This window comes from Heterocephalus glaber, unplaced genomic scaffold, assembly GCF_053883595.1.
Source record: "Heterocephalus glaber isolate CG9 unplaced genomic scaffold, H.glaber_assembly_v1.0 deba00001744, whole genome shotgun sequence".
Lineage (NCBI taxonomy): Eukaryota > Metazoa > Chordata > Mammalia > Rodentia > Bathyergidae > Heterocephalus > Heterocephalus glaber.
The window spans coordinates 1,168,981-1,447,525 of NW_028258450.1; the positions used below are offsets into that span (position 1 = coordinate 1,168,981).

The 278,545-nt window shown below is 48.8% G+C and overlaps 15 protein-coding genes, 1 long non-coding RNA gene and 1 pseudogene across 31 annotated transcripts in view; 9 read left to right on the plus strand and 8 right to left on the minus strand.

Moving 5' to 3' along the window:
- The window catches only part of Cd177 (CD177 molecule), a 20,278-nt gene extending 8,525 nt beyond the window's left edge, over nucleotides 1–11,753 (plus strand). The window contains exons 11-21 of one of the 2 annotated variants that reach the window (XM_087200652.1): nucleotides 61–246; nucleotides 1,192–1,314; nucleotides 1,508–1,627; nucleotides 2,706–2,846; nucleotides 3,089–3,283; nucleotides 4,162–4,284; nucleotides 4,476–4,595; nucleotides 8,125–8,265; nucleotides 8,875–9,060; nucleotides 9,165–9,299; nucleotides 10,334–11,753. In XM_087200652.1, coding sequence (XP_087056778.1) covers nucleotides 61–246; nucleotides 1,192–1,314; nucleotides 1,508–1,627; nucleotides 2,706–2,846; nucleotides 3,089–3,283; nucleotides 4,162–4,284; nucleotides 4,476–4,595; nucleotides 8,125–8,265; nucleotides 8,875–9,060; nucleotides 9,165–9,299; nucleotides 10,334–10,578 — 1,715 coding nt within the window. In that variant the 3' untranslated portion in view covers nucleotides 10,579–11,753. Of the gene's footprint in view, nucleotides 1–60; nucleotides 247–1,191; nucleotides 1,315–1,507; nucleotides 1,628–2,705; nucleotides 2,847–3,088; nucleotides 3,284–4,161; nucleotides 4,285–4,475; nucleotides 4,596–7,873; nucleotides 8,013–8,124; nucleotides 8,266–8,874; nucleotides 9,061–9,164; nucleotides 9,300–10,333 lie in introns of those variants that run through there. The other variant, XR_015447164.1, reaches the window with a different exon arrangement.
- A 16,091-nt stretch (nucleotides 11,754–27,844) lies between these two features.
- Nucleotides 27,845–31,967, plus strand: Tex101 (testis expressed 101). Its single transcript, XM_087200654.1, is given in 6 exon segments — nucleotides 27,845–27,917; nucleotides 28,051–28,113; nucleotides 28,116–28,193; nucleotides 28,309–28,491; nucleotides 29,552–29,677; nucleotides 29,830–31,967. Coding segments are annotated over 6 exon segments (720 nt in total). The 5' UTR covers nucleotides 27,845–27,859; the 3' UTR covers nucleotides 30,042–31,967.
- Nucleotides 31,968–36,927: 4,960 nt separating this feature from the next.
- LOC101704120 (homer protein homolog 2 pseudogene) lies at nucleotides 36,928–39,575 on the plus strand (annotated as a pseudogene).
- An 8,155-nt stretch (nucleotides 39,576–47,730) lies between these two features.
- LOC110347273 (uncharacterized) lies at nucleotides 47,731–61,235 on the plus strand. Its single transcript, XR_002391784.2, has 3 exons — nucleotides 47,731–47,873; nucleotides 57,436–57,504; nucleotides 58,216–61,235. It is a non-coding gene; the product is annotated as an uncharacterized LOC110347273 (long non-coding RNA).
- A 10,941-nt stretch (nucleotides 61,236–72,176) lies between these two features.
- Nucleotides 72,177–76,264, minus strand: Lypd3 (LY6/PLAUR domain containing 3). The gene is made up of 5 exons (XM_004873076.3): nucleotides 76,107–76,264; nucleotides 75,389–75,520; nucleotides 74,572–74,742; nucleotides 74,260–74,421; nucleotides 72,177–73,282 (listed from the first exon to the last, which is right to left on the minus strand). Exons 1-5 carry the CDS (start codon nucleotides 76,189–76,191, stop codon nucleotides 72,777–72,779), a joined length of 1,056 nt encoding a protein of 351 aa, XP_004873133.1. The 5' UTR covers nucleotides 76,192–76,264; the 3' UTR covers nucleotides 72,177–72,776.
- A 6,450-nt stretch (nucleotides 76,265–82,714) lies between these two features.
- Nucleotides 82,715–104,789, minus strand: Phldb3 (pleckstrin homology like domain family B member 3). 3 transcript variants are annotated; one of them, XM_013068632.3, is made up of 16 exons: nucleotides 104,359–104,789; nucleotides 103,561–103,806; nucleotides 102,700–102,882; nucleotides 102,343–102,477; nucleotides 100,320–100,448; nucleotides 99,996–100,160; nucleotides 98,547–98,657; nucleotides 98,295–98,381; nucleotides 97,805–97,918; nucleotides 90,476–90,575; nucleotides 90,237–90,327; nucleotides 90,068–90,155; nucleotides 89,836–89,892; nucleotides 85,420–85,639; nucleotides 84,749–84,834; nucleotides 82,715–83,133 (listed from the first exon to the last, which is right to left on the minus strand). In XM_013068632.3, the coding sequence occupies exons 2-16, from the start codon at nucleotides 103,789–103,791 to the stop codon at nucleotides 82,999–83,001; spliced, it is 1,932 nt and encodes a 643-aa protein (XP_012924086.2). In that variant the 5' UTR covers nucleotides 103,792–103,806; nucleotides 104,359–104,789; the 3' UTR covers nucleotides 82,715–82,998. The 3 variants fall into 3 exon arrangements, with proteins under 3 accessions (XP_012924086.2, XP_012924085.2, XP_012924084.2); XM_013068631.3 differs by having other exon boundaries at nucleotides 103,561–103,823; XM_013068630.3 differs by having other exon boundaries at nucleotides 103,561–103,944.
- A 934-nt stretch (nucleotides 104,790–105,723) lies between these two features.
- Ethe1 (ETHE1 persulfide dioxygenase) lies at nucleotides 105,724–128,985 on the minus strand. 2 transcript variants are annotated; one of them, XM_021250838.2, is made up of 9 exons: nucleotides 128,484–128,668; nucleotides 123,407–123,530; nucleotides 120,880–121,171; nucleotides 120,192–120,336; nucleotides 119,883–120,031; nucleotides 107,341–107,470; nucleotides 106,628–106,717; nucleotides 106,132–106,248; nucleotides 105,724–105,921 (listed from the first exon to the last, which is right to left on the minus strand). In XM_021250838.2, the coding sequence occupies exons 3-9, from the start codon at nucleotides 120,958–120,960 to the stop codon at nucleotides 105,869–105,871; spliced, it is 765 nt and encodes a 254-aa protein (XP_021106497.1). In that variant the 5' UTR covers nucleotides 120,961–121,171; nucleotides 123,407–123,530; nucleotides 128,484–128,668; the 3' UTR covers nucleotides 105,724–105,868. The 2 variants fall into 2 exon arrangements, with proteins under 2 accessions (XP_021106497.1, XP_004873142.1); XM_004873085.4 differs by lacking the exon at nucleotides 120,880–121,171 and having other exon boundaries at nucleotides 128,484–128,985.
- A 242-nt stretch (nucleotides 128,986–129,227) lies between these two features.
- Nucleotides 129,228–131,614, plus strand: Znf575 (zinc finger protein 575). Of its 2 annotated transcripts, none has more exons than XM_013068628.3 (4): nucleotides 129,228–129,409; nucleotides 129,645–129,963; nucleotides 130,248–130,353; nucleotides 130,873–131,614. In XM_013068628.3, exons 3-4 carry the CDS (start codon nucleotides 130,272–130,274, stop codon nucleotides 131,547–131,549), a joined length of 759 nt encoding a protein of 252 aa, XP_012924082.1. In that variant the 5' UTR covers nucleotides 129,228–129,409; nucleotides 129,645–129,963; nucleotides 130,248–130,271; the 3' UTR covers nucleotides 131,550–131,614. The 2 variants fall into 2 exon arrangements, with proteins under 2 accessions (XP_012924082.1, XP_004873141.1); XM_004873084.4 differs by having other exon boundaries at nucleotides 129,271–129,409; nucleotides 129,645–129,752.
- Nucleotides 131,615–135,588: 3,974 nt separating this feature from the next.
- On the minus strand, nucleotides 135,589–161,324 carry Xrcc1 (X-ray repair cross complementing 1). 3 transcript variants are annotated; one of them, XM_013068639.3, is made up of 17 exons: nucleotides 161,127–161,324; nucleotides 160,636–160,728; nucleotides 154,331–154,441; nucleotides 143,725–143,883; nucleotides 142,582–142,656; nucleotides 142,375–142,486; nucleotides 142,055–142,149; nucleotides 141,849–141,960; nucleotides 141,440–141,698; nucleotides 141,025–141,141; nucleotides 138,183–138,276; nucleotides 137,918–138,047; nucleotides 137,553–137,604; nucleotides 137,328–137,467; nucleotides 136,275–136,365; nucleotides 135,862–135,937; nucleotides 135,589–135,766 (listed from the first exon to the last, which is right to left on the minus strand). In XM_013068639.3, exons 1-17 carry the CDS (start codon nucleotides 161,175–161,177, stop codon nucleotides 135,653–135,655), a joined length of 1,881 nt encoding a protein of 626 aa, XP_012924093.1. In that variant the 5' UTR covers nucleotides 161,178–161,324; the 3' UTR covers nucleotides 135,589–135,652. The 3 variants fall into 3 exon arrangements, with proteins under 3 accessions (XP_012924093.1, XP_004873144.1, XP_012924095.1); XM_004873087.4 differs by having other exon boundaries at nucleotides 137,553–137,607; nucleotides 161,127–161,321; XM_013068641.3 differs by lacking the exons at nucleotides 154,331–154,441; nucleotides 160,636–160,728; nucleotides 161,127–161,324 and adding an exon at nucleotides 150,761–150,912 and having other exon boundaries at nucleotides 137,553–137,607.
- A 140-nt stretch (nucleotides 161,325–161,464) lies between these two features.
- On the plus strand, nucleotides 161,465–167,001 carry Pinlyp (phospholipase A2 inhibitor and LY6/PLAUR domain containing). 2 transcript variants are annotated; one of them, XM_004873093.3, is made up of 5 exons: nucleotides 161,475–162,563; nucleotides 163,912–164,028; nucleotides 165,877–166,026; nucleotides 166,208–166,351; nucleotides 166,526–166,986. In XM_004873093.3, exons 1-5 carry the CDS (start codon nucleotides 162,491–162,493, stop codon nucleotides 166,678–166,680), a joined length of 639 nt encoding a protein of 212 aa, XP_004873150.1. In that variant the 5' UTR covers nucleotides 161,475–162,490; the 3' UTR covers nucleotides 166,681–166,986. The 2 variants fall into 2 exon arrangements, with proteins under 2 accessions (XP_021106499.1, XP_004873150.1); XM_021250840.2 differs by lacking the exon at nucleotides 166,208–166,351 and having other exon boundaries at nucleotides 161,465–162,563; nucleotides 166,526–167,001.
- A 2,230-nt stretch (nucleotides 167,002–169,231) lies between these two features.
- On the minus strand, nucleotides 169,232–177,803 carry Irgq (immunity related GTPase Q). Of its 3 annotated transcripts, none has more exons than XM_004873098.4 (3): nucleotides 177,661–177,803; nucleotides 176,584–177,115; nucleotides 169,232–174,801 (listed from the first exon to the last, which is right to left on the minus strand). In XM_004873098.4, the coding sequence occupies exons 1-3, from the start codon at nucleotides 177,791–177,793 to the stop codon at nucleotides 173,490–173,492; spliced, it is 1,977 nt and encodes a 658-aa protein (XP_004873155.3). In that variant the 5' UTR covers nucleotides 177,794–177,803; the 3' UTR covers nucleotides 169,232–173,489. The 3 variants fall into 3 exon arrangements, with proteins under 3 accessions (XP_004873155.3, XP_004873157.1, XP_004873156.1); XM_004873100.4 differs by having other exon boundaries at nucleotides 177,569–177,708; XM_004873099.4 differs by lacking the exon at nucleotides 177,661–177,803 and adding an exon at nucleotides 177,425–177,600.
- A 162-nt stretch (nucleotides 177,804–177,965) lies between these two features.
- On the plus strand, nucleotides 177,966–181,974 carry Znf576 (zinc finger protein 576). The gene is made up of 3 exons (XM_004873094.4): nucleotides 177,966–178,142; nucleotides 178,436–178,536; nucleotides 180,120–181,974. The coding sequence occupies exons 1-3, from the start codon at nucleotides 178,126–178,128 to the stop codon at nucleotides 180,545–180,547; spliced, it is 546 nt and encodes a 181-aa protein (XP_004873151.1). The 5' UTR covers nucleotides 177,966–178,125; the 3' UTR covers nucleotides 180,548–181,974.
- A 4,895-nt stretch (nucleotides 181,975–186,869) lies between these two features.
- Nucleotides 186,870–192,670, minus strand: Znf428 (zinc finger protein 428). The gene is made up of 2 exons (XM_004873101.4): nucleotides 192,487–192,670; nucleotides 186,870–187,536 (listed from the first exon to the last, which is right to left on the minus strand). Exons 1-2 carry the CDS (start codon nucleotides 192,560–192,562, stop codon nucleotides 187,031–187,033), a joined length of 582 nt encoding a protein of 193 aa, XP_004873158.1. The 5' UTR covers nucleotides 192,563–192,670; the 3' UTR covers nucleotides 186,870–187,030.
- Nucleotides 192,671–200,564: 7,894 nt separating this feature from the next.
- Nucleotides 200,565–214,698, minus strand: Cadm4 (cell adhesion molecule 4). Its single transcript, XM_004873103.3, has 9 exons — nucleotides 214,586–214,698; nucleotides 204,715–204,861; nucleotides 204,298–204,450; nucleotides 203,944–204,078; nucleotides 203,473–203,637; nucleotides 203,283–203,373; nucleotides 202,816–202,988; nucleotides 201,692–201,820; nucleotides 200,565–201,018 (listed from the first exon to the last, which is right to left on the minus strand). The coding sequence occupies exons 1-9, from the start codon at nucleotides 214,647–214,649 to the stop codon at nucleotides 200,909–200,911; spliced, it is 1,167 nt and encodes a 388-aa protein (XP_004873160.1). The 5' UTR covers nucleotides 214,650–214,698; the 3' UTR covers nucleotides 200,565–200,908.
- Nucleotides 214,699–220,684: 5,986 nt separating this feature from the next.
- Plaur (plasminogen activator, urokinase receptor) lies at nucleotides 220,685–234,999 on the minus strand. 6 transcript variants are annotated; one of them, XM_004873105.3, is made up of 7 exons: nucleotides 234,846–234,999; nucleotides 233,601–233,711; nucleotides 231,046–231,183; nucleotides 224,893–225,045; nucleotides 223,925–224,065; nucleotides 222,648–222,794; nucleotides 220,685–221,231 (listed from the first exon to the last, which is right to left on the minus strand). In XM_004873105.3, exons 1-7 carry the CDS (start codon nucleotides 234,892–234,894, stop codon nucleotides 220,978–220,980), a joined length of 993 nt encoding a protein of 330 aa, XP_004873162.1. In that variant the 5' UTR covers nucleotides 234,895–234,999; the 3' UTR covers nucleotides 220,685–220,977. The 6 variants fall into 6 exon arrangements, with proteins under 6 accessions (XP_004873162.1, XP_004873161.1, XP_087056556.1 ...); XM_004873104.3 differs by having other exon boundaries at nucleotides 231,046–231,186; XM_087200430.1 differs by having other exon boundaries at nucleotides 223,925–224,059; nucleotides 234,846–234,998.
- Nucleotides 235,000–244,412: 9,413 nt separating this feature from the next.
- Nucleotides 244,413–259,236, plus strand: LOC110347269 (CD177 antigen). The gene is made up of 9 exons (XM_021250948.2): nucleotides 244,413–244,522; nucleotides 245,570–245,671; nucleotides 245,899–246,048; nucleotides 248,739–248,876; nucleotides 250,748–250,897; nucleotides 252,720–252,851; nucleotides 253,750–253,914; nucleotides 254,175–254,321; nucleotides 256,846–259,236. The coding sequence occupies exons 1-9, from the start codon at nucleotides 244,468–244,470 to the stop codon at nucleotides 257,091–257,093; spliced, it is 1,287 nt and encodes a 428-aa protein (XP_021106607.1). The 5' UTR covers nucleotides 244,413–244,467; the 3' UTR covers nucleotides 257,094–259,236.
- A 14,122-nt stretch (nucleotides 259,237–273,358) lies between these two features.
- Nucleotides 273,359–276,810, plus strand: Irgc (immunity related GTPase cinema). Its single transcript, XM_004921220.3, is given in 2 exon segments — nucleotides 273,359–273,410; nucleotides 275,257–276,810. A coding segment is annotated over 1 exon segment (1,392 nt). The 5' UTR covers nucleotides 273,359–273,410; nucleotides 275,257–275,357; the 3' UTR covers nucleotides 276,750–276,810.
- The last annotated feature ends 1,735 nt before the right edge of the window (nucleotides 276,811–278,545 follow it).

Here is a 278,545-nt window from a genome sequence, read left to right on the forward strand (position 1 = left end):
TTCCCACTAGAAAACGACAGCCCAGGTTCCAACCCCTCCTGCCAACCTCTGTCCTACCAGGACCCCAAGTGAGCCTGGTACTCACCAAGGGCTGCACTGCACAAAAGGACCAAGAGGCCAAAGTCACCGAGCACAGGGCAGGACCTGGGCTTTCCATCACCTCCTACACCCGAGTGTGCCGCCACAGAGACTTCTGCAATGACCTGTCCTCCACAGTCCCATTCTGGGCCCCGCCTTCGGACACAGGTACCGAGGGAGGCAGGGAAGATGGAGGATGAGAGGGAAGAGGTGTCAGGAGGGACGAGGACAAGGCTGAGGGTCGCTGTGGGCACAGGGGCTGTTTACTCAAAGGCATCCCCCTGCAGAACAGCAGCGTGGCCAGCTCACTGGCTACATCCTTCCCTGGCTGCTCCCTTGCTCATTTCTTCTCTGGATCCCTCCGGGCCTGTCGCGTTCACCTCTTCCCCACTCACTCCTCCCTACCACCCACTGTGCTGTCCACGTGCACCTCAGTCGCCTCCTGACCAACGTCCTCCAAAGTCCCTGAGATGAACACTTGGTTGGTTTTTCTGATAGGAAAGCACCACTTCAGCCCCTGGCAATGAGCCGCACGTGGTCTTTCTGCATATTCTTTCTCCCTGCACTACTGGGTTTGGTTCAGTAACATCTCCCTGAGGGCTTCTCTATTCCCTCTTCCTAAAGAGTTCACCTGGAATGTTCCTCTGTCCCAGCACGGTGTTACAGAGAGTTTGGAGCAGGTTTATGCTTTTCTCCACTGCAATACTTTGTGAACTGGGCACCTTATCTATACTAAGAGTTTAGCAGAACTCGTGGGGGGAGCCAGTGGTTCCTTCCAGGACATCCTCTCCCTTCCTTGGCCAAGGCTGGGTGGATCCAGCCTCAGAAGACCCCTTCCCTCTGCCTCCTGGTTTCCCAGCACCCCTCCTGCACTCAGCCCAGTGTCCCTCAGGAGCTGACACTCCCTCTGGCCCCCGCCCTCTCACTAGTCACACATCCCTAATTCCCTGCAGCTGGGCCTGCATGAGACCCACCAGAGAGGAACATGTATGTGAGGGGCTGGGGACTGAGCCGACTGTGTTACTTGAACCAGAATAGCCAGGGAGAGGGAAGGCACCTGCTCCAAATCCAGAGCCCTCTCAGGGCCCCTCACTCTGTCTGTCCCCTCTCCAGTCCCAGGGAGCCTTCGGTGCCCCCTCTGCTTTTCTAATGATGACTGTCCACAAAATGGCCCACAGCAGATCTGCCCAGCAGGGTACACTCACTGCTACAATGGAGTGCTCAAACTCAGGGGAGGTAAGCCTGGACATTCGGGTCCTATGGGGACAGAACTGGGATCGCTGGGAACTGAGATGTGAGTCTCTGTAAAGTAAGGGGTAGTTGGGGGAGGACCTGGGACCCAGAGGAGGGTGGGGTTGGTCTTCCCTCTGAGAACTGGGTGGCCCACTAGATCAGCATCTCTGTCCGTTTCCCTGTCCTTCTTTCTCAGGGGGCATTGCCAGCAATCTGAGAGTACAGGGCTGTATGCCCCAGCCAGGCTGCAACCTGCTCAATGGGACCCAGGTAATCGGGTCCATGGATGTGACTGAGAACTGCAATCCTAGATCAGGTGAGACCCACACGGGAAAGCCAGGCTGTGGGCTGCACTGCTGAGTTGGGGAAGACGATGCTTGACTGTATGGAGCCTACAAACTTGCAAACTCACCACACCAAAGCCAGCAACCCATCGAATGGAGGTGTTTGTAACTCATTCAGGCATGTGCAAAGTGAGGGGCGCCCTGGATTGCAGGGCACTGTGGCCTTCATGACGTGTCCAGGGGAAGGAGAGAAGGAGAGGAAGTGTGGCCCAGAGGACATATGGACAGGACAGGATCCCACTGGTAGCATCTTAAGTGTTGCTGGACCAACTCAATTGGTGTGGCCTGTCCACGTACTCAAGGGGGGTGAGTGGGAAAATCAGGTGGCCAAAGTGACTTTGAACGTGACTGTGCAGCTGTCACCAGAGAAACACTTGCTTGTGGTAATGCTCAGAGTGACTGGTTGCCTCCACCTCTATTCTACCTATCCGTGAGCTTGGAGAGCCCTGGGTCTCCCACTTGCCTTGCCTGCCCCATTCCCTTTACCATCCTCTTTCCTCCCTACAGTCCTGGAGCACCCTAGCAGCCTTAGTAGCACCCTAGTAGACAACTACTGGGGCTTTAGCTTTGACAGAGGAGCAGAGTTATGTGGAGGCTCTGGGTGAGGAGTCCCCACTTACCCACTTTATGCAGCCAGACTGCCACACACCAGACAGCTGCACTGTCACAGAATATCCTCACAAGAAGGCTTGCAAGATAAGTGGGGTCAGGCTGGAGAAGAAAAGTGAAACTGGAGTCCTGGCTTCCCTGAGAGCATGCTCTCCCCTCTCCACAACCCACTTTCCTCATCTGCCTGTATCACTGTAACCCTTAGAGCTTCAAGGACAGAGCAGAGTGAGATCAGCAAACGTCCTCATGTGGGGTTTCAATCTGTCTCCCTGGTGAGAGCTGCGTGTCCCTCACATCTAGGTTTCCAGCCTCCTGCAGCTACAGGCTGATAAGAGAAGTCAGTTTATTGCTTCCTATAAATGACGACCTGAACTGGCAGTAGATTTCCTCAGAGGTTGGGCAGAGAAACCTGCTCAACTGTACTTGCTGTTTGCATCCTAGATATGGACATCCTGGAATGCAAGAGGGGAAAAATAGAAACCACAAGGGACGTGTCAGATCTTCCACTACATTGGACAACTGGCTGGCAGGCCTGTGGGATCGGCCAGGGGTGCCAAGAAACAGTGGTTCTCATAGTGAATGGTGAGAAGGGCCACTCAGGTGCTGAGATCTGCCCCTTCCTGCTCAACCCAGCCCTAGAATCCAGCAGGACTCCGGGGATCCCTTCCCCAATAGCAGGAATAACGTCACCTCTCTAGCAGTTGTAGCCCTTTGTGGGCACAGTCCCTGCCTATCCCACATCTAACCCACCGCCTGACGCCAAAATCTCTCCAGGATCCTACAGCCCTGAACACCACCCAACCTGCCTCTGTGTCTCCACCCAGGACCCCAAGTGAACGTGGTGCTCACCAAGGGCTGCACTGGGGCAGAGAACCAAGAGCCCCGAGTCACCTGGCACAGGGCAGGCCCTGGGCTGTCTGTCGTCTCCTACACCCGAGTGTGCCGCCATAAAGACTTCTGCAATGACCTGTCTACCACAGAGGCTTTCTGGACCCCACCTGCTTCTGACGGTGCCAGAGGTAGGCAGGAGTCCTGCAGGAAGAGAGGGAATAGCGAATCAAGAGGAAGGCCATGGCTCAGGTGAAGCGAGCCCACGGCCTGGTTGTTTACAAACACTGTTGTTGAACAGTAGCTCTGCTAGCTCACTGCTACACTCCTCCCTGGCTCCTCACTCTTCATCTCTTCCTCACTCCTTCTCCCCTCCCACCCCCTGCTCTGTTCACTCCCCTCAGTCCTCCCTGTCCAGCTTTCCCGAACAGTTCTGGAGCTCCAAACTCGGGGGTGGGTGTTGTAGCACCAATTCAGAAGCTGGACATGATGCTAACCTGCTCTGTCTTCACAGCACTTCCTGGACACTGGGTTCGGTTCAATAATATCTCACCGTGGATGTTTCTATAGCCTCCTCTGCAATACCTGGCTGTGATGTTTTCTTTCCCAGCCTGGTGTTACAAAGAGTTTGGGGCAATGTTTTGTGGTTTTATCCTCCAGAAGAGTTTGTGAAGAGAACATCTTATCTACCTTGCATATTTAGTAAACTTGTGGAGGAAGCCGGTGGTTTCTTCCAGGGCACCCTGTGGCACCCTTGGCCAAGGCTGTGTCTGGGTCCAACCTCAGAAGACTCGTCTTCCACCGCCTCCTGGTTTCCCAGCACCCCTCTCACGCTCAGCCCCAGGAGTCTCTCAGGAGTTCTCACTCCCTGTGGCTCCTTCTCTCTCACCAGTCACACATGCCGAATTCCCTGCAGCTGGACCTGCAAGAGCAAGCCCCAGGAGGGCATTTGTGAGGGTGGGCAGCGGGCCTTAGTACACTGGTGATTTGGACCAGCACAGGCATCGGGGGGAGGCATGTGATCCTAATCAGAGCCTGTTCTGTGCCCCTCACTCTGTCTCGTGTTCAGTCCCAGGGACCCTGCTGTGCCCAGTCTGCTTGTCTAGAAATGACTGTCCAGAAAATGCCCCACAACAGATCTGCCCAGCAGGGTACACTCACTGCTACAATGGAGTGGTCAAGTTTATAGGAGGTAAGCCTGGACATTCAGTTCCTATTGGGACAGAACTTCGACCACTGGAACTGAGATGTGATTCTCTGTAAAGTAAGGGGTAGTTGGGGGAGGACCTGGGACTCAGAAGACGGTGGGGTTGGTCTTCCCTCTGAGAACTGGATGGCCCACTAGGTCAGCATCTCTGTCCGTTTCCCTGTCCTCTTTCTCAGGGGGCATTGCCAGCAATCTGAGAGTACAGGGCTGTATGCCCCAGCCAGGCTGCAACCTGCTCAATGGGACCCAGCTAATTGGGTCCATGGATGTGACTGAGAACTGCAGTCCTAGATCAGGTGAGTCCCACATGGGAAACCAGTCTGTGGCCATAGGAAAGATGATGCTTGTCACTAGATATGAAAAGACATCATACCGAAGTCAACAGCCTTAAGTAATGCAGATATTTATTACTCAAGTGTGTGCAAAGGGAGGCAAAAGGTGGCTCCACTTTACACATGAAAAGTGCCTGGATTGTCTCAATAAGGACAGGTGCAGGGCAAAAGGAAGTTGGGGTGGGAAAGGGAGGTGAGACAAAGGTCTCTTTTCCCTGATCCTGCCTCCGTGTCCTCACCTGCCCATGTCACTTTAGAGTGAGCAAAGTGAGTTCAGCCAACATTCCGGTATCTTTTCCTGACTATATTGGGAAACTTGAAGATATGTTTTTGCCACATAGCCCAAGGGAAGTCTTGGGATGAATGCCCTGGATATATATGTTGAAGTGAGATCAAGCTGGATTCCAAGGTCTCCCACAAAACCCTCAGATTAGTCAGAACTTTCCCTGCCTAAAAGTGTTCCTGGGCAAGGCTGGGAGACACCAAGTCTTCATGTGATGAGAGTTGTGGCAGAGAAGATAACGTGGCTTGGAAGAAGATAATAATGTCCTAGTGATGTTTATGACAAGGAAGGCTTCAAAGAGATGGCGAGCTGTGGACCATCTCTTAAAGATGAGCTGCAGTTTTCTGATAGCAAAAGAAAAGCTCACTGATAGGGAACCACACGTGCAAAGGCCTGAAGCTGGGGGTCAGGCTGCTGGCTCCAAGGAGTGTTCCTCACTTGTGCATGAGACTGGCCCAACAGGATGTTGTCTGGAACTGGGCTATGACTACAGAGGTACTGCTGGGATTGAGGGTGGTTACAAGTTTTCCAGGCAGGCCAGGTGGGTGTGGAGGAGGAAGGGAGAGCTACTCCATGCAGAAGAATCCACAGGGGTGAGAAAAAGGAGTCAGGAAGCCACCTGGTAGGTGGGAATGGAGATTCGTCCAGAACCATGGAGCAATGGGGGTGGGGGCTGATGTTTGTCGCTTGAAAAACCTTGCAAAGCCAGGCTGAGGGGTGGACTTCTCCCAGCGGTGGAGCAATGGAAGGTTGATGGAAGGACATTTTATTTCCTGTTGTTTAATGTTGGTTCTAAGGGTCTGGCCCTCATCTCTGAGACTAGGCAACAGTCATTTCCTACAAGGCATTTTAGAAATACACAGCACACACAAGACCCCATAAACACAACCAACACAAGTTTACATCATTCTATGCCTCATACACATCACACATCACATATCACACATCTGCTCCCACATGCCCCTCATATGCTACAAACCTCACAAATTCCAAAACGGACATTCAATCCACAAAATACAAAACACATACTACATGCCATATACACCACACACAAACAAAACACAGATACACAGAATAACCCACCATACCAAACACACATAACTTATACCCCACATATCAGACTATATCATTACACACATACAACATGCATGCATTCCTCACATTCCACACCAGCTTCCACACAACTGTATACACAAACCACATACATGTCACACAAAACACAGCTATTATGCTACAAATAAATATTCTTAATATATATATCCATATTCTACTAGCTTTCAGCATTGAAGTTACGAGCCTAGTATCTTTATCAGAGAAATGCGGGGTTCCTGCCCCTGCTCTGCCAGGGAACCAGATTTCAAGTCTCAGCATCGGCTGAGTGTTAGAAATCTCAACATCTTATGCAGCCCCTTCCACATACCACACATATGTTACAAACCTCATAACACTGTGGACAAGGAGGGGACTGCTCTAGACACTGGAGGAGGGGAACACATGCAGAGGTCCCAAGATGGAAATGTACTCCTTGGCTGTGCTGACCCTCCACTCTCACCAGAACCCTGACTAGTTCCTTAGGAGGCCACTCCAGGTCTTGACTCTTCTGCAATACAGGCTACTGGCATGCCCCACTTTGTATAATCTTAGCTCTTGCACCCTAGTTTTCCATACCCCATGCATTTGCCTGAGCAGTTTGATCACCCCGGAATGGCCTATTCTCCACTTGTTCCCTGACATTGTGTTGCACCTCCTACCCCAAAAGATAGTATAGATGGAGCTGTGATCAAGAGAGATCAGAACAGATTGCACGGATGATGAAGTAGGGGGAGTCCAGGTCACATAGGGCCATTTTAAGGACTGAGACTTTTATACTGACTAGTTTGGGGATCTATGGGAACCTTCTGAGCAGAGGATTGGCTGACTGACTTTCCTTTAAAGAGGATCCCTCTGGCTACTGGTTAAGAAATAGGGTGAGGGATAAGAGAGGGGCTTAGAGGGAGCACAAGGAGACTCATTGAGGGGGAAGGGAGAGCCCATGACATCTCAGACCTGGGAGGAAGCACCATTTCTAATGGTGACAAATAATCAGGTTCTGGAGATATCTTGCAGCATAAGCCCACAGGATTTCCTGATGGATGCAACATGGGTGTGAGAGGAAGAACTGACAAGAATGAATATAACATTTCAGTTTGAGCAACTGGAAGAAAAGAGTCGCTACTGACCAAGATGTGGAAGAAGGGGGTGGGAGTGGAGCAAAGAGAGCAAAGACCAGGCTTTAAGAGAAGGGGAAAGAGAGACATAATTTTGTCATGTGTTAAAGTTAGAAATGAGTAGCCATCTGTTATGGGGCTGTTGGAAAGTTTATATGTGTTTACGGACACTGAGTCCTAGAATCAAGAGTATTTGCATCATGGAACTCATCACTGTTTCATCATGTGATGACCTCGAGAAAAAGTCAAAGCTCACAGTCTCAAACTAGACTCCGGTGGGCCACTAGGACCAAGATAGATGAAGATAGTCACAAGAGATCCATCCCAACTCTGAGCAAAAGAAGCCAGGATGCCCGAGTTCCCAGTCAACGCTGTCATTTACTGTCAGTGTGACATTGGGCAAGCTGCTCAGCAAGTCCTTCGCTTTTGTTTTACTGGCTTGGGGATGTTGATGATGATCATTCCACCTGCTTCAGGGAATACCATGAGGAAATGAGGCAATCCAGTCAAAGGTGAAGATCAAATGGACTAAGCCACTGACAGCAATTACAACAGCTGGGTATTAAGCAAGTACTCAGTATACACTAGACATCTGAGCATTTTTTGCTTAGAACAACACTTGGTTTCCAGTTAAAAGAAACCTATGGTCTCAGGCTACCTTATTATACTGGGAAGAACACTGATGCCCATGGAGAGGGAGAGAGTGATTGGATGGAGATAAGGATAAGCCAGTGTAGCTCTCACACCCACAGGGAGAAGCTGCCTTCCTCAAAGGGCCATGAGAAGTGGACCCTGCATGTGTTCAGGCAGAAACAGAGTGAACAATGTTGGGACTGAGGAGCTAAGACTTGAGTTCCTTCTAGATCTGAGAGTGAGGGACTCCACAGCCAGGTAACGTGGAGTGTGATTCACAATGTGATCACCCTCTCTGGCCCAGGACCTGGAGGCACATATGGGGCAGGTTCCCTGGCTCATGAAGACTCTGGTGATTTCCTCTCCCTAGCTATTCAGACCTGTAACAGAGGGACCATGTTGCGGATTGCGGCAGGCTTGTCTCAAAAACCGGTGGAATGGACAACAAATCAGGAAGAGAACTGTAACCCCGGGGAGGTGTGTCAGGAGACGCTGCTGCTCATAGACGTAGGTGCGTGGGCTCAGAGAAGGCAACACACCTTCACTGTATCCAGTGCATCCCCACCCTGAATTTCCCGCCTGTTTCGCCTCACGCCTGGAGATCTCAATCCAACTCCATCCTTCTCTGTCCCTTGGTTTCTCCTCATGTAAACTGGGAGCAAAGCAATGGAATGACAGTGCCTACACTGCTGGGCGGTTGTGAGGATATACTTGGTCATCCTCCCCAAGGGCTAACAACAGTGCTGGGACCTAGGAGCCGCAATGATTTAGTCCATTTGCCAGTTTAGGAACTGCAGGGCCAGTCGCACTGGCTGGTTGCAGCTTTACATGCTAGTGGGGAAACAGGAAGAAAAACAGAGCAAAGGGGATGCAGGTAAGAGCTCTGCAGAGGAATGGAGCAAGAAAAAGAAGATAGGGAAAGTGGTAAGGCAAGAGCTGGAATTTTGCAACAGGTGCTCAGGGAAGGCTCTGTGGAAAGAGAGCATTTGAAATATATCTGAGAAGCAGCAGGGCAGGGGGAGTATCCAGGGTGCAAATCCTTGGCTCCAAAGCCCCAGCTGCCCTCAGAGCTTCCCCTCCACCAGCCCAGCTTTCTTTTACTCTTTTATCCCAACCCCAGGACACAAATCGCTCCTTGTGGGGAGCAAGGGCTGCAGCAGTCCTCAGAGACAGGATGCTCCGACTGTCTTCATTCACTCGGGGTCCCCTGGAGTGCTCGTCGCCTCCTATGCCTGGTTCTGCTCCTCCATCCTGTGCAACAGCGCCAAAAGTAGCAGTGTCCTGCTGAACTCCCTCCCCAGGCCAGGTACGGAATCCAGGGAGAAGGAGGAACACAGTCACTCAGGGCTCAAGCTGAGTACCTGCAGCTGAGAGTAGAGCTGAGCACCCCACCTTCTGTCTGTCTCCCAGCTGCTTCTGCGCCAGGAAGCCTGCAGTGTCCTGTCTGCGTGCAGTTTGGTGGATCCTGCTCACAGGTTTCCAACTTCATTATCTGCCCTAATGGTACCAATCACTGTTATAAAGGAGACATTTACACCCGTGGAGGTGAGTGGGTCCCGGGTACTAAGAGGATGGAACCCAGGACCATAGCATGGGAAAGAAAAGGGTCTGGGGACCTGAACATCCCACTAAGGAAAGGAGGCTGGTGTCCAGGTATCGACGTCAGAGGAAGGAGGGGCTGGGTTTAGACTCCTGGGTCTGAGGAAGAGGTTAGGGGCCTGGGCTTTTGGGTCTGAGAGAGAATGGATAGGTGTTTGAATTCCTAGGTCTGAGGGAGTAGAGGCCGGAGGACTGGAATCCTGTATTTGGTGAAAGAGGTCCTGGCTCTGAAAGTGGAGAGTCAGTGGAGGGTCAGTCCTAGTCTGAGGGATGAGGGGCTGCAGCCTGGACTCCTGGATATGGGCTGAGGCCTGGACCCCAGGGTCTGAGGGAGAAAGGGCCTGGAGATCTGAATCCCTAGGTCTGAGGGAGGGAGGGTTGAGAACTGGACTCTTGTATCTGAGGGAAGACAGGGTGGGGACTGAACCTCTGCATCTGAAGGAAGAGACTGTAGCCTGGACCCTGGAGACATGGGTTTGAGGCAGGGGAGGCTGGTGACTAGATGTGTAGAATGAGGTAGTGGGGGCTGGGACCTGAACACCTGGTTCTGAGGGAAGATGGGCTGTTATGGATCTCTAGTGCATGGCTGGGACCTAGGTCCTTTGGTGTGAACTCCTAGGTCTGAAGGAGGAAGACTGGAGTCTGGACTCCTGGGCCTGAGGAGAAGGGCTAGGGTCTGGACCCCTGCTCTGAAGGAAGAGGGTTGGGGGCCTGGACCCCTGGGGCTGAGGTAGGAGGGGCTGGCACCAGGACTCCTGGTTCTTAGGTAGGAGAGTTCACGCTCGGACTCCTAGGCGAGAGGAAGAAGGGCCAGGGATCTAGAACCCTGAGTCTGAGGGAGCAGGGCTGAGGGCTTGTGCTCCTGGTCTGAGAGAGGGAGAGCTGGGGCTTGGACTTCTGTGACTAAGGGAGAAGGATGAGGGGCTGAACTCCTGGGTCTGAGGATTTAGGTGTCCTCCATGACTGTCTTCACCATGTAGGTGGAGTCTCTGCCACATTGGCCGTTCAAGGCTGCATGCCTGAAAGTTCCAAATCCTTGTTGAAGGAAGCCCAGAAGATTGGGATCTTCTCTGTGAATGAGGACTTCGAGGGGAAGACGAAAGACCCTCTTCCACCAAGCAGCAGTGCCCCTGCTCCCTACCTGGCTTTGGTAGCGGGCCTGGGGTTACCTGTAGCTTTTTGGTGTGGGGGTTTTCTCCTCCCTGTTAAATCCATTTTTCCATGATCCTTAGCCCCTACTGACCACCCAAACCTTGTAACCTCATAACCTTCTGCCCTTTGGGACACCAAATTATTTTCCCAGCCATGAATTATCATGTCTCCACACACCTACACACTCTGCCACCTGATAATGACATACAGGAAAGCCTGGAAGCAGCTGAACTTGTCCCTATGGAAAAGGGGACATTCAAGTATGGGCCACATGTAATAAAGACCCTGTCCTTTCTCCTAATACTCAGATTTCTGTATAAGGGGAAGGCAGGACATGAGATAGAAAAGGAGTTCAGGGAGAGAATCTCCAAGGTCTGCCCTCTGATGGTCTGGTCCACATCTTCATTCCAGCGTGGGTGGCAACAGAGCCCTCAAGGTGATGTAGCCAAAAGTATTTTGGCATCGCCTTGGCATGGGAGATGAAGGTGCACTGTGACCACGAACTTCTTTATTGGCCAGGCTCCCAGCACAAACCAGGGGCTCATCTCAGCTGAGTAACTGGAAGATGGGTTAGTCAGGGGGATAATGGATGTAAGGGGTCAAGAACAAAAGGGTTACCACAGTTCCCTAGGGCTGTTACTGTTGGGTCTTTGCTACAATCCTAGGCCTGAAAGGGTGAAGAGAAGGAGTCACTGCTGGAAAGAGAGAGTGCTTTAGAAATAACTGCCTTACAGGACCTCTGAACTCAGGCTGAAAAACACATCCAGCTTGTGACACTATAGGGAGGAAGCTGGGGAATGAATATTCCAACGCCACTCAGGGTCCTCCCTCTGGTCTCCTGTTGGGGCCCTGCCATTAGCTGGACCCAGCTGGAAGATACAAAGCAGGACATCTCGCTGCTGTGGTCCCCACAGGTCAGCCAAACACAGCACAGAGAAGAGGAATAATGGGAGGACAGTGAACCTGCAGAAGGAATCAGAAATTGTCAGCCACAGTTCACTCTTTCCTGCTCAGCATCCACCCTTTTCCTCTGTCCTTGGAGGTCAGAGTCCTTAGTACGGAAGACACATACATCCAATGAATTATCACACAATTATCATAAATGGTGTGACAGTGACAATAAAGTCATGCTCATAAGGTGATGGACCACCAGTCATCATGAGAGGAACACGAGGAAGGAGAAAACTTAGAACAGCTGCTAAAGTCCTGGTTGTGTAATTGGGTGCAATTAAAGGCTCCTTCTTCCAATACTCATTCTGTATTCCCTTGCCACCTGCCAGAATGTTGATACACAAGCCAAATCTTCATTCATATAGGGAGTGGGTATTGAATGATGTTGTCTTTATTGATTTTTCACACTTTTCCAGTGAATGAGGCCTGAGCCAAGGAAATATTCCCAAGGAACTGCCTGTCCTCCAAACAGTCTCCCTGACACATTAACCCAACCTCCTTCTGTTAATCAGCTTCAGTCACTGAGCAATATGGTAGGCCCCTTTTCGGTTGGTTGTTCCAGCAGATGAGGCACACAGCATAGCTTGAGGACACACATATTTCTATCGATAAAAAAGCTCCGAGAGGATTCTTCATTCAAACAAACACAGGGCCAGGTGCGGTGGTGTATGCACATAATCCCAACACTCAGGAGGCTGAGGCAGGGGGATTGTGGTAAGTTCAAGGCCAGCCTGGGCTACATAGTGAGTTCAAGGCCAACATGCATTACAAAGCGAGAACCTGTCTTAAAAAATTGGAAAACAAAACAACCACAGGGACACAGGGAATATAAGCAAACATCTTTCCATGGGTTGTCAAGTGCAACAGTAGGAGGGGCACTCTCTTATCCCCCTCTTAATGTCCTAAACCCATGCATTTGGCCACGGAGGAAGTGGGACAGAGTTTCATAATCAGTTTACTGTGTTCAGTGAGCTGTCTGATTTCTAGCTATGACATCTCATCTGGTGGCTCCATGTGCCACTCACAGGCCATCCCAACATTCTGATAAGCCCTGGGTCACTGTACTGGGGTGAGTGGGAAAGTGGCTGAGTCCCATGGGTATGTCATATCCTCTGTCTTTGAATATATCCCCTAATTGGAAGCAATACTGCATATGACACCACAGCAACAGAAAGTTCATTCTCTAAGCTCTTGAATGGTAGTGTCCACAGAACTACTAAACGGGATGAGGAGGCAAACAAGAATGTACCCGTGCTATAAGATAAAACACACTCCTCTCCATGATGACATGTTCTGACAGCGACCTACTGCCCAAGACCAGACAGTCCTGTACAGGGAAGCCGTTACAAGGTCTTAGCATTGGCCTCTGCCTATCCCTGTTTGGCACTGAGTACAGCCAACAGCCAAGTTCCTGGGAAAGAGCCCCAGTTCTTTTGTAGCCATACATGGCACCATCTCCATGGCCATTTTTCACCTGGACCCATTTTTCAAGTTCTGATGGTGGAAAAAGTATCCTGAGCTGTCCATTCAACACTAAGAACCTCCTGTTCCAAGCATGTGTTCTGGTGGGCACGTATGTGTGTCATAGGTAGCTCATACCCTCTGCCCATTCAAGAAAACCTTCTGCATACCTCCCCCTCCACATTTTATACTTTTACCCCTTACAAGTCCCTGGAAAGAGTATCCACAGTGCGTCCAGGCAATATGTCCATCCACACAAGGTGCATCCCCAAAGTTCTCCCCACTTGAAGGAATTCCCTATATCCTTTCAGTACCACCTTTCAATGGGAGCTAATGCAGCTTCCATGCATGTCTGCCTGGTGTCAGCTCACTACGACGATTTATACATAAACCTGGTCTACACTTTCCTTCCTCTGTAAAGAGGACACAGGAGATTCCCATGAGCCTATACATGCAGGGGAAGAAGAGCAAGGAGCAGAAGCTAATGCAAGCCTAAGCCGCCCACTGGACATTCATCCATGTCCTCCAACTGGCCTGAGTCCCTCCAAATTCTAGGAGACCTATATCTTTCCTCATGGCTACAACACAAGGTGTAGAAAATTGTCTCAATTTAGAAGCAGTACTCAGACATGTACCGAACTGTAGGACCCAATAGAATAGGAAGCTGGATGTTTGCACAGTTTCTCTCCCACCCACTGGCAAATAATTTCTAAGTCATCAAGTGTGCTTTCTAGTTCTTGTTCATTATGTCCATTGAAGTTAACATAATGTCATGAATGAAGGAGACCAGCATGTTATTCTGTAGAAAGTTGGGTAATCAAAGGCCCTTTGAACTATGAGAAAGAACAAGAGAGCTGACAAAGCCATGAGGCCACAAAGCCAAGGTGAATTCTTGTATCTGAAATAAGAATGGTAATGTTTCTTATTATCTCTGCCAATAAAGACAGGAAAAGTTCATTGTTAGGTCGATAGATTTATATCCAGTGTCTACAAGAAACCAGAGCTGGAACCACAGTTGCCATTGTCATTGCCATTTTTGTTTGCCATAACCTATTATCTTTTTCCTGGTTCTTTAAAAGTGATCAAGTAGGCATGGTAAATGGAAATATGGCAGCAATCCAGATGCTTGCATCTCTCAAACTGACGTTGGTGCTTATCTCAGGAATTGCCCCAAAGGTTCATTATTGCATCTAATTTACTCTCTTGTTCAGGGGTGTGACAGTGCCAGAGTTACTATTTCAGTTTGGTACCATAATGGCTCCCACTCCATGGATCAGGGAATCTATGCAGGGATTTCCCATTGTCAGTGCAGGTGATACACTGTGGGGTGACACAAATAACACAGGATGAGTCTATCCCCTGACATGGTTCACATGAAGCCTACATCCCCATAGGGCACATAATCCTGTGCACAGTCTGTGAGCATTTCCCTTTGACAAGTGCCCAGCTCCTTCAATCAGAGGGCCCTGGGACCCTCTGGCAGGGGAAGAATCACTGTCTATATGGTTGACTGCATTGCAGGGCCCTTCTCAAGCAGACCCAGCCTCTTCCTCCTTCGTGGGATCTAGATTTGCAAGCTGACACAGTGCAGGAACTGAGTAACAGGTCACTGGCCATTCTAGTTAGGTTTCTTCCCATGAGAAAGAAAATTTCCAATTTATCAAGTACGACTTTGTTGACTTCTCATTGAGTTCACTTTTAGGGTTTCTCCCCTCCCCAGGGCATTTAGCATCACCACAGGGCCCTGCTTGTGAAAATACTCTGACTTTCTTTTGCTCTGTGGTTCCTTTTGGTGTTGGGAACACCTTGCTTCTCAATGTTCAGTGTCACTTCATCTCTCCAACAGCCTCTTTTTTCCCATTGCAATTGGATGACCCAACTCCATCACATCATTCCTTGCAAGCATCCTCTGTTTCGGGGGTGAGGCTCTACCGAGCTCTTGAGGCACCATCCTCAATGTATTTCCTTTTAAAAAATTATTAGTACATGTTTGCCATGCATGATGAATACATTCTGCATGGGTAGTTGGTATACATCACTCTTAGTCCTTTCACTTCCCTCTTCTCTCCTTCCCCTCCCCTCTCCCTCTACCCTAGATTGCCTTCCCCTGGGGAAAAGGTGTGCCTCCCTATTTCCTATCATCTATCTTTTATTTTGCTCTTTAAAGTATTTGTACTTTGGTTTTCTTAAAATTCAGTGTATTTCTTAATGCCCTCCTAGGGGCTGCAGTCAGGAGCTAGCTGAGGAACCTGCACACAACAAGCCAATTCCATTTAGGCTTTTCCACCTCCCCAAACTTTGAACTCCTTATCTCTCCAATATGCCATGCAAGATCCAGAACTGACTCCAGATATCACCTCATTAACCTAGCCAACTAGTAAAGTCATTCCTAAGGACTTGAGCCAACACCTTCGATCCCATATCCCATGTGAAAGAATTTGGCTCTATCAAGCCTTCTTCTTCACCTTCATGTTTGGTATCACACCTTTTTAATCTGTATCCATCAGGGTCCAGGCAAAAATCAGAAACCACATACAATTTTAATATAGGTCATGTATGGTGGCACAAGCCTATAACTCCAGCACTTTAGGAGGCTGAGGCAGGAGAATCACAAGTTCACACACAGCCTGGGTAACTTAATGACTTAGAAGACCCTTCTCAAAATAAAATAGAAAGGGCTGGGCATGCAGCTCATTTAAAGTGCCTCCCTCCCCAAGGAATGGCGGGTAGAGGGTGAAGTCTATCCCTAGAGGTAGAAATTTTTCCTCCTGCAGCGTCCCTCTAGCACCCTCTACTGTCAATGTCTAACTTTATGCCTGGGAAAGGATTTGAAATATTTGCAAGCTCCAGCTGTGGTACCACAAGCAGGACAGGGGAAGTTGGATCTGGAGGTAAGAGGCAAAAAAGGAAAATTGGCACAGAATCTGTTCCCATGCGTGCTACAGGGTTCATGCCAGTGCTGAGTGCTGAGGTCCTATGTTGCTCTGAGTGTGTGGGTTGCTCCCACTAGGCCTGTGTGTCTCTGTCTGTGTGGAACCTCACTTTGGTGGGTGTGGAGGAAAACAAGCTTCCCTTGTGAGAAGTCTGCCCCAGGTACCATCTCTGAAAGGCTTCTCTCACAGAGAAGGGGAGGACATCTTCCCAGGCAATTGCTGTGCAGGGAGATTGGTCAGCCTAAAGTCCTTGCTCTGTGTCTGAGGGCCACACTTCCTTCTTCACCAGTGCCTTTAGCTTAGCACAGCCTGGTAGTTAAACACTGTTAAATAAACTAAGGCACAATATGATGTAAAGAGAATTTATTTCAACGATGATTCATGAATTGGGCGGCTCCAAACTAGAAGCTGTCTGGGGAGTGCACAGAGGGAATTCACAGGGAACGTTGCTATGGTCTACATCTGGATGACCTGTCAAAGTCCCATGTATGCAGAGGTGGGGCTTGCAGAAGGTGAGTGGATCACAGGAGCACTGCAGCTGGCCTGGTGTTAGGAGTTGGGGTCTGCTCAGGAGATGTGGATCATTGCGGGGAGGTCCTAGCAGGGTATATCCCCTCCCTGGCTCTACCCTTTTCTCTCTGCTTCTTGTCTGCCATAGGGTGAAAGCATTTTTCCTCCCCTAAGACCTTTCCACCATGCTGCTGACTAGGCAAGGACTGAAACTTCCAAAATGTGAGCCACAATAAACCTCTCCTACTTTAAGTTTTAGGCATCAGGTATTTTGTTCCATCGAGGAGGAAAATGACTAAGACAAAAGATTTTATAGGGTAGAAACAGATGCAGAGCAAAGAAAATAGTTAATTAGTTACAGATAAACAGTTGTCTTATTCTATGCCACTGGAAAGTCTCTGGTTGTAAGACTGTTGGAAGCTTCTGACTGGTTGAGCTTAAGCGTTACTATTCTTTCATATAGGGATTTAATGAGATAGGTCAAGTTCACCTTCACTTATGTGCACAAATCAAACAATATTAAAGTCTCCTATGAGGCTCACTTGGCTCTGTCTGTTCAGGGATTTTTCAGGCTCAATCGCAATCTTAATTTACTTTATCAGCACTTACCTTATTGTCTAAGTCTTCAAGTTTTTTACTCATGTGAAAGGCTTGGTCTTCAACCAGAATCTGCCTTTGTACTACAGGTGACAAGGAACTCAGTACCAAGGGGGCTTTCTCATTGCACACTAGCATTTCCATTTGGACATTTTCATCTTTACACTGCTCCTGTTCTTCATGTTGCTTTCCAAGACCATCCGAAGAAATAAGCTAGACCAACATGTCCACCACTGTTGCCCTAGTGTCGAAGTGCCACCACTACTTTAACTCTCAATAATTTGCACTCTACCTGCACTTTTCCCACTGCTACTCTCCATTCAGCAGGCCAAGCGAAACTTTAAAGACATCAGTCATGTCACTCAGATGCTTCCTAAAATCATCTAGTGGCTTCCCATCTCACAGCAACACTGGAATCTTCCTATGATCACAAAGCCCTGCAGACATGGGGTTCTACCTGTCTCTCTGATATCATGTTATCACTGCCCTCAAACCCTGCTCATCCTCTGAGCACCAGGCTCACTGGCTTGTTGAACAAACATGAACAATCAAAGCATGTTATCATCTCACCTCAGGACCTTTGCACTTGATATTACTCTACCTAAAATACTGTTCACAATTTTATTCATCTCTCTACTCAAATATCATTCCTCTCACCACCCATCTAAAATGATAGCTTTCATCACCTCTGTCTCTTGGCCTCCCCTCCCCAAAGGATTATTTCTTTGTCTGTTTAGGCTGTAGTAAAAAAAAATCTTAGGCTAGGTGATTTAAAAACAACACACTGGACCTGGGATTTAGCTCAGTGGCACTGCGCCTGCCTCACAAGCGCAAAGTCCTGAATTTGATCTCCAGTACCAAAAACAAAAAAATAAAAACAACACATTATTCATCAGTTTTGAGGCCGAGAAATTCAAGATCAATATGACTACAGATCTATTGTCAAGGATGGGCCCATTCCTTATAAAGGGGGTCTTCTTTGGGTCCTTACATTGTGGAAGAGGCACAGTAGTTCACTTTGGTACATTTTTTAGGAACACTATCCCATTTCAGAGAGCTCTGCCCTCATGACCTAATCACCTCCTAAAATCTCCACCTCTTAATACTACTGCATTGAAGATAGGTTTCAAAACGTGAATTTGAGGAACTTCTAGGAAAATGGCAGAGTGGAAAGCAATAACTCAGCCTCTCCAAGATTTGGAATGTAGACATTGAAAAATAACAATTTGGGGGTAATGAATGAATGAACAAACAAATGAAAGAAATCCCCAGGAACAAGGAAGGAAGGAAGGAAGGAAAGAAAGAAAAGGAAAGGAAGAGAAAGAAAGAAATCCCCTGGAACCAGGAAGGATCTAACAGGAAAATGAAAACCTACAGATAAACTGAAGAGACTGAACTCAACACAGAGAAAAGAGGGGGCAATCTGTACTTTCTCCTGGCTCCCAGCTTGTGGCTCATGGGAAAGGGAGACTGAAGCTACAAAGTCAAAGTGAAAGCTGGTGATTCCAGAGGGCTTCAAAGAGAAATTCAGTTGTGGAATGAACCAGTGAGTGCTATGAGCTGCAGGCAGATTATGGGATTCTACTCCCACATGCTCCTGAAGCTTTGATAGGCAACACCTGGTGAGTGACTCTAGTCCAAGCACCTGCCATGTCCCCCTGAAGAAAGTGCTTGGTCAGACACCATTCTGGAGAAACACTAATTGTTTGAACCCAGAACTCAGAGCAGCCATAGGAAGGCTTCACTTCAGGGCTCCCAGTGTTATGGTCCCACAGTGACTAGGTGAGAGACAGCCATGGGAGACAGCCATGGTAAGGTAGCCATAGTCAGGCTAAAAAGAGACCCACTGAGGGGTTTAAAATGTAAGATATACCCACTCTAACATATAGCCAGAGGCAGGCTTAGCCTGAGTTGCTCTTCACTTGAAAGTCATGACACTTATGCTCTAGCCCTAATCCTACTACCTGCTGGTGACTTCATGCAGCATGGATCTGGGATCTGACTGCCTTCTTTATCTACCAGCATGAGCAGGTACACGTCTTGACTTGGACACTGCCCCAAAATTGTAGATCCCAGAAGAAAATCATGTATCCAAAATCAGAGAAATTTCTGTTTTTAAAATGTTTTCTGGTTTTTTTGCTTTTGTTCTTTGTATGTGCAATTTTGTTTTGTTTTCTCTTATCTTTACCTAATTCTATAAACATCTTTCTATTCCTCCTTAGGATCATTTCTACCACTTCTCTCTCCTCCTTTACTACCATATACTCTCCAGAAAGCTTCTTTCCTGTTTGAGTAAGAAGTCAATGGGGCTCAGCCATTGGTTGGGATATGTGGAGGAGATTTTTTTTTTTTTTTTTTTTTTTTTTTGGTACCGGGGATTGAACTCGGGTCCTTGCGCTTGGAGGAGATGTTTTGAAACTTTGGAGGCTTGAAAAAGGAAGAAGCTGGAGGATAAGAGTGTGGAGATCAGATGGGAAGAATGAGGCCTAATTAGCCTCCTCGGAGAGCACTGAGAAGAAGGCATGCAAGCGTGCTAACACGCTGCAAGGAAAAGTAAAAACACCTGAGGTTAAGTTCTTTAGCCGGTGAAGTACCATGGAGGGTGGGAGACAGATGAATCCCGTGGAACCCCAATTGCTCGTGCCCATGTCTGAGTGAATAAAGCAAAGGTGTGCCAGTCATTTGGGGCTCTATGTCGGAAGGAAACATGAGCCCCTTGGACCCCCAGATTTTAACTTGTTTCTATGTCTTTTTATTTTTCATCTTCATCACCCCTTGGTGAGGTTTGAGCCCAGACTGTGGGCTTATTCCTACAATAAGGATGGGAATTTATACTCTCAGCCCTGTAGGAAGAGCACTGCGTGTCCCTAGAAGAGACAAGAGGATGCTCTCTATCCAGTGTCCCACATATATGTACACACAGATACACAGACATAGACATGCATATAAATACATGAACACAGACATGCATACAGACAGGCATGAGCACACACAAACATGCATGCTCACATAATCACACATGTACACACACAATCATCATACCACAAAGTAAAATTCCTAGTACAAAAGCATAAACAAGTGACTTTGGACATCAGCAGTTTAAGTATCAGGATGAGTATGCATTAGATACTAAGGGCACAACATCATGTCAGGGGATAACTGGAGTGGAGAAGGGCCTTCCAGGGTGACAGAACAGCTCATGCAAAGGGTGGGAGAGTACTAGATGTAAGAGAACAGGTTCTCCAAAACAGGCCATGACAACAGCTCATATTGAAGAAGATTTTCAGCCAGAGGCTAGAATGTATAAGGTTGACTGTCCCCACACCATGGAGACATTGTGCAGTGGTCCTGGTGAGAGAAGCAGCCAAGATAAAATCAGGTGAGCACACAAGTTAGGAGTTAAGTGTCTGAATCAAATGGATTGAGTTTTAGTCCTGGCTTTTGAAAGTCACCACCTCGTTAAACCTCCTTCACCTATAGCATCTACAAGTATTAATTTAATGAGTCCCTTCTACCACCCACCTATGCTGTAGATGCTGGACAACAGAGAAAATAAATCCCTGCTATCATGAAGCTCCTGTTGGGTAAGACACTGAAGATACAAATACACATACATGCAGTAGGCCAGATATGAAAATCCCTATAGGCAATTTTAAGATTTTGGAATCCTACCTGAAGTAAAATGGGAATCCATTGGAAGGTTTTATAGCAGTAATTGATTTTTTTTCTCGGTACCAGAGATTGAACTCAGAACCTTGCGCTTGCAAGGCAGGCAACAGAGAATTGGAAGGTTTTAAATGGCTAAACAAGGGCTGGGTATATAGCTCAGTGGTACCACACCTGCCTGGCAAGTGCAAGGTCCTGAGTTCAATTCCTGGTACTGAAAAAAATATTATTAAATAAATGGACGGGTGACATGATCTGGGTTCTTGTTGCTAAGTCACATGGTGCCAGGTGGAGTATGGAAAAATGGATAGAGTGTGTCACCATATTGCAGGTGGACAATTTTAGTGTCATAAATGTTAATGAAAAGATGTTCCTGCTTTATGCTAGCTGTTGGATTATTTTGAAGCAAATTTTCCAAGATTTTTTAAAGTCTTGCTTTTCAACCATTGCTCTACACTAACCTTCCTGTTTTTTAGATGAGGACACTGACATTCATAAATGAAGAGAGCAGCTCAAGGCAGGAAGATCTATTGATTTCACTCACCAAAAGTGGAGCCTCTTTCCTCATGCTTGTGAGAGGACAACACTGAGGCTGTTTGCACAGAAAAGGGGCCAAGAACGGAGTGGACCGCACTGAAGCTTTTTAGGTAACTTCTAAGTCTGAGATTGAGGGGTTGTGACCAGGTCACCTGGGTGGGACTCAAGAAGGTGAGTGACTTCAGAACAGGCAGGAACAGACATGGGCTAAGAGTGGGCTGAGATGTTTCCCTAGCTCCTTTGAATGTGATGCCAAAGCCTTTTCAAACCTGAAAATAAAAGAAACCCCACAGCCTGTCCATAAGAATCAGATCTATGTGCCTAGAGAGGTCTCTTCCATCACTCTTCTCATATCAAAATCAGGCCAGTACTCTGGGGTATGAAAGGGTGCACTAGGATGCACTATATGTACCCCACATTAACAGAGAATCCCAAATTCAGCTCACTGCTTGCTGGCCTGTTTGGGATCACTAAGTGCAGCCTCTAGCCCCTGACTATTCCCTGAACATTCCCTCAGTGTCACGTTTCCTCTCCCTCCCTCACCCGTCAACTCAGCCTCCAAGGGAAGCAAGGGCTGCATTAGGAATGCCACCACAGGACAGAAGACGGAAGATGTTACAAGGTGAGATGTTCCCAGGGTGCAATGCAACATTCACCACCTCATCTAAAACACAAAGCTCTCTCTTCTTACAAGCTGAATAATGTCTCCCTCAAATGCACGTGTTGAAGGCCTACCCTAGAATTTCAGAACACGATTTTATTTGAAGAGTCTTCACAGATGTTCTTGGGTTAAAATTAAGTGACTATGAGACAAGTGAAGGATCCAATGTCCCCAAAGAGTTATTTTGTATTTTTCTTCCCACAAGTACCCCAAACACCTCATGGCTGTGCATGGCTAAATCAGATGCCCCACACCAGCTCCCAGAGATATCTGACTTGTCTACGGCAAGATTTGTGGTCATGAGTCCATCCTACATTACTCTGCCCATCAGCCTCTCTGGATGACTGACTCCACACCCTGTAGCCATCCTCAAACTGGTCCACAGCCCCTGCCATACCCATGATTAAGAAAGCCTGCAGTTAGCTGGCAAGATACTGCACATACACAAGTCCTCCTTTTTCCTATATAAACAGAACTCCAGATAGCCCCTTCCCAGGTCAGTCCATGCACTGTTCACCCTTATACTGTAATCTCTTTCAGATGATACATTTTGCCTATTCATGATTTCTACCTTGAATAGAGCAATCTAAGCTGGTACACTAAGAGCTGGTAACACTAAGGGTTGCGGGCACCAAACCCAACCAGCAGCCAGGGCTGGTAACACTGAGGGCAGCTAGCAGCCAGGGAACAATGAAGAGCAATGGAGAATTACCAGGAGCCAATAGAACCAGCTGTTGGGAAAATCAGAGGGCTACCAGTAGCTGCTGGTCCAAGCTGTCAGAAGAGCAGAGAGAAGGGCCACTAATACTTCAAGCTTAGAGCTTTGGCATTCATACTCAGAGCGATTAACATAAATGGACTACACTTTACCTAATTGTGCTTTCTATCCATATTGAACAAATGAACCTTTACTGATTGGTTACAAATAGGTGGCCCCTATTCTAATATGACTGTGACCTTATAAAGAAGGGAAATGCAGACACAAAGAGAGAAATACACAGAGGGAGGATGATGTGAAGGACAGGGAGAAAGTGGCCATTTACAACCCTGGTCAGGGGCCAGGGATTTAGCTCAGTGGTTCTGCCGCCTGCCTTGCAAGTACAAGATCCCGAGTTCGATCCCCAGTACTCCCCCCTCAAAAAAATACAACCCTGGTCAGGATGGTTATCACTGAGAATATAAAAAGCAACAAATGCTAGTGGGGATAATGAAACTGGGCAAAAAGAACCTTCCTACATTGGTGGTGGGAATGTAAGCTACTATGGAAATCAATAAAAGATTCCTCAAAAAACAGTTAAACAGGGCCGGGGATTTAGCTCAGTGGTTCCGCCGCCTGCCTCGAAAGCACAAGGTCCTGAGCTTGATCCTCAGTACCAAAAAAAAAAAAAAAAAAGTTAAATATAGAAATACCATTTGATCCAGCTATACCATTCCTGGGCATAGTCCCAAAACAAGCAAAGTCAGCATAGCATAATAATATATTCATACCCATGTTTATAGTAGTGCAATTCACAATAGCTAAGGTGTGGAAATAGCCTAGGTGCCCATCAATAGATGAATGGATAGAGAAAATGTCATGTATATATACATCATGGAATATTATTTAGCCATAAGTAAGAATGAAAACATGCTATTTGTAAAAGAATGGATGGAACTAGAGACCATCACATTTAGTGAAATCAGCCAGACTCAGAAAAGTACCACATTTTGTCTTATATAAGAAACTGGGGCTGGAGAGTATGACAGGAAACTAGGAGGTAGAATTTTGGAGATGAGGAAAGAGGTTAGAGGAAGGCGGAACAGAGGGAGGGTGAGTAATGGGACAGTAAAACATCAAGATGTGTTAAATGCATGTACCAATTTACCAAAATGAACCTCACCATTCTGTATTACCAACATGCACTAATAAAAAGCAAAGCTTTGAAAAAATAAAAAAGGGATAAAATTTGTCTATGTAATTTGTCTATTTTTATTACTATGTGTTTGCAATACATAATGAATACATTCATCATATGTGTTGGTACAACACATCCTGTATCTTAGTCCTTTTTATTTCAAAGGGGGAAATTTGGACAAACACACACACACACACACACACACACACAGGGACGAGGATAAGAAGGGATGGGGAGAAAACTGCCATCTATAAGCCAAAGAGAGACACCTAGAATAGATTTTCCCTCACAACCCTCAAAAGGAACCGACTCTGACAACACTTTGACTTTACATTTCTAGACACAAGAACTGTGAGATGACATATATCTGTTACTTACTCCATGTCAGCCTTAACAAACCAACACAAAGGCCAAGAGTCAATTTAAGATGACCTCTTTACACGTCCTGGAAGACAGATATGGAGCAGGGATTTAAAGAAGCAAGGCAAGTGCCAGTCACAGAGATAGGAAAGAATGAGGGAAGACAGCAGAGCCTGGAGCTCAAAGTAGGTGCCTGGGAAGTGCGGCACACTGTTCATGCTCTCCTGTTCTCACTAATCCAGGGTCCTACACTGGCAATTGTGACTGATCTCCCGGGCCCTGCCCATCCCTGAAGTTACAGAGTGAACTCCGGGAGAACCACCTGCTGATAAAGTGGGCACATTCAGATCAGGGGAAATAAATGCCAGAAGCCTGAGGCCTGAAAAGAAAAGAGAATGCTCAGACTCCTGGGTCCTACAGAAGAGGACTATGTCTTGATATCTGTATTAACGGTCCTGAACTTTTAACCATTTGAAAAGTTTTAAAACATTGTTACATAAAATTAAGTTTTTACCAATACCATTCTTACTGTAGCATCTTCTCTATTAAAAATAAATGTGTATTTTCCCCTTCACTCCCAGAGTCAGTATCAGCTCTAAAGGAATTCAAAGGAATCCTTTCACCCTGACATATTTGGTTGCTGCAAATTGAGGGAGGTGTAATTTGGACTCCTGGGTCCAGGTGGATTCCTAGGTCTGAGGGAGGAAAGGATGGGGCCAAGGACCCAGGTTTCTAAGCCATGACAAAGCCGGGGAGGCCAGACACCAGAGGTCCAACATTTGAGGTGAATTTCTCACTGCCTTTTCTATAATTTGCTCCTGGGAGCAAGTTCAAAATCACAGAGCACACTAAACGCAGCCTGCCCTATCAGTCAGCTACTTGTTAAGAAGCACAAATCAAGACGAAATTGCCAGAGCTTTCAGAATGTACCAGGCAAACAGGGATGAGACTAATCCATGGCTACATCATCTTAACAGACCTCTTCTTCTAAAGCCTGAATGCACAGCCCCTCACTGCACTGCTGGGACAAGACTAGAATTGGCCACAACACTTTTGTGAGGTACTCCCTCCTTCCTGGCCCCTGAAGACCCCAACGAACTTTTCCCCATAGTCCCAGGACCTAAAGATACCTGAAGTTTAATTACTTCCCATCCGCTCAATAATCATATACTATTGTTAGTGTACTGAATCTTAGGACACAAAAAAATACACAATACTTAGGACTCCAATATAATGTAATTGCAAAGCTTTTGTCCTAATTATTCTTAGGTTTTAGAAACATTTCTAGAGGCCCTTAAAGGGCATAATATTCTTCCTGAAGTAAGGTAGCTAAGTCACTATCTCTTAATAGTTTTAACCAGCCCTATACTATTTATAACCATTGGAAGTTCTAAACATGTTTCTACATAAAAATTAAGAGCTCTGTCAACCCTTTTCTTAGAGTGACATTTTCTCTATTAAAACTAAATATTAAGGCCAGGGATTTAGCTCAGTGGTGCTGCCGCCTACCTTGAAAGCACAAGGTCCTGAGTTCGATTCCAGGTACCAAAAAAGCCCCCAAAAAACTAAATATTAATTTTTACTAAAACCCACAGGAGAGTACCAATTATTAAAGCACACAAAGTGGATCCTTTACACAAAGAGAGCTCGCAAACATAAGAAGTACAATTTTCATCTGTGCACAACAAATCTGTGTCTTGTTCATGATACCGATAGAGATAAGCAGATTAAATATGATGGCAACTGTGCTATCAATTGATTACTACTCGTGCATACAATTTAGGGTCGCCCAAAGTGCCACTTATGAGGGCACTCATCTCTCCCTGGGGACCATGGGGGTAGCGGGTGCGATGATGCAACCAGACCGTGAAGGCTGGGCTGAGCAGCCACCGCTGCACATGAAGACTGAGGAGGACGAGTACTCTCCTAGGTGGACAAGGGGTCCCACCCACAAGAGAACCAGGAACATGAGCGTGGCGACCCAGGAACATGTGAGGCCATACAGGTAACCCACTGGCTCAGCGAGTAAGGACCAAAGGGCTAACCTCCTAATGTGTACAAATACGAGAAGCCAGGGTACCTCCAAGACAGGTCGCCAGGTCACTTGGAGATGGCCTTCGGCAACAAAGACTAGCAAGCCTCCTCTCCTGCTATCTTTCCTGCATTCGCATTATGCACATGCGCACCTTTCGCACATGGAGGCCATCCGCACATGCGTACTTTCTGACTCAGCTAGGATTGGCTTCTCAGTAGCCAATGAGGTGCAGGTTCTCCAGGCTCATCCAATGAGACCACCCACTAATTTAACACCAGCCAATGGAACCTCGAGTGTTCGGTCGGCTGATTTTGGCCCCGCCTTCAGTGCCTCTGGAAGGCTTGAGAGAGCCAGGAAGGCCAGGAACTGTTAGAACTCATCTTTGGCGTCGTGAGGTTCTGGTGAGGTCCTATGGCACCCAGGAAGAATTTTGCTGCCAGAAGAAAAAAAATGGAAGAAAGGGACCCTATTTTATAGATAGGAGGAAAGAGAAGGCCAGGGATTAGAGTCGCGGATGAGGGAAGAGGGGCTGGGAACAGACTGCCGCACCAGAGGAAAGGGTAGGGGACAGGAGCGCTTGGTAATGAGAGAGGAGCACTGTGGCCTGGGCCATTGGGCCTGAGCCAGGAGGGCTGGGGCCTGGACCCTGTTCAGGGAGGAGGACTGGAGCCTGGCTCTGTAGGTCCAAGGGAGGAGGATGGGGCCGAACTTCTGGGTCTGAGGGAGGCAATCGAGGACCTAGACCCCTGGATCTTGTGCAGTAGTGAACAAGGCCCTGGAAGGTAGAGGTCCCAGGGCCTGGACTCCTTTGTCTGAAGGAAGAGGGACCGGGCTTATACCCTGGGTGTTGTGGGATTAGGGACCACAGCCTGGACTCCTGGGTCAATGTGGAATATTTAGGGGCCTGAAAGCCTGGGTCAGTGGAAGGACAGGCTGAGGCCTGGATCCCTGCGTCTGAGGGAGGAAGGGCTTGAGCCTGGGCTCCTGTGTCCTGAAGGGTTTTAACCCCTGGGTTTGAGGGAAGAGGAATGGGAACCTGGATCCCCAGGCCTGGGCTCTTGTGTCTGAGGGTAGATCATTGCCAATCTGGACCTTGCTTTTAGAGACAGTGGGCTGGGGCCCAGGTTTTCAGGTTTGAGGAAGAATGCCTTGATCCAGAATCTTGTGCCCTGAGGGAAAAAGGCAGCTGGAACCAAACTCCTACATTTCTAGGTAGGATAGGTCTGAGCTGTTAGTAATCAAGGTTCTAATATAGCTAGGGACTAGATAGAGACTAAAATACTGAGTCCTTTAGAGAATACTGGTTTTAGCTTAGACTCTTGAGTCCTGGGAAATAGGGTCTTTGGACCCAGATCCTTGCATCCAAAGGTTAAAGTGTACGTGTTGCTGAATTTATCAGTCTTAGTAAACAAGTGGCTGAGTCTGAGAATTACCACCATGGAAACTAAGTGCTGATAATTTTTTTTTTTCCGGTACCAGGGGTCAAACTCAGGACCTTTTGCTTTTGAGGCAGGCACAGCGCCCCTGAGCTAAATCCCTAGCCCACTGATAAATTTATTAATTTGCCCAAACCTCCCCAGTTAGTTAGGGATAGACTTCAGAAGTCACAGTCTTATCATAAATCTACCCCAAAGTCAGTCAGTACTTGCTAAAAACCTAGATTTAATCACTATCTCGTTCATAAATTGCATTTTTAATTTCAAACCATAGATTCTAATCAGCCTTTTCCATCCTCTCCAAGAGAAGTCATGGGGATTTTCCAGGATCTGCTGTTTCTCTTCCTTCTAGGATCCTCTTCCTTGACCAGTACATATGTGGGATATGGGGGAAGAACAGCTGGGTCAAAGAAGATGGATTTGGGGTTTAAAAAAAAAAAGAAAAGAATAACTTTGGCCCCAGAGAAAGGCGAGTGCTCATCTTTATCTGCTTTTCTTCTCAGGGGCACAGCATTTGCATTGTCACAGGGGTGTCTTCATGACTATAGAAAAGGACCCAAGGAGTACATTAACTGGACTACAGAAAAAGTTGAGACTTGTGACAAAAAGTCACTTTGCCAGGAAACTATGATAATGATTACAGCAGGTAAAATGAGAATTGGGCAGTGGGATGGGAGAGAGGGTGATTATAACCATATCACTGCTGTTTCCCCTTCCCTGGACCAAACATGAGACTCACTGACCACTTTTCTTCCCTGCAGGAGACCAGACTGCCGTTTTGGCCTCGAAGGGCTGCATCTCTGCAGGGGTAGAATCTATGACATTTGTCCAGCACTCTCCACCCCCTGGCGTGGTGGCAGTCTCCTACAGTAACTACTGTGAGGATTCCCTTTGCAACAACAGAGGGAGCGTATCTTCATTTTGGAGACAAGAAGAGACCTCAGGTATGCAGGGAAAAGAGAAATAGGTGCTAAGAGAGACTCCATGAACAACTGAAGAGACTATTTCTTTCCTGTTTGTGTTATTTGGCTTAGGCCCCAATTGGCCAGACACAAAAGGGTCTCCCAGTTCAGTTGTCGTTTTCACAAGTGCTACCTTTGATTCAGAGGAAAGGGGCATCAGTGAAGGCTGGAGTGTAACCTGGGTATGTGTTTATTAAGCAGTAAGATATCTGTGTAGGTTTCTGAGTGGGATAGTGGAATTATTAGTCTAGTCCAGCAGTTATTGATTGGTTCCTTATTACAGTGTGACAATAGCCCAGTTCCCTGATTTGCCTCAAGCCCTGTAATACTCTGTTCCTGCCCATCTTTGCAACTTCATTTCCCTCTCTTATATCTCATTTATTGTATCCTAGCTGGGGCTAATATAGTGGTACGTCAGTTCACGAATTTAATTCTTTCCACAATTCTGATCACAAACTGAATTGGATGAGAAGCCAATCAAATTCAATAGTTAGATTCAATGTTGACCTTATGGGGAAATCTGATTCCCCATAATGATTCCCCAATGATGGCCATTGAAAAACCAAAACAATACAGTTCAGCCTTACCTGTGCCTACTAGCTGAATATCAACCTGCACCTTCTTACAATTCTTTAGATCCATCAAACTGGCTCACATCTCCTGGCCTTTGCCCTTGCTGCTGCTTTTGCTATCCCCACTCTAACCTCATTTTCATATAGCCAGCCTCTGTTCATTCTCCCTCTCAAGTCAGGTTTCACCTCTTTGAAAATACCAAATTAATTTAGGTAGTTAGATATTCTTCCATTCCTTTGCCGCTATACCTTGAACATACTTGTAGAGAATGATACTAGAACTGTGTCCTTTAGAGTTTGGAAGTCGTGTAGATGAGATTCTGACACACAAACATCAGCTGGAGAGGAATGAGGAGACTATAGTAACGGATGTAGAGTGTTATCAGCAGAAAAGATTGGGGGAAGAAAAGGCAACAAGGAGAGACTTCTTCACAACAAACCATGTCCTTAACTATCTGTTTCCCTTCCAGCTCCCATTGTGCCAACCCTCCACTGCCCAACATGTGTGGCTCTGGAAACCTGTTTCAGTGCTCCTTCTCTGCCATGCCCCAGTGGTACAACTCGATGCTATCAAGGAAATCTTAACGTCTCTGGAGGTAAACTAAAATGAACGTATGATGGATTCAGAAAACCAGACATCTAAATAGACCCCTAGAAGTTCTGGCACTTGGGATTCCAAGGATGAGGGGGGACTGGATTTCCCTTATTTCCTAACATATCTGTCTCCCCATCCTTCTTTATTTCATAGGAGGCATCAACTCATCCCTGGAGGTGAAAGGCTGTGCAGCCACAGCTGGTTGCAGGCTGATGGCCAGGATCCTAAAAGTAGGACCCATATTGATAAGGGAAGTGTGTCCACAGCAGCTTTATCTTCAAGCCCGCCAGGCTGCAAGTGGGGCCACTTGGTTTCCCATTTTAGATTGGAAGTTAGAGCTGTGGTTGTCTTTGCTACTGCCATAATTTTTTCTATTTTCCTAAGAAGATGCTTCTGCTCCTGGGTCCCAAGACTCCTTTTTTGACTGGGAGCCTTCTGGCTGCTGGTAACCAACAAGTTGAAAAGAATATGAAATTTAAAGGTGAACAGAAAGAGCTGTCATGGATATAGTTGCCATGTCTAATAAAGTGTAAGATTTGTGTATGTTTCAAGACTAGAAGTGGAATTGTAGTGCTGAAAGTCCTTAAAATGTGCCTTCTCCAACCCATGCATTTTCCAGGCAGGGAATCTGAGACCTGGAAAATTCTGGTGAGCTTCTCATACTTACAGAGCTATGGCTAGAGCCAAGACATGAACTCAGATGTTTTGACCTAATGTCCAATTTTTCTTTCATTCTAATCTGCTAACTCCTTTTGCTTGCTAGAGAAGGGACTAACAGTAGCCTCCTTCAGAGCACTCCCAGCCCAGTTGGTTTTTTTTTTTTTTTTTTTTTTTTGGTATTGGGGATCAAACTCAGGATGTTGCATTTACAAGGCAGGCACGGGCCATTGCACTAAATCCCAGCCATTCTCAGCCCAATTTTAAGGCTAAAGTCATCTGTTTCATGCTTCTACTATTTCACCAGGAGGTATGACAGAATGAGAAAAAGCAGACTCTGAATTCTCCAATTATAATGGGCCCATCTTCCCATGTCCTGTCTGAGGCGGGCACCTGCTCAGCATCATTCCCTCCTTTCTTGATAGCTTACTTAATGATCCTTTTGTGGACAAAGGAAAATTGGGAGGGAACTAGGACTTGATAGGGTGTGATGAATGGTGTCCTGGAATTATTAGGAAGATCTTTTGGGAAAAATCTCATTTTATTTACTTATTACTCAAGGATACATAAGATCTGATTGTTAAAGCCTCAAGTAATACATGAGTTGTGTAGAGCTAAGATAAAAGGAGAGAAAGTTGGAAGGCAGTAGATCCTTTTCAGTCTTTTTTAGAAACAGTTCATCAATAAGTAACTGACAGTAAACTTCACTGCAGTGGGGAAACTTACACAGACTCTTGCTTTCCTTCCACAAGATTGAAGTCTATTCCAACAGTTCATTCTAGAAAGTTCTCTGGCTCTACCCCCTCTCTTTCAGTTAATGCCCCACTGCGCTAATTACTTATCTTTGTCATTAGGCATCCAGCTCCCCATTGTGTTGGCTAGCTGAATCTTCCCAAAGAGGGAGAGGAACCACAAGGAAATCAGATTTTAACTTAGGGGACATATAAATTTTGGAAATAATGGTTCAGAGGTTTTGCTGATAAATGCTACTTGGGGTTAAAAATTTACATGATTAGTGTTTCCCATAGGTCACTGGCTTTCTAATAGTACTGAAGACAATTGCAAGAGAAATTCCTGAGTGAGTGGAGGAAACATTGTCTTAGTTACTTTTCTCATTGCTGAGACAAAAATACCCTACACCCAAAGTTAGAGGAGGAAAGATTTATTTTGGCTCACAGTTTGTAGAGGGTTCAGTCCATAGTCAACTGGCTCCAAGGCAGGTTGGCGTGGTGGTGGTGGGGCATCACAGAGGAGAAACAGTCTATGGCAAAGCAAGGTAGGCAGAAGGCAGCAAAGCAGTGATGTACCAAGTTGACAGCAGCAGCTTTCTTTCTGTCTCTTATATTCCATCCAGTGCTACCCTAAAGGCAGGTAGCACTCACACCCAGGGTGGGGCACCCTTAATCCTAGCATCACACACCCTAGATCCAGCCACCTCCAAAAACCCCACCTATGACTACATGAGGCTTTGGGGGGACATCTAGATACAAGCCATAACATACATAATTTTTAAAATTTCAGTCTGTCTGTAAATTGTTTTCATATTTTAAGAGCCATGTCCATAATATTCCAAAGATGTTTTTGCAAAATGTACACATTTTCAGGCTACAAACTCCCAGTGAATAAACTTAATATTTTATGTACATACATAATATGAAAATATTTAATGTATTATTTTAAAATTTTATCACAATCCAACATTCTACCAAATGGAAGGTAGTAACTTCACTATTTGAATAAACTAAGTCACTCCAGAGTGCTCTCAGTCATTTCATATTTAAGTTCAGTAAACCCAGGGCTTTCCCTTTCCACTCAAACGAAGAGCTTTTGCTACATTCCTGGTGGGAAGGAAGCTACTGTCTAGGTTAGTCTCATGCCACTCTCACTGCTCATGTGCAAGGTCTTAATGAAGCCTGGGTCTCAGCTTCTATTCATGTTGGCAGCCATGGGGAAAAGTGCACACCCCACAGCACTGAAGAGTATCCTCAGGCCCTCTGAGCTCTGCCCTCCCTCTCAGGCGCTCCTGAAAGACAGCCTCTCCTAACTTCTCTTGAGTAGTCCGGGGCGGGGGTGGGGATGGGGGTGGGAGTGGTGGGGGGTTAGGAGTCTGAAGCTGCTGAGGATTCCCGTACAGCTGAGGAAATTCCCTCAAAATCTGGAGAAAAAAACTTCATAGGAATTTGCTTCCTCCTAACACATCAGGCAGGAGATGGGACGTAGATCCTAGCATTTATTATCCTCTGCACACACCACTGTCACACATCCTTCTTAAATCTGTTGGTTGCTGCAGTGGTCACCCCATAAGCCCTTCATCCGTAGTCTGAAACTTGAGAAAATTGCATGTTTTGTGAATCAAAAATTAGACCTTTATAACTATTATCCCTGCCTCAGTTTACAGTGCCTACTTTGAATGTCAAGGCTGCATAATAAAATACTTCTCTCTCTTCAAATTTCTCTGGTAATAGCCCTGCTGCTGGAAGTGGGAGAAAGGCACTAAGTTCCAGTGCTCTCCCTCAGTCATTCACACGTGGAAATTATGCCTTTGTCCTTTTGGTTCTTTGTGGAGAAGATGAGCATTGAGTACTTCTGCCCAGCCCTTGGGGATCCCCCTGATTATCAGCCTCAGTGGCTCTTTTGAGGTGCTCCTAGCCAATCCATTTCTCCTCTCTCCTTTCTCTAAGGGCCTGGATCAGGAAGGGCAAATGGATAAGCCATATACTGGCTGGCTCATAGATATCTACTGCAATAACATCACAGAGTCAGCCAAACTGACCAAATTCCATAGATTCATGAACTCCTTTGGTTTGGTTTGGTTTGGTTTGGTTTTTGAGTAAGAGTCTCATTATGTAACCCAGGCTGGCCTTGAACTTGCAATCCTTCTGCCTCACCCTCCCGTGTGTTGGGATTATAGGCGTGCACTACTACATCTGGGTTTCATGAACTCCTTCAAACAGTATCTCTGGGCCTGGCTCCTACCCTACATCAGTACTATCCCAGTGAAAGCTGTGCTGCCAGGTACCCAGGCTTCTGAGCCTCCCCTCTCCCTTCCTCTCTTTCCCTCCACATGAAGAGGGACCCATGTTCTTGTCCTTCCTTTTATTCTTCATCTCCTTCCCTCAGTTCCGATTAGCTGGTGCCTGCCTCCTGGACCAGAGAGCATTTCTAAGACTATTTTAACTTAATGAAAATGAAAATACAAAATATGAGATGTGATATGCTGCTGGGGCAGAACCCCAGCAAATGTAAGATAACTCAACAACTATTAACAAAGCAGCAATTACCTCAGTTTCCACATGTCAAAAATAGAAAAAGGAGAAGAAAACCCAAGTAAGCTGAATAAATGAAAAATGTATAATCCCTTGGGCCAAATAAGAAATCACAAGGAGAAGATAGTATTTTCCAAAAATGGTACTGAGGGGCCAGGGATTTAGCTCAGTGGCACTGTGCCTGCCTCAAAAGCACAAGGTCCTGAATTCAATCCCTGGTACCAAAAAAAAAAAGGAAAAAATGTTACTGAGATAGGGTAAGACCCCTGTCTCACACTATATTCAAAAATTAACTCAAAATGGGTCATAGAAGTAAAACATAAGGCTAAAATTATTTACCTTTTAGAAGAAAAGGGTCTGGGGGATGTAGCCTTCCACATGTTCCTCACTAACATTCCCTCAAGACCGAAGCATTCTAGGGTTATCAGAGATAATGCAAGTGAAGTTAAACAATGAAAGATACTTGGTTTGTGTCTTCACCTGGATACATCCTAGTGATGAACTTAACTAAACCATGCCTCCATACCTTCCCCTGAAGATAACCTGAGTCTTCTAACTAAACAAACTGACCAGCATGGCTGAAAAACCAGAAGGCTAACATAGTCTACCAGCAGCTTGACTTGTGCAGATAAATAAAGAGTTTTGCTTTTGAAATATCCACTGTCCCAAAGGCGGATACCACTGAGGTGGAAATAACTTACAGCATAAAGAATACTGAACTTAAACAACATAACCTATGGGATTGACTACCTGGAGAAGAAAAAAACCCATAAGGATCCTCATCCCACGTGATTTGGTGTGGGTTTTAGGTTCTCTGTATACATTAGCTGCTACAGAAAAATTAAAACAAAAGATTTACTTCATAACTTCCTTAGTTTATTTCTTTTTTAGGGTAGGAAAATTTTATTGAGAGAAAGATAGCTTCTGTCTAAGAGAGAAGGACTGGAAAGTGGGTTGCCTGCCCACCTTCCTTCTCAAAGGTGTTTTATGGGACAAAGCCATGAAATGAGGCAGGTTCGGGATGGGACAAAACTTTAGTCAACTAGTAAGATTACAAGTACAGTCACTTAAGTAATATTTATCCAATGAGAAGTCACAAGGTGGACATGAGGTGGGACAAAATTATGATCAACCAATAGTATTATGACAAGTACTGTGGCTTAGGTATTATTGATTAAATAAGGATCCAATGGAGAAGCAAGTCACGTGCAAGTGTACAAGAAACAAACAAGGATTTTCAGATTTTCAATGAGGGTTGGGTCACGGACCTTTCCTGGAATGGTCTTGGTTCCCTACCCAGGTGATTGATACCTATTTAGAATATCAATCACTGCTATTCATCCCTAGGGGAAGTACATGAGTGTAGTAGTTGCTCTCTTTTTATAATGCTGGCCTTCAGTGAATGTGTCTCCGTTGTCCTCCATGTTGGCTCCTTTGAGGGTTGTCTCTGTCTAACTGCCAACAAGATATCTAATTAACTTACCTAACTACAATATTTCCGCCTCTGAAGAAGTACCCCTAGCTCCTGTGAGGGGAAAGGGGTGAAGATTGTTCTTGTTACTTCCAGCTGAAGAGGGTCATAGCTGTGATCATCAGTCAGAGTTACTCTACAGAGGGTCTATCTAAAGGCCATCAATGGGCACCAGACATTGTTGTCTTGGGTAAGCATATAGCTTTGAGTCTGGAGGAGATAAAGCCAAAGAAACAGTTGAGAATACATGAGCCAAATAATAAGGTCAGCAGGATTGTTACGAATATAGCCAACAAGCATTTCCACCAGGAGGAACTAGTAGTAGCCTCCCACAAAGAGGATTAGGAGAAGGTCAGGGGACTTCAGAATCCGACATACCATTAACCTGTCTTCTAATATCTTGAACAGCTATTAAGATATTAGTAGATGAATCAGAAATGTACACAAAACATTCAGCTTTTATAATTGTGTGAGTACTTTCTTGTGCTACAGTTAAAATGTCTAATGCCATCTGATTTTAGAGGACAGCTTGCCTCGTTAATTTTCATTAAGGGTATAGTTTTTAAAATCATCTAATTCCTTCAAGCTGAGAAGGATCAACATAGGGACAGTTAGAGGATCTCTCCAGGAAGCTAACTTAACGGCCCTAGGTAGAAGTCATACTGTAGTTTAGCAGTTATAAACTTTTTGTAAGGTCGATCTAGTGGATCCCAGTAAAAGGAGTCTGGCATATTTGTCATTGGTTCCATTTGTATGACTGCTTGGAGTTTGGTACCCTCTAGGCTAGAGAATAAACAAAATTTTTAGAAATCAGAGCATGTATAATCTAAACATGAGCACTAGAATGGAAGGGCAGGTTGAGGAGAGAATCACACTTAGAAACTGAAATACTGATTGTAACCTGGTGGCTTTTCGATTCTCTTATTGATGGAGGTTATTCCTTACTTTCAATTAAAAGCTCACACACTCACAAAATATATAGTTATGAATATGAGTGGCTCTTTTCTTAAATTTTTTAAAATAAAGAAGCACCAATACTTGTTTATTTTTGTATTATAAGTCTCATAATTGTCAATAAAACAAAAATGGCAATGATCACACAAATGAGAAGAAAAAGATCATCTTGGCCACTGTGAAGAGTGTACTTGAAAATACAGATGCTCTGGCTAAGTCAGAATCTAAAGGTTTGCTAGTAAGGTTTTAAGGACTGAGTACAGTTCCATAGTCTTTGTCCACAACTGGTGAAATGAAATTATTTGTCTAACTTTACACCAACACCACACTATGGTGATTACTGTGGCTTCATGATAAGCTTTAAAAATCAGTTACTAATTAGTGTTCCAACTTTGTTTCTGTTTTTCCAAAGTTGTTTTTGCTATTCTAGGTCCTTTGTATTTCAAATCAGTTTTAGGATCTTCTTGTCCACTACTACAAAATTCTGCTGGGATTTTGATCGGGATCCTGTTGAATCTGTAGGCAATTTGAGGAGAACTGACATCTTAACAACACTGTGTTTTCCTATCCCTTATCACACTATATCCCTCTATTTATTTACACGTTCTTCAATTTGTTTCAGCACTGGCCTGTAGTTTTCTGTACACAGGTATTGGCAGGGACACAAAAAAACTGGAAAAAAACACGACGACAACAACAACATGCATTTACCATATTGTCCAGCTATACAACTCTGCAGTATTTTCACAAGAGAAATTAAGAGAGAGGCCTAGGGAAGGGGAAGAGGGAGAGGGAGGGGTGTGGAGAGGGGGCGGGGCGGGCCACACCCCCCACCCCCACCCCCACCCCACCCAGAGGCCCAGCCCAGTCAGCTGCGCACTTGGAGCCCGAGCCTGAGCCTCACACCCAGCTGGAGGCAGCAGAGGCGTCCCGGCTCCTGGCTGAGCGGGCTCCGCTGCTGCACAGGTCGCCCGCAGGGAGCCGCTGCAGAGCGGGCGGAGAGCAAGCGGCCACACCACCTCCACCACCCACGCAGCCTGGAGATGGGAGAACCACCAATCTTCACGATCCGAGCGCACGTCTTCCAGATTGACTACAGAACCAAGACAATCTGGGTGCCCCTGAGCCAACAGGCGGTCGCCGTTTCCTACTTCTACGATGTCACAAGGAACACCTATCGGATCATCAGTGTGGATGGAGACAGGGTGATCATACACAGCACAATCACACCGAACATGACCTTCACCAAAACGTCGCGGAGGTTTGGGCAGTGGGCCGACGGCAGAGCCAACACGATGTTTGGTCTGGGGTTCTCCTCTGATCAGCAGCTGACCAAGTTTGCAGAGAAATTCCAGGAGGCAAAAGAAACTGCCAAACTAGCAAGAGAAAAATCCCAGGAGAAAATGGAGCCCTCGAATAATCATTCTCAAGCATCCAGAGTCGATGGGACGGGCGAGGGACAGGGTCCTCCCGAGGCCCCGAGGCCTAAGGCTGCCGTGACACCGAGCGCTGCGCAGGTGGGGAAGTGGGAGCTGGAGTTGCAGACCCTGCGGGATAGCAACGCGCAGCTGAGCACGGCGCTGCAGGACTCGGCGGCCAGCGTGGAGCAGTGGAAGAAGCAGGTCTGCGCCTGCCGGCAGGAGAGCGAACACCTGCGCCGCCAGATAGAGGAGTTGGAAAAGCAGCGCCGCGAAGGCGGCTGGGAGCAGGAGGGCGCCACCCAGCTGAAGCGGAGAGTTGAGGAGCTGGAGTCAGAACTCCGGGAAAAGGAGACGGAGGTGAAAGATCTCCGGAAACAAATTGAAGTCCTACCTCAGCTCAAGTTGGAGTGTGAATGTGTCTCTGAGAAGCTGGAGGCAGCAGAGAGAGATAATCAAAACTTGGAAGGCAAAGTGCGGTCTCTGAAGGCAGACCTTTCCAAGAGTAAGAACAGACAGCGCCACCTGAAGTCTGACCTGACGCGCTTCCTGGACGGGCTGGACAAAAAGATCAATGACCTCCATGAAATCAGCCAAGGCCTTGCAGAGCTGGGCTCCGACGACGCCTAGGGAGGGCGGCAGAGCCCCGGGCCGCGGTGTCCCGAGTGCGCTGGAGACGCAGCAGGACTAGGACGCGCCCGGCTTGAGTGGCTTCTGCCACTGCGGGCGCGGTGTGTAGCGTTTCCACACCAGGCGCGCCATCCACTCACTTCTCTCTGGGGCAGAAATCTCCTCTCGATGCTCTGGACTTTGGGGCTGTGGATAAGTAGAAGATTCTGAGTTGGGAATCCAGGACTACCTTAAATGTTGATACTTAGGGGCTGTTGCAACCCCATGAATCGAAAAAATAAACAGGACTCTTCTAATCCAAATGTCACTATCCTTTAGGACAGGCTGTTTTGCTCCTTTTATCGAATAGCACTCCTCAGAGTATGCAACTGTCCACCAAGTCCAGTCTGTGGGGGTGTGGAAGGGACAACATCAAGATGCTTTAAAACAAGCATGTAGTGGGGCCAGGATTTAGCTCAGTGGTTTCGCCGCCTGCTGCGCAAGCGCAAGGACCCGAGTTTGATCCCCGGTACCCCCCCCCCAAAATCCCGTTGTTTTCAAGAGAGCCTTTAGTCTTGAATTCCACACATTCTGATCCAAAGTCGGCTCCTGCAGTGAGAATGTTGTAGCTCACTCTTCTTGGGGCCTGCTTTTCATCTTGAGTAAAACTTCTGAGCCACAGCTTTCCTCAGGGTGCAGCATCAGCTTTATGAACGTGGTGCTGGGTAGGGATGGCAGCTTCTGGCCCTCTTGGCTCGCTTCTCCTGCTGAGGAACTGCTGCAGTACAAGCACGCTGGGAGAGGGTGATGGACACAAGAGTGTTCTCAGACTGTCATGGCTGGGGTAGAATCTCCGCCCTGGGAGTGGGGTGTAGGTAAAGTATTCTTAGTTAACAGGTATCTCTTTTCTGTTCCCAAAACTGTATAATCACTTTTATTTTTAACATTTCAGAGTTTGTAATATAAAGGCCAGAGCTTTCTCCCAAACTCAATTTTATAAATTCTGCATTAGAAGCAGACCAATGGGGATACTTCCTGTCTAATTTGGTTTCTGGGAAGACTTCATTTATGTTCTCAATGACCATCTGAGTAAATGGAATAATGTTCCTCTTTTTCTCGAACTATTTCTCGTGTTTCATGATCCAGAGCTTTGAGAGAGACACAAACTCAACACAACTTTTCACATCTTCCTTTTCTCCAGCATCCATCTGGGCAGTATTTTTATCCTCTCCCACGGGAACCTTCTGGGCACTAAACTTCACTGGGTGTCTTTTCAACACTTGATCAAGAATCTTTAGAATCCAGGCCAAATTCAGTTTCTTACAAACTATGGTGACCTTGGGAAAATGTTTTAACTCATATGGCTCTGTCTTCTCATCTATCAAACGAAAATAACAATTTCTATCCCATAGTTCTGTTGTGAGATTCAAGCCAGAAAATATATGTTAAGTATAAGGGAAGCTTTTTAAAAAAGAAAAAGATCATATGCAGGATTTCCAAAGTGGCTAAATGAGATTGATATTCTTTCCCCCAAAAAATAAAGATAAAATTGAAAAAAAATTTCGAGACTCTGGAATTGCCATTGAATTTCATGTGAATTTTAAAAGTGCTTTTTCAAGAAAAAGTACTGAAACTCAATGAGAAAAAAAATGGGAGTTTGTGTCTTCTTAGTCTGGGGCTATTCCCATCCACCCTACTCCTGGAGCAGAATGGACAGGAATGCCAAGTAGAGGTCTGGCTGCCTAGCCTGCAGGGGATGACTTTGTTGCCAACCAGCCTAGGAATCTTTTAGGGTACAAGGGGGAGCAAAGGGAAGCAAGGAAGAGGGACATGCTGACTGCCAGCCAAGTCACGCCCTCTCCAGCCAGGGCAGGGAAAAATGAGACAGTCCAGCACTTCTCCTATGTCTCAACTTGATTTGAAGCTGAGCATCAAAAGCACATGTCCAAGGACATTGTCAAAAGCAACAGCAATCTCCAGAGGCAAACTCTAAGTAAGGGCCAAATCACAGCAATCGTGATGCTGGCTGGACAAACAAAAGAGCAGCATCCCAACTGGGTTTTGAAAAGGAGATCTGGGGAACAAAATCACCCAAACTGGACTTGATGAGCTGCCACATAGCTTGGAAGAGCTAGAAGTCCATGCACATGTACAGGTCGGCTTGGGAACAGAGAGGTCTCTCGCTGTCTACTTGTTCCTGGCTGAGTGTTGGGCCTGTGTGCACAAAAAGCAGAACCTGGTGCATAATCTTACTTCATCTAATCTTCAAAGTCACACACAGATCCACCAGCAGATGGTGGAAGCTTTACTGACCCAAGGCATTTAAACACAACCTCTGAACAATCCTTGCCTCATCACTAAGCTATGCTGGACCAGAAGTGGCTCTTGGAAGCCAGTTTTCATGGAAAAATGAGAATTTAAAAGGAGCAACTGAGTTGAAATATTAGCAGTCACATACTGTTGGATAATGGAGTCCACATAGTTGGCCCAAGCAAGTGACCGAATATAAGCAATACTGGGTGGGAGGGGATAAATCAAAATCAAGGGTAGTTATGATATATTACCTAAAATATCCAGGGTTTTACAAAACTCTATGAGATATGCAAAGAAACATAAAAATGTGACCTTTCACAGGAAAAAAATCAATAGAAACTGTCGCTGAGGAGTGTAGATGGTGGATGTAGGAGACAAATACTTCAAGGCAGAAATTATGAATATGTTCAAAGAAGCAAAGGAAACCATGCTGTTGAATTAAAGGGACATGTGATGACACTAATCCATCAAGTAGAGAATATTAACAGAGTTGCAAGTTATTTTAAAAATAGAAATTCTGGACTGTAAACATACAATAAAAAAATATTCAGTAGAAAAGTCCACAGCAGATTTGAGCTAGTATAAGAAAGCATTATTAACGTACTGATAGATCAATAGAGATGATCTAATTTGAAAGAAATTTAAAAAGGGATGAAGAAAAGTGAACATCTTTGAGGATATGTAAGACTCCATCAAGTATGATAACTGGCACATAATAGAGAAAGAAAAGGGCAAAAATAATTTTAAAAGATCAATTTGAAAAGTATGACCTTTTTTTTTTTTTCCGGTACCGGGGATCGAACTCAGGACCTTGCACTTGCAAGGCAGGTATGGTGCCACTGCGCTAAATCCCTCGCCCAGTATGACCATTTTAACAACATTCAGTCAAGTGATGGATGAATGTGAGGTGTATTTCCATTTTCTTAGGTCTTTTTTTTTCACAATGTTCTCTATGCATCAAACAGGTTGATTTTATGATGTGCAAATTGTACTTCATTAAATCTCATTTTTCGCAGTACTGGGGGTTGAGCCCTCACTGAGCTACATCCACAGCCTATTTTAATTTTTAAATATGAGACAGGATCTCACTAAGTCCACTAAATTGCCCAGACTGGGCTGGAATTTGCATTCCTCCTGTCTTAGCCTCTCTGAGCGCTCAGATTACAGGCATGCGCTATCACGCTCAGCTAAACCTCTTTTTTCTTTTTAAGGAGTTAGGGGAATTTTGTTTTTCAATCCCTACACTGGGTCCCATGGCCTGAAGCATTATTCAAGTCAGCAGCAGAAATGGACACTCAGTATTTCTCTTCCAGGGAATAGAATATTCTTGGTACTAATCAGAAAAGCCTAGGCATATTCTTAGTGATTAATTTATATCCACATGATCCTCTTATGAATTTCCATGATTAGATTTTCCATCTGTCTGAGAGGAATTACTCTTAAAGGTGAGAAGGCTTCCATGATGTTTCCAAATGCAAATTTTCCAGAGAGCCACTATGTGATACAGATGCTTCAGGTTAATAAGATTTACTTCTACATCCCACCAGCCCGAGTAACATAGCACATAGTAAAGTAGGAGCTCAAGAAATATTCATAGTAAAATTTTAAAAAGATTGTCTTAAGACTGAGATATCATTCACGTTTTATAATTAGCATGCTATAGGTGTGTCCACTTTGCTATGTAATTTATTTGTATTGATTTGATGACAGTGAGAAAGTGTAAGAACCTTTCTCATCTGTTACGTTCTAGCTTCCTAGTCACCAAGTCTCTTTTCAGAAGAGCGTGGAGTTCAAATGTGAAAGAAAACAAGAATCAGAGATGCAGGGCAGCTCCTTCTTTTCCCTTCTCCTCTCTCCATCCCCTCTGCTGTTGCTTTTCTTCTAGGTCAGCCAGTACTTAGAAACTTCAGTGTCTCTTCTATCAAATAACTTAGTGTCTTAGTATCTTTTGTGCTACAACTACAGAATACCATATCCTGGGTGGTTTATAAAGAAACAAAGTTCCGTCTTACAAGTGTGGAGGAGTTATGGATGGGAGGTCTGAGGTGAAGAGACCACATCTGGTGAGGGCATTCTCGCAGGTGAGGCCTCTGCAGAGTCCTAAGGCAGCACATGGCATCACATGGCAAGGGGGCTCACAAGGAACAGCCAAACTGGTTTTTATAACAGATCCACTCTCATGACGACTGACTCGCTTCCATGATGACGCGGTGATCCATCAACCCACAGATCTGCTAACCAATGAATGGATTAATTCATTCATGAGGGCAGAGTCTTCGGATCCAATTACCTCTTATAGGTTCTGATTCTCAACACTGCAACACTGGGGACCACATTCCCAACGCATGACTTTTAGAGAACCCATTTGCTATAGTTTTGATCTTAAATGTCCCCCGGAGGCCCACGTGTTAAAAGGCTTGGTTGCCAGTTTGGTGATAGTAGGAGGCTGTGGAAAATTTTTAAGTGGGGAGGCCTAGTGTAGGGCTTCTGGTCTTCCTGGATGGGAATACTGGGACTGCAACCCTTTCTCTTTTTCTCTTTCGAATCGCAGCCATGAGATTAGCTGTTTTGTTCCACTACGTGCTTCCACTATGTTGTACTGCTCCACCATAGGCCCCAAATCCAATAGTGCCAACAGGTCATGGATAAAATCTCAAAACTGTGAGCCAAAGTAAGCCTTTTTTCTTTATAAGTTGGTTATCAGGTATTTGTTATAGGAAAGCAAGCTAACTAACAACAACATTCAGACCATAGCATTCTTCCCTGACTCCTAAAATTCCTATCTTTCTCACATGCAGAGTACATTAATTTCATCCCAATGGACCAAGACTTAACAAGCTCCAGTATGGACTCCAGAGTTCAAAGTCTCATGTAAAGCAGATATGGGTGAGACTCCAGGCATGGCAGATTCCTTCCCACTGTGAGCCTGAGACAGGAAACAAGTTACCTACCCATGGAATACGATAGCAGGACAGACATTCCCACTCAAACAGGGAGCAACAGGAAGAAGGGGCTGTTGATCGTACATAAGTCCAAAGCCCAACAAGGAAAACAACACTAAGACTCAAGACTCCAGAATGGTCTTTAGTCTTGTGCCACCCCATGGAGACACTGCCCCAACCTTGTGGCTCTGCTGGACTCAGCCTATGCTCGGCTTTTCTGGGTTGGCGTTGTGTGCTGGTAGCTCCACCATTCTGGAGTCTCAGTGTGGTCCCCCTCCCATGGCTCCTGTAGGCATCGCCACAGTAAAACTCTCTGTGACAGCTTCAACTCCACAGTTTCATGACATATTACCCAAGGGAGGGCTCTCTGTCCCACCTGCTCTAGCAACAATTTCTCCTGGACCCACAGGGAGAGAAATGAAGATAGGCAGAAAGGAGACAAGGAAACAAGAGTTCTAAGGCCTGATCAAAGTTACCCGAGGTTTCCCATATCTATACTCTGTATCCTTACTCTCTAGGCTTGTTTGTACTCCCTTGGCTGGCTGGCTTTTTCTTTCCAGCCCCATCACCCTCAAAGCCCTTAAAGATACTGTAAGTCTGGGCCCGGGATTTAGCTCAGTGGTTCTGGCGCCTGCCTTGCAAGCGCCAAGGTCCCGAGTTTGATCTCTGGTACCAAAAAAAAAAAAAAAAAAAAAGATACTGTAAGTCCATAAAGTAACCTAGTTGATAAGGTAAAGGGCAGAAACCTGGCCTTAAGATGAAGAAACAGATTTAAAAATTCAAAGAATGATGCCGGGCATGGCAGCCCATTCCTGTAATCCCACCACTCAGGAGGCTGAGGCAAGAGGATCACTGTGAGTTTGAGGCCAGCCTGGGCTACATAGTGAGTTCAAGGTCAGAATAAACTACACAGTGAGACCCTGTCTCAAAAAAGAAAAAAAGATCAAAGAATGTTGAACAAAACATCTTAGGTTACCCATCTTAAAGGATACCTCCTGTAAGAACACATGCATATTCCCAACCCCAGACTACAGCATACTTTGTTCTCGAACATCTGCATTTCTGTGTACTTCTTTGATTCTGCTTACTAAATCTGCCTGTGGCTCTCGCTGACATGTTCTAAAATGCTTTTCTGTGATGAGAGTCAACAAACCTACTCCATGTGGGGGGCAAGGGAGTTTCAGTTCCCATCTTGACTTCAGGGTACCTCCTCAGGCTCCTTCTGTCTGGTGACACTTTAAAATCTACTTGGAGGCTGCCTTGCCTCCCACAGCCCTTGCTTTCTGTGAACCTGCAGAACTGGCACCACCTGGATGCTTCCAGAGCAGCAGGTAGAGCTGCAGGTGGGGCCGCAGGTCGGGCTGCTTGATTGACACCAGAATGGATGAGGAGCACTGGGCCAGACCAGAGACCTCAGGAAACTCTGGGAAGTGATCCCACGGAGGGTGTCCCAGGCCTGGCTCCCCCAAACTACTCTGCCTTCCTAGAGCTCTGGGCCTGTGACAGAGGGGCAGCCTGGATGACCTCTGAGATTCCAGTAGGTCTTTCTCCCACTGCCTTGAGGAATATCCTCTGGCTTCATTCTGCCCAGACAAATCTCTTTAACAAAGAGTCTCCAGCCCACATTGCTGGTTTGCTCTCCCCAAGCTACTTTCCGCTCTTTCCACATGACTAAGCTATGTGTTTTCTAATTCTTTGCCCTGCTTGCCTTTACATTCCATCTTTAAGTCATTTCTTCCTTTAGCATCTCTCTATAAGCAATTAGAAGTAGTTGGGCAGTAATGCTTTAAAAATTTCTTCTGCCGGATATCCCAGTTTGTCACTGTTTCTTTCTTTTTTTCTTTTTTTTTTTTTTTTGTGTTACCGGGGATCGAACTTGGGTCCTTGTGCTTCCACAGCAGGCTGCAGAACCACTGAGCTAAATCCCTGGCCCCAGTTTGTCACTCTTAAATTCTGCCTTCCACAGAGACCTTGGGGATGAATACAGTTAGTTCAGGTTTATTGCTACAATGTGACAAGGATGAACTTTACCCCTTGTTCCTCTCAGATTGGCCTCTACTGTCCACCTTCCCATCAATATTCTGATAAAAGAAGTTCTGATCAAAACCACTGAAGTAATCTCCAAGAAGTTCCAGACTTTACCAGATGTTTCTTCATTAGTTTCACTAACCAATGAAAGCATATAGACACTTCTGAGTCACCTTCTCAATAAAAATTTTCATAAACAAAGCAAGACAAGGACATTCTGAAAATACAGTGGGTAAGAAAATGACCAAGCATTTATCAAGAATTATTTAGTAACTGTTTCCTTACAGATTTGATAAAGGTCACTATGCATCAGACCCTACCCTAGAAGATCCTGACAATGACAGAGTAAACATTCCAGGTGCTCTTAAAATACAGGAATGTACAAAGCTGCAGAGGTGAAGAGTCTCTGCTATTATCATTTAGATTTCTTCTCTACTTACTATAAAGCCTAGTGGGTTCTAAGCACAGGGCCTCTACTCAGAACTTATACAATCTTTACATTCCTCTTCTTTATTCTAATAAATGATCATAATGTAAAAACAAGCCTCTGAACAGAAAGAAACACATTGATGCAATCTCCTGAGCCAGTCTCTGTAAAGATCTCCGCTCTGAACAAGAAGATGTGATCAGACAGTAACACAGCTGCCAGCTCTTAGGAGAGCTGTCTGGCTCTGGCTGCCTTTCCTCTACTACATATACTTCCTGTACCACATATCAGTTGACAAGGCAGCGATCAGAGGGGTCTCTTGGCAGTATAACCAGAAGGCCTGTTGTTTAACTTTTTCCGGAAGCAACTACCACAGAGAAAAAGAGAAAAGAAAAAACCTTTCTTCTAGAATGTTACTAAGTTTATTGGGTTTGGGAGAAACATACACTCTAGGTAGACAAACCAAAGAAGTGGGGGCCAAAGGTTAAAGCACAGAGAATGGTGCTTAATGCAGCATCCATGTCATCTCCTCTTTCTGGCTTTTTATTCCTAGCAGATGTTAAATATAAAAACTTAAATATGCTCCATTTCTCTTGTGATCTTTTATCTAGGACCTATGTTTCTCAAAAGATGGTTGAAGAACCAGTTACATTCTAATGACCTGGGAGAATTGGACTGTAGATTCTCAGACTTAATAAATCATTTTCTCTGGGGATGTGGTCAGAGTCAAATTCTCTAACAAATTGTCTGGGTGATTTCCTAAGCACAGCAAAGTCTGACAATCAAAGATCCAGAGAGACAGCCCTTCACTTGGGTTAGCACACTGATGTATTATTTATATGATATTGACTTTCATATAATGCTCATATTGGCTCAGTTGGGTGGTATGCCACCACAATCAACCACTTTTTTAAAGTAATTCTGTGTTTTTAGTCACTCCCACCCATATCAAACACAAGACTAAGCTATCTATACAAAGACTTTTTCTTCAAAATATTGGCTACAGGGCCAGGAATTTAGCTCAGTGGTTTCGCTGCCTGCTGTGCAAGCGCAAGGACCCGAGTTTGATCCCTGGTACCAAAACAAACAAACAAACAAAATATTGACTATAAAATATCAACGATGGGTTCAAAATTATAAAAATAGTAAAAACTCTAAGTTTCCACATAGCTAAATATTTCAACTGTTATTATCCAAACTACAACAACCTACACTTTTTCCAGCCAACACAATGTTGCTCTTGATTGCCACAACAAACTCATGAAGTGGTAGGGAGATATGAAGTCTATTTTACAAATAAGGAAACTGAGGCAAGAATACATAGAGACAGCATTCTTTGTTTTGGTTTTTCTTTTGTTTTTGGAGGTAGGGTCTTGGTCTGTAGTTCATGCTGCCTTTGAAGTCACTGTGTAGCCCATGCTGACCTCGAACTTGCAGCAATCCTCCTGTCTCAGCCTTCCAAGTACTGGGATTAAGGACATGAGCCACCATACCCCACACCCAGGAACAATATTCTTAAATGTAAGACTATGCTTTCTTCACAAATTCTTTCTAAGTCTACATAAATAGATAAAGTAACTTGGAAAGGGCCCGATGCAGAAGAGTAGTCTGCAGATCATCTAATGTCAAACACGGGAGCTTATGTTCCAGAATTGTAGACCTGGCACTGTACGTCAGGTTAACATAGGAACATTTTTAAATCCTACCTTTTATATATTTTGAAGATGTGACTTCATATTTAAATAAAAGCTGCATGAACTATTTACGGTACCAACAAACTATCTACTTACACTTTTTCCAGACAAGGAAGAACAGCGACATCTCCTATTCATCTCTTACACTGCTTGAAGTGCAAGAACTGGATGGTGTTTTGAGAAGTGAATTATTTGAAAGGTAACACCTCCCCCTACTGGTCAAAGGAAGGGAGAGCCGGCAGAAAGCTGTAGAGCCCTCTTGCTGCAGTCCTGGGCCAACACCGCAGGAAGCCGCGAACACAGGAGAAGATGGGAGCAGCAGGGCGCCAAGGGTGCCCAGCTGGGCTCGTCTCAGCAAGCAGATGGGAGGCACCTGGCACAGCGTGGCGTGGAGCAGGAGCCACGTGGGGCCGGCGAGGTGAGTAGCGGAGCAAGGGGGAAGGAGGGGCGCCGCGGTACTGGCAGAAGCTGCGGCACTGCTCCGGCTGCGCTTAGGTACCCAGACCTTGGCCCGCAGCAGTGGTGGTGGGAACCCAGAGGCAGGCAGGGAAGACATCCACTTCCCCAGCCCTGCTCAGTTCCCCGCTGGTCAAGTAATGGGGTGGCCTCTCTGGCCTGCTCCCCCAGGGAGAGAATTGGCAAGAATGAGCAGGAAGCGGCTTGGTTCCTGCCCAGCTGCACTAACGGCCTCCTGGGCCTGGGCCATGCAGGCCACCTGTGAGGCCCTCCACCTGCTGAACATAGGGCATCCCAGGTGGAAGGGCGGGAACACCTAGGGCCAGGCCGTGGGAGTGAGGGATCCTCAGGGCTGCGGAAGCCTCCTACCCTCGAAGTCCATCTGCACACACTGGCTCTGACTTCTGTGCCTCTGCCGGTCCTAGCAGCAGGTGGTCAGGGCAAGTGGGCTTCACAGGCTGCCATGTGGACCAAGCTTTAAGGGGTCACCTTTCATGAGTACTGCCCCCCCAGCTAGTGCAGTCTATCTTGAGTGTGTGGGTGGGTGTGGGTTGCTTGCCCCTCGTTCAGCTCAGACACTCCCAGTTCCCAACCCCTTTGGCTGGCCCTGCCATGTGCGTCCACCAGGTGCTCCCTGGCCAATGTGTCAAGGGTGTGTTCCCCATCCCTGTGTGAGGCACTGGCAGAAACACTCGCTCATCTTGGCTCTGTGGTGGGGCCTCAGCCAAGTAGCCACAGGGGGCTGCACCATTAAATTCACCCTGTCCCTGCTTCGCTCCCCATCAATTCTTACCTCCTGGCTCTGCTCATTACCCCTTGGCTGGCTTGCCAAAACTTATGAGACAGTGAGATGCCCAGTAATTCTTTCTAGACTCTTGTTGTCCCACTCAAAAGAATTATACGGGAAAACCAATGAACATAAATGTTCAGCGTTTATTTAAGGTAAAAGAAAACGAAGTGAAAAAGGAATGCAAAAAGAAGTGCTCACGTGCTCTGAAGATAAGATATACCCTACATGCAAGGTGAGGCGCTGCATGAACAAGAGGACAGTGGATGCAAAGTCAATGGCCACCATGTTTTATATCTTCTTTTGATGTCAAATCCAGGCCGTACTACACAGGGCTCCAGAGCTGCCCTGTGTATGCATCCTAGCCAGTTTCAAAGGTCTCAGTGATTGACAGGTTCTGCCTGACTGTCCAGCTGGCTTGCCATGCCCTAAACTCCTGCCTCACCATGCCAGGGCGTGGGACCTGAGGCTGATAATGACCTTTCTGTCTCCAAGATGGGTGATAGGACATTTGTCCCGGGTCCAGTGGTCAGTGCTGGGGATGCCCATAGGCATGCAGTGATGGGCACTGAGGGTGAGAACCAGAGTAACCTCAGTATTGCAAAAACCCAACACTTGCTTCAGGGTCTTTGTTCTGGACCAGAATAATATTACCAAGTGGCTGGAAAATACCAGTCTCTCCCACTGCTCAGGGACCAAAGACCAGAAAAATGGAGTTCTGATTGGTAAAATACAGAGGAAATTAAGTAACAATCCAAAGCATCTTGAGGCAGAAGTCCTCTAAATATGGCTTCCATCAGGGAACAATCCTGAGGTCCTCAGTGACAATTTAGAGGGAAGATTGAAAGAAAGAGGGCTGACATTCTGGATTTGCCAGAGTGGCTATAAAATCATTGATGTTGTTACAAACTGACCCTCTCAAAGTCCTGAAAGTGGGGAGGTCCCTCCAGGAGACCAGCAACTGAGGAAACGCACACCCAAATTCAATGTAAGAATGACAGCTGTAGACCAGCCTTGTCCCTCGGTTCTGCGGCCTGTGGTGCTAGAGATGGGAGTATGTGAATTCTTCCCTCAGCCCCCTGTGCCAACACAGCTGTCTCTAATCTGTTGGTGACAGGCAGTCCAGCCAATTCCCTCTAGTTAGGGAAGTTCAACAAACCATGTGGTGTGATTATTTTTATAAGCAGCCAATGTCCTGGGAAACTGGCTTATGGAAACCACTAAATTCTCCTTGCTTATAAAATGGAGATAATCATAGCCCTGGCTTCACAGAGCTGCTGTGATGTTTCAGTGGCTTCTGCACATTGGTCCATGGAACCAGGCTGGGATCCAGGTTTGTGAGTCCTAAAGTCTGTACAAGAACTATGAGAAAAGATTTTTGATATGAGCTCAAAAGAGAACAGGATACATGAAACTCTCATCTGCATCTTTATTCACAAGCCAATGTTTAATTGACCTAAAGGCAAAAATTACGAAAAACATAAAAAGATAGATATATAATTGGAAAACAAATAAATAATTTTTAAAAAATACAAAACAGGTAATGCTGTAAGATCAATTAATGTCAAAGCATTCACTCCTCATCAACCAACAAACGTGAATTCCTTCAAAGCATCCTCCAGCTTCCTCTGGACAGCCACACCCAAACAAGAAATGCAGACAGGACAGCGTCTTTGCTGAGCCACCTTCTCTGACTTAGTTCCCTTCTGAAAACCAGCCCTGTCCATCCTCAACCTGAGTGTCCTTCCTGGGAATCCTCCAGGATACTGACCCATGGCCCCTGACTTTTTTTTTGAAAGGGAAGGGGTTTATTTGGCTTAAAGTTTGTAGAGGTTTCAGTCCATAATCAGCTGGCTCCAAGACAGGGAGGATGGCAGGCAGGCATCCCCGGGGAGAAACAACATGGCGCGCACGAAGTAGCAAAGGCATCAAGGGAGCTTCACCTTGTCTTCCTGCCTCTTTTATCCCATCCAGACTACCGGGATTAGGGTGGTGCTAAATCACTCACTCACATGTACTGGTTTAGAGCACATGCCCTTAATCTCAGCATCACACATTCCAGATTCAGCTACCTCCGACCAAGAATGAGGCTTTGAGGGGACCTCCAGACCCAAACTATAACATTCCGCTCCAGGGCCCCAAAGACGCATGTACATTCCTTTATGTAAAAAGCATTTAGGGCCAGGAATTAGCTCAGTGGTGCCACCGCCTGCCTCATAGAAAGCCTTTAGTCCACCTCTAAGAGTTGCCAAAGTCCTACCAGTTTCAGCCTTGCTGAAAAGCCCAAGTCCAAAGTCTCTTCTGAGATTTAAGGCAAACTCAGCTGTGAGCCCCTGTACAAGTGAAAAGAAAGTTAAACACTTCCAACATTCAATGGCACAAGATAAACACTTTCATTCCAAAAGTTACAAACGGATACAAAGGAATAGGACCAAAGCAAGTCCAAAATCCAGCAAGGTAAATATTAAATCCCACAGTTCCACTTCCAGCATGCAAGACCATGGCTCCTGACTCTTGTGCTGGAAGCAGAGCCCAAGAAGCCCAAGGAGCTGATGGGAACTATGGTTCATGGTCCTGCTGGCCCCAGTTTTCCACTCCTCCCTGTGTCCATGTCCTTCACCATGTAGTTTTGTAATTACATGATTCTGGGTATGGCCAGGAAAGAATAAGATAGAAGGGACAGTTTCAAATCTGGGCCTCAATTGAGAAGCCTTGCAAATTTCTACTTGTTCTTTTCCACCTCCAGGAGAACAAGCCCAGGCAAGCTTATTGGGAGATGAGAGTCATGTGGGGCATGATGAATGCTGTCCCAGTCACCACAGCCAAGACTCACCTACATTAGCTACCAGCTGACCCCTAGACAAATGAGCAAGCACAGCTGAGTCCAAATCATCCAGCCAAGCCTACCCTCAAACTCCTGCCCCAAATAAATGAGTGATGGGATGGTTTGTTACACAGCAGTAGCTAACTGACACAGAAATCCCGTAGCTCCCTAGTTGGAACCTGAAGCCAGACTACTTCAATTTGAAGCCTGTCTCTCCCTTTTCATCAGATGAGTGACTTAACCACCCTGCACCTTAGATTTCTCATCTATAAAATGGGTAATAGTAATTCTGACATGTAGAAGTTATCAGTATCTAAATGGAGTCACGTAAGTGAGTCCTAACAAAAATTCAAGAGGCCATCAAAAAGGAGCCCTCACACACATATACCTATAGCAGGACTTATTACAAAGAAATTCATGCACATCTACCTATGTTAAGAACATCAAAAGACCCTAAAACCATGAAAATTCCAGATGAGTCACTTCCATGAGGACCTTCCCTGGCAACAGCCTATATTCCAGACAAGCCTAGCAACACAAGGATGCCTGCCTACAGCCAGGTATTCCCAACAGCAAGCTAACACCAACATCTGCAATATGCCCTGCAAATAGTGGCCCTTCCTTCCAGGCTGCTTATGTGAACTTCTTTTTTCTTTTAAAAGCTTCCCCTTGCATCAATTTTGAATATGCCTATGGTTCACCATAGCACACATATCCCAGATTGCAATCCCCTGCTTTTTTGTGTATTTTGTTTTGGTGATTCTGAGGATTAAACTCAGGTCTTTCACACTAAACTACATCCCTAGCACTTTTTATTTTTTATTTTGAGACAGAGTCTAGCTAAGTTTCCCAGGCTGGGTTTGAACTTGCAGTCTTCCTGCCTCAGCCTCCCAGAGTAGTGAGATTACAGGCAGGTTCCACCATGCCCAGCTCTCTACTACCCTACTATTTCTAAATGCACTCTTTCTTTGGAGATCCCCCCTCCTCCTGAAAAGAGACAAGCACAGGTTTAGAAAAATTATAAAAGTCTAGGAAAAGGTCGCTCTAACAATGGAGGAAAGTGATTTAGACCTTGGGTCAGGATGCAGATCCTGACTTGATAGTTCACTAGCTAGGGCTTTGCAGAAGTTGTTTCTCTTCTCTCTCATTTTCTGACTGAAGGAGATGGCCAAGAGGATCTGAAAAGGCACAAAAGGTTTGTCTCCTGATACATTAATATTGGCATAGTTTTTTCCAAAATTGGGTATTTCTGTGATATGATTCCCCAAATCCCCAGAATATAAGACACAACCACTTTTAAAGATGAGTTGTTGGGGCTGGGGATTTAGTTCAGTGGTTTCGCCACCTGCTGTGCAAGCGCAAAGACCCAAGGTCGATTCCCTGGTACCAAAAAAAAGATGAGTAGTAGTAGTTGTTGTTGTTGTTGTTGTTTGAAACAAGACCTCAAAATACATTCCTGGCTGGCCCTGAATTCACTGTTAGTTATGTAGCCCAGGCTGGCCTCGAACTCATGGTGATCCTCCTGCCTTAGCCTCCAGAGTGCTGGGATTACATGCACGCACCACCACACCCAGCTAAAGATTATTTATTTTTAAAATTAATGATAATATAAGGATTGAAGACTTTCAACTTTGTTCCCATCTACTTCCAAACCCATCCACCACCTCACCTACCTTAACCTCATACCTAATAGCTCTTTCCTGCCCCAACATTTATCTTTAATTTCATTCCTCCCTTCTGTTAGGAACTTTCCATGACTCTGGTCCCTGAGGGTACACCATGAATAAAACAAACCCAGATGCTGCCCAGAACATTCACTGATATGTAGTAGGTGTTAGTTAAATCTATTAGAATAAATAAAACTGGTTGTTTTTAAGTGCATACCGACCAGATCAAATGTTAACAACTTGAACTTGGCTGGTTCACAAGCTCCTACTTTGAGTTACAGGACAAAGTCCCAGTGCCAAAGTTCTTTCCCAATTGGGCCCTGACTCACACCAAATTGGACCCAGCTCCCGCACGTCTTTTAAGGCCACACCCCAACGTCATCTCCTCTAAGAAGACATCCTGGAAACCCAGGCAGAGTCCCCTTGTCAATGTCCCTGCTGCAAGATTTAGTTTAAGGTCAGGGTAGTAGCCAGCCGTGAGTGGTACTACTTCTGAGTGCACAGAGCTGGATGACAGTGCTCCTCTAAGCCACCAGAGGGCGCGTTTAAAACACCAACCGGACCTCTAGGTTTAAACCCCCAGTGACTCCCAGCTGCTCTTATGACTAACAGTCAAGACGCTCTCTGGGTTCAAATCCTGGGTGGAACTGAAACTCTGAGCTAGTGTCATAACTTCTCCAGGCCTCTGTTTCTACACGGGTTGTCAGGTGGATTAAATTGGTTATTTCCTGCAAAGCATTTGGAACAGCTGTCAGATACTATTCTCCGTAACCAGGGCTCAGCAGGAAACAAACAGCAAACTCAACTTGAGTGCTGTAACTGGGGAGAGTTTAATAAAGAGACTATTTACCAGGGTGGAGGCAGTGGGTAGGGAAACCGCAAAGGCTATCGAGGCACCCAGGGAGCTGCAGGGTGGCCATTACCTGGGTCCGGCATGTGGAAAGGATCCCCCGGAAGGAACTGTGGCCTTCTATCAAAGGATACAGCCAACCCAAGGCATCCCACCTCCAGGAAGCAGCTAGAGAAGTAAATGCCCCACCCCCCAGTCCCACCTGCTCCCCACTGGTCAAACCAACCAGGAAGCTAGAGGTCAAGAAATCCCTCTAGTGATGCTGACCGACATCCCATGGTGTGACCCCACCTCCAAGAGTTGGCAGGGAAGAGTGAAGATGAACCTGAAGAAGGAACTCTAGAATATCCAACATACATTGTTATCATTATTGCTAAATGTCTCCTGGCCCACGAGATCCCCCAAGCTCTGGCCCCAGTCTCTGCCTTTCTTCCCATCCCACTCATTCTCCGAGTCTCCTCTACCCCTCTCTGAAATCCAGGGGTTTACTAGGAAGAGGTGAGGGAAGCGCTCTGGTGTGCTAGTAACGCTCCAATTTTTTAAAATGTTATTTATTTATTTATTTATTTATTTTCAATACTGGAGATTGAACCTAGGGCCTTCACGTGGAGCTACATATCCAGCCTTTTTAATTTTTATTTTATTTTATATTTTGAGATCAACCTCACTAAGTCACTAGGTTCCCCAGGCTAGGCTCGATTTTGCAGTCTTCCTGCCTCTGCCTTCCAGAATGCTGGGATTACAGGCATGGGCCACCACAGCAGCTAAATCATCTGCATCAATTCTCAGTAGAGATTTCAGTGGCATAGGTCTACACGTTTGTTAGAATTCCTCTAACAATGTACTTAAGATATGTGCATTGGTTGTATGTAAATTCCACCTAAAAAGTAACAACTAAATGCGTAAGAATGAACTGTAGAGACTGTTGATAATAATTCTATACTGGACATTTCAAAAAGTTAGAACAGGGCCGGTGGTGCGGCTCAGCGGTAGAGCACTGGCCTAGCAACTGTGAGGCCCTGGGTTCCATCCTCGGCACCACCAAATAATAATAATAATTTAAAAACCTAAAAGAAAGGATTTTGAAATTTTCCACCATAAATAAATGATAAATGTTTAAGGAAATAGATATTTAACTTGATGTACACATTACACAGGGCCAGGGATTTAGCTCAATGGTTCCACTGCCTGCCTTGCAAGCACAAGGTCCAGACTTCAATCCCTGGTACCAAAAAAACCAAAAATCATTACACAGTGTATACATGTGACACAACATTACATGGAACCCCATTTTATGTACATTTTAAAAATTTTTTATGAATTAAAAATTTTTTTAAAGCTCTAAATGAATGTAGAATTTGTGTTAGTTGCATGCGTGTGGCAGTGTTTAGGAGGAATGCTGATGTTGGTGATTTGAAATGCATCGAAAAAGTAAGGTGATGGGTGGATGAAGGATGGAAATATGGACAGATACACACTAAAACAAGACAGGAAAGATGCTAATGGTAGAATCAAGGTGATGAGTACAGGAGTGCTGTAAAACTATTTCAACTTTTCTATATGCTTGAAGTTTTTCATTTAAAATGTTTTGGGAAATATTAAAATAAAATAATGTTGGTGAGGACCTGGGGATTTAGCTCAGTGGTGCCGCTGCCTGCCTCATAAGCGAAAGGTCCTGAGTTCGCTCCCTGATACCAATAAATAAATAAATAAATAATGTTGGGGAGGGCATTGAGTCAGCCAAGAAATCTGTCCTGCATTGGTTAGAGGAACCAAAAAAACCCAAATTCTCTAAGACTTTTTTCTTCTTACTTTGTGGTACTGGGGAATGAACCCAGGGCCTTGCACTGAGCTACATCCCAGCTCTTTTTTATTTTTTATTTTGAGACAAGTTCTCACTAAGTTGCCCAGGGTAGGCTCAAACTTTTGACCCTTCTGCCTCGGCGTGTGCCATCATGGGAATCTCTGGGACTTTCCATAGAAACCATACCCACTTCCCTGCAGTGCAGAACTGGTGTCCGGGAATGAATTATGCTAACTCTCAAGTCTTGGTTCTGGAGGAAGCCTGTCAAAAGGGAACAGAGAGGGGAGAAGAAGAGAGACAGCACCTCCTTCTCAGAAACCCTGTGAATACAGCTGTTTAACACCTGAACTCGTTTATTATTCATTCAACAAACTTTTAGTAATAAAACCTTGCAGTGTGCCCAACCCTGAGCTATGTAATGCTGACAACAGAGCCCCCGCCCTGCCTTCAGGGAACTCAAAGTTCAGTGGCAGAGAAAGGTTAATTCCCCAGTGACAGTCCCAACGGATCAGAATGCTATGGGGAAAGCCCCAAGGGAGGGACCTGACCGGGGAGGTGATTTTAATCGGAAAGCCTGCCCGATTGGGGGTGGGGACCTCTGAGCCCAGTCTTGGAGGAGTGTCAGTCAGGTTGGGGCTAGGGGAGGAGCAAAACAACAGTGCACACAACAGCCTGGAATTGAGCAGATTCTCTCAGTAAACCAACAAGTCCATGCAACTGGACATGAATGTAAATAAAGAAAGGGTGACGAGGATAAAGATAAGCATGAAGCAGTCAGCAGGGTGACAAACGGGCGGGTCCTAGATGGCCTCCCGAACCTTGATGGGACATCTGAACTTTATCCTAGGGAGTCTCTACAAGGACATGGGGTGGGGTTAAGTGTGTGTAACCCAGATCTTTGCAGATTCTAGGCAAGTGCTCTACCACCAAGCTACACCCCCAGTGCAGGAACTGTTCATATATTTATTATCCTCATTCTAGGTCCTGGCTGACAAAAATCCCCACCATTGGGAAGGTTGAAGGTCATGTCAAGAAGGGCAGAGAACCTGAAGCATTGTACACATTCACTCTCAAATGCCTCCACCGGGAAGCCACACTTGTCACTTCTGCTCAGACTTCCTTGGCTATGGCAAGTCACACACGGCCTTCAGGCCTGCCCAGAAGTACAGGAGGACGGGCCATCGGTGAACAGGCACAACAGTCACCACAGGACATGAATGTGGTAGCACTGAGAAAATGGGGAGCAAACAAGAGTGGCCTGGCTCAGGTGGTAGGAAGAAATGAATAGATCCTAGAAGCATCTAGAAATCATACAGAAAGGTAACAGGATGTGACCAAAGTCACAACTTCCTACAGGAGTGCGAACTGGTAATCCAGCTCCCTATGTGAAGGACAGAAATGGGCTCCTCTGTGGACTCTGCTGTCTGAGAAAGAGCCCTCGGGGGCCCACTTCCTTCCCTCACCAGAGGGCTCAGGAGAGAATGCTCATGATTCTTGAAAATACTGAAGGGAAATCTCACAGTTGCTTCCAAGCGAGAGGGTATGAGTAGGCATGAAGAGGTATAGACAGATTGTCCTCTTCCTTGCCATAGGTTGCCAAAGAGTGGAGGAAATACCCTTGCAGGTGGCTTCTTTATCACTGGATGAAGCAGAAATTTGGGGTGAGTACCTTGTGAAGTCCTAGACCGGAAGGCCTAGGAACTACAGGCCCCCCTCTAAGAAGCATTTGCAATATTCTCCTTTGGAAGGAGAGTCTCTCAATTAAGGACACTCTCTTTCAAAAAGGGAAACTGAGGTTCAGGGAAGACATGTGACTTACGAGAGAGAGGAAGGATAGAGAAGTCTCCTCTTATCCCCATCTAATGACCACCCAATTCCTGTTTGCCTAGGATAGTATTCATTGGATTGTGGGTATTCCTCGACATGTTCTAGGCATACGCAAGCATTTACACAGAGATCTTTTTAACTTAATGGTAGCGTGCTACTATGGTTTATCTTCAGATGTCTCCCCCAAAACCTCATGGGATCATAGGTGTGGCTTTGGAGAGGTGATTGGATCCTGCAGCCATGGTACTCATCAGTGAATTAGTCCACCGATGAGTTTATAGCTAAATGTGTTGCTGGAGGGTGCAGCCTTGTTGGAAGAGGTATGGGACATGGTATGGGACATGGTATGGGACATGGTATGGGACCCTTCCCTGGAAGGGTATGGGATGTGGCCTGGAAAGGTATATCTCCTATCTAAGCAGCCTCCCTCATGCCCTTATTAGATCAGTGTTCGTAGTTCTTCCCCTTATGCTGCAGCACAAGGCCTAATAAAGCCTCTTCCAAATGGTTTTATTTTGCTTATTCATGATTTCTGTCTTGAATAGAGCAGCCTGGGCTGATTGTTCGAAGAGGTGGTAACATTGAAGGCTGCTGGCCCTGAAGGCAACCACCAGCTGGGGCTGTCTTAGATAGACAAAAAGGATTGGCTCACACATGCCCACAGTGTCCTGTTGATCATCCACACTTTCTTCTTACTCACGGGAAGTGAAGAAGCTCCTTACAGACTACAGTGGGGAAATCTGACGTAAAGAAGGTTGGAGTTGTTTTGAATGGACCCCTGAATAAGTTGTCACAGCCAAAGCAAAGATCTCTGAATGGCTGCAAGGTATTTGGGGCAGCCACAGCTGTCAGAGAGAGAAGAAAGAAAGAAAAAGTACCTCTTAGGGAGTGTTGATACCTTCTCTTCTGTCTCAGAGGCTATGGGAAAATGAACGATTCTTCTATGGTCATTTGAATATTGAAAAGCACAGATTAGTCACCAAGAACAGTGCTGATGTTCATGGAGAAACAATGCCAATGGTTGGCCCCCAAATCAGAAACCACTATTTGTTCACTGAGCCCAGTTATCAGAGCCCAACACTCCAATTTAGCCAGCACACCGTCTGTCCATCTAGAACTATGCTATTCAATATGGCAGCTACAACCCACATGTGGCCCTTACACTAATTAAAATTAAATGAAATAAAACCTTCAATGTATCACATTCTTCCCTTTCCAAGAGCTCAGCATCTACACGTGCTCATGGCTACCACAAAACAGTGCTGACTTAGCACAGGGATTTAGCTCAGTGGTTCCAGTGCCTGCCTCGAAAAGTGCAAGCTCCCGAGTTCAATCCCCAGTACAAAAACAACAACAAAAAAAACAGTGCTGACTGTCAGACATTTGCATCATCACGGGAATGTATTTATTTACTTGTTTTTTATTTATTTTCTTTCCTTTTTTTGTTTGTTTATTCGTTGGGGGCGGGGACAAAGTCTCACTATATTGCCCAGGTTGATCTCAAACTCCTGGACCAAGAAATCCTTCTGCCTCAGCTTCTGAGTACTGGGACTATAGGCACCCGCCACCATCCCCTGGCTATTGCTATTGCAGTGTACAACCTAGAGGCTGCTTTGCAAAGACCCAGACAGTATTCTTTCTAAAGAAAGGACGAGGATATTTGGAATCTTCTTTTAATTACATGACAAAAGCAAGGGTACTGATTTGTTGTTAACAACTACGTCTGGTTGTGCTTCCTTGCACTGAAGCGATTTGGTCAGATTTTTCCTACTGTTTGCCCATCAGAAAAAAAAGTCCCATTAATCCACACATCCCCCACTTGGATCTCAAACCAGTCACGACATCTGACAGCTGTAAACTCTCACCCTGGAGATTTCTAACTCAACAGGTTGAATCCCAGATCCTGTTTCTGTATGTTTCAATGTCACTGGTGTGTGTATTTCCCAGGGAGCTGCAAATGGAGAAAAAGAAGGCGAAGAGACTGGAAATAGCAGCCACTACCAATGACTACATGCTCTACCCAGCCAGGACTGTTACAGGCTTCATCACTGCTCTGGGAAGCATGTGTGATACACAGAGGTGACAGCCAGGGCTCACAGAAGTGATGCCTCCTGCCCAGTCCACACAGGAAATAAGTAGAGAATATGAACACGGACTGTCTCACCGCAAACCACACATCCACCTTCCTCCTGTGGCTTACCTGCTCTAAAGCAAGCCAAGGAGAGACCTTGATTCCTGCATAGATGGAACAGTAACTCTGCCCACCGGGAAGTTTATCATGACATTTATCAAGGCCTACAGCCTACTGGCAATGAATTCGTGCTGATGATAGATCAAAGGCGAGTGGAGGCTAGGGAAGAATAACAGCTGGATGTGGGCAGAGGAAAAGTTCAAAAAACAAAGCAAAACAAAATAGAACTAGCCATGTGTGGTGGTGCACGCCTGTAACCCCAGCACTCAGGAAGCTGAGGCAAGAGGGTTGCCTGAGTTCAAGGCCAGCCTGGGCTACATAGTGAGTTCAAGGCCAGCCTAAACAATGTAGTGAAACCCTGCCTCAAAACAAAACAAAACAAAACAAAACAAAACAAAACAAAGCAGAACTAAAGACAAGAAATTCTTCCACGGGAAACTCTCTAACCAGGCCCCAATGCCCACCTTCATAACCACGGCCACGTGGCTCACAGTGACAGGTTTCTTCTCCATCTTGTCCCCCAGAGCCCAGTGCTGCAATGATGGAAATGTCTCTATCTGTACCACCCACACAGCCATGGCCACAGGCACCTACTTCAGCCCTTGAAATGTGGCACATGTGAGTGAGGAGCTGAATTCTAAATTCTATTTCATTTTAGGAAATTTTCACTCATGTGAATGTAGCCACAGGAGGCACTGAGCTACCCCATGGAATATCGCAGCACTAAATGGTCAGTTATGAAAGGCCAGCACAGGGCCTTCTGCTTTTGTGTCCCCCCAACCTATTACATGTAAATGAGTTGTTTGGGGGATGCCCTCCAGGGTCAGATGGCCTGGGTCCAAACCTCTGCTCAAGAAAACTCGAGGAAGTGACTTGATCCTGTTTGTTCCCAATGTTTGCCTCTGTAAAATGGAGCATCATAAGAGAGCCTTACAAAATGTTTAAAAGTATTGAATAAGTGGAGAGCAGTTAGATGTTCATTGCACGATCTCTTCAACTTGTCTGTAGTTATGAAGCTTCTCATAATAAAAGCTGGAAAACAGAGCTACTTCATACTTTGCGGCATCTGAGTTCCCAGTGATGCAGATACAGTGCCCACATAGTCCCTGGTACATAGAAATAAGGGGTGTCTTTAAAGAATCCAACAGGCATTTACTAGGCAAGTATCCACCTTCTGTAAGGTGGAAGAGATGGAGACATAAAGACAAAATAAATAATAACACTTGCCAGTTGTGATGGTATATGTCTGCTGATCCAGCTACTCAGAAGGCTGAAGCAGGAGGCTCACTTAAGCCCAAGAGTTTAAGGCTGGCCTGGCAACATAGTGAGATCTTGTCCCCTAAAAACAATAAATAAATAAATAAATTGAGTACTTCCAAGATTCCAGTTGTCTTGTTTTGTATATAATCATTTTAATATATGTCCTACTACTATTTATTTTTATTTTTAGTAAGGTATTATCATCAGGGGATTTTTTTTTTTTTTGGCACCGGGGATTAAACTTGGGTCCTTGCACTTACAGGGCAGGCGGTGGAACCTCTGAGCTAAATCCCCAGCCCTGACATTTTATATTTTTAAAACTTGTGACATTTAGCTCAGTGGTTCCGCCGCCTGCCTCGCAAGTGCAAGGTCCCGAGTTCAATCCCTGGTACAAAAAAAAACACAAAAAAAAACTTGTGACATAATTTTAAAAGTTATAGAAACAATACACAGTAATCAGCTGCAGCAACACACACCTGTAATCCCTGGGAGGGTCAGGCCGGAGGATCCCAAGTTCCTGTCTCGAAATAAAAATTTTAAAAAGTCGGTGATGTAGCTCAGTAGACTGCTCACCTAGTACATACAAGTCAATCTCCAGTATGGATGAATAGATGATAGACAGACAGACAGACAGACAGATAGAACTCTTGTATACCCTTTAACCAGATTCCCAGTGCTATCTTTTTCCGCATTTATTCTACCATTTTCTGTGCATATAAATAAAAATTTTCTCCTGACCAGTTTGAAAATGGCAGATGCTGCCTCTTTACCCCAAGTCTATATCAGTGTGCATTTTCTAAAAACAGGGACGATTCTCTTACATAAGCAGTGTACATGTGTCAAAGTCAGGAAATAAACACCGAACAAAAATGATCTCATTTGTGAACTGTATTGAGATTTTGCCAGTTGCTTCAGGAATGTCTCCTGTATCAGAGGAAACTTCTGGATCAGGCACTGCATTTGCTTTGGTCTCCTTTTACCTACACCAGGACCTCCGTCATTGCTCCTGTTTCATGATGGAATATTTTCAGAGTAGAGATCAGTTGCTTTGCAGACAGTCCCTCCACCAGGGCTTATCTGATGTTTCCACATGATTAGATTCAGTGTGTTTTGCTGAATACCACGGAAGTGAGGGTGGATCCTGCCTCAGTGCCACCCATTAGGAAGCTCATGATGTCCGTTTGTCCCATGACTCGTGAGGTTTGCTTTGATAGCTTGGTTAAAGTGCTGTCTGACAGGTTTCCCTTTCATATCGCCATTTCTACCTGTGGCATTAATCCATATCTTGTGGAGAGATATTTGACACCGTGGACATATCCTGTTGCTTCTCAGATTTGCTCACACTACATTAGCCTCTGTTACCGATTCTTAAATGAATTAATGATTATTACAGTCAAGTTTGCCTGATGTGTTTTTTGTTTGTTTGTTTGTTTTTTGCCTGGTGATGTTCTGATTCCATCATTTCTTCTGCTCTTCATTACTGGACTTTCGACCTTAAGAAAGAGTTTTCTCTTCTCTCTTTTTTATTTATATCATAGTCATCAATATGGATGGTTATTTATTTCAACATGGATGCACTCATCAATATAGATTATTTATTCAACAGGTTATAATCTATCATTATTTAATTTGATCCTCACCTTGTCCTGTATTTGGTGACAGGGATCCTTAACAAGATGTTTTCCTGTGTCCTTTGATAACCTACCATTATTCCTTAAGGGTTTCCTTGCTTTCTAGATCATTTGTGGAGTTTTGTTTTTTCCTCCCAGTACTGGGGATTTTTTTTTTTTTTGGTACCAGGAATCGAACTTGGGACCTTGCACTTTCGAGGCAGGCAGTGGAACCACTGAGCTAAATCCTCGGCCCCTGGGTATTGATTTTTTGTTTTGGGGTGGTTTTTTTTGGTTTGGGTTTTTTGTTTTGAGACAGGGTCTCACTATGTCGTTCAGGCTGGTCTCGAACTCGAGGTAATCCTCCTGCCTCAGCCTCCTGAGTGCTGGAGTCACAGGCATGCGCCATCTTGCCTGGCTAGTACTGGGGATTGAATGCAGAGCCTTTTCGTCCAGCCCATTTTACTTTTTATTTTGAGACAGGGTCTTGCTAAGTTGCCCAGGTTGGGGTCAAATTTGGCAATCCTCCTGCCTCAGCCTGCCAAGTGTTGGGCTTACAGAGGTATGCCACTACTTAAATCACTGGTTTTAAAGATGAATAAAATGAGGCCCAAAGAGGTTGAAGAATGTGCCCAGCTACCCTGATTATTTGGGCCAGACCAAGATTTGGGTACAGGTGGTTTCAAAATCCAAGCTCTTAACCACCCAGCAAGTTGTTTCTTTAAAATAAGAACAGGGACCTGAGCTGTAGCTCAGTGACAGAGCACTTGCTTAGCATGCACGGGGTCCTGGGTTCCATCTCCAGCACTAAAAAAAAAGACAAGTACTATGTGTAGGGAACAGGGAAAGGGCACGTTACTAGAACCTCTGCAGTAAGTCCTAGTCTCCTGCAAGCCACGGCAGCACAAGGGAAATTAGAGGAAAAGTAGAAAAATGAGACTGAGAAGAAGCTGAGCTTTGGGTCTGATCAGTGCTGCTCTGGGCGGCAAAGACGGAAGCCCCCAGCTTCCGCACATCGGGAGAAACAAATGTAACAAATGACTTGCAGAGAGTTCAGTACATCCGGGTAAACAAGATTGTAACAGTTCAAGAACAAGGAGGAACTGAGTAGATGTTTGTTTCTCGCAGGATGTTTTCAGCTCTCAGGATGTTTCCTGTCCTGGAGAATCACAGCGTCACCGGATCATTGAGGTCTCAGTTGTGACCCGAGGCCAAAATGGAATTCTGTCTCGGAATTCCATAGCTGGGGTGTAGGCAGGAGAACTAGGCTAACCTAAAATTATGTAGCATTGCTCCTGACACTATGAACTCCTCTTCTTAGCTACATCCCCACCATGCAGCATTGTTTGTCTCATGGCAGATATTAAATAAAAATGTGTGTGGTACATTCCTGTAATCCCAGCATTCAAACCCAACCTGGACAACTTAGTGACTTAGCAAGGCCCTGTCTCAAAATTCAAAAAATAAAATAAAAAGGGCTAGAGATATAGCTCAGTGCAAAGGCCCTGTACCAAAGTACTGTACCAAAATGTGCAATTCCCAGTGGAAGTGGGTGGGAAACTGTGTTGAACAAATGACAAATGGTCTATCAGATCTCTCGGGTTCTAACTTCCCTCCTTTCCAACCTTAAATTCCACTCAAGCATTATAATTACACTTTTGCATGTAATATACTCTAAATTTCCCAGTTTCCCCTATTCTCAAGGTAGTCTGGCAATATCAACTTTTAACCCACTCAGTGCCTGTTACCACTTAAATGACCAGATCTGGGGGAAAAAAATCACACAACAACTTCCAGTGGGACCTTAATTCTGCCTAGGAACCAGCCTAGACTTTCTGAGTCCACTTCCTTGCCCACTGTTCAGTTTCATACTTTCTCAACTCTCCCCAAAGCTCCTCCCACTTCTCTTTGGGAAGGGGAGGGGAGTTGGGCAGAGAGCCACTGCCAGCCCAGCACTTGTGGATAGCTCATCACCCCTTTGTCCCTCTCCCAGTATGCCAGCCACCTTCGGGGTGAGGAAGAACACAGTGTATGGGCTCAGCTGTTTATGGGAGCCCTCAGCGGAGCTGGAGGCCCATGCAATGTTACAGCTACGTCTCTCAGAATTGGAAGTCATTAGTCCATTGGGAAACTGAGTGTGGGTGCTGTTCTTCCTGCTGGGAGAAAGAGTTGAGGAATTTCGTGTCCCCATGTCATCCCAGCTGGCCAAACATCTAAGCAACGCAAATGAGTTCTCAAGTTGCTTTCAGACAATCTTGCCTATTGTACCTCACTGCGAGCTCGTCTCTCTCCGCTGAAGGCATTGCTTCATACTTCACTGAGAGAGCGAAAGATAGAAGAAAACTTCCTCCACCAAAGAAACCTCCACAACTCCCACACAGCTAATCTGAGGCCAGAGACTCTTTCTCTTCTGCTGCTACGTCAAAGTATTTGATATTTAATAGCTTTATCATGGTATATTTGACATACAATAAACTGCACATATTTAAATTACAATCATCCTTCAGCATGCTCTGGGAATTAGTTCCTGGGCCGCCTTCCACCCCTAACCAAATTCTGACGATGCCTAGTATAAAAGAGCACACAGTCCTTTATATGAAAGGGTTGCATGTAACCCCAGGCATCATCTACTAGAGTTTGGATCATGTCTGGATTACTGATAATACCGAATACAATAAGAACACTGTGAGCTGGGGGTTTGGCTCAGTGGTTCTGCTGCCTGCCTTGCAAGTGCAAGGTCCAGAGTTCTATCCCCGGTACCAAAAACAAAACAAAACAAAACCCCTGTGAAATAGTTGTTATGCTCTTTTTTAATGGCATAATGACAAGGGAAAATGTCTGTTTGTGTTTATGACAGATGGAATTGTTTCCCCTGAATATTTGGAAATATATTGAACCCACAGCCATGAAAGGCCAACTATCTATAATTCAACAAGTGTGATGAATGCATGCGCGTGTGAAACCACCCCCCCAAACAGGTTTTCTTTTGCCCTTCATAATCTCTCCCTACCTGCCCACCAACCCCTTCCCGTCCTCACCTCCTCAGGCACCCACTGGTCTTCTTTTGTCACTAGAGAGGTTTCTATTTTCTAGAACTTTATGTAAATGAAATCTCACTGTATGTGTTCTTTTTTGTTTGGCTTCTTACATTTAGCAGAATTACTTTTAATTCCTCCATGTTGCTGCATGTATCCGTTGTCCATTCCTTTTTGTTGCTGGGTAGTAGTCCATGATGTAGATGTACCACAATTTGTTCCTCCAGTCATGTTAATGGACATTTGAGCTGTTTCCAGTTTGTGGCTATTTCAGGGTAAAAAGTAAAATATGCCGAGTGGTTCTGGAAATAGAGGAATGGCTCCTCTTAGATCTTCCTTCCCCCAAAGCAACTATAAACTCCCCAGAATATATTAAAAGTAATGACCCTATGGTGCTGGAGAATGACCGAAAGTAGGCAAAACTGGAATGGCATCTATTCTTGGAAGAATGGAAAAACACTCACTGAGCTTCCAGCTTCTTCTGGCTTATAGCATCAGATGGAGGCTGCTCTCAGTGCTGTGGACAGAAATCTGCAGGCTTGCTGGCTCATAAAATCCAGGTCAGAGTTCAGGGTCACAAAAACAGCTGGAAGGTGTCAGAAGAAATCCCAGAAGGGAAATACACAGAAAGGAAGAACCTAAAATTATTTTTATAAATTTCCCAAATCTCTCCATGACACCTGAGCCATGCATAGGAAGGATAGGCTGTAAATACCCCAGCTAATGCTAAAAACAAAATAAACAGAACTTCAGTGGCCATACCACAAAGGAAATGTTCATTGACAGAGGAATGTTTTTTGGCTTTTTTTTTTTTGTACCAGGGATCAAACTCAGGACCTTGCATTTGCAAGGCAGGCACGGTGCCACTGAGCTATATCCCTGGATCCCCGGCCCAACAGAAGAATGTTAAAGGGTTGCCAGGGCCCTCTCAATGGCCAAAGCTAGAACAATTTAAGCAACAAAACAAGTAAAGTACCATTGGATTATAACTAAAAGTATAAAATAAATATCTATGATTCTATATGGACTGGTTTTAAATAAATGTAGAAAAATAGACAAATCTTTTATGCAGAAAAATTCCAAAATGTATGTAGATGCTCTGCCCTCTAGGAGGTGAAGCTAAACTCCCCACTCTGTAAGTGTGGGCTGTAGATAATAACTTGCTTCCAAAACTGCAGTATGGAAAAGGGGTGGGAGAGTAATTTCATAGTGGGGAGACCTTACAAACACCACCTCAGCCAGGTCTCAGGGTCAACATCAGCAGTGATGGGTCATGGTGAGGGTAGCACCGTTGATATACTGGGATGTGAATGGCTTCTATGGTCTTCTTGCCAAAAACCCATCTCCCCAGTCAACTCATAAGAAAGCCTTCATGGGCCGGGAATTTAGCACAGTGTTTTCGCCACCTGCTGCCCAAGCGCAAGGACCTGAGTTCGATCCCTGATACCAAAAAAAAAAAAAGCCTTCAGACAAGTTCTAGTTATTTTGTAAAACACCCCATGAAGTTAGGCATGGGGCACAGGTCTGTAGGCCCAGTACTCTGGAAGGCTGAGCCAGGACAATCACAAGTTCAAGCCCAGTATGGCGCTATTTAGCAATTTATCAAGACTCTGTCTCAAAATAAAAAAATAAAAAGGGCTGAGTATGTAGCTCAGTGCAAAGGCCCTGAGTTCAATCCTCAATATCCGGGGCAAAAATCAATAGCCCACAAAACTGTTGAAGTCATCAAAAACATGAAAAATCACAGCCAAGGGTAGTCCAAGGAAACATGACAAATGCACGTAACGTGAGATCATGGATTACAAAAAGGACATTAGGTAAAAACTAAGGAAATTTAAATAAAGTATGCATCTGTTAATGACAATATATCAATATAAGTCATTAATTATGAAAAGTGTACCATATTAATACTAAGATATTAATGATAATGGAAACAGCAGAAATTCTTATTCGGAAGTAGGAGTATGAAATAGTAGAACCAAATTTTGAAAAGGGCTTGGTAGCTTCTTATTAAACTAAATGCACACCAATTATTTGACAACAGAAATTATATCCCTAAGTATTTATGCAAGACAGATGAAAGCATGTGTCTGTATACATAAGTGAATAAGAATATTCATAGCCTCTTTATTTCATAATAGTGCCCATTAATAGGAGAATAAATAAACTATTGTATACCACATTATGTGGAGTGAAAAGAGTCTTATACAAAAGAGGGTATCCCGGGTTTTTCCATTTGTACAAAGTTGTAAAGCCTGAGACAATGTGCATTTGAAATGTGGCTAGTGCAAATGGAAATGTAATATAAGAATAAAATACAGGGCCGGGGATTTAGCTCAGTGGTTCCGCCACCTGCCTCACAAGCACAAGGTCCCAAGTTCGATCCCCATTACCAAAAAAAAGAATAAAATACACAGGGTATGGTTTACTGGGATAGCACTTGCCTAGTGTGTAGGAGGAAATCCTGGGTTTCATTCCCCAGCATAATTAATTAATTTAAAAAACTACATCTGAGATTCCAAGGAGTTATGCTCCCCCCCAAAAAGCAGACTATCTCATTAATAATGTTTTATATTTTTTGAATACTTAAATGATAATATTTTGCATAGATGGAGATGAAGTATATTTTTAAAACTTGTTACATCTTTTTACTTTTAATGTGGACACTAGAAGAATTTAATTACATCTGTATCTTACAATGTAAATATATTGTTGCACATGTATTACTGGGTGCTGATCTAAAAACTTGGAAATAAGACAAAAGGGGACGCGGTGACAGCACATACTTGTAGTCCCAGAAGACTGAGGCAGGAGGATCTGGAGTTTCAGTCCTGCCTGGGAGCTTACTGAGACCCTGCTTTGAGACGTTGGAAAATATACATACATATTATCCTTTAGCGCCTGCTTCACGGGTCAGACTGCCACCTCACCTAACCTGAGCCTTAGCAGGACACCTGGGGAGGGAAGGGAAACGCTTGATTTCAGAAACCCCAAGGCTGAGCTATGGCAAGAGGGGAATTCTGAAGTCTTCCTCTCCCGGCCTCTCTGCTGTGCTGGGGATGGGGCCCAGGGCCTCGCCCATGCTGGGCAAACACACTAACGGAAGCTGCAGCCCAGCCCCAGAGGGGGAATTCTGACGTGGAACCTCCCTTTAGAGCTTCTCCCAAAGGGAAAGTGGCACCAGTGGAGTAGAAGTGATGAAATAAGGGGACTCCTCATCACCAGGCTGGGTCTGAGAGCTCCCCAAATTTAAACTACCCCGATGTACTAGGCTTTTGCAGAGAAAGGATTTTCAGGATGCCTCAGACAGGCTGAGGAGGTTTTATTAGGCAGAGATATCGATTATAGGATGCACTCAAGAGGAGAGGAGTTTGGCACTCAAGTGAGATGCATTACAGTTTGGGACTGGGTACATTTATATTTCTCTTGCGGGTATGAAAAACTAGAGATAAAAGTACCCACTTAGCTGGGAGTGGTGGTGCACACCTGTAGTCCCACCAGCACTCAGGCGGCTGAGGCAGGAGGATCACCATGAGTTCAAAGCCAGCCTGGGCTACATAGTGAGACCTTGTCTCAAAAACAAAAAACAAAAAAACAAAAAAGTGCCCACCGACTTCCCTCAGAAGGCTGCCAGCCTGTTCAAAGGAACGGTCGGGGTTTTTTTATGGGTCGTTTGTTTGTTTGGGATTTTTGATAGGTGACTTAAACATTCTCTGGATTGCTTCCACCTGTTGTTTACTTTAACTGGCCCAATTTCTGGGCTTCCAGTGATGAGTCTGGTAGGAAAGGAGTGTAAATCTGGCCAAGGACTGCTGCCATTGAAGCTGTACTTGTCTCAGGACCAGGCTCCTATTCCTTACTTTCTCATCTGAGCCAATGTATGGTCTTTTAGAGATGGGCCTGGTAGGGAAGGTATAAATTTAGCCAGGGAATGTCGGCATGGGGCTGTTTTGGGTGACAGCTGAGTCCTGGAAGTTGCAGTTACCTTACAAAGTACAATTTGGAGTTAGGATTTCCTTGTCTCCTTTCCACCTGTCTTTCTTTCTTCTCTCCTACTTCAACCTGGCTCAGTACTCTCAGAAACCCAGGAGTCCTGCACTCCAGAGCTGATAAAAACAGGCTCAGGGGCTGGGGATTTAGCTCAGTGGTTCTGCCACCTGCCTCGAAAGAGGAAGGACCCGCGTTCGATCCCCGGTACAAAACAACAACAACAACAACAACAACAACAAAAACAGGCTCCAAGTGACCAAGCTGTCAGTGAAAACTTGTGTTTCACACTAGTTAGCGGCTCCTGTTTGTCAAGGCAAATGGCACAGCAGGCCGTGTCTCAGCAAGGCACATTTGTTCAGGAGCACTGAGGCAGAGCCAGAGCCCAGGACTCAGGCCAAAGCCAACTTCACTCAGTCACAGGGCAGCAGGGTTTTTAAGAGTTGAGGTGAGAGGTAGAGTGGAACTTTCTTGTGACTTCGAGAGAAGTAGGTTTACCACTCAGAACATGGCACCTATGGAAGGCAGCTCTCATGCCCCGGTGGAAACTGGGAAACTGCAGGGCTCTCTTTTTTTTGGTACCAAGGATCCAACTCGGGTCCTTGTGCTTGTGCAGCAGGTGGCGAAACCACTAAGCTAAATCCCCAGCCCAAGTGCTCTCTTTTTTTGATAACATTTCAAAGAGATGGTTCTCCAGTCCTTGAGAAAGACTTGTCCTTGGTTGTAAACTGCCGGGAGACTTGAAACTCATATACATCCCAAGTAGGCAGAGAAATAATTTATTATACAGTGGACCTTAAAGTTACAACCAGCCTGATATACAAACAACTTGGGTTATGAACAGAATTTTAGTTTTAGCTTACGACCAAAGTCTTGAGTTACAACTCAAATGCTGGTCACTTGTGCTTCCATATAGTCTCAGATACAGATTTAACTTTTTTTTTTTTGGTACCGGGGATTGAACTCGGGACCTTGCACTTGCGAGGCAGGCAGTGGAAACACTGAGCTAAATCCCCAGCCCTACAGATTTAACTCTTAAAGGGCTCTGGAAGGAACATTACAATAATCCTTTCCTGTGTGGGGTTAGTCGAGAAATCCTGGGCAAGTGTCTCTCTAGGGACACTGAGATCTGCCTGTGTACAGGAGAGACTTTAAAGGCTGTGGAGAGGCGCCTGAGCCTTCAGCTGACCAACTTGAGTTACAACCAGTTCAAGTGAATGAATTTAGTTCATAAGTCAAAGGTCCACTGTACCTTATTTTAAGTAAACACTCTCAGAAGGGAGGTCGGCCTTTCTGGTTAGGCCATCTCAAGTCTAAGACTTGGGGCCAGAGGGAAGTCAGGGGCCTCCCAGAAGGAAGAAGAGTCTCAAGTTCAGTCAAGCGAGGACATTAAGGTGAAGGCCACCATGCTCTGTCAAGACAGACTATCTGGGTTCAAATCCAGACTCTACTACTGGATGACCTGAAACAAGTTTTTCAACCTCTCTAGGCCTGATTTCCTTTCCTTATAAAATACAGATGTTTAATACTTACCTCACAGGACATGGTTTACAGATTAAATATATTAATCCAAGTACATCACTTACAACAGTACCTGGCACATTGTAAATGTATTACTTGATGTTGGTTAGTTACTTCATCGCTCTAAGACTCAGTTTCCCCCATTCTATCTCTGGATTTATGTGCAAAATTAAGGGAGATCATGGATGCAAACACCATTAGCACAGGCCTGGCATCTGGCAAGACTTTCCTTAATAACTAACATTCTTGTAACTCTAGTGACTGATGTTCTCAATCTGTCCATGATTCGAATACAGTACATCTCTTAATGACAGCTCACGCTCTTGTTTGCTATTGTGTTACTATAACTGTTATTATTGTCTTATTTTTATTATCTCATACTATTCCCCATGGTTAATAGTGATACTGACAATATTTCTATTATGTCACTATTCTCCACATCTAGGTTCCCTTTCATCAAGCAGTTCCATTGCCTATCAGGACCTCTGCTCTCCACACCAGGGTTTTTTTTTCTCCTCTGCTTGGGAGAAGACAAAGGTGGGGCTCAGGTCCAGGTCCCCAACACTGAAGCTGAGGCTGACATCAGTAATATGGGCTCTCTGGACAAGGGGGACATAGGACAAAGCTCTGCTCTGCTCCCCAAATTGCTGAAAGTCCCATTCCCACGCTCCGTATGCTCCTAAATGGTTTCACCCAGTCTCCCCCCTCACCCATGGGATCACCCACAAGCTGGCTGGACCCCAGGAGATCAAAGAAATTCAAGCCATGACTCCACCTGGGCTACTGCTGTAGACCTCAGCTTCTCCATCTGTGAAAGGTCCTGCCTTGCCCGCGCTAGCTCAGCTTCAAGAAATTCATGTAAGCAACAAATGAGGTGGAAATGACCCCTTTAAAGCACCATACAAAGTAATTAAATCTTTATTGAAGTCGTTCTGTGCCAGAAACTGGCTACTCAAAGGCAAAAGGCACAGTCCTTGTCCTGCAGGAGCTCACAGTCTAATAACAAGGCAGAAGAGAACAAGATTCCCGCGGAGACGCAGGAGCCATTGCTGCCTCACCTCCCACATTCCCACCGGCCACGGGGAGGTGAATGGGAAGCTCCTGGTCACCCTTTCCACCTTCCCTGGGACAGTGGACTTCTCTCACTCTGTCCTGGGCACCATGAGAGGGGTACAGCTGCTATCTCAAGAAGCTAGAACACCCTGGCAGTATATATACAACAGTAATTTTTGCTGGGGATTTAGCTCAGTGGTTTCGCTGCCTGCTGCGCAAGTGAAAGGACCCGAGTTCGATCCCCGGTACCAAAAAAACAAAAAACAAAAACAGTACTTTTCATTTCCCAAAGCCGCAAACCAGTGCAGCAGAAGCTGGAGAATACTGGGGACATCAGAAGAAGAGGGGCTGGGCCAGCCCAGTCCAGTTGTGAGAAACGGAAGTAACGGGAAGAGTTGGTACCCAGGGCCAGGGAGTAGGGTGAGAGGGAAGTTTTCTGGTGGAAAAGCTCACAGGAGGGCACCACCAGCCACGGCCAGCAAAAGAGCTGCCAACCCGGCCCCAGGAGCTGCAGGGCCTTTGCTTGAGGGTCTTGTGGTCCAACCTTTCGCAGGGTACTGCCCCACATTACTGCGGTCCTGGTGGCCCGCCGAACCTCCAACCAACCTTGACTCTTCTTTCTGGGAGGTATCGGGTTGCACTTCATGGGGGAGAGTCTGGCTGGCTGGGGTTGGGGTGGGTTTGGTGGTAGAGGTGAGAGTAGTTGGGGCCAGGGTGGAAGCGATGACAGAGGTGGTTGGAGCTGGTGTGGATGGAGCTGGGGTGGTTGGAGGGGGCAGGAGCACAAGGGGTGGGATTCGTGGAGAGAAATAGGTCTTGTTGCGGAGGTCTGAGTTACAACGGGATCCCTGGCAGCAGGAGCCGCTGAGTGTGAACCCGGGGCCCGTCACCCCATCTCGGGTGCACAACTCATCCTGGACACAGCCCCGGACAGGCAAGGACACGGTCACATTAGCTGCAGGAGGGAGACACAGATAGGTCAGCAGTTGGATGGAGGGAGGTTGGCATGGACAGAGTGAAGCACAGGAACATCTGGAGCAAGGCAATATCAGAGGACCCAAAAATAGAACAGAACGGTTCTATACTCAGTGACGACACAATCTCAGATCTGGTCCCACCCTGCCAAACAGGGTCCCACTGTGCTTGGCACATGGTGGACCACATTTTCACAGTGCGTTAACAGGGACAACGTGTACCTCAAACTACAAGTCGGGGCCGGGGATTTAGCTCAGTGATTCCGCTGCCTGCCTCGCAAGCGCAAGGTCCCGAGTTCAATCCTCGGTACCCCCCCCCCCCCCAAAAAAACCACAAAAACTACAAGACTACCTTGAAACAAAGGTTTGGGCTACAATACACACCTCTCCTAGGACCAAAGAGCAGAATAAGCTTCCCTTGGTCTCCCTCACCATCTCCCCCATCCCACGCCGAACCCATCTCTATCAAAATTTAGTCTCTGAGCCAGAACTACAGCTCCCATAGAATCCCATGCACAGGATGGGGTTGAAGAGTTTCATGCCCCATGGTTCTGAAGAAGGGGCCAGGAAGCTGACTGCATTTTCCTAATACTCTGGGACAGGGGAGCAGCCCTGAGCTTTAAGGGCTCAGAACCAGATTCCCCACACTACACGAGCAGAAGGTTAGACACTTAAACACATTTCCCACTGTATGTTCTCCGTTCTGCATCTGCCATCTCCCTCTATGAAAACACCCCCGCCCCCCGTTGTTTTGTTTGTTTGGGTTGCTTGGTTTACTTAGAATAAAAGCATTCCTATCACCAAGCTATATGATTATGGGACTGCATTTCCCATAATGCTCCAATTACACTTCCCAGAATACGTCAGAGGTGGAGGACTCAAAATCCCCACACCACCACTCAGGATGTCTCAGAAAGGCTACCACCCCTGCCGGTCCAGAGCACGGGGGTTCACTCACCTGCGGTCAAGGTGACGTTGCCGTCGAAGCAGCCCTTGTAGACGCGGTTGTTGGCGTTGTAGCAGCTCACGACGGGCGACACTGTACCCTGACACTTCTCATGGCTCAGCCCCACGCAGCTGTAGCACTCGGCGCCGTTGGGCTGGTACGCGCTCTCGTTGCCTGCAGGGCGGCCGGGAGGCAGGGAAGGGTCCCCCACTGTGGGCGTGGCTATCGCCCCTGGCTCCTAGTCCCGCCTCTCGGGCTGGTGGTGAAGCCCCGCCCGCTGTTTTCTACACCTGGGAACCGCCCCGCCCGCCTCACCCCACTGACCTGTGGGGTTGAGCCCTCGCGAGGTGAGGTTGAGCTTGGCGTTGCAGCGGTCCTGGGCGCACTGCTGCAGCTGGATGAAGGCCAGGAGGCCGTGGAGGTCCAGTCCACGGTCATTCTTGCCGGGGAGTCCTGAGCCGCAGCCTCGCACTGCCACTGAGAATTGCCCGTGGACTGCGGAGTGAAAGGGGGCGGGTCAGGGGCGGGGCCTCGAACCCAAGGACACCACGGGGTGGACCAGCTGGGGGCCACCGGCAGGGGCCTCAGGAGGCGCAGATGGCAGGGGAGAGGACAGGCAGAGGCAGGCGTGGGGTCGTGGAGACCAGAGTCTAAACGGATGGGCGGACACCAAACAGATTCATGGTGAGGCCTAGTGGGAGAGGACCTCGAGGTGCCGCAGAGGGGCAGAGCTGCAGAACAATCGCAATCGAAGGACTAGGAAGAGCCTGAAGAGAGGAGTGCGGCGGGCTGAGTTCCTTAGCCGACTCTGGAGGGCGGGGTTGCAGAGGACTGGGCCTGGGCCCTGGGGGCTTCCGCAGAGGGGGTCACGCGGGCGGAGCCTCAGCCTCAAGACCCCAGGATAGGGGAGGTTTTGGGGGGGGGGGCGGTCCTGCAGGACGCAAATGGGAAAGGTGGCCTTGTCCCAGACCTGGATGGTCCCAGGCCCCCACCCCCAACTGGCAGCCCCTGTGATCCCCTGGATGGAGAGGCGAGGTTGTGCTGAAGGGTCAGGATGAATAGGAGGGACATCGAGTTAAAGGGGTGTGGCACAGCTGAACGAGCGGAAGAGAGTGTGGAAGGGCCTCGGGGTCGCACTCACTGGTCTCCACCGCCCCCACGGCCTCCGTGCAGACGTCCACGCCCGGCGCGCACTTCACGGTCTTCATCTTCCGTGCTGAGCATCCATCGTCTGCTTTCTGCACGCAGCTGTAGCACTCCAGGGCTTGCGCTCCTGCAGGTACAGGCCGAGCAGAACTGAGCTGTGCGTCCTCCCACCGAGGAGAAAGAGCCCTTCCCACGCCCTCTGTCCCCCGGTGGACACAATCCTACTGCGCAGCCTTTCCCAGGGCAGCAGCCGAGGAAGCCTGCCCACAAATCTGGGCCACGGGATAACTGGACCCTTTTCCTGCTCGCCTCCTATGCCTACGGTGGGAGCATCCTTCCCACAGCTCCACAAGCCCAAGGAAAAGGATCTCTGCCGTCATGCCCCTCCTGCCAGGGTGGGAGCGATAGGTTCCCTCAGGTCTCCGCTCAGGGTTGGAGAAATTTTCCCACAGCCAGCTGTATTGAGGATCACTCCCCACTATCCCCTCTGAGCAGGGCAGGGGCTCCTTCCCACAGCACCCTCTGTTCACGATGAGAGGACCCTCACGGCCCCCTTGCCCAGGGCAGGGAAACTCCACAGCCTACCTGTACCCAGGATGGAGAACTTTCCCCACAGGCCTGTTGCTGGTGGTGAGCCTCGCCTTGTAGAGATGGGGGTTCTCCTCCCTGAGAGCTCCTACTCTACCCCCAGGACCTTTTGGCAGCAGACCTACCTTCACGAAGCAGCAGCGGGAACAACAGGAGCCAGCCTGTGGTCCAGATTGCCACCAGGGCACCTGCTTTCCTGGCGGAGACCATGGCTCCGTCCTGCTCCCTCGGCGTCCCCTCTGGGTGTGCCGCCTCCCCACCGGGGCCCTCTTACCTGAGCCCAGGATGAGTAACCTACCCTGGGGCAACCCTGGCCTTGCCCAACCGGGCCAAGTCAGCATCCATTGTGGGATGGGCCCGCCCTTGGGTGCCTCACCCACAGGGAGAGCGGCTCCAGTAACGAGCAGCTGCCAAGGAGGGAAAGGGCAGAAGTTGAGGTTTTCTGACAGTCTCTAAGAGAAAGTCTGCATTTGGGAACAGAGAAAAGCGGGGCTCCAGGAGAGGCAGGAGCTATTGAGCATCAGCATTCAGTATCCAAAGAACAAGGAAATGGCCTTGCTTTGATCTGGGTGATGTGGGAGGGTAAGAGAACCAGTGCCTCACCTCACAGGGCTCCCATTTGATGGCGGAGACAGCTGTGAAATAGTTGTGCACACTTTTTATTATCATGGAGACCTGGGTAATGAGGGAAGATGTGTAGGAAGCTCCAAGGAGAGATGGAGCCTAGAAGTAGGCCTGCTTTTCCTTAGGAAGACCTGAAACGTGATCTCAGCCATGAAGTTCTATGAAGTCTGTTAATAGTTTTTCTACTCACAGAAGGGTGGGAACTGAGGTGAAAGAGTCAGGCAGGGGTCAGCTCTGAAAGGAGATTTGGATTAATTCTGAGAAAGGTGGAGAATGTTTGCGAGGATCCAAATCAGCTGGAGAAACTAACCTGTATGAGAGAAATCAGACCAGGGGCTGCCTCTGTAGGGGCCTTGCCCCTGAAGGAGCATAGAGGAGCACACCTCTCTGTGTGAGGAGGTAGCTATGCGTGTGCACACATATGTACAGAATCACGGAGCTGCAGATATATGCACTTCACTGCATTCTGATGTTCAAGAAAAACAAAGAAAGCCAGGCCTGGTGGTGCATGCCTGTAACCTTAGCAGCTACTTTGCAGACTGAGGCAGGAGGATGACAAGTTTGGGACCAGGCTGGACAAGATTCTGTAGCAAATAAAATAAAAAGCATTGGGTAGGTAGCTTAGTGGTAGATGCTTGCCTAGCATGTGCAAGGCCCTGCCTTCCATCCTCAGCACCACACACATACACACACACACACACACACACACACACACACACACACACAGGGAAAAGGGTAGCTATGGCCTCTGTGTAAAAGAAGGAAAAGGGGCCCAGGAGTGAGGAGACGGGTACAGGAGCCAGCTTCCCTGGTGAAAAGAGAAATGCAGCCCCTACGAGTCTGAAGTTGGCTTGGCCCTCACAGAAGGGCTGTGGGGTTCTCCTGCCCACAGCCTCACAGAACACCAACATGGGCCAAGGTCACGATTGCTGTAAAAGATCGAGACAAGAATCAAAACCACTCCATAACCGCGTTTGAACACAGAGACAGGATCATTGTGCAAACCACAAAATGACTAAATATTCCCAAATTTTGGCTAATCGAAGTGACTTTATATTATACTAATATAAATTATGACTTTAATCTTGCTTTGTTTCTCTTGCCTTATAAATAAGGTTTATAAAAATAGCCAACCTTAGCATGACCCCTGCTGTGTGACTATCCAATCTAGAGTGAAGCCCAAATTCCTTGAGTTGCCTCTAAAATCACTACACTTATGTCCAAATCTTAAAATCTTTTTAATGTCCTTTTACTGGAACACCTCATGGGTCCTCCACGATGTGTGTTCTCCCTCATTGCAGGAGCAACAGAGCCAATTTGTTCTACCACAAATGTGTTCCTGGTGGAGAACTTGGCAAGGCAAGAGCTAATATTACTTGGCCTAGCATAGTAGCAAAAGGATCCAAAATATTTGAGGAAGAAGCTGGACAGGAATAACTGAGAGATCAAAAGAGAGAGAAAGCCAGGCCTGGTGGCAAAAACATGTAATCCTAGCAGGAGGATCAATCACAAGTTCAAGCCCAGCCTTGGCAACTTAATGACTTAGCAAGAGCTAGTCTCAAAGTCAAAAATAAAAGGGCTGGGGATGTAGCTCAATGTGAGGACCCCAAGTTTAATCCTGAGTTCAATCCCTAGTACTATACAGCAAAAAATAAAATAAAAAAGGAGGGAAGAGGCAGTGGCAGGTTTCCAAGAGCATTTCAGATAGCTGGAAACCATATCATGACAGTAATAATAATGACAACAAAAGTAACAATAACGGGCCAGGGATTTAGCTCAGTGGTTCCACTGCCTGCCTCACAAATGCAAGGACCCGAGTTCGATCCCTGATACCAAAAAAAACAAAAACAAAAAAAAGTAACAACAATGTCCAAGTATCCAATATTTACTATGTATCAGAAACTGGTCAAAACACAAGCATTCATTGTCCCCTTTAATCCTCACCTTTAAGGTAAGTGTGTCTGTGGTCCCTTATTGAACACCTACTCTGTGCCTCCTCTCTGACCAGCATGACAGCTCTGCAGAGGGAGGACATTGCCCCATTTCACAGATGACGAAACTGAGGTTGGGAGGGCTTGGAAGTGGCTTGGAATCCAGGGCTGTCTCCAAAGACCTCCACTGCTGCTTGTTAGGGTGGGAGTCTGGTCTTAAACCTAAAATGATATTTTGCAACGACTCTCAGTTTTGGAGCCAGCCAGACTTGGGTGTGAGTCCCAACTCTGCCACTGATTTGCTGTGTAGCTTTGGGCAAGTGGCTCCCGTTCCTTGGTGTTCAGAGTCCTCCTCTACAGATGGAAACAGTGAACAAAGCATTCTTATTCAGCCTTCTTCATGTTCTGCGAGCTCTTTCCTATCCTTTGCACACAACCCTATGAGACATTTTTAAGGATAGTCGATTTACAACTTGGGAAATTGAGGCACAGAAAGGTTGAACAACTTGCCCAGGGTCACATAGCTAGGAAGGGATGGAGGCAGTGTTCAAACCCAGGGAGTCTGGGGTGAGAACCAACAAATAGGTGTGATAGGTGTATGGATACACTGGTTACCAGCTGTGGAACTTTGACACTTGGGCTCCGCAGGCCTCAGTGTCCACATCTGTAAAATGGAGACCTTAACGGTACCTACCTCATAAGAATGCTGTGGGGATTAATGTCAAATATATGTTAGATAGGGCAGGGGATTTAGCGATTTAGCTCAGTGGTTTTGCCGCCTGCTGCACAAGCGCAAGGACCCAAGTTTGATCCCCGGTACCAAAAAAAAAAAAAAAAAAAAAAAATATATATATATATATATATATAGGTAAGATGGTGCAAATAGGTTTGGTTCTAGGTGTTGCTAATACTGCTAACAGCAATTTATTATTATTAGTTATTATTAGCCCCCACATCTTGAGCCCCAGCTATAAGCCAAACAAGGTGCTCATGATTCCCAATGCAGGAGCAGAGAGGAGCAACTATTTCACACAAGAGGAAATCGAGACCGAGAGAGGAAGGTGTTTGATCGATTTCACACAGCAAGCGAAGCACCCAAGTCAGCTCCCCTGGCTGCCTTGCTATCTGATGGCAGGAAAAATAGTGGCCATGTCCAGAAAGATATCTGGTCCCCAGACTCCCCAACAATGACAAGCAACCCAGTCACAGAGGTGGGGTCACCTGGCATCCTGCTGTGGCTCAGAGAGAGAAAGTGAATGACTTCCTATGAGGTCATCCAGCCCTGGCCTGTGCCTCCCAGCCTTGGAACCCCAGCTCCGCTCCTGGTTGCCTGTGTGACCCTGCATATGTGTCTTCACCTCTCTGAGGCTCCAGGGTGTCCTTTTTATAATGAAGGAAGGGCTATCTTTCATGGAGGGGTGAGGCAGTGGAATTGGACAGTGGAAAAGTGGAAAGAATTGGCAGTGGAAAAGTCTAGAATTGGACAGACTGAAATTTTCATCCTGATTCTGATTCTGTCTCCCTCTCTGATCTTCAGCTGCCTCCTTGATAGTTAAGTCTGAAAATCCCTACATCCTGAGGAACAGAAGGAGAGCCTAGGGAACAGCAGGAGAAGTGATAATACTATTACAGCATTGTGTGCTTGGAAGCAGGAGGCCCTGCCTATCCCAGGGCCCCAGAAGCGTGGGAGAGTTTCAGGGAGGGACCACAACTGGCCTGACCTGAAGAACTAGCGTCTTGGGAGGGAGCGGGACCCAGGGAGGGGAGCCTCCTCTTGCTCAGGCCTGCCCGGATTCTGAGTTGCTGACCCGCACCTGGCCCAGGACCAGAGACCAGTGGGAGTTCTGAATGCGTGGCCTCCATTTACGGCTGTTGCCTGCCCAGCCTCTTCCAAATCCTCTCTGCGGATTGCACTACCAGGAGATTCTCAAATTTGGTTCCTCAGTAGATCAACAAGGGAGGCAGCCCCCAGTGCTGGAAGTCAAGCCCTGGGCCACATCCAGGCTGGGACAGGCCAGGCTCTGACCTCAGAGCCACACCCTCTGGATCACACTATCTGGGACATATCAGGGGAGAAGTGGGCAGAGCCAGCTGCATAATTTGGGAGGTCCTCTGCAAAATAAAAATATGAGAACGTGGTTCAAAAGGCAAGGATGGGGCTGGGGATTTAGCTCAGTGGTTCTGCCACCTGCCTCGAAAGCGCAAGGTCCCAAGTTCAATCCCTGGTACTAAAAAAAAGCCAAGAATGTATAAAGATAATAAACTATGAACAGTGTTTTCCTTTCTTCCACCACGGTGTGTCTCCTGACTCCTCATGGGTGTTTAACGCCACATTGCCTTGGCCATAGGGACACTTGGGGGGACAGCACAGGCCCTCACAGGAGGCCATCTGGCCACCTGGTTATTAGATTGATTCCCCTTCCAGCCACTACCCACTGCTGTGCTGCACCTCAAGATGCCACTAGGCACAAAGGCCCACCCTACTGTGCCCAGGCCCCTGTCAGGGGTGGAGGGTGACAGTGGTCACGGAGAAAGGATGGAAGGGGAAGGGAGGCATAATCTGTGCCAGGAAGTGGAATCGCTCGTGACCTATGCTCCAATCCCCCATCATAGTCTGACGCAAATTCAAAAATAAAACTAAGACTCTCCAAGCTAGCTGTGGCTGCGGATGCTTGTAATCCTGGCACTCTGGGAGGCTAAGGCAGGAGGATGGAAAGTTTGAGTCCAGCCTGGGCAGTTTGGCCACTTGTCAAGACCTTGTCTCAAAACATTTTAAAAGGGCTGGGGATGCAGCTCAGTGTGGAAGCCCTGGGTTCAATTCCCAGTACCACAACCCAAGGGCAGGGCTCTCCTGAGCATGAGGAGCTGCTGATTACCCTGGTCACAAGCCTTCAAAGCTGCCCTAGTAAGGGGCCTGGTTTGCAGAGGGGCTTGGGGATGAACTCACACCTGGGATCCCAGAGGAGCTGGGGATTGTATGTCTGCATCCCCAGGACTCAGGAGTGCTAGATCTGGATCTTAGAGGGAACTGTTGGGGAGAAGGAAAGAGCTGTCTCCAGATGAACAGCCTGGAGTGCTCAGGTGGGGCACCAGGGGACTGTGGCAGCCAGAATAGCAGGCACCTGATCCATCTGAGAGCCAAGGAAAGTTTCCCTCAGGAGGGAACAGTCTAGATAAAACCTCAAAGATGAAGACAAGTTAGCCAAACAGCTGCTTTATTCATGGCTGTCTCCAGCCTTTCCAATCACTTCCTTCCTAACTCATTCAAACATCAGACAACCCTCCTCAATACCTAAATTGCACTACCTAAGCCCTCTGTTTTCATTAGTGACAGAGGTACCCCCAGTCCCACCTCCTGGAACTCCCAGTCCAGAGGGAAAGACAGACTCATCAGCAGGGCCCAGTACAGAGGAACAGGCGGGTTCCTCAGCAGCAATGGCCCAGGGCAGTCAAGGATGAGAAGGGAGACACTCAGGGAAGAGTCATCACCCAGAGGGAGCACCTGATTCAGCCAGGACAATCAGGGAGGACTATCTGGAGAAGGAAACATGCTAACACAAGGTAAAGGGCTGAAACGAGGACATGGGCAGGAGTGTGAAATGCTTAAACAAACAGTATTACAAAAACCCAGAGGTGACAAGGATGCATTTGCTTTCTTTTTCACTTTCATGGAGAGACTTGCCCTATGGTGCTGGGGGCTCAGAGGTCACCAGAGGAGCCCTGGCTATACTCAAGGAGTACCCAGTCTATAAGGCACACAGATCCATCACCAGTGATAAGCCAGGTGCTCAGGGATAGGCTGGGGGAGTTCCAAAGGAGGTGCCCAGCCCAGCCAGGAGAGTCCGGGAGGACTTCCTAGAGGAAGGGGTTTACTGAACTAAAATCTAAGGAATGAGGAACTGGGTGGAAGGCTGGGAGGGAGGGCCCCCAGTTCATAGAAATCGCCAACAGGCCAGTCAGGCCAGGAAAGAAAAAAAAAAAAAAAAGCAAAACACAAAGGACATACCTCCCACCCCCTTTTCGAGCCATGGCCTTAGTGTCGAAGGTCTTCATTCCTAAAGAGAAAACTGGCTGTGGGACGCGTGGCTCTCAGAGGTACCCTTTGCTCAGTCGTCCTCTCTAGGGGCTGAACCCCACTCGCGCACACACACACCTGGGCTGGAAACAACAGCAACAACTTCGTTTTCCACCATGTTTAATTCGGTATCACACACAGGAGCACCAATAAATAGTTCCTTCCAACCCCGAAATCCTCGTCCTGCCCCAGGCAGTGCTTGTGGCGATCCCGTCGGGCGTCTGGGAAAAAGGCACCTGCAGCCCAGAACCCGTGACTCAGACCAGCTGAGCCTCCTGAACCGCAGCCGCCGCAGGTTTATTCGGCAGTGGGCGGGGCCTAGAAACGCCGCTGCGTGCGCAGGCGGAGCTTCACTGGACGTCCCCGTCCCCGGGGAGGCGGGGCCCCTTAAGGCGCGTGGTTCTCATCAGCGGCAGTCACGATGACATCCATCCAAATGCGCATGGCTTCGGGGCTCGGGGCTACCATGTAGAAAAGGCGTTCGTAGGTTTTGACACAGAATGTCAGGCGGGGGTTGGGGCTCTGGAATAAACAGAGAAGAGGGTGGTTAGGGGGACACACTAGTCACAGCCTGTGTTCGAATCCCAGTCTTGCTATTTACAGGCTGAGTGCCAGTGAATTGCAGTTTCCTCATCTGTCTTCCTAAATGGTGCTACCTACCTCATTGGGTTAAGAGGATTACTTGAATTAACACAACAAAAGCGCTATAATAGAATGCTATTATTAAATTGGGAACAAAAGGACTTTAACAAGAGGACCAATGTCCCCCTCTTTCAGCCTTACTTTCTTAGAAATATATGCATTCTTATTCTGTATTAGAAATAACAGGCATTGGCCTGGCATGGTGGTGGACACCTGTAATCCCTGCACTCAGGGAGCTGAGGCAGCAGGATTTCGGTAAATTTGAGGCCAGCCTGGGCTACATGGTGAGTTCAAAGCCAGGCTGGACTACATAACAAGACCCTTTCTCAAAACAAACAAACAAATACAGGCATTGAAATTCCACCTCAAAGACTATTAGACAAGAGGAAGGGAATAAGAAGGAGGAAGCGGGGGTGGGGGTGTGGGTTAAAGGAGATTAATGGGGAAATGGGGAAATGGATATGACCAAAATTTGTATATAACATTTAGGAAAATACCACATTGAAACCATATATATATATATATATATATATTTTTTTTTTTTTTTACCGGGGTTTGAACTCTGGTCTTTGCGCCTGGGAGATCACTGAGCTAAATCCCCGGCCCTGAAACCCAATATTTTATAAAACTAATGGACACTAATGTATTATAAAAATTCTACCTCCCCCCCAAAATATCTAGATCCCCCTGGTTGGTTACTGGAGAAAGTGTCTAGAAACCATTAACTGAGTACCTCCTGGCCAAACCCACAATCTCTTTCATCCCTTACGTTTTTAACCCTTAGAGAATGGGTTGAAGTATGCCCATTCTCCAGATGAGAAAACTAAGGCTGGAGAAGAAAACTCACTTTCCTGATGTCCACCAGCTGAGATTCCACTTTAAACTTTAAAATCCATGATCGGTCCCTCTCTATACAGAGCACTCTCAACATTGTATCTGTTGCCGACATTTAAATTTCTGGCACTGCTTTTTTTTTGGTACCGGGGATTGAACTCAGGTCCTTGCACTTGTGTAGCAGGCGGCAAAACCACTGAGCTAAATCCCCAGCCCCTGGCACTGCACTTTTACAAAGGAAAAATAAATTTAACATCAGGGGGCTCATTCCCATTTGCAACTATGGGCAAAAGCTGAGTAATGACAGTTTCATTTAGATGCTCCCACTTATTCCCAGCTTGGCATCAGAGTTTAACAATTTTCGCATTTTTCTCCTTTTCTTCCCAGTGCTGGATTGAACGTAAGGCCTATGCTTGCTAAGTACACACTCTGCTGCTGTACCCTGGGCAGTGTTTGTTAAATTTTTCCTGAAATGCTTTTGTCCAAGAAAATTAATAATGACTGAGAGCCAGAGTTTGAGCTCTCTTTTGGTCTCTGCAGTGCCAGGAGCTGTTGGTCTCTAGTACTGGACAGGGAGACCCGGGCAGTACTGGGTGTGGGTGGCTTTCTGGGGATGAGCTAAAGAAGCAGAAAGGGCAGGGGGCAAGGGGCGGGGCTTCACCTTGGAGGCGTTTCGCAAGTGGTCATAGTAGACTTCCTCGATAGCCTGGAAGTAGATGACACCTTTGAGCTTGGTCTGTTCCTTGTCTGGAGGAGGAAGGTGAGGGAGAGTGAGAGCTGTGTGTGTGTCTCTCTGTCTGTCTCTCTGTGTCTGTCTGAGGCCCAGGTCACTGAACTCAGGAGGAACATGTCGTCACAGTCTAAAGGTCCCTGAGATACCATGGGTGGGAAATGAGATGAGACTGGACAATCTGGGGATGGGTCCGGGGCGCTGGAGTCCCACAGCCCTGAGAAGGGAAGGAAGCCAAGGAGGGCTCCAAACCACAGATTCCTCATACAGGGAGGCAGAGTCCTCAGCTCCTAGTATTGGGGTGGGAGAGGGTTCGTATTCCTAGGAAAATACAGGAAAATGGGGTCTGGGAGACAGAATTATACTACACTGATGTCACAGAGGAGGCTGTGGGTCTGATTCTGGGGGGGGCTTAAGGGAAAAGGGACAGGGGATCTGGACTCCGGGGCCCTGGGAAAGAGAGGCTGGACCCAGACTCCTGAATCCTGCCAGAGGGTTAAAATTGGGACTAGGACTCCCCCCGCCCCATCCCTGGGGTTCGGGAAAGGTATCCGGGATGGGCTTCCAGCAACTCAGGGCCCAGGGGACCAGGCTGGGGTTACCTGCGTAGTAGGCCAGGCGGCGGGCCTGGCGGTCAAAGCAGAACCATCGTTTCCTCCAGGTCTTGATGCGGCCGCCCATCTTCACCAGGGGTCCGCGACAGCAGACCCCTGACACCCGCACGTGAGGGCAGCTTTCGGGGCTGTGGCCCCAGCGCTCCAGATGCTGCCGGAGATCCAGGATTCGGGGAGCCGGAGGGTGGGGTGGGGATGCGGGCGGGGCCTGCGGGGAGCAGAGAAGGGGCCGGTGGGGGAGGGGCGTGCTGCAGCCTGGAGTCCTTCCTAGCTCTAGGGACGAGGGTGAAAAATGCAAAATGCTTCCGGGGCTTTGTGAGCACCGATTCCTTGACCCATGGGACAGTGCCTCTGAGCCCCATTTTACAGATGAGTAAACTGAGGAAGAGACACACAATAAGTCCACCCGAGGTCACACATTGCTTCTAGGCGGCAGCAGTGCTAGAGCGCACATCCAGGTATTCCACACTCCTGAGCTCATCCTGAAACCCCAGGTGTGTATCAGAGAAAGGGCCGTGGATGGGGTCAGGCTCCCCAAACGGGGGCCCAGTGCTACTCGGTAAAACAAGGACCAAATAGTAAGTGATCAATACATGAACTCAGTTTGCATTATTATTATTTTTACTATGATCAAATTAGAAATTATTATCTTGCGCTAGGCACTTTCTAGGTAGGCTCTCTGCCCCCTCCAGCTGGGGAGTAAGTACTGTATATTAATCCCCATTTTACAGAAGTGGAAGAGGCAGAGATTTATTAGCTCAGTGGTTCTGGCGCCTGCCTTGCAAACGCAAGGTCCAGAGTTCGATCCCCGGTACCACACACACACACAAAAGTCTCTAATAGCAAATAAAACTATATTTAAAAAATATAGGGCCAAGGATTTAGCTCAGTGGTTCTGCCACCTGCCTGCCTAGCAAGCAGAAGGACCCGAGTTCAATTCCCGGTACCAAAAAAAAAAAAAAAAAAAGAAGTGGAAACCACGACTCAGAAAGGTTAAATCGCTAGATCTAAGTCACACAGCCAGAGCTGCCAGCCTCATTTGGCAGAGACCTGATAACAGGTGGTCATAAAGAGAAAAGGAGAAGACTGAAGCCAATGAAAGTATCTACTGTTTATTAGAGCCATGGCCAGAGGCAAGCATGATCCCTTCCATTCTTTCTGAATAATATATGCATGGACGATATGATCCCCAAGGTCAAATTGAGACGTAGGGCAGTGTATCTCAAACCAATTCTTTTTTTTGGTACTGGGGATCAAACTCAGGACCTTGCACTTGTGAGGCAGGCGGCAGAACCACTGAGCTAAATCTCTGGCCCACCTCAAACCAATTCTTGCAAGCAAAACCCCTGTGAATTTGCGTGGGGTGGGGGTGGGGTACTGGGGATTGGACTTCCATTCGCACTGAGCTACATCCCCAGCCTTTTTTATTATTTTTTACTTTGAGATAAGGTCTTACTAAGTTACTCGGGCTAGGCTCAAGTTTGAGGTCCTCCTGCCTCAGCCTCCCAGAGTGCTAGGATTACAGGCATGCAACACCATGCTAAGGTCCCCTATGGATTTTTTTTTTAATGCAGACAGAATCAGTCATTCCAGAGCAGGGGATGGAGTAGAGGTTTGGCTGTGTGTGTGAGACCAGCTCCTGTGGGGTAGGGACACAGATGCTGTGGATCTATCCACCACACTTTGAGTACAGGGAGCTTAGAGTCCTAAAGTGAGAGCAGAGCAAGAAGGGCTCAAAATAGGTGAGATATATTAGCTGGAGACAAAGGAGGAGAAAGAGGCAGTGGGGAAGGACCTGGGACCCAGGAAGGGAAGGCTGGGTTTCCAAACCACCCAGGAGAGCCTGGGGTCTAACACGGGGCACCTGGCCTCATTCATGCAGGAACCCCTGCACCATCACCAAGGACAGAAGCCCCCACTATGTGTCAGGCACTGGGCCAAGGGGGCCTTATTATCTCTCCAAAGTCATGCTTGTCCTTGTCTGGCAGATGAGCAAAGGGAGGCATCAGATAAGCAGTGGCTCACTAAGGTCACCCAGTTAGGACTTGGCAGAGCTGAGCGCAGAGACGGCCGTGGGACTCTCAACTCCATCACTCCCTGGCTGTGCCACCTCCACGGAACGCCTAGCCCTCTGCAAGCCTCCATCCCCTGCACTGAAACACAGGGTATCAGCCCCCTTGAGCCCCATCAAGGAAAGGAAGTCAGCTCCAGCCCAGCCACTCTGCTTCCAGCCACACATCCTAGAGGGCAGGTGCCTGCTCACTTGCACAAAAGACATTCATGCGTGGGGTGAGGCTACAGTGCATGGAGGGGAACTGTTTAATAAATCATGATGCCACAAAGCGGGGGAAACTGCTTCCATGTAGCACTGCTTCATTTTTAATGAGGTTAAACTCACTCCTAACCGCACAGAAGGCTCCACTGCCCTTCCCACTTTATCTTGCTCCCCGCTCTAATAGCATCTGTTATGCTCTTATTTTACTTATTGATGTCTTTTTGTCTATTATCCCACTAAACATCAGCTTCCTGGAGGGCAGGGCTTTTTATTAGGGTCAAGGCTATAACCCAGGGCCTAGAACACAGTGGGTGTTCAATATAAAGTGGCAGAAATGAATAAGAGGGCAAATGGTAGGGAAAACAAAAGGCAGATTAGGAATGATGTGCTCGTTGATGGGACAAATAAATTTACAAACTATGGTTTGATCCACTGTAAGCACATGGGAAAGTGTAAAAAAAAAAATTCAAAGACTTCTTAACAATAAAAAAAAAATGCCTGTGGAGGGATGCAATCAGGGAGGGGGAAAGTAGCCTTATTTCTCAGTACTGTATTGTTCTTTTAACAAAATATATCCATGCTATTAATATGTTAAAAAGTTTAAAAAAAATTTTTTTTGAGACAGTCTTGCTATGTAGTTCAGGCAGGCCTTGAACTCACTAGGCAGTCCAGCCTGGTCTAGAACTCACAGCAATCCTCCTGCCTCAGCTTCCCCAGTGGTGGGATTACAGGTGTGTGCCACCATGCCTAGCTCCTAAAAGTAAAATTTTAATAAGAAGCAGGATATTTTAAAAATCTACAGGACAAATGGCTTGATTTTTTCCCAAATAATTGGCATTTTTAAAAAAGATAAGGGGAAAAGGACTCTTGGTGATTGAAAGAGGTTTCAAGGTGGGTGTGGTGGTGCATGTCTATAACCCCAGTACACTGGAGGCTGAGGCAGGAGGATTTCAAATTCTAGCCCACCCTGGGTAAAATGCCAAAGAAAAAGAAAGATTTCAAAGGCATTTAACCAAATGCACCTGTGTTTTGTTTACATCTAGATTCAAATAAACCAACCATAAAAAGACATTTCAGAGTAGGGAAATAGAAACATGGACCTATATATTTACATGCTAAAGAATTATTAATAATCTCATAAAGTGTGTCAGTAGAATTTTTGTTATGTTAAAATTTTAAAAAGAAACCTCATCTTTGGAGAACCATAGTGAGGTATGGATTGAAGCATCCACTATCTGGAATTTTACTTTCAAAAATCTCAGTACAGAGAGGGATGTAGGCATAGGATTAATTAAACAATGATAGCAAGTAAAACAAGATTCATTATTGGAAATTGTGGGAACAGCATGGTGGGCACAAGGAGTTTATGAATTGATTCACTCCCCCTCTGCATCTATTTGAATATTTGTGTGCTGTACTGGGACTGAACCCTGGAAGTCTCTACCACTAAACTTCATCCCATGCATTTTTTATTTTTTAAGCTTGCCCAGCCCAGTCTAGAATTTGAACTCTCTTGCCTCAGTCTCCTGAGTATATATATAATAAAAATATTTCTTAAACTTGCTCTCGGGCCAGGGATTTAGCTCAGCGGTTCTGCTGCCTGCCTCGAAAGCACACGGTCCCAAGTTCAATCCCCAGTACCAAAAATTAAAATTAAAATTAAACTTGCTCTCATTCTGTAGTATCTGCTAACATTGTCCCCAGCATATAGAAGGGAAACTGAGGTACTGAGAAGTGGGGTCTGGGATTTAGCTCAGGGTACTTAATTCTTTCCACGATTTTGACTGCAACCAGAATCGTGGAACAAATTCTTCAAGCAGAATCGTGGAAAGAATTAAGTTTGTGAACTGAGGTACCACTGTATAGGAGGCCCTGGTTTCAATCCTGAGCACCACACACACGCACAAAACCCTAAAAACTAAGAACAACGAAGTACAGAAAGCTACCCAAGGACATGCTGTGCTCCAGATGACTGAGCTGAAATGGGAACAGAAATTGGACCTTTAGTTGCCCTTCCCTTCCCAAGCCCAAATCCTTTATTCTTGCATTGGAGAAGAGAAAAGAGAGAGCTGTAAGAAAGGGGAAAGTGCACAGGGAGAGAAGAGGGAGAGGGCAGAGGTGGGACTGACCATGATGGCAGGAGCAGCCGGGCCCTCGGAGCCTTCTGTGGTCCTTTTCTGGCCCTCCTGTGGATTTAAGGTGAAGGAATGAATGAGGCTGCCAACTCACAAGATATGGGAGGAAGACTGGGGTCTGGACCCTGAGTCTGAGGGAGGAGGGCTAGGGTCTGGGATCCCTGGTTTCAAAAGGAGGGGCTGGGCAGGATCTTTGCTCCCTAGGGTGGAAGGGCTGGGGTCTCACCCTGGCCTGGCGCAGCCGCTCCCTCTCCGCCACAGCCCGCTGCAGGAGCTGTTCCATGTGGGCGATGTCCGGGTGGAGGACCTGGCAGCTGGGTGGAGGGAACAAGGGTGGGGCGTGTTACCTTGGCCGGGCCTCTTCCTCCTGTCCCCCCTTCTCCCTGACATCTCACCCATTGCTAGGGCCACAGTTCAGCAGCTGATAGAGGGGGTGTCTTCCAGAGGCCGCCACTGCCGATGCCAGAGCGGAGGCCTCAAGGGCTCCTGGGGAGAGAGGACAAGGTGAGGAGGCCGGGACACTCCGGCCAAGCCCCCCTATTTCTCCCCACCCCTCACCCCCGCCTCTGTGCCGCCCACAGGATAGGTGGAGATGGGGGCAGGAGGGTAGGTGGGGAAGGGGAGGCGTCCTCACTGGTACAATGGAGAGACACAGGCCGCGCCAATCCCCTCTGGCTCGCCCTCTCCCCCCGCTTCCAGGACAGGCTTCCGGTCCTCTGGAGCCCAATGGAGCCCTGAAAACACACGGGACCTGAGCACTTGGGATGATCCCGCTCACTGGAAAGTCAGAGGCTGCCAAGTACAACCACCACCCAACTGGCACAGACCCAAAACCCTACTGTCACGTGATGCTGAGTGAAAGAAGCCGGCTACAAGACTACACGATCTGCGACACATTTATGCTAAGTGTCCAGAGCAGGCAGATACTAATACAGAGACAGGAAGCAGAATAGTGGTTGCCAGCGACTAAGATGAGGGAATTGAGGGGTGAAGGCTAAGGAGTGCAGAAGTGCTTTGGGACTAATAAAAATATTCTAAAATTGATTGTGATGATAGTTTCTACAACTCTGAACACATTAAAATGCACTGGGTAGGGGTGCAGCTCAATGGCAGAGTGCGTGGTAGCATGTGTGAGACCCTGAGTTCCAACCCCAGCACCAGATAGATAGTCAGACAGATAGGGCCTGGGGTTTAGCTCAGTGGCACTGTGCCTGCCTTGCAAGCAAGCACAAGGTCCAGAGTTCAATCCCCAGTACCAAAAGAAAAAAAAGAAAAGAAAAGATAGATAATAGATAAGAGAGATAGATAATAGATTAGATGGATGGATAGATGGCAATTTAAATGAATAGATTGTATTATACATGAAATATATCTCAATAAAACTTTCGTTGTTGTTGTGTTTGTTTGTTTTTACCTAAATGCTCTCAGACAATGCTGGGGGTATTTTGCTGGAGGAGGCCAGTTAGGCTTTTCTGTCCCTCCTTCCCTCATCTTCTTTCTTCCTTCCTAACTTCCTTCCTTCCTTTCTTGCAGTGTGAGGATTGAGCCCAGGACCTCACACATGCTGGGCAAATGCTCCCAGACCAGGACTTTTTTAATTGAAATGACAGATGCATCCTGGCATGGTGGTGCATGACGGTAATCCCAGGAATCTGGGAGGCTGAGTCAGGAAGATCCAAAGTTTGAGCCTAGCCTAGATATTTAGTGACTTAGTGAGACTCTGTCTCAAAATTTTTTAAAATGTAAAAGAGGGCTGGGGATATAGCTCAGTGCAAAATGCCTGCATTCAATCTCAAGGACCATAAAAACAAAAAAAAAGAGAGGACAAATGCATAAATCACTGAAGTCCAAATTCCACTCCTAATAATTTAGCCTATGGATGGACACACTGGACACGTGCAAAAGGATGTGGATTCAAGGTTGTTCCTTGCAGTGCCCCTGTGCTAACCAAAGCCTGGAGGTCAGCTCGAGCCCATCAGAGCAGCACACAGTAAATGCACCATGGCTCCGCTGTGCAGTGGGCAACTCCGCAGAGTGTGCATGTGGAGGCTGCTCTTTACACACAAGTAGGACACGATCTCCAAGATAACCATGCAGAGTACACTGCCAGGGCCTCAGTGGGGGAAGCATAAGCAAGGGCAACTGTATCCATACAGGACATCCGCGAAGACAATAAGAAACTGACGACCCACCTGCCCTCAGGAGGTGACCCGGGTGGGGATAGCAGCATCCTCACATACCACTGGAATTTCCAACAAGGGGGAATGTTAGCTTTCTAAAAATCAATGAACATGATAACCAAGTGCAACCTGTGTTCCTGGACCAGAAGAAAAATTTATGTTTGAAAAAATATTAATGGGACAACCTGTAAAATACGAATAATGCCAGGCGTGATGGTGCACACCTGTAATGCCAGCACTCAGGAGGCTGAGGCAGGAGGATCGCCATGAATTTGAGGCCAACCTGGGCTACACAGTGAGTTCAAGGCCAGGGTGAACTACATAACAAGTCCCTGTCTCAAAAAAACAACAACATATATATATATATATATATATATATATATATATATATGAATAATATCTGTGGATGTTAGATAGGATTGTCTCAATGCCAGTTTTTTGAATTTGATCATTAAACTGTGGTTATATAAGGGCCAGTGATTTAGCTCAGTGGTTCTGCTGTCTGCCTGGCAAGCACAAGGGCCCAAGTTCGATCCCCAGTACCAACAAAAAAACCTGTGGTTATATAAAAGAACAGCTTTGACCTTAGGCAACAACTATAGAACTATTTAGGGATAAATATGTGGTTCAGAAAACAAAGAATAATTTGGGGGGGGCATATTATGTATGTGGAGACAGAGACAGAAAGAGAGAACAATAAAGTGAATGTCAATTTGAGAGTACTTTTTAAAAGACACAAAGTTTAAAGAAACAAAATATAAGCCCAGCCTGGTAGCTTATGTCTATAGTCCCAGCTACTCAAGAAGCTGAAGCAAGAGGATCACAAGTTCAAGACCAGCCTGAGCAATTTAGCAAAACCCTGGCTTAAAATAAGAGATAAGAAAAGGGCTGGAGATGTAGCTCACTGGTAGAGCAACTATTATTCACAAGCTCCTGGCTTCAATTCCTAGTACCACAAAAATTAAGCAAATAAATAAGTGAAATATAAAAACAAGAAAAAGAAAAGGAGAGTAATAAATAAAAAATGAAATATATTTCCCCCCCATGATGCTGGGAAATCAAACCCAAGTGCTGCACATGCTACACATATACCCTGCCTCTGTGCCATCGCTCGCCCCTGAAATCATGTTTTAAAGAAAAAATAGCAACATTTCTGTGTGAATAATAAAGAATAAAAGAACCAGGCTAGGGATTTAGCTCAGTGGTTCCGCCACCTGCCTCGCAAGTGCAAAGTCTGGAATTCGATCCCCAATATAAAAAGAGAGAGAGAGAGAAAAGAAACAGTGGACTGGGCTGTAGCTCAATGTTAAGAGTACTTGCCTAGCATGCCAGATGCCCTGAGTTCAATCCCCAGCATCACAAACAAAAAAGCAAACAAACAAAAAATGGATGAGAAGTCAGGCCTGGTGGTGCACACCTGTAACCCCTGCACTGGGGGAGGCTGAGGCAGGAGGGTCTCATGTTAGAGTTCCACCTAGACAAGTTAGTGAGACCCTGTCTCAAAAGAAAAAATAAAATAAAAGGGCTGAGGATGTAACTCAATGGTAGCTAGGACAGGATTCGATCCCTAGTACCACTACAAAGAAGGGAGGGAGGGACAGTAAGAGAAGGGAAGAAGGAAAGAAGGAAGGCAGGAAGGCAGGAAGGAAGGAAGGAAGGAAGGAAGGGAGAAACCTACAGATTAAGGGAGATATAAAAGACACGTACACATGAAGGTTGCACTACAGTATTTAGGGGTAGACACTCAAGTGCGAGAGCGTAAAGAAAGAGGAGAGATGGTACTCTGAGAATCAGCTGAGGGTTAGGGGCAGACAGAGGCTGTCACTGTTGCAGGCATGTGCTGGGTTTCCGGGGTGGCTGCCAGCTCTGTCCTGCCACAGGTGTCCCCACATAATGAAGCTGTGCAGCCAGGCATGCTGGTGCACGCCTGTGATCTCAGCCCTCAGGAAGCCGAGGGAGGAGGATCACTGCAAGTTCAAGGCCAGCCTGAACTACATAGTGAGACTCTGTCTCAACAACACAAAACAAAGGCTGTGCATTTGTTTGAAGTGATTTTCTATACTTATTTTAAATAATAGAAGGTTTTTTTTAATAGCCAAGGTGGAAATAAATATGAAAAAATGCTCAAGATCACTGGTCATTTGAGAGATGCAAATTGAAACAGTGAGATTCCACCTCACCCCAGAAAGAATGGCTATTATGAAGAAATCGACCAATAACAAATGCTAGCAGGGCTGTGGGGGAAAAGGAACCCTGCTCCACTGTTGGTGGGAGTGTAGACTGGTGCAACCACTGTGGAAATCAGTGTGGAGATTCCTCAAAATAGTAAAACTAGAGGCGTCATTTGACCCACCTATTCCTCTTCTTGGTATCTTCCCAAAATTAAAAGCATCATCCCACAGTGATATATGCACATCCATGTTTATAGCGGCACAGTCTGTAATAGCTAAATCTTGGAAACAGCCCAAGTGCCCATCAACTGATGAGTGGATAAAGAAGATGTGAGATTTTTATATAATGGAGTACTACTCTGCCATAAGGAAGGATAAGCTTGAGACATTTCTAGCTAAATGGATGCACCTAGAGACCTTACTCTTAAGTGAAATAAATCAGACACACATATTTCAATATTGAATTGTTTCTCTGGTGTGAGAAACCAAAAATGTAAATAAGGACCAAAATGTGTAACAGATAATGGTAAATGGAAAGAAAATGTTAAAAAGAAAAGAGGAACAAGAGAGGGGGAAGAAGGAAAGGAAAGAAGGGGCAAGAAAAAACATAGAAGGAAAAATGGAAACAAAGCTTTTGTAAATAAGGGAAGAGGGATTGAAGGGAGGGGAGGGAATGGGAAAAAAAGAAGAAGCAAGATATATCGTGTACAGGTACAAATTCCCTAAGATGAATGTTATCATTATGTGTATCTAAAATGTACCAATAAAAAATTTTAAATGCAAAAAAAAATAGCCAAGATTGATCAAGAGCTTATTATGTGCCTAACTGTTTATTGTGGACCTTTGTATCCACAGGTGCCACATCCATGGATTCAAACACACCACAGCCCCAAAATATATAAGAAAACTGCATCTGTACTGAACTCCCAGACTTCCCTCTCATCATTATTCCCTACGCACTGCAGCACAACTATTTACACAGCTTCCTGTTGTATTGGGTCCTAGAAGTCGTCTAAAGATGATTTAGGGGCCGGGGATTTAGCTCAGTGGTTTCACTGCCTGCTGCACAAGCGCAAGGACCGGAGTTTGATCCCCAGTACCAAAAAAACCCCAACAACATAAAGATGATTTAACACATACAGGAGAATCTACACAGGTTGATATACAAACACCACACCATTTCATGGAAGGGACTTGAGCTTCCTCAAACATTGGTGTACGCAAGGTTCCTGGAGCCAGTCCCCAGTGGGTCCCAAGGGACAACTGTCTTGGCACTCTGCAGGCTCCTGTAAGCGCCTAAAACCTCTCGGACTGGGGAAGTGATAGCTCCACTACATAAGAGAGGAATCCCAGACCAAAGCACTTGTGCTTCCCATCAGTCTTTGCTTCCTTCTGCCAATGTCACCTCCAGCCAATGCCTTAGACACTGCACCAAGCAAACCCACAGATGTATAGGCTGAACCTATGTGCACATGGTGCTTACATTGCAGGAACTGAATAACCATCCTATAGACAAAGGTAGCTCTGTTATCCAGGTGTGGCAGCACAGGCCTGTAATCTCAGTTACTCAGGAGGCTGAAGCAGGACTATCATAAGTTTCACACTAGCCTGAACAACTTAACGAGACCCTGTCTCAAAAAATATAAAAGACTGAGCTGCTGCCTGCCTCACAAGCGCAAGGTCCTAAGTTCTATCCCCAGTACTAAATAAATAAAAGACTGGGGATGTAGCTCAGTGGTACAGCACTCCTGGCATCAATGTCAATCAATTAATCAAAAATAGGCCAGCCATGGTGGCACACATTTGTAATTCCAGCATCCTGTGAGGCTGAGAAAGGAGGATCCTAAGTTCAAGCCAAACCTGGGCAACACTGCAAGACTCTGTTTCAAAAATTAAAAACGGAGCCGGGGATTTAGCTCAGTGGTTCTGCTGCCTGCCTTCCAAGTGCAAATTCCTGAGTTCGATCTCTGGTACCAAAAAAACAAACAAACAAACAAATTAAAAATGGGCTGAAGATATATCTCAGTGTAAAGGCCCTGGGTTCAACTTCTAGTACCAGATAATAAATAAGCCCACCAATAGCTAATATACACACTGTAGCAGACATCCCTGCCCAGTACTAGTGGGCCATGAGGGGCACCTGCTTCTTGCCTCCCTTAATTTGGCTATATTGTTTTATATCAGGAGTCATACCAAAGACTTACATGCCTCAAATGGGCATGTCAGGTAGCAGAGTTGGGCTAGTATTGCTCCTTTACTAATGGCTGTCACCGAGGCCTAAGCCCTGGTCTGTGAAGTGGCAGGACTCTGTGGAGTTACTTGCATCTGAGGACAGTGTGACCCCAATTAAAATCCTTTCCCTTGAATATGGCTTCTCACTGACCCAATGGGTTGCTTGCTAATTGCACCCAGTCCCAGTACCAGTTTGTTTTATCCAAGCAATAGAAGCAACGCTTACTCCTTACAGCCCTGCCTGGCACCATCATGCCAGGTGTTCAGAAGTATTTCACTAGATGCCTTCTAAGCATACCCTGGTCCCTATTCCTTCCCACAATTGTATTCAATAAATACTGGATGCATTTGGGGGCCTTTGTCTTTGCTGCCACAGCAGCACTGATCATGCCCCAAGACTCAGCTTCTTAATTCTAAGTCTTGTTTCCTGTCTATTCTTTAATTCACCTTGTGCTGTAGTGGCTCACAGGAAGCTAGGACCATGCCAGAGATTCTGGCAACATCCACTCCCTGTTCCCTATAACACACTTTTGGAGAAAAAAAAAGTTTATATGATATAATGAGGGGTACCAATGTGTAAACGCTTACTACAGGCCTCTGCAAGAGAAACAGGACTTTTTCATGTGATAGTCATCCTTACTTCATACATGGCACCCTGGTATTTTCTACTTTATTTCATTAAAAAAATATTGTGTAGCAACTCCGGTTGGGGTGTAACTCAGGAGTAGACCAATTATCTCACATGCCAGGCCTTGGATTTGAATCCCAGGGACACAGGGAAAAAATGTTCAATGAGTAAATCATTAAGAAGATGGGGGCCCAGATTTGGGGGGTGGGTTGTTTGCTTGGGTTTGTTTCTGTTGCATTGCCAGGGACTAAACATAGGATCTTCTGCATGCTAGGCCAGCACTATACTACTGAGCTATACCCACAGCCCCAGGGGCCCTCATTTTAGGGCATTCCGGGAGGATCAAAAACAAGTAGCTGCACCGCTTCTGGGAGGTGGCCCAGGGACCCATATGGGTGAGGAGAGGAGACCTTATCAATAGATTCTGTTTGGTCACTTAAAAAATGTACTCTTGGGCCGGGGATTTAGCTCAGTGGTTTCGCTGCCTGCTGCGTAAGTGGAAGGACTCAAGTTCAATCCCCGGTAAAAAAAAAAAAAAATGTACTCTTGAGCGCACATGCTCCCATCTTGTGAGGGAGTATTGGGGTGTTAGGCAGAAGAAAGGAAAGAAACTTAAACTTAAGCCATCGAATACCCCTGGTGAGCCTTCCTCGTCTCCCCCACCCCCAGGCAGAGCCCCAGTAGATGGCTCTGTCCTCAGCCCTCCCACCCACTACATGGCCATGGACACTCGGGAGGCAGTGGTCAGGCACCTGCAGGGAGCTGCAGACGGAAAAGAGGCAGGAAGAGGTAGAGCCGGCAGCAGGGTGGACAGAGGGGTCCTGCAGCACCACCAGCTGGCGGTCTGTCTTCTGGGTGAACAGCAGCTGGGGAGAGGGGACAAAGGTTAAGGAGAAACAAAGGACTACAGAGAAACCACTAGTTTCCACAAGTTCTGAGTCAGACTCCAAGGCGGCCCATTTTTCAGATGGAAAAAACAAAAGTCTGGTCACATGGGGGCCGGAATGTCAGACTGCAATCCTTAATGTCCACAGTCTCCCAGGGTGAGGTCTGTGGGCAAAACAACTGCTTTTCTAAGAAGGAACAGTTGGGGCCTGAACTCCTGAGTACCAAGGATAAAAGATACCAGGGGTCTTCAGGAGGAGGCTGGGCCTGGACTCCTGGATCTGAGAGGGGAGGGGCTGGGCCTGGACCCCTGGGTCTGAGGGAAGAGGGTCTGATAGGTGCTCAAAATCCCCATACCTTAGTGTGCGCTTGTTTGGACTCAGAGAAATCCCCACCAAGTGTTCCCTGAAGGCGACGACTAAGCTCCAGCAGCCGGCTCCGTTCCTAGGGGAAGACATCATGGCTACCACATTTCAGAGTCAGAATGGGCTATCCCCACAGCTTTCCTGATGCTGGGAAACATCTCAGGTTCGGGGAGATGGCAGGATGCCAGCAGAAGTGAGGACTCAGGACAGGTGCCTAAGGACAGGTCTCTCAGGGCAAACTCACCTGTGTCAGGGCCTGGAGGGCCTCCTCCTTCTTCCGCCTCAGCCCCCAGATCTCAGCTGCCATCTGGTCCCCCAGGGACTTGAGCTGTTCCTCCAAGACCTGGATCCGGCACTGAGAACACCCTGCCTGGTTACTCAGCTGCCACAGGGCCCCAGCCCACCTTCCCGGGGCAGGGGGTCCTCCTTAAGGGCCTGGGGTTGGCCCCAGCCTCTCCCGAAACCACAGGATCTCAGTGTCCAGGGCCAAGGACCCTGAGTTAAACTCCCCAGTGCCCTCTTCTCTTTAGGGGATCTAAAAAAGATCTCAGATTGGCAGAGGAGACGGAGGATCTGATGTACAGGCAGAGACCAAGGGGAACAGAGACCCAGAGACAGTTGTCAAGAACAGAAAGAAAAGGACCATCAGGGAGACAAAGCAGAGCAGCCCCAGAGAACAGCAGCCAGAACAGACTCAACACAGAGATGTGGACAAACTGCAGAGAAAGGAGACAAGATGGAAACAAAATAGAAACATACAGGAACCATCTGAGACAAAGAAAGGGAAAAGAGGGATAGGAAAAGGATCAGGAGAAGCGAAGGAAGGAGAGCCCCCACCAAAAGCTTTTCAATCCCAAAGGGTATAGTGAAACATGGCCCTTTTTCACACAGGCCTTGTCAGGGCCTTGAGAGGGAGGCACAAATGAAGGGCCATGGGTACATCTGTTTTGGATAAAGGCTTGTGAGGCACAGAGTGAGGCGGTGAAACCTGAAGAGGTTTATGAGACATTCCTCGTTTAACTACCAAATTCTGTTCCTGCAACCAGTCATACAATATTCAGAACAAAGACATGGTCAGAGAAACTCCAACTTGTTGACTTTGCTTTTATTTGCATATTCTTACATGCAGTACTGTAAAGTACAACAGAACATAAAACTACAGTGCCGTACTGCACTGCACAATCAGCAAATAAGACAGCATGTTGTACCCCAAAAAGGCAAGTCATCAGTCTGAGCCACGGGTCGAACAGTCGTTACACAGATAGGTCTTCAATGAAGAATATCTATATGTCAACTCTACCCTCTATGAATTAAGTGACCTTGGAAAAGATTGTGGGAGCATCCCATAGCACCCTAAGCACTCATTTATTGTGGTCCTGGGGACTGAACCAAGAGCCTTTACTGGGTGACATCCCCAGGACCTCCCCACTTTTATTTGAGACAGGGTCTCGTTAAGTTGTGTGGGCTAGACTCAAACTTGGAATCCTCCTGTCTCAGCCTGGGATTACAGATGTGTGCCACCGTCCCCCACTGTTCCTTTGTTTTGATATAGGAACAAAAGAACAGGACTTGCCCCATAGGTTTGCTATGAGGATTTAATGAGTGAATACTCACAAAATGATTAAAACCATGTCTGGCACAATAAGTGTCAAAGAGTAGAGGACAGAGGCAAGGCGAATGTGCGGAGACTCACCTTGTGCTGGGCCACACTGCCCTGAAGCTCCTGGACTCTGGGTTCTGGTGCTTGGGCCCCAGGGCTCTCCTGATCCTCCTCCTCCTCTTGCCGGCTCTCCAGCTCCAGTTGCTGGAATTCCAGGTCCTCATAGGCACGCTGAGCCACCTCCAGCTGTTCCCTTAGCTGGGGATGGGGTCACCAAAAGGCTGGAGGCCTGGATCCCTGGATCCCAGGGAAACAGTAACCTAGAGCCAGAACTCCTAGGTCTAAGGGAAGAGGGCTGCAGCCTGGACTCCTGAGCCTGGACAGCAGACCCCTGGGTGGATGCTGAGGAGCACTCACCTCCTGCACCTGCTGCAGAAGCCACTCATGCTGGTCCTCTGGCTGCGAGTCAAGCTGTCCTCGGGCTTCTCTGAGTCTCTGGTGAAGACTTTCCACGCGTTCCCGCTCCTGGCACAGTCGCTGCTGTTCCTGAAACAACAACCAGGCTCTCGGCCTCAGCCTGAGCTCAGCCTGAAGGGTCTGGCCAGCCCTGGACGTCAGCTCGTGGAAGGCAGGGGCCCCTACCTATCCAGTTTGCTCTTGTACAGGCCTGGCCCAGAGCAGGCACCAAGTAAACAGGCTTTTAAGAAATTAGGGCCGGGGATTTAGCTCAGTGGTTTCACCACCTGCTGCTCAAGCTCAAGGACCCAAGTTCAATACCCGGTACCAAAAAAAAAAAAGAAATCAGTGAAGAAAGTTGGGTGTGGTGGTGCATGCCTGTAATCCCAGCACTCTGGAAGCTGAGGTAGGAGGATCGATGCCAGTTCTAGGCCAGCCTGGGGTACATAATGAGTTCAAGGCCAGTCTAAACTATATAGTGAGATTCTATCTCAAAAAAAAAAAAAAAAGAAAAAGAAAAAGAAAAGAAGAAATGAGTGAAGGAGTTAATGCTAAATGTGTTGTGCTGAGTGATACTGGGTTCCCAGAAGTGGGTCAGACCCAGGACCTGTTCACCAGGGGGAGACACAGCCAGTTAACACCCAGAGCAATCACCACCCCAAAACACGGAGAGGTGGGAGCATGATGCAGGGAACAATTTCTGCTGGGATAATCCAAGGCTTCCTGGATGTGGGCTTAAGGTGAGCCTCAGAAATCAGGGAAGAGGGCTGGAGCCAGACTTCTGGGTCTAGGGGAAGAAGGAGGACCTAGGAGGCAGAATCAGAGGACGCAGGGCATGTAGAGCTCAGGCTCTTTGACTGTAAATGAGGGCTTGGGACCAGCCCCAGGAAACTCCATACCCCAGATGCTTCACAAGAGAAAGACTGACCCAACTGCAAAGTCTCCATTTGCCAAGCTATAATGATAACCTCCTAGCAGTGCCCACAGGTAGATGTTAAAATCTTTAGACAAAGGTTCTTCAGAGGAGATCAGGGAGGGCTGGACTTCCACAGATGATGTCCCCAAAGGCCCAAGGACATCAGATTCAGCCTTGGAGCCAAAGGACCACCTGCTTACAGAAACAGAGGTCACTGCCCATCCCCACAGGTAGGCAACCGGCCACATCTTGCTGCTGAGACAGAAGATTTGGTTTCTCCAACAAATAGTATGGAGCAGACAGAGTGGGTGAGACCCACAGGAGACAATGAACCCACACGTATGACACATTAACCAAGCACAACTCACGGCCTTTCCAGGACCTGATTCAAACAAGCCATCTAATTCTTTTGGGGGGGTTGCTTTTTAGAGGTTTTTTTGGGGGGGTTGTTTGTTGTTGTTTTCTGAGACAAGGTCATACTATGCAGTTCAGACTGGCCTTGAACTCACTATGTAGGCCATCCCTGGCATACCACCTAATTTTTATTTATTTATTGCCACCTAATTTGGTTTTGGGGGTTTTTTGGAACCTGGGATCAAACTCCGGTCCTTGCGCTTGTGCAGCAGGCGGAGAAACCACTGAGCTAAATCCCCGGCCCTTACCACCTAATTTTAAAAGCGAGATAATAAGGGGATGAGGCGGCACATGCCTGTAGTCTTATCTACTCGGAAGGCTGAGGCAAGAGGGTGTAAAATTTGAACCTAGCCTGGGCAAACTTAGACCTTATCTCAAAATAAAAAATAAAAAGGGCTGGGGGTGTAGTTCAGCTCTCCTTGGATTCAATCCTCAGTACCACAAAGCAAGAAAAAGAGCAGTTCTTACTTGTAAGTTGTACACGCTAAAGCCATGGACAGCCGATGTTAACTGAACAAGCCAAGGCGTTGGCTCTCACCCTCTTCCAGCACGAGCGCCCCCTCGGGGAATGAGGGTGCCCCCGGCCCCGTGGCCCGGAGCACCGGCCGGACCGGGCTGGGATGGAGAGGGACGCAGAGGCAGCGTCAGACCAACCTGCTCCCGCTGCTCGCGGCCCTTCTCGGCGTCCGCCCGCGGCGCCAGCAGCTCCCGGAGCCGCTCCTCCTCCCTCCGGGCCGCCACGCGCTCCCCGGCCAGTTTGCCCCGCAGCAGGGCCACCTCCACCTCCATCTGCCAGGAGAAAGCTAGGCGTGGGCTCCAGAGGCCGGGGCTGGGGACGGCTGGGAGGGGAGGGGGTGTCCGGGGGCCTGAACTCCTGGGTTCCGAAGGAAGACACAGAAGGCATCAGGGTTTGGAGAGAAGATGGAGCTGGGCACCCAGAATCCGACCCCGTGGGAGGGAAGGGCTGAGCCTGGCCTGGCGGGTTGACTCCCAAGTGGCCCGCAGCCTCACCTCGATCCTCAGCTCCTTCTTCTGGCGCTGCAGCTCCTTCACGCGCTGCTCCATCAGGGCCACACGGGTCAGCGCCTCCAGCCGCTGCCCTCGCAGCCGCCGAGCCGCCTCTCTCACCCCTTCCCCAGGGGGAACGGGAGCAGGGGGCGTGGCCGGCATCCGCACAGGGGGCGTGGTCCCGGGCTGAAGTTGGAGAGGGCGTGGTCAAGTGGCTCCCGCAGTCACTGAATAAATCTGGTCCCCATCTCACACCCCTCAGGGGAACAGAATGGGCCCAACTCAACCACCAAGCCCAGGAGCAGTCTTGGGCTTGTATTTAAGATCGGGGTGGGGCAGAGCGGCCCGCTGACCCTCCGATCAGTGTCGCTCTTTGTCCAAGTCTCCTCTCGGCGTGACCTTCGTGTAGTCCCCAGATCTCCGTCCCTCTCCTCACACAGGTCTTTGTCTCTTCAATTTCTCTGGGCTTCTGTCTCCTGCCTCCGAATCGTTAGGGCTCTCTTTCGCAGTATTTCTCAAAATTTGTGTCCTTTCTTTTTTCCTGTGTCCCGTTTCCGTTTCTCTGAGTATCTCTGCCTTTTGTTTTCGGGTTTCTCTCTGACTCTAACCCCTTCTCTCTGAACTCTGACTCTCCTCTGTCTCTTTTGGGTCTCTGGCCTCTGGGTGTCGCCTGTCTGATCCTCACCTATAACTGTCTGTGGCCACCCTTTCGGTCCACCTCTGTCTCTCTGGGGCTCCCAGCTTCTCTCCCAGGTTGCTGTCCACGTTTCTTAGTCTCTCCCTGTCTGCTATCTCTTTGTCCAGACACCTGCTCGAGCCCCTGTCCGTCTGAGGTCTCCCGTGGCTGTCGCCCCTGGCCCTCACCTCGTCTCGGGTGCTCTCGGTGCTGCTGCCTTCTCCTTCCTCTTCCTCGGCCTGCTGCTGCTCAGCCCCTCGGCAGCTCGGTAGCTCCTCTGGGGCCTCAGGAGCCTCCTGCTCGCTTGCCTCCTCCGGGCGCCCCTGCGGCTGGGCAGCTCCTCGGGGCTGGCCCTCTAGGTCGCATTCCGGGACTCGCGGCAACGGAGAACCCTTCTCCGGGCTGCTCGGAGTCCCCATGGTCGCTGTGGGTGGCTGCGGGTGGGCGTGGCCTGGAGGTCGGGGCGTGACCCGGAGGCGTGGGGGAGTGGCCTCGGAGAGGCCTCCCAGGGGGCAGGGGCTCGGAGTTCAAAGGCTGGCCCGGAGCATTCCGGGGGCGTGGCCTGAAGCTTTCTGGGGCGGGGCGTGAATTGAGGCGGTTAGGGCACCACGCCCCCGGCGGAGGGACCGGGATTTGAGGCTGGGGTTCTCGCACGCCCCTTCCCAGGCTCTCCGACCCCGAGCCTCATGCTTGCCAGATGTCCTCGGTCCCCCCCAAGCAGCCCCCTCGATCACCCGGCTTCCCCGAGCGCCACCCCATCTCCTCCCTCCGGACTTACCCCCTTGCTCCCCCGAGCCCAGTAGTCTTGACCCCACCTACGCAGCCTCACCCCGGGATCCAGGAGTCGGGGCTCCCGGCCCCCGCTCTCCGGACAAGCCTGAGCCTGAGTCCGTCCCTCCAGGGAACCAGATTCCCAGCTCCAGCTCCTCCGCTCCCGCTGCCCCGAGGCCGAGTCCGCAGCCCCTTCCCCCCGCAGCCCCGCTCACCAGCTCCGCGTTGGCTCTGCGTACTGTGGGATTCTGCGGCGAGACAGGTGGTTGGGGAAGAGGGAGGAAAGAGGCCGCCCAGTCCCCCTCCCCAGCAGCCCGGAAGTGGAGGGGGGACAACAGGTCCAACAGCTCTCAGGGAGCAGGGAGCGACCAGCTCGCCCCGCCCGCGGCCCCGCGGCGCCCGGGCCTCCCGGCCCCACCGGCTCCGCCCTCGAAGAACCCACGGCCGCGGCCTTCTCCTCTGCAGGCCGCGCACCCGTCCCTGTCCCCTGGAGGGCCGGCCTCCCTGATGCCTAGATCCTGAGTCCTCAAAGGAAGATAGGAATGGAGATGGGGGCCTCTCCCCTCTAATAAGCCTTTAGAAGGGCCCCGACCGGTTTAGGGAGCTGGACAGGGGCCAGGGGTGCCCTGAGCTGAGTCAGTGACCAGCCCAGAAACAGAGGGAAGTGCACTCCCCCCTACACACACACTTTGTCATGGGGTGGAGGGCAGAGAATAAAGCTCTCAGCCAGACCCTTTCCTCTCTGGGCAAAAACAGGAAAACAACTGGTAAGTGGCACACACCTGTGACCCCCAGTACTAGGGAGGCTGAGGATGGGAGGTTCCATTCCTGCTTGGACAATGTAGCCAGACCCTCTCTGTAAACAAAAAAGAAGCCTGGCCTGGTGGTGTATACAGTACCTGTAATCCCTACACTCTGGGAGGCCGAGGCAGGAGGATGGCAAGCTTGAGCACAGCCTGGGCAATTTAGTGAATCTGCAAGACCCTGTCTCAAAATTTTTTAAAAAGGATGGGGATGCAGCTCAGCGGTAGAGCTCCCCTCGGTTCCACCTCCATGCTAAACAGTCATCTCACAGCAGACCACCCAAAAGCAATTACCGTCCACTTTATACTTGGGGAAACTGAGGCTGGAGGTACAAGTGTACCCCAGATCTACACTTTGTAAATGGATCACCAATTTCCTTCTCTCAAAATCCATGTGATTAATCATTAGGTGAACTGTCACAACGAGCCAGGAAGTGCCTGAGAGATATTCCAGACGATAGCAGTAATAGTGAGCTCCGATAGGATCAGCAGAGCAGCACATTCGTGGACTTATCAGATCTTCGTGGCACTCTATTATTATTATTCCCATTTTACAGATCAGGAAACTGAGGACCAGAGAGGGGAAGTAACTTACTACGGGGCTCTAAGGGGGAAGTGGTTCAAAGGTAAGACTGGGTTCTAGCTGAGGTCATAAAAATACTTGTCCGGAAATCTATAGTTGCTACTGTCTTATGAATTAGGATCTCAGCCATGTCAGCCCCCTGGGCCCTCATCCTCCCTAGCACCCCAGCTTCCCTTCAGAAAATAGAAGTCAGATTCACAGACAAAAAAAATTTATTTAAGAAGCTCAAAGAGCTGGAAGGAGTAGGGGTGGGAGAGGAGAGAGACCCAGCAATGACAGCTCCCACTTCGCCCCACCGGTGCATTCTTGACCACGGACAGGAGAATCTGACAGGACAGCTCAGGAAGGTGGGGTCTGCACTCCACAGCGCATGTTGGCTGGAACAGCAACATCTGAAAGGAAAAACCACGGATAAAACTCAAGGCCTGGGAGATCCCTGCCCTGATGAAGACCCAGAATCAAGAGAAGCTCTTTTCTGTGGAATTACAGTTCTGGTCCTGAGCCCCATCTTCCCTCAGGCCCAGCCCTCCTCCCTCAGACCCAGAGGTCCTGGCCCAGCCCTCTTCTCTGAGACCAAGGAGTTGGGTTCCCCAGGTACTTACCTATCTGCACAGGTTTGGGCAAGTTCAAGTTGTCCATCAACTTGACAAATTCCTCACAGCTGAGGGTGAGCCGAGGGTTCAAAGTCCGCTCCTCCTCCACGGTGGACACTGTAAGCCCTAGTAGCCAAGGGAAGGGAAGGAAAGTCAAGGGGCCCAGTACCTTGGGCCTCTTAAAATGACATCCTTGGGGCACCGCCCTGGGCTGGATCTAACAGGCTCTTCCCAGAATGTCCCTAAATCATTTTTCTCTTCTTGATGGGCACTATGGGAAATGCAGTTTCCTGAGCTATAAGGAAGCCCGGGGAAACCCAGGTCCCAGAGAACACTGGGATTTATGTAGTTTCTACAGCCACATGCTGCATACCCCCAAACTGAACCTTTTTGGCCAGAGGAATTTCTGGGACTTGTAGTCTCCACACCCTATGAGGATTACAGGAGTTTGCTAGCCCCTCTCCCAAGCAATGGAAGCCCCACACCTCCTTCAGCAAGGCCTCACCATGGTAATCATGAGCCGGGTAAACCAGACACTCCCCTGGAAGTGTGAAGATGTTTTTGTGGACAGAATGGTACAAGGTCTTAGCACAGCCTGGGGAAGGAAAGCTCAGAGGTTAGTGGATCACAGGACAGGAGAAGCGCCCTGGCTCTTCCCCCAAGAAAAGAATAGGAGGAGAAAATCCCTACAGCTAAACTCCTCTGCCAATCCCCACTTGTCTAGGCAGAGGGAAGAGGATTCTAGGCAGGTGGAACAGCATGTGCGCAGGACTGAGGAATGTTAAGAAGTCCACCAGTACAATGAGGCACTCAGGAAGTTAGGATGAGAGCCTGAAGTATGAGGAGGAGCACCCCCACCCCGGGGAGGCCAAGAAGGTTCTTGGCAAAGAAAGTGGACAGGCCCACCAGCTAAACTGCTCCCACATTCCCAACTCTCAGAAACAGTGTGAGACGGTAAGCATAAGTCAGTAGTTACGCCACTAGGTTTTGTGGTTATTTGTTATACATCAATAGATAACTAATATACCGTGAATGTAACCATCCTCTAACAGCTGGCCACATAAATCAAATTCCTCCCATACTCCAGCAGCTCAACTCTTTAAATCTAATACTGACCCCTTAAAAACCTAAACTCCACTCATTCATTCCCATCACCGACACTGAAAGCCCCGGCACGGCACACACTGAGGCCCTGGGCTGGGTAAAGGCGGGAGTCACCTTGCTGGAAGTCTGTTCGGCCACACCCTCGGATCAGCAGGGCATCTCCAGTGAACGCCATGCTGTGGTCATTCAGGACAAAGGTGACACAGCCCGGGGTATGGCCAGGGCTGGCCCGGGTCTCCAAGGCCTGGCAGGAGTGGGAAGTAGAGGGACAGTCACCAACCAACAAGCCTCAAGGCCTCCAGCCCGGAAGCCTCACCTCACCTGGGGTCACATTTTGATGACAAGATCAACAAGTCTGGCTTAAACTCAGTTCAAAGTTTCTGAATGATGACACCACCACAAAATTGGAACCAATAAACTGGAAAATACAGTTGTAACACACAGATAGATACACAGTAATCTATATGCTTTATATACCAACAGATCTTCCAAAGCAATAAGGAAAAGATAAGCAAGTTAAACATAAAAATAAAATAGCTAGGGATGTAGCTCAGTGGGAGAGCATGGGTTCAGCAGACATCAAGCCCTGTGTTGCAAGCAAGCCTCCAGCAGCACTATATGTAGTCACCCCAAGCTAGGAACTAACTGCAGCACAGAGCAGAGCAGAGCAGAATGGACAGGGAATGGAGGAATGGAGAGGGAATCCCTGGTGCCTGCTACCCAGTCAGGGTAAGGGCTATTTCACAAAGCTTAGGCTTCAATTCTCAGTCCAGAGGGAGGATATTTGTCTCTGGGAAAAGGCACAGTCCCAGACCCCCGGAGGGTCCCTGTGTCCACCTGTTCCTTTGCACTACTGGGGTTCAAACCCAGGGGGCGCTCTACCACTGAGCCACACCCCCTGCCCTTTCCATTTTGAGACAGGGTCTGGCTAAACTGTCTAGCCTGGCTTTGAATTTGCAATCTCCTGCCTCAGGCACCCAAGTCACTGAGATTACAGGGGTTGCCAGGCTCTTTTGGTGGTGGTGTTTTTTTAAATTCATTTAGTTTATTGGTTCATTTTAGGTATACATTATGGCATTCATCATTGGGACTGTACCTATAATGTGACATACCTTGGTTCTTATTTTTTCCCCATTTCCCTGCCCTCCCATCCACCCCTCCACCCCTCCCTATTTACAAAGACTTGGTTTCCGTTTTATCCTTCATTTCTCATATTTTTTTTCTTTCCCTTCTTTCCTTTCCCCTACCACCCCGCCCCTTCCCCTTGCCCTTTGGACGTTTTCTTCCTAGTTCACATTATCTTTTGGAAAAGGCAGGAGATGGCGAAGAAGGGCTGGGACACAGCTCTGGGAGTAGCGCCTAGCACCACGGAGACCCAGGTTCCTGCCCAGCATCAGCGCCAGAGGGGAGAGAAGGGAGGAAAAGGATGAGCTGGGGAGGGAAAGGGGGAGGGGAGGCGGAGAAGGGGAGGAAGCAGCAGCAAACAGAAAGACGTGGGCATGGAGAGCAGGTGTGGACAGAGCGAGGGAGACCACTCTTAGGTCCTGAATCTCCCCTTGGGGCTCGGGACCCCACCCAGGCGAAGGCTCCTCAGAGGCCAATAGGCCTCCTCCTCTTCTCACTGACTTTTACCTGGCTCTGATTTCCCTAAGCAGAATTAGCCCAATACTGAGGTTTGGATCTGGAGCATCCCCCAAAGGCTCCGACCCCAGTTCCTGGCACCACTGGGAGATGGTGGAAGCTCAATCTCAGGTGATCCTCCTGCCTCAGCCTCCAGAGAGGCAGAATTACAGGCTTACACCAACACACCTGGCTACTGTTTACTGTTTTCTTCAAAAGATCTGGAATGCTATCAATAGTTCTGGAGTCATTGTTCTCTAAATATTTAGGTGAATTCACTCATGGCCCTGGGGGTTTTTCTATTTTTCTGATTCTGATTGAACCCAGGGCCTTCACGCTGAGCTACACCCCCAGCCCTTTTTCTTATTTAGAGACAGACTCTAAGTCACTAAATTGCTCAGGCTGGGTTTAAACTTGAAATCCTCCTGCCTCAGCCTCCTAAGGGACTAGGACTGCAGCATTTTTCCCCCTTCTTTTACATCTTTTTTTTCTTCCTGGTCCTGGGTATTGAACCCTGGGCCTTGTGTATGACAGCCAAGTGCTCTGCCACTGAGCTACATCCTCAGCCCTTTTTATTTTATTTTGAGACAGGGTCATTTTAGGTTGCCCAAGGTGACCTTCAATTTGGAATCCTCCTGCCTCAGCCTCCTGGGTAGGTGGAATTACAGGTATGCTCCTCCATGCCCAGCATTCTTTCATAGGCTTTCTTTCATAAACTGCTATCACAATCAGATGAAAAATATTTCCATCACCTGCCAAAGTTTCCTTGTGCCCTTTTCTAATTCATACTTCTGCCACCCCACCCCAGACAATGCCTCACCTATTTTGTTATTATACATTAGTCTGCATGTTATGTAAATGAATTAGTTAAAAAAAAAAAAAAAAAAAGAGCAATCTCTGGGGCCAGATGGTGTGGGCCCTAATCTTAGATCTTTAAATAGCTGTGTGACCCCAGACAAGTTATTCCACCTCTTTGGACCTATCTGTTCATTGTAAAACGGAGATGATAACTGTACCCAGTTCACATGGCCGATATAAACTATTTCATGTACATAAAGCACCTAGAAAAATTCTCAGGATTAAAAAAAAAATTCTCAGGATACACTAAGTGCTATATAATAAAAACAATGATTTAAGGGCCAGGGATTTAGCTCAGTGGTTCCGCAGCCTGCCTGGAAAGCGCAAGGTCCCGAGTTCGATCCCCGGTACCAAAAAAAAAACCAACAACAATGATTTAAAATTTAAAAACCACTGACCTAATAGAATTACAAAGCCTCCTGGGTTCAAATTCTGGCTCACTTGGCTTGTATGATTTCCAGGCAAGTAGCTTTCTCGTGCTTCCTTATCAGTAAAATGGGGAAAATAATTTTGACCTTACAACACAGTTATGAAGGTTCAACGAGGCCCATCTGTCAGCAGGGACACAGTGGAGCCCAAGGGCCAGATTCTGCCCAAAGAACTGCTGTTCGGTGATTACTAGAAGACTAAATTTACTTCGTGACCTTAAAAACTGGGTGCTATTTCCAAAATGTGTATTTTCAGTTTCATTTTTAAAAACAGAAGAGGCTGGTTGTGGTGGCGCATGCCTGTGATCCCAGCACTCAGGAGGCTGAAGGAGGAGGACTGAGCCAAGTTTGACACCATCCTGGGCTACACAGTGCGTTCAAGGCCAGCCTGAACTGCATAGTGAGACCCTGTCTCAAAAAAGCAAAATAAATACAGAAGAATAAAGCTGAATTTCTTCCTAAACACGAATATCCAGTGTGAATTGTCCCCCATAAATGACAAAGGCACCCAAAAATTTACCATAGGCTCCCCACTCCCTGCTGCCTGCAATTCGATGTCAGCTACTATTTATTACTCTACGCTGGGCTTAGCTCTCCTGTGACACAGCTACAAGTTAGAAAGGAAGTCAGGCATCTCGACCAAAAGATAACTTGTAGCCAGGTGTGGTGCCACACAAGCTTCAGTACCAGCATTCAGGAGGCTGAGACAAGAAGATCTCGGGTTTGAGGCCAGCCTGGAACAGAATAAGACTCAGCCCCTCAATAAACACGAAGAAAAGAACAAAAACTACAGTCACATTTTACAACACAACTAGGAGGGAAGGGCATATTGCCCTGTGAAAGTAAAACCACAGCAGTGTTGAGTGCAAATGTTTTCTCCCTGGAACCAATTGTGTGGCAGCAAGTACTCTAACAACCTTCCAGGGCTGCACTGGTTTAGTCCTGGTCCTGGGATTGTACCCATTTTCCAGACGGGGAAACAGAGGCCCAGAGAGATACACAGCTTGGTGTCACAGGGAATGAAGTGGCAGACCTGCGCAGCCTCTGGGGCTCTGAAGCTTGTGGGCTCTGTATGTCAGTGCCCGGTGCCACCCTGTACTGAGACAGGGTGGGGAGTGAGGGAACAAAGTACAGCTCTGGGTCCTGAGCCACTGAGGAAAGGAGATAATTTGGGAACAGGTGACTCTAACAGAAGAGACCTGGTATCAACCCCACAGCAGGACCATCTGTTTAAACCTCGCTCCGTCACCTGGGAGCTGAAAACCTGCACGGCTAACAGCAAGGCCCTGAAGTCTGTCTGCCCAGGTTCAAATCCGAGTTACCTCAAACTCTTCCTCCCCCAAATGGCGAGGGGTACACTGTTTGAGTCTGAAGACCTTCAAGATGAAAGCTGAGAAAATTCTCAGACAGAGCTTAGCACAAGGCCTGGCGAGAAGCAAAGGCTGGATGTCTGCTATCTCATTATTATCCCACGCAAAACAATCTACAGTCTACTTCCTTTTGTAGGAAAGAGAAGTTTTAGAAGTTGAGTGATACCAGGAAGAAACAATCAAACACATCGAGAATATGAGACATCCTGTAACACAAGCCAGGTAGCTTGTAAAGTCATTGTCACGGGGCGTGGTGGCACACACACCTGTGATCCCAGCACTCTGGGAGGCTGAGGCAGGAGGACTGCAAGTTCAAGCTCAGCTTGGGCAATTTAGCATTGTAGAAGACCCTATCGCAAAATAAAAGAGGACTAGGGGCGTAGTGCGGTGTGAAGGCCCTGGTTCATTTCCTAGTACCACATACACAAAAAAACTCAGCATCATAAAGCAAAAAGGGTACAAAACTGTTCTAGATCAACAGACTAAATACACATTAAATACTAATAATAACCAAATGCAGGGAAACTTGACTGGGTCCTGGTTCCTTGAAAAGCTGTAAAAAATTACTCCTGGGACAATGGCAGACATTTGAATATGGGCTGAGTATTTACTGATGATATAAAGATCTTCTATATTTTGTTATTTTGACAAAGGTTATGTAAAGGAGTGGTTCTCAAAGTGTAGCTGGGGGAACCCTAAGGGTCCACAAGGTCAAAACTGTTTTCATAAAAGATTTCAAAAAGCCTTTTGCCTTTCCCTTTCATTCCCACAATTTGTTCAGTGGACTTTTCCAGAAGTTCCATGACTATTGATGATATCATTGCTCCAATGGCTGATGGAATGTATGCTTGCATATTCTTGTTTTTTAAAAACTGTCTCAAGGAACTAGGTGGTGACCCAGGCCTGTAATACCACACACTATGAAGCTGAGGCAGGAGGATCTCAAGTTTGATGTTACTGGATAGGGTCCAAGAAGGTTCCCAAAGCAAAGATAGAGAATTTAAATCTGCCCTATGCCCACAGAATAAGTATAGTCTCCTGTTGTGGGAAAGGAATTTTCAGAAGTAGCCAGTAAAAGGTATAAAAAGATTGATTAGGTAAGACTTTAAACCTACCCACACAGGGCTGGGGATTTAGCTCAGTGGCACCACACCTGCCTGGCAAGCACAAGGGCCTGAGGTCGTTCTGGTACCAAAAAAAAAGTACACAGACAAAGAAATGAGTGTGGACCTAAGAGAGAGAGGGCGAGAAAAAGGAATCGTAGCCTCGGCTGGTATATTTATTGGGCTTTGGGGCTGTCCCTAAAATCCATTGTCTAGGATTGTATTTTGGTGTCTGTCGGGTTTATCATTGGCTATGTTCAAATGGAAATCATTTCCATGTGTTTGAAACTGACATCTGCTGTCCCCTTAATAGGTCAGTGGCTTCCTGAGCCTGCAGTTGGAAGCAGGGAGCACACACAGGTGAAAGGCAGAGGCCCAGAGCCCAGGGTCCAGGCCTATCTTTAAAGCCCTTAGGAATTTTTCCTGGAAGGGGAAAATAAAAGCTTGAATAACTTGTAAGGTGCAGGGGTTTTTTTGTTTGTTTGTTTGTTTTTGGTACCGGGTATTGAACTCGGGACCTTGTGCTTTCGAGGCAGGTGCCGGAACCACTGAGCTAAATCCCCTGGCCCTAGGTGCAGGGTTTTTTAAAGTACAATTTTAATATTACAATTTCCCTTGCCTCCTTTCTGCTTCTCTTTATTTTTTCTATCTTACCTTCTTCAACTCCCACCTGGGCTGCTTAGCAAGACTGTCTCAAAATAAAAACTAAAACAAGATGGGGCTGTAGTGCAGGGTAAAAGCCCTGGGTTCAATTCCCAGTACAAAAAAAAAAAGTGTCAGGTTTAATTTCTAATACAGTAAGTATTGATAGATGGAACCCAAGTAAAAGCATTTTAGAGTCCTCCATAACCTTTTTCTTTTCTTTTCTGTTTTTGCATGGATGGGGATTGAACCTACAGCCTTGAATATGACAGGCAAGTCCTCTACCACTGAGCTGCCTCTCCAGATGCCCCCACCCCACCTTTTGAAATTTCGAGACAGGCTCTCACTTAGTTGCCCAGGCTGGCCTTGAACTTGTGATTCTTCTGCCTTAGTTTCCCAAGTATGTGCCTGGTGGGTCCTCCATAATTTTTAGGAGTCCAGAGATGAAAAAGTTTGAGAACTGCTGATATAGAAGAATCCTGTTGTTCTTGGGCGAAGTCTTTTGGAGTGAAATGTCTGCAATTTATTGGGGTTTTGGTTTTTTGAAGGATTTTTTTTTTCCTGGTACCAGGAATTGAACTCAGGACCTTGCACTTGTGAGGCAGGCTCGGGGCCACGGAGCTAAATCCCTGGTTCTTGTTATTTGTTTTTGAAGTGCTGGGGATTGAACACAAGACCTCCTGTGTGCCAGGTGAGCACTCTCCACTAAGCCACACTCCCACCCCCTGCAGTTGAACTTTCACTGTTTTGGGGCAGGGAAAGCGTATACAAAGTGAGAAATAAAAGGACTGTAATAAAATGTCAGGACCTGGTGACCTCGGGAAAGTGCATGAGGGTGTTAAAATCGTACCATTATTTCACTTGACTACAGATTTGGAAATGATCAAAATAAGAACCTGCAGGTGGAGGGAGAGGACACCTAACATCTTGACCAGTGGCAGCCACTGAAACTTGTTCGGTCACTTCCTGAGCTGTACAGTATTTCCACTGGGCCTCCGCGCTCTTCCGACAATTTTATTCTTCACTTCCCGGACGCATCAAGTACACTTCGCTGCTCCACAGCTGTAGCCTTTCAGTTTCCGGCAGCAGCTGAATCCACCCCCACCCCCACCCCACCCCCACCCCTGCATGCATCAGCTAAACACGCGACGGGCTCAGTCCCCAGTGCAAACACAGTTCGCTCTCTGGCCTCGCAGTTCCCACGGCCGACACTGCCGCCTGGCGGCTTCTTTTCCATTAGGTCCCCGTGTAATTCTTCCCACCGTTCAAAAGTTCCTTGTCTTGGACAGTTCACGGTCGGTGCCCTTTAAATTCTAAAATCCAAAATCTCATTTTCCATTGTAGCTAAATAAACTAAATCTCTTATCTTCCTTTATTTTGTGAAAGTTTAGGGGACACTGTGCTGACATTAAAAAATAACATGAGGCTTTTTTTCCTCCCCGCTGGCTGCCTGAGGATCTGTGGCCAACATGAATGACACAGTAACTGTCTGGGCCAGCAAGTTCATGGTTCCTGACTTGCTTCACCCCGGAAAGCAACAGTACCCAAGCCAAAAGATCACACCAGGTTTTTGTATTTGGATTCAGAACCCATTTTGGTGCAGGCAAGATAACTGGCTTTGGCATGATTTATGATTCTTTAGATTATGCAAAGAAAAAGGAACCCAAACATAGACTTCCAAGTCATGGCCTTTTTGAGAAGAAAAGGTCCTCAAGAAAACAGCAAAAGGAATGCAAGAGCAGACAAAGAAGGTTAGGAAATTTGTCTAGCAGTGAGCTGGAGACCAAAGAACAGCTGGAGGAGTGAGGATTCCGCAATGCCTGTCTGGAGTGATTGCGCGGTGTTTTCATAAGAGGACTAATAAACTATAAAAACTAAAATAAATAAAGAAAATAAAATGAGGGAACCAGGCATAGGGATGCATGCCTGTAATCCCTGCACTCAAGAGGCTGAGGCAGGAGGATCACTGCGAGTTTGAGGCCAGCCTGGGGTACCTAGTGAGTTCAGGGCCAGCCTGCACTACAAAGTGAGACTGTCTACCAAAAAAAAGAAGTAAAGTAAAATAAAAAGGGCTGGTGTTGTATTATTTCTCACTCTAGGGTCACTATATTACTGCACTAGATACACACGTATCCTCTTACTTAATCACTAACTTTAAAGTGCCTTTCTATAAGCCCCCCTCGATTTATGCATCACAAAAGTCCAGGAAGGAATTAAAGGAAAACCACCAAAAGGAATGTGCACATAGGCAAAAGTGCCCGGTTAGAGCCAAAGACAGCCAGAGAGCTGACAGCCAGACTGTGACAAGTTCCAGGTACCCACATGGAAAGGGCCAGGCATTTAGCTCAGTGGTTCTGCCACCTGCCTCAAAAGTGTAAGGTCCTGAGTTCGATCCCCGGTACCAAACCAAACCAAACAAAAAAAAACCCACATGAAGGGAAGGGTCACAGGCCCTAATGAAAGAAGCCAGGAACAAGGCTCAGGGGTATTATCCATCTTTCCGGAGCCTCCTGCTCCCTCTTCGGGCAGCTTACTGTCTTCTGCTTTTCCCTCCTTATAAATAAATCATCTTCCTTATTTAAACTCCATCCCTTTAATTCATTATTGGTACTGAGGTTTTTTGTTGTTTTTTTTTCTTTTTGGTACTGGGGATTGAACTTGGTGCTGAGTTTTTGATCCTGGGGCTGCTCGCTCCACCCCGGTTGCCCCACAGGGACAAAGCTCACGATAAAGGCCCTGGATCAACTCCCCAGTGCTGAAAATAAAAAAAAATCCATGAGGGGCTGGGGATGGGTGCAGCTCTGTGCTAGGGTGCTTGCTTGGCCTCCCTGAGGCCCTGGGTTTGATAAAAATTAAGAAATATGTAACATGAGGCTGTGGCATAGTTAGTGGTAGAGCACTTGTCCAGCATGTGTGAGGCCCTGTGTTCAATCCCCAGGGCAGCCAAAAGAAAAAGGATAGATTGAGGTCTATGCAATGAAATGTTTTTCAACTTTTTTGTGTGCTTGAATTTTTTTAATATAATTTTAGGGGGAAAAAAAGACTTGTTCCAAATTCAAATAAGGTATTTAATTTCAAATAGGAGGGAGAACTGAAACTACATGTGGGTCACATTGGGATCACCTCTGGAGCTCTGAAAACATATTAATTCCCTTTGTCAACCCTAACACTTAAAGGACCTCTAAATTGGGGCCTGAGTTGTTGATACTTTGAGCAGCACCCCTTGAAGTCATCATATTTAACAGGCAAAGCCTAATTTTATCTGCCAGCTACCATAGGAGCTGAAATGTTCGATTTTCAGCCAATGCTTATTAAAAAAGAAAATTCAGGGGCCAGGGATTTAACTCAGTGGTTTCGCTGCCTGCCGCGCAAGCGCAAGGACCCAAGTTTAATCCCTGGTACCAAAAGAAAATTCATTCTATAATGAAACCATTCATTCAAATTTGGTCCACCTTGAGTGTAAAATGTATAACCAGTTCAGAAAACTATTTGGCATAATGCTGTGAGTTGATAATTGTTTTTTGTTGGGGCAGTTTGTATATTTTGGTTAAGCAAGGCACTGGAATATGGATCAAAATCATAAAATAATTTGCCATTTTAAAAATATATATACATATATACAAATACATATGTTCCTGTAGTTCCAACTACTCAGGAGGGTGAGACAGGAGGATCATGTGAGCCCAGGAGTTTGAGACTAGCTGGGGCAACTCAGTAAGACAGTGTCTCTTTTTTTGGGAGGGTACCGGAGATTGAACTCAGGACCTTTTGCTTGCAAGGCAGGCAGCGGAACCACTGAGCTAAATCCCTGGCCCAACAGTGTCTCTTCCAAATGGTTTTTATTTTTTGGTACCAGGGATCGAACTCAAGTCCTTGCACTTATGCACCAGGCGACGAAACCACTGAGCTAAATCCCCAGCCCTAGTGTCTCTTAATAAAACAAAACAAACAAACAAAAACAAGTCAACTGTCTGGCAATTTCTGCTAACGTTAAATACATGGCATCTGTCTGACCCAGCAAGTCCAACTTCTTGGCATTCAGGGCAAGAGATTCACACGACAATCTTCATGACAGCATTATTCATACTGCCCAAAAACTAGGAACACCCATCACTAGAATGGATAAATAAACCAGTGTATTTGTGCAATGGCATGCTCTGTGCTGGAAGCTGATAAGCTACAGCCAATGGAACAAATTTGGCCTGTCAAATGTTTTTGTAAGGCTGGTGAGCTGAGAGTGATTTTTACACTTTTTCATGATTGGAAAAAATAATCATCATAATAATATTTTTTTCAGCCACGCATGGTGGTGCATGCCTGTAACCTCAGCACTCAGGAAGCTAAAGCAGTAAAACTGCAGCAAGTTCAAGGCCAGCCTGAACTACATAGCGACACCCTGTCTCAAAATAATAATACTTCTGGGCCGGGGATTTAGTTCAGTGGTTCTGCCACCTGCCTTGCAAGCGCAAGGTCCCAAGTTCAATCCCCGGTACCAAAATGTATGTGTGCATATATATATATATATATATATATATATATATATATATATATATATATATTTTTTTTTTTGGCACATGAAAACTATCTAAAATTCCAATTTCTCTCTCTCTCTCTCTCTGTCTCTCTCTCTGTCTCTGTCTCTCTTGTTTTGAGGTACTAGGGATTGAACCCAGGCCCTTTGCACTGAACTACATCCTCAGCAGTGAGACAGCGTCTCACTAACTCACTAAGTTCCCCAGGTCGGGCTTGAATTTAGGTTCTTCCTGCCTCAGCATCCCAGAGTTCTGAGATTACAGGCCTGTGCAACCAGGCCCAGCTGAAATTCAAATTTTAGAGACCATAAATACAGTTACATCAGAACACTGCCATACCTGTTCTATGCATGGTCTGTGGATGCTTTCACACTATAATTGGAGAACCCAATGATCACAACAAAAATCTCCTGGCCTGTAAAATATAGTATTTACTATCTGGTCCTTTACTGAAAATGTTTGCCAAATCCCACTATATAACAAAGAGAAGGAAAGAACTGTAACTATGAACACAACATAGAGTGCAAGAAGCCAAACACAGACGCAGGCGCCACTGTATAATTCTTCCTCAGAAGGCCCAGAACACGAAGAACTATCTGTGGTTACATAAGTCGCAAGAAGGGTCCCTTGCAGAGGCGTGAGCAGCCAGGAGGAGGGGTGAATGACATCCTGTATCTGGATATGGGTGGCTGGCGCTCAACCATACACACGTGTGAAAACGTACCAAGCAGCACGTATCGCCTGCGCACTTTTCCCCTTATCATATGTATGCTACAATTTAACTTTTAGAAGTAGAGACAGGAAAAAATACAGTAACAGGGAGAAAAAAATGGACCTGTCTCCAAATACTGATCAAGAATTTAGACAAAAGGGCTGGGGATTTAGCTCAGTGGCGCCGCACCTGCCTCGAAAGCTCAAGGTCCTGAGTTCAATCCCTGGTACAGCAAAAAAAGAAAAGAATTTAGACAAAAGGCCAGCCTGGGGTATACAGTGAGTTCAGGACCAGCCTAAACTACATAGGGAGACTCTGTCTCAAAAAAACCAAAGCAGGGCTGGGGATTTAGCTCAGTGGTTCTGCCACCTGCCTTGCAGGCGTTAGGACCCCTGTTCGATCTGCCGTACCAAAAAAAAAAACAAAGTAGTTTGGAGGTGGGGTGGTGCTTGTCTTAACACAAATCCCAATCATTTCCAATCCTTTTAAGGCTCCTCTCAAATCCAAGATATGCCTGTTAGCACCTACTATGTACAACATACAAAAATATTCAAAGTAGTTTTTACCTGTTTCCAAGAAAAACCTTGAAATGGTCTGCAACTGTTGCAGCTAAACTGGATCCCACACATAGCCCTCATTTCTTCTAAATGCTCTTCTCTAAATAAACTCTCCATTCAGCAAAACTCAATAACTTGCAGGCCCAGACCTTACCCAATCACCAGAATTCTGTCCCTAAAGTTAGCTAAATTGTATCTTTAGCAATTCTGATTAGAAAAAAGCTGTCCATGGTTTCCTCCCTGAGTATAATCCCCCCCCAACACACACACAGTGCCCAGGGGTGAAATTCTGGCTGAGACCTGCTGATTAGGACTGTGGCAAAGACACCCTAGGAGGAGACAGGAACCTTCAGACCCTTCCTGGGTGAGGCAACAGCTGGGCTGGGACTAGGGTGCAGCTCTAAGGCCCAATATTTAAGGAAGTTCCAGCTTACAGACTCTGACCCTGCACACAGGTAACCCTATGAGTGCCACCTTAAATATTATGTGCCCTGCCCCTCCCACCTTGCCACAGTCCAGGCCCTGGTCCAAGGGATGCGGCTTCCTCACTACCCTTAGCCCTGGTCTTGGAATCCCAGCCCCCAATCAACTTTTATGGCAAGGCCAGGCCAAAGGGGCCTTAGGAAAGTCCATAAATGTTGACTTAAGGGGCTCGGCCAGAGACACACCTGTCAAGAGCCTGCTGCCCAGTGCCCCACCTGGGTTTCCAGTGCCTTCCTCCCAGAAAAGTGAGCTCAAGGGTCAGGAACCTAGGTCCTCTCCTAGAACCCTCTTCCCTTAAGCTGAAGGAGTCTAGGCCACCACCCTCTCCTGGGGAGCCATCCAGCAACTCACAAAGTGTCCAAAGCGGATAGAGTCGCCATCCTCAATGTGTAAATCAGCCTGGGCCCCACTGCAGCGCGAGATGACAGACTGGCAGCCGGGAAGCAGGGATCGGAGCACCCCTGAGCCAGTGATGTGGTCTGCATGGCAGTGGGTATTCACTGGGAGAGAGGAGGGCAGGTCAGGAGGGCACAGAAAGGACACAGCATTCCCAGGCCCAGCCTCCTCCTCCTCAGACCCAGGGCTCTGGGCCTCCAGTTTCCCACTGCATTTTCTCTGTGTCCCAGTCTCCCTCAGACCCAAGAGTGGTCTCAAACTGACCAGCATAGAGCAGCCGCAGCCCCAGCTCCTTGACCAACTGGGCGTCCCGAGGAGCTGTCTCCAGCACCGGGTCGATCAGAACGGCCTCTCCGGTCTCTCTGTCACCCAGCAGGTAGGTGTAGGTGCAGCTCTTGGGTTCAAACATCTAGAAGGGGATGGGGCACAGGTGACTGCCATCCCCAGGAACCGAGTCCAGGGCTCCACTCCATCGCTTCCTGATATCCAAAAACAGAAACCCCAACCCCTCTTTCCCCTAGAGTGAAGAGTCTAGGGGCCCCACCTTCCCACCTTCTTCCATCAGAACTAAGGTATCCCAACTTTCTTTGGGGTGTGTGTGTGTCTCTATGTAGTCCAGGTTGGCCTCGAACTCATCCTCCTGCCTCGGCCTCCAGAGTGCTGGGATTACAGGCAGGCGCAGCACGACCGACCGGCGTGGAATCTCAACTGATACTTTAAAATTTAAGGTGCTCAATACCCTCTCTCATAACGTACCTAGGAATTCTGCCACAAGCCTAAAATCCCTTAATCGCTCTCCCTTAAGGGACCCAGAAATCCAACCCCAAGCCCACCCCCTTTCTGCAGCATCCAGGCGTGGGACCCCCGGTCTCGACCTTCAAGGACCGAGGGGTTCCGCCCTCCCACCGCCCAGGGCCCAGTAATTCCATTTCCCGGTCCAACCACCTCGCACCTGCCGCAGGAGGACCGGGACTCCAGACCGGCTGCGCTGGCTCAGCTGCCGCCTAGCGACCCTCAGAGCCACGCCTGCCATCGCCGCCGCCGCTGGGCCCGGACTGAGCCCGCCAAGCACGCGCCCGAGCCGGCGCCCAGGGCAGATGGGGGTGGGGGCAGGGGCGGGGCCTGCCTTAAAGGAGCCTCGGCACCGGCGCGGCCGAGGGTGGGTGCGCTGGTCAGGGCTGGGGTGTTGACAAGGTGTCAGAGACCAAGGGAGACGTCGAGCGACTCAGGGGCCCTTTGAGACCCTGAGGAACAAAGAACACAGAGACAACTCAGGGAGACTCAGGAACACACAGAGATGGGGGGGGCATAGGGCCCCCAGATGCTCATGGTTCTGGGGCATTTCATAGTAAAAGTGGGTGTCAGGCAGTTATTGTGAGAAAGAAAAAGGTGCTGGGTTCAAGGTCATGGTGCGTTGAGGGACTGTTGGCTACGTGCCTGGTTATCAGAACAATACTTCATCCCCCTACAATTCATCCAAAAATTCCTTAAGCACCCTAACAAATGTTTCTTTTTCTTCCCAGGAAGTAATCTTTTCCATATGTCATCAATGTATATGACATATAAAATTTATTTATACACATATAAATAATTTTGCATTCTTTCTTGCAACTTGGGCTGAGGAGCATTTGTCTTTTGTTGAGATGTGAACCTCTAAAAACAGCTTTTGCTTATTCACACCAAGGACCCAGAGCCAAGAAATCCTCAAGCCATGCAGTCACACAGTTTGATCTTTGAAATCATCAAGAGTGAGACTATGACATTCCCGGCTCAGGCTGTTACTCAGGGATAGGGCCCTTGCCTAAGGAAGTTCTGGGTTCCATCTCAAGATGGAGTGGGGTACCATTCTTGTCCAGGAGTTCTAAATCACTTGTCACACATACTCTTAAGTGAAATAAATCGGACACACATGTTTAAATACCACGTTTTCCGGTGTGAGAAACCAAAATTTGAAATAAGGACCAAAATGTATAACAGATATTGAGAAATGGGAAGAAATTGTTCAAATGAAAAGGAGAATGAGGGAGGGTGTAGGGGGAAAGAAAAAAGAATGAGGAAAAAATGGAAACAAAGCTTTTGTAAATAAGAAGGGGAAGAAGGGTTGGAGGGAGAGGAGGGGAATCAAAAAAGAAAAGCAAGATATATCGTGTACAGGTACAAATTTCCTACGATGAATGTTATTATGTATATCTAAAATGTACCAATTTTTAAAAATCAGGCCAGGGATTTAGCTCAGCGGTTTCATCGCCTGCTGCGCAAGCTCAAGGTCCCAAGTTCAATCCCTGGTACCAAAAAAACCCCACAAAAAAACACTTGTCACAGTGAAGCTCCCTCAATTTCCATCGTAGGTACAGAGCTGAGGGAGTTCTAGCAATAACAGTCTACCTTTATCCCCCGCCAGTACTGGGGAAATGAACCCAGGACCTTTGCACTGTGCTACATCCACCATCATTCTTCATTTTTCATTTTGAGACAAGGTCTTGCTAAGTCACTATGTAGCCCAGGCTAGGCTCAAATCTGTGATCCTCCTGCCTCAGCCTCCCAGAGTTCATGGCTTACAGGCCTGTGCCACCAAACCTCTACCTTTATTTTAACTCTGGAGTTCCCAGGCCCTAGAGGGATCCTCAGAACATACCACACATTACTCCCTCTTCACAGCTCTGCTTTGCTTTGAGACTAACCTGCTTCACTAAATTTCATGCAAAAGCCACCAAGTCTTCGGTGAGCCCCTCTCACCCTGTGTTTGGAGAGCCAGCCAGGGGTTCCTCTATGGTCCTCTCCCCTAAACTATGGCAAGTCAGTAAAATCCAACTTTGCCGGGTGGTGGTATAATCCCAGTACTTGGGAGGCTAAGGCAGGAGGATTGCAGGATCTCTCCATAGATAAAACCAAACCCAGTTTTCCAGGCTCCTGGTGCATTTCTGGTGGCCTTCATTGGAGGAAAAACTCAGAGAGCCACTCAGAGACAAGGGAGATGACAGGCAGAGATAGGGAAGGAGACCCAAAGAGCCACTCACAGGTAAAGGGGAGGAGGGGATGACACAGGATTCCTACACAGAAATGGAGTCACAAGATACCCTTGGAGATTCCGGAGGATGCTGAGAGATGGGAAGAGGTGCTGGTAGATCAGAACAGGGAGTACTGTGGAGAGAGGCACAGAACAGACAGCAGGAGAGGAGAGAACCCGGTGGAAAGAAACACTTGGAGCCAAGAGTGCGTGGCTCATTTATTCCAGCCACAAAGTCCCCTGCACAGCTGGGCCAGGCTGGGTGATGCTGGGCCCCAGGGCTCAGTCTCCAGTTAGGGACATAAGGCAGAAAGGTGGAGACATTGGGAGGTGCAGGGACTGGGGGAGCTCAGAGAAGGGAGAAGCCAGGGAAAAGGGGACCCTCACCACCACTTTACTGTGAGGGCCCCCACACAGACCTCCTGGTCCTCCCTCCTTTCCTTATGTGTTCACAGGATTCTAGGCCACTTACCTGACCCTGGAAGGGCTTCCGGGATTTCTGTAGGCTCAGCTGTGAGACATCCTAAGCATTAGAAACCTTGGCTTCATCTTTCTGGGCTGAAAACTTGCTTTTTTCTGGGCCTCAGTGTTCTCTTCTGTAAAACAAGGCTGCAAATAGTTCCTTCCTCCTCCACGAAGACCCAGTGAGTTTGCACCTTAGCCTGCAAGTGTGCCTGGCACAGCACAAGCTCAGTGGGCCCTGGCCATGGTGACTTCTCGGTCCTACACGCATTCCTCCCCTTCCCTCTCCACTCAGTCCATCTCCTGGCCCCAGTTGGGCTCCTTTTCCATCACCACACCTTTCCCAGTCTAGAGGCTGCAGAGCAACAGTGCAAAGAGCCTGGACTTCAGGGCCAGCCTGCAGGGTTCAAATCCTGGCTCCGCTGTTCTTGGCTGGGGCCTGGCTGCGTGACCTTAGGCTCCCAACTTTCCCCTTCATGCCTCAGTTTTTTCTTCTGTTCAAGAACAGCAGTGTAGCACTTCCTCTTAATAAATTGCTGTGATTAAATAATTAATACATGTAAGGACAGTTTCTAGTACAGAAGTACTTATTAAATGCTAGCAATTAAATTGTAATTAATATATAAGTGGCCTCACTGGTTTTCTGGCTTCTGCTTGCCTCCTGAAGATCCATTTTTCAGGTGGCAACCAGAGGGTGCCTTTTTAAATGGCAATGGAGGGCTGGGCGTGGTACTGCACAGTGAGCTCAAGGCTAGCCTGACTACACAGTGAGACCTTGTCTCAAAAAACCAAAAAAAAAGCTGGGCTTGGTGATGCATGTCTGTAATCTGAGAACTTGGGTTTAGAAGGCTGAGGCAGGAGGATCGCTGCAAGGTTAAGGGCAGCCTGGACTACATAGTGAGACCTTGTCTCAAAATAAAAAACAATCAAAAAGGGAGGGAAAAAGGTATTGATGGCACCATGGAGAAACTCAAACCCTGATGATGGTAGGCAGGTACACATTAGTGAGCCTGAGGGACTAAGGAGTTCCAAAATAGCATGTTTTGCCAAGTTATGGTTAAATGAAGAAACAAAGAGCTTGGTGCATAATACATATATAATCATTCATTAGGTCTCAGACCCAAAGCGATCCTACAGAGCACAATAACATTTTAGGGTTATACATTATGCACATTCAGTATGACACAGAACTGTCTCTTTTCAGAAAAAGGCACACAGCATACCTGGGTGCCATAACCCAGGTCCCAGTGATACCAGAAAAGGCAACAATGTTTAAAGAATATGTGGGCTTAAACTGAAAGCTTTCCCTCTAAAATAAGGAAAAAGGCAAGAATGTCTACTATCGCCACTCCTGTTCAATATACTCAAAACATTAGCCAGGGCAATCAGGCAACAGAAAAAGATGAAATCAAATTATCATTATTTGAGGATGATATGATCCTTTATGTAGAAGATCCAAAAAATTCCAACAAAAGACTTCTGAAATCAGTAACCAAATTCAGCAATGTGGCAGGATACAAAATCAACATGCAAAAATCAATAGGAAAACAATTCCATTCTCAATAGCATCAAGAACAATTAAATACTTAGGAATTAACCTAACCAAGGAAATAAGAGATCTCCACATCTGTAGATGTATAGTTTACATCTATAGGTGAAAACTATAAAACCTGAAAAATGAGACTGAAGAAGTTATCAGAAAATGGAAAGATAGGCCTTGTTCCTGGATAGCAGAACCAATATTGTCAAAATGGCCATACTTCCAAAACTGACACACAGATTTAATGCAATCTTAATCAAAATGCCAGCAACATTTCTCACAGAACTAAAGAAAACAATATTAAAATTCATATGGAACAAAAAAGATCCAGAATAGAAAAAGCAATCCTAGGCAACAGTAGCAAGATAGGAGACATCACAATACCTGGCTTCAAGTTATACTACAAAGTTACAGTGATAAAAACAGCATGGTGTTGGCAGAAAAATAGACATGTATATCAACAGAACAGAAAATGCAGAAATAACTCAGACATAGTCAGCCATCTGATCTTCCACAAAGGGGCCAAAAACATACACTGGAGGAAGACAGCCTCTAACAGATGGTGCTGGGAAACTGGCTATCCACATGCAGATTGAATCTAAACCCAGATCTCTTACCATGTACTTAACTAAAATCAAAATGGATAGAGATGTAAACATTAAAACAGATACACTTAACCTGATGGAAGAAAAAACAGGTAAAACTCTTGAAGACATAGGGATAGGCAAGGATTTTCTGAACAGAACTCCAATTACACAAGAAATAACATCAAGAGTCGACAAGTGAGATTATATTAAATTGACAATCTTCTCCACAGCAAAGGAAACAACCAACAAAGTGAAGACAAGCTACAGAATGGGAAAATTTTTTTTCCAGCTATACCTAAAACAGAGGGCTAATATCTAGAATATATAAAAAAACTCTAAAAAAATCAGAGCCCCCCCCCCATAAAAGACCCAATCAAAATAATGGACCACAAAAATGAACAGACATCTTTCTTTTTTTTGGTACCAGGGATCTAACTCAGGACCTTGCACTTGCAGTGAAGGTGTGGCACCACTGAGCTAAATCCCCAGTCCCTGACACTTCTCAAAAGAAGAAATACAAATCCCCAATAAGTAGATGAAAAAATGTTCAACGTCTCTGGCCATTAGAAAAATGCAAATTGGGCCGGGAATTTAGCTCAGTGGTTCCGCCACCTGCCTTGCAAGCACAAGGACTCAAGTTTGATCCCTGGTACCAAAAAAAAAATGCAAATTAAAACAACACTGAGATTTCAGCTTACTCCAGAAAGAATGGCAATCACCAGGAACTCAATTAATGCTGACATGGCTGTGATGAAAAGGGAATCCTTCTACATTGCTGGTGGGAATGTAAATTAGTACAACCATTATGGAAATCAGAATTGAGATTCCTCAAAAAACTAAAAATAGAAATTTCACTGGATCCAGCTATTCCCTTTCTAGATATCTTCCTGAACAAGTTAAAGTCATATTACAGTGATACAGGGATACCTATGTTTATAGCAGCATAATTTTTCTTTTTGAGACAGCATCTCATTATGTAGCTCAGGCTGGCCTCAAACTTGGAGTGATCCTCCTGTTTCAGCCTCCTGAGTGCTGGGATTACAGGTGTGTACCACCATGCCTGGCCAGCAGCATAATTCATAACAGCTAAAGCTGGGAAGCAATCTATATGTCCATCAACAGCCAAATGGATAAAGAAAATGTGACACCTGTACAAAATGGAATACTACTCTGCTATAAAGAATAGTAAATTTTTTTAAAAGAATAGTAAATTTGGTTGGGTGTGGTGGTGCACACCAGTAATCCCAGCACTCAGGAGGCTGAGGCAGGAGGATCACTATGTGTTCAAGGCCATCCTGGGCTGCATAGTGAGTTCAAAGCCAAGTTGAACTATATAGTGAGTCCCTGTCTCAAAAAACTAAAAATTGGGCCGGGGATTTAGCTCAGTGGTGCCGAGGCTGCCTCTCAAGCACAAGGTCCTGAGTTCCATCCCCAGTACCAAAAAAAAAAAATTAAGATATGTCATGTACATGTACCGACTACCCACAATGAATGTAATATGTAATCACTATGAGTTGTAAACATGAACAAAAAAGAAGAAAATGAGGGAAGGGGACCTAGAGATGGAAGGAGGGAGGAGGAAGGAAAAGAGAAAGGGAATAAAAAGAATCAAGATATGTTAAGTACATGTACCTACTCCCTAAGATGGATGTAAATATTATGTACTCCAAACTTGTACCGATAAAGTTAACTAAAAAATAAAGACCACCTGGTCTTGTGCTGAGACCTGATGTAGATTAAAATTTTTTCTTTCATAAGTTTCTTACATGATTAAGGCCCCTGAGGGAACACTGAGCATCTAAAAGGGACAGGGAAGACATTTTGGAATTCCAAAGTAACATGGAAGAAAAATGGCAATAAACATCATAATCACTTCCCCGAGGGCTAGGGATGTAGCTCAGCTGCACTGTGCCTGCCTTGCAAGCCAAGGTCCTGAGTTCAATCCCCAGTACTGAAGAAAAAAAAAAATCATTTCCCTGAACCCCAGAAGCAATTCTTGGGTGTGTAAGAAGGTATCTAGACTTCCACTCCAGATGCCTACATGCCACTACCCACATTCTCACTTGAAGGCATAAATCTTTAAACCTAAACCAGTTCATGACACTTTCTGTTTCTCTGATCCCCTAATTTTTTTTCCTGTGCTGGGGATGGAACCCAGGGCATAGTAGGCAATGCTCCACCACTAACCTACACCCCCAGCCCCATTTCGTGTTTAAACTCCTGGTTTCATACTCTGCTTAGGCCCCTCCGAGCTAAGCTCCTTCACCTCAAGCTGTGCATTCTCCCCATCATTCTCTCTGTCTACCACAGAGGGCTTCCTGCTGTTAATTCTTTCAAGGATTTATTCAACAAATTCATTGAATATTTACTATGTGCTAAGCCCTGTTCTGGATTCTGGGAACAGAGAGATAAACAAGGTAGGCAAGTTGTCTATCATAACTGAGCACAGTCTAAGAAGACAGGTGTATGGTGGTAAGAGGGAGGGGACAACACCGGAATGAAGGGAAGAGGGCTCCATAAGAAATGGTGAGAAAAAACCCCCAAAACGGTGAGAGGCAAAGAGGCTATGGTAGCATCTGAGTTGAGACATGAGGAGCAGCTCAGGCAAAGAGAAGGAGGAAAGCTACTGGGGAAAGAGGGAACAGCTAAGGGCAATGCCCTATGGCTCACAGGAGACCTGGAAGGAAGGCTAGAGTCTGCAGCATTGCAAGACAGGAAAGGAGAGATCCCCTAACACAGTACGGTCTTTCTTGAGGTCTGTTTATTTCATGCCTGTCAAGTTGTTCCTGGGACAACTTGACCGAATCAGGCCAAGTTCCATGGCCAACAAAAACAAAAATATTGATAACATTCATTGAGCACTCCGGCCATTCTGTATTCTAAATATTTTCCATTGATTATTGAATTTAATCCCAAGAACCCTCTATGTTATATATGAGGAAACAGAAAAATGAAGTCACCTGGCCAAGGTCACACCGCTAGAGTGGAAAGCAGTTACTCCAGGCGTTCTGGCTCCAGAATCCAAATAACCCATCAAATAACTCCGACGGCTCTCAGACATCGCCCGACCATGTGGATTATCAGGCTGGAGACCCACCGTTCGGAGTCGGCTTTTATAGGAACATCATGGTCATTCCAGCACTTGTACGGTCACTGCCTGGGAAGAATGCTCAGCCGCGTGCCTTCCCAGCCTGGTCGCCTGGACCACCCTGGCCAGGGAGAGGAGATAGCTTGGGGTGCTGAGAATCTTGGATCACAATGGGAAGGGTGCCGGGGCGTTAGGCAAACACGATGTCTTTTATTGGGGGCCAACTCGCTCTCCTATCTTGGAGAAGAAAGACTTTTCTGCAAGTGCCCGGAGGGCTGGAACTGGCAGCAAATTTCGAAACTGCCGCAGAGACGGAATTGAGGATCGCTGTGAAAGAAGGGGATTAATAAAGAGGGCTGCACGTGGTGGGAGCTGTCTCAGGGATCTCCAAGCGCAGGTGGTCCACTTTTGTCCGACCTGCGCTTGACTCCACTCAGCCACCGTAGGCCCCGCAGCCGCGGTGCGCTTTCCCGCGTTCCTTCGGCCGCAGCTTCGTGCTCGCTCGGGAACTCAGCCGCCCAGCGCTCCCACCCTCCCCCTTCCTTCTTCCCCCTCCGCAGCTTCTGCTGGCCGACACTGCGCACGCGTGCAGACGCCCCCTCCGGCCCCGCGCGGGAGGAGGGAATGGGAATGAGGCTGGGCCCGGCTGCTCGCGGGGCTCCCTCCTCCCCTCCCCTCCGCTCCCCCGTCGGCGGGCCCAGCGGGTCCGAGGGCTGCGCGGCGGAAACTGAAGACGCTGCAACAGCGGCCGAGGCGGGAGGGGCCCGGAGCCCCGCCCCGGGAGGGGCCGCCTTGCAGGTGAGAAGGGTGGGGTCCAGGTGGAGGCGCCTGGTCCTCGGGAAATGGCTTGGGGTCTCGACGCCTGGATCTCCCCCAGGGGGATCAATTGGGGTCCGGATGGGACTGCATGGGTGCCCGAATGCCTCTGTTCTGAGGGGCGCACTGAGGGCGGGATGCGTGGATCCCCGAGGGAAAAGCTCACTAGGAGGCTCAGGGCTGCTGCACAAGCCACGTCCCTTCCGTCTCTCTCCAGGCCCCCCTCCATCCTACACGACCTCAACGACGTAGAGAATGAAATTTAACGACAGGAAGGACGCGGTCGATGCAGCAGTGATAGACTGAGCCTAAGGCAGAAGCACGGGTAAACCACCTCTTGGACGTGAGACCCCGCCCACGGCACTCAAAACCCCCTCCCCTGGGACAGAAGTGCAAAGGGCCCGCCCACACCGGCCCAGGCCCCGCCCCAGGGCCTGAGTCGCGGAGCTGCTGATTTTGGTCGTTTCGGTATAGCTCCGCCCGCTCCGCCCACCCCCGTTCCAGCCGCCCTCGCAGTCCTCGAGCAGGAGGGGAAGGTACCGGGGTTTGTTTCTTGGAGTATCCGCCTACTCCCCGCTACCCCCCCCCCCCGCCCCGGCAAAGCCCCAGTCGTGGGTTTAAATTGCAAAGAGACGGGCTCTTGGTTTAAATTTGCATAGGCCGGCCCATTGTGCTCTTAGGCGTTGCCTTCCCCTCACCCCTGGCCTAGCCTGAACCCTCCCAGAGTTACGGAGAACCTGGCCCTAAACGAGCTGACAAGCTGAATTTGGCCCTCTAACACTGCCCTCATCAACCTGGTAATCACCTCCCATCCCCCCAGCCCCTAGGTTCCCGTGCCGGCAGGATGTTGGAGAGAGGCGCGAAATCTCAGGCCCGGAGCACTGATCCTAGCCCCTCAGGCAAGGACATGGTGACCAAAGGAGGAGGTGAGAGGGTCAGCCTGTGGGTAGGGATCATTCCCCAGGAATAGGGGCTAAAAGACTCTTGTAGAGGAATCTTGGGGTGAAAGTTTGTAGGACCAGGATTATGACTATTTGGGATCCCCAAAATGCATCATTCTGGGGAATCTTTCCATCTGGTTTTGGGAGACCCCCGGTCAGCATTTGCTAGGGCTCAGGAAATTACAGGAGGCACGGGGGAGGGGGGTTGATACGTGGGGTTTCAGGGTGACCCCTGGAAAGACTGGAAATGGATACCATAGTCACTTTGGGGAAGTCTTAGTAGTTTGGGGGTACAGAAACGTAACCCATTGGAGCCCTTTAGGATGATTCGTGGGGGGAGAAAGGAAGCAGAAAGGATGCCATTTGGGGAATGCATCAGTGTAATGGCTGAAATGCTCAGATACACTTTGAGAGGCCCCTCCAGGATCAAGGTGTTGTCGGACCCTGGCACAGGATTAGCGTGTTGAGTGCTTCCTGAAGCCCACCAGCCCTCCTGTCCCCCAGATCCCCACCAGGGCCGGCAGCAGAAACCAAACCAGTCACAGAAACCCAGCCAGTCGGCTCCAGGGCCCACCGCAGCTGGGGGCGCAACCTCCCGGCCCCGCCGGCGGCCCCCGCCCCAGCGCCCGCACCGCTGCCCTGACTGTGACAAGGCCTTCTCCTACCCGTCCAAGCTGGCCACGCACCGGTTAGCGCACGGCGGCACCCGGCCCCACCCGTGCCCCGACTGCCCCAAGGCCTTCTCCTACCCCTCCAAGCTGGCAGCGCACCGCCTCACGCACAGTGGCGCTCGCCCGCATCTGTGCCCACACTGCCCAAAGGCTTTTGGCCACCGCTCCAAGCTGGCGGCTCATCTCTGGACCCACGCGCCCACCCGCCCCTACCCGTGCCCTGACTGCTCCAAGTCCTTCTGCTACCCCTCTAAGCTGGCAGCCCACCGCCACACGCACCACGCCACCGACGCTCGCCCCTATCCTTGCCCCCACTGCCCCAAGGCCTTCTCATTCCCCTCCAAGCTGGCCGCCCATCGCCTCTGTCATGACCCCCCCACTGCGCCGGGCAGCCAGGCCGCCAGCCGGCACCGATGCTCCACCTGTGGCCAGGCCTTCGGCCAGAGACGCCTCCTGCTTGTGCACCAGCGAGGCCATCACCAGGCGGAGGGACAGGGAGAAAGAGAGTGAGCCCTCCCAGTGGCTCACGGGCCCCCTCTGCTGCCTGCCCATCAATAAACAGGTGGGATTCCTAGGCTGGCTGTACGGATTTGCTGCTTCTATTGAGCTGCCAGGAAGAGACTGGCCGTTTATACCAGGCCTGAAAGTAGAAGGCTGGGGAACTGTGCTGGCCTGAGGGGCAGGTGTCAACCAGACTTAGCACTGGGTCCAAAACTACGGACCTGCAGCTATGGTTTGGTGTGGCTGGCTTTGTCTGGTTCTCCCCTCCCACTTCTCTGGCAAAGGTAAAAAGTCAGCAGGTATCCTGGGTTGGTGAGGAATGTGGGCAAACAGGCTCTCTATTGTGTTGAATCAAGGTTTAACTTAATGACCCCACCTTGGCCACATGACCATTTAAGACACACACTTCCCTGCTGAAATGATTCCACCTGTAGGAATTTATCCTATAAGCTCAAGCATGGGGAAGGGGCATGAAGGTAAGGATGTTCACTGCAGCATGACGGCTGTGGCCAGATTTTAAACAACCCATGTGCCCATCACTGGGGGCCAGCGACAAATGATGATGCTGCCATGAAATGGAATAGACAGCTGTAGAAATAAAGTCATCACTCTATCCCCTGGTGTGGAACGAGCCCGGAGATACACAAGGTGATACGGGAAGAATAAAGAGCATCCCCGACAGTACTCAAACATTGGAAAGCCCAAACCTTGGAGCCAGCCCTGCCTGCCTTGTTTGGAGGTGTGAGTCCATGGACAAACACTGTCACTTCTCTGGACTTGTGCCTTATCTGTAAAACAAGGATGTCTTAAGGCATTGGGAAGGGGCAAGCATCATCTCAGGCAAGGTCAGTTCCCTTTCGGATGTCTTCCCCACCCTAAGGTAAGAGTGAACGACCTAGCAGGCCTAGCATAGGACCACTCTTTATTCCATAGATTATACTACGTACCTACTGTGTGCTCCACCCTGCATGGGACATTAGGGACACAGCAGTGAAGACAGACTTGGCCCAGTGAGGACAGTGGACACTTAACCAAGTAGTGACTCAAAAAAAGGCATGGTGATACAGCCCCCCCAGTTTGGGAGGCTGAGGCAAGAGGATCGAAAGTTCTACCCTAGGCTGGGCAACTCAGCAAGACCTTTATGGGGCTGGGGATTTAGATCAGTGATGGGATTCTTGTCTACCAGGTGTGAGGCCCTGGGTTCAATCCCCAGGTATCCCCCCCCCCAAAAAAGAAATCCCAAAGCCAGAAGTATGGGAGCCTTGTTTTGTCTCACTTTCCCCAGATACAAGAATTGTAAAAAGGCTGTAGTAAAGTCTGTGGTGTTGGCTTGGGAAGTCAATTGAAAGGAACTGAGATCTGTAGAAACAGACCTGCATTTACACTGATATATGACAAACCCTACCTATAGATGGACAGGCTTTCCTGTAAGGGGTCTGACAGTGTATATTCTGATTCTCTCCCCAGTACTGGGGCTTCACACTGAGCTACATACCCACCCCTTTTTATTTTTTGAGACAGGGTCTTGTTGAGTTGCCCAGGCTGGTCTTGAACTTGCAGTCTTCCTGCCTGAGCCTCCCAGAGTGCGGGGATTATAAGATTAAGCCGTCAGGCCCAGCCGGATAATATATATTCTTAGGTTTTGCAGGGCATAGTGTCTGCCACAAATAGTCAATTCTGCTGCTGTAGTGGAAAAGCAGCTATACACAGTATCACACATACATGAAGGGGTGTGGCTGTGTTCTAATAAAACTTCAGAAAGTCAGTGGGCTAGATTTTGCCTCTGGGCTTCAATTTACCACCTCCTGCTATAGATGAAAAGGGCAAGGACAAACTTATCAGTAAATGAGGCTGGAATATATAGTTCAATGGGATCCTATGGTATGCAGAATAATGCCCCCTAAGTATGTCTTGGTATGATCTCTAGAATCTCTATGTCAGCACACACACAACAAAGGGGAGCTTGTATATGTTTAAGAATCTCTGATTATTTGGGTAGGCCTAATGGGATCACAAAGGTCCTTATATGGGAAACAGGGCAGAGAGGAGTGCTAAGGAATTTGGGTAGCCTGTAGAAGCAAGGAAATGCAAAGAAATGGACTCCTCTGGAGAGCTTCCAGGGCTGTGGACACTTTCCTTTCAGATGAGCCTGAGTTTGGACTACTGATCTCCAGAAGTATAAGAAAATAAATCTGTGTTGTTTAAAACCACTAAGCTTGAAGTGATCTGTTATACCAGCAATAGGAAATGAATATTGATCCTACCTCACACCATACACAAATTTAAGATCTAAATTTGAGGAGCAGAACTCTAAGATATTTAGAAGAAAATAAGAATTATTTTAGTAACCACAGAAGCAAGAAAGTACCCTTTAGGGACAAAAGGTGTACCCCAAATTGTACCCCAGTGCTGCATTACACACTCAGCATCTTTCCCTGCCTAGCACAAGTCAGCCCTGTGTGATCAGGGGCTGGTGTTTTCATGGTGCATCCCCAGTGTCTTGTGCACAGTGAACAGAATAATGGCCCCCGAGGATGCTCATGTCTTAACCCCTGGAACCTGAGAATATGTGACAAAGGAAAATTATGGTAAAAGAAGGAATTAAAGTTGTGAATCAATTGACTAAAGCGGAGATTAAGGGTCGGGGATTTAGCTTAGTGGTGCCAGCACTTGCCTCTCAAGCGTAAGGTCCTGAGTTTGATCCCTGGTAACCCTACCCCCCAAAAAAAGAGATTTAAGAAAATGGGGCTAGGTGTGGTAGCACCGGCTACACATGAAGGCAGACTCACCTCTAGAGGCCGCAAAAGGATTGCGGCTGAGCCCATACCTTCATTTTTATCCCAGATACCCATTCTGGACTTCACACCTCCAAGACCTGAAATACAGTACATCTGTTGTTTAAAACCACTGAGTTTGCAAATATTTGTTTCAGCAGTCCCAGAAAAGGGTGGCAGTGAGGGGTCAGTACCCCAAGTGTGAATGACTGAACAGATGAGCACATGCAGCCCACTGCTATCCTCATCTTGTCAATGACAAGACAAAGGTCTGGGAAGGAAGGCAGTGCGACTGGGTGGTGAGGCCAAGTCCCGAAAGGGCTTGGAATGCCCAAAGTTACCCAAAGTCAGCTCTCATAAGACTCTCTCCCACCCCCCAAAGTCCAGGCTCCTCAGACAAGCTCACAGCCCCTTGGGGCAACCCTGTCCGAAAGAACTTTCCAGGGTGATGGAGCGCTTGCTCCCTGCTGTCAGGAGTCCCCGTGGAGCACCTGAAAATGTATACCTGTGCTACCGAGGAAGTTTTCGTTTTGCTTTCATTAAATAGCTGCCAAGTCCAGTGGCTTCCACGCTGGTCAGCACAGCTTCAAGGGCTGTACCCAGCTTTCCAGCTAAATCTGTCCCAAAAGCTTCCTCAAGGAAGCAGCAATGCCCCTCCAACTGTGTGTTCCTATCTCCTTTGGCCTGCTGTGGCCCTGCCTACAGTGCCATCATCCTGTCTTCTGCCCCACTGCCCAACACTCAGCTTACTCCCCACCTTTAGTGTGGTGGAGCCTTGAAAAGGTCCAGGATTTACATGAGCTGCTTAAGATGCCCTTCCTTGGTTTCTGCCTCGTGGATTAGGCACTATGCAGGGAATGCTACACCTGCAGCCACCTCTGAGAACCCTGGGGCAAGGGCTCTGCCCCTGGAGGAGGCAGACTGAGACAGACTAAGAGAGTGGCCGATCACATGGGCATCCAGACCTCCAGCCCACGTCCCACAGAAGGGCAACCCAGGAAAGGCTTGAAGGTCAGAACAGACCGAGGAGCAGTGCCAAGGGTCCAGTTCCCAACCCCCTGCCACCTCAGCACAGAGGCACGGGGCCAGGGAGAAGAGAGCCCCTTCCCTACCACACTTGGTGACAGAGCCAGGCCTTCTTCCTGGATCCCAGGACAGGGCCTCAAGGCAGCTCAGAGACCTGGCCTCAGGGAGTGGGACCAAAACCAAACATGAGCCATGAGCCACCAGCCTCTTGGAGCTTTGGCAGACTCCTGAGTGAGACGGGCAGCAGCTCCACACCAAGTCACCTTTATTAAACTCCGTTTGTGTGTGTGCACCGTGTACACAGTGCACAGTTCAGGCCTGCGGCACCACCCCGTAGAGCTGGTGGGGAAGCAACTTCTGCTTCTCGTTGCAACTGTAGATCCATCGGGGCCGGACAAATGCCAGGGAAGGGTTGTCCATCAGGGCCTATGAAAAGGAACATATAATTGGGGAGCGGGGGTGTGTAAAGGGGGGGTCAGGGTCTCCCTTCCTCTGGCCCCCTCCCCACCTCCAGGGCTCACCTCCTCAAAGCTAGAGTCCCATTCCTGTGCCGTGATCACAAACTGGACTCGGTCACTCATGTAGTCCTCTAGCTCCCTGGCAGGAGAGAGGAAAGGAGACAGAGGACATGGTGGGATCAGTGTCCCCGCTCTCAACACCTCACTTCCTGATTATCTCCAAAGTTCTGTCCTTTCCAGGCCCACTGATGCCCCTGCAGCTGCCTGTGGGGCCTCCACACTCCCAGTGTACCAGCCCTTTGGGAGGGGGAGATCCTCACTTTAGAGAGGAGCCTGAGGGAGGCAATGCACAGGCTGGCGTTCACTCCTCCCGGCTGTGCCCACGCTGCCAGGCACACCCTTCTGCTCTGGAATGCCTCCTTCCTGTCATGTCCCCCATCCTCTCCTGGACTATCACCCCCCAACCCCAGACTGACCCGTTAAAGGCTGTGACGTATCGAATGAGCTTCCGCCGCTCGTCCCCGGGGAACTCCCCATACAGGAAGAAGTGTTTGCCCTGGAAGAAGTCTGCAGGAGACAGTAGAAGGGGTAAGTGTGAGTCCTCTGAGGTCCACAGCACCACCCCAGAGGGACAGAACACTTGCAGCAGAGGCCAAGCGGGGTGGGCAGGCCTGATGGCAGGCAGCAGCCCCCAGGCTGGCAGCCCATCACAGCCTCTGGCGAGGCTGGCTGGTTTGTTCCTTTGCTTGTTGGCATTACTAATAGAAGACATGATGACTTATCACAACGTGTCTCTTACAGATGGGCTGCAACCACTGCATCAGCTTGGCCCCAGAAGCCACCCAAGAGCTGCAGCTTCTCCACCTGGGCAGCCTGGTCCTGACAGCTCCCTTCTCACCTTGACCTCCAGGTGGATCATTCTTTCCATTTTCACATGACTGTCAGGCCACTGACTACTGCCACTTTAGGGCTGTGGAGGATCAAAGTACTATCCTGTCATCAGCCGTGAGAAGCTGGGGAACAGCTCCTCTAGCACCCCAAAACCTTGCCTCCACTAGGACCCTGCTGCCTTTCTTCCTGTTAACTTGAAGAAGCCATGACTCCCGTGGTCCCCTACCCGGCGAGCCCCTGCAGCATCCCCAATTTCTTCCTTTCTCACAAATGTATGTACACACAGCATTCACGCTGGAATAAGCGATATTAAAGTGAATACGTGTGGCCATCACTCAGGTCCCCAGTGACAGCAGTGTCCTTGTCACTTGGCAGGCCCTAATGACACTTAGAAAGGAGTCCCAGGGCCTCGCCCTGGCACTGTGCAGCAAGGGGAGTGGTCAGAGCAAGAAGTCAAGAGGCAATAAAGACGGAAGACAGAGAGGATGCTGAAAGGAAGGGGAACAGGCCTAGTACAGCATGCAGGTGGCTGAGGCAGGGAGCGGGTGGGGCAGCGGGCTCCCAGGGCAGGCTGGGCAGGTCACAGCTCATAACTGGGGGGCAAGGTCCTACGCCAGAGGGGTGAAGGGATTTCCTACCTGGGAGCTCGGGAATTGGCTCCTCAGGCAGCTCTGGGTGACCCTCGTTATCGGTGTTCTCATCTGTGGAGCCGGCATATGGGTCCTCGCCGTTCTCCTCCTGGCCAGGGGGCAGCCTGTGCTCCCTCTGCTCGGCTACCCTGGTGGGTGAGAGCAGCAGAGTGGGCACGCAGAGTGAACCATTATGCCCAAGGCCAGGCTGCCCTGATCCAAGCCCCAACCTACCTCCTCAGCTCATCCTCAGTGTCCCCAGACTCTTCCGCACCATTGTCCCGTCCTGCTGCAAGTAGAAGCCCCGTCAATGAGAGGTGTCAGTGCTTTGTCTCCTCGGAAGTCTGGTTACCCTCCCTCTCAGGTAGCACCTGAGCATATACCCAGGCATCCCAAACTCAACCTCAGTTGACCTCCACATCCAGTTATCTGGAACCTGGGACCCCTCTGCTTCTACTTCATTTGTCTGTAACAGCTTTCTCCTCCCTCGGACCCAGGGGTCCAGGGTCACCCTCCTCCCTCAGACCCGGGGTCCAGGGCCAGCCTCCTCCCTCAGACCCAGGGATCCAAGACCCAACCCTCTTCCTGCAGACTCAAACCTGACTGCTCCTCCGTGTCAGAATTTTCCTGGGGTCCTACTGAGGCTGCTTTGATCTCTTTTGGGCTTGGGGGCTTCTGGGGCGAGCTGGATCCAGCTGCCAGGGGAGGCTTGACTTTGGTCTGGGGGCACTGAGAAGGGAGGGTCTGTGTGAGGAGGGTGGCAGTCAGGTATGAGGGGGGCTGCCCGCAGGAGGTGGGAGTGGAGAGGCTGGGGAACTGGAGCAGACCCATGTCACCCTCTCCCACCAGGCAGGGGCAGCAGACCTTTCTTGGAAGGCTGGGGGCTTCATCCCCACTGCTGCCGCTGGGGGAGGCCACCTCATCCTCGCTGCTGGAGTCGGGCCCTGCCATGAGGTACCTGGGGAGAAATGGAGGCTCGGAGGCTCAGACAAACAGGGCACCAAGTCTCCTGAGGGGGCTGGGCAGGATCTTCAGGAGGCATGGCCATGGGCGTTTACTGAACACTCAGTCAGGGCAGGGGCCCCCTCCCCAGTCAGCCAGGCCCCCAGCCACAGAGCCCTGAGCACACTCTGTTCCCTCCCTCTTAGGGAAAAAGCAAAACACAATCAGCCCTCCATATCTGGGGTTCCGCTTCTATGGATTCAACCTCAGATGGAAAATGAGGGACACCAGGACCAGGACACATCTGCACTGAGCACGCACACACTTTTGGTCATAATTCCCTAAACAACATAGTGTAACAAATATTTACACAGCATTTCCATATTAGTAGGTATATAAATTATCTAGAGAAGATTTAGAGTATATGGGAGGATGTGTATACGTTTCATGGAAATACCAGTTTTTTTGTAAGGAACTTGAGCATCTACAGATCTGTGGTCCTGGGACAACTTCCCTAGGATACCAGTGGATGCCTTGTAGGCTAAAAGCCCTGACACTATATGCATGGTTCCTTCCACCATAGACACTCCAAGAACAGAATCCTCCTGGCCTAACAGCAGTAGCCACGAGAAGGCTTATGTGGAACTTCTTAGGCATCAGGCACTGTGCTAAGCATGTGACAAATACTCAGCCACTGAATCCTGAGGCAGGGGCTGTTTTTAGCTGGATTTTACAGGTAAGAAAACCGGGACAAAGAGCGATCACTTAATTTCCCCAAATCACAGGGCAAGTCATGTGGGAGAAGGGAATGTGGGCTTTGCCTTCTGGGAAGTATCGAAGAACCTTCATAAATGATTTGGTGTTTCACAGCTGCTAAACACCATTCGTGCTTACGCTTTGTGGGATGGGGATCAAAGGCAGGGCCTTGTGCATGCTGAACAGGCATTCCATCACTCAGATCCAACCTGGCCCCAAACAGGTTTTTAAAAACTCTATTTGTAGCCAGTGTGGTGATGCATGACTGTAATCCTAGCACTTGGGGAGGCTGAGGCAAGAGAATCGAAAGTTTGATCCCAGTCTAGGCAGCTGAGAGGGACCATGTCTCAAAATAAAAAAAAAAATTAAAAAGGGCTGGGGATGTAGCTCAATGGGAAGGCTCAGGGTTCAATCCCTAGTACTGGAAAAAAAGAATGACAACAAAACATTCTCAATTTGTGATTATGGTGGGGAAAGCCATTCCCGGGACTCTTCCTTCTATCCTTGAACCGTTAAAATACACCATGTGTCTGAATTTTTTTATGTTAAAACCCACACACAGATCCGATACCTTGTCTTGTTCCCCTTTCCTCCCTGTCCTCTTTGGGGTCTTCTGGAACACAACAATCCAAATGTGGTTCCTTCTGCCCTGAATATATTCCCAATCCACCCCTTTTTGCATGCCTGTGGCCCCAGCCTCCTCGGGGGTCCCCACCTGCATTCTCTCAATACTCCATTCCTCCCAACAGAGCCTGAACCCCTCAAGGGTCTCTGTGACTCCCCACTGCTCACAGAGGAGACCCTAGAGGCCAGATGAGTTCAGAAGTTAGAACTTTTCAACTTTCAGAGAGGCAAATGCCAGGTATGCAGATTGTCACATTACACCCACAGATGGGTCTGGGAAGCACCCCGCAATCAAACCAGTACAATTTCTGCAATAAATATCATTACACACTGAAGGGAAAGAACACAACCCATGAACAGTGTCTTGTTAGAGCAGGACAGGATGGTTATGCAGCCAAGTGAGTTGGTGTTAAACCTAGATGAAAGCTCTTTGCTCCCAAAGAAGTATGGTTTCCTCAGCAAGGTACAAGGGGTCCATGGAGGTGGACGGAGCCCAAGACCCTGGCCAGCCCAAACTGAACCCACCCAGCTTTCCAGACTCACTGTCACCCAATACAGAGCCCCACTTCTGAATGCATTCAGGCCATGGAGTATAACTCACACAGGCCTCAGATCTGAGCCCGTGCTTCCCCAGCCTGAAGGTCTTCCATGACTGGGAGTGGTGGTGTGTGCTGATAATCTTAGCACTCTGGGAGGCTGAGACAGGAGGATTGCAAGTTCAAGCTCAGCCTGGGCAACTTAGTGAGATTCCATCTCCAAGTAAGGAATAAAAAAGAGCTGGGGATGAAGCTCAACACAACGATCCTGGGTTCAATCCCCAGTACCAAGGTGGAGGGAGGGATCCGCCTCCTACCATATGCTCAGCCCCACCTTCACTTCCTCTGGTCAAACGCACCAGGCTGCCCACCCTGTGCTCCTCACCCACCTCTTCAGCTGGGCTCACCTCTTGTCGTCCTGAAGACCTGCACTAGCTGTGGGCTCCCTGGGCCCCCACACTGACCCCTCACTTTAGTAAGAGCCTCCAGTGCTGTACAGCCCAGCCCAGTACAGAGCAGAGGCTTCGGGACCTGCTCCAAAAGACCATGCGTGACCCAGCGCTGTGTTCTCCCACCCCAAACCCCTGCCTGCACACGCTGGTCCTGCAGCCTGTGATGTCATCCTTCTCCACTGAGTAGGCTCCAAAGTCCTGTGACTCCCAGGCAGGCCCCGTCCCTCATCTGCAGGCCCCCAAGCCCTCCCCTCTTCTCAGAAGCCAGTTCACTCTGGGCTGGCACCTGAACTCCTGGCTGGCAGGCCCAGGTTCCTGGCATTCCCCAGCACAGGGTGTGCGGCAGGCTTAGCGTGTGCTGCGTGTGCCACACAGGTGCCCCCAGTGAGACCTCACCTCCGGGAGGGCAGCCGCCGCCGCATGCGGTAACAGTCCAGCACCCACTCTTTGCGCACGATGCGGCCTCCGAGGCCTAGGACCTGGCTGTACTTGGGGGTGTTCGCAAAGGCGCAGCTGGTGGGAGGCAGAATTGAGGGGTGTTGGTTAGATGTGACCTGAGGTGCAGAGGGGCAAGGGGGTGACAGAGAGAGGACGAAAAGAGCGAGGAAAGGCAGGCAGTGAGACACATGTGAGAGAAACAGAAAGAGATGTGAGACCAAGGAAGGGGTGGAGAAAGCATAGGCTCAGAGAGCCACGGAGGCAGAAAGACGGCAAAGGCAGACAAGCAGAGAAGCAGGGACACAGAGAGGAGGCCAGGAGGAGGCAGAGGGAGAGAGCACAGCAGGGTGTGGGGAGGCGGGCACAGGCCTACATGAGGTGAGTGCTGTCCGGGGTCCAGTCTGGCCGATACTTGGCACCCAGCTCCAGGGCCTTGTCCCGGAGGTCCGAGCGGAAGGGGTTCTGGAAGCCGCTCAGCACCACCACCACACCTTGAAGGATCTTCCCCAGCTCCTGTGGGCCGGCTTGGGCTCCCCTGGGCTCGGTGCCCTCTCCCCGGGGCTTCCTTGGTACAGCTCTCTGTGCTGTGGCAGGGACCGGGGCTGCAGCTGGGTTACGGGTGGGAGCTGGCACTAGGGACCCAAAGGGTACAGATTCGGTCAGCACCACTGGGACTACACGCCCAGCTCCTCCCCATCTCGGCCACAGGAGCACAGGCCCGGGCCACCTCCCCGAGGACACAGGAGCCCAGCCTGGGTTTAACAAGGGATCTATCGGCTCACATTTGGGTCTCTTGAGGGCAGGGGGTGAGAGCTGGGCTGACGGTTTGCTGGGGATCTTCCTTTCTTCTACATTCAAATCCAACTTCCTCTTCCCTTTGGTAGACTCCTGAGGCTGGGGGCGGGGGTAGGAGGGATAAGTTGAGGCTTCCAACTTCACAGCCACCCCAGCCCTGCACTTACTGAGGTCACCAATAAGGTGACCTCACCTTAGTGGTGCTGCCCACAGCCTTGGAGAGTGGAGACGTGGAGGCCTGGAGTGTAGCTGCTGCATAGCTGGGTCCTGCTGGGTCACTGGCTTTGGCTGTAGGAGAAAGTGGAGCCCTTATGAGACTGCTGGACCCAGAGACTCCTTAGTTCCTAGCTATGGAACACAGTGTAGCTCCCAGAAGGCAGCAGTGACTCACAAGTTCAGACCCTAGCCCTCCTTTCTCAGACCCAGGGCTCTAGCCCCAGCCCCTCACCTCTCTCAGACCCAGGAGGCGAGGGCCCCACCCTCTACTGACTCAGACCAGGTTTCAACACTCACCTGGGGATGTCTTGTTTATCCTGCCGAAGAAAAGGGCCCCCGGTCTCAGGGAGCTGGCGCTCTCATCCTCCTCCTTCACCCGGAACTGGCCAAGCTTAGTCACTGTCACCTTCTAAAGTCCCACAAGGTCAGCCCGTGTGAGGACTAGTGGCAGGTAAGGGCAGAGAATTAGGGAGAAGGCTCTGGGGCGTGGCGGGTAGATCTTACCTGGGATGGGACCTCTGCCTCCTCTTTGTCTGGAGGGCTATGAAGCCGTATAAAACTCAGGCCATAGGGGGAGTCCTGAGAAAGCAGGGGTGGGGTCAGGGCAGAGCCTAGCCCAAAACCCTCTCACTTAGGTAGGCCATTCCTTTGTTATGGACACATATGTCTAAGGAGGTGCCCTGAGGTTAATGAGATAACACTGAACTTCACTGAGTCCTAACTCTGGGCAGGCACAGCTCGAAACCTCCCATGCACCACATCCTTTAGCCCTCACTGCAACTGGCAGTCTGCTGCCAGTGCAAGTGAATCTACTTTCATGTTCTCAAATTCCTGCCTAGGAATGGGAGGGAGTGCTGGGAATCACTTCTAGAACACATAAATACTCCCGGTTCATCCCCCCTCTGGTGACTGGATGCAGAGCCAGAAGACAGGAGGAGCCTGGGTCCCTGAGTGACCTCCTGGAGAGAAGGCAGTTGACCAGCATCAGGGACAGCTTCACGGGCAAGACGGACACAAGTACTGTGTGGGGCCACTACATACTCAGGTCTCAGGGTGACCACAGCTTAGCATCCCCTATCGGATCAGGGAACAGAAGCCCAGAGAAGGTAGGCACTTGCCCAGGTTCACACAGCTAAAAAGTGGTACAGGGCCAGGGATTTAGCTCAGTGGTTCCGCCGCCTGCCTTGCAAGCGCAAGGACCCATGTTCGATCCCTGGTACAAAAAAAAAAAAAAGCTGACAGTTTGGGCCGGGAATTTAGCTCAGTGGTTTCGTCGCCTGCTGCGCAAGCACAAGGACCCAAGTTCTATCCCCAGTACCAAAAAAAAAAAAAAAAGTGTACAGACAGGATTTGAACCCAGAGGCTGACTCTAAATCCCATGATGTTAACTCCTAGCTCACTGGTAGTCTAGTAGACACCTCTAGCAAGTCAGCTGCCCCGTTCCCACTCCAATTCTGATGTTGCATTCACTTGCCTAGACTCCCTCCGGGGAACTAAGCTTCTCATCATGGGGTGGATTCCAACCCATTGCCAGGAACACAGGGACCCAGCTGCCCCATAAGCCCCTGGGGTCACCAGCTCTCCACGCCCCCCACATTCACTGTCGGCCCCTCAGTTCCCCGCACCCCCAGCTCCCACTCCAGTTACCTTGCTGTAGGGCTGGCTGCACACAATTTTGATCCGGTCCCAGTGCTTCTCAGCTGCTGTCCGGACCAGCTTGTCAGGCCCAAAAATTCGAACACGGTTGGGGTTTGAGCCACTGCGGCTCTCGGAAGGGGACATGAAAGATGAGGTAACCAGAAGCACCTGGGTAGGAGAAGGCACAGTGACTGAGAACCAGAGCTGGCTGGTTTAGATACCTCCTAGGCACCAGGCAAGAAGCAGGGGCCCCAAGAAGGTGATGGAGGTCACCAAACTCCAGCATGAGTCTCGATGTTTCTAGACATTTCTTTTTTTGTTTCTAGGCCTCTGGTGAGTCTTGTCCTGACACAGGCTTTAGAGGGATTTTATTTTATTTTTAAATTTTTAAATTTTTTTGAGCAGGGCATGGTGTCACATGCCTGTAATCCCAGCACTCTGGGAGGCTGAAGCAGGAGGATCACAAGTTTGAGCCCAGCAAAAAAAAAAATATTTCAATTGATTTATAATTGTACATATTAATGGGGTACAGTGTGACATTTCAATACATGAATACAATGTGTAATGATCAGATCAAGGTAACTGGCATATCCATCACTTCAGACATTTATACATTCATCATTTCTTTGCCTAGAAACTCTTATGGTTTTGATCCACAGTGCCCCCTAAAACACTTGTGGTCAGAGGTGGGGTATTTGGCAGATGGTTGGATGATTGAGGCTCTGATCCACAGATGAGATTTTAATGTGATGATGGCTGGGTGTTGTGCCGCACGCCTGTAATCCCAGTACTTGGGAGGCTGAGGAAGAAGGATTGCCGTGAGTTCGAGGCCAGCCTGGTCTACATAGTGAGTTCACAGCCAGCCCGAACTACATAGTGAGACCCTGTCTCAAAAAACAAACAAACAAAGAAACAAAAAGATTATAATGTGATGGCATGATAGAAGGTGATGGAAATGTAGGAGATGGAGCTTAGATGAAGAGAGTAAGTTGAGGGAGGTGTGACCTCGGAGACTACACCTTCTCCTCAGCCCCTTCCTCTCTGGCTCTTTTCCTCTCTCTGCTTCCCCACTGCCAGGAGGGGAGCAGCTCTGCCCCACCATGATGTTCTACCTCACTGCGGGCCCACAGCAATGGAGCCAGCTGACCATGGGCTGAAACTTCCATCCTGTGAGCCAAGATAAATCTTTCTTCCCTTGAGTTGATTTTTTTTCAGGTATTTGGTTGCAGGAACAAAAGGCTAACACAGGGACATTTAAAATCTTCTCTACTAGCTAGCTTGAAATATACAATTAATTATTGTCAATCAAGCTATCCTACTATGCCAAGGAACATTAGAAATTATTCCTCCTATTCAACTGCACCCCCTGTAACCACTAACCACCTTCTCTCCCACATACCCTTCCCAGGGCCTGGTAACCACTATTTTATTCTCTGTTCTTTTTGTGGAGACAACGTCTTAGCTTCCCTATGTAGGTAAAAACATATAGTATTTATCTTTATGCGCCTGGCTTATTTAATACAATGTCCTGCAGCTCCATTCATATTGCTGCAAATGACAGAATTTCCTTATTTATGGCCAAATAATATTCCATCATGTATCTATACAGCACTTTCTTTATCCAGCTGCAGACTGATGGACATTGTAGTTGGGTCTACATCTTGGCTACTGTGGATAATGTTGCAGTACACATGGGTGCGCAGAGTCTCGGTGACATGCTGCTCTCACTTCCTGTGGATTCACACCCAGGAAGGGGGCTGCTGGGTCACATTTGAGCCCAAACGGATGTTTCTAACCTCCAGATCTGTTTCTCCTTCCCTAAAGTCTTCCATGGAGTCCAATATCATGGTGGGCTACGTAGCAGAGTGAATTATTAAATGATAGCTTCTCCACTCAAATCCACCTGTTGCTGGCCTCTGTGATGTGATACCACAAGCAGCAGGAGGGGTCAGGCTGGGCTCCCTCCTGTCCACTTGCAGATACTATGAGTCCTGCCGCCACTGCTTCTGCGAGGCCCCTGATAAATCCAGTTGGTGGCTTCTTGACCCCTGGGAGCCAGCCTCATCCCGCCCCTCTCAGGGACATGGTGGGGCAGAGCTGCTCCTCAGCTTCCGAGTCTCAGACCCAGAGGACCCCACCTTCACACTGCTGGCCATCTGAGTCTCATGCATTCCTGCCTCTTTCTCCTTTCCCCACAGTCCTAGGGATGGGAGTGGTTGTCCATCAGAACTTAGTCTTGCAGGAACACCCAGTTACCAATCCTTGATATTAAAGTCTCTCTGTTAAAATAACTAGTATGAAAGTCAGAAGTGGCACCTGTTGTCTCAGCTACTCCAGAGGCTGAAGGAGGAGGATCCCTTGAGCCTAGGAGCTCGAGGTCAGCCTGGGTAACACAGGGAGACCCTGTCTCAAAAACCCACAATAACTGCTGTGGTCTCAGTCTCCCATGGGGGCATGACTGCCCTCAGTACTGATGCTTTAGTCTTCTTAGCGCCGATCCCAGGTGGCTTGATCTGTTATTATTTATTTATCTATTTATGTTTGCAGTGCTGAGGTCCAAACCCAGAGCCCTGCACATGCCAAGCAAGCACTCTACCACCGAGCTACACTCCAGCCCCAGCCTGGGCTCTGCAAAAGGCAGATGACATCTCTGAGACCATCCCCACCTCACAGAGAGCTGGGACCCCCTCCCCAAAGGCAGTGCTCTCGGGAGGTAAATCAGAGTCAGCAGGAGGGCTGTCTCAGCTTCTGAGAAAAAAGATAACATTTTCTCTGTAGAGAACTCCTAGCCACAAGTCTTCCTCTCAAAGATCTGGAATAAAAAGTCACACTAGCTAACTGCATTGGGAGACCCAAGGTGAACATTGTAAGTGGTCCTTCAACACAGTATCGCCCAACCCAGGCAACTCTCCTGTGAAGGAACAGGGTCTTAAAGAATTCTCACAGACAGCCATAATTCCAGCTACTCAGAAGGCTGAGGGAGGCCGGTGTGGTGCCACACATCTGTCATCCCAGCACTCAGGAGACTAAAGCAAGGAGATCACTGTGCTTTCAAGGCCAGCCTAAACTACGTAGAGAGACCCGGTCTCGGGGAAAAAAGGAGGGAAAAAAAAAAAGGAGAAGGCGGTTAAGGCAGGAGGATAGTAAATTGGAGCCCAGCTTGGGTAACCTAGTAAGACCTTATCTCAAAAATTTTTAAAACATTTTTAAAAGGGCTGGAGATATAGCTCAACACTCCCTGAGTCCAAGGTCACACACATAGATGCATACCCAAAGAACAAAAGTCAATGGTTAAAAATACACACACGCTATCACCACTCCTGTTCAATATAGTTCTGGAAACATTAGCCACAGCAATTAGAAAAGAGAAAGAAATAAAAGGAATAAAAATAGGAAAGGAAGAAGTTAAACATTTTTTTTGGTACAGGGGATAGAACTTGGGTCCTTGCACCTGCAAGGCAGGTGGCAGAACCACTGAGCTAAATCCCTGGCCCTAAACTGTCATTATTTGCTGACAATATGATACTTTACATAGAAGACCCAAAAAACTCCGCCAAAAGACTTCTAGACTTAATTGACAGATTCAGTAGAGTAGCTGGATACAAGGTCAACATTCAGAAAACAATAGCCTTCTTATACCCAAATAACAGACTTACTGAGAGAGAAATTAGGGAAACAATTCCTTTTACAATAGCATCCAAAAAACTAAAATATCTAGGAATCAATCTAACAAAGGAAGCAAAAGACCTCTACACTGAAAACTACAGCACTCTGAAAAAAGAGATCAAGGAGGATATAAGAAAATGGAAAGGCATCTCTTGTTCCTGGGTAGGAAGAACCAATATAATGAAAATGGCCAGACTTCCAAAATTGCTATATAGATTTAAGGCAATGGCAATTGAAATCCCAACAATATATTTCACAGAACTAGAGAAAACAATCCAAAAATTCATTTGGACCAGAGGAGACCTAGAATAGCAAAAGCAATTCTAAGCAACAGAGACATGGCTGGGGTTATCACAATCCCCAACTTGAAACTATACTACAAAGCTACTGTGATAAAAACAGCATGCTACTGGCAAAGAAACAGACCTGAGGATCAGTGGAATAGATTAGATGATACGGAAACAACTCCAGACATGCTCAGCCACCTCATCTTTGACAAAGGAGCCAACCACCCTTGTTGGAGGAAAGATGGCCTATTTAATAAATGGTAATGGAAAAACTGGATCTCAACCTGCCAAAGATTAAAACTAGACCCATACCTATCACCATGCACTAAACTAAGATCAAAGTGGATTAAAGATCTAAATATTAAAACAGAAACACTAAACTTGCTGGAAGATAAGTTAGGTACAACTCTGAAGACATTGGCATAGGAAAAGACTTTATGAACAAAACCTCAGTAGCACAGGAACTAGCACAAAGAATCAACAACTGGGATCTTATCTTATTAAAAAGCTTCTGCACTGCAAAAGAAACCACCAACAGAGCTAAGAGACAACCTACAATGTGGGAAAAAAATTTTAGCAGCTGTACCTCAGACAAAGGGCTACTATCTAGAATATATAAAGAACTGAAAAAAATCAGACCTCCCCAAATTCAAAGACCCAATTCAAAAATGGGCATCTGAAATGAACAGACATTTCTCAGACAAAAAAGTAAAAGAAGTAAATAAACATACGAAAAAATGTTCAACATCACTGGTCATTTGAGAGATGCAGATGAAAACAACACTGAGATTCCACCTTACCCTACAAAGAATGGCTGCTATCAAAAAATCAACCAACAACAAATGCTGGCGGGGGTGTGGGGAGAAAGGAACCCTTCTCCATTGTTGGTGTGGGAGAGCAGACTGGTGCATCCACTGTGGAAATCAGTATGGAGATACCTCAAAGAACTAGGACTAGAGGTCCCATTTGACCCAGATATTCCCCTGCTGGGTATCTTCCCAAAAGAATTAAAAGAATCATACCACAGCGATAAATGTGGACCCATGTTTATAGAGGCACAGTTTGTAATAGCTAAAGCTTGGAAACAGCCCAAGTGCCCACCAACTGGAAACTGGATAAAAAAGATGGTTTTCTGGGGCCAGGGATTTAGCTCAGTGGTTCTGCCACCTGCCTCACAAATGGAAGGTCCCAAGTTCGATCCCCGGTACCAAAAAAAAAAAAAAAAAAAAAAAAAGATGTGTTTTTTTATAAAATGGAGTACTACTCAGCCATAAAGAACAAGAAACTAGAGACATTTATAGCTAAATGGATGCATATTGAGGCCATACTCTTAAGTGAAATACATAGGACACACATGTAAATACTGACTAGTTTCTCTAGTGTGAGAAACTGAAAGTGTAAATAAGGATTAAAATAATTGATAATTTGAAATAGGAAGAAAAGGTCCAAAGGGGGAGGGGAGGGGAAAGGGAAAGGAAAGAAGGGAAAGAAAAAATTATGAGAAAAGGAAAAAATGGAAACAAAGTCTTTGTAAATAGAGAAAAGAGCACAGGGAATGGGGAACAAATAAGAACCAAGATATATCATGTACAGGTACAAGCATCCAATGATAAATGTAAATGTACTGTATACCTAAAATGTACCAATAAAAGAATTTAAGCAAAACACACACACACACACACACACACACACACACACACACGCACACACACACATGCCTTCGAAGACATAGCTGCCATGACTTAGATTCGGCAAAAACTGCAAACTACAGACTCAGACTCACAAAAGATGCACATATTCAAATTATAAGTCATGCAATATAAAAATAAGTTTGCTTAATAGATTAAAGAATTAAGTGGAGATAGTGACAGTATGATGAAGGAACAAAATGACAATCAAAACTGACCAAGCAGTTTTGAAAGAATGGAAGAACTATGTGCTTATATAAAGGAATAAACCACAATTGGTCCAAGCAACCCATCACTCTGCCAGTGGTTGGACCATGACCCAGTTCTGGCCAATCAGATAGAGAGGAAGTGTGCTGGGGGCTTCTAGAAAACACTGTCCTTCCCCCTTAAAGAGAAAAGAAGAAAAGGACCATGGGCTGGGGATTTAGCTCAGTGGCACCGCGCCTGCCTTGCAAGTGCAAGGTCCTGAGTTCCATCCCTGGTACAAAAAAAAAGAGGACCCTGGCGTTTCTGCCATCCCACCTCCTCCCCCCACTTCTTGCTCTAATGCTACCGAGTGATGTTGATGTTTGGAGCAGCAATAATCATCTTGTGACCAGGAGGCCATATCCAAAAGAATCAAGAGGTGCCAACTAAGCACCTTATCTTTGTTAAGCTTCTGCCACCCTCATCTCTTCTCTTTTTTTTTTTTTTTTTTGAGTACTGGGGATTGAACTCAAGACCTCAAATTTGCCAGGGAGGCACTGTGCTGCTCAGCTAAATCCCCAGCCTCTCGTTTTTGGTTTTTTTGGTTTTTTTTCAGGACCTTGTGCTTGCAAGGCAGGCAGTGGAACCACTGAGTTAAATCCCCCGCCCTTGTTAAGCTTCTGTATCAACTCCAGGTCTGCCTAATTCCAGACTTCCTTCCTAAAGAGAGAACAAATCTGTTTCCTTATCCAGTAAGCAACTTCTAGTTGGGTGTATTTTGTTACTTACTAGTCTTTTCCAGCGGATGTCTCCAGAAATTGACAAAATTAGAAAATAAAAGCCTCTTGATCAAAAAATTATAGAAGATAACTATATGTCTTTGTGCCTAGTTCTAATTGTAAAAAGGAAACAAAATAGGCAAAGAAAATTACCTATTATTACCGATTCTGAGCTGACAGGGACCCCAAATTTTTTATCTGGGGACAAAATGAAGGGAAATGCGAACTGGGCTGGCACTTACTACTTGCACTAAGAGGCACATTTCCTCTGAACATCTTCTGCCATTCACTTAAAGGGAAAACCAGGCTGCCTTTACATGTTCAAAACTCAAGCCTCAATCTCTTGTCTGCCCTAACTCCAAATCCTGTGAGTCCTTTATGTACAGTTTGGATAAGGGAAGAAAGAATGTGCTGATTTTGTAGAAAGCGGTGTTGGTACCTGCTAGTATGTCCCTCGAGTTCAAATTGTAGGTGACATCAATCTTGATCACCCCTCCATTGCCCTTTTCCCTTTTCCTTCTTGGTTCTTCCAGTTTCTCAGGGGCAGAAACCAAGCAATGTGTGAGCCCCAAAGTCTTCAGTTCAGTTATGGCTGGAAATTGTAACAGAAATCTGAGACCCAAGCAGAAGTTTCATTAAAAATCTTGAAGCAGCAAGACACTGTTGGCCTAGGTGTTCTCAGACCTCGGGAACACTAAACACTGCCGGAGCCATTCCTTCTTGCTAGATCAGCAAGCAAAGGCTGGTAAATATTCACACACCAGACATGATAACATTTTAGCTGAAGTGCAATGATCCACTTTTGTCATTATTAAGTAGAATTCTGATCTACATCTGTGTTCCAAGAGAAGCACAGAACTTTTTCGTGATAGTCGCAAGGACTGTTAACATACATCATCTTGAGAATAAAAATGTTTGTTACTGGAAACCTCATTTGGTAAAACATTCCTTACAGAACATAAAAAGCACTTGAGGAAATTCAACATGTGCTCAGGATGAAAGTTCTCAACAAACTAGTAACAGACAGGAACTTTCTCGGCCTGACAAAGGACACCTATAAAAAAAAGACTAGAGCTAATGTCATATTTAATACTAAAAGACTCAACTCCCTACCCCAGTAACAGAAGCCAGCCAAGTGTGTGGCTTTTGCTGCTCCAACACTGCATAAGAGGAATCAGTCAGTGTGACAGGGTAAGAAAAATTAAAAAGAAATATACAGACTGGAAAGGAAGAAAACTGTCTTTATTCACAGATGGCACGACTGTCTCTGCAGAAAATCCCAAGGGATCTACACAAACTGCCATAATTAGTAGGTGACCAGGCATTTGTGGCACACACTTGGAGGCTGAGGCAGGAGGATCACAAATTCAAGCCCAGATCGGGCAACTTATCAAGACCTTGTCTCTAAATATAAAAAATAACTGACTGGGAATGTCTGTATCTTAGTCCAAAGAGCCTGGGTTCAATCCCCAGTACTGCAAAACAAAACAAAAACTGCTAAACTTAGCAAAGTCACAAGATACAAAGTCAATACACAAAAATCAATTGTAAATTGCACTGAGAAGAATATAACCTCACTTCTGTGGTATTCAGGTCAAAAGGGTGTAACCTAAATTTAATTATAAGGAAACACCAGACATTTTGTCCAATGAATGATATTTAACAAAAATCACTGGCCTATGCTCTTCAAAAGCATCAAGGCATGAAACAAAGTGGCAGGAACTGTTTCTGGCAAAAGAAAACTAAGGAAATGTGATAAATCAACGCAATGCAGCACTGTAAAATCTTTTGCAATAAAGAACATTATTGCTAGCCAAGTATGGTGATGCAGGCCTGCAATCCCAGCACTCTGGGAGGCTGAGGCAGAAGGACTGCAAACCCCCACACAGCCTAGGCAACTCCGTGAGACCTGGTCTCAAAAAGGGCTGGGAATGTAGCTCAGTATGAAGGTTGCAGGTTCCATCTCTAGCACCACTGAAAAAAGAGAGAGAGAGAGAGAGAGAAAGAAAAGAACATTATTGGAACAAAGAAGGAAATCTTGAAAAAGGCCTGAGATGACACATTATTATATCAATGTTAATTTCTTAATTTTGACAATTGTATTAGTTAGAAAATGTCTTTGTTTTTTGGAAAAAGTCAGGAGAGTATGCAGAAATAAAGAGGCATGATGTATACAACTTACTCTCACTTCAGGAAAACATGAACATGTATTAACATTGGCAATCTGAGCGAATACGGAAGTTCCTTGGACCACCTTTGCAACTTTTCTGTAGGCCTGAAGCTAATCAATCAATCAGTCAATCCACAAAGTCATTGACAAGCTGGTTTGATACTTTATATGAAAATAAACACAAAGGATGTACAACAGCCAAGAGAATCTATGGGAAAAAACAAATTTCCCATTAATCAATGATCTGCTCCTGCTAGAATGTCTCGTCCCCTTGTTGCTAGGACCTCGCTCGCCTCAGTGCTCTCCACTCCACTGTCTCCTGCACCGCCCATTACCCCTTCAAGACACCGTGTGTTCAATAAATAGTGGCAAGCTCCAGGAGACAGCGTCTTAGCCTGGTAAGAGCTCTGACCATCCTGGGCCCCCTTTACACAGAAAATATTTCGTCTTGTCTTTTGTTATCCTGTCACTGGACCCTTGGTCAGGTGGTTGGAAGTTTGCACAGCTTTCAATAAAATGGTGCTGGGAAACTGGCTATCCACATGCAGAAGACTGAATCTAGACCCATATCTCTCACTGTGTACTAAACTAAAATCAAAATGGATCAAAGATCTAAATGTTACAACAGGGTCGGGGGTTTAGCTCAGTGGTTCCGCCCCCTGCCTCGCAAGCTCAAGGACCCAAGTTCAATCCCTGGTACCAAAAAAAATAAAATAAAATAAAATAAATGTTACAACAGAAACAATCTGCTGAAAGAAAAAATAGATAAAACTCTTGATGACAGAGGCAAAGGCAAAGACTTTCTGAACAGAACCCCAATTACACATGAAATGACACAATCACCAAATGAGATCATATCAAATTAAAAAGCTCTGCATAGCAAATGAAGCAACCAATAGAGTGAAAAGACAACCTAAAGAATGGGAAAAAATTTTGCCAGCTATTCCTCCAACAGAGAACTAACATCTAGAATATATAAACATTTCAAAAAAATTAAAGCCCCTCCCAAAAATAAAAGGCCCAATCAAAAAATGGGCAACTAAATGAATAGACACTTCTCAGAAGATATATAAATGGCCAATAAATACATTAAAAATGTTCAACATCTCTGGCCATTAGAGAAATGCAAATTAAAAGAACACTGGGGCTGGGGATTTATCCCTGGTACCAAAAAACAACAACAACAACAACAAAATGACACTGAAGTTGAGTGTGGTATAGTGATGCATACCTATAATCCCAGCATTGTGGAGGCTGAGGCAGGAGGATTGCTACAAGCTCAAGGCCAGCCTGAACTACATAGTGAGATCCTGTCTCAAAAAAAAGAAAGGAAAAAAAGGGCCTGGGATTTAGCTCAGTGGTTCTGCTGCCTGCCTCACAAGTGCAAGGTCCCAAGTTTGATCCCCATACCAAAAAAGAAAAGAAAAAAAACAATGAGATTCTATCTTATTCTAAAAAGAATGACTATCATGAAGAAATCAAATAACAAATGCTGGTGAGACTGCAGGGGGAAAAAGGAACCTTTTTCTACATTGTTGGTGGGAGGGTAAACTAGTACAGCCACTATGGAAAATCCTCAAAAAACTAAAAGAAATTCTGTTCAAGCCACCTATTCCCCTTCTAGGTCTCTTCCTGAAACAGTTAAAGACATCACATTACAGTGACACATGTATACCCATGTAGGTAGCAGCACAATTCGTAACAGCTAAACCCTGGAAGCAGACTGTATGTCCATGGACAGATGAAGAAAGAGAGTGTGGTATTTTCACAAAGTGGACCCCTAGGGAACAGCCATGGGGACATCTGGGGTGGAGGTCAGCGTCTCACTGCCCTGCTTACCTCATAGTCTTGCTCACCAGCCCCGCCGGCCGAGCTGCCCACCAGCACCTCTACGAAGGCCGAGCCATTGTTCCCAATGTCCACGCTGTGGATCTGCTCCTCCTTCTCCAGCTGTGGGCACACAAAGGTCACCATCAGTGCCTGCTGTGGCCTTGGGCTGACTGTAGGGCAGGGACCGAAGGAGGGACGAACCCCATCTGGGCCACCATCTTCCCTGGAATGTCACCTGTGTGTCAGCAGGAACCATGTCCCTAGCACACAGCACATGCTACGACGTGGAGCAGGATGTTCCCTGTGTGAATCTGTCCACCCTGACCCTGCCTCCAGATCCACCACTCCTCCAGGATGCTGGAGAAAGCACTTTCTGTACAAAGGGTTCTGCAAAAGGATCTGCCTGACAGTTGAAGGTACAGAAAGGTGTGCATGCACGCAGGGGAGTCAGGAAAGGCTGAGGCGAGGCTCCTATCTCCCACTTTGGGGCTTTTTTTATTAGGATCCTGGAGTGACAGGTTATTACAACCCTCAAAGGTGCCCGATCCAGCACCTTACACTGCCCTCCCCTGCCTCAAGGGACCATCTGCTGGTCCTATCTGCTCTATCACCTCCCACTCAGGAGGACACCAAGATACTACCAGCCCAGTGTGACATACATGGCTGCACAGGAAGAAACCTGGACTCAGGCTGAGGTGGGTCTGGGTCGAAATCTAGCCCTACCATTTCCAAACTGTATCCAGGGTCTCTGAGGGGCAGTTTCCTCATACATGAAAGGGGAGGGTCATCCTATTCACCCTCCTTCTGCAGGGAGTTGAGATGACCCAGAATAGCAACAGCAGCCGGCATCTGGGAGCTCACAATGTACCAGACAGGCATCTGCCCTGTTCATAGCAACCCTGGGAGGCAGGTACTATAATTATCTCCAGGTCGTACATGAGCAGCGGCAGGCAGGAAGTGCTTATGTCACTGTACTTTGTTGTGCAGGCAAAGCCCAAGGGGACCGGCCAGGCTGGTTAGAGCATGCACTCCTGCACCCAGCACTGCCCGCTGGAGGTGGCAGAGGCAGTGGCAGGAGCGATGGTGGTGGCAAGGGGAGGGCCTTCCCGAGGATGAGCCCCACAGACGACTGCGGCCAGATCCCTCTGTTCGAGCTGTGCCTGACTCCAATCCAACCCTGGGGCTGCTCTGCTGCTCCACTACCCCCTCTTCCCTATACCTTCCCATTACCATTGCCAGTGCCTGTCTTTGGGTCTCTGCTCAGATGCTACCTCTCCAGAGATGAGTACAGAGGATCCTCACCTCCTACCTGCTACTCTATCCCTAACAGGTGTGTTGCTCTTCATTGGCAGTGCTTGGTAGTCTATAAATACATATTTGTATTTGTCTAGTATTTGTCTCCCCCTACTCAACTTTTAAGCCGCATGAGAGGAGGGACAATGTATGAGCCGTTCGGGCTGTGTACCAATGTCAAAAACAGTCTGTGAGCCGGGGATGGTGGTGCACACTTGGAATCCCAGCACTCTAGGAGGCTGAGGCAGAAGGATCACAAGTTTGAACCCAGGCTGGGCAAATTAGTGAGATCCTGTCTCAAAACAATAGAAGATTCTGGAGAGCTGGGCATGATGGAGCACACCTGTAATCCTAGCACTGGGTAAGCTGAGGCAGGAAGATTACCATGAATTCAAGGCCAGCCTGGGCTACATAATAAGTTAAGATCAGCCTGGACTACATACATAGCAAGATCCTTTCTCACCGCTCCCCGACAAATGAGGGGCCAGGGTGCAGCTCAGCAGTAGAGACTATGCTCAGTATGCATGAAGACCTTAAATTCGATCCCAGCACCAAAAGAAAAAAGAAAGAAGCTGCACTGATAAATGGTCTACTATCAATGAACCTCAAAAGCATTATGCTAGGGCCGGGGATGTAGCTCAGTGGCAAGCTTGAGGTCCTAAGTTTGATCCCCAGTACCAAAAAAACAAAAACAAAATACATATGCTAAGTAAAACAAAGCATATACAAAAGTCCACATATACATTTATATGAAATGTCCAAAGCAGGCAAAGGCACAGAAAGAAGAGCAGTGGTTGCCAAGAGCAACGTGGGGGTGGGGAGTAGGAAGCGACTGTTACTGGTTCTGAGGTGTCTTTTGGGAGTGATGAAAACACTAGGTGAGAGTGGAGATGGTTGCAGAACACAGGCAGTGTAAGTACCAAGCACTGGTTTGCACTGCTTACATGCATGGAGTGAATTTTGTTGTGATGTTCATCTCAGAAAAGAAGTGTGTTCTCCATGAGTTACCTCTCAAGACACGGGCTCAGGATGGGGTGTCATCTGTGGCCCACATTTGTGAGCCTTTGTTGGGAAGACGCAATGCGTGAGTGAGTCAAATGGGACACAGAAGGTTGGCAAAGCCCCTGACAGATACCGTGTGAAAAAACTTGCACATTGGGCCAGGGATTTAGCTCAGTGGTTTCACCCCCTGCTACGCAGGTGCAAGGACCCGAGTTCAATCCCCAGTACCAAAAACAAAAAACAAAAAAACTTGCACATGCATGAATGCAAAGTCACACATCACTTAGAAGACTGACGGAGAACTGTATATGGTGATGGCAGATTTCCATGACAAACTGTTATGGGGAGAACAGTATAGATACCATGTATTTTGATTTTTTTATACACACTTGTATGTGTACAAAATGAGCCAGAAAGGCCACACAATGAGCTGCTCATAGCAGTTGCCTCAGGAGTTAGGCACTGGGTAGCAGGAGTAGGGGTGGGAGCAGGCAGAGATCAGAAGAAAAAGAGATTTTCTTTCTTACAAAGTAAAGTTATTTGACTCTGGCAGTTTACGTGGAAGATTCAGAGCCTAAGTCTAATGGTGAAGCTGTGGTTGAAGCTGTCAGCTGAGCAGCTGAAGAGAAGTGGATCGGTATCTGGGTGTCTGATGCCTATGGAGAGGACAACTTTTCTGTCTAGGGGGTGATGAAGATGGTTACAAAGAAGAGGAAGATGACAATTCAGAGACTGAGCTGTTGAACACTGCTTCTAAAGAAAGCACCTACATGGGCCGGAGATTTAGCTCAGTGGTTTCACCGCCTGCTGTGCAAGGGCAAGGACCTGAGTTCGATCCCCAGTACCAAAAAAAAAAAAAAAAAAGAAAGAAAGCACCTGCAGTGACGCACAGAGGTTCCACCTGGACTGCGTCCCAGCCATCCCCTCTGGGCCAGGAGTGGTTGGCAAAGAGGTTGAACTCCCTGCCTGGGAGCAGGTGATGGGTTGGTTACAGGGCTTCCTGTGGCTACTGCAAACAAAAAAAGTATGGGGCTGTCATGAGCAGTGGGCTGAACCCCATGTGGCAATTTACAAGACGTTGCAAAACAGTGTTTGGAGAAAATACAAGGTAGTAGGAAAACTCACAAGGGAGCCTACTGTCTTAGTGTCCAGATATTTCTCATCAGAGAAGCCTAAAATTAGCACTGGGTGAATGTGGAGTTGCCTTGCATGTTGGTCATTGCCAGACACAACTGGATTTCCCAGAGGGTCTCCGCTATGAACAAAGTCACCAACTGCTGCAGTGCTGAGCTCCCCACTTCTGTGCTAGGTCCCTGCAGTTTATCCTCTCCACATGGAACCTGAAAGATCGTGTGAAGATCAAGTCGGATCGAATCCCTCCTCTCTGCTCAGAGCCTCAAGTGGCTCGTCTCACCCACGTAAAAGTCTTCACAATGGCTTCCCAGAAAGCTCCTCTCCTACCTCTCTCACCTTGGCTGACCCCGCCCTGGCCATACAGGGTTCCTTATTGTTCCTCCAATGTGTGGGGCATAGCCTTCTCTAGAGTGGCTCCCAGATGTATGCATAGCTCACCTTGGTCAAATGTCACTTTCTCAGGGTGCCTTTCCTTGACTTCCCTATTTAAATAAAAACTCCTAGCCACACTATGTTATGTCTGTTGGTCTTTCCCTAATACCGTGACAGCTCCACAGGACTGAGTACTATTTATCTCGTGCTGTATGGGCCCAGAACCTCACACAGAACATGGAATATGAAAGACACTTAATCAATACTTGCTGAATGAATGAGTGAATGAAAAAACAAGTGAAACCACCTACTCTCTAGTGCAAATTCCTGCCTCTATGTTGGCAGCTTCTACATCTCTATCTCCGACTCTACATCTGACTCCTAATTGCCTCCTGATTGCTACCTCAAAGTTACATCAAAGCTGGACATCACGACCAAAATGCATCACCTTCTCAAGCTGCTCCCACTCAGGGTTTCCTGTTTTGGTGACAGCTACAATACTTCTTCAGGTCAGAGGATCCTGTTCCTTGCCCCTCTGGCTCCCCCCTCTCCATGTTCTGCCTCTTCTTCCTCCAGTCTCTTTGCTCTACCTTCAGCCAGGCTAAAACTGAATGTCATTTCTCTGGGGTCACCTGAATGAGAACCCAGCATCACCCATAATAAAATTACAAATCCCTCCCTTTATACAAACACCTCCGTGTTGACAGAGCATTTCTGCAGACATTATGTCACCGGATTTTTACAACCAACCCGGGCTTAGATTCATCCCCCAATGTACAGATGAGACTGGGTTTAGAGAAATGAAAAAATGTGCCTGAGGTCACAGAGTATGAAGAAGAGCTGGGGTTTGAATCCAGTTCCCAAAACTAAATCCTCTGCAGTCTGGATCTCCCACAGTTTAAAAGAATGGCTTTCAGGTAAATTGTGTAATTTCTGTGGGCTTCAGTTTTCTCATCTATAAAATGAAGATAAATAACAGATCCTAGGTCATAAAGTTTTTATAAGGATTCAATTAATCAAACCATGTGAGGTGTTCAGAATGGTGATTGTCAGTTTGTAATGTTAAATAATGTTAGTTTTTGTTATTATTCTTCTATTAGAGATTTAGGAGATACTTAACTACAATCAGTCAGATAATTTTATGAGTCTATATATTTCTAAGAAGAGAATCCTCAGTTAATTCTCAGAAGGCTCTGTGACCTACATTTTTCAGAACCCCTGAACATAAGAGAGACCAAGAATATGCTCAGTATCAGACACAATCATGTAAGTCTTGCCCTCACAATCCCACTGACTTCTGTCCCCAAATACCCCTCCATCAGAGCTAAGGAATATGGTCAACATTCAGAAAGTCAGTGTGTGGCCTTGGGAGTGTGCAGCTGGGTAGTAGCATGCATAAGGCCCTAGGCTCAATGTCTAGCCCTAGCAATAGGGAGAAAAAAAACTAAACAACAAAACAAAAAAGAACTAAGATGTGTTATGTACAGTGTACCAACTCCCCACAATGAATGTAATCATTATGTACTGCAAACATGCACTAATAAAAATTATACAACAACAACGAAACAGCTGGGCATGGTGCTGTACACCTGCAATCCCAGCAACTGAGGAGGCTGGGGCAAGAGGGTCAAGTATCTGGGGTCAGCCTGGGCAACTTAGCAAGTCCCTGTCTCAAAATAAAAATTTTTAAAAGGCTGGGAATATAGCTCAGTGGTTGAGTGCTTGCTTAACATGTGTAAGGCCCTGGGTTCCATGCCTAGGGCTGGGGGGGAAAAATGCTGCTGTGTGAACACAAAGCAGGATGATTAAGTGGTCAAAAGCACCACATTCAGTTGTGAACTCAAGTCTTAGCACTATCATTTATTAGTGGTGACAGCCCTCATATCACACCTCTGAGGTAAAACATCCAGGATATCACCTGACAATGGGCAGATTTTTAAAAATGCATTAGCTCTCTTATCTGTGATAGGAATGATCTATTCAGAATACTACAACCATCTCAGATCAAGCCTCCCTTTCCTATTTGCTCCCCTCCCAATCCACAGGGCCCGGTATGGAGTTGGTGAAAATATGCACAAAAGGCTCTTAGAAAGAAGCCAGCCAACACTCCAGAAACGGTAGCTTAGACTGGCTACTTCATTCCCCTGCCCCAGTGCCTCTATTTCTCCACCTCTAAAACGAAGTTGATTTGTTCAGATAATCTTCTGGACAACTTCCCTCCCTGAGCCCACTGAGTCTAGGAAGCTGGATACACAGCAAATAGTTCATTCTGTTCCAGATGAGGAAGCTGAGGCCCAGAGGGTAGAAGCAACCTACCCAGGGCTACAGACCACGCATAGTCTTCCGGTCTCCTGTCTCCTCTGTTGAAGGGATTATGCAGCCTGCTTTCCAAGCAAGGAAGCTGAGGGTCAAAGGGGGATGTGACTCAGTCCACTGCCATTTGGCTCAGCAGAATCTGGACCCTGGGATTCCACAACCCTAGAAAGGAGGAGGGAGGGGGTGGGTAGGATCACCTGTAAGACCACAGAGATGGACTTCTCGCCGGCCTTGGCTGCCCGCCATTTCCGGTAAGTATCTGCCTTGAGAAGGTTTTCTGCACAATGGGTCTGAGGACAAAAGTTGAAAAGGAGAGTTAAGGCAGAGATGAGAGCTAGGCCCCCAGTTTTCAGACAACTCCTTGGGGTCCTCCTGCCCTCTGCGATCCCCCAGATTTAAGTTCCCCTGTCAATCCCCCCACACCCTGCCTCAAATTTCCTCCACAGTACTTCCCTGGAAGTTTCCTACGGGCTCCCCTATTCCTGCTTTTCTCTTCGGAAGTTCCACAGAAACCCAAAAGTTCCCCAATACCACATCTCCTCCAAGATCCACATTTAGCTTCTGGAAATCCCCCCCATGACCCTCCTTGGGCTTCCATGAAGTTCTCTTTTATACACCAAAAGTTCTTACGGAGCCCCCTTTATTTATTCTCTCACGTCTGCCAACCTCCCCCACGCCAGTCCCTCACCGAGTCCTGGCTGCTGCAAGACACGACGTGGCGAAGGCGAATCTCCGGCATGTCAAAGCCGTGAGCTTCACCTAGACTGGAGGCTGAGGAAGGGTCCGGTTTGGGGGGCGGGGAAGGGGTGCTTCCCTGCGCGGGTTTAAGTGCGCAAGCGCGCAAGGCTCGGGCCTTTCAAACTGCGGCGCGCAGCGCTCGCGTCGACTCAGCGCAAGCGCAGTCGATCCTCTCCGGAGAGAGGCGCTGCGTTCCCTAGCAACGAGCTTTTCCTTTGGCCCCGCCTCTCAGATTCCACCACTCTAGCCAGCCTTCCTGTGATTTTACAATGTTTTCTGGGTGCCTAGCAACGAGATGGCCTTGTGGATTGGAGCCCAGAAGAAATTCGTTGTTCTCATTGGACGATGTAGTCACCGCCCAAACAATCCCGGAAAGAGATATCAGAGTGGATTTTCTCAGGGAGCCTGGATCCTACTAAAACAGGATCTCCGTCTACCTCTTGTGCCTACAAACTTCTCCCCTTCTCCCTAAACACACACGAGAGAAATCTCATCTCTCTCAGCCCTTTGAGGCCGGGGGCGGAGGAAGGTCCATTAATAAAACAAAACGGGGCTGGGGATTTAGCTCAGTGGTTCTGCTGCCTGCCTCGCAAGCGCAAGGTCCCGAGTTTAGTCCACAGTACCAAAAAACCCCCAAAACAAAGCATATTCCCGAACCACATACACACACACAGAGCCTGAAGTGCTTCCAAAATGCCTCAGTTCACCAATATACGACCTTCAGACCCTTGTTTCTTACTACGCCTGCCTCTGGCCACCGACGGGAACCCTTCTATTCGGTCCCCTGGAGACGCAGAGACGCAGCCCTGGATGGGGTTCGGGCTGTAACAGCTTAAACACAGAAGAGGGAGTATGAGTCAAGCATTTGAAGAAGGGAAGGGCGAGAAGGCCACCAGCCCCCGCAGGACGAGTTTGGACATGCTGGGTGCTCCCAAGTAGGACCCCACCCACGCTAGGCGCCTCCTTGGAAAGACAGAGGAGAGGGGATCCCAGTCTTCACAGCCGCTCTACACCTGCAGGGAATCGAGTGGCCCAACCTGGATTGGGGTGGGAATGTCAGAAAACAAGACAGTAACCTTTGGAGCCCTCAAGGAAGAGGGGCCTGCAAGTCTCGACTTTTGGGATCCCGGTGGCAGAGGAGGCTGGGCACAAGATGTTTAGCTTCCTTTTGGATGCTGGTACCCGGAGGCTGCGGAAGACTGCTCTGGATTCTGACCTCAGCTATTTTTCACCCCACGGTGAAGGTGGGTCCAGGCCCGCCCCTCCCCAGCTTTTTATAAGGGCCGAGGCCCCAGGACTCCAGGTTCACATACCATGGAGCTATCCACGAGACAGGACACCTTCCTGCTGCTGGCCTTCACGCTGCTCTGCACCCTTGTGGGGCTTGGTAAGTGTCAAGGGACCTGGGTGGCTTCCTGGAATGTAGGAAGACTGTGAGAGAGCATTCAGCAAGGTCCTAAAGAGGCAAAGGAGGAGTTGAGATTCACAAAGAAGTCAAAGGGTCAGAACGAGAAAGCCTGGGGTCCAGGGGAAGAACTACTTGATTGGATCTATGAGAGAGGGGGGTTGGTGGGTTCTGAATCCTCTGTCTCATAGGCAGGGTCCCAAAATAAAACAGTTCAGTTCTAGGAGATCAGATGAGAGCTTGATTAGAAAAGGAAATCTTTTAAAGTCAATTAATCTTTCAAAGGGTGGAAAGATTTCTTTTCTCTCTAGATTCAGTAGTTCAGGCACCCAGGCCCTTCCTCCGCCTACCTGGAGATGCAAGAGTCCAGGCAGTTTTGCTCTTCCTAGTACTCAGGTGTCCAGGCCTCTAGTTGTCTCCTCTCTCAGGACCAAGAATTCAGCCCCGAACCACACTTTTTCTCCTTGATTTGAGATGCAGACCCCAGCCTCCTGTACCTCTGCCTGAGCTCCTAGTATCAACAAGGCTCGGGCTGGGGATAGCTCAGTGGCACCACACCTGCCTCACAAGCACAAGGTCCTGAGTTCAATATCTGGTACCCCCCCCCAAAAAAACAAGGCTTAAGCCAGGCATGGTAATCCCAGGACTCGGGAGGCTGAGGCAGGAGGATTGCCACACGTTCCAGGTCAGCCCTGGACTATATAGTGACTTCAAGGCCAGCCTAGAATACATGGCAGACCCAGTCTGAGAAAGCCTATGCAGCACCTGCAAGGAGTAAATTTCCTCACCCAACACCCAAGAACCAGCCTGACCTGAAATTTCACAGAACTCCACAGAAACCTTTGCCACGACCTCTCCCTGCCCCTGAGCTGGCTCAGAGGACCCTGGTGCCCAAAGTCCCCAGCCTTGTAATTAGGTGAACAGGCTCCAGGGTAGAGTCACTTCCCACCCCTGGAAGCCACTTTGCTGACATCATCCAGGCTTTCTTGTCAGACTCCAGATAGTTCCTTGGGCAGTAATCAATGCCCCCCCCCCATGAAAAACCAGTGTGACACTGGTTCCTCCTCCCTCAAGAGGCGAAAGTCCCTTTACCCTACCCTTTTTGTTTTTGTTTTGCTATGTATTGTATTTCAGGCTGGCCTTGAACTCACTACATAGCTCAGGCTGGTCTCAAACTGGCGATGATCCTCCGGCTTCAGCCTCCTGAGGGTTGGGATTAGGGGTGTGTGTGCAGCACCACGCCGGGGTCCCCCACCCTTCTGAACTCCAGTGTTGAATTCATGGTCTGAAGACCACAGCAGTAACTCCAGCCTCCTCCTCTGCGCTTCAGGGTGCAGTCTAACCTGCGAAGTGTGTAATGGCCCAGAGAAAACATGCAGCGGGAAAATGAGGCAGTGCGAGGACGGCAAGGACACGTGTGTGATTATCGTGAGCGAGTCCCACGAAAGTAGGAGGGTGTGGCTTCAGGCCCAAGGAGGGGGTGGAAGGCGGGGGGGATGGGGGGATGGGCGGGGGGGATGGGCGGGGGGCGGGGGAAAGTAGGGCGGAGGTTAAGGCTTGAAGACGGGGAGGATGTCCTCACGGTTCTCAGGATAGGTGAAACATGGAAACTCAGCAGGGAAGAGAAAGATAGGGTGTGGAGTGAGGAACAGATGTGGAAGAACAGAAAAATAGTGAGAGGGAAGAATCCAACAGACAAGAGGTAGATGGGTAGAAAAAAGAGGCCGCGCTGGGCTGCGCTGGGATTGGGGAATGTGATCAGGGAAGAGACCTTTCCTGAAGGAACACAGATGATGTTGGGGTAGGAGAAAAGACAAAAGCAAGCACTCCAGACAGGAGAGGGAAGGTAACCCCGAAGTATGGAGCAAATCTTCATAAAGGGAAGTAGAAGGTGGCCCACACTTGTAATCCCAGCACTCTGGGAGGCTGAGGCAAGAGGATCCAAGTTCGAGCCCAGCCTGGACAATTTAGCGACTTAGTGAGACCTTGTCTCAAAATTTAAAAAGGCTATGGATGCCATTCAATGTGAAGGTCCTGAGCACAATCCTGAGTACTGCCAATAATAATAATAATGGCCAGGTGTGATGGTACACGCCTGTAACGCCAGCACTGGGGCAACTGAGGCAGGAGATTACTGCAAGTTTAAGGCCAGCCTGGGTTACATAGTGAGCTCAAGGCCAGCCTGAACTAAATAGGAAGATCCTGTCTCAGATAGATAGATAGATAGATAGATAGATAGATAGATAGATAGATAGATAGATAAGAGAAGATAGATAGCCGTGGGGAGGTCAATGAGTGAAATGGAAGTGTGTGGGGGGACATAATTTAAATGAAAGAGCCTACCTCAGACCTCAGAAAGCATGGGGCAAAAGGGAGCAATGGAGGAGATCTCCGCGCGGGATGGGGCGGGGAGTGTGTGTGTGTGTGTGTGTGTGTGTGTGTGTGTGTGTGTGTGTGTGTATGTGTATGTGTAGGACGTTAACTCACAGCTGAAAGAGACCACGAGCCCCAGAAAAATCCCCTGACCAGGTTGAGGGAGTGACCATGAAGGTCAACTCTGACAGCAGGAAGAAACCATGAGGACATGAGGGGAGTGTGTGAAAGGAAGATGGGATAGAAGACAGTGACACATGGTCAGCAGGTGAAGGAGAGACCTGAAAGGCTTGAAGGCTGGAAGAGTCCTTCGAGGAGAAGTGCCTAGGTGGCGTAAAGAGGGGAAACCTCGGAACTGGGTTGGAAAAGACCACTACATGGGGGGGGATGCGGTGACCGGAAGAGACTACCTCAGAGGAGATAGCCAAGAGGGCCAACAAGACCCCATTGATGGAAGGTCTAGGGACTGGCCATGGAAGAATCCAGGAGAGAGGAATAGAGTGAGGGGGTACAACGTAGGATTTGTTGGAGGAGACTGAAAGGCAAAGTCTTGAAGGCTGGAAGAGACCACTTTTACACGGGAACAGGGGTGGCCATAGGCACCTTGTAAGACTCCAGAGAAGTCTGGTAGGGTGGGGTGGGGTGGAGTGAAGTGGGTAGAAGGGACTGCATCCAGTAGGCACTTGGGTGTTGGCTATGAGAACCACAGGGAGACGACCAAAGGCCCACCAGACTTCATGGTACAGGAAGGAGGGCTACGTAATAAACCACTCAAGAGCAGGCAGATTAGGGAGTATACCGTTAAGGCACTGGAAAAGACCACCTAAAGGAGTTGCAAGGCTGGGGAGGTGCAGACTTAGGAAATACTAAGTTAGCAGTGAGCCAGCACCATCTGCCCTCAGTTCCTACTCCCACTCCACAGAGGGCCCTTATGTGAGCACCGTCAAGACCTGCATGAAGTCCAGAGACTGCCACTCAGGCTATGTGTCCACCACCATGGGACCCAATAACTACATGGTGACGAACACGCATTGTTGCCAGAGGGATGGCTGCAACAGTGGCTCCGTGCCCCGTAAGTGCCAGCTCAGCCCTGCTAAGGCAGCCCCACCCCAAAGGCCTGGCTGGTTCTGAGCCTGTTTCCTTACCTGTAAGAAGCAATGTCCATTAGCAAGCCTGGTGTGCCCCAGGGTCTGGGGGAGGTTGGGATCAGGGCTTAAATCTCCAACCCTCCTTACACTTCACCGCATGCCCAGCTCCCCAGTACAATCGCACTGTGAATGGCCTGTCATGCCCCTCCTGCGTGGTGCCCTTCCGGGATACATGCGTGGCGACCGAGCTAGCCCAGTGTGTTGGCCAGGAAACACACTGCGTCTACTTGGCAGGCAGAGCAAAGGCTGGTGAGTGGTGCCTAGCTCTGAAAGAAAGGACAGGGGTCCCAGGGCTGGAGGCCCAAAGTATTCTGTTCTAGGGGAGGAGTGGGCTCCAGAGAAATGGGGGAGGAGGTGGGAGGGGCGGAGCTCCTGAGTTATGCAGAACAAAGGGCTGACTCCAGCCTGATATCTTCCTCCTAGGAATCATCAGTGCCAAGTTTGCCACTCGGGGCTGTGCCACGAAGAGTGCCTGCCACGCCAAGCCTGGGGCTGAGGTGCCCTCAGCCTCCTACTACTACTTTCTCAACCGGGCCGACTGCCATGAAGCCTCCTTGCCCTATGGCAGGGCTGAGTGAAGGACCAAGGAATATGTGTGGCCTGAGATGCCCATTTGTCCTCAGCCTGCAGCCCACCATGTGCTTATAAATTAAAGTTAACAGAGCAAGCCTGAGTCCTTGTGACACAGTACATCTTGGGGGGATGGCATGCAGGGGGTTCAGGCCTCAGCCTTCTTTCCTAACCCCCTCTTTTCAAGGAAGGGAGGGAAGACCCTGCCTTTTACAGAGGGACACTAGTTGCCAGGCCCTGTGCTAAGGCTTTCCTTGCTACACCTCATTTTACAATAACAACAACTCTATAAAACTGACATTATTATCCCACTTTATGGACTAACAAACTGAGGCGGATCCAGAGTATCACTGGCCTTGGGTCAGCTAGGAAGAATCTGAACCCCGATTTGAACCTCAGTCCATCACACCAGAGTCCTTGATCAGCTCTCCTGATTAACCTCTCCCTCTGTTTGCCTTGGTTTGCATTTCTGCAGAATGTGGATGTCAATACTTACAACCTCATCGGGTTGTGGGAAGAGGTAAATGAAACATGAGAACTACTCAGCCCAGTGCCTGCCGCCCTGAAGAGAACGAATGATGGCTCTGCAGACAAAGTCTGAATAAATAGTAATCATCATAATAGCTACCACTTACCGAGTGGCCATTAGCGGGCAGGTGCTAACCATTGCAGCAGTCAGGGCAGACTAGATTGTGCTACAGTAACAAACAAGTCCCTAATCTCTGGTTGAGAACAACAAAGTTGGATGAGTCATCAAATGCTGCCTCGTAATAAGCCATCTCCAATCTGAGATTTAGGACAAGCAGTCCTGTTTCTAAGGTTTTGTGGGCTGGAAGGGTGGTTCCTTTTCTAGTTGTGTGTTGGCCGGTTTGGCTGGGGGAACTGTGTCCTCCATGTGCTTCCACAGTCTCCTGGATCCGTGGGTCCCTGGCAGATGTTCTCACCACAAATCACAGGAGCATGAAAGTCAAGCATATTTAAGGCCCTTGAGGAGGTTAGGACTCTGACATTCCACTAGGGTGAATCCCACCGCCAAACCAAAATCAGTGGAGCAGGGAGGTATGTACCCCCTCGAGGAAGGGAAAGGAGTGGATACTTGCTGAGTGCTTATTCACAAAACGCTAATGTTTCCTTCACTCTAGTACTCATTTAGCACCATCTGGTCATTAGAGTCATAGAGCAGCCACCAACTTCAACATGACTGATTTCTATGCCAAAGGAGTGAGCCCAGGAGAGTCTCTCATGTGATTATAAAAGCTGTGACCCAGAAATGACTTAACAGTGTCAACTCACTAGATGGAGCCAGGTCACTTGGCCTTACCCAAAGCACATGGAGGCCGGGAAGTACAATTCTGCCCCTGGATCAGAAGGCTGAGATCAAGGCATGCTTCATAAACACCATGACCACCAACCGTGGCTTCTAAGAGGCTCAGAATTGCCGGGCATGGTGGTGTACCCTATAATCCCAGCTTATGGGAGGCTGAGGCAGGAGGACTGCAGCAAGCTGGAGGCCAGCCTCAATTCTGATAGTGAGCTGCTGTCTCAAAAAAAAAAAAAGGCCCAGAACCCTTCATACTGAGCTATATCTCCCTTTTATTTTTACATAGGTCTTAATAATAAGTTGCCTAGGCTGGGCTTGAACTTCCAATCATCCTGCCTCAGCCTCTGAGGGATTACAGGCATGTACCAACACTTCCAGTTATGGGATGTTTCTTGCTTTAGCTCCAGGACAGCTGTGTGATAGGCACTATTGTCCTCATCCTTGTTTTCAAGAGATGGATCTGAGACTCAAGGAAGGAGTTGAAGATTTTAATCTCTGGCTCATGCTGGAGGCAGAAAGAGACCCCCACATCACAGACAGGCAAGAAATCACTATCAGTGATTTTCACTTTATTAAACTTAGTCCGGAGGAATTGCCTTTTATTTAGTGCATGATTCTGTGTCGGCAGCTTGGTTTGGGACCAGCTGGGTGCTGCTTCTGCTGTTTCAGCTGCTAGCTGGGCAGCTGTTTCAGAGGGTTGGTGGGCTGTGGCTTGGGGTACCAAGGGTAACTGGGCTACGTGTCCCTTTATCACTGAGCAAGTTAGCCTGGGCTTCTCAATGTGGCAGTGGTCCCAAGGACAGCCAAAGAGGAAGTCCCAATGGACAAGCACTTCCAAGCCTCTGTTTACATCATGTCTTCTGTTGTCCCAGTGGCCAAAGTCTAGAGTGAGAATGAGGAGGACGATCCAAGGGCCTCGCTGCAGAGATGCAAAACAAACCGGGCCATTCATGGTTCACACTGGTTCCAGATGTAAGGTGCTTGACCATAACAAATCCTCAAGTTGCTAACAGTGACCAAGCCCACGCCTCCCCAGTCCCAGGATGGCAAAACTCAGATACAACGGATAGTCTCCTGATCCTAGCCCAAGGAATTCCTTCCTGGCAGATTCCCCACCAGCCCTCCTCTTCCAGGATCAAGAGTCACCACCCTCAGCCCCAAGAGTCCAGGCTGTCAGCTCAGCCAAAAATCCCAAGCATCCTTTCTTCCCTTCAAACCCCAAACAATACACAACAAGATTTCTATTCATTTTTATTTATTCTTCAAAAAAAACACCATAGGCTATCCAAACCTTGGTTTGTCCTTCTTTGTTCTCCATTATTACAGACACAAGTCCCTCCATCATTACCCAGAAATGTACAAAATTCTGCTATGGTGATAAGCGTGCTTCACTCACATTTTTGGGTCTGTTCTGTGTCTGGTAACGGGACACCAGGAGTCACACATTTCCTGGGATTCTTGCCCTGAGCCGTCACATGGACACACCCTGATGGCAGCCAGTCATCTGTCCACAAGGGAGTTTGAGTTTTTTTCTGCTTTGATGCTCCCAGAGACAGATGCCTCCCTCACAACTTTATGATTCCACAAAACCTAAAGTTGAATTCCATCAAAAGTCATCATGTAAAATACAACCACCCCAGAGAGTAGTTGTGAAACCCAATGGTGCCAATATACAACTATATAAATACAACTAGCACTCCTCAATGGGCACAGACATGTACACACAAACAAAATTGTCTTGCTTCCACTGATATGATCTGATTGGCCTGATTTCTGAGGCAGGAGGGCAGAGGGAAATACAGCAGCAACGCATACAGCAGAGGTCAGGCAGGACCAAATTGGTGTGGCAGAGTGGCAGAAAAAGAGGGCAGTGTGAGTAAAGGCATGGGGTCAACAGAAGATGCCCAGACCAGAGTCATCCCAGTGCTGGCCAAGGCTGAGGGTGTGGGCAGGGGCAACAAGACTAATGTTTGAGCGCTCAGTGGGGCTGACTTCCCAGGAGGGCTATAGTCTGTCCTTAGTGTGTGCATGTATGTGAGATTGCACACACAGTGGATTCTCACAGTGCGTGAGGTAGATGCCATTCACTGCCCAAGATCATCTCCAAAGTCAGTAGGACTGCCTGACTCTAGAGCTATGCTAATAGGGTTTCTTCTCATTAGAGAAATGTTCTAAGTCTGGACTGCTCAATACTTGTGGCTACAGAGTAGTACTTGAAATGTGGCCAGTGCAACTGAGAAGCTGAATTTTGTTTTGCTTTTAATTCACATCTCCATGACTGATAAACTAGTCAATATCACTGGGACAACTTTGGTAAGTGAATCTACTTCTCTTATTATAAATTGTATGAAAAGTAAATACAAGTCCAGCACTTCCAGTGACAATTTAGTCTCTGAATTGAGATGTGCTGTAAGGGGGTAAAGTACCTATCAAATTTTGAAAACTTAGCACAAAAGAATGTAAAAGATCTCAATTATCTTTAAAATACTGATTATATGTTGAAATGATAATATTGGGGGGATCCTGGGTTAAATGACATATTACAGTGAGTTTCAGCTGTTTACTCTTTTGCTATGGCTACCAGGACGTTTAAAGTGACATGTTTCTGTTGGACAGCTGCTTTCTCATGCTTAACTAAGGGCCCCGGCGCCACACAGTGGGCACAGTGGGGGAAACAAGGAGGGATGCTGGATGCTGCTGGTGCAAGTGAATCCCCTTCCTCTAGGGCTGCACGAGCTCAGCAGCCATTCAGTACAGCGTCAAATGCTTTCCCCATCATGGCCATCTCGACTTTGAGGGGACAAACTGTGCTGGAGGTGAAAGTTCAAACTGCAGATGGGGGTACCACTCCCCAACTATCTGCCCCTAGGACCAGGAACCTTGCCCTCAGCTGTCAAGGAAAATAGGATCTCGGAAGTGTTAGGTATTCCAAAGCCCCCACAGAACCAGCTCCCTCCCCTTTCTCCCAGTCCTCCTCCCTAAAGGCCAACAGGAACTTTCTACACAACTAAGGCTTGACCCCTCCTAGTTAATGACCTCCTACCCAGTTAGGGGCTTTTCTGCCCCTCTGGTTTCCTGACCAAATGTTCCCTTAAGATAGGGACCTCCTAGAGCTTGTCACTCCGTCCCCCGCGCCCCCCCCCCCCCCGCAAGACAGAGACTTCCAGGAGCTTGTCTCTTCATCCCACCAGATACTCCCATGAGATAGAGACTTCCTGGGGCCTGTTTCTCAGTCCCCAGCCAGAATTTGTTGCTATATGCCCTAACTGGAGTCACCCACCCCCATCAAAGGACTACGTGCTCTCCCACATGCAAAAACCCTATATAAGCCTCCAGCTCAGCCCATGAGACTGCTGGTCTCCATTTTGTGAGTCAGTCCCGGCAGGCTGCAGACTGCCACCCCAATAAAGCTGGCTTGAACATATGTGTGCCCCTTCCTTTTGGCGACCCTTTCAGGAAGTATTTATGGTTCTGGTCCAGCCCTTTCATTCGGGAGATGGGAAAATAAAGCACCGGCCCATGTGACACAGAATGACAGTGATAAAACCACACTTGGATCCTAAGTGCCCTGACCTCAAACGGGAATGTTCTCTTCCATTAAATGCTCAGTTCTCCTGCTCTTGTTCCTTTTTCCTTTCTATGGCAAGAGGGCAACAATCTAAATACCAGCCTTAGTTCTGCCACTGATCAATGAATGAAAATAACACTCATTTACTAAGCACCTCCGGGGTGTCAGGCACTGTTCTGTGCTGGTTCTGCACCAGGGAACATGACAGGCAAAGGAACAACAGCCAATAAATGGGCAAATAAATAAATAAGATCATTTTTATAGTAATATTTTCTTTAAAAGAATCAACTGGCCAGGATCAGAAATGGGGGTGTACAAGCTACTTCAGTTAGAGTGAACGCGGAGGACCTCTCTGAGAGAACATTTGAGTGGAGACCTTACGAATAAGGAGCCAATCATGGGAAGATAGGGGGGCACCACACTTCAGGAAAAAAACAGCAAGTGCAAGGGTCCTGAGGCAGGACCCACTGTGGCCTATTCAAACATGAAAAAGATCTCTCAGCCTGGTTGGGGCTGGGATGGGGCAGAGACTGAGAAGAGGCAGGGACCAGACCACACGGAGCCTTGCTTTGTGCTGTTGCACCTCTGGCCTGCTCTCTCTAGGCTTGCTCTCATCTATTGGTTCCCTTTTTCCTGTTTTGACAAGGAAAAATCCTGTAACTTGCAGGCACTGTGGTTTCTGCCTTTGCCTCACTCCTGCCTGGCAAGTTCACGTTTGTTCCCACAGTCTGCAATGCCTGCCCAGCCATTCTGGGGGAACCCTGCCCGAAGACACATCCTTTGCGTACACCAGACCACAGCCTCTCCGGGAGGCCACACCAAGATGTCTGGACTAGCACAGCAGGACAGCCCAGCTGCTTCTCCCAAAAGGCAGGTGCACAAAACACAAGGCAAAATAGGTTAAACTTATTATAATGACAGAAGAAACCAAAGACAAAACAAAAACAAAAGCACACCCTAAAGGTGGGAAACACACCCAAGATCCTCTCCATTACTCGGCACCTATAAGATGGGAGTAGTCACACCCCTTCCCATAGTCTTCCCCTTCACGGAAAGAGAGGCAACTGCCCTCTGAGGATGTACAGGATAAAGTATGAGAACCTGTGGGAGATGTCTCTGAAGTGCAAGTTCTTACTCTTCCACATGCAGGTCTCCCTCCTGGTCTCCAGCCACCTTCAGGGCCCACCAAGTTCAGGCCTCTAGCCCTCTCGCCATTTCTGTTACGATCATTCTCCTTACACCAGATCCCCAGACAAGTATCAGACATCCTCACTTCCCAAGAGACCCAGTGGTCCATGGCTCTCCCATCTGCCCTTTGTTCCCTCCTCCAGATGTAGACTTCCCACCACCCAAGGATTAGCAACCAAGGTTCACAGTCCTCTGAAACCCGAGTCAACCCCCCACCCAATGAAGATTCAAAGTTCACTGGCCCCCGGTTTCCTGGGGGAAAGGCCCATCTTAGGCCATTTCCTTTTCAGATCAGGAAGTGCAAGGATTCTAGCTCCCTGGAGCACCCAGACTCGCATAGTGCAGTCCAGGAGCCCAGCTGTGGACCTCCTCAGGAATTAAGGCTTCTAACCCGTCTACCCTGGACGACTAGACGTCCAGTAACTGCAGCTGGAGACAGGGATGTACTCCCTTCCGGGAGTCCGGGCCCCCTACTAGCCCCAGGAGAGTCTGGACAGTATACTCGCCGGTCCACAGAAAAATCAGGAATCCCGTCCCCCACATTCTGCTCACCTTCAGGACTCCACATACCCCAACCAGAAGTTGGAGCCTGTACCCCCAAGTGCAAAGATTCCCAGTAGCAGATCCCCCCAACCCTTGTGTCAGGCTCAGACTTTCAAGCCCCCATCCCTCTAACTAGGACTTGGGGTTCTCAGCCCTCAGTGGAGCAGGAAGCCCAGGCCCCCATCCTACCCCACCCATCACGGTGCTGCCTCACCGGGTGCCAGCACGGCCTCGGCGTCTGCCCGCATCTCATCCAGAGCCTGCAGCAGGACGCCATGTGCGGCGCGGTATCCCAGACCGCCTGTCGCCGCCGCGCCACCCGCAGGCCACAGGAAAGAGAGGGCGCCCAGGGCGGCGCCACCAGCCGTGCCCTCGCCCGCCCAGGCGCCCAGTCTCGCTTCCACCTCTGCGCGTGTCACTGGGCCCGGGAAGTGCGCACGCGCAGCCAGCTCCCCAGGAGCCAAGCCCAGGGCGCGCTCCCGTCGCGCCAGCACTGCGGGTTCAAGGCCCAGCGCCCGCCGCCACTCCGCCAGCTGGCCGCGGAGAAGCGCCACGTCGCATGCCCAACCCAGCCCGGGTACGGGGGCCGCCGCTGCTGCCAAGCTGGCCAGCAAGGCCGGCCTCCACGCCCCCGCCCGCAGTGCCGCTGCCTTCTTTCGGGCTGCGCTGGGCGAGGCGGGTGGCAACGCCAACAGCAGCGCCCCAGCCTGGGCAGAAGGCAGCGCACGCTGCAGCCACTCGCATAGGCCCGGGAGCCCACCGGGGCACAAGGGGAACACTGGCGGCAGCGCCTCCTCCAGCACCTCCCACGTCTCGTCCTCCGGGCTCAGAGGGGCCGCGCGTCCTGACTTCCCGCTGCCCTGGGTGTTGGCGCCGTCCACCTGCAGCAAACTCTGGCTGCCCGCTTTCTGCGATCCGGCGCCACGTCTCTCCTCCTCGCTGAGCATTTTTCCCAGTGTCCCTTCTTCGCCTGTGTTCCCCAAGCTCTGGCCTCTGGGATTCTCCACCTTTTCCTCTTCCTCCAGAAACTCGGGATCCTTGCCCTTACAGTCTGTTCGCACGCAGACAAGAGGAACGTCTGGTGACACCAAGGCGCGGACCTGGGCCCAGTCCTTTTCCGTGGGGGGACCGGGGGTGACCAGGATGAGGGCGTCATAGTGGGTCGGGTGTGGGGTGGCGCCAGAGGACGTGCCGGGGGAGCCCAAAGGCACAGCCCAGAGCACCACATTGGGGCATTCCGGGGCCGGCCACGGGGTGGGCCCGGTGGGCATGGAGGCAGGTATGGCCCCTGGGTCACCAGGATCCAACCCCAGCAGCGTGTCCAGCACGAGGCTGACATCAGTTGTGCCCGCCACTGCTAGGTCCAGCCGTGCACTGCCCAGGCGCTCCAGGCCTGCACGCACCCACGACAACGCAGCCTCCAGGCCACCGGTCTCAAAGGCCTCACGCACAGCCTCCAGTTCTGCGGCACCCAGGACCTCGAAACCATCCTGAGCAGGAGGCAGGAGCCTGCGGGGACAGGGAGAGACAGATCAAGGGTGGAAGATCAGAAAACATGGGAAAGCTGGGCTAGAGTAACCAGGGCTGGGCCAGGCTGACCTCGAAGAGCCTTCTCTTGGTTTTAATTCAGGATCTCACCATGTTCCAGGGTGGCTTTGAGCTGATATGCAGTCCATGTGACTGCTTTCGATTCTCCTGCCTCAGCTCCCAGGGTGATAGGATTACAGGTGTGTGCCACCACATCTGGCTTCAGAGCTTTCTGAATAATCTCAGGGTGAGGTAGGAGGAGGAAAGGGGCCAGACTGACAGCTAAACATACAGAAACCTCGTGGTGGTGGTGGAGCTAATGAAGATAAGGAAGAGGCTTAGGACAGTAATCAGGCCTTGATGACCAGGTGGGTTGACTTGAGGTCAGATTTCCACCAGAGGCAAAGATGAGGAGCACTCCAGTAGACTTCGGGATACAATTCCTGGGAGGACAGACCTCACAAAAAGAGAGGCTTAGAGCAAGGCCAGAATGTCAGATGTGTTATGGCCTAAATGAATGCTGAGCGCACCTTGAGGAGGTCCCTAAGGGCGTTCTTCCCTAAGGCTAGCCCTCAGGAAGGCCTATGAGGGGAGAAGTCTCGTCTACTAGTTTTTACCAAGGAGGTGTGGCTAAGGGATCAAGGGGCAGGTGAAGCTGTAAGGGAGGCTAACCCTCTCTGAACCTCATTTTGATGTCCATAAAATGAAGCAGCTAAAAAAATAAAGTGAGGCACGTGGCAGTCTGGTGGTACAAACCTGCAATCTCGGCACTGGGGAGGCCGAGGCAGGAGGTTCGCCATGAGTTGGAGGCCAGCATGGGCTATATAGTGAGACCCTGTTTTAAAAACTTTAAACTGGGCGTGGTGGTGCACACCTTTAATCTCAGCACTTGGGATTCTGAGGCAGGAGGACTACTATAAACTCGAGGCCAGCCTGATCTACACAGTGAGTTTAAGGACAGCCTGAACTACAAGCAAGACCCTGTTTCAACAAACAAAAACAAAAACTTCAAAAAGGCAACAGACAGTTATGGGTTGGAGGATTTAGGAGGTAGCTAGCAAGTGGGCAAGGAAGTGAAAGGAGAATGGAGAAAAGAAGTGGGGGAGGACATCCAGAAATAGTTACACAGGGCGGGGATTTAGCGGACTTCTGCTGCTGCAAGTGTTGCAAGCGCAAGGTCCTGAATTTGATCCCCGGTACCAAAAACAAAAAACCAGAAATAGTCGAGCTCACTGAGGGTTTGTCTTTAGGGCAACTGGGGTTGAAAACCAAGCTGAGGGTGAGGACCAGAGGGAAGTCTCCAGGAGCTTCATGTGAAATCTTTTCTGGGGTCACAGACATTCCTGAAGAGACTGGATAGAGTCCTCCACAATTTCCCTGTGGGCAGTATTTGCAGGATAGGTCCAGGCCTCTCCCTAGAATTCTTGGTAGGGAGCCACACTTGTGACCTCAAAAGGCTCTCAAGAGGTAAGAGCTTTCTGGACAGGTCAGGATTTGCAAATGACCCTTAACTGGGGTGGAGCCTAAACAGGCAATGGTCAAATACAGAGCTCTGGCTTGGGGTGGAGCCTCTCTGACCTCAAAATCTGCTCCAACAGGCTATCTAGGCAAAGGACCAGGGAGGGCTTCAGCAGATAGCTAGTAAAGTTGTGACTCAAGCTCCATGAAGGCAGCGTCTTGTGCACGTCAAAAAACCTTTTAGTGGATGGGGTCTAGGTTACAGGGACCAGGCCTCCCCACCCAGCCTGGAACCCGGTGGCTCACCTCCGCAGCGCCTCCGCCTGGCTCCGCAGCGCCGCCCTGAGGCGCTCTAGCTCCTCACAGTCGTCACTGTGGCTGCAGTCCTTCGGCAGCACGAAGAGAGCCGCGGCTCCCAACCCTGAGCTGTCCAGCAGCGCCGCAGTCCGATCGCGGGCTTGAGCCTCCTGCTGTGAATCCCCGGGAATGAGGTTCCGCACAGCCAGCAGCGGGGTCCCTCGGGCCAAGGCGGCCCGAGCCGCCTCTCCCAGCTCTGGGGAAAAGGGCTCCTCATTCCCCTCGGGCCCGGGCAGCACCAGTACCAGCACGTTGGCCTCTGCGGCCCAGGGCCCAGGCGCTGCGGGTGGGCAGCTCAACTCGCCGAGGAAGAGGCCGGGGCCCGCCGCTCTCAGGCTGGGGATCCCGGAGTCCAGTCGTCCCTCGGGGATCTCTACCGTCTCCACATCCTTGTCACACAGCGCTGCTATGAGCGCGGACTTTCCTGAGCCCGGAGGCCCCAGGAACAAGGCTGTCACGTCACCCGGCGGCGGAGGCATTGCTGGAAATAAGGAGTGGGGAAGACACGAGTCAGAGAGCACCTAGCCGTTTTCTTCCCTAGCCGCCCCACTCTGGACCAAGGCTTCAGTTCTCCATCCTGTCTCCTACTTCCATTCTCGGTTGTCACCCTGCAGGACCTAGAAATCCTGTACCCAGGGCCCATTCCCTGGAAACCGGGGCGCCTGTCCATCCTTTTTCTGGATGCAAGCGTTTCGCTTTCCGCTTCAAAAACTCAAAAATCCGGCCTCCAATCTTTCATCCCTTGGGGACATGGGGATGGCTCTCCCCTCCCCCCTTCCAAGTCACCAACCGAGCAGAGAGGACACCCTGGGAGCGCAGCTGGTGACGGCCGGTCAGGCAGAGGAGCCCCGCCCTTAGCGCCCGGCGGACGGAGGCCGAAAGCACCAGAGCGACGGAATTCAGACTCTTCGGGACGCGTTCGGGTGGTTCTAACCTGACGTCACTCCCTCAACGAGGGGGTGTGTCTTGGAGCGCGACTTGGGAGACCCAGAATCTTGCGCTGTGCAACAATCCCAAAGCACTCACGTTTTTCAGCCGGGGCGGCCTCAGGCCTAGAACAATGAGGGGGCCAAGGCGCCTGCGCATCGGGAGCCCCCCTCCCCGCCGCGACGCTGTAGGTTGAGGTTTGTACGGCAGGAGGGTTCTCAAACGTCATCATAATGCACCGCAGAGCAGAGAGGGACCCTCATCATTAGTCTGAGGACCGGACCGGCGTGACTTTACTACTGCCGGGCGGAAATCTGTGACCTCGACTTTGAGAAGTTTGTCAGGTCAGAGGGAGCGGAGACCTTGGGAGGGCTCAAGATTCAGTGGCCTTATCCTACGCCCTGTGGTGGCGCTGTCGCGAGCGACTGACAGGCACTGCGAAAGGCAGCCCTCTGGTGTACCGAGAAGAGCAGAGGCCTGGGCTACAAGCTTTTGGAGCAGGGAGCTGAAGGCAGTGCTGAGGGTAGCGGGACGCGGGGGTCTCGATGGAACAAGGGTCACAGGATGTCCCTCGAGAAAAGGCAAGCTAAAGAGTGGGAACCGCTACCAGTCTTAGGACACGTGAGAGAGTGGGATGAAGATGGTGTCAAGATCAAGGGTCACAAGCTCTGAGGGAGTTACTTGGGGGGAAGACCCTAGGCTTAGGAGAATCAAACTCGGGGACTCTGAGCTTCTGGGAGGCTTGAGGCTTCTCTGGTGAGAGCGCCATCAGAGTTCATGCAGATTGTGTGACGCGGGAGTCAAAGGATTAGCGGGCCCGCTAAGGCTGGTGACAGTACATGGCCTCACTCGTACATATTCCTCTCTTGACCAGAGGCGTCCCTGTCACCATGGAGGACCTGCATCCTGAAGCGAACATGGAACAGCAAGGTTCGCCCAAGGAGACGAGTCCCAGCGGCTCAGGAGGCAACCTGTGTGAGTACCGCAGGCTACAAGAGGGTGGGTGCGGGAGCGATCTCGAGGGAACCTGTGTAGCATTTCAGTGTCTAGTGCGCCGGGGCCCTGTCTGCTAGGAAGGTGCTGCTGCTCTGCTAGGAACGGCAGTGCCCCTCCTCACCCTTATACCCAGATGCATTCACCCTGGCCCGGCCACAGAGGGATATGTGATGCAGTTCAGAGTGGGAGGGCGGCTTCCTGGAAAGGCTTGGATTGGAAACATGTCTGGGAATATTTCTGGGAGACAAGCCCCAGGGTTTTGGTCCCAACAGCTCCCCTAGACTCTAAGTGTGACTGGACTTCAGTTTCCCTGCCTGTCAAAAGACACTGCCACTATCCATCTTGCAGGGCTTCCCTGAAATTGGCTGAAAAAAAGGGACAGCTTGATGTGAATGAAAGTAACCTGTTGGATTTAAGTAGCAGCAGCAGCTCCTACTAGCTTATTGTATGCTAGAGACATTCATTCTCATATTCTGAATGACTAACATGCATGCTCTCAGTCTCCCTAAATAACAGACCCTGTGTAACTGGTGCTTACTTTAAGGTGAGGGAATGAGGTAAAGAGAGGTTAGGAATTTTTGTTGTTGTTCTTTTTTTGTGTGTGTGCCGGGGATTGAACTCAGGACCTTGCACTTGCGAAGCAGGTGGTGGAACCACTGGTCTAAATCCCCAGCCCTGAGAGGTTAGGAATTTTTAACAAGAACCATAGTGTCAGTGCTTCCAGCCAGGCCGCTAGGAACACACCTGCCTTGAACAAGTTGGGCTTATTGCTCATTGTAATACCGCAGGGGAACTGAGGATTTCTCAGAAAGAGAGTATTAAAAAGGCTTTATAGGATTTTGAATTGGCTGTGGTAATTTGAATGAGGGTTCAAAGAAAGAGGGCTGTGCCCGGAGGCAGGGACAAGTCTCTGACTGGCTATCTTAATAAATCCTATGTAGAGTGCGGGAAGAAAAGAGCTCAAGCTGGGACTGCTGGAGCAGCAGTCACTCCTGTTAGCCAAGGTAGGGGGGTGGCTGATCATTTTTGTGGCATTCTGTTAAACTGATTATGTTCAATAGAAGAACACCAAGGCCTAGCTTTATCAGCTCAGCTTCCAGATGTCTGGTTGCTTTTCCTGCCTCGATAGTAATAATTGCAGATACTGTACAACACTGCCCTAAGCACTTATATAAATTAACTTATTCCTCCCAACAACCCTTGGAGTAGATACTGGTATTTTCCAGATGAGGAAGCTGTCCTACTAGTTTGCGTAGGAAGTGGTGGAGCTGGGGTTCAGTCCTCAGCCATATTCTAGTCTGACTGGTGTCTGCTGGCCAGACTCTCTGGGTTCCGGTCCTGGCTTCACCTTTTCATGTCCAGGCCTCATGACTGGGCAACTTGCCTGACCTCTCAGAACCTCATTCTGCTCACCTATAAATTAGGTCCAATAAAGTTTTGTGCCATTATCCAGCAGCAGTCTTGTGAGCCTAGAGCACAAAGCATTGTTGACATGATGCTGGGGCCTGGGAGGTCCTGGAGACTCCTGCTGGCCTCCCCCGACCTCTCCCCACATCCCGCAGGCCACCTAGGGGCCCCGCAGTGCACCCACTGCTTCATCACCTTCGCCGATTCCAAGTTCCAGGAGCGTCACATGAAGCGGGAACACCCAGCGGACTTCGTGGCTCAGAAGCTACAGGGAGCCCTCTTCATCTGCTTCACCTGCGCCCGATCCTTCCCCTCCTCCAAGGCCCTGATCGCCCACCAGCGCAGCCATGGTCTAGGCACCAGGCCCTCCCTGCCGGATGCACCGACCATGGCCCAGGCTCCCTTCCCTTGTCCTGACTGTGGCAAGGCCTTTGGGCAGGTGGCCTCTCTGAAGCGGCACCGCCAGGTACACAAGGCCTGCAGCCCTCCTGGCCCCTTTGCCTGCACTGAGTGTGGTCAGGACTTCGCCCAGGAAGCCGGGCTCCATCAGCACTACATTCGGCATGCTCGGGGAGAGCTCTGAGTGTAACTGAAGTGCCCTCCACAGTGATGGGGGCTCTGAGGCTGGTGGGACCCACGCATGACAGGAGGCACAGGCCTTCAGGGGGCCCTACAGGGATTTACTCTCCTCCCTGGGAAGGCAAAGGGCTCTTGATAGATAGAACTCAGAAGGTTCTCATTTAGAGCTTCAGTCGTTGGAGGACACAGGGTCTTTCGAGATACAGTGAAATCAAATAATTGTAAGCTCTTTGTTTTAGAAAATGAGCAAGAAAGAGCAAGAGGAAAACTTTTTGGTTTCCTTTTTCCCAGTTAAATAACCAGCTACCGATCATGTAATCACCTTCAGTTTACCCTGACAGATACCATGGGCCACAAGAGCAAACTGCCCTGGATCTGTGCCTGAGTAGGGGGCAGGGAGGGCAGGTGCTGCTGGCCTACAAAGCTGCTGCCTAAGTTCCAGACCTGGAGCCACATGAGCCTCTGGGGATGGGACAGCAAGGCTGGGTGCTGGACCCCAAGTCACACAGGGGTTGCGATTCGGGTTCTTGTCTTCCTCCCACTCCCTGCCAGCCTTCTCTACTTAATGTTTTTTGTTTTTTTTTTTAACTTAATGTTTTTTTATCCATGTAGAGATGGCATAAACAAGCTCATGGAAATAGTATCTAAAAACAAAACATCCATATTCAAATGTCTAAGCAGGGAGCTCTGGCTTTTAGTGGGGAGCGCTAAATAACATAAAGATATGGGGTGGAGGGAGGGCAGGGCAGAGTTGGCCTAGCCCTATAGGGAAACTAGTTTGGTATCAAGCAGAGATACCTTCTGTTCCATGTTTTATTTGGCCAACACTGGAAGATCTCCCATTACAATCCTATTTTAGCTCTCTCAAAGGCCTGACTCAGGGCTTACAAGGTCAGCACAGCAGAAGCTCCAAACTAGAGGTGAGCCGCAGGTGTCATCCTGACAGGAGATGAGACCCACCAGGCCTGCTTTACTCCCTAACACTACCTGCTGTGTTGTACCTAGAGACAAAGGCTGATGTCCTACATAAAATGCTCACAGGCTCTATTCAGATTGGAGAATTTTTTTTTTTTAAGCCCACAGTTGAGATGAATATAGTAGAAACTGACAGCTGCCTCTCAATTTTGTTAGGCACATGGTAGTAAGTAAAAGGACTACATTTCCCAGACTCCTTGCAGCTAGGTATGACCACTTTACGACTGATTTCCTGGGTAGAATCCTCAACCCTGGGAAAGGGACATGTCTCTCCTTTACCTAACTGGAGTGTAGGTGTGGCACCCAGTCATCTCGGACCATGAGGACAAGACCAACATATGAGATGGCAGAGCAACAAGGTAGCAGGAGCCTGGGTCTCTGGTCAGCCTCACACACCACTTCATACCAGCCCACTTCAGCACCATTACCCAAGAGAAATAAACCTCTCTTATTTAAGCCACCTTTACTTTGGGTCTCTGTCACATGACACAGAATTTATAGTGTAAGGCAGGAGTCTGCAAACTAAGTTTTAATTGGAACATGCAGGTTCATTCATACATTTTTTTGCCTGCAGCTGCTTTCACACCAAACATATCTGAGTAGTTGCAACCGAGACATTGCAGCCTACAAAGCCATTTGGCCCTTTACAGTAAAAGTCTGTCAACCCTCTAACTGAAGACTCCTGCTAGCTTTCCCCTCTCCTCAGACATACTCTGAATCTGGAAAAAGAATTGCTATTCTGAAAAACACTACCTCTAGCAGGTGTGTATGTGTGTGTGCATGCATGCATGTGTGTGCATGTGTGATTTGGAACTCCTTTTTAGGGGAACTTAATGGGCAACAGGTTTGGAGTTAATTGGCCATCATTTTTTCTAAGATATCGACTTCACCAAATACTTCTTGTGGTAAAAGCCCACAAGTTTCTGACCCAGATGTTTCCACACCACCCCTTCAGTGGCTCCCCCACTTCCAAACCTGAGAATCTAATCCCACATATTCTCCTAAGTGAATGACCTGCCCAAGTACACTGGAGGCTTCCTTTTCTCTCTGCATTCCTCAGATTCCTAAGACTTAGATGGCATCACTGGTGGCTTCCATTTTTTTTTCCTTCGGTACTAGGGATTGAAACCAGGGCCTTCATGCAGAGCTACACTCCCGGCCCGTTTTGTTTTGAGACAGGATCTTGCTAAGTTGCCCAGGCTCTGCTTGGACTTGTGCTCCTCCTGCCTCAGCATCCTAGAGTGCTGGGATTACAGGTGTTACCCATCATACCTGGCTGCTTTCCAAATCTTTACCTCCAGCTCAAACCCCAGACATGGGGTACACCTGTGTGGATGACAAATGGAAATCTCAAATTTAAAGTGGATCATTGCGACCCCTGCAGCCCCTGGCCTGGTCATCTGCCATCCTGTTAGTGAATGCTGAGTTCTGGAGTCTGACTCCTCACCCAGCTGTAGCCCTAGTTTCCTAACTGCTGCCCTGATGCCTTCCTGCCTCCTTTGTCTCTAATACAGACCACTGTAAACCAGGCCACGTCAGTCCCCCCTCTTGACCCTCCAATGGTACCCCATAAATAACACCCAAAGACCTTGCCCCAGCCCATGAAGCAGTCAACTCCCTCCCTGTTCTGTCTTCACTATATTCCAGCCATACCTGCCAGGCTGGCTTCTGCTTCAGGACTTTGGTATTTGCTGCTTCCTCTGGGGTGTTCTTAGCCCCAGAACTTTGCAAGCCTACCTCATCATTCAGGTCTCCACATGTGCCACTTGCTAAGAGAACTCCCCTCAGCCTGCTTGGCCCGAGGGCCCTTCTGCCCTTTCCTGTCTTCACGGCACTCTTCAGCCCCCAGCACCACCGCATTTTAGTTGATGCAATTATCTGTGTCCTTACACTAGGATCCAAGCTCTTAAGGATGGGAAGGGTGGGGCCTCAGACCCTCTCTGCTTCATCCCCAGGCCTAGGGTAGGATGGGAGCTCAAAAAGTACTCACTGCCTTCCGGTTGTTAGCTAGTCAGCCACAGGCGCAGCCTTCCACATGGCTCTATGATGCTGAGCCTTTCTGCAAACTGTTTCCCAGACTCCCTCGAGAACTGACCTCCTTAAGTTCTGGGCTTGAAAGGTACAGAATGGAAGGAGAGAAGAGAGGGCCAGGGACTGACCTTGCTTAGAATGGTATGGGAGGAGCGGGCAGAGGTACCCCACCTCCAGCCGCTCGGACTCTAGTACCTTACTATACTCTCCGCATAGCAGGCACCATGCTCCTCCTGAGATTTAAGCACCAGCCACATGGCACCTGGTCACTGGCTCCTGCACCATGGCACTTGGCCTGTCCTTCAGGCTCCTACTGGGTCTGCTATATCCCAGTCAGTCCTAGAGTGGGTGTGGATTCTTGCACACACTGATTTTTGGATTGCCTCACTTTCCTAAGTTTGCATTTTCAAGTCTTCTACCATCTGTACATCCCGTTCACTGTACTCAGTGGAGTGGCCAGCGTGGCATCCATTCCGACTGGCTACTGACTAAGCCAATGGGCAGGAGACCAGGGTCCTGAGTCCTGGTTTCTTATCTGCTGGTGGATCAGCAATTCTCCCCATCTGTGCTTAGGAATCTCTATCTTGTGGCAGAAGCGAGGTTAGCATGACTGCCCTGGGTAACAAAAAACTCACAATCACACTATAAATGTGCTATGGTTTGAATATGTCCCCCCATGCTCATGTGCCAGGAGCCCAATCTCAGTGTGATAAGAGCCAGGGCTTTTAGGAGGTGACTAGGTCATGAGGACTCTGAATGGGATGAAATATCCTGTAACGGCTTGAGGGGACTAGCTAGGCCTTTTGTCTTTCCATCTCTTCCACCACATGAGGACACAGCAGGAAGTGACCATAGTGGAAGCAGACGCTGAATCTGATGGCGCCTTGATCTTGGACTTCCCAATCTCTTAAACTGAGGGAAATACATCTCTATTGTGTATGGAGTAGCCAGTCTCAGGGGGTCTGTTACAGCAGCACACTGTCTTGTTTGCACAAGACGCGCATCTCTGCTTTGATGCTTAAGAGATTCTGTAATGCTCAGCTATAGTGGTTATGGAAGTTCCATTTTAAAGAGTAGATAAATGTTAGGTTCTGCAACTCTGGGGTGGAAAGTGGGCTTTGAAAGACATTTTGGCCTAAGATCCTGTAACAGGTATTACAACTGCAAATATTCTTTAGCACCAAGCAGGCAAGGGGTCTGGACTGGGAACCCTTGTGAATGCTCCATCTGTAGAAGTGGCCTCTACTCAGTTCTGACAAATTATTATTTTATGTGAAATTACCCATTTTTCAGTGTTGGTAATCAACGTGGTCTTAAAAACCTTAGTATCTCTGTGGGAGATCAGAGACACCCTGTAAATATCAGATGGTAGCTGTGGGCAGCCACACTGCTACCTCTGCTGTGTGGCTTAATGGTAAGAATGTATGCCGCGTCCAGTTGTCTGGATGCAAACCTGGACTGTTTCTTACAGGCTGTGTGACTTCCAGCAGGTAACCCAACTTCTCTGTGCTTTTGTAGTAGTTGTAAGATGGCCCTGAAAATAGCCCCTCCACCTCTCAGGATTGCTACGGGGATGGAGAGGAAGCCAAGGTGGAAAGAATGACTTAACCTGGCCCCACTCCTGTCTGCGCACCTCCCGCCAGCCCACCCCATGCCTTCCACCGCTCCAGCCTTGTGGCTCCACATGCGCCTCTACAGATGTCCCAAGCAGGCTCCCATCCAGACATTTGCACTGGGTGCTCCCAGGGCAGCCACAGGCCACTCCCTCCCTCCCCCCAGGTCCTGCTCTGATGTCACCTTCTCGGTGGCCTGACCCGTGTCGAAAACAGCAACCCCCCCAAGCCTCCCAACCCCCTTCCTCCCTCCCTCTCCACACCGCTGCTTACCTTCTAACACCCCACACATTTTGTATGTTTTACTTAAATATCTGCTGATCTTTCCCAGGGTAAAACCTCTACAAAAGCAGGACTGTTATTCATTGTGTTCACTGCTGCAGTCCCAGCTGCAGGACAGTGCCGACCACCTTGTGAGCACTCAATAAATCGGTGCTGAATGAAGGAGTATATCAGTAACCGCCCCACCTTGTAAGGATCCCATGCCTCTGTCCACAGAAAGCACTTAGCCCAGGGCCTTCGGGCTGTGTGCACTGACTTAATGATGCCATTACAGTAATTCAGGTCCTATTCTTGAAGGCTCTGAGTTGCCAAGCTTCAGTGCATTAACACACATAAAGCACCTGAGAACAGGGCCTGGCACGGTAAATGCTCAGTAGATGGGAGCTATCATTACCATCAGGCTTCAGTGCCAAGCCTCTATTAGTACTTTCGCATTGTGGCATGGCCGTGACAAGGTGACCTCTTCAGCTCTCTGCCCTCCCTTCATGTTCTTACAGCTAGCTCAGCCCTCCTCAGGCACTTCCAGATCTATGGCTCTGATGCCCCTTCTGCAAGTCTGTCACCTTCTCAGAGGACTACATGCTTTATTTGTTTTTTGTGGTCTGTTTTGGTACTGGGGATCGAACTTGGGACCTTGCACTTGCAAGGCAGGTGGCGGAACCAGAGCTAAATCCCCAGCCCTGGACTACATGCTTTAAAATTGCAACCTCTCAGAACAGTTCTTCCCCCTTTACTTCCTTCCTTCTATCCTGTCTTTCTATTTTGTGGTACTGGGGATTGAACCCATGGCCTTCACATTGACCTGCATCCTCAGCACCATCCCCCTTTTGGTTTTTTTGAGACAGGTCTCACTATATAGTTCAGGCTGGCCTTGAACTCTCAGCGATCCTCCTGCCTCAGTCTCCAGAGTGCTGGGATTAGAGACATGCAACACCAGGCCCAGCCTATCCTCAGCCCTTTTTAAAAGCACTTTTTTATTTTGAGACAGGGTCTAGTTACTAAGTTGTGGGCCAGGGATTTAGCTCAGTGCTTTTGCCGCCTGCTGCGCTAGCACAACGACCCAAGTTCGATCCCTGGTACCTAAAAAAAAAAAAATTTGACTTGAGACAGGATCTTACTAATTCACTAAGATGCCCAGCGTAAGGCCAAACTTGTGATCCTCCTGCCTCAGCCTCCCAAAGTACTGTGATTGCAGGCGTGGGCCACCATGCCTGACTATAAATGTTAGTTCTCTTGGCCTCAAAATCCTGAGGTGCTGGGCCGGCAATTTAGCTCAGTGGTTTTGCCGCCTGCTGCGCAAGTGCAAGGACCCGAGTTCAATCCCCGGTACCAAAAAAAAAAAAAAAAAAGATCCTGAGGTGCCAAGGAGAAGCCCAGGAGCACAGTTCAGATCCCCCCCGCCACAAACACACACTGGACCAACACTCTCGGAATGTGGCTTTTATTCCGGCCTTCGAACATCTACTGCTAAGACAACACAGACCTGCAGTACCCCAGCCCCCATGACCATTGTGACCACTCTCACTTCCTAGTGCCCTTCTCCCACCCCACCCCTTCTGCTATGCTCCCTGGCTGGGGGGCTTTACCTACACCTCACCCCGGGCATGCAGCATGAAGTGGCCATGCAGCTCCCCGAGGTTATCGAAGGAATCCTCGCACTCAGTACAGTGGTAGGTGCCCTCCTCCTCTTCCTCCTCTTCCTCCTCCCCCCCTCGCCCAGCTGGTCGGCCCTCCCCAGCCCGAGGGGGCTCTTCCTCTTCCTCCCCAAGGGCTCTGCCTTCAGGGGCTGGTGCTTCCTGGGGGGCTGCAGCAGGGCAGCAAAGCCGGCAAGGTGGGGTGCCTGGTGGGGCCTCCCCAAGCGGTGACCGGCCACAGAGCTGGCAGGGCTGGGCCGCAGGGCCCGGGGGCTGGGCTGCACGGGGGGCCCGGCGGGATGGGCCTCCCCGACCCCCACCAAGGCGCTGCTTCACCTTGTAGCCCGGGTCATATTCGGGATCATCAGTGGTCTCCTCTTCCTCCTCCTCTTCATCTTCTTCCTCTTCGGAATCTGGCTCTGAGAGAGTGTATTCGGAGTCAGAGGAATGCTCGGGGCCTGTTGGGACAGATGAAGGGAGAAAGCGGCGTCAGAGGACAGAGGACTCTGCCCAGATGTTCCCTTCCTGAGCCCCATTGAGACTCTGGTGTGAAGACAGCCCACAGCCTTCCTTCCCCACAAACCAGTCCTCAGCCCCAGACCTTGCCTGGCACACAGCAGATGCCCTGAACCCATGTCTCCAGCAAACAAATGTCCAGCAGGAACTGCAGCTGGGTGGGGGTGGGGCTAGCACATGATGACAGCATCCACTGAGGCTTGAAAAGCCATCCTTATACATTAACCTACTTAACCCTTACAACAACCCTTGGAGGGAGGTACTACTGTCATCCCCCTTGACCAATGTGGAATCTAAGACCTCAAGCAGTTAAGACAACTCATTCAGCCTGGCGCGGTGGTGCACACCTGTAATCCTGTCCCTCAGGAGGCTGAAGCAAGAGGATCTCTGCAAGTTTGAAGCCAACCTAGGCTATAACAGTGAGTTCAAGGGCATCTTGCACTACAAAGCAAGACTCTGTCTCAAAAAGCAAAAAAAAGAAAAAGACAACTCACTCACCTTCAACCACAAAACTCTAACATAAAGAGCTACTTGCCAGTGGCTGACACTGGATCATTTCAGGAAAACACATTTCAAAAGGTAAATTAAGCAAATTAAAACATGTCTTCATAAATATGTATTTTGATATATGTGGTCATATATGCAGAGTGAATTAAAATATTTTACTTATAAGTATAGATACATAACTATGATTTCATGAGTATAAAGGACATGCCTAGGACAAGTTTAAGAAAAAGGGGACACTGGGCATGGTGGTGCACACCTGCAATCCCAGTGCTCTAAAGCAAGGGGACCAAAAGTTTGAGTCCAGCCAAAGCAATTTAGCAAGTTCCTGTCTCAAAAAAACCCCCCCAAAACACAAGGGCTGGGTATGCAGCTTCAGTGCAAAGGCCCTGGGTTTCATCCAAGTACTGCAAACAAAGGAAAAATTCAGTCAGTGTACAGAAAAGGGCGCCATCCACAGTCAGGCTGGTGGGGTGCACACAGAGCACCGTCATCGAGGGGACACAGGCTTTGAAAGCATCTGTGGGACCACAGTGGCCTCCCCCTGCATCCACTGGGCCCCCAGCCTCCATGTCCTCCAGCAGCCCAAGGGACCCTGTGTCCTGAGCCAGCCAGGGCACCAGTGCTCTGCCCTCACTCATGTTACAGTGGCCACAGGCCCTCTGGCGCCTCTCATCAGCCACAGTGGGCTCCTCACTATCTCTCAAAACCCCAAGCCTGCATCACCTTCCTGCAGATAGACCAAGCTTGCTCCCGCCTCTCCTCTATGCCTCTGCAAGAGTCACCTTCTCAGTGACACTCTGGCCACTCTGTCTGACCAGCAGGCCCTCCCTAGTACTCCCTGCACCCGTTAATCTGCCTGATCTTTTTCTCTCCTAGCCTGATTCATGGGCGCGCTTATGGCCTGTCCCAGAGCAAGGACCCTGGCTCACTGTAGTGGTCCTCGCCTCTAGCACACTTTGTGCCTGTGTCTTTGTGGATCGAGTCTCTTTGCCTTCAATTTGACAGATCCCTTCGCGGAGGCCTCCCCGTGTGCTGTTCCTCTCCACTGTGAATGTCCGGCCCTGCTTTTCCTTTAGCACCCAGGTGGGAGCCCCCTTCTTGGCGCCACTGTCCCAGACATCTCAGGCAGCCAGTCACTTTTGCTCTTACCCTCCCACTGTCCCAGCTCCGAGCCCCCAGGGCTGTGGCATCTGTGTCCAGGTTCCTTGGCCACCAGACCAGGGGGGACAGGCCTGGTCGGACTTAATCCCTGGGTTCCCCGCCTCACCAGCCAAGAACAGGTCATAAACGTTTGCTGAACAGCCCTCCCTGCCACTCTTGCTGCCCCTTACTTGTGTCTGTCCATCCTGTGTCTCCCCACCATCTAGCAAACATTTTCTGAGATGCTGGTGTGTGTGGCCCCCATCTGGAACGCTGTCCTCCCCTGTCCACCTGCCGCTCCAGTCCATCCTCAGGATCCAGCATGAGCTCCGTACTCAGTGAAGCCACCACCCTGATGCCCCAGCCCCCAGCCCCCAGCCAAGCGTCTCTCCCCAGTCCCTCTGCCCTGGCTGTCCTCACCCCAGCAGGCCCCCATCACTGTCCTGGAGTTTGTGGCTTTCTGGGTCCCTGCACATCTCTCCAGTCAGACCAGAGCTCGTCAAGGGCAGCTCTGACCTCGGGGTCTCACCACTCCCAGCAGAGGACATGGGGGCCAATGACCGCCAGGGGCCCAGGCTCTGATGCCCTATCCAGGCGGTTCCCTCTGCAGCTCCCCACAGGGACCCTTTCCTGCTCTACCAGCAACTCCTGCTCCCCCGCTTCAAGGAGCAGCTCACATATCCCCTCCTCTGCAAAGTCCTGCCTGACCTCACACCAGGTGGTTGGAGTCTCTCTCCTCCGAGCTTCCCTTTCATCTGGGCTCCATTGCACCCCGACCATCCGTAGTAGTGACCATCTAGGTCTGGAGACTCCTCCCGGCAGGGCCTTGTCCCATCTCCACAGCCCCTGAAATGCTGAGGCAAGTCTGGCTTGGAGCATGTTTGCTGAAGGACCCAAAAGGAGGAAACATCTCTGGCCTAGGAGTTCCCTTCCGGGTACGGCTCCTTGCCCTACTGTGACTTCTCTTCCAACTGTGACTTCTTGCCTTTCTGGGGGTTATAGACCCACTGTGACTTTGGGTTCTGCTGGGGGTGCTAGCCTGGTCATGACCCTTGGCCCTGTTGGACACCTCCGTTGGACTGTAACTCCGCTTGCATCTGGGGGCCATCATCTGACTGTAACTGTTCACTTTCCTCAGTGACTTTGCAGCCCCCCACCCCCACCTCTGACTTCACACTACCCACCCTCCAGGGGCTTCAGTACCCACTATGACTTCACACAGTTGGTCTGGAACAGGTAGTCAGGTCACTGTCCGTGGCTACCAACTCTCCCACAACCTCCATGACTTCCAGGGCTGCAAGTCCGTTTGCGTCCACCATGCCTTCTCTACCTAAGAGAGCCTCAAAGCCCAGCCAGGCTTCAGCTTCCACCGGACCCTCCATGTCTGCCAAGGCTCCCACGCCTCCTGCCTCCTTGAAGACCGCCAAATTAGCAATCCCCAACAGCTCCTCAATGCCCCCCAAGTCATCGATGTCCCCTAACTCAGTCATTAGCCCGAGCAGTTCCAAGTCCACCAAATCAGCAAATACAAAGACAGCCCCTTCGAAGCGCTCCAGCAGCAGGTCCCAAGCACATAGCAAAGCAAGAACACCCAGCAGGGTGAGCACAGACACCAGGGCCAGCACCGACACCAGGACCAGTGAAGCCAGCAAAGCCAGAGATGCAAAACACCACTGGCAGAGGCACACACAGCCGGGGCCGAACTCCAGGGAGAAGACACCGGAGCTCCTGGGGGTCACCCAGCAGGGCCAGCACTTCCCGAAGCATACGAACTCATGAGGCTGGACCAGGCATGGCCAAAAGGGTGAGAACTCCTACCTCCCAGAAAAAACAGAGCGAGGGCAAGAGTTACAGCCAGTTTGGAACCAACAGCTGGGAAAGGAATGACAGCCAGCCTAGAATTGTGAGCAGGGAAAAGAGTTACAGCCCACCGGGAGTGTCAGGTACAGGGAGTAGTTCCAAGCTGGCTGCAACCCCCAGGAGGGCAAAGAGTTACAGCCCAACCAGAAGACCCTTCGAGGAGAAAGGTTACACCCAATCTCCAAAGTCACTGAGGAAAGTGAACAGTTACAGTCAGATGATGGCCCCCAGATGCAAGCGGAGTTACAGTCCAACGGAGGTGTCCAACAGGGCCAAGGGTCATGACCAGGCTAGCACCCCCAGCAGAACCCAAAGTCACAGTGGGTCTATAACCCCCAGAAAGGCAAGAAGTCACAGTTGGAAGAGAAGTCACAGTAGGGCAAGGAGCCGTACCCGGAAGGGAACTCCTAGCCAGATGAGAACACAAAGCCAATCTAGAAACCCTAGAAAGGAAAGAAGTCACAGTTGGTCTAGAACCTCCAGTGAGGAAAGAAGCCATAGCCATTCTAGAAGTGCCAGCAAAGAAAGAGATCATAGCCGATCTAGCACTGCTAGCAAGGAGAATGGTCACAGTCAATCTAGAATCTCCAACAGGGAGAAAGATCATAGCAGATCTAGAACCCCCAGGAAGGAGAGAAATAATACAAGACAATCTAGAATTCCCATAAAGGAGCAAGATCATACAAGAAAATCTAGAACTCTCAGCAAGGAGAGAGACAATACAAGACAATCTAGAACCCCCAGTAAGGAAAGACATCACAGCCAATCTAGAACCTCTAGCAAGGAAAGAGGTCACAGCCAATCTAGAATCTTCAACAAAGAGAGAGAGATCACAGCAGATCCAGAACCCCCAGCAAGGAGAGAGATCATACAAGACGATCTAGAACCACCAGCAAGAAGAGAGATCATACAAGACAATCTAGAACCCCCAGCAAGGAGAGAGATAATAGCCAATTTGGACAGTGGAGAACACCTAACAAGCGGAGAGGCTACACCCAATCTGGAACCTCTGGCAAAGAGAGGTCATGCAAGACTATCTAGAACCTTCAGCAAGGAGAGAGGTCACAGTGAATCTAGAACCTCCAGCACTGAGAGTGACCACAGTTGTTCTAGAGTCTCCAACAAGAAAAGAGATCATAGCCAATCTAGAACCCTCAGCAGGGAGGGAGGCCTTGGCCAATCTAGAACTCCCAGCAAGGAGAGAGATCCCAATCCATCTACAATGCCTAGGAGTTTCAGTGGGAAGAAATCTAGCAGCTCAAGGAGTTCCAGTCAGAAAAGAACCCATAGCAAGACAAGGAGCCACTCCCCATCACGACTTCCCAGTGCAGCCCAAACCCTGAGCCATGATAGTCAAGCCAACACTACCTCCAAGGCCATCTTACCTGGGGAAAGGTCTTCATCTTCTTCTTCCAAGCTGGCATAACCCCCAGTCTCAGCTGGCTCACGGGTCTCTGTCATGGCCAGTGGAGGGACAGGAGATAGGAGTAGAGCAGCAGCTGGGCAGCGTCCCTCTCTGGCCAGCTCTCCACAGTCACACCTCCAGCAACAAGCTCTTCTAATACAGGATGTAGGCAGGTAGAGAAGGATGCTGGACGGGGAAAGGAAAGGCCTGTGGTGACTCGACAAATTTTTACAAAGCACTCATCCGCACTCCAAGCCTAGCTGTATGTCAGTGCTAAGGGTGAGAAAAAGATGGCCTCAGCCATCTCAGACAACCTACATGCCCTCACTGAGAGGCCTTGGCCCTTGGTATGCCTAGGCTTCCCCATCTAGGCAACAAGACTACTTTTTGGTCCTTTTTATTTAGGTTTTATGAGACAGAATCCCACTATGTAGTTCAGGCTGGCCTCAAACTCGTGGTGATTCTCCTGCCTCAGCCTGAGGGCTGGGATTACAGGCCTGCACCACCATACCCTGCCAGACACTCCAAATATTTAACAGTAGGTACTGGCATGGGCACCAATCAGAACCCAGAATACAGAGCCAGGCATGGTATAGTCCATACCTATAATCCCAGCACTCAGGAGGGTGAGGCAGGAGGATTGTCAAGAGTTCAAGACCAGCCTGGGCTACACAGCAAGACACTGTCTGAAAAATTAAAAAAATTAAAAAAGTAAAAAAGTGGAATGGGGGCCTGTGCCAGGCATCAACCCTTTAGATGCTGGGTTGTGAGTAAGTCTGGGACTGGGAGAGGATGCAGTGTGGGTTAGGGATGTGGAACACTTGGTACAGCAGGGATTTACCAACAATCTAGAAACATTTTAATTTTTAAACAATGGGTATGGCCACACTCGTTCATGAATGTCAGTTCTGTTAGTTCTCTTAGTTCTGTTTCAACTGGGAACATAGGGTCTAGGCTTGACTCTTAAATCTGTGGACGTTTAGCTGTGCAGCTTCAAGCAAAGGACCAAAGCTCTCCAGCCTTGTTTTCCACTCTATAGGAAAGGGGCTTCTGGGCCTTGACTCATGCTCTCCTCACAGCCCTGTTAGAGACAGTACCTCCTTTGTACAGGTGAGGAAGCACAGGTGCAGAGAAGATACAAGGTAGCCCAAGGTCAAACCATCTGGTAGGTGGTTGAAGCCATGTCTTCCTATGTCGGGAGCAATGCTACATAATTTTAGGGAAAAATCATTTGGTTAGCTTAGTTCTGCCTACAGCCCAGCTATGGAATTCTGAGACATAATTCCATTTTGGCCTCCAGTCACAACTGAGACCTCAATGATCCAGTGATGCTGTGATTTCCCAGGACAAAATTACACCAGCTGAAAACATCCTGGGAGGAACAAACATCTACTCAGTTCCTCATTGTTCTTGGATTGTTACATCTTATTAATGCTGATGTACTGAACTCTCTGCAGGTCATTTGTTACATTTGTTTCTCCTGATGTACTGAATAAAAGGTGCAGTAAACTGGGGGCTTTCCTCTTTGCCGCTGAGGGCAGCACTGATCAGGCCAGAAGTTCAGCTTCTTCTCAGTCTCATTTTCCTACCCTTCCTGTAATTCGCCTTGTGCTGCCGTGGCTCGCAGGAGACTAGGATTTACTGCAGAGGTTCTAGTAATGTCCCCTTTCCCTGTTCCCTACAATCCCACCCCTCCTAAAATGATCTCTCAGCTCAAAAGGTGTTTTGAAGATCAAGTAGGCTCCTCTGTATAATCTGCTGGTATGTGGCAGGTACTCCACAAACGGGGGCTGTTAACTAATCCCTCCCCACCTTCCTATAAACTCCAGCCATTCCAGACTTCCTGCCTCTCCTCATGCACACCTGGACTTTCACATTCTGAGGGAATATAGTATACCCTGCTACTGCTGTCTGGAACGGCCTCTTCTTCCTTCTCTTCCTGGAGAACTCCTTTTCACTCTTTAAAGCCCACCACAAATGTAAGGATATCTGTACTTCTTCCCAGCCCAAATATTCCCTCTGCCTCTCCCAGGAAGCCTTCCCTGATTCCCCTGCCTTCTCTCCCTCTTTCCCAGTGGACTCTTACACACACACACACACACACACACACACACACACACACCCACTTCTGGCTGACATTGTTGTACTCCCTGATGGAAAACAGCAGTGAAGGGGCTGTCAAGACCTGAGTTGGGCACTAGGAATACAATAGCAGAAAATACAAGAGGTCTTCAAGGCCCACAGGTCGAGTGCAGTGCTGGGGACTTAAGAGAAAAAGGATGGAGCATGAACAGAGCTGGCATCACTGGCAGGGGAACTTCCTAAAGACACTTGGATCTGGGCTTTTAAGGACAGAGTGAATTCAAATTGGCAGAGAAGAGTTCTGATGATACACTTACATGTAGGGCCTCATCTAATGTGGGAATTCTACCTTATGCCTGGGTAAGATTGCCAGATTCATCAAATAAAAACAGGACTCGCAGTTAAATTTTAAGTTTAGATAAACAAGAAATAATATATGTAAACTGGGTGTAGTGGTGCATTCCTGTCATCCCAGCACTCGAGGCTCACCGAGTTGGAGGCCAGCCTGGGCTACACGAGTTCAAGGCCAGCCTGAATTACATAGCAAGGCCGGTCTCAAAAAAAAAAGTTAAAAATAAATAATATATGTAAGTTTCATGCAACATTCGGGATTTACTTTTCTAAAAGATTTTTATTTACCTGACATTCACATTTAACTAAGCATTTTGTATTCTATCTGGTAACTATACACCCGGGGCAATCATAACTTCCTATAAGGTCACCTGGAGACAATGCTCACCCACCCACCCTACGTCTTCACACAAGGATTCTTCAGACACCAGGTGGAGGCATCCTTTAGTACATAAATCCGACCCCTACAACACCTGTGGTGGCCAGAACGGTTCCTATGATCTTAGAGGAACATAAATGCAGCTCTCTCGCTATCATAAAACAAATAAATAGCAACCAACTCCCAAGATGGCCCGTGTGACAGCAAGCACTGTTCTCACAATGCCGGGACAAATAGACCAGGACAAAACCCTATACAAGACAATAAGGACCAGTTCCCATAATGCCTTTCGGCGATTCTTTCCAGGATGCCCCGAGCCTATAACGACCATCTTCCTAAACGCCCTGCACACAGAAGCGCCCCAAGCTTCCAGGTGTGTGACAAAAGGGGCCAGGCCCCCAAAGGAACTAGGTTAATCCTTCCCAGAATGCATATATAACGTCTGGCAGGCCGACTCCCATAATGTCGTAAGGCAGTACTGGGTTTTCCCAGTATGCCCCTAAAAGTGTATGGAGCCGCGTAGGGGAGAGAAGAGCCAGAGTTCTGCCCTCTACAGGGTGAGGGCGGCCGCCACTCCCATCATGCAGCGGAGCCGTAGCGCCCGCTTCCCAGAATGCCCCGCGCACCCCGACCCGGGACACTCACCGGCTCTGGCGGCCCCAGCTTGGGCTCGGCGGTGGCGGCTGCACGCCCGGGCTCTGCGCCTGCGTTGCGAGTAGGATAGGAGGGAGAGCAAGGGGTATGAGGAGCCGAGGGCGCTTGCGCGGCCCGACCGACCGTTCCTGTCGTTCTGAGGAAAAAGGGGCTATCGAGGCGGGTTGTCAGCGGAACCCATGGAGGTGCTGCCGCGCTTTGCCCGTTGCAGCCCGGGTTTACTTGGTACAGTCCGCAGCCTGAAGGATGGAGAAGCTGCGGAGCTCGCGCGTGCGCGCGCGCGCAACAGCAACGAGCCTCATAAAAATGAGATGCTCTGGGGGTGGAGGGCGAAGAGTCTCGGCCAGGATCTTGGACTGAAGGGCTGCTTATTTGCATAATCCTAGCGCGGGACAATGGAAGGCCTCCCGCACTGAAGGGAGTGATTTGCATATTCCCGAGGCCAAACTCCCGAGCGCAGTGATTAGCATATGGGGGGGGTTGCTTGAACACGGCGCATGCGTGCAGGCACTGCAGACTAGTGCAAAGTAGGCTTAGGGAATCACTTTGCATCCAAGACAGTTCCCGAAGACCAGGACCCCTAGCAATCCTCACACCCCTCCAAGCAGGGTAAGTTTATTGATCTCCTATGTGTCAGGCTGTATGCTGGCAAGCACTAGTCTTTCTGCAGTAATGTGGCACCCCAGGCAAAGGAAGAAGATCCACAGCTGATTAGATTACTACCTAGAAGGGTCAGACCTGGAATACACAGAGAGCATAGGAAGCTGTGGGTGCCAGAAGAAGCGCCTACCCCAACCTGAGAAGTGATTTGTAAACCAAGTAAGAACTGGAGTCAACTAGAATGGACTCTTTCTGGCAAAGGGAACATGAAGGACAAATGCCCAGAGGCAAAAGAAATGCAAGCTCTGATTGAGGAAGTGAAAGCAATTTAGTGTGCCAGGCACACAACTGAAAGAACAAAGGAAAGGCTCCTATAGGTAATTTTAAAAAGATCAGGCTTTATGGTAAATATAGAAAGCTATTCATATTTCAGTCTTCCAGGAAGAACTGACTTTGTCAAGTGGCAACTCAAAACTCTTCAGTGGAGTCCTGTTATACCTTTTTTAAAAATCCAAACTCCTCATGGCCTCAGGGGCTATCACGAGTTCTGGCCTTGCTTCCCTTTCTGACCTGTCCCACCCTCCTTTGTATCCACTCATGTCTAGCTCCACCCCAAACACCCCAGTCTCTTTGCCTTTGATCTTGGTCTCCCCTTTGCCTGAAAAGGTTTTTCCTCTGATCTTTGAATAACTGCTCTTGTGCTCAGGATTCCTTGCTCGGAACGGATGTCAACCTGAGAGGCTTTCCCTGCTTATAAGAGCACCCCTGGATTTGAGTGGGGTTAGAAGGTTGGCCATAAGGGGCTTTGTAGCCCTTTGTGTATGCTTTAAGTTCTCCATAATAAGTTATATAGTACCCCACAGCCCCTTCCTCTCCGTTTATCCTTTTTCTTTTCCTTTACTTTAGCTTTCTGAAACAGTCTTGCTATGTAGTCCCAGCTGGCATTGAACATGTCTTCTGGCTCACCCTCCTGAGTGCTGGGATTACAGGAGTGCACCACCACGCCCGGCCTGCATTTTATTTTAAGTCCTTATTACAATCCGAAATTAAGTCTCTTTGTTTCCTTGTTAATAGTCTGTTTTCCTCATGAAAACTCCAAGAGGGTTAAACAGAGCTGCCTTTTCACTTTGAGTTTCCAGTGCCTTCAGCAGGATCAAATTTCAGATTAGTGCCAAACTGTAACAACCAACATCTGCCTGTTTTGTTCACTGTGGACTCTAGAATGTTGACAGCAAATGGCACATTGTAAGAGGCGCCCCCCCCCCCCCCCCCCCGCCTCCTCTCTGAACTACATTCTCAGCCCTTTTGTTTTTTTGGTACCGGGGATTGAACTCGGGACCTTGTGCTTGCAAGGCAGGCGCCAAAATCTCAGCCCTTTTTTAAAAAATTTGAAGGCCAGGCTTAGTGATGCACGCCTGTGATCTCAGCTGAGGCAGGAGGATCACCACAAGGTCGAGGCCAGTCTGGGCTACATAGTGAGTTAGTTCAAGGCCAGTCTGAACTACATAATGAGACCATCTCAAAAACAAAACAAAATAATAAAATTTTGAGAGTTTCTTACTAATCACTAAGTGGGCTGGAACGTTCTATCCTCCTGCCTCAGCCTATGAGTGCTGGGATTACAGTCCTGTGCCATTACATCCACCACACCCAGCTGTGTTTCTTTTCTTTTTTGATTGTTTTTTTGGTCTTTTTTGTACTGGGGATTGAACTCAGGACCTTGCGCTTGCTAGGCAGGCACAGTGCCACTGAGCTAAATCCTGGCCCATCCAGCTATTGTTTTGTCTTTAAGTGATAATGGTCTCATTATATTGTCCAGGCTAACCCTGAACTCTTGAGGTCAAGTAATCCTCCTGCCTTAGCCTCAGAGTAGCAGGGACTATAAGTGTGCACCTGGGCTTAGAAGATGTTATTATTGAATCTAAAATTTTTTCAAAAATTGGATTGATACTGTAGATTTAAAACTCTAGATGAATGAATGAGGTGTCTGAGGTGCAAAACCAAAGGGTTTTGACCTAATCTAGAAGCGATAGGAAGCTAGGGAAAGGTTTTGAGCAGGGCAAGGACAGGGTGGGACATAAATAACTAAAAGTTTCTCTGGGAAAAGGAAAGGAAAGGACCCTAGGGTAAGGATAGTAGGGAGGATATGATCAAAGTATTGTAGGTGACTGGGCCCTCAAAGTCAGTCCAGAAGGTTAAGAACACATCACAACTGTGGCTGGAGGCTATTCGTTGAAGGCTCAGCTTCCAGACAAAGAGAAATGACTACACCCACATACTTCCCCTAGGGATGAAAGCAGTCATTGATATGCTAAATAGGCACTAATCACCTTGGGTGGAGAACCAAAACCTCCCTACCCCATTCCTTCCCAGAAAGTCCTTGTTCGTTACTCTTATTTGACTGCTTCCCCATTTGATCCTCCTTTAATCAAAATTACCTAAGCGACTACACTTGCAATTTTTTTTTTTTTTGGTACCGGGGAGCGAACTTGGGTCCTCGCACCTGCGCAGCAGGTGGCGAAACCACTGAGCTAAATCCCCGGCCCCAACACTTGTAATCTTATTGGTTGACCATAGTTTTGTCCCATCTCATACCCACCTTGTGATTTCCCATTGGATTAATATTACCTAAGTGACCATAATTATAATCTTATTAGTTGACTAGTTTTGTCCTGCCTCACCTTAGGGCTTTGTTCTATAAAATTCCTGAGAAGTAGGGTCCACAAGCAATCCACTTTCTGGTTGGTTCCCCTTGTCGGTCTTAGACAGGAGCTGTTTTTCTCTCAATAAATTCTTCCTACTTTTTTTTTTTTTTTGGTACCGGAGATCAAACTCAAGACCTTGCACTTGCAAGGCAGGTGCAGTACCACTGAGCTAAATTCCTGGCCCAATTCTTCCTACTCTTAACCTTTATTGTTCCTATAATTCATTACTTGATTTTGGAGAACACGGACTCAGACACGTCAGCCATCTATCAGGTTGGGAGTTATAATATTTCCCTTAGGTGATTTGCAGGGCCAATAGATCATATGCCCTGTATCAAAAAGACTATATATACATGAGTGGGAATGTCACAGTGAAACCCATTAATCTGTACAATTAATATGCATTAATTATAATAAAAAGAATATGCACCATGTTAAAAAAAAAAGTAAAAAAGAAAGTTGCCCTGGAGACTTTGGGGTAGGGGGAAAGGTGGGCCATGGGGTAGCTCAGTAGCTACCCAAAAAAGACTCAGTGACAAATTGGCTGAAGAACTGGCCAAGTTGCTTGGAAGGGTACAGGTGTCCTTGGTGCATTCAGGACCGGTCCTAACCTACACGGTCCACCAGCAGCCATGAGATCCGCCCCCTTTAGTTCCCCTCCCGTGGTGCAGCTCTGGGCAGAGGTACAGACACACAACCACCCCAAACACTTGTTCTCTCCTCGGTTTAATGGTGGTTAGTGGGATTGCCAAACCCCCTCCCCATCCCCTCCCCACCCCGTACAAAAGTGTGTGTTTTTTTTAAACAAGAAAAAAAGGGGCAAAAGCCAGGAGTGGGGGGAGGGGGTGCAATCTGATATTTTCATACAGATTTTTGATATTTTTAATATATTATATATAAAACCATAAAGACTGCGCATCCCCCCCATACTCCTTTTCCCCTCCCCGGGGGGCCTGGAGGAGAGATGGGGAAGGCCCCCCCAGGAGTGGGTAGACAGACAAATAGGGGTGGGACAGACATGAAGGAGGAGGTGGAGGAGGGGAGCCCAGGAACCTGGGGAAGAGGGATGGGAGATCAGGGTTGGGGCTTCTCCCTCACTGCCCCCCTCAAAGTCATGACACAAAGACACAGAATCCCTATTTCCATGCCCTCCCCCCACCCTTCCCCCCACCGTGCAAACATGGCTTTGCAAAGAGGTGCCCAGAGCTCTGTGGAACTCTTACAATGGCTGGCATGGGGTCTGGGACCCCCAAAGAAATCTGTGTTCCCCTTCCCCACCCACCCACCCTTCCCAGAATCTGACCCCCTCCCCACAAGACCTGGTTTTGTAGCCTAGGGGGCCCTGGCCTTCCCCCAGTTATTGTCCCCAAACTCAATCCCTACTGCCCTAGCTGGACTTGGGGGTTCTGGACCTTGAGGCCCTGTCCCCCAGTGGACCCAGACCTCTGGGCCCTCAGTTCTGGCCCTGGCAGAGATCCAGGCATCCAACACCCCCATCCCTGCCCAAGTGTCTGAGGTGTTAGTGGTGGGGGGAGAAGCCCACCATCCCAGACTCTGGTAATGTCTGCTGGCTCCTTGCAGCTGGCAGTGGGGGGGACCCCAGCCCAGGCCCAGGCCTGGGGTGGGTAGGGTCAGATGAAGAATTCTTCTTTCCTCTTGTGTCCATCACTACCATTAAGGAAGGCTTCTCTTGCTTCTCCCTGTTCATCCAAGCCACTGGCCTCGTGGGTCAGATAGGAGCCTGAGGGGTGACAGATGCCAGGGACATGGATGTGGAGGCAGGAGTTGGACAGAAATACATGGAAAGAGGGAGACAAGACAAGACATATCAGAAGAAGGAAGAGGGAGAAACAAGACACAAAGTCAGGAAGACAGGTTCGGGGAGAAAAACAGTTAAACAGGTAGAGGTAGAGGCAGGGAAAGAGGTAAAAGCAGAATTAGGAAGACTCCAAAAATTTACGGACAGGTCCATCCTTATCCTTTTTCTAGGTTGGTTTGTACACAGGCTGTTCCCATCCTCGACATCTGTCCTGCTTCCTCCCCCCTCCTCCATCCCTCAGAGGGCAGAAACAGCACATCCCTTTCTTTTTGACCATTTTTCTTGGTGGTATCCCCTTGCTCCACTCCCAAAGACTCCATCAATTAGGAAGATAAGCCTTTTAATTCAGTTTTATTCAAATCCCTGACCTTAATTAGGTTTAGAAGGCTCACCCCTTTCAGAACCCTAGGCCAAAAGCTCTGGCTTCTTCGGAATCCAGGCCCTAGGTCCGAATTTCCAATCCACGGTCTAGACTGGGACCTTTTATTTTCCTCACCGTGTCCTCCCTCCTTCAAACCGCGCTCTAGGCCCCGCCCCAGTCGAGTCCTATAACCAATCATATCCATCGCTGAGTTCAGGCCCCGCCCCTACTTACCCTTCTGTCGTACAGAGCACCAGACCATGCCCACTAGCACACATATAATCAGAAACACCAGTAGTGCCAGGATGCCGCCCACAATGGCGTAGGGAACTGACGTCTGAGCCTCTACCACCGCACCGGGGTCTGCCAGAGGGAGAAGGCGCAGAACGAGGTCATCAGAGGGCGGTCCCAGTCCAGGCCCACCGTTGCCACATTTTTAGGCCATTCTGTACAGCGCATCTCACCTCACCCTTTCATGTACCGTGTTCCTCAGAATTACTGCCACCGTGTAGTTCCTTATCATGGCTCCCTCTTTCCAGACCCTCGCTCTCTCAAGGAATACTTGGTTTGCAAACTCCCTGGTCCCATCCCCAAAGCCTGCCTTGCTTCCTTCCCCTTCCACCTCCCAGAGGACAGAAACAGGACATCTCTTTTCTTTTGATTCAGTTTTTTCCCCCTCCACCGTAGAAAAAAACAAAAAGATCAAGAAACAGGTCCAAGTCCCTTTCCACCTTGTCTAAAACGCTCCAGGCATTTCATGGTTTAGCCCAACCACTTCCAAAAGTCCTGTCCCACCCTAAGGAGACCCAACAACTTAACACTTACCTATGTGTGGAGGTCCATTCCAATCCTTTTACTTATTTAGCTGTTTTTATTTTTTGCAGCAGTAGGAAGTGAACCCAGGGCCTCGGATCTGTTAGGCAAGTGCTCTACTCTGAGCTATATTATCAGCCCTTTTACATTTTTAAATTTTGAGACAGGGTCTCGCTAAAATGCTCAGGCAGACCGGTCTCAAAATTTCAATCATCTTGCCTCAGCCTTCCGAGTAGCTGGAATTACTGGTGTGCACCACTGCACCAAGCTATATTTAGCTGGTACAATTTTCACAACCTTATGAGGTGGGGACTGGTGTTTATTTCCACTTTACCGATGTGGAAACTAAGGTGCAGATTAAGTTACCTGCAATAGGACGTGGTAGAGCCAAATTTGAACCCAGACGGCCAGACTGGCCCTAGAATTGTAATAACTCTTGGCTGTTTACCCACAGAATCAGTGTTTTTTGCCCAAGCCTCGCCCCTAAATGCCCAGCGCCCCGCCCCAACCCTGGCCCCGCCCTCAGGCCTGCAGCAGCCCCTCACCATAGACCACGAGCACGTAGAGCGCCCTCGCGTGACCATGCTTGTTCGATGCCTCACAGGTGTAGGTGCCGTTATCCGCTGATACCAGGCCGGGCAGCGTGAGCGTCTCCCCCACTGCCTCGGCCCTCTCTGGCAAAGATTCATTCCCGCGGTTCCAGCGGATCTGGTTTGGCCTGGGCGGGGGGTTAAGTATAGCCAGGGTTAGGAACGCAGGTGCTTGCACCCATCTGACTTCTCAGGAATCTGGACGTGCGGCTCTCCGCACGAACCTCCAAAGAGGCTCTCTACTGGCCCTCTCCTTCCTGGAAAACCATCATTCCCGGCCCCGCTCCCATCTGTCACCAGAGTCTCGGGAATCCAAGCCCTCCCAATCCCTTCCGCTCTGAGAATCCAAGAATTGAGGTTCCAGAGCTCCTTCCTCAAATCCAGGAGTGCAGGGTCCCAGCAGTCCGGGCCACAGAGCTCACCTGGGGTTCCCCGTGACAGCGCATGTCAGCACCAGCGTGTCACCCTCCCTCACTACAGCTTGGGAGGCATGGATCCGGGCCGTGGGGGAGTCTGCGCAGAGGGAAGAAGGCCGATCACGAGGGGCTAGGGAGCCTCTCCGGGCGCACTGCTGGAGGGGGACCCCTGGGACCCTGCCCGCTGGGCACTTACACTGCACATCCAGCACATACTGCGTCTGCTTGCTGTGTCCGGAGGGCAGAGCCTGGTTCTGTGCCTCGCAGATAACGATACCACCATCGTCCTTGCGGTCCACGCGGAACCGCACTGTGCTCGCCACGCTCCAGACCTTGCCATTTTCCTGGCCGCTGCTCACTCCTGCCACGCCGGGCAGGGACACTGTCAACCTGGGATTCCGGCCCCGCCCATCCCGCCAACCAAACTCTAAGCAGACGTTTTCCCCCCGAGCCCCGCCCCCAAGGATAGGCCCCGCCTCTTCTCAGCCAAACCACGCCCCTACCCGAACCAAACTCCAGCGCCCTTTCCAAAGCTCCTCCCTCTTTCAATTCATCCATTCATTCTCTAGCGGCACATCAATAGTCCCCTCTGGCCCCGCCCACACATATAAATTGGCCTCCTGCCCAAGCCCCGCCTCCCCTCAAGCCCCGCCCATCGAGCCGGTACCTTTCAGCTCCTTGCGGTCCCTGTACCATCGCAGGACAGCTGCGGGACGCGACCGCGGAACTAAGCAGCTGAGCTCCACCTCGCCGCCCTCCACCGCCTGCTCGCGGACCTCCACCACAGGATTCTCCGGGGCCACTGCCGCGGGGCAAGAGGGGCAGTGGGTCAAGAGCGGCCCCGAGGTGAGCCCAAAGCAACCAGGATGCGGGGATGCTAGGGACCAAAGGTTACCAGGGCCCCAAGTGTCAGGGATCAAATGCAGAAACCAGAGGTCAAGAAGGCCGACCCTGTTTACAGGAAGTTAAAGCGCGAGAAGCTGGGAAAAAAGGGCGTGGGCTGAGGAGCAGAGGCTGTCACCTAGTACAGTGAGCGTGGCAATCTGGTGGTGGGTGTCCTCCGTGTACAGCTGGCAGAAGTAGCCCCCCTCGTCCTCCAGGCGGGCATCTGAGAGCCGGATCCGCACCCGGCGCGGGGAGAATTCCTCAAGCTGAAAGCGCTCATCCTTCAAGGCTAGAGAAGGGGAAGGTGTCAACTTGGGGAGCTCTGGCCTCACGACGCCCACCCTCCCTCCAGGAGTCCAGAACCTCACCCTCTGCCTCTTTCCTCCAACTATTCTGAGTCTGAGATGTCCAAACTATTTACATCATGGGGACCCAGAATCATTCGGGCCCTCCTCTTTACAGGATGAGCAGTTCTGGCCCCTAGTGCTTTCCTTCCCCCAGATCATCAATTTGCCCCCTTTCAGGACACAGGAGTCCAGTCCCCAGCACTCACCACGGGTGCCATTGAAGAACAGGGTCTGCCTTGCTGGGTTCTGGATGACAACGATGGATCCATCGTACTGGTGTAGACGGCAGGTGATCTCAGCCACCCCACCCTCAGCCACTGTCACATTCTCTGTCTGCACTTCCTGTCCCACCCCTGGACCAACAGAGAGATGGGGAAATTCACTGAGGGCTGCAATTCAAATCTTTTCTTTCTCCCTCTGTTCCTGTCCCAACCCACCCTCCAGTCCTGCTCCTCTCCCTCTCATTCAGTTCATTCAACCCTACGTCTCCTGTGGTTAGACTCCCGGCCTGGAGGAAATCTGCTCCCTAGCAGCTAAGGTCCACTGGTCTATGTCATCACAGAACAGCACAGGGCACCCTAGGAGCCAGAAGCAGCCAGGTGCCTGACTGTCCTCCACAACCTGCCTGTTCAGGACTGTGACACGGCCAAGAAACATATGTTTTTTTCTGTTTGTTTGTGTCTTCAATCTGCCCCCTCTCCGTACTGGGGATTGAACTCAGGGCCTTCACACTGAAGTACACCCCCAATCTCTTTTTATTTATTTTTGTGAGATAGGGTCTCACTAAGTCACTAAGTAGCCCAGTCTGTGTTCCAACTTGGAATCCTCTTACCTCAGCCTCCCAGTGTGTTGGGATTACAGGCGTGTGCCACCATGCCAGGCTCAGAAATACACTTTAGTTAAGCCATTAGGACTTCAGCACTGTTTATAGCTGTTAACCTATCCTCATTAATCCATCAGGGGAACATGCTGGGGGGCTAGGAAGGGAGGATTGGCTGGGTGTGGCTCAGTGGTAGACCACTTCCCTAGCACGTGTGAGACCCTGGGTTCTGTCCCAGAACTGAAAGGAAAAGAAAAGAAGAGAGAGAGGAGAGCAGAGGAGAAAAGAAAAGAAGAGAGGGAGTGTTTCTGGCACTGTCAGAGGAAACAGCCTACAAAAAAGCTGAAAGCCAAGACTAATCAGCAGCAGCAACAGCGGTGGCAGCACTGTCATCATCACTGTCATCTCCAAAATAACAATAACCACCATTGCCACCACTTATTAGGCACCTGCTGTGCTAAGGCCCTATGCTAAGGGGAATCACCTATGTCGTTTCCCTGTAGTCTCCACAGTGTCTGTATGAAGTAGGTGCCACCCTCAATCTCCATGTTTTTTACCCCCCACCCCTTTTGAGTACAAGGGGTTGAGCCCAGGGCCTTGGACATGCCAGGCAAGTGCTCTATCACTGAGCTACATGTCCAGCCCTTTTAAGTGTTTTTTGTTTTGAGTCAAGACCTCACAAAATTCCCAAGCTGACCTTGAACTTCCAGTTCTCTTGCCTTTGTTATTGTTTGTCAAGACAGGGTCTCACTATGCAGTTCAGGCTGGGCTTGAACTCACTATGTAGCTCAGGCTGTCCTTGACTCCTGAGTGTTAAGTGCTGGGATTACAGATGTGTGTGACACCATGCCCTGCTTATTTTTTATTTTAACTTTACTTATTTGTTTATTTATTGGTGCTGGGGATTGAACCCAGGGCCTCACATCCCAATTCCTTTTTTTTTTTTTTTTTTTTTTGGTTCTTTGACTTTTGAGACAGGGTCTCGCTATGCAGCTCAGGATGACCTTTTACTCACTATGTAGCCAGGCTGGCCTCAAACTTGCAGTGCTGCTCCTGCCTCAGCCTCCTGAGTGCTAGAATTTCAAGCGTACACCACCATGCCTGGCTCCCAATTCCCATTTTAGAGGTGAGGAAATTGGCCCAAAGAAGTGAAATCTCTTGCCCTGGGTCACAGCAGAGGATGGCAGAGCCAGGATCTGCAACCAGGTCTCTCTGATTCTGTACCCACACCTAGCTATCTTCTCTGGGTGAAGTGTCCAGCACTGGCAAGGAAGGGATTGTGGGACAGGCTTATGATAGTCCTTGAATGACAAACTAAGCCTTTTGTCCTAAATGGGAATGGAAGTGTGGAAGCAGGGGAAAGATCAGATCTGGTTGTCTTTAAATTCTGGATAACTAACTACTATATCTTTTACATTCTGTCTTAGGGTTTCATTCATACATTTGAGTACAGTGGTATCTCAGTTCACGAACTAAATGAATTGTGGAACAAATTCTGTGACCAAAATTGTGGAAAGAACTCAGTTCGTGAACTGAGGCACCACTGTACTTTCTGAGCACTAGTAGGCTTCAAGGCCCAGGTACTCGGAAATGAGTCAGAATAGGTCCCTCCCTGGAACGCCTTTAAGGTTATGGGGAAGCAGACACAAATCAATGTAATATCCCATCAAAACTGTTATTTTCCCTGTTAAGAGGCTGGGTAAACTAATTTGGGGGTCAAAAGGTAGAAAGATTAATTCTGTGGGATAGAGGCAGAGAGTACTGGCTTCTTATCCTGACATCCATTCTTTCTGTTCTCCTCAGTAAAAATATCCAACTTGTATTTTACAGTTGCCCTAAGTCCAGCAGAAAGAGCTCTTCAGTGTCCCTTGCAACTAGAGTCTGCCTTGTAATAAAGTTTAGTTAGACTAAATATAAGCAAAGTGTGTATTTTGTATACACTGTAAATTTGGGAATCTGCATACACTTGAGTATCACTAGCTACAACTTGGCCATATAGTCAGGCCACCTCTATCAGCAAATAAGACAGAAAAAGCAAGCAAGGGCTGGGGAGTTAGCTCAGTTGTTTCGCCGCCTGCTGTGTAAACACAAGGACCCAAGTTCGATCCCCAGTACAAAAAAAAAAGAAAAGAAAAGAAAAAGCAAGCAAGGAAAGGATTGGGAATGTCTGTCGTGTCGTTCAGCCAGCAATGCCTGCACATAACGTCTTCGCTGCCCCTAATGCACAATATAAAGATAATAAGTCTACTTTCTATGATTATGGTAGAAATCACATGAGGTAATCCATAGAAAATTCCTGATTGGCCGGGGATTTAGCTCAGTGGTTTCGCCGCCTGCTGCGCAAGCACAAGGACCCGAGTTCGATCCCCGGTACCAAAAAGAAAATTCCTGATGTGTAATGGGTCCTTCAAATTTATGAGTTTCCTTCTTTCACTTTCTATGTCCTGAGATGTTGTGGTACATCAGTCCTTGAGTCAGGCTGAAAAACTTAATTTTAGATTTCTTCATTTCGTGCAATAGTGAAACTTCTAATGGGAGAACACAGAAACTTTTGTCTTTTCCACCAAAGCTGGAATGCATAAATACAGCTCCCTTGTATTTTGGAAGAACAAATACTTTTTCTGCCTTTTTTCTATCTTGTGCTGGCTGGAATTAGGATGTAATGCATGGAATTCCGGTAGCTACCTTGGGCTATGAGGACAAGGCCGGCAGGAATGTGTATGAGTTCCAATGAACATGCGGAGCTGCTGTAACAGCTCTGGGCTCCTGCTTCTGGGCTTTTATGTTTGAGGATAACACTTTTATGCCACTACTTGACATTTATTATTCCACCTCCTGGAATGTCAAGCTTAACACCGCCAATCCCTGCCCCAGATATTTTTCTCCTCAAGTTTCTAGCATCTCAATAAATGTAACAACCATCCACCCAGTTGTTCAGCCCCAAACTAGAAAGCATCCAGGTTCTCTCTTAGCCTCACCCAGAAATCTATTCCCTCAGCAACGTCTTTCTGTTTCACCTCTAAAACACATCTCAGACCTTTCACTTCTGCCTGCCTCTCCCACCTTCAGCCTCCCTCCCTGTGGGCAGGCCTCCTTGTGGGTACTGCTTCCATGCCTGCCTCTTCCACACAGCAGTCAGACAGACTATTCAAAAAGCTAACTGAGATCAAGTCACCCTTCTGCTTAAAATCCTCTGAGGGGGCTGCGGATTTGCTCAGTAGTAGAGTGCTTGCCTAGCATCCACCCAGCCCCAGTTTTCCTCCCCAACATTGCAAAAAAATAAAGAAAATCAGCCGGGGAGGTGTGGTGTTGCCTGGCTCTTGGGAGGCTGAGTCAGGAGGATCTCAAGTTGGAGGCCAGCTTGGGCTACATAGTGAGACCCTGTCTCAAAAACACAAACAACAACAAAAACACCTCCAAAGGGCTTCCTGTTACCCTTAGAATAAAATTGAAACTCCTTGCCTGAGTCTTCAAGGTGCTACGTGGCTGTCCCTTCCCTGAACTCAGCTCTGACCACTCTCCTACTACTAACTGCACTCCTGGCTCATTGGTCTTCATGTCCCTCAAACATGCCAGAGCTTGCTTCTACCTCAGGGCCTTTGCACTTGCTTTTCCCGCTGCCTGGGACATTCTCCCCTGCCCCTCCATCATCCCAGGGCTGCCTTCTGTTCTCATCTAGGTCTCTGAGCATAGCAATACCTCCTCTGCTTTCTCACGCCTTGTCCCTTTACTTCTGAATGCTTTCTGCTTCTTCCCCAGTGATTTCTGTCCTGTACAGAAATGTCACTGATCAGAAATGATCTGAGTAAGCTGCTTACTTGCACACCCCAGAATATACACTCCCTGAGAGCAGGGTCATAAGCCTGGGACTTACTGCTGCAACCCTGGTGCCTAGAAGGGCACCGGATGAATGTCTGGGGCACTTGCTGGATGGGCTGTGTGCCAGACAGGCTCTCTTTAGCCTCACAGCAACTTGGGGCATCATTATTCTCATCTTCATCATCATCATCTCATTCTTGGGTTGATCCCAGAGCCACCACTTGCCATCTGTGTGGCCTCGAGCAAGTGTGCTCACCATTCTGAACCCAGTCACCCCGTCTGTGAAGTGAGTGCCCTCCGGTGCTGGCCTCTCTGCAGGCCCTGGTTGTCACACCCTCTGGGAACAAGGCCACGCACGGGGAGCCGGCCTGCGTGTTCTGGCACTTTGAAAAACATCTCGAAGCCTACCCATGGGTCCTGGGCCTCAGGGCTAGCCTACTGCTAGCCCCCCATTTCACAGATGTGGAGAATGAGGCTCAGGGAGGTCCCCGAGACAAAACTCACTATCTCCTGGGAGGCATCAGGACCTCTGGATCTGTCCCCCAAGTTTATCCACTGCTCTTGGCTTCAGGGTGCACATGGGGTGAGGGTGGGGGGTTTTGTCCTCTTCTCTCCCCCTCCTGAGGAGTCAGTAACCAACAGTGTCTGTGCCTGGAATATTAATGTCTCAGGAGCTTTTGTTTCGGGGCTGGGGGGTGGTGGGGGCGGAACTTTCTGGTCAGAGAGGGGCTGAGCTTTTGGGGCTGGGGCACTGGCCCTTTAAACTCTGTTGACAGCCAGGAGTCGTCATGGGGATGGTGCCTGGAAGAAGGGACAGGGGAGGGTTTAGGGGAGAGTGGCCGGGCAGGTGATGTGTAGAGACTCAGGAATCCAGCAACAGCCTCCCCTCCCGGGGCAAAGGAGGCTAGGCGTCCAGCCCCTCCCATATCAGGGTCCAGGAGTCTGTCCCCTCTTCCTCCCAGAGAGCCAGGGATCCTGCCCCTGACCACCTCCTCTCAGATCCAGGAGTGTGAGCTCTCAGCACCCTCCTCCCTCAGACCCCACAGTCTGAGCGGGCAGCCTTCTTCCCCCTCAGATCCAGGAGCCAGGGGTCCACAGCACACAGCTGGTGGATGTTTCCATGGGGACCAGGCAGGGTGGGGGAGCACTTCCTGGGTCCTGAGTCAGCGAATACCCAAGGGAGTCTCAAGGTCACGGTTCCAGGAAGGTCAAAGCCACCCCCGCTGAATCCACTCCCCAAGGGGCTCCTGGCATCATGCCTCCCTCCTCCTTCCTCCCCTAGGGAGGTGGTACATCCCTGCATCCTGACCGAAACCCCCCCCATCAATGGCGGAGTCTGAACATCCTCGCACAAAGCATCAATTCTTTCCCATCTCAGCCTTGTGAAGGCGCCTGTATTCGCAGGACCTAGGCATCAGGGTCCCAGCCCCTCCTCCCTTGGAAACCTGGAGTGGGACCCCCCCAGCCCATTCCTCCCTCAGGACTCAGGAATCTGTACCCCTGTTCCTTTCTGCCTCAAGACCTAGGAGTAGGGACACTTAGTTCCCTCCTCTCTCCGACTCAGAAGTTCAGGCCCCAGCCCTTCTCCCTCAGACCCAGGGGTTCAGGACCCAGCTTCTTCACTCAAATCTGCAGTACAGGTCCCAGCCCTCATCTCTCAAACACAGGGATCCAGCCCTCCAGCCCTCAGACCCAGGGGTCCAGGCCCAGCCTCCTCCCTCAGAGACCCAGCCTCTCCTCTCAGAAACTTCTTTTTTTTTTTTTTTTTTTTGGTACCGGGGATCGAACTCGGGACCTTGTGCTTATAAAGCAGGTGTTGGCACCACTGAGCTAAATCCCCAGCCCAGAAACTCCTGATTGTATGTCCATAGCCCTCACCCCTCAGAGCCATAGCTCTGCCTTCCTCAGTTCTTTGTCTCCCTCCTCTCTGGGGTCCAAGACATCAGGTGGGGGCGTAGGGGTGAGTCAGCAGCCTCACACACAAAGTCTTCCCTGTGGCCCCCACGTTCCTGGGATATTTGGGACTCCCTGGATTCCAGGCCCCAGGCCCAGGCAGGGGGTGAGAAATCCTCCGGAGGTTCACCCCGGGTGTGGAGCTGGGGGACAGATTCCTGCTCCCAGAAGGGTACAAGCCTGCACTGAGCTCCCCTGTCTGATTCTCCACCCCCACTGCCCTCTATTCACCCCTTCCCAGAAGATCCAGCCTCTGCCCCTGCCCTGTGCCCACTGGGTGCACTGCAGAGGAGCCTGGGTGCCTGTTTCCTGCTGGCCCCAGGGTCTGCACAGGCTGACCCATGGGTGCTCCGGTCCTGGTGCCACAGGCCATTGGATGCTGGCGGGTGTTACTGTCTTCAGCCCACCCCCACCCCACCCCAGAGAGAGAAAGCTGCCTTTGTGTTCCCCAAGACCGAGACAAACCAGGCTCACACGACATTATCCCACCCCGGGGCCCCACCTCTACTGTATCTAAGGTCTCAGAATCCATGGTGGAACCTGACCCCAACCCCCAGGCTCTGGGGACTCAGGCCTGCATCCAAGCTCATGGGTGGGTGGGGGATCCATGAGAGAAATCTCACAAGTCCTGTTCCTTGGGGTGACTCACAATGAGGAGAGGGTCTCCCTGTTCTTAGAGTGGCTGGTAATAACTTTAGTGGGAAAAGTGAGTCATGCTGGAAGGAAACATGATTTGGGATGAACAAGCTCCCCCTCCACAAGTTCCCCAACTCTCAGCAGCCTCTCTATTCTTTCTTGGTATCTGTGTATCTGTTTTCTCTGCTCTTTTTTGTCTTTTCAGTTTCTGGCTTGTGGGTCTCCGTTTCTTCCTGTGTGCATCTCTGGACAGGCTACTTATCTCTCTCACTTCCTTTCCCCTGCCCACATCATCCTCTTCTGGTGTCCTCACCAGATGAAGGAGCCTGAGAGAGTGAATGCACTTTTGAAAGAGCACACATGAAGACTCCATCTCCCATCCCCACTCCTGCTAGCTGGGTAAGGCGAGAGAAAAAAGGAGTGACTAAGAGGGAAACATGGGAACCACTGATGCCTCCTACAATTTGGTGGTCAAGGCCGTTTAGAAGTATCCAGTGAAAAGGAAAGCAGGCAGGTTTCCTGGGAGACCATGTGCTACAGCTCCCTTCTCCCTGGTCTATAGAAGGAGGAAGTGAGGCTCAGAGATGGACAGATAGTGACATAAAATTATACCAGGGATGATGGGGTGAGGTTGGGACCTAATTCCTCAGCTCCAAGCTCAGAGCTCCTCCTATGATGCCAAGCTTGCTCCCCACTTGTAAAGCCCCACACTATGTAATTTAGAGGGATGTTTACAGAGAGGATTAGGGTGCCAGGAAGCAGCAACTTTAAAATCAAACCAGGGACAGGCTTAGAACTATTTCCCAGAAAGCACAGGAGAAAGGAATCCTGAACTGGGTAGGTAGTCAGCTGAGACCATATTCTGATTCAGGGAATCCAACATCCTGTGATTCTAAGCACCCAAGTTTCTATATGTCAGAATGGTCAAGGTCCAAGTCCAACTGCTCAAGATTTCAGAATTTTAAAGACATCAAGATCCTAGAATGCTAACACCAACTGGTTCCAGAACTTTAAGGGTGTCAAGGTTCTAAAGACTTCTGGATTCTAGAATCCTGAAGATGTCAACGTTCTAAGTACTTTCAGATTATTTGTTTACTGTTGTCATTGGTTCTAGGAGCCTGTGAATCTGGGTTTCAGCCTAAAATATAAAGACAAATAAAAATGGATGGAAATGTAGCTAGGTACCAAAGCTCTCATCTGGGAAACGGGTATGGCTATTGCAAAGAAAGGAGGAACTGATCAAAGTTAGAAAGAAGCCACAGAAGACTATAGAAGAAAAAAGGGCAGAGCATGGGAGGTCAGCTTTGCCCTCACCTGCCCTCTCCTCCTGGGTCCTGGGGTGAGGGAGACTGTCTCAAACCTTGGCATGGGGAAGGTGGAACCACAGGCAACTTGCTGGAAGCCCCTTCACATCTGAGCAGAATTCCCTTTCAGGTCACTGAGTTCAATATCCTCATTTTACAGAGAGGGAAACTGAAGACGGAAGCAACGGGGGTGCCTGTCATTGGCTGCTGTGGCAAATGTCAAGAGCCAGGACTGAAACCCAGGTCCCCAGCCCTGCGTCACCTGGTCACAACTCCCCTCCCAAATGCCTACGGAACATCCAGCCTTCCTGCTTTTTGCCCAGCCACCCCCCAATCATCTGTTCGGACCCAAAGTGGCAGGACTCATAGGGAGGGAGTGACCAGTAGGTTTGAGATACACACGGTATGAGAATGTGAGTGTCGGGGACATTTCCTGACCTTGTCCCTAGCCTCAGGGTCACCCAACCTTGGGGGTCTCCTGCTTCCCACAGCATGTGATAAGGGTGCGTGGACAGCTCCCCGGATGTCCTGGAGGAAGCTTCCTGGGAAGTCACGGCCTGGGTATGCAATGGGTGGGGAGGACTGAGGGAGGCTTCTGCTGAATCCACGTGTGTGCACACATGCCAAGGCTCTCATTCCCAGTTCCCCACACACAGGCGACCGATACTTCCCCTCAGGGCTCTTTTGCTTGCCCTGCTTGCCTCTATTCCTCTCTAGGGCCACAGAGGGACACAGGGATGGAAGGATGAAGGATGCAGATGGAGAGCTCAGGATGGAGGTCGTCTGGGTAGAGGAGGCAGCAAGACAGTGGGACAGAGGGAAGGAGGTAGATAGGTGACAGAGGGGCTTGAGATCCAGGTGACAGAATGAGAGGGGACAGAGAGACAAGGGGATTGGGTAGCTGAGGGACAGAGAAAAAGGGAAGAGAATCACGGTGACAGCAAGACAGGGACAGAGACAGGGAATGGGAACAGAGAAGCCAGAAATACAGGGGGACAGAGAGCATGAATAGAGAGGATGACAGCACAGGAGGGGGGCAGAGTGACCCAAGAAAAAGGGACCGAGACCAGGGGACAGATGTAGGGACAAAGGCAGGATGGAGAGAGGGGAACAGGGAGGCAAGGAGAAAGGGGGGTGGACGGAAGGAGGGACAGGACTTGGAGACTTAGGGACAGAGGACAAGGGTGGGGGGACGCGGGGAGAGGGATCTAGACAGCAGCGGACAGAGGGACGCCGGACCAGACAGAAGGACAGCGGGACCGGCCCGCAGAAGGGGGGCTGGTGTGTGGGGGTCTCGGGCCCTTTGTCCCCGCTGGGATCCGGGCCTGTGCGGGGGGGGGGGGGGGCTGCGGCACGGCGGCCGGGGCCAGCGCCCCCTCCCCCGCTCCCGGCGCCCGGCCCGCGCTGCGCTTTGTCCCGGGGAGGGGGCCCGGCCCGGGCCCGAGCGCATTGTTCGGCCTCTGCGGCCCCGCGGCGGCCGGGCTGTCATCGCGGCGCGCCCCCCGCCCCGGCCCGGCCGGCCACCAACCCCAGCCCCGGCCTTACCTGGCCCCGCCGCGGCCACCCACAGCAGCAGCAGCGGCCACTGGAAGCGCCGGGCCCGGGCCATGGTGCCACCGCCGCCGCCGCCGCTCGCTCCGGGCCCGGCACCTGCACCGCCCGCGCCGCGCGCCCCGCCCCCCGCGCCCCGCCCCCGCCCGCCCGGGGGCGGGGCTCCGAGGCCGGGGCGGGGCCGGCAGCGGGGGTGGGGGAGGAAAGGGGAGGGGAGGACAGGGGGAGGGGAGGGGAGAGGGAAAGGAAGAGAAGAGAGGGGAAGGGGTGGGCGTGAGCGTGACGCGAGGGGGCAGCAGGTGACGGGTGGTGAGGGCGAGAGGTTGTGGGTGGTGTCGCGTGAAGGTGCAAAGTTGGAGTGTGCGACAGTGGGCATATCGTGAGCGTGTCAGCGAGGGAGGCCGAGAGTGTGACGCAGGCGGTGTGGGGTGCGTGTGCGTGAGGACCGGCGAGTGTGTGAGGATGAGTGTGGGTTAGAAGGCGAGGTGACAGGTGATCTGTTGCCAGGTGAGGGTGGAGGTGGAGGGACCTGCCAGCCGGCTGGGGCTTCCGCCTGGAGTGGGAGGGCTTGGCCCCCTCCCTCCATCCTGTCCTGACCCAGGAACTCGTTCCTGCCCCAGTCCCCTGGGGTGAGGCCCCTGAAAGCCAAGCCAACCGACCGGAAGGAAGCCTGGGTGCTGGGTCCCAGGGAGGGGAGATTCCTGGGGACACCTCCCAAGCCCGGCGTCTTGTTCCACACCCTCTGCCTTCCTGCCTGCCCGGTCTCTTTGTGTCCGGGTTTTTCTGTGCATCTTTGCCCTTTCCATTTCTTGCCCCCTCTTTGAGGTTGTCTCACCCCTCCCTACTTCACCCTTCTAGCTCCTGGGAGTAGGTTTTTCCCCAAGTCCACTTCTTGGGAACCTGAAGATCTGGTTTAGAATTATCACCCTTAGGGCCCAGGAAGAGTGATGCACCAGGGAGACCTCAACCTCTCCGGTGCCCAAATGACAATCTGGGAAACCGAGGCACGGTTATGCCAATTCTGAAAATCCTTACTGTTTATCTCCATCACTATTGCTACGTCAAGCCCCACGAAGGGACTTAAGCTCCCAACACCTTTTCTGTCCAGTGCCCAGCTCCCAGAATCCCATCTGTCTTCCAGACCAAAGCTCCCACCAACTACTGTGTCTGCAGGACCATGGCTCCCAGAATTCCCTCTGTCTTCTGGACTGAAGCTCCCATCCAAACCCCTGTATCCCCAGGATCATGGCTCTGAGCAACTTTTTAAATTTTGTTTTGTTTTTGGTTTTGCTTTTTGTAGTTCAGGCTGGCCTTGGCCTTGAACTCACTATGTAGCCCAGGCTGCCCTCGAACTTGTGATGGTCCTCCTGCCTCAGCCTCCTGAGTGTTGGGATTACAGGTGTGCACCACCACTCTGAGCAGCTTCTTTCCTTTGCTGTTCTTAGCATACTAGCTGTTGTAGTGCACCTTCCAGGGCTCACATTCTGTGACTCAGGCCAGGTAAGAGAGAATTACTTGACCTGCATTTGGGATATCGGTTCAGAGCTGTATTAGTTCATTTTCTGTTGCCAGTAATACAATGTCACAGACTGTGTGAGTTGTAAAGAAAGAGGTTTATTTTGCCAAGGTCAGTGGGCCCCATCTGGTGATGGCCTTCTTGTTGGCAGAGTCCCCAGGTGGCACAGAACATCATGTGGCAAGAGACAGGGAACACACGTGACTCTTCTGGTCTCTCTCTCTCTCTTCTTATAAAGTCACCAGGATTCCATCATGGAGACTCCACCCCAATGACTATCTAATATCTAATCCTAATGGACCCCAAGGGCCTGGCCTCTAAACACAATAGCTGGATTATAATACTTCATGATGGGGGTTGAATTTCAGCACATGAAGCCTTGGGAGACACCCCTGACTCACTCATATTCAAGCCATAAGCAAGGGGGTACCTACGTTTGTCCTTTCCCACAGGAACCAAGAGGCCACCTCACTCGGGGTTCTAATGCACATCTCCTGCCCGCACTGTGAGACACCCTGGGAGATGTGAGTTTGATTCTCATCTGTTATCTTTGGGACCTCTCATCTCTTCCATTGGAGGACACCAGGACAGTGCTGGTCCTGTCCCCATCATACCCCAGAGCAGTCTGCCCATTAGAGTTTTAGTGCACATGACAGCAAGTCCTACTCAGCTAGCTCAGAGAAAAAGAACTATTCACATGCCAAAGTCCTGGGTGTGGTAGCTGGCTGGCTTCAGCGAAATCTGTCCATCTCTCAGTCCCAAGGGTGGCTGATCCCCTTGTGTTACAAGATGCCTGGCAGACATCCCTGGGGCCAGGGTCCACACGTGACTCCTCAGGGCACAGAAAAAGACAGGCAAATTAACCAAAAGAGCTAGACTAAGGGTGAGGAGTGGTGGCTCAAGCCCGTAATCCCAGCACCTGGGAGGCTGAAGCAGGAGGATTACAATTTCCAGCCCAGCTTGGGCAAATTGGTGACTTAGTGAGACCCTGTATCAAAATAAAGCATAAAAATGGCTGGAGTGGGGTGGGGATTTAGGTCAGTGGTTTTGCCACCTGCTGAGCAAGCGCAAGGACCCAAGTTCGATCCCCGGTACCAAAAAGAAAAAAAAATGGCTGGAGGGTATCTCAGTGAGAAGACCCTGGATTTGATTCCAAGTACTGGGAAAAAAATCTAAGTGACAGAAACTTTCTTTAGCAGTCGGTTCCTGATCCTCGGGGCAGCCTCTCTAGCTCTGGCAGAGTGGGCTGTGTACCATGAGAGCTGTAGGAGCCGAGGATGCTTATGTTCGACTTGAGCCACTGTGTGTGGTTGTTTTGATGTGAACTTTGCTGGCCCTAGTGGAGGAGGCCATGGGCAGAGATTTTACTCAAATCGTACCCAGTCAGTCTTCCAGCTGAAATTTTTAGACACCAGACTCAAGTAGTTCTTGGTATGTAATATCTCCGTGGGCATATTTGTCTACTGTGTGTGAAGGAGAAGAAGAAGGTAGTCTGTAAAGAGACTGGTAAATAAAATGGAAGCTAATGTCTTAGTTGCTTTCCTTGTTGCTGGGGTAAAATGCACAATGCCTACGACTTAAAGGAGGAGAGATTTATTTGGGCTCACAGTTTTTAAAAGATTCAGTTCATAGTCAGCTGGCTCCAAGGCAGGAAAGGCATGCTGGAAGGGTCTAGCTGAGGAGAGCTGCTCAAATCATGGCAGCCAAGAAGCAGAGAGACAAGGGAGGAGCAGGGGAGGGAGATAGAGCCTTCAGGTCATGCTCCCAGTGACCCACCTCTTCCGACCAGGCCCCAGCTCCTAACAGCACACGTAGCTATGGCTTCTTCAGTGGATTAATCCACTGATGAGTATATTGCCTCCCATGATACAATCACCTTCGAAAACCCAACCTCTGGGACATGACATCTGGGGAGACATTTGAGATCCAGACTATCACAGAAGCCCAGCAGGGAAATGAAAGGAAAGGTAGGGATAGGAATAGACAAGGACAGATAGGGATTGGACGGGAGAGAGAGAAGAAAGGAGAGGAGAAAAGGAGAAAGAAGAGATGAGAGTGATTCAGCCAGAGGGAGACAACTGTGATTTACACAGCCGTTCAGTTCCGCTTCCTGTCCGCAGTAGGACCTGCAGACCTAGGTCTTGCTTGGATTCTAAACTTCCAGCAACATCATTTTCGCTTAAGTCAGCATAAACAGATTTTATTTCTTGCAACTAAAGATCCTTGAATAAAAACTCAGGAGCCACTAACAGTGAGGGCTTGATCAGAGATGTGGACCAGGACATTGTGAGAAATTTGTCCCTAGCCTCAATATCTGTTGGAGGGGACCCACGCGACAGGTACTTTTATCCTCTGATCCCCACCAAAAGGCATCATGGTCGATGCATCCCTATCCTCAATATCTGTACAGATCAGAGGAAAGGTGAAATCATCCTACATTTAAATATAGAGCATCTTAGAAATGTCATCTTAGCCTCTCTCTGCTGTAGGGCATTTTGGAAAATACAGTCCTGGCTCATTTTTTTGTTGGAAGGCAGCATCAAAGATGCAGGCTTCCTCTCCTTCCTTCCCTCCCTTCTTTCCTCAGCATCTGCCATGTGTCAGGTATATGCCAGGCACTAAGAATATGGGAATGAGTCAAGAAAAGGTTTTGCCCTCCATGGCCATGGTAATAGGGAGAGTTAGCAAAAAACAAACACAAAATTGATGATTCCAGTTAATTCTTGCTGCATAATAGAACACCTCAAAACTTAGGGTATAAAACCACAACCTTTATATTTTATGATTGTGTAAGTCAGGAGTTTGGGACCGCATATCTGCTTCACAGTGGACTGGTGCCAAAATGAGCTGGCTGAAACAGCTCGTCTGGGACCATATATCTGAGGCCTTGGTCCTGGCTATTGCTCCGTGGTGTGGGTGTTGAACTCCCCTCCCAAAAATATGTTGAAGCCCCAGTATCGAACTAAGCAAGCGATTTTATTTGGAAATAGAATCTTGGCAAATGTGACTGTGATGATGATTAAATTAATACATATTAGATTCATTATGATGAATGTCCTTGTAGGGAGTTGGGGACACACAACCACCCTCAAAGACAGAGGTAGAGATGGAGTGACAGAGCTGTAAGCTGAGGAATGCCACAAATTGCTGGCAACCATAAGAAATCAGGAGGAGACAAGGAAGGAATCTTCCCCAAAGGCTTTAGACGGAGCATGGCTCTGCCAATACCTTGGCTTTGGACTTCTAGCTCCAGGACTGTGAGAGAGTAAGTTTCTGACATTTTAAGCCATGTAATTGCTAAGTGTATAGTAGTTTTCTATAGAAGCCCTCAGGCGCTAATATGGCTGGGGTTTCTGGTCTTACTCCCTGTGTGTGTGTGTGTGTGTGTCTGTGTGTGTGTGTCTGTGTGTCTGTACTGCGAGGATTGAACCTAGGGCCTTTGCACCGAACTACATCCTCAGCTCCCCTGTTTTATTTTTTATTTTGAGACTGGGTCTTTACTACGTTGCCTCATCTGGGCTTGAACTTGTGATCCTCCTGTCTCAGCCTCCCACAGTGCTGGGATTACTGGCATGTGCCATTATGCTCTGGCTTCTTTTCTAGATTCTATCTGCTAGGGCAACATGTCTATGTTGGCTCCTTCATCCACTTGTCTGGTGCCTAGGCTAACATAGCTGTCACCACTGGGGCTCTCTGTCCATGTGGCTTCTGTGCCTGAGAAGCTTGGGCTTCCTCACAGCATGGCAGGTGGAAGAATGAGTTTCTTAAAGTCTGGTTCCAGAGCACGGCCCAGCTTACCTTCCACCATACCCCATTGGTCAAAGCAGTCAAAGGGTCATTCACATTCAAGAATTTAAGATATAGATTTCATTTTTTTTGGTACCAGAGATTGAACTCAGGACCTTGTGCTTTCGAGGCAGACACAGTGCCGCTGAGCTAAATCCCCAGCCCTAGACTTCCTTTCTTTAAGCCACCACAATGACAAGGGGTGATATGTGATTGGAGGAAGTTAAAAATAAACAAACCCTGTCCAGGCCGAGGATTTAGTTCAGTGGTTCCGCCACCTGCCTCATAAGCACAATGTCCTGAGTTCAATCCCTGGTACCACCAAAAAACCCCCGTGTCCTTCACCTCTTCCCTATATTTTTTTTCTTCATTAGCCATTAAGCCCCATGGGTAATATAATTTGGTCTCTATGGGCTGTCTCAGTGAACAATGGCCAACATGAATTCTTCACTACTGTGCTCCAGGAATGCCACTGAGTTGGTAGTCCTGGCTTCTTCTCCATCAGTCCTAAGGTGTCCTGGGAACTATATCCCAGAGCATCAGAGGAAATGTAGTCCTGTCCTTATTCCTCACTATGGTGCATCAAGGGAGTTCTGGCTACCAGGTTATCTTCTCTCCATCTCCTGCCCCAGAGCACCCTGGGAAATGAAGATGTCCTATCTCCCCAGAACAATAAAGTAGTCCTAACCTTTGAAGTTGGGGAGAAGAAACCACTGGATGACTTGTGCTTGGGTGGGCGAATTAGAAGTTTGTATTTGGAGGCCAGATATAGATGTGGAGGCAGCTTAGGGTGAAGTCCACTGGTATAAAAATTTTTTATTTACATATAAAATAAATATGAATATTAATAATAACAATAACAAGAGCAGCAACAATATTAATAAAACCAAGAGCTTTCTTGCTGACCCACAGCCTTGCTCCAGCTTTTCTCCTCCAGCTCTCAGGAGCACGTGGTGAGACAGTCACACAGCTGGGGAAACCGTGGCCCCGAGAGGACAGCACACAGGCACAAGTCCGCAGGAACAAGGGTTGAGGACAGGACAAAGGGGTCCCCTGGGTCCAGCCAGGGTGGAGGCCCTGGGGTTCAGGTCCAGAGGAGAACGCCTCCCCACAGTCTTATGGTCACAAGCAGAGTGCTGGCAAGGCTGAGGGGGACAGGGCCAGGCCGGGGGGCACCCCCACTGCGGTAATGGACGTCGCTGGCTGGGTGGTTACAACCAGTGCCCTTACAGCACGAGACACTGAGGTGAGTCAGGCTGAAGGTGTCGGCCATGTGGGAGTCTTGGCACCAGGAGGCAGTTGAACAGCCCCTCAGTGTGAAGTTCGCATTCCCCGGTCCTGAGGAAGAAGAAGATTGAGTGAGACTCCCGGCTCTGGGGCCTGGGATTCTCCAGTGGGTGACATAGCACTAAGTGATGGGTCCCATTTCCATGGCTTCGTGGACAAAGCAACAGTTCTTTTTTGTTGTTTTATTTTGTTTTTTTGGTACCGGGGATTGAACTCAGGACCTTGCACTTGGGAGGCAGGCGGTAGAACCACTGAGCTAAATCCTCAGCCCAAAGCAACAGTTCTTAAAGGATGATCTAGGGGCCCCAGGGGTGGGGTGGGGGGGTCCCTCAGACTCCTTCCAGGAATCTGTGAAGTCAAAATGATTCTCAGAAAAATGCTACAACAGAATTTGGCTTTTTTATACCCAGAAGTCTACAAAGGAGTTTCCCAGAAACTCCAGGACATGTGATATTGCAACCAACTGAACACAGAAACAGAGATGAGGAACAGCTGTGTTCTGTTCAGCCAGACATTAAAGAGATCTGCAACATGGTTAAACAATGCCAGTCATATAACCATGTTCCATTTAAGAGCATCATTTGTGGGCTGGGACCATAGCTAAGTGGTAGAGTGCTTCCCTAGCATGCGTGAGGCCCTGGGCCCAGTACCACACACACACACGAGTTATTTATGTTATTGTGTAATGAGTTCTTGTTATTTTAATAAATCAATATAAATTATAAAAATTTAAATTAATTTATCAATAAACCCTAAAATTCTTTCTCGGTTCTAACTTCTATTGTAGTACATATTTATAGCTATACCTGACACAAACAATAATTTTTGAGACTGTGACTTTATTTTTTATATTTTTTGGCAGGACTGGAGATTAAACCCAAGGCCTTTGCACTGAGCTACCTCCCCATCCCTTTTTTTGTTTTGTTTATTTTTTATCCTGAGACAGATTCTGCTAAGCTGCCCATGCTGGGCTACAACTTGTGATCCTTCTGCCTCAGCCTCCCTAAGTGCTGGGATTACAGGTGTGTGCCACCATGCTTGGCAGGAAGGAGTCTTGAGACCAAAATGTCTGAGAATGCTGGAATCCAGGCACTCTAAGATGAAAGCCTTGAATATCCACAGGAAGTCCCCCCTACAGGAAATGTCACCCCCAAAGATGTCACACTTCTGGGGCATAAATGTCCATTTCTGAATGAACAATTCCTTACTATAGTTTGCACCCTCTTGAGGGAAGTCCCATCTTTCCTATGAGAAAAGCCACCTTGTGCCTGGGATTTAACTCAGTGGTTTTGCTGCCTGCTGCACAAGCCCAAGGACCCGAGTTCAATCTCTGGTACCAAAAAAAAAAAAAAAAGAAAGAAAAGAAAAGCCACCTGAGTTTAAATCCAGCTTCACTGGAAGTCAATCAGCTGTGGAGCCCCATCATTCCCAGAAAGTGTCCCCTGCCAGCCTCCGGAAGGGCCTCACCTTTAGTGCCCGTGGCTTGGAGACATTGGTCCATTGGGCCTCGGCAGCTGACCAGGGAGCTCTCACTGGAGGAGCACCCATGGGTACCGTTCCCCTCACAGCTGTAACACTGGACTCCATTGGGTGGCAGGTTTTGGAGCTCTATGACTTAGAAGACAAGAGACAGAGAAATTGGCAAGTGGGTCTTCAGGGTGCATTCCCCTGCAGGACTCCCAGATGTCAGCCCTAGATGTCATAGTGCCACCTTGTGGTCAGGCATTTGACAGCACTTTCTTTCTGGATATTTTCCAGGGCCTTAAGAGGTCAAACCCCAGCTCTGACTCCCCAGGAGCCCCAGAACGGCCCAGGTATTGTGCTGGGACCTGCGTAAGCAACTGTGTGCCTCAAAACAGTCTTGCCTTCTCAGAACTTAGAGTTTAGTGTGACACTGTTCAATATGGTAGCTATGGGCCACATATATTTTGTTTAAATTTACATTAATTAGCATTAAATGTAATATTAAAATTCAGTTCACTGTTTTTTGGGGGGTTTTTGGTACTAGGGGTTGAACCCAGGACTTATTTTTTTTTTTTCCATTTTGAGACAGGCTCTTACTAAGTCATTAAGTTGCCCAGGCTGGGCTAGAACTTGAGATCCTACTTCTCAGCCTCCTAGGGTGCTGAGATTACATGCATGCACCACCATCCTCAGATTCAGTTTGAATTTCCAGTGCTCCAGAGTCATGCACAGTGGAGGCTATCATATTGAACAGCACTGATACAGAACCTTTCCATCACTCCTGAGGGGTTCGGTGGACAGAGTAACAGGAGAGGGCTGTATCACACCATGGAAGAGGCACAATGCAAGTTTTGCTGAGGCTGATACACAAGGCTGAGACACAGCGGTGACCTGTGGCTGGGTGAGTGGGTTCTCAGGAGATGGGATCCAGGTGGAGGGTAGTATGCATGCCCTGAGAGAGGATGCAGTTTGGCAGATCCTGGATTACACAGGTCATAGCAAGACCTCTGGACTTGATTCAAAGAGGAAGGGGGAGTTGTCGCAGTGCTTGATTGAGGACAGTGATGAGATCAGATTGGCATTTAAAAAAATCAGGGCTGGAGGTGCAGCTCAGCATTAGAACACCTGGCCCAGCATGCAAGAGACCCTGGGTTTCACCCCCAGAACTGCACCTCCCCTCCCCACAAAAAGACACTCAGAGAGGGCCGGCTGCCGGGGAGTGGCAGGCAGTGGGGCCCGAGCTGGCCTTCCTGGGCCTCACGCAGGTCCTTGCCCCTTACCTGGGCCCCTGTTGCATTTGGTGCTATTACAGCATCGCAGGTAGTGGAAGCTGTGGTTGTTGTGGAAGCCGGTGGGGCCGGGGCAGCCAGGGAGGAAGCCGCAGCCTCGGGTGTGGTGCTCATCTGTGCTGCTCTCTGTGTCTCCAAAGGAAGGAGGCCGGGGTCAGATCACGGGTGAGGGTGAGACAGGGCTCAGCCATTCTCTGCTTTGCCCCCCATCCCAGGCCCCCATTTTATTTAGGGTAACTATATATCTAGCCAAAGGGTTACATTTTCCAGCCTCTCTAGGTCTAGGTAGGCAGGTGATGAATTTGTGGCCAATGTGATATAAATGGAAGTGTTTTATGGGACTTCCAAGAAAGAGAATTCTTACAAAAGGAGGGCTCCTCTTTCCAACTCCTTTTTTTGGACCCTTGTTCCTTCCTGGAAATTGGACTCGAGGCCTGGCACTCTGACACTCATATTGGTCTATGAGGCAGTCAAGAATAGGGCCAGACGTCACCTGCTGCGCAAGTGCAAGGACCCGAGTTCGATCCCCAGTACCAAAAAAAAAATAATAATAATAAAAAAAGAATAGGGGGGCTGGGGATTTAGCTCGGTGGTTTCGTTGTCTGCTGCGCAAGCACAAGGACCCGAGTTCAATCCCCGGTATCAAAAAAAAAAAAAAAAAAAAAAGAATAGGGCCAGGGATTTAGCTCAGTGGTGCCGCCGGCTGGGTCCTGACTTTGATCCCCAGTACCAAAAGAAAAAAAAAAAGAATAGAAGTGATACATAAGAAATGAGGAGGCGTTTGGCCTCTGGTGACTCTGGAACTGTCCCAGAGGCCCTGGACTTCCAGTGACTAGATTTTGAATGTGTGAATGAATTAAATTCCTTCTTTGAATCCCTGTTATTTGGGGGGGCTGTCAAGTGCAGCCCTGGGGAAGAGGCCAGCAGAGAGGAGGAGCTGCTGGCAGGTTGGGACTCACCTTCCAGGCTGTTGTGGGTCACCACCTCGATGCACTGCTCTCTGGGGAGGCGACACTGCAGGCTCTGCTCCCGGCCCCTCTCACAGCTCAAGTCTGACGAGGTGCAGGAAATACATTCAAGGTACCGGCCCATGGCGAAGGTGCGTGCCTGGCCTGACAGGAAGCGGTGGTGGGGTGAGACTCCGTGGGCTGAGTCCCGGGGCCCAGCTCTCCTGAGGTCTCACCTTCGCATCACCCCCTCCTCAGTCTACCTTTCAGCTGAATCTGTCCAGAATCCTCCCATCCTGTCCGGCCCCACGGCCCCATCCAGCTTCAGTCTCCTTCAACACCGCAGACTGGCATCCTGGCCTTGACCCCCCCCCAACTCCTCTTCATTCTTCAGGTGTCAACTCTGATGTCGCCTCTGCCAGGAAGCCCTCCCTGACTCACTGGGTGGAGCAGGCACCCCTTTAGGCTCTTACAGCCCCCAAGTCATCCCAGACCTGCCCACCTTTGATCATCAGTGTGTGGCAACAGGTCTGCCTCCTCCTCTAGGCTCTGAGCCCCAGGAAGGAAGGGCCAAGCCTATCTCGCTCACAACTGGATCCCAACACCACCCGGCACAGGTGCAGGGCCAGAGAAGGTATTCAGTCAATACTGTATTTGTTAAATGATCAAAAGAATCAACAATGACTTAAAACCCTTCTATTGTTCCCTGTGGAGGCCAGTCTCCACAAAGGCTTCCAATGGATTCTGCTTGCTGTAGAGCAAACCCATATAACCAATAGGGTATTGTGGAAATGATGGCATGGAACTTGGGGAAGAGGCCTGGCGCTCTGGCAGCCATATTGTGCCTCCTTTTTCTTCCTCCTCCTGCTTCTTTTAGGAGCACTGGAGGACCTTGACAGTGAGCTACATCTCTAGTTCTTTTTTATTTTGAAACAGGGTCTTGTTAAGTCGCTCAGGCAGGGCTCAAACTTGCAGTCCTCCTGTCTCAGCTTCCTACAACGCTAGGATTACATGCATGCGCTACCATGCCTGGCCCATATTGTGCCCTCTGTGGCTAAAGCTATTGCAACTTCTGCACTTCTCTGTCCATCTGTCTGTCTGTCTCTCATTTGGTCTGGCAGATGCCAGCTACTGTACTGTAAGGACATTCAAGCAGCACAGAGAGGTCTGTGTGGTGAGAAGCAAGGCCTTAGCCAAAGTCATGGGCGGGGTTTATCCACGGGAGAGGAGTGACTTCCGGGCCTTCAGGTAGCTGCAGCCCAAGCTGACATCCTGACTCCAATATCACAAAAGTCCCTGAGCCACAGCCACTCAGCTAAGCAGCCCCAAAATTGATGACTTCCAGCTCCTGTGTGAAATGCTCATTGTCTGAGGTCCAGGGCAATCCATCCTGCAGCCACAGACAGCTGCACATGACCTGACTGCCTGAGAGGTCAAAGCCTCTCTGAGATCCCTGATAACTTTGCCTTTTGCACCAACGTTCTGGTCCAGGCCAACTGGATGGGTTACTTTTCCCTGAAAATCCTGGGTCATTCCTCTGCCCCCAGCCTTGGCACACTGTCCCCCAGCCTGGCATTGGTTTCTCCTTCCCAAACCAAGACACTGTGGGAATCTGGGCCAAGGCTGAAGCAAGGGAGAGGGCTGTGTGAGCCAAGGCTCCGGACTGGCAGACTTGCGGCAATTAAGGGAATCACTTCCCCAAAGCCAAATCGACTGCTTCAAGGAAAAATACCTAAAAGGCCAAGGACCCACAATTCTCTCACAAACTTCCGTGAAAGTGAAAGCACGGATTTCCATCCAGGTCACTCACAGGCTCACAGTCTCCTTTGAGAACTCTTCCTCTTAAGCACCTCTTTTTATTTTGTTTTTCTTTTTTTCAATACTGGAGATTGGACCCGGGGCCTTCCCACCGAGCTACATCTGCAGCCCTTTTTTTTATTTTTCTATTTTCAGATAGGGTCTTGCTAAATCACCAAGTTTCCCAGGCTGGACTCAAACTTGCAATACTCCTGTCTCAGCTTCCCAGAGGGTTAGGATTATGGGCATGCACTACTGTGCCCAGTTCTTAGGCCCCTCTTCTAATTGCAAGTGACTCTCAGGGCTCTGTCTTCAGCCTTTTTCTTTTCTCATAGTATAAATTCTCCCACAGGCATGTTATCTGGTGAATGCTTCATTTCTGCCCATCTGCTGCTCACTCACAAACCTCCAGTCTCAAAAATTGAGCCTGAGCTCTAGAGCTGTCCATCCACTGCTCTTGGATGCCCCAGTGATTCCAACATCTAAATCTCTACCTATTGTGCTGTGGCTTGGATGTGGTTTATCCAGAGAGTTCATGTGTTGGAAGCTTAGGCCTCAGGGTGGTGGTGGGAGAGGTGCTGGGACCTTTAAGAGGTGGAGCCTAGTGGGGAGTGGCTAGGTCACACCCAGGTGGGGCACTGCCCTGGGAAGCGGTTAGCTGATTCTCACAGCACCCTCAGTTAGTTCCCAAGACAGTGAAACTGATGCCTCCCCAAACCCTGACTTCTTGTCTCACTCTGTGATTTCTCTTTCTGTCACACAACCCTGTCAGGATCCCATTAGCCAGGGGCCTTTTGCCAGAACCAGCCACACTGTTTGGAATTTCCACCTCTGAAACTGTAAACTACATAAAATTCTTTTCTTTACAAAGTTCCCAACCTCAGGCATTTCATTACAGTAACAGAAAACTGACTAATCCACACCCCAAACTGAACTCAGCACCCTCTCCCCAGGCCTGTTCCTTCTGCAGAAGTCCACAGATCTGGGGTGGCCCCATCTAGTCCCCCGTTCCCTCAGTGCAGAGACCTGGGTGAGACCCCAATCCCCTACTTCTGTGCCTCAGTCTAGACATTTCTACCTTCCTGTCCCTAGATTTTCAATCCTCTTGCTCTGCTGTCCCTAATCTCTACTAAGCTCATCCTGTGAGTTCTTCATTTCAGTCACTGTTTTATATTTTCTACTTGCCTCTAAAAATGGATTCCAGATGCTCAAACTTATCCTTCCCTCTGTTTTATTGAATCAACTGATCGTTACCATTTTAGGTTTCCTGATGAATAATTCCAATGTCAGAATCACTTCAAATCTGTTTCTGTTGTTCAGTTTTTCTTAGTTTCTGGTCAATTGATTTTGGGGGGGGGGGTACCAGGGATTGGTCAATTGATTTTTTAAAAAAAATTTTCTTCAGGACACCATATATGCTTTCACTAGATGCCAGATATTATAGGTAGAAAATGTAAAGGCTCCAAAGGATGTTGTCTTCTTCCAAAGATGGTTAAGTTTTCTTCCTGGCAAGAATGGCATCGGGGGCCGGGGATTTAGCTTACTGGCACTGCACCTGCCTTGTAAGCACAAGGTCCTGAGTTCGATCCCCAGTACCAAAAAAAAAAGATCTGCATCGGGACTTTTGAGGGCTGGTCCCTTTCCGTCTTGCCCCTACCCCCGGGTGAGGGCTCATGGGAAGGCGTGGGCGGTCACCCAGGCCCCTCCAGCTCGGTCCCTCCATCTCCCCAGCGTCACAGGCCTCCTGGAAGCCGGGCCCTGTTCTGTGGCCTCCCAGTGTCTATTTTCTGCTGCTTTTCTTGGAGTCTCACCATACGTACATACAGCTTGCCAGCGACTCCAGGGAAATTCGTTTGCAGATCTGGGGACTCCCTTTCCTGCGGTCCCGTCTATTCCAGGATCCTACCCCTCATTCCCAGACACGCTGGCAGCCCCGACTCCAACCTGTCTTCACAGTCTAGCGACTTCCTCTCCATGCGGGCTCCATTTCCCCTTCACAGCAGAGAACTGGAAGGAGCACTTGTGGAAAACCAGGTTGCCTGTGAAACTCTTACTTCTGTGCTTCCTTATTTCAGATATTGCAGTGCCTCCGGTGACCTCGCATAATTGTCATTTGTCCAGTTTGCAGCCATCACGGGCAGAGGCCTCCTTTTGGTACCAGTGACTTCATCGTGCAAGTCTCCTCCCCATAAGCCACCACCCTAACGGCCCAGCCCGAGAGCTCCTCCACCTGGCCACTTCTGTCCCTCTGCTTGGCCTGCGCCCTCATCCCACCACCCGCTTCATCAGCCTCTAAGCTGGTTTCCCTCATCTACCTTTGCTTCCCTCTGATCTGTCTTCAGCCCTAAGGGCAGAATAATTTGCTAAAAATACAAATGTGACCATGACACCCTCTGCTTATGACCTCCCACCATCCCCGGCTGCTCTCAGAACGTGGTCCATATTCCACATCTCAGACTAGAAAGGACCCTGCCAGGTTCACCAGGACGCCTCCTTCCTTCCTCCAGCCCTGCCACTTTCACCCCTCTCTGGGGCTTCAAACCCGCCCTGGCCTCGGCTGTAACACCTTCTCCACTGCCTTGTCCCCAGGCTGCTCCTACTGATCCTTCAGGTCCAGCTTCCCCTAGGAGCCCTTCCCTGAGCTGAGTCAGGCATTCCTGCTGGGGTCCCACAGCCCTGACTTCCCTCACCCCATCTCTGACCCTCTGCCTGCACCTCCTCATTCTGTCCCTGACTAATCCGCACTGTCACTGTCTGTCTGGTGATGGGTCTGTCACCTCCCTCCCCAAGACACACACTGGATTGCAAGTCCCATGGAGACAGGGCCCAAGACTGCCTTGCTCACTGCTTTGTTTCCAATAGCAGGTAAGTATAGGATGTGGTTTAATCACCTATCCCAAGGTGCTAGAGCAGAGTAAAGATGGCAGTAAAATGAGGATAAAAAACTAGGTATGGTAGCACAGGCCTGAAATCCCAGTACACTGGGAGGCTGAGGTAGCAAGACTGAAGGTTCAAGCTCAGCCTGGGCAATTTAGCAACTTAGTGAGATCCTGTTTAAAACAAAACAAAACAAAAGGGCTGGGGTTGTGGCTCAGTGCAAAGGCCCTGGGCTCAGTGTACAAATACCACTTGTGCGCACAAAGAAAGGGAGGGTGAAAGAAGAGAAAGAGAGAAAGAATGAGAGAGAGAGAGAGAGAGAAAATAAATTACTGGACGGCTGAATTGGCAGCTGCTGCCCAAGCTCCTCATGATCCCTGACCACTCCCAAGTCTTGCTAGAATGTTCATGTCCCTGTGACCCATCAGTGAGGGGGGTGGCCCCTGCCAGCAAGGGACATCCTGGGCTTTGTCCCTGCTCTGATCACTACCTTGACTGTCCTCTCTGATTAGATGCATATCTACCAGGGAGAGGAAGCCGAGGTCTCTCTTGTCACTTCCTTCAAATTGCACATTAGAGTGAGCCCTGCCACCAGTGCTGAGGATGGATGAAAATGAGGCTGGGGTCAGGTTGGAGGAAGGAGGAAAACCCAGTGCACACGCAGGTGCTCTGCTTGCGGACGTCACTGTGATTGCAGTGACCTTAATCAGTTTCCTTCCTCACCAGGCCAGAAAGAGGAATCACTGCTGATGAGCAGCGCCGGTCCCTTCCTTCCCCATTCTTTCCTCTCCCCCGGGAAGTGGCTGAAAAGAAGAATTCGGGTTTCTTTCTTTTTTTTTTTTTTTTCCAATTGACCAGAGCCCAAAGGGATTAGGGAAGTTTCTTGACTTTTTTTCACTGTTCAAGTCAGAGATCATCTGGACCAGGGACCCCTCCCAGCCTATGCTCGCCTCTCCTCTTTTCTTTCTTTTTTAAATTTTGAGATGGGGTTTCCTATTTGGCCCAGGCTGGTCTGGAACCCCAAAACTTAAGTGACCCTGCTGCCCCAGACTTCCGAGTAGCTGGGACTACAGGTGCGAACCACCATGCCACGGTTCCTCTCCTCTTGATTTTCCCTAAGAACTATGAGTCTCCCTCTGCTTGCGTCTTGGCTCCTCAGCATCTATTGCTTAGACTGTCCTCTGTCCTCGAGGAAGAAATTAGATGAAAAAATGTCAGCAAGACGCCTCCCCTCTCTCTCAGGCATGTGCGAGACTGTTAAGGGGTGCTGTACCTTATACATAGTGACCACCACACAAACGCTCGGGCTGGAAATGGGTCTACCCTCGTGAGTGGGAGTGGGCATTGTTTGAGAATAGGACAGTGTTGATTTGAGGATGCGATCAGAACTGTTTGGAATGCAGAAGGGATTCCGTTGGGGTTGGTATGGGGTAAGGGATGGAGCGGTGCTGGGAGACTGTAGGGTCCGGGATGGAGAACTGCATGACTCACCAGGTCTGGGCCGGTTGCACAAGTTGGACCGGCACACGGTCTCTGTCAGGCTGATGATCTGCGGGCCCAGCCGATAGCTCATCGTCCTGTTGGTCTTCTCTGCATGAGCACAGCCTCTCTCCACCACCTCCAGCTCATCTTCTCTTGTGAAGAATGTATCCTTAGTGCCGCAGTGGCTTCCTGGGCCCAGCCAGCTTCCAATACCCCAGGCTCAGGGCCACCCACTCCCAGGGCTGATTCCTGCCAGACCATTCTTGCTTGGGTCCAACTCTGTCTTTTCTAGAGCTGCCCTCCCACCATCCAACTCCCCACCACCAGATGTAGGGGAGCCTGCTCTCTGAGTGACCCTAAGACTTGGTGGATCACCTCCCCTTTGCTCCTTCCTCCCCCTCGGCTTGGTGATCTCAGCAGGGAGATGCCTCTGAGAGGAATTTTTTTTTTTTGGTACCGGGGATCGAACTGGGGTCCTTGCACTTGCGAGGCAGGAGGTGGAATCACTGAGCTAAATCCCTGGCCCTCTGATGGGAATTTTAAATCCTTTTTCTGGTTTGTTTGTTTTTGGCCATGCTGGGGATCAAACCTAGTACTTCACACATGCTAAGCAAGTACTCTACCACTGAGCTACACCCCCAGCCCTCTGATAGGAATTTTTAAAGGGAAATGCTTTGAGCTTACTAAAAAGAATAGGAGGATTATATAATGAATACTATGTATTTTATCCAACTTAGTAAAACATTAGCATTTCACTATATTTGTTTCAGGTACTTTTTAAAGGAAATGGATTTTTTTTTTTTTTTTTAGTTTTTTGAGACAATGTCTCACTATTAGTTCAGGCTGGGCTTGAACTCACTGTGTAGCCCAGGCTGGCCTCAAATTCATGGTGAGCCTCCTGCCTCAGGCTCCAAGTGCTGGGATTACAGACATGTGCCACCACGCCTGGCAGAAATGGAATTTTTGAAACTTTTTTTTCAGTATCAGGATCAAACTCAGGACCTTGCGGTTGCCAAGCAGGCATGGAACCACTGAACTGCATACTCAGCCCTAAACCATTGTTGACACATTTTTTTCCTTTTTCTTTCAGGAAATGGAGTTTTTAAAACACTCTGTTTTACAGCTGCCAAGTCCCACTCCCCTCATGCTTTTCTTTTTGGTACCGGGGATTCAACTCGGGTCCTTGAGCTTGTGAGGCAGGCGGTGGAAATACTGAGCTAAATCCCCGGCCCCTCCCCTCATGCTTGATCCAGAGGCAAGCAGTGGCAAGAAATTTTTACTGAATGTATGCATAATGCTATGTTATTTTTTTCCTTGTTTGAAAGCTTGTGTAAGAAGGTATACTGTGCAACCTGTTTCTTCCTCTCAATCTTACATGGTTTTTTTTTTTTTTTTTTTTGGTACCAGGGATCAAACTAGGGTCCTTATGCTTGTGAGGCAGGCTCCGGAACCACTGATCTAAATCCCCGGCCCCATGGTTTGTTTTTTGGGGCAGTACTGGGGATTGAATTCCAGGGCACTCTATCACTAAGCTACATCCCCACACCTTTTTATTTTTTATTTCATAGACATAGTGTTGCTAAGTGGCCCAGGCTAGTCTCCAACTTATAGAGCTTTCTGCCTCAGCCTTTCTAGTCTCTGGGACTACAGGCACATCCCAAAGTTTCTTTTTTTTTTTTTCCTGGTACTGGGGATTGAACTCAGGACCTTGAGCCTGGAAGGCAAGCAGCGTGCCACTGAGCTAAATCCCCAGTTCCCCACATTTTTTGAGGTGTACCCACAAGGATATTGTTCCTTCACTTAAACTCTGCAGCATTCCACCAAGTGATCATACTGCATGGTCCTCTGCTGCTGAGATTGTTTATAATTTACCTATCACAAACAGTACTGCTAAGAACATCCTTACTCATGTGTCTGTGGGTCGTGTGGCCAAAGGTCTCTGGAGTTTCTACATTCCTAGGAGTTGAACTACTAGCTGTATGGTATGCTAATCTTCATCTGTACTAGATATTGTACAGTTCTGCTGGGTGGCACATTCCCTAATTTACTGACTTACCGGGCTGGGGATTTAGCTCAGTGGTGCCACACCTGCCTCAAAATGGCAAGGTCTTGAGTTTGATCCCCAGGTCCTGAGTTTGATCCCCAGTATGGGGGGGGGTTTACTCCCCTGCCATAGGGTGTATGGTTCCACATCTTTATCAATCTGTATATTGCCAATATTTTATTTTATTTTTGGTGTTGAGAATGGATCCCAGGGCACAAATTAAGTGAGCTCTAGCAATGAGTTACAGCCTCAGATACTGCTATTTAAAGTTTAAGGCCCAGGGATTTAGCTCAGTGGTTCTGGAGCCTGCCTCGAAAGCAGAAGGTCCTGAGTTCGATCCCTGGTACCAAAAAAAAAAATAGGATAAAATAAATAAAGTTTAAATGTTTGCCGTCCCGTGGATGTGGAATGGGGTCTCCTTGGTTATTCTTAGTTTGTGGTTCCTTAATTCCTGGTAAGAGAAGGGTTCTCGGTCACTGGCGCTCCTTGTCGCACTGAAGTTGGGGCGGGGGAAACTCACCTCCCCACACGTGCATGACCGTGGTCCTGCAGAGATCCTGGCCCGGGGCACACTCCTCCACCTGGCAGGGCCCACTGCTTTTACACCACGAGCAGAGCAGAGCCCAGGAGGCTGGAGGAGGGAAGAAGGGGAGAGGAGACATGGTTGGTTACACGTGCCAGGATCTGCTCTGTCCTCCTCCCACCCATCCCCATACCAGGACTGGCACCAGGCCTGGTCCACTCCCGCCCCTCAGTTCCAATTCTGGGTTCCAGCCTGTGGTTCTTCTGTCCCTGTCCCACATTCTCAAAAGTCCTAGCCTCACCCTGCAGCCCTCTAAAAATTGCCCCGCCCCTAGACCCACCACAAATTCTATCCTCTTCAGAGTCCTAGCCGGGTCCTCCAGACCAGTCCCTAGGTTCTAGAGCTGCCCTCTGGCTCCTCCCCCACGTTCTATCCCCGCCCCTGCCCCCGCCCCACCCCGGCCTCTTTAATACCCGAGCCCCGCCCCTGCCTACGTTCTAGCCCCTCCCCCAGCCCTCCCCGGAGCGCCGCCGAGTCGGAGCCCGCTCTCCAGCCCCCTACCCCGCCCGCTAGGCCTCCGGAACGTCCCTTTCCCCCCAGATTCGGGTCATTACTCATTCCTGGCCTCCCGCGGTTCCACGCGCTGAGTTATCCCCCGCCACACCGCCACCCCCTCCACGCCCGACCTGATTCAATTCCTTCTCAATTTCCCCTCATGTCTCAAACCCAGTCCCCCATATTTTCCGGGGGAAGCAGGTGAAATAGTCACTTCGGCGAGGGGCTGGTGAAAGGGAAGTGTCCTCAGAGACGCTCGACCCACCTCTCTCTCTAGGCTCTTTGCAAAACGGGGCGCTGCATCCTTATTTCTCTAAGGAGGATCCTAAGGCGCCCGGCGGGGTCAGAACCCCAATTACTCGAGAGCTGGCTGGCGATTTCAGACCCGTTACTTAACCTCTGTGTGCCTCAGTGTCCTCCGAGAAAGGATTAATTACAGCTCCACCCACCTGGCTTGAAATGGCAAGGAAGGCGTTCAGAGGCGCCTCGGGAATGAAAAGGACACTCCCTTAAGGATCGCCTTTCTTAGCGCTTTTGCCCAACTACTCTTTCCCGCGCTGGGGTCTGGGGGAGACGCACAAGGACGACCCTCGGATGCGGGGAGAGGTGCTGGGGACTGAACCCCCTCCTCCGACTCAGCAGGCCTTGCCCCCTCCCTCCCAGCGCAGGCGCTCGCCCGGTCCCTACCTGGGGTGCAGATCAGAACGCACAGCGGCAGCAGCACGGGGCGGCCCATGCTCCCGGCCGGCCGTACCTCTCCTCTGGTCCGCCCGCCCGGAGGGAGACAGTTTTGTGACCCGGGGCTCCTCCCCGGCGCGTAGCTCCAGAGCCAGTCAGCCGCAGATGCGTGGGCGCCGCCCCCGCCTCCCCAGCTAGCGGCAAAAGTTCTCCTAGGGCGCGGTCACCACCCAGAAATGACCGGGGCTGGCTGGGCCCTGACTCACGCCAGCGGTCACAGCTCTGTCATCAGACTTCCCAGGTTCAAGTCCCAGTTCTTCGTCTTTCTGCCACGCGACCTCCTTGGACGGTGACTCTTCTCAGGTGTAAAATGAGGATGAAAACTTGCCCCCGTGGGAGACGGAAAGTGGCTGATTGTTAGATAGTATTAAGAGTTGTCTGCTTTGTTGGGGGGAGATGGTTTTGTGGTCATGTGTGGAAAATGCCTTTATCACTCAGAGATGCGCTCAAAGATTTGGATGTGGAATGACATAATGCCTGTCATTTATCTTCATTTTAACCAAAAAAGTAGATATCGCTGTTATGAAAAACATTTTATAGTTATGTGGGGAAATTATTCTTTATTTTTTAACAGACGCTTACTGAAGTATTTAGGGGTGGATGTCATCCATGTCCATATTTACTTTAAAAATATTTTAGAAGAAAATAAGGGCCAAATAGCCAATTATTTATATTAATTGTATCAAAATTACAGCTAGATGAGGCATTCTTATGTCATTCTTTCTCCATTTCTATGTGTTCCTAAAAGTGTTCACTAAGTAAAAATAATAATAAAGGAATATAAAACCCAGAGGATAAAATAGTCTCCTGTCTTGTGATGTTTCTGGCCAAGGAGAGCAATTTAACGTGGGAATAGTGGCAGGGCCACATGGAGGGCTCAATAAATTCTTGGAGCATTTACCAAGACCCACTTTGTGTCAGCCCCAGTCCAGGAGCTAGGGACACAGCAGGAAACAAAGGAAAGTCCTCACCCTTGTGCTGACAGTGGCAGGGAATATTATCTAAACTTTCACTGTCAGGGATTGGGCAAAATGGGGACTAAGCGGGTAAGTCTTGAAGAAGATGTGAGGGTGAGTGCAAATGTGATGTTAGCTGTGTTCCGTGGGGTGGTTCATGGAGATTCCGTGAGCATGGAGGGAAGAAGTCAGGCAAATGTGTAGGGAAAGCTTTCCAGAGACAGGGAAGAGCCTGTGCAAAGGCCCTGAGGTAGAAATGTGCTAGGTGACATATAGGAACTGCAGGGAGGTCAGTGTGACTCACAGAGGAGGGGAGGGAGAGGGTAGAAGAGGATGCAGAAGGAGTAGATCCCTCTACATTAATGATTCTACTATTTTGATTCTTACTAATCCGTTGAAGTGTCAGGTGAATCACTTTCAGGTAAGAAAAGTTTCAAAGAAATCCTATTTCGGAATAGCCCAATGTTTGAGTTCGGGGGCTGGCCCCAGATTGTGAGGGTTTGAATTCCATTTACGCTGTGTCCCAAGCTCCTCACCTGGAAAGTAGAGATTGTAAGTTTCTCCTTCCCAGGTCAGATGTTTTGGGAAGAGAAAAGAATGTTACACTTTCCACAGGGCCTGGGGCATAGTATGTGCTCAGGAAAAATAGTAAATATCATTGTGTTTTGTTTTTTAAACAGGGACTCTCTTTGTAGTTCAGGCTAGCCCTGAACTCAATATGTAGTCCATGCTGACCTCAAACTTGCGGCAATCCTCCTGCCTCAGCCTCCTGAGTGCCGGGATTACAGGCATGCACTACCACGCCTGGCAAAATTATTGTTTCAGACCCAACTCTGGCTCAACATTCCCCCTTCCTGGCAAGACAAGGGAGTTGGGGGTGTGTTCTGGAGTCTGAGGTTAGCAGTTGTCAGGCAGATGACTGCTAGAGTGGACCACTCCCTGGTTGGGTCATCCAGAGCCAACACAGTTCTCTGATAGGAGCCTTCATTTCCTCATCTGGAACCCAGGATCCCTTTTGGGCTTGGCATGAAGCCTGAACAAGATATCAATTCAAATGAGGTGAGTAAATAGAAAATGAGGTGTTGGAGCCAGGTGTGGTATAATCCCAGCTAGTTGCGGGGGACTGAGGCAGGAGGTTCAAAAGTTTGAGGCCAGCCCGGGCCACTTCGTGAAACCTGTTTCAAAATAAAAAACAAAAGAGCTGGGGATATAGTTCAGTGGTAGAGCGCTTGCCTAGCATGCAGGAGGCCCTGGGATCAATCTCCAGTGCTCCAAAAGAAAAACAAAGTTAGGATAATGATTCAGGCAAGTTTGAGACCCAGCTCAGCCACTTGACCCTGGGTGCCCCTGGGAATGGCTTCACTACATTGGTCATTAGTGTCCCACTGGTAAGATGGGTCTGGGGCAGGTGGGAGGCATTGAGGGGGTCGATGAACTGTGGTCCAGTGCTACCACTTCCTGGCAGGGTGACCTCATGGCTGTGGGACCAATTTCCTGCTTTATTTAAATACTGAAGGAAGTGTTTTGAAAGCTCCACATCCTCCCGTGGACTTTCCCCGGTCTCCTGAAATCTCTATCTCCCTTCTCTTCTGTGTCTCGCAGTCTTTATCTTTGTCTCTCTCTCCATTTGAGTCTTTTTCTTTGTTTCTGTCCCTCTTTATGTCTCTGGCTCCATCCCTTTATCCTTCTCCCCACTGTCTGTTTTTCTTTCTCTTTGCCTCTTTTTGTCTTTCTTTCTGCTTCTCCCTTCTCTCTGTCTCCACGACCAGTTCTGTTTCTCTGCCTCTGATTCTGTCTCTCTTTCTCTCTCCTACTCCTATGTCTCCCTCAAGTGACACACACCTGCAAGGTTCGGTAGGTGTCAGGGCCGGGGCACCTCCAGGAAAGCAGGAATGGCCCCCTCCTTCCTCCCGGTGACTCATCCAAGCCTCACCTAGCTGATGTGTGCCTACAGGGCTGTGGGCCAGGCACATGGGTTTCGGGGGTTTTCCCAGCCCAGGGAGAGACATAGAGGGTTAGAGAGTGGGGGAGACAGGCACAGCCAGGGCCACTGTTTCCAACAGATAACAACTCCTGCTATGGCTTAAATTATATTCGCTCCCAAAAGACAAGGTAAAGTCCTAACCCCAGGCCTCAGAATGCAACCTTATTTGGAAATAAGTTGTTGCAGGTGCAACCAGCTAAGATGAGGTCATACTGGGATGGAGTGGGCTACTCATCCAATGTGACTGGTGCCCTGGTAGGGAAGTGGCCGTGGGATGACAGAGACCCAGAGCGAAGGTCAGAATGACAAAGGCAGAAAGGACTCCCCTCCAGGGTCTGGAGGAAGCACAACCCTGCAGACTTGACACCTCCATCTGGGACTTCTTGACTCCGGACTAGTAGACAATACTTCTCTGTTGTTTCAGTCACCTGGTGTGCCAGACTGTGTTACAACAGCCACAGGAAATTAATATGACTTCTAGGAATCAATTTTTTTTGGTACTGGGGATTGAACTCAGGACCTTCCACTTGCGAGGCAGGCAGCGGAACCACTGAACTAAATCCCCGGCCCTAGGAATCAATTTTTTAAAAAAAGGAAAGGAGAGAGAGCAGAAATGGCTCTTATGAAAATGACATCAACTAGGCATAGTAGCACATGCCTGTAATCCCAGCCCTTGGGGGACTGAGGTGGGAGGATCACTGTCAGTTTGAGTTTGAGGCCAGAGTGTGTTGGCTACATAGTGAGGGTTTTTTTTCTTTTGGTACCGGGGATTGAACTTGGGTCCTTGCGCTTGCGCAGCAAGTGGCAGAACCACTGAGCTAAATCCCCGGCCCTACACAGTAAGTTTGAGGCCAGCCTGGAATACATAGCAAGACCCTGTCTGAAAAAAAAGACACCCCACAAAAGATACTAAAATACCATTTCCTTCAGTTGACTTCTGCTGTTACAACCACCTTAAAACTTAGGACTTAAAACAAGTATTTATAGGCCAGGGGATATAGGTCAGTGGTAGAGCACATGCTTAGCATGCAGAGGCCCTATCTCCACCCATGCTGCAAAAAACCCAAATATTTAGGGCCAGGGATTTAGCTCAGTGGTTCTTCCACCTGCCTCGTAAACGCAAGGTCCCGAGTTCATTCCCAGGTACCAAAAAAACAAAAAACAAATATTTATTAAGTCTCCTCTGTGGGGCTAGATTACTCTGGTACAGGCTGCTTTGGCCAAGCTTAGACTTAGATGGCATTTCGGTCTGAACATTTGTGTCCCCTGCAGGATTTATGTATTGAAATCCTGATCCTCAATGTGATGGTATTAGGAGGTGGGCTTTTGGGTGAGGTGATTAGGTCATGAGGGCAGAGCCCTTGTAAACAGGATTAGTCACCTTACAAAAGTAGATCCAGAGAAACTGGGCATGGTGATGCACACCTGTAATCCCAGCACTCTGGGAGACTGACAGGCAGGAGAATCACAAGTTTAAACTCAGCCTGGACAATTCAGCGAGACCCTGTCTAAAAAAAAAAAAAAAGAGGTCCCAGAAAGAGCTGCTTTGACCTTCCCACAGTGTGAGGGTGAAGCATGAAGATGTGTTTTATGACCAGAAAGTAGACATCCCCTGGACACGGAATCTTCTGGTGCCTAGATCTTAGACTTCTCTATTCCCAGAACTGTGAGCAACACGTTTCTGTTCTTTATAAATCACCCAGTTTATGGGATTTTGTTAAAGCAGCCTAGACTGACTAAGATAGATGACCTCGATCACATGTACAGGCTCTTGGCCTCAATGGTCGGGGTTCCGGGAACTCTTACAGCAGCCTCCTGGTCTCCATCATGCAGGAGGTGGCCTGGCTGGATCACCTAGTGGTGAAAGGTTCCCCAAGAAAGAAGTTGAGACAGGAGTGTCAATTCCTGGGGCCTAGGCTCAGAACTCATATGACATCCTTTCTGCCATATTCTAGCGGCCAAAGCCAGTTCTGAGACCCACTCAAGTTCAAGGGGAGGAGGAGAAATAGACTCCATCTCTTTCTATTTAGAAGTGAGATAGGAAGTAGGGCATGGCAAAGCTGGCTGGAAAATAAGTGGTACCAGTCAATTATAAGACCCCAGGACAGCGCCAAATAGTTCCCAGAACCCCGTATGTCGAACTTCTCAAAGGCTCTCGCGAGATGTGAACAACACATAAGGACACATGTGCCACGAAGAGCCCGCTATCATGACTCTTCACGGTAGCCCACTCTGTCTTTTAGACCTGGGTGAACTTTTATTTTTGCTCTTTTCTCATTTTCATTTTTGTTTACCCCAAGTTTGCTCTGCATAGCCAGTTTTCCCCTTACCCTTTCATCCCTCACTTTTCAAATAAACTTTTGATACCATTTTTAGCTTGTCTCATTCAATTCTTCGTTCAAGGTAAGAAGAACCTGGAATACCTTTAATTGGTGAGCCATTTCTACAGGAACTACCTGATCACAGAAAGGCTGTAGACCCATCCTCCCCTTTTACACCTCCCAGATCTGCAGAAGTCAAGAATCAGTTTGGGGAGGTGTGGAGTTGGTGAGGCTCTGAGAGAGCTGGCCTCGGGCCTTGCGGGAGTGTAAATTGGCACAACTCTCTGGAGGGTGATTTTGCAATTACTCTCAAAATTACAAAATTACAAATGTAGAAAAGCCTTTTGACACAGCCAAACCACTTACCACTTTTGGGAACTTCGTGCATGTGTGAAATGAAACAGGCAGGGAGCTCTTTGCAGATAGCTCCTAATGCCAAGTGATGGGAAGACGCCTGACCCTACAAGAGGTGTGTGCCTTCAGCGGAAAGAGGAAACCCTTTATGTAACTCCGGTTACATCACTGGTAAGTGGAGAAGTCTAGGGGCAGAACAGTGTGCAGAGAACTCTGAAGTTTGAGCACTGAAGCAGGACATGTGTCCCTACTTGCTTCTACATGGATTAAATAACTCTCCCCCTGAAGTCAGTTTCACAAGAAGAGCAGGGAAACGTCCCTTCCCTGTCTACTCACTCTTCACTCTTTGCCCCACAAGTCTTATTTGTGCAGTGCAAGGCTGTTTACCCGGGCCCAGTATGGACAGATAAACTTGTAGGATACTGGCTTCTAGTCAGGAAACTGTCTCGCTGCTCCCTCCTCCCCCAGAGGACTCGCTCTCCCATCTTCCCACTTCCTCAGGGCCAAAGGGTCTGGGTCTGCCTGGGAAGGAGGTAAACCAGGTCTTCAGGCTTCTTCTGGTCTCAGTGCTCATCAAGTAAAGCAGGCCCCACCCCCGGCTCCTATCTGTCCCTCAGGGTTGGTAACTTGCAAAGCAAACTCTGATGGTACACACTGATTGAGGAGTCCTGCCTGGAGCCAGGAAGCCCCACGCCCTGGGAGTGACCTTGGACTTGTGCATTCTCTTGCTTGGAATTCTCTGAGTTCCCCAGAGGCCAACTTCACCCTGCCCTGGCTTTAGTTACATTGCTAATGAATCGTGATGATGACAATAATCATAGCAGCAGCAGCTTTCTTGTTGTTGTTGTTTTTGCTGTTGTGGGTTTTTATTTTAATTTTTATTAGTCCATGTTTGCAGTACATGATGATTGCATTCATCGAGGGGAGTTGGTACCTGTACATAACACATCTTAATTCTTTTTAGGACCACTTGCCCTTTCCTTCCTCCCTCCCTTCTCCTTCATCTCTTGGTCCCTTTCCCATTTGCCAAAGACCTATCTCCCTGTTTTGATTTATTTATTTTGGTACTAGAGATTGAACCCAGGGACTTTACACTGAGCTACGTCCCCAGCACTTTTTATTTTTATTTTTTATTTCGAGACAGGGTCTCACTAAATTGTGATCCTCCCGCCTCAGCCTTTCAGAGTGCTAGGATTACAAGAGTGTATCACAACACCCAATTTAGCTTTCCTTTTATTCCTTTTCCTTTTATTTTTCTCTTGCAGTGCCTGGGATAGAACCCCAGAGCCTGGCACAGGCCAAGCAAGTACCCTAACACTGAGCTACATCCCTAGCCCTGCCCAGGGCCTGCTGTCTCAAGGGCTCCACGTACATCAACTCCTTTAATCCTCACTCAAGGCTCTGAATGTAGGTCCTGGGAGCTGCCCTTTCACTGGAAATAAACTCAGGTAGTTAACTGTCTTGCCCAAGGCCACTCAGCTCTGAGGCAGACCTGGAATGCAAATCCAAGCTGACTGGCTCCAAATTGTCCCTCCCCCTCTAGACCTGCTCTGGTTTCCTTGAAATGTGAACTGTAACTGCCACGAATCTGCCCAAGTTTGAGTCACTGTTTATCTAGCACTTACTGGAACTCAGGCCCTGGGCTTCACTCCTTTGTACAGATGAAATCCTGAGGCCCTAACTAGGGGAAGGGACAGCACCAGAGTTGTGCCTCAGAAGAGAAGTGACCCAGTCCTCCCGCCTAAACCCCACACACCCCACCCCCTTACTTTAAAAAAAATTTATTTGCTGGCTGGAAATTGAACCCAGGTCTTTCCCACTGAACTACATCCCCAGCCCTTTTAAAATTTTGAGACAGGGGGCCGGGGATTTAGCTCAGTGGTTTTGCCGCCTGCTGCTCAAGTTGACCCGAGTTTGATCCCCGGTACCAAAAAAAAAAAAATTGAGACAGAGTCTTACTAGGTTACTAAGTTGCCTAGGCTGGGCTCAAACTTGCAATCCTCCTGCCTCAGCCTCCCAGAGTGCTGGGATTTTGGCTAGCGTTACCATGCCCAGCTCAAGAAGCGCTTTTGAACAGGAGTCAAAGCTTGGGAAGAGGTGACTTCTACAGAAACATGCCCAGCTCCAGTACTAGAGGATCCTCCATGTACCTCATCCCCACTGAACAGATGTGAAATTCAAGGTGGTCCAGCAGGGTACAGGGGCAGCAGGGCCATGCAGGCCTCAACCAGCCAGGGAGAGTCTGTTTCTCTCCTGGTAAAGTGCAGTGGTCAGTTCAGAGAGACCAGGGTTCAAATCCAATCATGCCAACATCCTCAATTCTGCGGCCCTGCTCAAAGTCCTTGCATACTCTGAGCTTCAGTTTTCCTTTCTGTAAAAAGGGGAAACATCATCCCCTTTTCTGGGATGTGATATATTCAGATTTGGCTGGTGACAATCTGCTGCTTGGAGGCCCTCAGAGCCCCCATGGGGACATCGCTGAGTCCTCTCAGATACCCATACATTCCAGCAACAGAAGGGGTCATGTTGGGTCCAGAAAGGCCACCAGGATGTGACACTAGCAACTGGGCAGAATGTCACTGCCATTAACCTGGCCTGACTGATGGCCTCATATTGCGAATTTCCTTCCTGGGATGTGTGTATAGTTTAAGGATCCCTTATCTATAATGCTTGGAACCAGAAGTGTTTCAGATTTTAGATTTTTTGGATTTTTAGATTTTTTTTGGAATTTTGGAGTATTTCTGCATACATAATGAGCTATCTTGGGGACGAAACCTAAGTCTAAATACAAAATTCATTTATGCTTCAGATACACATAATCTGAAGGCAATCTTTTTTTTTTTTTTGGAACCGGGGATTGAACTCAGGAACTTGGGTTTTCAAGGTAGGCAGTGGAACTACCGAGCTAAATCCCCAGACCCTGAAGGTAATCTTTTAAATGTGCTTTAATAGTACATGTTTACAGTATGAAGGTAATCTTACACAATATTTTAAAATAAATTTGAGCAAGAAAGAATTTTTTATTTTGATTTTGGGGAGCTTTATGTTTTTGATTTTGATTTTTTTTTTTTTTTTGGTACCGGGGATCGAACTTGGGTCCCTGTGCTTGCAAGGCAGGCAGAGGAGCCACTGAGCTAAATCCCCAGCCCTTGATTTTGATTTTTTGAGGCAGTGTGTCGCTATGCAGTTCAAGATGGCCTCGAACTCACCATATGGCCCAGGCTGGCCTTGAACTTACCCCAGTCCTCCTGCCTCAGCCTCCTGAATGTGGGATTATAGGCATGCGCCAGCACACCCAGTTTATGAAATGAAGTTTTCTTGTGTGGAATTTTCCACTTGTTGTATCATGTCAGTGCTCTAGAAGTTTTTGATTTTGGATTTTTGAAATAAAGATGCTCAATTGTAGTACTATTGGGTGGAACGTTTTAGTTGACATCTGGAGTCACCAGGCAATAATAATAATAATAATAATAATAATAATAATAATAATAAGTCCATATGTTCTTTGGTCTCAGTGAGTAGCCTTGGGCTTCTTTTCTCTCACATGCCCCCAGGACTCAATTTCCCCATTTTTTTTTTAGTACTGGGGATTGAATCCAAGGCCTCATGTGTGCTAGGCAAGCCCTCTACCACTGGCCCTTTAAACAATTTTAAAATTTCAAGACAGGGTCTTGCTAAGTTACCCAGCCTGGACTTGAACTGGTGATTCTCCTGCCTCGGACTCCTGAGTAGCTGGGATTAGAGGTGTGCACCACCCCACTCAGGCCAGTTCCCCCAGTTTGATGTTCTCTATGCCCTGTCCCTCAGACTGGGTGTCCTGGTGGCCAGGAAGGTGGGTGGGGCCACTATCTGCGCAGGGTATTTGTTCTTCTTCTTCCAGGGCTGCCACCCTGACAAGGCCCTTGGATAAAAGGCCAGCACACCTGTGTCCTGCTTCTTCCTCTCCAACCTGGATCATGCTCCGGCTCCTTCCTGCCCTGGTGCTCCTGGGGGTGCTGGTCACTCCAGAAGGTGAGCCTTGTGGTCCCTCAGAGAGAGGGAAGGTTGCCCCAAAGTTAACCGGGTTGTGAGAATTGACTTCAGAGCATGTGCCCCAGGTCCTTCCACCCAGCTGTGGACAGTAGAGGCAGCAGCAGAATGGTTGAGAAAGAGCGGGGTTCTGGAGCCAGGCTGCCTGGGTTCAAATCCCAGCTCTGCTACTTTTTAACTGTGTGATACCAGGCAAGTAATTTAACGGCTCTGTGCTTCACTTATCCCATCCATGAAATGAAGATGGTAATGATCCTGGTGTCCATTGAATGAATGTGTTTGAGGAGCTCAGGACACTACCGGGCTGGTGATCACCCTGTATGAGGGTGAACTCTCATGGATGCCCAGGAACAACTATTAGTATGGGTCTTTGACCTTGGCTGCCTGTCTTCTCCTTGGCTGTAATTTCGCAGTCTTTGGCTTGAGGGGGAAATTAAGCGACTTGGATCCCAGCCAAGACCTCACCGTGATCTTGAGAGAGACCCTAGGCCAGCAACGGAGAACCTTTCAGAGCTTTCGGTGATAACAAACAGCTGGCTGCAGCATGCGTGTCATAGGTTTGCCACCCCCCTGCACTGAGTCCTTCTGGCTCAGTTTCCTCATCTAGAACAGGAAGTGTGAGAGGAGCTCAGCAGTTTTCACCCCGGGCTTCCTGACCCTGGAGGTTTCTTCCAAGAGCCGAGATGAGGGCTGGCTGGGAGGTGCAGTTCCACCTTTGCCTGCTCAGCTCTGGGCTCTGGAGCCTCTGGGGGAGACCTGGCTCCAGCAGCTGCCACTCAGAGACCCAGAGGGTCCCATTTCCACCCTTTCACAGTGGGGAGCCGCCCACCAGACGCGCTTCTCTGGGAAAATGTTCCTTGATCTCCCAACCACCCTCCCTCCCGCTGCAGCCCCTCATCCTGCCTTGAGTCCCACATGTGTGTGCGTGTGTGAGCACACATGTGTGTACATGTGCATACATGCATGTGCATGAGCTCTTTCTGCTCCCTCCTCGAACTACAGGGTCTGATCCCTCCTCTCTCTCCACAGGGACCTCCAAGACCTGTCCAGCCTGTGCTTCGCCAGGTCACTGCAGGGACATCCTCTGTCCTTCAGCCCAGGACTCCTGCCTGCTCAGCCAGATGCAGCTGGGTAGGGGACAGGACAGGGAGGGCAGCGGGAGGACAAAGGGAGCGGGCAGGGCTAGGGCTCAGGGCTGCACACCCAGCCTCACAACTGGACTGGGTGCTGCTGTGAGGCATGGGTGCTGGACTGGGTGCTTATAGAGCCCTATGGACCTCTTGGGGTCACCACGGAGGGGCAGGGGCCAGGAGAGTTTGGGAAGGGGCCCTAATGTCCGCTCCTGGCCTCATCCCTAGAAAATGGGACTGTGGTGGACAGCGGATCATGTGTGGCCCCTGGGCGGTGCCGGGAAAGCATCACCACCCTGACCTACGGCCCCAACTCCACGCTCTGGGTCAGCACCGCCTGCTGTGCAAACAGCTGCAGCATCACTGGGCCACCACAAGGTTTGTCTGCAGCGGGACCTGGGGGGGCATCGAGCACCCGGGTCGGGGCCAGGGGACTGGGCTTGGAGCTCTTGCCATGCAGCTTTCTCTCTAGCTGATTGGGATGAGAAAAAGAACTTTAATGCCTATAATACCAGCACCATGGGAGGCTGAGTCAGGAGCATCATAAGTTTGAGCCTGGCTTGGGCAATTTAGCAATTTAGCAAAACTGTGTCTCAAAAAATATATATATATAATTTTTTTGGGGGGGTCCCGGGGATTGAACTCGGGTCCTTGTGCTTGTGTAGCAGGCAGTGAAACCACTGAGCTAAATCCCCGGCCCCTATATATATAAACTTTTAAAAGCAGGAACTGGGGATACAGTTCAATGCAAAAACTCTGGGTTGGACATACAGACACACACACACCTGTTTTCTCATCTGGAAAATGGTGTTTTATGGGGCTGTATTCCCTTGCTTGGCACACAGTGGCACTCTGTATTTTGTAGCTGTGGCTATTGAATTCCTGGGGGTGGGGAGAAGCCCAGAACTCTTCTTCTCTCCTTGGCACCTCTTCTTCATATGCCCTCAAGGCTGGTCGGGCAGAACAAGAGTGTGTTGGGTGCTGACAGGGCCAGGTCCGGGGTGAGCCCAGCCAAGGCCTAGGGTGTCAAAGTTAAAGAGGTACTAAGCCATAGTGCTGGCTGCTTGCCTGCTTAACCCTGAGGGTGAGGCCTCCTTAGCTTTTGTGACCTTGGGGTCAACCTAGACCAGGCCTTGGGTGGTGATCAAGATAATTTTTTGATGCATGGTTATTTCTTCAAGGAAGGAATTTGTATTTGGCAGAGGTAGCAAGGGGAGATCCAGCACTTGGGTACTAAACATCCTTTTAAACAACTGCAATTTCCCTCTTAAATTGTGGATCTCAACAAGCTGACACCTGAGCATGCTCTTCAATACATAAAATGCCAGTTAGGATAATAATTGCATTAAGAAAACTCTATGATGAAAGATTGAAGGGAGCACATCAAAATATGTCTACTAATTTGGTAGAGGGTTTATGGCAGCACTGTCCAATAGAAATCTAACATAAGACATATATATCAGTAAAGCTCCTCTTACAGTCACGTTAAAAATAATCTAATAAATTTAAATGAAATATTTTATTTAAGGAATGCAGCTAAAATATTAACATTTCAACATGTATGTGTTAGTCAGGTTCCTGTTACTATAACAAATCCCTGAGATTTATAGATCCCAATCAATTTATAGAGAGAAAAGGTTTATTTTGGCTCACAGTTTTGGAGATTCCAGTCCAGGACTGGTTGGGCTCATAGCTTTTGGGCCTGTGACAGGCGAGGCAGCACATTATAGTGGGAGTGCAAGGCACAGCAAAGCCATTCACCTCATGGTGAGCAGGAAGCAAAAGAGAGCAAGTGGAAGGAACTGGAGACCCACAGTCCCCTTCCAGGCCCTGCCCCCAGTGACCTAAAGATTTCCTGCTAGGCCCCACCTCTTAAAGGTTCCACTACCTCTCAATGGTGCCAAACCAGAGACCAAGCCTTGAACATATGTGCCTTTTGTGAACACATCAGGCTCAAACTAAAGCAATGTATATAATCAATATAGATTTTTTTTTTTGAGACAGGTCTTGGCTGGGCTTGAACTCATTGTGTAGCCCAGGCTGGCCTCAAACTCTCGGCAATCCTCCTGCCTCAGCCTTCCGAGTGCTGGGATTACAGGCATGTGCCACTACACCCAGCTAATATAGAATTATTGATGAGATATCTTATATCATTTTTTCATGCTAAGCCTTTGAAATCTACGCAAAGATTTTATACTCACAGCACCTCTCAAGGGAAATCTGCCATGCTTCAAGGGCTCTAGATCCATCTGTGCCAGTGGGCATGTTTTAGACAGCACATCACTATTTAATGTTTTCTTTAGTTGACTTCTCTGAAGCTGCTAGTGTTTCAATGTGAGTTCAATTTTGGACAGGGTCTTGTTATGTTGTCCAGGCTACAAGTTGCAAAGGCTAGCACTGGACTTATGATCCTCCTGCCTCAGCCTCCTGAATGCTGAGATTATAGGCATGGACCACCATGCCCAGCTTATGACTGAGTTTTGACTCAGGGAAAATATACTTATGTGGCTTCCTCTTAAATGTTTCAGATCTCTGGAGAAACTCTCAAAATTAATCAGACAATACCAAAAAAAACCCCCAACAAAATTAATCAGGCAAAGATAAACCTGGAAGGCAGAGTTCTGCTCTTTTGCAGAATATTACAGCATCTTAAACCTAAAAGAACAGAATCTCTTTGTAATCACTTTTGGAGTTCAAGGTCTCTAAGGGTGGTCTTTTATCTGTGCGATCACTGCTGTCTCCAGGACCTAGAAGAAGGCTTGATACACAGTTGGTGCTCAGGAAATGTTTGTGGAATGAATAAAAGAACCCTGAGGATACAGCCTGGTGGTTTCTTTAGGACAAATGAGCTGCTCTGCTTGTTGCTTCTCAGAATAAGTCTTCAGGGATTGAAAGGAGGCAGCTGACATCAAGCTGGTCGCACTTTGGTGACAAATGATATGGATTGTTCTGGGGCCAGGTGGAGGCAGGGAAAGCAGAAGGCAGGAGAACAGAGGGCTGGTGGGGAAGGAGGGCTGCGAGGGGGATCCTCAGCCTCCATCGCACTCTGACTACTTCCATCCCACCAGAGCCAGGGCCCGAGGCCAACCATGTGACATGTCAATACTGTTCTGGGAATAAGTCGGCCCCATGTGACTCCCTTTCGGTCATGAACTGCACGGGGAACCAGACCAAGTGTGTCACCCTCAACGGGACATGGAGTGGAGGTAAGGGCTCCCTTCAGGAGGTCATTTGCATAGCAAACCTCCCTCCGCTTTGCACCAATACATGTTAAGATTTCTTTGTATATGTGTTCTGTTACGCCCTTGCTATTCAACAAATCACCTGCAAACTTTGTGCCTGAAGATGACAATCATTTTATTTAATTTAATTTAATTTATTTATTTATTTTTGGTACCGGGGATTGAACTCAGGACCTTGAACTTTTGAGGGAGTCAGCGGCACCACTGAGCTAAATCACAGACCCAACAATCATTTTTTATTTTTAGTTTCTGTGGGTTGGGGAGTCAGGAAGAACTCAGGCACACAGTTCTGGGTTCCTCATGTGTTTGCAGTTGGAGGGTGGCCAATGCTGGGGCTGCAGAACTAAGAGCAGCCAGGCTGAGCATCTCTCAGTCATGAGTCTTGGGCTCTTCCCTGTTGTGTTGCCGCATGGGCTAGGTTGGGCTCCCTTATATCATGGCGGGCTCAGGGTCCTTTCCATGGTAGCTGAAGACTCCATCCAGCAAACAAGGTGGCAACTGCCTGGATGTTTATGACCAAGCCTCGGAAGTCACATACTGTTACTTCTTCCATGGTGTATTGATTAAAAGGCTCATAAAAGTCCATCTGGTTTCAAGGAATTGGTGGGGAGAAAAGGCACCAATGCCACCTGTTGATGTTTCTGAGAATTCACGGAAGTATTTAAAAATCACCACCATGTGTTTGCAAATGGTAGAGGCAGAGCCTTTTTCAGCAAAGGCTTATGATAGAACCATCCTGGCCAGAGGATGGACTATTTCTCAAGCCACCACAGGAACAGAAAGAAGTGGCCTAGGCTTCTACTGCCGGCAGTATGGGAGACTACATTCTCTATAGGATTTTCCTGCTCTAAACAGTGGCAGACTTGAAAGTGCTGGGGAAAGGGTTCCCTCCAGGCAGGAATGAGTATTATTACATTACTGGCATTATTCAGAATTGCTGGTTCATGGTGATAATAAAGACCAGATTGACTTTAAGTTGATACTGATATTTTTTTTCAGAGACAATACAGGCAATACATCTCTTTACAGCCCGCTTTCACAATGGGTTGCTCCCACTAGCCACCCTCCCCAGCTTGGCATGTCACTGTTTAAGGTGAACTAAATCTTTACAAAAAGTATTTTTCCCATGCTGTTTGGAGCATTGGGGAAGTTAGGCAAATGCCCAAGTGTTCCTAGAAAAAAAAAATGTGAGCAGAAATTGGAGCAAGAGCAATGAACAATAACAATAGGAAAGTCAGAGTGGCCAGGAGAACAAAGGCCGATGGCAACCTGGTCTGGGTAGATAGGTCTTAGGACAGCAGCGTGGCTGGGAAGCTGATCCCTAGATTCACACAGAAGCCAGGGACCTTGGAAGGAAGCTGAAAAGATCCCAGCTTGGCAGCACCACCTGAATCTCTGTTGAGGCAAAAGCAAATTCTCTCAGGGAAAAAAGCTTCCAGGATTCCCTCAGCTCATCAACCAAATACGAGCTCTCAATCAGCTCATGAAATGCACAAGGAAACAAGCACCATGAGTGAGAGCAGAAACCACAGCCACAGATGCTGAGCTGTGAGGAGCTCAGCTATAGCAGTCATCAGCTATAGAACATAATCTACCTCCATGCAATATATTTGAAGGCATAAAGTTAGAACCACAAAATAAATAAATAAATAAATAAATAAATAAATATATAAATAAGAAAGAGCAGGCAGGTTGTAGAATATGGTAAGGCAGATTTGGAAATGGATCATATAGAACTCGGCAAGGGATGAGAGCATTCAGACAGAAAAAGAGAGATATCAATGTGGGAGCCTTGAGCTCTGAGCCTCTCCCTACAGCTTCTCCTTTTTCTGCAGGGAACCCCCAAATCCTGAAGGGCTGTGCTACACCAGACGTCTGCCACCTGCGAGTGAATGACACCCTGGGCCCAGAGGCATCTGGATTCCGCCTCACCTCACAGCCTGGTTGCAACCCTTCTCCCACACAACCAGGCGCTCTTCTGGAAGGTCAACCTACAACCTTCCCTGGGTCTCCTGTGCTCTTTTGTTTTTTTTTTTTTTTTTGGTACCCGGGATCGAACTCGGGACCTTGCGCTTTCGAGGCAGGCAGCAACACCACTGAGCTAAATCCCTGGTCTTCCTATGCTTTTCCAACCCTGTATTCCCAGGGAACCCTGTCCCCCACCCTACACAAAGGAGTACATTTACCCAGAATCACCATAGCACCTGACACAATCAGAAGCAGAAAATCCTTTGGCACATATCCACGATTGAATGATTGGTTGATCAATGGTTGATTGCAGTGCTGAGGATCGAATCCAGGCCCCTCACAATGAGTTCCATTCCCCAGTCCTTCCTTTTTATTTTTATTTTTTTTACTTTTTAGACAGGGTCTTGCTAAGTTGTGAAATTGCCCAGGCTGGGCTCAAACTTATGACCCTTCTGCCTCAGCCTCCCAGAGTGCTGGGATTCCAGGCTTGGCAGCAATGCGATCGATGAAGCACCCTCACTCTGTCCCAACATCTGCCATGCATCTGCAGAGGCGAGGGAATTTCAAACAGGAACATCCTTTGGTGTAAGTAAGATTAGAGATTCAAACTCAGTTTAAGGAAGAAATCTGATGGTTTTTTCTTCTCTTCACTACCTTGCTTGTGGAAGAAGACAGGTTTCCCAATAGTCTTTTGGATTACCAAAGAACATGCCCAACAACTTTTTTCTTCCAGAAAAGAGACATGCTAATTGGAAGAGTATTTCCTGGGGCAACAGTTTATTAAGTGATTTCAACCGAACAGAATTATCAAAGTCTTAGAGGTGAGAAAGACACTTTTCCCTGGACAGAGCAGCATCCTCCCAGCTCTCAGCTCCAGCAGTGTGAAGGTGCCTTTTCTAGAATTTTCTCAGCAAAGACCATTCTGTGATGCAGAGCAGGATCTGCTTGCTGAGCCTCCAGGGAAAAAAGGAACATTCTCGCCTCCACTTTCTCAAATTCCCAGCTGCTGACAGGTTTACTTTGGTGGGTTTTGTGTTTTTTTGTACCAGGGATCAAACTCAGGACCTTGTGCTTTCAAGGCAGGCGGCAGAACCACTGAGCTAAATCCCCAGCCCTCTAATAGATTTACTTTTTGAAACTATGCAGTGGATTAAATTAATTATCACAATGAAGGAAAATAAAAAGGCAGATTGGGAGCTTGAAATTTACCATATGGAAAGGAAAAGGGCAAGATAAGATTGCCGGCCGTGGGAACATGGAACGTGGAATTGTTGCATGTATAGTTCCTATGGACACAGACATGTAAAGTGGCCACACATGAACACATTGATTCTCACATCCAAGTTCAGGGCCTGTAGGCACACACAAACACACAGCAGCAGAAACTATACATAGGCATTACTGACATCCACAAACATCCCCAGCCATACGCCAACACATCCAAGTGCCCTGAACTCTGCTGGAAAAAGACATACAAGCCACAGACACACACAGACCCACAGCACCAGTCTTAAACACATACATCTGTTCATGCCCATTTGCATTTTGTAGACACCTTTCCATGAGGGCCCACAGGAGTACACACACACACACCTTTATCCCCTCACAGACAGCTTCAGAAACAGACAATTCAACACGGACGCACACAGCCAGATGTGCACCCCAAGACACAGCCCCGCATCCTCTGCCCTGCTGCGAACAGTGTCACTGCAGGAGGGCAAACACAAGAACACTTTCGCACATTCAAGGGCAACACTGATGTGCCCAGAAACTTGCATGCATGCCCATGAGCAAACACACACATTCACACACTCTGGTTATCTTTCTCTCTCTCTCCAGGTCCCCATGCAGCTGTGACCCACACCAACCCAAAGCCCACCATCTGTTTCACCTGCTCGGACCTCCAGCACTGCGACCCTCTCCCCTGTCCAGAGGACAGAAACTACTGCCTTCAGACAGCAGGCATCACCGGTGAGTGCCCATGGGGACAGAAACAGGACCCGAAGTGCAGCAAGACCTCTCCTTGTCCTCCTCCCACGTTTGTGGCCTCAACTTTTCCTGGCCACGCAGGACAGAATTTCTACTCTATACCGTGAAAGCCAGTGACATGTTTTAGTTATTGCTAAATAACGATCAGCTCAAAACTTAATGACTTCCCCAATCACAAAAGGGCAGATACTGTTTGATTTCACTTAGATGAGACATCTGCAGTAGTCAAAATCATGAAACAGAAATAAGAAGAGTGATTGTCAGGGGTTGGGGAAGAAGGGAACGAGATGTTTGATGGGCATAGGAAGCGAAGCAGATTCCACCTCTGGATAAGGGAGTGGCGAAGTCATGCTTCACAAGAGCATGGGGGATGGGAAGTACAGTTGTGGTCACCTTTGTATCTATGGCACCATGCTGGGCAGGGAGCCCCCTCAAGCCCTGTCCATCTGCCTCGTACATGGGAAAATGACTCTTCTGTAAATGGCAGTAGAGCTGAACTTGAAACCAGACCTTGGTTGCCTTCCAGCAGCACAAACAGGAATAGTAAAGGTACCAGGGCACCAGGCTCCAGTGCTGGGCATTTCTGGTGCCCACAGAAGTGTTTGGCAAACCTCACAAGGTGCTCATAGGCAGGTTGGGGAGACCTCGCAGGCACAGAGGTCACACTGTGCTCACTGGGACCCTGAGGGACAGGTAGGGTGTCAAAAAAGGTTTTCTAAAACATGTCTTCCTGAGCAATGACCAGCTTCGGATGAGTTCCAGGGGCATCTCAGGCAGAGTGAATGCCAACAGAGTGACATCTAGAGGGATCTGGGGAGGTCCCACTGGGCAGTGGGCTGTGGTTGCCTTCCTCATCAGCCTGCCCTCCACATCTCTCCAGCCTTTGGGGATGGGAATTCCTTCTCCTGGAGAAATGGTTCCTGCGTGGCCTCTACGGACTGCACATTGAGCAACTCCATCTCTGGCTTGACCTATGGCATCGGCCTTGGCTTCTGGGTCAACACCACCTGTTGCCAAGGCAACTGCCAGGAGCCCACCCGGCTTGGTACGTTGCCTCCAGAAAGTAGGGCAATGGTGGCTGAGGAGGTGGTGGGGTGACTTTGGAGGTGAGCTTGTCCTCAGTTGAGGAAGGAAAGTGGACAGGGAGATCCTTCAACCCCATTTCCAACCAGGTTCCCCTAAGTCACCCTGACCCCAGCTCAGCAGGAAGCCTCAAGTCATTCCCCTGTGGCCATATCTGAGTGCACCGAGGGCCTGGGAGGTCCTGAAAGTCCCCCTGGTTGACCTTCACCTTGCCCTGTACAGCAACTCTGCCGGCCTCACGCACCTTGACCAAGTTCCTGTGTCCTACGTGCCCCAAGGACCAGTCTGGCTCCTGCCGCTCCTCCTTCTACCTTCAGTGTCCCCGTGGGGAGACCCAGTGTGTCCAGCTGGACCTGACATTGGATGAAGGTAATGGGAGCAGTATATGTGCACTGTGAGTGTGTGTGTGTGTGTGTGTGTGTGTGTGTGCGCCCACATGTGTGCACAAGTGAGCCCGAGCATACTGGTTTCTGGATAAAGACCCACCTGAGTTTGGGGCCTCACCTCCCTTATTTTCTCTGTGTGGCCCAAAGCAGCAAATTTATCTTTTTGAGCCTCAGTTTTCTCTCTGGTAAATGGGGATGGTGGACACACACTCACAGGTTTCTGTGGGGACAAAGTAAGCTCAGGAGAGAAGCAATAGAGTAGAAGGCATAAGAGCAGGACTCCACAGCCAAGCTGCTCAGGTTCAAATCCTGGATTCAACACTTACATGCTGGGTGACCTTGGGCAGGTGACTGCCTCTCTGTGCCTCAATTTTTCCATCTGACATAGTGGAAAATAATAGCCTCTAAGTCATAAGACTGCTGTGAGAATTAGACAATCCATTAGACTTCTAAATGAGTGCTTTCTGAAAACAGTATGTGATTCACATGTATAATTTTTTTTTTAATTGGTATCGGGGATCAAACTCAGGACCTTGCACTTGCGAGGCAGGCGGCAGAATTACTAAGCTAAATCCCCGGCCCTACATGTATAATTTAAAGTTTTCACAGCCAGATGTGGTGGCAGATGCTTGGAATTCCAAGAGAAGCTGAGGCAGGAGGATTGCCACCAGTTCAAGACCAGCCTGGACTACATAATGAGTTCAAGGGCAGCCTGAGCTACATAGCAAGGCCTTGTCTCAAAAAAAAAAAAAAAAAAAAAGAAAGAAAGAAAGAAAGAAAAGAAAAAGAGTTTTGTAGTAGTCTCATTAAAAAAGTAAAAAGTTAGGGCCAGGGATTTAGTTCAGTGGTTCCACTGCCTGCCTCACAAGCACAAGGTCCCAAGTTTGATCCCGGGTACCAAAAAAAAACAAACAAAAAAACCCCAACCCCCCCAAAAAAGTAATGGGAAATTAATTTAATAACATTTTATTTAACCCAACAGTGATCATTTCCAGTGATCATTGCAATCAATATACAGGATTTTAAATGAGATATCTTGCATCCAGTTTTTCCTAAGTCTTTGAAATCTGGTGTTTATCTTACACTCACAACACATGTCAATTCAGACTCACTACATCTCAAATGCACAATGGCCATGTGCAGCTGGTAATTACCATTAACTCGAGTGCATCAGTCCAGAACACAGCAAATGCTACTTGTGGCATTGCAGAGACTGTCAATGGGAAGGAGGAAGACAGCTCTGTTGAGAAATGTTAGTGTGTGTGTGTGTGGGGGGGGGGGGGTTGTCCATCTTGGAATTGATGAAATTCCGTGAGCATTTGTGGTGTGTGTGAGGTGTGTGTACATATGCATGTGTGTGCACATGTGTGGGCATGTGTGGGGGATGTTCATGAGAGTGGGTTTGTGCAGTGATTCACAAACACAACTCTGAGGGCACGTACACCTGTTCTGGGCAAAATGAGACAAATATAAATCATAGCCCTGAGTCTGACATTTCTTTTTTTCCTCTTTTCTGGGGGTACTGGGGATTGAACCCAGGGCCCTTGACTGAGCAGCATCCCCAGCCCCCCCCCCTTTTGGTACTAGGCATTGAACTCTTGACCTTGCACTTTTTTTTGTTGTTGTTGTTACCAGGGATCAAACTCAGGACCTAATGCTTGCGAGGCAGGCACCAGAACCACTGAGCTAAATCCCCGGCCCTACCTTGCACTTTTGAGGCAGGCATTTACTGAGTTAAATTCCCAGCCCCCAGCCCATTTTTATTTTTATTTAGAGACAGAGTCTCACTAAGTCACTAAATTGCTTAGGCTGGGCTCAAACTTGACTTCTTCCTGCCTCAGCCTCCCAGAGCGCTGGGATTACAGGTGTGTACACCACACCCAGCTTGACATTTCTTTTTAATTAAAAAAAATATATAGGGGATTTCAAATATAAATAAAAGCAGAATAGTTTAATAAACCCCGTATATACTCCTCACTGCCCTCTGATAATTATGTCTCCCCACTGACCTTAATATTTGAAGCAAATTTAGATATCACAACACTTCACCCATCTGTATCTCTCTAAAAGATAAGGACTTAAAAGAAAACTCCAATTATGAGAATTTTTAAATTTAAAAAAAGAGACCATTTTATTTACATATCCCCATCATGTTCTTAATAGGCTGGGTACATTTGCATATTTATATTCAAACATAAATATACCACTTCGCCTCAGATATATGAATCTGAGAAGCACACAAAAAAGTTGGAAACACTGTGCGCTGGACAAGCTGGAGGATGTGTAATCAGTGACCTCCGGATCCTTTTTGTTAATATGTGTAACGAAGGGGACAGCGGTGACCAGCACCAGGTCAGGGGACAAGAACGTTCCTGGTGAGTTCTCACCTAGGACAGGGACTCGGGCGCCGGGAGGTCGAGTGGGCCCGGTGCGTGTGCAGGTGCCGCCTTCCGCCCGCGGGCGTCCCCAGGTCCCCTCCTCACGCCCCTCCCCTCCCGTCTCTGCAGGCGGCCAGAACGTGAGCATGCGCGGCTGCGGCTCCCGAGACCTGTGCAGCTCCCGGGCAGTGACCGAGAAGCTCCGGACTCTTTCGGACCTTTCTGGTCTCCGCCGCCTCCGGCTGTCCCGCCGGCCTAACTGCAACCCCAGCCGCCGCGCTGTCCTGGAGAACCAGTGCCTCTCCAGCGCCGCGGGCGGCCTCCGCCTGGCCCTGCCCCTGCTGGCGGTGGCCCTGGGGGCAGCAAGGCTCTGCTGAGAATGCCAAGCCCAGACGGATCCCCCCACCCCACCCCCAGGGCGCGCCTGGGGCCTGGAAACTTCTATCCACGAAGTCAGGAACCAGGGGTGAGCCTGCTCTCTCAGACTCTGCTTCCCAAAGGCCAAGCCTCAGACTAAGCTTCCCCAAGGCTATGCCCTCTTCCTCGTAGCAAGGTCCCCAAAAGCTGGACCGCCTGCATCGGCGCAGAATCCCCTGCTGTCTTCCCCCCTTTCTAAGGCCACCGGCTCACTCCACGCTGAGGCCAGGCTTCTTCCTGCTCCACTAAAGCTACCCTTGCGTCCTCAGATAAGGGTACTCAAGGCCGAACCTCCTCACCCTACACCGTTCTGTTCTTCCCAAGATTGAAAATGCCCACATTCGTCTTAAGATCAGAGAGCCCCAAAAGCTAAGCCTACCTCCTCAAACGAGGGAACCCCCAACGTGAGACTAAGTTCTCTCCAACACTGGGAAGCAAAATCCTCCTCTTTCTGTTTTCCTCTTCCGGCAAAGTCCTAGAAACCAAGGTGAGGCTGGAGGACCCAATACACCCACTCCCGAGGCTTTTAGAGCAGCCCATTCCAGTCTTGACTGGGCCAGGATGGGCAGATAGCTGGGTGGGGTGAGGATCCCCCTCTTGTCGGGTTTTTTTCTCCCAGCAGCAACCAAATTAAGTGAATTGTGTCTCACAACACCAAGTGGTTTGAGTTTCCTTTTTATTTTGAAGTTGCAGCCTCAAACAGAGCCCTGATACAATCTGCTTTCACCTGTGAGGCCAGAAGGGGCTAGGCCTATCTTCAGCCAGGGATTCTGGGACCTGGAGTGAGGAGTGCTACCGATGACAATGTCTGGGAGCCAGGCGGATACAGGATCAGATGTCAGTCTGAAGTGGGAGTCATTTTGGAGTAAGCACCAAACAAAAAGGATTGTGCAGAGAGGTAAAAAAAAATGGGGAACTCACAGTAGGCAGAATGCCAGGAACCATCTGTTTCAGCTGAAAGTAACAGAAAGCCCAGCCAAAAGAACTCAGACCATTCGCCATTCATCTAACAAGTGTTTATTGATCATACCCTAAGCATCAAGCACAGTTCTACTGGTAGGTGTTGGGGATACATACAAAAGTCTATCTTTTTGTGGTGGTTGTGTTATAGTGAGGGGGATAGATAAAATAAAAATCACGTATAATATGCCAGAGAGCAATAAGTATTATGGAAAGAACAATACAGGGAAGAGGACTAGGAGTGTGGCCAAGAGGTCTGGTTTTTTGTAGGATAGCTTCAGCAAGATGGCATTTGAGTAAAGACCTGAAGGGAAGGGAGAGTGCTGTGCAGATATCTGAGTGGAGGAGGGGGCATTTCAGCAGAGAAAACTGCAAATGCAAAGGCCCTGAGACAGGCTCAATAAGATAGTTAATATTATACAGTATAACAAAATAGAGATAGGTATTTAGGGGGTCATTGATTCAGTAGTTCAAAGTTGTATTAGTCATCTTTCCCATTGCTGGAAACAAATACCCAACACCCACAACTTAAAGGAGGAAATGATTTATGTGGCTCATGATTTCAGAGAATTCAGTCCATGGTAAGCTAGTTTCAAGGTAGGAATGCGATGGAGAAAGGGGATGGTGGAGCAAAGCTGCTTAGTTCTTGTTAGCTGGGAAGCAGAGCAAGGAAATAGCCCTCAGGCGGAAGGGATGAGGGAGGTCTTTACAGATGTAAAATCTAAGGTTATGCCTCCATGACCCAATCAGACTCACCCAGAAGTATGTTTTACTAATTCCCTGCGCAACTCCCAAGCCAATCAAGTTCCCAGTCCATTTTAACTGTCACATTCCAACCCTTCTCAAATTGATACATAATTGCCTTAAACCATACCTAATCTCCATATAAACACCATGTTGTAGTTCTGCCTAATATGATACAACTATCCAGCATACAACCAAAGCACAATAATCCCTTCCACAAAGTCTCAACAGTGCCAGGATTGCTAAAAGTCCAAGTTCAAAGTCCACTCTGAGACTCAAGGCAAATGCTTAGCTGTGAACTCCTGTAAAAAAAATCAAAGACAGGGGCTGGGGATTTAGCTTAGTGGTTTCGCCGCCTGCTGCGCAAGCGCAAGGGCCCAAGTTTGATCCCAGATACCTAAAAAAAAAAATCAAAGACAAGTTAATATAATCCCGAAGTACAGTGGCACAGGATAAACATTCCCACTCCAAACGGGAGGAATAGGGGGGTAGAAAAGAATAAGACTACCTGGGCATGGTGGCGCACACCTGTGATTCCAACACCTGGGAAGTTGAGCAGGAGAATCAAAAGTAGAGATTCAACTTAGTGACTTAGCAAGACCTTGTCTCAAAATAAAAAAATTTAAAAAGGGCTGAGGATGTAGCTTAGTATGAAGGCCCTGGGTTCAGTCCTCAGTGTGTGTGTGGGGGGGTGGATAGGACCAAAGCAAGAGCAAAACCCAGCAAGGCAAACGTTAAGTCCTGTAGCTCCATGTCTGGATCCAGGACACATGGTGGTGTTATGTGAGTTCCAAAGGGCATAGGCAGCCCCACCCCTCTGACCTTGGTGGTTGTAGCCCACATGGCATCTGTTTTGGACTGGTTCCACTCAGTCTACAGATTTTCTTGGCATACAATTCACATTCCTGGCATCTCCTGGATTCCCTATTGCACCTTTGGCTTCATTTCCACAGCTCCACGCACTGTCCTCTCAGGGACTCCTTACCTAGCCTCCCAGTCCTTCCTTTGAAATCTGGGTAGAATCCTCTCTGACCTCATGGCTTTTGAATTCTACATGCCAATGAAACTAGTATCATAGGGATAACACAGTCTGCTACCAGCTAAAGCAGTTGACAGGCACTCTTGGACCATGGCTGTAGTGGCCTCTGAGTGCTGGGATGGATGAGCATGGTGAAATGAATCTCAGGAAACCAATTCTGTATAAGATGGTTCTTGAGCAGGGGTCCAGGGACTCTCTTCTCAAGTAAAACGTTGACACTTTAGTTTCTTTTTAATGGCACCAGTCTCTACAGCAATCACACCTCCTTTGGCTCCAATTTTATACCTGGCTCCCTATGAGCCCAAAATTAAGTTTATCAGATTTGTGTGTGTGTGTGTGTGTGTGTGTGTGTGTGTCCCTGAATCTCACTATAAATCTGGCTAAAAGTAGCCAGCAGTAACAATTTCCACAATCTGGATGTTGGGCTGCCTTGAAATTTCCTCCACCCAATCAATTAATCTACCATACTTAATCTTAGCCTCCCACAGTCTCAGGACATGGACAAAATGGATTTTTTTCCCAGAGTGTAACACACATGGCCTCTAGTCCAGCTGCCAATGAAATCCTTGCTCCCCACTGAAACCTCATGAACCCGTCCTTTAGTGTCACATTCCTATCAGCAGTCTCGTCTTCTGAGCTCTGACCAGAATCTCCCATCAAACTCTGTTTGCAGCTTTCTAGGCTTTTCCCAGCTTGTTTCCCCAAAGTGGGCTTCAATTTGTAAATCTCCTGCCTCAGCCTCCTGGAGTACTGGAATTACAGGCACATGACACCACCTCTGGTTATAAAACAATTGTTTAGGGAATTTGGGGCTAATTTGTCTCTGCTCCACAAATTCTAGGGAGTTAGCTGGGGTGTTCTGAGAGCAGGGGGCTGGACCATCTATCTGCAGGTTAGACACATCTGTCTGCCAGTTGATGCAGGCTGTTGGCTGAGACCTTAGCTGGGGCTGTAATCAGAACACCTGTGTGTAACAGAACACATGGTGCCTTGGATTGCAATAGGCAAGATTCTAAAACAGCCTCCCCACATTCTACCCTAATTCCCAGGACTGTGAACATGAAGGAATACAGCACCCACAATGATACGTTACATGGCAAGGAGGATTTCTCAGATACCATTAAGGTTACCAGGTGGTAGAGTTTGTGTTCATCAGAAGGGAGATTATCTTGGTGGGGTTAATCCATTTGTACTGAGAGAGGAAACCACCCCTCTGTATGAAACTAGGCAACTATGGATTAACTGGGTAACTATGCTTTTGTAGAATGCACCTGAGTAACCATGACAGCTTCTGTAATCTGTCACCAAAGAAGCGTAATGGACTCAGGAAGTCCTCCCAGAGCTCTTTGCTCTCCCTCATCCCTCCACTGCTCTGCTTTGTGTAAATCCTGCTTGCTCTATTCCCAGGGAAACTCCAATGGAATTAAGTCTCATAAATGTAAGAAGAGGTATATAAAGAAAAACACTTCTATTCTGGGCTCTCAAGACTGATAGGAGTCACTCACTGAGCCACCGGCATTAAAGCTGATATGCTCTTTCTTTGTGTGTCAGAGTGTCCTGTTTGGGTATCCCCTAAGTTTCCTGCTTCAGTACAAACCCTTTAAAGCAGTTTTCTCTGGCTGCAGTAAAAGTGAAGTTAGATTTGAGCCATGAACAGGACTTTCTGCAGCAATGCTTGTGAAGTTGGAGAAGACCATGTGGATAGGTCCTGGAGTGGCCTCTAGGGGTCACAAGTGACACCCCACCCCTCACCCCACCCCCCACCCAGCCAAGAGCCAGCAAGACAGTGGGGACCTCAGTCCCGAAACTGCAAGTAACTGATACTTCTGGAAACTGAATGATCTTGGTTTAGGACCCCAAGCCTGAGGAAGGCACGAGCTTGACCAATACTTTGATTTCGACCTTTGAGATCCTATGCAGAGAACCCAGAAAGCCCACCAAACTTTTCATCTACAAAATTATGATAAATGGGCATTATGGGTGTTTTAAAAAAAATTTGTAATGGTAGTAAAATATAGGTAACATAAAATTTACATCTGGAACTATGGACTTTCAAGCTGTCGGAAAACCGATCTCCAGAACTCTTTCATCTTGCAAAACTAAAAATGTACCCATTAAATAAAAACCTCCCCATTTCCCACCCCTCAGCCCCTGGCAAGACCATTTCACTTTCTGTTTCTGTGGATTTGGCTGCTCTAGATTGTTCAAATAAATAGAATCATAAGGTTTGACCTTTTGTCATTGTTTAGCATAATGTTTTCAAGGTTCATCCATACTACAACATGTGCCAGGATTTGCTTCCTTTTTAAGGCTGGGTTGTGTTCCATTGTATGGACACATCACAGTTTGTTGATCTGTCCATCTGTTGGACATTTGGGTTGCTTCCATGTCTTGGCTACTGTGAATAATATGCTGTAAACAGCAATATATATATATATATCACTATATATATATCACTATATATATATATCACTAAGACCCTGCCCTCGATTCTTTTGGATACTTATTCAGAGTGGAGTCACTGGATCGTGTGGGTTTAATTTGGGGGTGGGGAGCACCATACTGTTTTCCATAGCAGCAGCATCGTTACTCCCACTAACAGTGCATAAAGCTTCCAATTTTTCCACGTCCTTGACAACTCTTGTCATTTTCTGGGGTTTTTTCTAGTAGCATCCTAATGGGTGTGCACATGCTATTTGGAGCCTCTCAGTTTGTGGTAATTTGTTTTTAGCACTACGTGTAATTGGGTGAATATTCCCAAGAGAGACAAGCCGTGCTGCATTTATGATCTGGCCTCAGACATCAGGTAGCATGATTTCTGCTGTTTGTGTTTGTCCAGGATCAAGGAAGGGGAGCCACCAGATGCCGGGGCTGTTTGTTACTGTGATGTCACTTTTCTAAGCCTGACTAGCATGGGAGTCTCCAAGGGAATCAGTGGCAGAGGTGGGGGTAGAACCAGTGGCTGTCCAGGTAGATCTTTGGATTCAAGCAGACCTGGGTTTGAAGATGGGGGAGCTTGCTTTTCTCTGCCATGTGAGGACCCAGATCTGCTGTGTGCCCTTGGGCAAGTGTCACAACCTTGCTGAACCTTGTGTTGCCATGTGTAGTCGTTGGACTCTAGGATTGTAAGATGTTACTTTAAGATATGTAAAACATAAGGCATGGTACACTCCACATTTCCAACAGATGGAAGTGTTACCTCCTTGGGTGGTAAAAACTCATCACAATGGTACCACTATTTATCTGTGTTAAAGGACAGGAACCTGAGGCTCACAAAGGGTAAAGGACTGCCAATATGTAATGACTAGTGTTTGAGCCCACATTTGACTGACTCTGGAGGATAGACTTCCCTCTTTTAAATATTAAGAAAATGTGAAAACATACACAAAAGCAAAGAGAATTGTATAATGAGCATTTAGGTCTTAATTTCCCAGAGTCAAAAATTATCTACTTAAGACAACCCTAAAAAAAAGAGAGAGACAGATATGGTACAGCACACACCTATAATCACACTCTAGGAGGCTGAGGCAGGAGGATCACAAGTTTGAGCACAGCCTGAGCAACTTAGCGAGACCCTGTCTCAAATGAAAAATGAAAAAGGGATGGAGACATAGCTCAGTGCAAAGGACCTGGGTTCCATCCCCAGCACCGCAGGAAGTAAATAAATAAATACAATTACCCACACTCTGCCAATTATCTCTACTTGCCTGCCCCTTGCCCTACATTCTTAGCTCCCTTACTGCCTTCTCTCTTTTTCCTCTCCTTTCTTCCTCCCTATTTCCTTGCTCCTTTTCTGTCTCCTCTTTTCTTCTTCCCTTATCCCTTTCTTTTTTTTTTTTTTGGTACCGGGGATCGAACTTGGGTCCTTGTGGTTGTGAGGCAAGCAGTGGAACCACTGAGCTAAATCCCTGGCCCTCCCTTATCCCTTTCACCCTCTCTTCTTCCCTGCTTCTCTTTTTCCTATTTCCATGCTCTCTTGTTCCTTCCTCCTGTTTTGTGCTGCACTATAAAGCAAACCCCAGACATTCTGCATTGCACATGAATACCTGGTGTGCTTCCACGCCTGCGCACACAGCCTCTGTAACCTCTGTAGCCTTTCTAGGAGAAAGACTAAAATACAGACTGCAAACTGGGAATGGTGGCACACGCCTGTGATCCCAGCACTCGGGAGATCACCATGAGTTCGAGGTCAACGTAGGCTACACAGTGAGTTCGAGGCCAACTGAACTACATAGTGAGACCCTGACTTGAAAAAAGAAAGAGAGAGAGAGAGGAGGAAATATGGGGGGGGGGGGTCCTCATCCTCTAGGGGAGATCTTCCCTTACCCATGGGGCTGGGATGCCCTTCTAAAGCCTCCCTAGAAAAATCATATGAAAGTGACTGGCTGGGGCTGGGGATGTGACTCAGAGGTAGAGCTCTTGCCCAGCATGAGTAAGGCCCTGGATCCATCCCCAAAACTAAAAGAAAAATAAGTGACTAATTCAACACAGCTGACAAGCGAGCCTAGCACAGTAATTAAGAGCAAATTTGATACCAGCCTGTGTGGGTTCCCAAATGACTTTCCTAGGTATTTATCCTGTGACCTTGGGTGAGCACCTTGACCTTGGAGTTCCCCAAGTTGACACAAGGACCGAAAGCGGGGTCTCTGCACAGAACCGCTCACGGCATACAAAAGAGCTGGCCAGTTGATGGCAGCTGGGGCCCTCAAGACTGGGGAGGGCGTGGCCTTTGGGTCCTGCAGCCAGTAATCAGACCCCAAAGCCCCTTCTCCCTGCAGGGCCTCCTCTCTGCAGTGTCTGCCCCAAGACATGGGTATAGAGGACCCTGGGGGTGGCAGTGAGGGCCGAAGGAAGGAGGCGTCATCTCTGCCAGCCTGGAGGTCCAGGGGACACGGCCAGGACATGACCCATCTCCACTGAGCCTGGAGCCCATGGGCAGTGCTCAGGAAACATCTGTAGACAGAAGCTGTCATTTAAGGACCATGGCCCAGGAGTCTGCACAGTGAAAGGGACTTTAGGGGTGGGGTGGGGCTGATGGGGCAGAGAATTTAATGTTATTGTACATTTCCAGTTTTCCATAAGGACATAAATGTGAGCATATTATCCAAGTTTTAAAGACTTATAAATGTTTCAAAGCACCCAAAAACAAATACAAGCTGAGCTTGACAGTGCACACCTATAATCCTGCACTCAGAAGGCTGAGGCAGGAGGATTTCAGCAAGTTCAGGGCCAGCCTGGGCTACACAGTGAGATCAAGGGCAGCCTGAACTACATAGCAAGACCCTGTCTCACGCTCTCCCCCCAAAAAATACAGACCAAGAGGTGTCTCTCATTTCTCTCCTGAAAGATAGAATATTACCAAAACAGTTGAAATCCCCAGCGGCCTTTGCCTGGCCACATCTCCTTTCCTCTTTCCTGGCCTGACATAACCTGTCTCCAAACATATTTCTCATTTTGCTACCTACAGTCATGCTTTTAATTTATATTTTATTTTTCACATCCTTTTTTTTTTTTTTTTTAATTTCTTTCTTTATTTTTTGGTACCAGGGATCAAACTTGGGTCCTTGTGCTTGCACAGCAGGCGGTGAAACCACTGAGCTAAATCCCCGGCCCTTTTGTTTTTTATTTTGAGACAGGTTCCCGCTAAGTCCCTAAGTTGTCCAGACTGGGCTTGAACTTGCAGTCCTCCTGTCTCAGAGTGCTGGGATGACAGGCGTGCTCCACCACACCCAGCTTTATGCTTTTAATTAATTATTTTATTTATTTATTTATTTTTGCGGTACCAGGGATCGAATTTAGGACCTTGCACTTGCCAGGCAGGAGTGGCACCACTGAGCTACATCCCCGGCCCTTAAGCTCTTAATTTTTAAGTGAATGCTTTCCTGCTTCCTTTCCTGCTTGGCTCCTCCCTCACCATCTTCTCTCGCTGGCTCCCCACAGGCCTCCATCTCCAGGAATCCTGTTAATAACCAGGTGGATTAGGTGGTTTTCCATCACTGTAGCAAATACCCGAGAGAAATCAACTCAAGAAGAAAGGCTTATTTTGGCTCACACCATTGGGATTCCCGCCCATGACCTATTAACCCCTTCCGCTTGGGCCTGGGGGTCCCACCTCCTCACAGTGTGCCAGGGTGGGATCATGCCTTCCACACTTGAGCCTTGGTGAGATTTTAGATCCAAACTATAGCACCTCTTCCCGTAGTTTCCCAAACTCAAAATTCTCTGGTTCTGGGAGACACAGCAAATACCAAAACCAACAAGTACCAAAAAAATTGTCTTAACCGGAAAGAGTAGTGAGGTGAGAGGCAATGGCCACCGCCAAGTTCTGGCTTGCATATCAGGTACCAAACAAATGACAGGTACCGTACTGGGACAAAATTCCTCATCAAAGTGCGTTGAGTACCAAGTGTGATAAGTTTCAAAGCAGTCAGGTAGCAAGGTATGACTGTAATCCTATATATAGGTTTGGTATATAGAGAGATACACACATGGACATATGGAGAGGGATCTCAAAGTGTAGATACATACGTGTTTTCACACATACAGCTCAATAGAATTAGTTCTTTTATCTTCCAGAAGTAAGATATTAGCCATAGCTCTCTGGATCCTGTTTTACCTTTCCATACCTTACTGAAATCCTCCAAATCATCTGATTTCTCCCTTTCTTTCTCTTTCTCTTTCTCTTTCCTTCCTTCCTTCCTTCCTTCCTTCCTTCCTTCCTTCCTTCCTTCCTTCTTCCTTTCTTCTTTCTCTCTCTCTGTCTCTTTCTTTCTTTCTTTCTTTCTTTCTTTCTTTCTTTCTTTCTTTCTTTCTTTCTTTCTTTCTTTCTTTCCTTCCTTCCTTCTTTTTCTTTCTTTCTTCTTTTTCTCCCAGGACTGGGGATTCAACTCAAGGCCTGAGCTACATCCTCAGTCCTTATTTTTTTTTTTGTACCGGGGATCGAACTCAGGACCCTGGGCCTGCAAGCAGAACTACTGAGCCAAACTCCCGGCCCCATCCTCAGTCCTTTTAAAATATTTTTTATATTCAGATAGAAGTCTCGCCAAGTTTGAGTTATCCAGGCCGGGGTTGAGGTTGTGACCCTCCTGCCTTAGCCCTCCCTAAGTGGCGGGATTTCAGATGTGCACCATGCCTGTCTGACTGATTCCTCCTTTTTTTTTTTTTAAGGGTAGGAAAAATTTATTGGGAGAAGGAAAGCTTCTGCCTAAGAGAGACAGAAGGGGGACCGGAAAGTGGGTTGCCCCGATTCCTCCTTTTTAACAGCTGTCTCGAATGGTTTTCACTGACTACAGTGTGGATGAACGAATGTTTATTCATTCATTGACCCACTGTGGGAAATTCAGTTTCCATTTATTTTCCTGTCCATTGTAGGAAACGCATGTAATTTCTTTTTTTCTTCCTACCGCAATGAGAGGTTCAGCTGTAAACATCACGATGACAGCATGATAGTATATTATCTGTTATGTGTCTACACGTCATAAATAATTTCCAATAACCTCAACAAGCTTGGATGACATACCCCTCTCATGGATTTAATGAGAAATCTAAAATGTATAATGAAGTGATATGGAAAGTTCCAGTGAAAAATTAAAAGTAAGACCCTGGACATCCCTCCTCCCTGCAGATGGACTCCAGGAGCAATAGGTAAAGCTCTGCAGTCCTGTGAGTGTTTGGGGTAGATTGCCAAGCCCCAGTGCAGGGAGAAGGGAATGTGTGTATTTGATTCACAACAGATGAAGTCTGCTTGGCCTCAGGTGTTTTCTTCTTGAGCCTTTCTGCATGGGGAACACAGTTTCTCTCTGTCAGGCAGAATCTGACAACCCACCCTCCTCCGTCCCTCCTCCTACCCCATCTCCTTGAACCTTTGGAGGTAACAGTTTGGGGTTCTGACCAATGACCTTCTGAGTCCCATGAGGCCTGATAGAAAAGTCTCTGAGGGGCTGGGGATTTACCTCAGTGGTTCTGCCACCTGCCTCGCAAGCACAAGGTCCTGAGTTTGAACTCTGGTACCAAAAAAAAAAGTCTCTGAAGCAGGAGGATGTCAAGTTCTATGCCAACCCAGGAAATTTAGCGAGACTTGTTTCAAAAACAAAAATCATGAACTCCTGTAATAGGGGTACAGGTATATAGAGAGTAAGGGCCACGCATGTCTTACCACTGCATCAATGTGCCTGACCTGGAAGGTAGCAGTATTTGAATGGGTGGATGAATGAATGAATGAACAGATACCTGGGGACCAACTTCAGGTTTGCCCAGAGTTATGAGGAATGGAGAGACAGTGAAGGTCACAAGGTGGAGACATCCCTGGGCGAGTGCTTGAGGATTTCTAAGAGACAGAGGGAGGAAGGACAGGGAAGTTAAGGAGAAGCAGGAGTGGGCAAGAGAAATGGAAGAAGAAAGGCCGAGCTCTGAGCCTTGTGAGGGACACGGTCCAGGGACTGTCATGATTCCTGTTCTATCTCCAGACTCCCCCAGCCATGGCCCGGCACAAACCAGGGGTCCGTAAAGCATGTGCTAAATGCTTGAAAGAATGATAAGGGATTCTAAGACGCGACGAAAACACTAGCTGTGAGCTGATTTCTGTTAAAGCAGGGTGCATGCTTTTCCTTTTGCTTCTGGCATCGACACGGGTGACATGGCACTGGCCTTTACTTCGAATTTTGATATTTTGTTCAGCAAAACTCCATGGATTTTTTTACATCTGTCTGTTAAAATATTGCATTAATATATTCATCTTGATCACTGGGTGCTTTGGCAGCCCCTTAGTTTGGTGCCCAAGGCCGCTGCCTCAGTCCTTGGGCCCACTTCTGACCAGGTTGTACCATGGGATGCAGAAGGACCCCTCGTTCCGGGCTGATTTCTCACAAGTCTGTGGCTTGGCAGGGCGAGGTTAAAAGATTGAACTTTCTGCAGCAGGCTTGTGCTGATTCCTGCTGGGACTCCTGCACCTGCCTTGGCTCCCCCGGGTCTCCAGGCAACTCTCTCCCCACCTTATCCCTGGAGAGCCTGTGTTTCCCCAGACCCTGAGTCTGTGGGGACAGGTGTCGGCCGTCTCGGGCACCAAGGGGTCCTGAACATCAACATCTTGGCACGGCCGAAGTGTGTGTTGCCTCAACTTCCCCCTGGTTGGGCAAAGCCACCTCTGTCATTGCCGTGTCCTCAGCCTGGCCCAGACACAAATGCCTTCACCTTCCTTGGTTCTAAAATGCACTTTAAAATTTTTTATTTTTCAAGTGGGACTGCAGATTGAACCCAAAGCCTTCACTTTAAGCTATATCCCCAGCCTTTCCCTCCTTTTTTTTTTGGTTTTCTGAGACAGGATCTCACTATGTAATTTAGGCTAGCCTTAAACTTATACTGAGTAGCCCAGGCTGGCCTGGAACTCAGGGCAATCCTCCTGCCTCAGCCTCCCAAGTGCTGGGATTACAGGCATGTGCCACCACGCCTGGCATTCCCCTCCTTTACTCAGCCAAGGTGTCCTGTTAAGTTGGCCACCCTGGACTCAAACTTGCAACCTTTCTGTTTTGGGCCCACAGAGTGTTGGGATTACAAGTGTGCACTCTTTTCTTTGTGCTGTAAAAATTCTGAAATCAGGAAGTCACAGCTGATGGCATCTTAACAATCGCTATCAGCCAGGAAGCCATTGTCTAGCGGTCACTACTTGGATGTGACACTCACGTCAATAGCTCAGAGGCAAACGGGTGTCCAAAGAGTGAGGCTCCGCTGTTCCAGGGCCTGCTGAGCCCATTTATTTCCCTATTTCTATGCATAGCAGAGGGAGGCAAGATAAGAATCTGTATTTTCTAAGTAAGTTTAGCAAGAGCTCTTTCAGTAAGTGTAAAATAGAAATCTGAAGTGATAAGGAAAAATCAGGTCATCATTCTATGGATAGCATCTTCTTTCTTTGTTAGTGGGACCAGAAAAGCTGTGCCTGACACCCAGTAGCACCTTAGATTTGGTTATATGCAGAAGCTGTGGAAGAAAGGAAGGAAGGAATAAATAAATGCCCCTCATTTGTCTCTGTCTTCTCTTTACCAGTCTGGGGTCATAGCTTTGTCTGCTCTGCTTTGTTTTCGGTGCTGGGGGTGGAACACAGGGCCTCCTGCATGCCAAGCACATGCTATACCACTGGGCACACCCTGGCCCCAGCTCCTGGGTTTTATGTCTGCCTTGGGAGACACCCAGGAGAACCAAGTTTTAGTCCCTCTTAAATGGGTTACTCTGACTCACGTGCTTTGTTTTTTAATTATTTGGTTTTTTGAGATAGGGTGTCACTATGTAGCCCAGGTTGGCCTGGAACTTGCAGTGACCCTCCTGCCTCAGCCTCCCAAGTGCTGGGATTGCAGGTGTCCGGCCCACGCCCGGTGTGATGTACTTCCAGCAGTGTCCTGCGCCTTGTGAACACTCAGGAAGTTATGTGATTGTAAGCATCAGCCCTGCTCTAGTGTGTGATTGTCTCGGTTGCTTGAGTTTTCTCGAAGGAAATGCATGAGTCACATCTTGAACCAGTACAGACTCTGGCCACGGGTCAAGAGTGAACACGTTTGTGGAATTGATATCAGGACTTCCAAAATGATATAAGGGCGATGTTCTAACTCCCAACCTGTTAGATGTCCAATAAACCGAGTTCATTTTCTCTAAAATCAAAGAATGAATCTAGGAACAATGGAGGTTAAGAGTAGGAAATATTTATTGAGGGGGAAAGATACAGCTCCCGAGAGGCAGGAGGAGGCCTGAAAGTGGGTTGCCGACGACCCTTCTTCTCAGAGGAAGCTTTATAGAGCACAGCCATGTGGGTACAGCATGGGTTACGGCTATGATCAGCCAGTAAGGTGATAGGTAATAGTGACCACTTAGGTAATAGTGACCCAACGGGGAAGCAGGGCACGTAGCAAGTGCGCATGGAAAGAACAAGGGCCTTCTCGGGGAAGGGATGAGTCCGGGGGTCTTGGTCACCCATCAAGGTGACTGATGTCCCGCTGGGCTTTATTAGACCAGGTGCTACCACTTCTCTCAGGTCTCGCCATTCAGTCTTTATCCTGAGGCCTGGCCTCCAAGGGATGCCACACTTGTACTGTGTTTTCATCTTTGCCCTGACTCCCTCAAGGGCCTAGTCCTGTGACCACCTAGAATATCCGACCTAACTTAGCTGTCTAGAACAGAATGCCCAAATAACTGAGTGGACTGTCGGACAAGTGGATGTCCTCTCTCTGCGAGGGGTCTCTGGGTGGCCGGGTTCTTCAGCCTGGATGTGACCCCCTAGCTCACTCCTACCCACCCTTCAGACCTCAGTTCTGGTGCCTCCTCCTCCTGGATGCCCAAGCTGGCTCAGGCACCCACTCTGTGTTCCCAGGCCCCTGCAGGGGCCCCCAGCCCAGTCTGCTGCATTATCTAGCGATGGCTCCCACAACCCCGCTGAATGCTGAAGCCCCGGGACAGAGCTGGGTGCTGTCTTGGTCTTTGCTGTGTTCCAGGCACCCGGCCCAGGATGGGGCCTGAGAGCTGTGCACTGTTTGATGGGTGGAGGGGAAAGAGGGGGCTTGGCAGGAGGCGGGGTGTGGCCTCTCCGAAGCCATGGATGCGAACGCGCAGGCACCCTGCACTCTGTCTGGGCCCCTGGCCCGGAGTCCCCAGGGCAGTGCCTGGGTTTGCTGCACCTCTGGGGCTCAGAGCTGGAGCCTGGACTAACACGCTTCAGGAGTGGATACGTGGGTTCCAGGGCACCGTGAAACCTGTGCTTCTCAGTCTGGGAGCCTGTGCGGCTCAACGTGGGTCTCCCTCTTTGTCACCCCGATGCTACTTTAAAGGTCATAACACAGAGGAGGGTTGCAGGGTGGAGAGAGGTGCTGTACGGGGTCCCACCTGTGGGGACTGAGGAACACAGGCTGGGGTGGGCAGAAGAAGACAAGTTGTGCAGGAGGTGGAGGGAGGCTGGGCCCTCTGTCCGGTGTAGCTGCTACCCTGAGTCACCATGGTCCTCGAGTCCTGGCTAGGGCCAGTCAGGGTGGCACTGGTGGGGACCTTGAGGGTAGTTTTACACCAAGCCCTCTTCCTTGGATCCCAGCCATCCCCGGCCAAGCTAAACCGCGACGCCAGGGTGTGTGTGACGTCCACATAGAAGGGCCAATGAGTGACCAGGAAATGGAATCTTCTTTCAGGCAGGTTGATCTCAGTGCACCTGATGGACAAAGAGGGGGTCCAGAACAGCACGTGCCGCCATGTAAGGAAACAAAGACTTCACTGTGTATCACATTTGTAATCTTTCCTTAGGTCTCAGACCCAAAGCGATCCCACAGAACAGTGACATTGTAAGGTGGCGCTTGGTGCGCTTCCTTCTGCTGCCCAGCCAACTGGCCATCTAACTCCAGAGCACACAGTGTTCCGGGCTGGGCTGCTGTAGCCCACAGCCCAGTGATATCAGGAAGGCAAATGTTCTTTAAAGACCCTCCTGCCTTGGGCTGAGACCTGGTTTGGTTTTTTTTTTTGGTACCAGCGATTGAACTCGGGTCCCTGTGCTTGCGCAGCAGGCAGCGAAACCACTGAGCTAAATCCCTGACCTGTTTGTTTATTTTTTATACAAAGTCTCGCTACACAGTTCAGACTAGCCTTGAACCTTGAACTCACTATGCTGCCCAGGTTGGCCTCAAACTCACAGTGATCCTCTTGCCTCAGCCTCCCGTGTGCTGGGATTACAGGTATGCGCCACTGCTCAGCCTGAGACCTGCTTTAAATTAAGAATTTATCTTTTTTAAGTTTCTTACATGACTCAAGCCCCTAAGGAAACCAGGGCCATGTGAAAAGGACAGGAAGACATTTTGGAACTCCTAAGTAACTTCTAAGTAAAATGTTGATAAGCATCATAATTACCCCAGTTCCCTAACCTCCAAGAGTAACTCGCTTTCGGTGCAGATGCCTTTGTGGCCCAAGCCACCTTCTTGCTTGAAGGGCGGCTACTTTATGATAAATTCTACCTATTCTTTTTTGGGTTTTTTGGGTACCAGGGATCGAACTTGGGTCCTTACGCAAGGCAGGTGGCGGAACCACTGAGCTAAATCCCAGGCCCCTTATTCTACCTATTCTTCTGGTGGCCTGTGTGTCTTGATGGAATTGTTTTATCAAGAGCACAAAGAACAGAGAACCAAGGGAGTGAAGGTCCTGTTCCTCGATGCGTCAGGATCTGATGCCCTGGGTGGGGGTGAAGTGGTCAGCAGGGTCAGGCCTCGGATGCCAGACTGTGCAGGGGGCCTGAGTCCTGGAGGCCACAGAGGTTTTGGAACAAGTTGGAAAGATCCCTCCTGGGCTTACCGGGGGACCGAGGGCCCAGTGTGACCAGGCGGTGACCTCCCCAGCCACTGGGGGTGGGTTCCTGCCCCCCCCCGCCTCTGACATCATGGTGACATTATTGAACCAGGCCTGGCTGACCAATAGGTCGCTGCCTGCTGCTATAATGGGGCCTAGCAACAGGGGCTGCTGGAGGCTAACAGAGAGGACTCGCGCCAGGGGAGAGTGTGGGGAGGGGGAGACTGCAGGGCAGGTGAGTCTCCAAGTGCAGGGCTCTCTGCTGTGCCCCCACAGGGGGTGTGCAGAGGCAGGGGCTTCTGGAGGTGCCAGTCCTGACCCCCTCAGCACTAACTCCAGCCCCCCGGCCACCATCTTGTCTGGGCCCCTGGGCTCCCACCCTGCCCTCCCCAAGACCCTGTCCTGAGGTGGCTTAGGGGAGGGTGGGGCTCAAGGGGGTAGGAGGATCAGGTCTGGAAGGACCAAAGGAATGAGGACAAATTTGTGCGGTTGGGTGGTGAGGGAGGGAGGGCAGTGGAGGATGGGGTGGGGGCAGGGAGGCAAAGCCTGTGGAGGCAAGGCACCCAAGGGCCTGGGCTTGAGTCCTGCGCGTTCCTCTGAGGGGGCGATGACACCGTCTCCTCTGGGCCTCGGCCCCTCTCCCTGTCAGGTGGGGACAGGATCCTCCACAGGAGCGCCTCCCAGGATTCTGAGGATGTGTTTGGAGGTGATAGGCCAGAGTGAGGAGGAAGGGGTCTGGGGAGAGACCTTCACAAAGGCCCCAGGAGGTGCGAGGGTAAACTGAGGCCCAGGAGGCAAAGGCCCAGCTATGTTGGCCACGGTAGGGCTGGGGTTGAATGAGGGCAATTCCCAAGGCCCAGCTTCTTCCACAGGCAGAACCAAGACTATGTTCAAAGTTGGCCCAAGGTTAAAGACCCAGGATCCATGACAGCCTCTTCGGTAGGGCAGGATTCTCTCCTAGCTGAGGCAGCTGAGGCAAGGACTTGCTCAGAGTCACACAGTTAAGACTATTAATGCTGGGCCGGGGATTTAGCTCAGTGGTTTCACTGCCTGTTGCGCAAGCACAAGGACCCAAATTCGATCCCTGGTACCAAAAAAAAGAATATTAATGCTTTCTTTTTTGTACTGGGGATTAAATCCAAGGCCTTGGCACTGAGCCACATGCCCGACCCTTTTTTTTTTTCTTATTTTGAGATGAGGGTCTCCCTAAATTCCCCAGGCTGCACTTGAACTTGTGATCCTCCTGCCTCAGCCTCCAAGGGTGCTAGGATTACAGGCATGTGCCACCACACCCGGCACCTAGGAATACTAATAGTGAGCTCGATGTTGCTGCTGCTGCTCCTGCTGCTGCAAGTACCAGAGCACCTGCTCTGGGCAGGGCGTTGTAAGCGCTTTGAATGTCTGAACTCATGCAGTTCTCGGTAATGCCAGGAGAGAGTTAGTTTGCTCCTGTCAGAGTTATTATCTACTTCTTACAGGTGAGGCCAGGGAGGCAGAGACAAAGTCACTCGCCCCATCTCTCAGGAAGCGTGGGGCAGAGACAGGGTGTGCTCTGGGCCTGGGTCCCCTTCCTGACAGGGGAGCAGAAGCCAGGCTGACCTCTGGCTGGGCCAAGCCACAGTCTGGGAGCAGGGCTGCAGCCCTTCCTGTGGAGCCCTGGGCTCGTGGTGTGCAAACCCCAGACCAACATGAGACTGTGGAGGCCCTGGTCCAAAAATCATAGAGTCTCAGCTGGTGTCAGCAGCGTAGTAAGCCAGGCACTGGGCCCAACGTGACACACACACTCATAAAGCTGGCCCTGTTCCTCGGTTACTCCCCAGACCCTGACAGCACCCCAGGATGCTGCTCAGGCATCATGCCCGCTACCCAGAGAAGCAAGCAAGCACAGAGAGGCATTCATTCTGTCCTAGATCACACAGCAAGTTAGCAGTACAGATGAGATGTGTACCTCAGGCCTTTGAGACTCCAAAGCTACCTAATGTGTGTGCCCAGTGTATGCCGGGTTCCTGAGGAGGAGAGGGCTGTGGGTTGCAGAGGGGCTGCCTCACATCCTTGATACCCCTCTTTCTGCCCACCCCAAGGCCCACGAGGTGTGTGACCAGCTCTCTTCTCCTCCAAAGACGTTGAGGATCACATCCTGTGACTCCCTTGTCCCCTGCTGCTCTCTCAACCACGGGTCACCATGGCTACTCTCAAGTTGCCGGCCGTGCCTGGGGAGGAGAGCACCATCCTTATGAACAAGGAAGAGCTGGAGGCCTTGCGCACAGCCTTCGAGTCTGGCGACATTCCCCAAGCCACCTCTCGCCTTCGAGAGCTGCTGGCCTCCTTGGACAACATCCGGCTGGAGGTGGGCGTCATAGGCGAGTTGGGGGCCGGCAAGTCGTCCCTCATCAATGCCCTGCGTGGCCTGGGGGCCGAGGACCCTGGCGCGGCCCTCACGGGTGTCGTGGAGACCATGATGCAGCCCTCTCCCTACCCACACCCGCAGCTTTCCGATGTGATGCTGTGGGACCTCCCAGGGGCTGGCTCTCCGGGCTGCCCAGCCAACAAGTACCTGAAGCAGGTGGACTTTAGCTGCTACGACTTCTTCCTGCTGGTGTCGCCCCGCTGCTGCGGGGCCGTGGAGACCCGCCTGGCCTCTGAGATCCTGCACCAGGGCAAGAAGTTCTACTTCGTGCGCACCAAGGTGGACGAGGAACTGGTGGCCACATGCAGCCAGCGGCCCTCGGGCTTCAGCAAGGCCACTGTCCTCCAGGAGATCTGAGACCACTGTGCGGAGCGGCTTCGGGCAGTCGGCGTGCCCGACCCCCGCCTCTTCCTCGTGTCCAACCTCTAGCCATCCTGCGATGACTTCCCAATGCTCGTGTCCACCTGGGAGCATGACCTGCCTGCCCACCGGTGCCACGCTGGCCAGCTGTCGCTGCCCGATATCTCGCTGGAGGCCCTACAGCAGAAGAAGGCCATGCTCCGGGAGCAAGTGCTCAGGACGGCCCTGGTGTCGGGCATCATCCAGGCCCTGCCTGTGCCAGGGCTGGCAGCCGCCTACGACGATGCCCTGCTCATCCGCTCACTGCGCGCCTACCACCGCAGCTTCGGCCTGGATGACGACTCGCTGGCCAAGCTGGCCGAACAGGTGGGCAAGCAGCCGGGCGACCTGCTCTCCGTCACCCGCTCCCTGCTAGCCAACGAGGTCTCGCCGGAGACCGTCCTGCGGCTCTACTCACCGTCGGCCGATGGCGCCATGAAGGTGGCCCGTGCCTTTGAGAGGGGCATCCCTACGTTCGGCACACTGGTGGCTGGTGGCATCAGCTTCGGCACCGTCTACACCATGCTCCAGGGCTGCCTCAATGAGTTGGCTGAGGATGCCCATCGGGTCCGTATCAAGGCCCTGGAGGAGGACGAGCTCCAGCGGGACATCAGCCTGGAGGCGGCTGCTGACAGTGGCATGGAAAAGCGGGGATCTGGGGAGGGAGGCAGCGAGGAAGCCCTACTCACGACCCGCCGGAAGGTTGGCCTTCTCCTCAAGTACATTCTCAAGAGCTGGAAGAAATGCGACTTATCAGAAGAAAAATAAAAGTGCAGGCTGTCCCCACCTCGCCCACAAGCCAAGCCTTACTAAAATGCCAAGCCAACCAGGCAACCAAACAAGGCTGATGTTGTACCAATGAGAGCCACAGTTGCTGAAGTGGGGAGGGGCCGTGGAGGGGCAGGCGCTGACCCTGGGTTTGGGGGAGCAGCAGAGGTTGAAGTGTGGATGGTGGCCTTGGCGGGGTCTCTCCCCACCAGTGTCCTTAAATCCACTTCTGCAGAGGCAGCCAGTGGGTGCCCGGGGTTGGCACAAGGGTCCCTAGCAACTGCTGCCTGGAAATGACGGTGGGTGGGGTGGTGGGAAGGGAGGGACGGACATCGAGGGGTCCCCTCCATGTGGACTGGGGGGGAGACAGATGAGTGCCAGGTGAGGGAGAGCTGACAGCATCCGTGATCAGGGAAGGAGCGCAGAGGTGGGGGCAGCTTGGAGTCTCCTTCAGAAAGATGACATCGGGTGCCTGTGATGGGGAGGAATCTTGAGCCAAGTCTGGCGCTCCCTGTGCCTGTTTGGCTGTACGGGTATGGGTGTGAAGAGCGAGGGTCTGAGAGTGTGGACCACTCTGTGTGCGTGTGTGTGTGTGTGTGTGTGTGTGTGTGTGTGACTGACAGGGTTTGTGCCACACGAGAGGTAAGGGTAGCTGTCAGGCCCAAGTGTCCCAGTGAGACCAAACTCCTAAGTCCCTGGCCCTGTGCCTGGCAGATGTGCTTGCGCGTGGGTGTTGTGTCACAAAGGTGATTCAAACACACTCACACCTCCCTATGCCTGAAATCCTGCCTGCCGAGTGACAGGTCACATAGGTGCGAATAAACTACCAGACTGGGGGTGCAGCCAGACTGGGGTTGCCCCAAGGACTTCTGTGGGCTGGGACAAGGGTCAGAGAGGGCTGGGTTTAAGTGCAGTAAAGGGGTGGACGCAGAATGGGGCAGCACTATGGGAAGAATTGCCCGTGGTGTTCTTGCTGGTACTAGGAACTGAACTCCGGGCCTTTGCACTGAGCTACATATTCAGCCCTCCCTCCTTTTGTTTATTTGAGACAGGATCTCACTAACTCACCAAGTTGTCTAAGCGGAGACTGATTTTGCCATCCTCCTGTCTCAGCCTCCCAGGGTGCTGGGAGTGCCGGCGTGTGCCACCATGCCTGGCTTGGGGCCCACCATCTTGGGTAGTGAATAAAGAAGCTGCCAGAGGTGAAGGAGCTGGAGGGCAGGAGCTTCCCCGAGGGCATGAGCTAATTCACTGTCATGCACAGCCAGCTAGGAAAAGGCCCAGAGTAGTTTAAGAATGGGGATCCAGGGGCTGTACAGTAGATGAGGGCTCAGATTTGTGGCTCTAGGCCTCAGCCGGGCAGCGGAAGGCTGTCAGGCTCACTTTCAGCTTCAGCAGCCTGGAGAGCAGAACATGACATGGGCCTCAGTCTGGAGAGTCCTCTAACGCCTGGCAGGGTATAGGGAAGGTGGCTGCCTCCACGGAGCAGTTGCTCTGGAGCTGAGTTCTCCCTCTCCCAGACTCTGTGTCTTCTACCACATAGGGCTGAGCACACACTGGTGCCGGATGGGGACCACAGGGTGAGGGAGTTGGTGTCACTCCCAGTGCGCACATTTACTTCCCGAGAGCTTCCTGGGGGTGGGGGTGGGGGGTGATTCTGGCCTCCTTTTGAAGCCTTAGATCACCTGACACTGGGAAACAGTTCTCCACTGAGGGTCTGCTGTTACCTAGGGGATTATGCTTTGCAAAAGGAGTTCCCTCTTCCAGGGGGCCTCTCCACCAGCTCGGCCAGGACT

What these genes read in the sequence shown, in the direction of transcription:
- Lypd3 (XM_004873076.3), bottom strand. Translation starts at nt 76,191, where the DNA reads ATGGTCTCCGCCAGGAAAGCAGGTGCCCTGGTGGCAATCTGGACCACA. An exon ending in CCCGCTGCTGCTTCGTGAAG is followed by an intron (nt 75,521 to 76,106) that starts GTAGGTCTGCTG and finishes CTGTACCTGCAG; the next exon opens with GAGCGCAAGCCCTGGAGTGC. An exon ending in CGTGGGGGCGGTGGAGACCA is followed by an intron (nt 74,743 to 75,388) that starts GTGAGTGCGACC and finishes TTCACTCCGCAG; the next exon opens with TCCACGGGCAATTCTCAGTG.
- Phldb3 (XM_013068632.3), bottom strand. Translation starts at nt 103,791, where the DNA reads ATGGGGACTCCGAGCAGCCCGGAGAAGGGTTCTCCGTTGCCGCGAGTC. An exon ending in AGAAGGAGCTGAGGATCGAG is followed by an intron (nt 102,478 to 102,699) that starts GTGAGGCTGCGG and finishes TTCTCCTGGCAG; the next exon opens with ATGGAGGTGGAGGTGGCCCT. An exon ending in CCGTCTGCAGCTCCCTGCAG is followed by an intron (nt 90,576 to 97,804) that starts GTGCCTGACCAC and finishes GTGTGTTTTCAG; the next exon opens with GGCTCCATTGGGCTCCAGAG.
- Ethe1 (XM_021250838.2), bottom strand. Translation starts at nt 120,960, where the DNA reads ATGGCAGGCGTGGCTCTGAGGGTCGCTAGGCGGCAGCTGAGCCAGCGC. An exon ending in CCGAACAGACTTCCAGCAAG is followed by an intron (nt 106,718 to 107,340) that starts GTGACTCCCGCC and finishes TTCCTTCCCCAG; the next exon opens with GCTGTGCTAAGACCTTGTAC. An exon ending in GCCCAAACCTGTGCAGATAG is followed by an intron (nt 105,922 to 106,131) that starts GTAAGTACCTGG and finishes TTTTCCTTTCAG; the next exon opens with ATGTTGCTGTTCCAGCCAAC.
- Znf575 (XM_013068628.3), top strand. Translation starts at nt 130,272, where the DNA reads ATGTTGGAGAGAGGCGCGAAATCTCAGGCCCGGAGCACTGATCCTAGC. An exon ending in CATGGTGACCAAAGGAGGAG is followed by an intron (nt 130,354 to 130,872) that starts GTGAGAGGGTCA and finishes CCTGTCCCCCAG; the next exon opens with ATCCCCACCAGGGCCGGCAG.
- Xrcc1 (XM_004873087.4), bottom strand. Translation starts at nt 161,177, where the DNA reads ATGCCGGAGATTCGCCTTCGCCACGTCGTGTCTTGCAGCAGCCAGGAC. An exon ending in CTGGTGAGCAAGACTATGAG is followed by an intron (nt 143,884 to 154,330) that starts GTAAGCAGGGCA and finishes TCTCCTACCCAG; the next exon opens with GTGCTTCTGGTTACCTCATC. An exon ending in TGCCCTCAAGAGACCCAAAT is followed by an intron (nt 141,699 to 141,848) that starts GTGAGCCGATAG and finishes TTGGGTCCCTAG; the next exon opens with TGCCAGCTCCCACCCGTAAC.
- Pinlyp (XM_004873093.3), top strand. Translation starts at nt 162,491, where the DNA reads ATGGAGCTATCCACGAGACAGGACACCTTCCTGCTGCTGGCCTTCACG. An exon ending in CTGCACCCTTGTGGGGCTTG is followed by an intron (nt 162,564 to 163,911) that starts GTAAGTGTCAAG and finishes TCTGCGCTTCAG; the next exon opens with GGTGCAGTCTAACCTGCGAA. An exon ending in CGTGAGCGAGTCCCACGAAA is followed by an intron (nt 164,029 to 165,876) that starts GTAGGAGGGTGT and finishes CCCACTCCACAG; the next exon opens with AGGGCCCTTATGTGAGCACC.
- Irgq (XM_004873098.4), bottom strand. Translation starts at nt 177,793, where the DNA reads ATGATGACGTTTGAGAACCCTCCTGCCGTACAAACCTCAACCTACAGC. An exon ending in GGCCGCCCCGGCTGAAAAAC is followed by an intron (nt 177,116 to 177,660) that starts GTGAGTGCTTTG and finishes CCTTATTTCCAG; the next exon opens with CAATGCCTCCGCCGCCGGGT. An exon ending in CAGGCGGAGGCGCTGCGGAG is followed by an intron (nt 174,802 to 176,583) that starts GTGAGCCACCGG and finishes CTGTCCCCGCAG; the next exon opens with GCTCCTGCCTCCTGCTCAGG.
- Znf576 (XM_004873094.4), top strand. An exon ending in CGGCTCAGGAGGCAACCTGT is followed by an intron (nt 178,537 to 180,119) that starts GTGAGTACCGCA and finishes CACATCCCGCAG; the next exon opens with GCCACCTAGGGGCCCCGCAG.
- Znf428 (XM_004873101.4), bottom strand. Translation starts at nt 192,562, where the DNA reads ATGACAGAGACCCGTGAGCCAGCTGAGACTGGGGGTTATGCCAGCTTG. An exon ending in AGATGAAGACCTTTCCCCAG is followed by an intron (nt 187,537 to 192,486) that starts GTAAGATGGCCT and finishes CTGTCCCAACAG; the next exon opens with GCCCCGAGCATTCCTCTGAC.
- Cadm4 (XM_004873103.3), bottom strand. Translation starts at nt 214,649, where the DNA reads ATGGCCCGGGCCCGGCGCTTCCAGTGGCCGCTGCTGCTGCTGTGGGTG. An exon ending in GGACCGCAAGGAGCTGAAAG is followed by an intron (nt 203,638 to 203,943) that starts GTACCGGCTCGA and finishes CCGGCGTGGCAG; the next exon opens with GAGTGAGCAGCGGCCAGGAA. An exon ending in CTACGTGCTCGTGGTCTATG is followed by an intron (nt 201,821 to 202,815) that starts GTGAGGGGCTGC and finishes TCCCTCTGGCAG; the next exon opens with ACCCCGGTGCGGTGGTAGAG.
- Plaur (XM_004873104.3), bottom strand. Translation starts at nt 234,894, where the DNA reads ATGGGCCGCCCCGTGCTGCTGCCGCTGTGCGTTCTGATCTGCACCCCA. An exon ending in CGTTCTGATCTGCACCCCAG is followed by an intron (nt 233,712 to 234,845) that starts GTAGGGACCGGG and finishes TCCCTCCTCCAG; the next exon opens with CCTCCTGGGCTCTGCTCTGC. An exon ending in GACCCACAACAGCCTGGAAG is followed by an intron (nt 224,066 to 224,892) that starts GTGAGTCCCAAC and finishes CTTCCTTTGGAG; the next exon opens with ACACAGAGAGCAGCACAGAT.
- LOC110347269 (XM_021250948.2), top strand. Translation starts at nt 244,468, where the DNA reads ATGCTCCGGCTCCTTCCTGCCCTGGTGCTCCTGGGGGTGCTGGTCACT. An exon ending in CAACGGGACATGGAGTGGAG is followed by an intron (nt 248,877 to 250,747) that starts GTAAGGGCTCCC and finishes CTTTTTCTGCAG; the next exon opens with GGAACCCCCAAATCCTGAAG. An exon ending in CCAGGAGCCCACCCGGCTTG is followed by an intron (nt 253,915 to 254,174) that starts GTACGTTGCCTC and finishes TGCCCTGTACAG; the next exon opens with CAACTCTGCCGGCCTCACGC.